Source organism: Tetrao urogallus, assembly GCF_951394365.1.
Source record: "Tetrao urogallus genome assembly, chromosome: 21".
NCBI classification, from domain to species: Eukaryota; Metazoa; Chordata; class Aves; order Galliformes; family Phasianidae; genus Tetrao; species Tetrao urogallus.
This window is the reverse complement of record NC_136834.1, coordinates 3630320-3877284: the sequence shown is the minus strand read 5'-3', so window position 1 is coordinate 3877284 and position 246965 is coordinate 3630320. Positions and strand designations below refer to the sequence as shown.

The 246965-nt window shown below is 47.5% G+C and overlaps 4 protein-coding genes across 6 annotated transcripts; all 4 read right to left on the bottom strand.

Moving 5' to 3' along the window:
• Window positions 1–3571: 3571 nt before the first annotated feature.
• On the bottom strand, window positions 3572–118574 carry RERE (arginine-glutamic acid dipeptide repeats; the record flags this gene model as incomplete). The annotated part of the gene is made up of 21 exons (XM_079545667.1): window positions 3572–3605; window positions 4665–4845; window positions 5127–5273; window positions 7107–7827; window positions 8465–8687; window positions 9378–10756; window positions 11400–11513; window positions 12332–12493; window positions 13178–13377; window positions 14148–14240; window positions 16099–16261; window positions 39137–39217; window positions 58999–59097; window positions 69534–69633; window positions 70491–70615; window positions 73350–73398; window positions 84578–84682; window positions 87240–87336; window positions 88253–88358; window positions 107716–107786; window positions 118250–118574. The coding sequence occupies 21 exons, from the start codon at window positions 118572–118574 to the stop codon at window positions 3572–3574; spliced, it is 4575 nt and encodes a 1524-aa protein (XP_079401793.1).
• Window positions 118575–183115: 64541 nt separating this feature from the next.
• Window positions 183116–194378, bottom strand: ENO1 (enolase 1; the record flags this gene model as incomplete). Of its 3 annotated transcripts, XM_079545432.1 has the most annotated exons (12): window positions 183116–183348; window positions 183874–183932; window positions 184377–184485; window positions 184857–185058; window positions 185241–185438; window positions 186826–187048; window positions 187207–187340; window positions 187505–187574; window positions 188448–188506; window positions 190919–191014; window positions 192075–192168; window positions 194355–194378. In XM_079545432.1, 12 exons carry the CDS (start codon window positions 194376–194378, stop codon window positions 183279–183281), a joined length of 1338 nt encoding a protein of 445 aa, XP_079401558.1. In that variant the 3' UTR covers window positions 183116–183278. The 3 variants fall into 3 exon arrangements, with proteins under 3 accessions (XP_079401558.1, XP_079401559.1, XP_079401560.1); XM_079545433.1 differs by lacking the exons at window positions 188448–188506; window positions 194355–194378 and adding an exon at window positions 188767–188825 and having other exon boundaries at window positions 192075–192159; XM_079545434.1 differs by lacking the exons at window positions 187505–187574; window positions 188448–188506; window positions 194355–194378 and having other exon boundaries at window positions 192075–192159.
• A 13276-nt stretch (window positions 194379–207654) lies between these two features.
• Window positions 207655–218378, bottom strand: LOC306954304 (solute carrier family 2, facilitated glucose transporter member 5-like; the record flags this gene model as incomplete). Its single annotated transcript, XM_079545369.1, is given in 13 exon segments — window positions 207655–207888; window positions 208285–208412; window positions 208767–208842; window positions 209187–209288; window positions 209584–209694; window positions 210043–210230; window positions 210423–210548; window positions 210632–210784; window positions 212515–212639; window positions 213071–213231; window positions 213690–213788; window positions 218324–218327; window positions 218329–218378. Coding segments are annotated over 13 exon segments (1557 nt in total).
• Window positions 218379–221925: 3547 nt separating this feature from the next.
• Window positions 221926–229046, bottom strand: GPR157 (G protein-coupled receptor 157; the record flags this gene model as incomplete). Its single annotated transcript, XM_079545493.1, has 4 exons — window positions 221926–222147; window positions 222557–222751; window positions 223726–223939; window positions 228670–229046. 4 exons carry the CDS (start codon window positions 229044–229046, stop codon window positions 221926–221928), a joined length of 1008 nt encoding a protein of 335 aa, XP_079401619.1.
• Between the last annotated feature and the right edge of the window lie 17919 nt (window positions 229047–246965).

Genomic DNA, 246965 nt, shown 5'->3' with positions numbered 1-246965 from the left:
ACTGCCGCCCACAAGCAGGCAACACGCCGAGCTTTCCTCCCAGCCCGGCGGTCCGCATGGCAGCTGGCCGCGGCTCCGGCCCGCCCGCGCACTCTAGAACGTTCCAGGCCCTCCTCAGCGCGGCCGCCAGGTGGCGCTCGCGCGTGGCGTACGCGCGCTGATTCCCGCCCGTGCCGCCAGGTGGCGCTCGTGAGCACCACGCCTGGTTATTTCCACCCTTGCCGCCAGGTGGCGCTGGTGAGCGGCTCGCGCCGCTGCTTCCCGGCTGCTCCCCAATGCGACGCCCCAGCGTTCACTTCCCTGGCACAAAGTAACGCCTCTAAGAAAACACGAGGCACGAAAATCCTCCGTTCCTTGTGTATATATAGCGTACCATTAACCCGAAGTGAAGGCTACCCGTCCCCGTGAGCCATCAGGACTGGCTTTCCCTTCTGTATCCTCCAACACCTTTGTTTCATATGCAAAATGAAAGGGAGATGACAGCATGCAGCCTTCTCCGCTCTGCGAATGCGAGCAGAGCTGAAGGACCATCCTGTTTTGCTGCTCTTTACCACCTGATGCAGCGAGAGCTTCTTTACCCCCTGTGCTCACAATGCATTACCACCGCAGACAGAAACTCCTTGAGGTCTCACCAGCCCAACATCCCTCTACATCCATTCCTCCCCATCTGCCTTCCCAACTCGTGGCTGCAGAGCACACAGCAGCCCTGGGCAGGCACTGAGTTCCGGAGCTGGACGTGGTGCTGCTGTCTGTGCTGTGTGTTAGAAAATCATCTCCAAGGAGGAAAAAGTCAAGCAAAGAAAGAGGTGAGATGAGCCTTGGAACAGCAAGAAGGGCCGTCCCACATTTCTCTGGATGGAAACAGGCTTCTCCTACCCACAGCAATCAACAGACACATCTGCTTGCAGGCAGAACCTGGCTGCTGTAGTGTAGCTTGGTTTTATTTATGTCCACAAATATTTCAAAAAAATTACAAAATACTCAAATGGAGAGAACACAGAAGTCACGATTTCTGGGTTTCTACTCTGTTTACACTGTGTTATCCCATGGCAAACTACTCATATATACATTAAGCTTCAAGATATATATAAATGTAGCAGTCAGAATGTACACTCTGCTGTAACGGTGCAGTGAAACAAGCTCAACCATGACGACACAGAACAAGAGAGACTTCTCAAAAAACACGAAAGCAAAATTGAAAACTGAAGAACTTTCAAAACTGAGGAAAAACAAAAGAGAGATTTCTGAAAGAAAACCAGGTCTGGGTTGTTTGAACAGGGCATCCAACACCAGGATGGCTTCAAATGCCACTGCAGACTAAAGCTGTGGTTAATCACAGGTCTAAAATGGAAGTTTCAGTGCTTTTTTGCTGAATGACATGAACAAAAAAAAAAACCCCACAAAATATTGGTGTTTGTCAAAAAAAAGCTAAAAGCAAAAGGTAAAAATGCTGCTCGGAAGAAAGGAGTAAATTCACTTTCGGATGCCAGCACAGCAGTGCCCAAAGGAAGCCCACCATGCTGGGTGCCACACTGACCTCACAGCCTCCTCATGCCAGCACTGGCTGCTCCTGCTAACGCCTTCAGAGCTCGTGCACAGGGCATGGAACTGATTAAATGCTACTGCAGTTCCTTAGCGTTGCCAAATCTGCAACAGAGGACACAAGAGGTCAGCAAGTGAAGTCGCCCTCCTCCCCCTCCCTTATATTCTGTACGTGGGCCTAGAACACCCTGATGTTGAATGTGTCACTGGGTGCTACGCAACACCTTTGGGCACTGATGCTGACGCTGCTTCGAGCCCCACGTGGTGTAAAGCACTGTGCATGCCTTCCATCACAACGTGTCATTAACCACAACTCCAGCACACGTGGCTCAGTACAGTCCTATGACACAACCATCACATTTATAACAGTCTACAACGGCAGAGAGAGAGTGCTTGTGAGCTGAGAGAGGGAATGGGGAAGCAGATGGCCAGCAGATTCAGATGTCCATTGGCTGCACCACCCTCTGCCCTGGCAAAAAGAAAATAAAGAGAACAACCAAAAAACCAAACCAACCGAACATGGAACAGTAGGAACACATAAAACCTCTCTGCCTAGGCAGTCAGTCTCTAAAATGATGCTCCCTGGCCTCCTGCGTGCCCCTCTCCTCTCACCACCACGTGGGAACCAGCCAACAGGAGTTCTGCACGGACCTGTTGCGTTGGAGGCAGTAAATATTACTGTCCATGTATTATGTGAAGCCCAAAGCAGTGAGTTCCTGAGATACAGAACGGTTTGTGGCAGTTAAAAAGTTTTTGCTTATAAAAACGGAATTCAAACAGTCCGAACGAAATGCAGACTGCTCCTTGCAAAACAGCTTTAAGAACACCGAGTTGTCCAGTCCTCCTTTCTTTAAAATGCATCAAACACAAGAGGCCAGGGAGAGCAGACCTCCAAAACTATGCAAGGTATGAAGTTCTGGCTGTGCTACTTTGAGCCATGGAGCATTTTAAAACAGACATTTTAGGGTTATTTCTTTGAACTCTTAGTTATCCTAGGAGGGATAGCCTAAAAACAGTGTGGTTAGATTGAAGTCCCAAAGGGTAAAAGAGGTGTAGGATGGCCATGCTGAAGACCAACCCCCGAAGAAGGGTCAGTGAGCTCCAAGGGACACCTGCACTGCTGAGAAACCCAACTCAACAGAAACCAGCTGCATAACAGAGATGTAACACTAACAGAAGAAACAAAAAAACCAAGAACAGTCATTTGCAACATTATCCCTGCATCTCCCTTTAATGCTTATTGTTGATAACAAGCCAAATTTCAAGCTTTTACCCATTTGAAATTATTGATACCCATTGTTCCCTTTAATTAAAGGGATAACTATATATATTTTTTTTTTTATTAAAAAATCAACTCTGTATTCTGTCAATACCAGGTAGGAATTCACAACGTGTGATGTTACTGAAAATCAACATAAACGTTTCTGGAGTTTCGTTTCGTTTCGTTTCTCCCCTCTACCCAAAAAAGTTATTTACAGACTTAAAAAGCCATGCTGCAGAACTGAGCTCTCTCGAAAATTATGAAGATTTCCTACAATGTATTAAAATAAAAGTAGATTTTTTTTATTATTATTATAGCACTTGGATTCAGAGCTTGTTATGTCACCTACTTGCAATCCTTGTTTTTTTTTTTTTTTGGAAGTAGCTAGAGATGCACTGAGTGTCTCTTCACGCACAGTGACTTGTTGTGAGCCCAATCCTAGCACCTACTGAAAACAAACTAGTAATTAAAAAAAAAACCAAGGTTGCAGGAAGTTCTCTGAATATTCCACACAGTCCTGTATTTTCAATAGGCTTCTGAATACGTTGTCATGCAGGGAGACCCACACCAGTCTTGAGAAATCTTCTCTACAAATGAACGCTATGCTGATAAGTCTCTACTTGTTGGGTGGTTGTTTCTGTTTTAAATATATAAAGAAATCTTTATAAGATATTCTTTTCCTTTTGTAGCTCTTATTGTATGTAAAAATGTTCCACTCCTTCCCAAGGACTGGGGTTTCCATAGCCAGCATTACAAATAAATAATTTATTACAACTGTTTGTCGCCTTCTTTCTTCAGCCGACTGAAAGAGAAAGAAAACTCATTTTAACAAACCAAGGAGGTGTCATGACACTTCAGTGACAGCATGCCTTCCTGCCAACCTCACCTGGGCGCCCTGAAGGGAACAGAGGCTGCAGGATGGGCTTCTGAGCTCTCAGCACTAAATGAGGACCGCTGTAACAGCAGCGATAACAGCGGCTGCTGTGGGAGGAAGCGATGACCTTTCGCTCCTTACAAGTGTGTGAGATCACTCGTGCCAGCTCATCAAGCTCCAGCTTGATCTGCAGTTGCAAGTGAAATGTCACTCAGCTCCAGGCAGAGCGGCTGCCCTCGTGGCATAAGGCCAGCGGGTGATTTTGGAGAGCAGCAGCAAGTACAGAAGCATCAGAGTGAAGCGGTGAGAGGCAGGTCTTTAATATGCTGCTTCCTACACAGCCCTGCTACCTGCCGACACGTGGAATGACCTTTGCTAGGTGCTGAAGGCTTCCTCTTCTTAGCTGACATCTCACTCAGTCGCCATTGCCCAAGAGGAAATAAGGTGCTGTGAGACAAGGCAGGCTGAGAAGAGAACCACTCCACTACCTGCACTTGTACAGCACTGTGGGGAGTAGTGGGCACTCTCCAATGTCAATTCAGGGTTCACATTCCTCACACACTCCATCTCCTTTTCCCTTCAGTCATTTCTTAAGATTCACTGATTTACGGAACTCCTTGTCGCTGCTTGTTCATAAAGCTCTCACCCACCTTCCTCCTCCACTGCTCTCAAGGAAGACAAAGCAATGCAGAAGCAGCAATCGTAACAAGAATCACACTGAAAAGCCCAGATGGAGGTGACTCAATTCACTCAAGCCTCGTGCCAGCAATGCGGGCCCAGCTTTCAACCTGCCCTATCATCAAGGCCCTAATTAGGTCTAAGGGCCCTAATTAGGTTTAAGGCCAGCTTCACCAACCTCTCTAAGTGCATCAGGCCAATATCTCAGCACGCAAGAAGAAGGCATTCGTTCACAAGAAAAAACAGATGGAACACAGACAAAGATGAAGGAAACCTTAAGTTTCCACAAGCCCCCGTGGCACCTCTCACCTGTAATAATCTTCCTGACTTGGTAGATGACCACCATGCATGTGAGGATGCCCGTGCAACCATTGCTGCTCCATTGCCAGTCTCTGCAGCTCTGCTGACTGTGCATGCATGGCCTGCAGCTGGTGGGCTGCGGACATCGGAGGTGGAATGGCACCAGGCAGATCCCGAGGGTAAGGGGTACCTACAACACAGAGTTGTGCATTTGTACACTCTTTTGCTATGAGGTCTGCAGAGCTGCCTCACAAAGCCCTTTTTTTTTTTTTTTTCTTTTTTTTCTTTTTTAACCTCCCCTAAAACGGAGACAGCAAACAAAACAAGGCAAATAAAAACCCACTTCAGTTGTAAGTGAAGTTACAGCTCAACCCCGCTGCCACACCTCCCAGGAAACGCTCGGAGCCAGAAGAAAAGCTGACAGCTCAGATCAAAGGGCAGCCTCCAACAAGGACCATAAAATGCTCTCACCAAAGACTGGATGTCGGAGCATTTCATGCTCATGAGGTGGCTGTCCTAGCAATGGGTTGGGGATGGTCCCAGGTGGGTAGGGGAAACGTGCCAAATGGGGTCCAGCTGCTAACGGATCCACCAGCGGGTGAACAGGTCCTGCTGAACCTTTAGAAGAAGGAAAGAAAGAAAGCAATCAACTGCTTGGGGAAGCATCACTCACTGCTGGGAGATCAAAAGCCCTGTTACCACTTGAGCTGGATCGGCATTTGGCCTAATTGGCGTGTAATTACCGGGAGCTCAGCTCCATCCAATTTGAAACCCACTTTTCTATCCTGAAGTGTTTGAAGTGACATCTGCTTGCCAAACAGTCTTAATTGTTAAAGCAACAACTCGAGGCTTTCAATTTCTACAAGAACAAGAAATCCACCAAGCGACAAAAAATAAAGTAACAAAACCACCCAAGTTCTCCTTCCATCATCCCCACGTGCACTGCAGCACAGCTTGCTTGCTGACCAGCCCTGCTCAGACCAGGGCAGGTGAACTGAGAAAGTGAAACCTGTTCAATCCTGAAATCTTAAAAAAAATACATCTGCTCTTACCTTTATTTGGTATTGCAATTTCTCTCCCCTGTATATATACATAGATACATACTTAAATTGCTTATATAATTAGCTTTCCCCCAGTTCAGAGTGCACTGGTATTTAGCACACACCTTAAGCTGCCTGTCTCTGAACACAATAAACCTGTTCTTCAGTCCCTACTTCTCAGCCACTTGTTCCACTTTCCACTGCACTGCTCCAGAACAAAGAACAGGACAGTACCCAGACTTACCTGCACAGAGCTTGAACGACTTACCTGTCAACAGCACCCCTGCACAGACAGCATCTATGACAAATTTCTTCCGCTACCAAGGGGCTACCAAAAACCTGCCTGAAACTGAGCCAGCCCATAATTTGTGCATTCTCAAGCAATGTTCACAGCTTTAGAAATGCTGACCCTCAGTGCTATCATCTCCTACCTGAAACACTCTCACCGCTTAATCTCACAAGAGACTGCTGATTTCTTGCTACACAAATTGGCTTCTGCAACAGCATTCAAATTCTTCCCCTACTCAAAAAGAAGGGAAGGAAGCCGTGTTTAATGCATATGCTCCAAGGCAAAGTATGCTATATTTGCTTGCACAAACAGTACATTTGTTCCCAGAAGCACCAGGAGCTGCACTGTCAGTACTTGGACTTCTCTCATTTTCCTTTCTTGGCTGCTCCTGCACCTGGTGCCCTGCTTGCAATGTTCTCTCTGCTCTACTACCAGAAAAATTCTGCTTAGCGCCAGACTCTCGACACCTCAGAGGAGCAACTGTGTAGCTTACTTTAGAAATGAACAAGGCACCAATTCATTTTGACACTACTGAATACCTTGGGAAAAACTTTTCCATATGTAAGAATACACTGTAACTAGAAAGATGCCAACCCATCAATTCAGATATTTCTTAGGAGAGCTGTGACAGGGAACTTCAGCTCAAGTAAAGCCATGCGGTTGACATGACAAATGGCTGAAGAGATCAAGTTCTCCTTGCTGCTTTCTTAAAAGCCCTTAAATACGTCTCACAGTGACAGTGCAGAGTCTAAATGGTATCACTGGCACAGGCTGCCCAAGGAGGCTGTGGATCCCTGCAGGCATTCAAGGCCAGGCTGGATGTGGCTCTGGGCAGCCTGGGCTGCTGGTTGGTGACCCTGCACACAGCAGGGGGTTGGAACTGGATGAGCACTGTGCTCCTTTTCAGCCCACTCTATAATTCTATGATCACTGTACTGTTACTTAGCATTTACTTCATTTCTGCCCTGCACCCTTTCATTAAAAAATAACGGTTTGCATTTCAGATATCACAATCTTACACTGCCCAAAAGCCACAGTTACATACTGAAAACAAAGGACTCCTAACTCCAGGCTTTCGGGCAGAGGTTCCAAGCAAACTGCTCGGCCAGCTCCCGGGCTCACCTTGATGGAGGGGATCCTGCTGATGTAGGTGTAAATGCGAATGTATGTGCGAATGTTGGTGATGGTGGGGCGTGACGTTGAACATCTGCAGCCGTGCCAACGGGTCGTTTGTCAGCGATGCCATCCGCTCCGCGTGTATCCTCTCAGCTGCCAGTCTGTCAGGGTAGCTCATTTCAGGCCGTAACTGCGGGCCTGCCAGCGCGAGTCTCTCTCTTTCGAGCGGGTTCAAACCCGGGTGGAAGGAAGCAAACGGGTGAGGTCCTGCCGTTGGGGGAATAGTCAGTGCACCGTGCCTGGCAAAATGCTCCATGGGGTTGGTGGCCGGGTGCAGCGCATCGAGCTCCGGGGGCTTCACCTCGAAGCCAGGTTTCATCCTCTCTCTCAGCTCCCTCTCCCGGATTTCTCGCTCCCGGATCTCCCTCTCCCGCAGCTCTCGTTCCCGGATGGTGGGATCCACGTTGTAGAGGCCGGGCATGTGGTAGGCCAGGAGCGGGTCGGTGGGGTTGAGGGGGACGAAGAAGGGATGGTTACGGTTTGTCGGAGACATGACGTGAGGACGGGCGTATTCGCTCAGCGTTCGTAGAGCAGGTGTGTCCGGGCCAATGTAAGGAGGGACGGCGGCGATGGTCGTCGGTGGGGGTTCAAACGAAGGCCTCATGTGTGCTGGCCCACTGAGCTGCGACTCTCCGAGGCGGCCTTCGTGGGAGGAGCTGGATACCTTCTGCTGCACAAACGGGGGAAGAGATGTTTAAGTTCAACTCGTTTGGCTTACCCACGCTGGCATCCATTTCCCTCCTTGTGCTGCATAACGCACCAACAACCTCCCCGTGCTATGGGCCCAAAGGTCATCGTTCCTTTCCAACAGGCCACCAAAACGAAAAACAAACAATTAACTGCGCTGATTTTCTATAGTGAGACCGGAGTTTGGGAATTCCCATCACAAAAAATAAAGCTGCGTGTCTTTAATCAAGGTGCCTTCAGATTTAAAGCCTTCATATTCCTTTTTCAGCAACGATTTTGTGCCTGCACTGCAAAGGTGGTGGAAGTTACGCAAATAATTCATCGTATCTACACCTACAGAGTGTTTTTCATATCTGAGCTTCTATTGCAAGTAATGTAAACACCTGGCCCAGTTATCCCCAGCTGCACTGGCTTCCCACACACAATTATAGGCTGGGAATAGAAACCCTCCACTTCCTTTAGAGAAGAAAGTGACAGGCAGGCTGGGAATGCCCAGAGCGGGTTGGCATTCACTTAACGCACAGCTCCCATATTCACAGATACCTGGTTGCACGTGTATTTAGGCACACTATCCATGTCAACCCTCCTAAGCAGCTTTTAGCTACAAATAAACCTACCGCAGCTCTTTCTGCTTCTCTCTCACGCTCACGTTCTCTCTCTCTTTCCTTCTCTTTTTCTTTCTCTCTCTCCCTCTCTTCTCTGGCTTTCTGCTCCGCCTCCCTTTTGGCCTTTTCAATGGCCTCTTCTCTCTTCTTGGCCAGTTTGGATCCTGCCAGAGGCATGAAGTACAAATCTGCTCTTGAGCACGAATTGTAGCCACGGTCCAGGTGCTTATAAAACCTGAGGGAAACAAAACAGAAAGAGGTCAGCTCTGGGAAGGTAGAAGTCTGAAGTTTAAGAGCTGTATGTCAAGGAGGAAAAGTTATCAGTGCACACTTACAACAGCACTACCTGCTTCCCTGAAAAGGAACGAAAGGAATTAACTGTGCCAGGAGACAACACAGACAAGCAAAGTGCAATGCTCCTCTCACAAGTACAACCTCTAATACCCTGCCTGAAGAAGCACCTTTACAGAGAAAAACAGCAAAGCCCTGATTAAAACAAGGGCTGACAAGATGCACGTGTGAAACACATTCACATCTCACTGAAGCTGATTTCTCACACGCATTCAGAAGCCTTCTTCCACAGCGTAAGGAGGCAAAGTTTCAGTTGACTTCAATAAAAACTGACCCGACAACATAAGGACAATTATGAGAGAAAGGAGAACTCCACCATGCAACACTCTCACTTCAGCTCAGCAAGCCTTCCTGCAAGAACCAGGCACGGGAAGCAGGAAGATTCACTTATCTCCCTCAGCTATCCTTGGGAAGGGTGAAAGGGAACAGAGTCACTGCTTAATGCATCAGCAGAGGAAAGTCCTTAACAAAATCTTTTCTTGACAAAAAGGAAAGCGATTCCACTGCAACAAGCAAGTGAGATGCAAGCTTTTGGGTTCTGCTAAAGAAGTGCAGCTGCTGCCAACCTCCATACCTGGCGGACTGGCTGGCATGACTCGGTGTATCCACCACCGTTGGTTCTGGCGATGGACTCCGGGGTGGAGGCGGAGGGCTTTCTGGTTCCTCAGCCTCATCGGGAACCTCCTCTTTGATCTGGACAGGTGGCAGCGTGCAGGACGTCACCACCGGCACGCTCCCACTAGAAGCTGCTGACGTGGAGATGGAGGTCTGAAGCGGGATGCCGGGCACGGCAGGCGGCGTGGAAGTGGAAGGGCACGAAGGAGAGGTGATGGACGGTGGAGCTCCAGGGACAAAAGGATGCTGAGAAAAGGGGGGCTGCGAGGATACCTGGTGGAGTCCGGATGGGGGATGAGCGGCGGATGGAGGAAGGCTCTGACTCTGGGTCAGGACGGGAGGCTGGGCTTGCGAGGACTGCAGCGGCTGGCTCTGGGGCATCAGCTGCAGGGGAGGAGGGTGCGCGGATGGAGGGTGGTGAGTGGAGAGGGAGCTCAGGGGTTTTAGAGCTGGTGGCGGAGGCAGGTTGGAGTTCATCGAGAACGGAGAAGGGCCGGAGAGATGAGGAGGGTGCTTGTGGGATGGAGGGGTGGGAAGCTGCGGGATGGGGGTGGTGGGGGGAGGCTTGATGTGAGGCATGGCCATGGGGGCGGGGGGCAGCGGCTGCTCCCGCGGAGGCTGGGCCTGCTGCAGCGGGGCTGCGGCTGGCAGGGAGGGCTGAGACACCTGCAGTGCAGAGTGGGAGTGAGACGGCGCTTGTGTCTGAAGGGGAACCTGAGACTGAGGAGACTGCGTGGGGAGCGAGAACGGCTGGGGGGGTACGGGATGAGGCAGCAGGGGCTGCGCCTGCAGGCTGTGCGGGGCGGGCTGGGGCTGAGCGTGCAGCGGAGGCTGCGAGTGGGGCTGCGACGAGGCTGGGGCCGGCTGGCTCTGCGATGCGTTCAGAGGCTGCAGGGGCGGGTGAGGCGATGGCAGTCTCTGCGGGTGCAATGCAGGGGCTTGCTGGATGTGGGAATGAGAAGGAGGCGGCGCAGTGGCCTGGGGCTGGCTGGGGGCCTGGGATGCTGGTGGTGAAACCTGCGGAGGAGCCGCGGAAGCACTCGAGGCTGCAGGCAGCGGGGCTGGCAGCTGAGCTGGGATGGGGGGCATGGCAGGAGGAGCCTGGCTGGAGCTGCTGGCTGCCTGCAGCACTTGGGGCTGCGCCTGCAGCACTTGCTGCTGAGCGGATGAATCTGAGTCGCTCTCATTGTCTTGAGGGCTGGGGATGCTGGGTGACGTGCTCCGGTTATCCTGGTCAATGTCCTTGGGGTCGCTGCTCCCTTCGTCGTTGACGCTGCGGCTGTCAGAGCTCTCACCTTCACCCTCACCTTCCGAGGGAGAGTTTGGCCTGCTGATCTCCTGCAGGAGAAGGGGAGAGCAACCAGTGTGTGTGAGGAACTGCATGCAGCGTGCCACAGAGAATCACCATGCACGTGTGCTGGAGCGCAAGTAACAACCTCTGAATCTCATGGGGCAAAGCAGCACAGGTGGTGCCACTGCAGCACACCCAGTTCCAGACCCCCAGAACCAGAGATGGACACATGGGGAGAACCCAACGAAGGGCCCTGAGGCCGAGTGCAGGGCTGGAGCAGATGCAAGGAGAGCTGGGGCTGCCCAGCCTGGAGAAGAGAAGGCTCAGCCCAGATACCATTAGATTACGACAACTGCAGTGTTGTTCTAACTTGTCAAAGAAAAGGGAAAGCCAAATTTCAATTAAAAAAAAAAAACAAACTGAGGTGTGTGTGTGGGGAAATAAACTGAGTATGTTCCTCCTATATTGCTTAATTATAAAACAAACAGACTCCTGAACTTACCCTACGTTGTTCCACTGCTTTCCAACAGATGGAACACATTATAACATGGGTTGCTTTCTAGCCACAGATTAAGTTAAAATTTGCTGTGGCCTAAATTGGTTTTGTGTTTTGGGTTTGTTAGTGGATCTGTGCTCCCTCCCACACTCAAACTGTTTCCAAAAATGAAAATAATTCTCTGTAGGACTCACTTGAGTTTTGGATTTTTTGGCACTGGACCTTTCGGGCTCCTCTGTGTCAGACGCTGCCTTCTCCCGCTGCCTCTTGGAGTTCTTCAGAGGAGAAGAAACCTCTTCTTTTATTTTCTGCCACAAATGAAGCAGAAGAGGACAGTTACCAGTGATGTAAACACAGAAGTAAACAAAATGCAAGTCAGTGCTATCATGTTGAACACAAATGAACAAGAAGGGTTCCTACGGAGCAGGAGAACTTATCAGAAGTTGAGATCTCCAGAATTTAACACCAAGCCAAGTCAGCATTTGCTCAACTTCTTATTTTTTCCTCTCTTACAGAAAGGGCATGGATGGAGCACTCCTGCTAAGAGCCTGAAATAATACATACTTCTTTTTAATTTGCTGCTTTTCAATTTACAGTGCTTAATGCAAGCTTCCTTGTTCATCTGCCTTTGTTTTGTCAGTGCTCTCTTGGAAAAGCACTCAGTGAAACAGACTGAAGCGTCAGCTAGCTCTGAACATCAAGCAAACTGCTTGCAAAACAGTAATGGAAGTAGTCTCAATTATTACACATTCATATTCCTTTATAAATAAAGATTAAGTACTGCTTAAGAAACCAAAACTGTCTACTTGTCTCGGATGTAGCATTTCTGATAGGTATTACTTCCGTGAGCCTAACGCTTGCATTTGCATCCGAAAATGAAGGATTAGTTTATCACAAGAGCAGTAAGGTTATGTGGGGATACTTTAATGGCTCTTATCACATCTGTATGCACGGGAATAAAGCATCACTGAGATGCATCATTAAATGTTTTGCACAGCTACACACGTAGGGATTTCTGTGTCACTGACACATCCCCCGGCCCCCTCGAATCTGCACCTTATCAAGCTGATGGAAGAGGCCTCAGGGGCCCAGTTCTGACACAAAAAGAAAGATGGGGAGATTTTACCTTGGTGGACTTCTTCACTGAATCTGCTTTGCTGTCATTGCTGGAGGTGCTGGCAGCACTGGGAGAGTTGCGGCCGCTGGAACGGATGTCTTCGTTAATGGGTGAGGCTCTACCATCAGGGCTGGCTGGCTGCTTTTTACGACCACTACGTAGTGTAGACATCTAGTTGTGTAACAGACATAAAAGTTTATCGAGTCAGCATTTGCTCAGCTGATTTTTTCCTGCCTTACAAAAAGGGCACGGACAGAGCGTTCCTGCTAAGAGCTCCAAAGAAGAAATAAACAAGAATACTTAATTGTTTTTTTTTATTTATAATTCTTCCTTGAAAGTTCATCTCAGCTTAAAAGCGAGGCAAATTACTTTCTGTGCCTACACCAAGACACTGAGTGTGGTGTACCTTGAGTACTGTCTGCTAGAAATGAGAACATGATGCTCCCTCAGCTGCTATTGTCCACGTGCTGAATTTACTCCATAAAACATGCATACATGTTTTTAAGTGTGCATACACACACACAGGGGGTGAGGGGGTGGAGACCCACAGTTCCATTAAGAAAAATTATATATGTGTATGCATATATATATGTCTGTGGGCATGCAAAACAATCGAGCCCAACTGCTGAAACCACCTACAGTTTCACAGTGCTGCTGCTACGCCATAAGGAACCACAGCAGAGTAGGTTCTAGTAATTACTGCTGCTTCCCTCCCAGTGCAGTATTCTTTTGGATGAGAGGCAAACAGGTGGGACAGAGGAATTCAGTCTCATTTTAGACCACTTAAACAACACCTTCCTTTTACAGAACAAGCAGAAATGTCAAGGAAATGTAAAGGAACAGTGTGAAGCCTACCGAGCCACGACTCCTCCTTGTCCTCATGCTATGCTTTCCACTAAGTCCATCATCTTCCTCTTTGACAGGCTTAAACATAAAGGGTGGAGGGTCTACGGGCTTCTCAATGGGTGGCAGCTCTCCGTACTTCTTGAAGTGAATACGACAATCTGTGCACAGTAAGATGTTTTCTCGACCGCCGTGGTGCCAGTCCTTGGAGGCTTGGGGCAGAAAAAGCAACAGCTTAGAAATATGCAATCTGCTAGATGGTCAGCATAAGTGTATTGCATTATTACATAAAGAAAGCAAAAAAAAAACAACCCCAACCCACCAGGAAATCCACACAACTACGGAAGTATCTGCTTTTCTACTTGCAGCTAACTGTGCAATCTCCACAAACTTTGCCCTGTTCCAAGCTTCATCTGCCTTCGGGTGCACAGCTTCTTCAATGTTCAATTTAAAAAACATTTGTTTACTTCAGCAACTTGAGCTCTGAAAATAACAAAGGAAGAAATCTCATCTGCTCTACCTGGGAAGTGACAGGCAGCTATTATTCTCCAAAGCTGGGGTTTCTTAAAAGAGAAGTGAACCGTGCACTTCTCACTTCCTTCCCTTACCATGGGGCTCCCACCACGCCACGCACGCACCCAAATGCAAGGCAGCCTCCACATTGGTGCCCTATGAAGAAGTTTTGCATGGGACAGTTGCTGCTCAGTGTTGACTTGTTGGGCACAAACACATTACATCAAGAACTTTGTTTAGATTTGCAGATTTTACTGCATAGATGGTCACCTCCCAGGACTCTCCACTGTCTCAGCAATAGTAATTTGCAGCCATAAGGCATCATCAACTCTGCTCTGAGTGCTGCATGTTTTAGCTGATTCAACCCCACGTTTTCTGAACAGCTGTACACACAAGCACATGCTTGGATGAACCTGTGTAGAAAAGGCAGCAGAGAGGCAGGGAAGCACAGCAAGGATCAGGCACGTACTGGTTGTGAAGCAGTGACGGCAGGCGTAGCCCTTCAGCTCCTGTTCACTGTCCTCACTGTCGAAGTCATCTTCACTGGCCGAGCTCAAGTCCACTGAATATTTAAAGAAAAAGACGAGAAGAGGGAAAGAAAAAACAAAAATTCAGCAGGATTTTCTGTTTCTGCCTACCTGGCTGCAATAACCATCAGCAATGATGGCTCTTGCTTAAATTCTGTGACTTCCAACAACCCCTCTGCCTTGGCTGTCCATCGTATCAGATTCTGCAAACCAAACAAGACATAACTTGCTGAATCTACAGATGAAAAAAAAAAAGCATTCCAGGAATGTACAAAGTGATCCAATTATCCAATTCACAGAACTTTTGGTTTGGTAGATGATATCTTTCCAATTAAGCTGTTGCTCACCACTGTGCTAGCAAGAGAGGCAGTGTTCCTACAGAACAATTTAGGAGAGAAAGGAGCTCTGTGTCCAGAACCTGGTCAAATTTAAAGCAGGATCCTATTAGCTTTGCAGTCCTTAATGCGAGGCTCCTGGAGTTGCAACCTGAAGCAACATTACATCTTAAGAACGTCCCATTTCAAAGAAGCAGAGAACATGGCCCCAGCCACTTTCCTTTGCTGCAAGCAGCATGTAACACATTATCTAACCATGATGCTGAGAGCTAAAAAGCACCACTTAAACCACAGAAGATCTGCAGACACCACAAACTTTACCCTTCCTTGTCTTCTAAAACAACTCTCGACCAAATCCTTCCTTGTTGAGAGCACTGCACTTTTCTAACCACTCACTATGAATTGACAATGTAATGGATTGTAAATTGTCACCAGCAGAAAACCCTGTTGAGGATATCACTCTGACGTGTGGCATCTTTTCTTCACATCTTTAATTAGAGAAGAAACCTCTGATGCAAGAACACTGAATTTCTAAAGGTTCTGGGAGGCTATTTTGTCATACATGCAGGTTACAGAGTGTTACAGCTCTTGCCACTGGCTGCTGGCACCACCACCATTTATTTCTGCCTTAATTCTCACCAGTGTTTAAACCTCAGCTGCACAGCTAACATCAGGCTACAACTCTGTTTCTTTGAGTAAGCTGATTTTCACTCTCATCCTGCAGTCAGATCCACACCAACCCTTTCAGCCACACGAACTCGGATGAGCTGTCTTGGACTGAGCTGTACAGCCAAGATCTGCACTTCTTGTGCACGCAGGAACGGCCATAAATCCCATCAATCTCAGCACAGAGCAGCTAGCAGCCCTTGCTGTCTCACTCCTACTCTCCCCACAATTCTCCCTCCTTCCTTACTTAACATACTCTCTACTACCCCCACATTAATAAGACTGTAAAATCCTGCCTTCCACACAGTGCCTTTCCTTTAAAAGGCACACAAAACGTGCTGTGTTCAGTCCACGGATGCCATCAGCCTCTGACAGAAACGTTCATAAATGCACAACCACATAACTAACCATAACCTCTTACAACACAGCACATCTCGCTGCTTTGGGCAATTATTCTTTCTTTCGACCCTTCTGCTTCAATCAAGGCCAAAGCACTTCTATGATAAATGAAGACACAGGAGCACTGCCTGCAGCACCACGTTGTGATAAAGCAGATGGAATGGTCACCGTGTAAGGATGAAAGGACTTCTCTCCTTTTGCATTTTCTCATTCCCATTACTGTAATAAGCCTGGAGAAAGTGCCACACGAAACCAAGACAATTCAGCACCAGGGCAATGTTTCCATCCTAACACGATGCTTTTAACAACTACACACAGCACTGCTGATCAAAGATGCCTACCACATTCCAGCATAATGGTACAAGAACAGCAGAGGGCAGCTGCCTGAACTCCATTTCCTTGCCATATTCACTCAAAGGTACAGCACCACTATGTTACCGTCTCTGCATGCAACTAAACAAAGACAAATGCATTGCTTTCAGCTTCCACTTACAGAATTCGCTGGAGGGGGGCCTGGAGGGAGTGTTGACCGGAGTGGAAGCAGTTCGAGTTTTAATTCTCCGAAACACAGCCTGCCTTCGATGCCTACGGTGGGCTCGAGAACTTGCTGCTTCAGGGGTTTTCTTCCAATAGTAATAGAAGGTGATTAGTTCTCCCTGCAAATACAGAAGGAATATGTTAGAGGGGCAAGCAATTCTGACTTGTCAGCTTTTCTCCTCCCTCCTGCTCTATCTACGTGCACACGTGTTTTTACAGGAAGCTTCACGATGCGTTTCAGCCAGAGAAAAGAATCCTTTAGATAGAACAGAAAAACCTTCAGTGACTGTCGTTCGCTGTTGGGGGGAAGAAGGGAGGCACAGAAGCAGCCAAGGGCCTTCTGCTGCCCTCCACCTCCCCTGGAACAGAGGGCTGAGGTCTCCAGCCTGGCACTGCAGAGCCCCCAGGAGCCCCTGCTCTGCAGCTGCACAGCGTGGGGCTTTAATCTCCTTTCTCTTACTTTGAAAGCCCATCATTTCCTGGCAGCTTGTCTGCCTCCAAGGGAGAAGGTGCTGCTCCTTTCAAGTTGCAAGAGGAAACGGAGGAACTCTGAGCAACCCCTTGGAAACTGGCATCAGCACCAACGCACCTGGGCTGCCCACAGAGAGGGCTGATCTGCACTGTGTGCAACCAGACCCCATAACCCCAGCCTGCTCTCAGTGGGGCACATCACTCAATCTGAGGCTAATAAAGACACACCCTTAATCCAACCTCTCCCAAGGGCCTCAAACAAGCAATTACAGCCGCAACTAACATCTGCACCGCCGAAACACTTGTAAGACAAAAGGAGATGTTGTTCTAGACATTAACCGCTGACATCTGAGACACTTGAAGGGCTTTATCCGCGCCTCATTCGAAAATAGAAACGCCAAGAAAAGAGCACAACCACGACTCTGGCTACTGACAGAGGCAGCTGAGATGTGTTTCTGGAGGAACACAGAGCCCTGCTGCTCTGGCAGTGCCATTCCGCCTTCTGAGCAGCACGCTCCATGTCTGCCCAATGCTGCTTGCTGGGCACCAAGGGCACCAGTGGCACCAGGAGGCACACAGGGCTCTGCAGAGAAGCGTGGGCAATGCTGCTCTACACAAAGCCTCTTACAAACGATGCCTATAAATTCATTGAGAGCAAACCTCAGGTGCCAGCACCAAGGAACAAGTCGGTAAATCGTCCGTCTGGATGTCGGTGAATTGACGTGTCCTCTGACATATGGCAATGGCAGGGTGGAATCCAATCTGTTTTCCTCCCATCATAAAAGAGGAAACGGGAACCTATTTGAGCTCTATTTACACACGGCGAACCCATCAGGTCCCAGGGGAAGTTTAACAACTCACGCTTGCACTGCATCATAAAAAAAGCTCGTTTAAGGAATGAAGAAATGGTGCGTACTTATGAAAAATACCATTTCTGTGATCACAGCACTTCTCTTTTCCCTGAGACCCTCTCAGAACTGCACTCACAACCGCGCAGATCAAGCTGAAAGCAAAGTTTATTCAACAATGAACTGTGCCACCACTGCAATCCCTTTATCAGCGAGTGACTCAACTTCCCCACAGACAGCAGCAGCAGGCACAGGGGAAGCACAAACAGGAGATGCCTGTGCTGCACGCACACCGCGCCGCAAAAATTCCACGCCAGATCTTATTAGCTGCCTGGCCATCCAATGCTGTATTGTCTACCTGGGGGATTAAAGCAGCCTGGAAGGATTAGAAGCAGCGCGCTGGGGCTGCACGGGTGGCAGCAGCTCAGCACAAAGGGAACCGTCGGGAAAGCCTCGGTTCTATCGACGGGAGGAAAACAGCTCCCAGCTTGGCTGCAAGAGAAGTCAAATGAACTTTAATCAAACATGCAGAGCGTGCGCTGCCGAACCCCGGCGCACATCAATTCAGGGAACAAAAGCTGTTGCAGAAATCAATAGCCTACTGAAACATTAACACAGGCGGGCATTGATCAAAAGGCCCGCTTACAAAAGGCAGCCTTGCAAATTAGCCCATGTTTTTGCTTGCAAGCAAACAGAGAAGCACAAACATGAATGGCCTGCAACAATCATTTTGTTGTGGTGCTCTCAGCTCACCTCACCATGAGGCCCTGCAGCCGCCCATCGCTCTGCAGCTCAGCTTGCACCCATTCCACGAGCTGCCAGCAGCTCACCCTCTTCCTATCTCCTGCCAAGGCCACGCCAATGCCTTCCTGCTTCAGGGACACACAGAAAAAGCCACACTTCATATCCTTCTCCCTGAGTTCCAGGCTTTGAGTTTAAAGGGAAAGGAATGCTGCGGACCCACTGGCCAGGAGGTTCCCAACAGCCTCCATCCTCCCCAGCACCACGCTGCCATCTATCAGCAATAAACCCCTCAGCCTTTCTCTTACAACTCCCACCAGCCTCAGCTCCTGCAGCTCAGCCCACTTGTCCCGGCCACATTGCACAACCCCAGGGCAGCCCTTATTGCTTCCTCCCCGCCTTGAACAAACTGCCAGCAGTGCAGCATGCCCTGCTCTCTCATTTATCACTGCTTTGCAAACGCACAGCACACAGTACAAGCTGTGCCCCGTGTTTGTGTTTAGTCTTGCCTTGGGTACACAAAGGCTCAGCCCTGCTGCAGCACCGCTCCCCGTCGCACAAATGCACCAACTTACCTTCAAGTATCTGTTGTGCTTTAACAGAGTGAGCAAACATCCTAATTGCTCTTTAATTTCCCCAGAGCCTAGCTCTGTCAGGAGAAAAAATATCAGGGGGGCAGCGAGGCTGTAATTAAACAGCAAAGGTAAACAGCAACTCCCCCAAACAGTCCTACCACCAGCCGCAGAGGAGCAGAGGGGAACAGACTGTCCAGCTGTGGTCTGAATGAATTCACATCGGGGTGTCACTGAGCCACTTCAGCTAATGCTGCACCTCTCCCGGACTGAACAGCCCCAGCATCACCACCAGCATCACCACCAGCATCACCACCAGCATCACCACCAGCCCCAGTGCTGCCCACCCGGGCACATGGGCTGCACAACCATAGTGCTCAGCCTGGTCTGCGTGGCTCTGTCAGCTGTGACAAATAGGTTTGCATATGTTCTAATTAAGCAGTGAGTCTCTGCAGCCTGTTCAGGAGCACTGATTAATGCTCGCATCGGAATACTGCATAACCTAAAACATTACTAGAATGTTAAGAGAGGCTTTTAAAACCAAGCAATACCTTACTAATGCTACAAAAACCAAATTAAAAATCACACAGTGCTTTCTAAGGAATACCATGCAGGCCTCAGCGTATTTTGAGGGGCTCAGTATTTATCCAGCAGTTCCTCCAACCACCCATCATCTCCTGAACTGCTGCTCTCTTGCTCCCAACTCTCCCTGCCCTCATCGTGTCTCCCTGTCCTGCAAACAGCAAGGTAAGCTCCCTGGTTTCATTTTGTACCTCCTGGCAAAACCATCTGGCTGAGTGAGAAGCAAAAGAGGTCGGTATGTGAGACACCCAGGCTAAGCCTCTGGGATTTCATGCCAAATTGTCAATGCACCCCCAATACGGGAGCACTCTCAGAGCTCTCTGGGAACCCAGCTGAGGCTCCATCTGTAGTTTCTGGGTTTCATTTTGGTATGGAAAAACCTGCCATCCATCCAATACAGCTTTGTGCTTTCTCAGTGCTTTTGCCAGCTGAGCAATTCTGCCCTGCTCAGCCCTGGCAGACACAGCAAGAGCTTCCACCTCCCCCAAATTACACCTTTACAGAAGCAAAGTGCAACCACAGTGACCCCCCTCAAGCCACAGAACAGCCCACTGGTGACAGCCAGGCTCTAAAATACCTCCAGACATCACCACCAGGTTTACTGGGCTGGGCTCATCCCCCCCAAGGGCTGTTCCCCAGCAGCTCCTCTTCTGCCCTCAATAGGAGCTGCTTTTCTCTTGGGTCAGTACCCCTGTTTCATTCCTATCACTTGGCTGTAGGGTTTTAGCAAACCACAGAGGAATCCAAATGTTATTGTGCACAGCCCCAAAGAATGTCTGTGTCAGGGCTCAGTGCCACACTTAACTGATGACTTCCACGCAGCCTATTTGCTAACTTTCTCCACTGTTTGCAATTAAGGTTGCAATATCCCAGCAGGAAATAAGATAACGAGCAAGTCTCAGAAGGGACTCTTTGCTAACTTTTCTGGGTGAGCAACTCTCGTTCCTTGTTTCTAGGGCTGGAAGCACCAGTTGGAGCAGCTCTGCACAACCAGCACAGAGCAAGGCACTGCTTTGTTCTGAGCCTCCGCCGCAGCTGGAAGCTGTTGACCCTCTCTCTCCAGCTGTATGTCATGCCAGAAGGAAAAGCAAGCTTTGTAATTACGGCTTCTTCCTCCAGAGACTCCTCTTTGTTAATCAGAGGCCCTGAGATCCCCAGGGGACTCGCAGGCTGCTGGCTGCATCCATGACTAATTATGAGATCCTCTCTAGATAGCATCACAGCAGTTCCCCAGCACTGCCACCAGGTACGCCAGGCAGGGCTCTCTCTGGAGCTGGATCAATTAAGAGGTTATCAAAACAGCCCACGAGTTAAGCACCTGCTCGCCTTACCCGCATCTGTTAAGGACTTGTTTTCTACTCACTGCCCCTTCGCAGCTTCTCTTACCCGAATTTCTGGGAACTCTCACTCGCCCCATCCCAGCAATGCACGATCCAAGGCGAAGGTGTTGGCTGTGGCTCACGTGGGTGCACACATGAGAGAGCAGGCGTGCATCGGCAAGCCATAAAGCTGTTAAAGCGACCGCACTCCATTCCATAAACATCCTTCTATTTATCTGTCCTTCATTACATGCACAATCTTATTATCTCTGCACATCCTCAAAGCGACAGCCGTCAGGGTCACCCCATAAAATATACATCGGCAGCGTTACATTTAATGACTGGAGCGGGAAGAGAAATGAAGGGTGGGAGGGGTGGAGGACTGCGGCTGCTTTAAAGGCATCATCAGTTAGATCTGTGCATTTCCTGAGGTGATAATTGAATGACAGTGGCTGGAGGGGAATCCATTTTTGAGCTTAAGAAAAGACTGTTAAGAAAAAAATGTTTTTGTACTGCGGCACATAATGGCTGCCGGAAAATGAGAACGGTTCCCTCGACCACAGCAGCTCCTCTGCTTTATGGCTTTTATGGGGCTGAACGTCGCTGAGCTCGCTCAGCAGCTCACACCGACCCCAAACACCGGCAGACTTTGGTAATCCTAGCTCAGAGCAGACGACGTCGCGTCGTGGCTCGCGTGTCAACTTCAATTAATATAAATGAAAGATCAATTTGCAAATGGGCACACGGACACAAAGTGACATCTCGAGTGAAGGGACAGCAGCGCCCCACACTCTCTTGTATTAAAAAATTAATTGTCATACTGTAATGTTCAGCAAGGAGATTAATGCCCCTGCGTCTCAGTGAGGTGTTCACGCTCTCACTTGTGTCTTCATTACTGCATGATGGCAATTGGACAAACAGAACCTTATCAAAACATGTCCTCACATATGATTTCATCGCACTTGTTCCATCGCTGACTGCCTCACAGGAAGCACTGCAGACCTGTAATAAGGTACAGGGCTCCCAGCTGAGGGTCTGCAGCACAAGGAGTGTGGCAGCTCATTGCCATCCCCCCACCTGAGCTGCACATGGATGGTCTGGAAAGCACCTCCCCCAACACCGGCGTTCCCTCTTAGCTCCTCTGCAGGCAGATATGTGGGCCCAATGGCTCTGCAGGTCCCCATCTGTCCCAGCAATGATCCCAGCATGCTGCCCAGTCCCGGCCCCAGCGCTTCCCTGAGCGAGGCAACAGAAGGAACCAAAGCAAAAAGATGGAAACTCTGTCAGTTCCATCAGATTTTCCCCTTTTAACAGGACAAGAAGAGATGAAAGGTAAATAAGGAATTAGTCATTTGTGTACTGAATGTCAAATACTGTAATTGCTTTCATTTCAATACAGCAATGAGAACCAAGGCCTGCTGCTGGGAGCCGCCAGCTCTGCCGCAGCCCCTGGTGTGCTGCACACTGCTGTGCTCCCATCTCTACGGAGCAGATGTTTCAGGTTTCCCAGACACATCTGTGATGAATCACACAAGGCTTGGCTTGTCAAACGTGAGCATTATCTGCACTGACATGCAGCTTCCGCCCTTTGCAGCTCACCGCCCATAGGGGAGCTGCCGAGTTTCGACATTTATTGAAGCCGTATTTAAACAGACAGTGCTCGGAAAATACCAAAAAATGACACAAGAGGCAACAAACTACATGAAATAACCCTCTTTGCTAATGAGGAAAGCGAAAATGAAATCTTGCAAACAGAGCAGAACCTGCTATCTCTTTTTTACTGCAGCTGAAACCACTGCAACAAGTTGCTTTGTGATGAAAACTGCCCGAGCCCTGACTCCATGCTGGAGACAGCTCAACCTGACCTCTAACCAAAGCCTTTGGGGCAGCCAAGCAGCACCTGAACAAGTCAACAACCCCCATTTTGCACCTGGAAGCACTGAAGGAGCTGGTGCAGCCACCTCAGTGCAGCCACTGCGCCGGGACAGAGGGGCTCCTGCTCTCCTGCTCAGTCTGCTATGCACAAAGGAACAAACTTCCCACAAACAAAAGCTCTCTGACAGCCACCCCCGTCATTAAGCCTTGATTTTAAACAGACTCCGTCCGCTCGGATCCGATCCCTGCACAGCTGTTTTCCTTTTACTGCTCTCCAAGAACATTCCTCCAAAGCAGGAGATTTTCTAGATGAAGTGCAGAGGGCGCGGGGTGCTCCCAGCTCTTCCTGTTTATGGGAGCGATAGTGGAAATACGGCTCTCGAGGCAGGACATCAAACACAAAAAGGTGCCACATGAGCAGCTTATCCCTCGGTTACTGCTGCTCCTTCTGTCTCAAATTCTTTCTGTCATGAAAAGAAGTCTGTAGCAAGCAAAACCCAACTGAAAGACAACGGTAAGAGTTACAAAGCTTTATGAGAAAGACCAATTCACCGCAGCTTACTGTAATGCCTACACATGAGTTCAGAAGTGAAAGGCATTGCTAATTCTCAGCAGCGCAGAACTCAGAGGCAGGAGCAGAAACCCAAGATTCCCACCAGTGGGAAAGCTCACCTTCTGATGGCTCCTTCTCCCAGTTTGGGCAGATTTCTGAGCCAATGATGACTGTGGTGCTAAAAAAGGAACCTTCATGTATCTGGAGATGGAAAAGCTGCTAACACAGGGGGCAGTGCTGGCCGAGCAAATGGCTACAGACCTTGTGGGCTTTGACATGGGCTCTGATCAGCTCCTGAAGGGGTTTGGGAGACGGCTGCTGCCTCTCTCTGCACCTCACCCCATCCAGCACAAGCAGACCTTGCTGTGGGTGCCCAACAGCTCCCATCACCCTGTGTCCTGTCTTGGCCTTCTGGCACTGCCCATCCCTCATTACCAGTTCATAAACAAGCAGCTGTATCAATTAAGGGCTCCAGATCTCTTTGCTGTTACGTCCAGGCTGAGCCAACGTGCCTTGGAAGCCCAGGTATTCCATGCTTACTGAACACTGCAGTCCTTATCCCTGCTCACACAGCATGGTGATGCTTCCCAGGAGGCAGTGAGTGATCAGTTTAATTAGTGGCTCGTATTCACGTGGCAATCAAGGTGTCAGAAAGCAAAGGAGAAGCACTTACAATTGAGAACTTCAAAAGAACAACAACAACCAAGAGGTTACAACAACACTTGCTGGTCTCCTTCATAAACACGGAGCCTACTGGAATACGTTTAACCTTATGCACGTCCCAAAAGGATATTCTCCCTTTAAATGATAAGCTGTAGCCACAACATTTCTAAAATTGTTGAGAGATGAATATTTCCAAGTTTGCCAGAGGGCAAGCTGCACTATTCGCAATAAAAGCCAAACAGCTGCTCACAGCAGCACCCTGAGCTTCCAACAAGACAAAATGCTGACATTCTGTCTTTCATCCCTATTAGCCACCAAGCTTCCCCACTGCACTTTTTGCCTCACCTTCGCTTCTCAGGAGCCATCTGCCCTCCTTTGTAGCCTTCTACCAGACCTGTGGGCTCATACAGCAATGCCACCATGACTCCTCAAAGACACAGCAACAACGGGAGAGCTCTGTGCCACAAACACCTCGTGCTGGGTGTTCAGCACGTGCCAGCCTGAGATGGGGGCTGCCAGACACCCACATGGGGGGACACGTTCTGCTTCCAGCTGTGGAAGATTTCCCTTTGTGAAGCAACATTTATTAAGGCAGCGCTTGGGCTCAGGGCCAAACACACCAGGAGAACACATGTACTGCACAAGCGAATGTTTCCTTCAGCAATGGGTTTCTGTGTGTGCTGCACATCCAGCTTGCAGGACGAAGGCTGGCTCAGAAAGGCCATGCTGGCATCACGCTGCAAACTGTTGTGGGTGACATGGAAGAGCAGCAGCTTAGGGATCAGCAAGGCAGTGCAGCACACACACAGAGCAGGACAGAGGTGACTCCAGGCAGGCCAGCTCAGCAGGCATAAAGAAAGACTGTGTTCTAAAACAGTATTAGAAGGAGATCCTTGCTAGCTGACATCTTTCCAGTCTCTCTGAACGTGGAATCTCTGTTTTCCATATGAAATATTCAATAACCTAAGAATGCTCTCAGCCTTACGTGCAGTTCTCCATTAATTAGGAGCAAATCACAGCAGTGACAGCCATCTCAGCCCCTAAATGCATCTGCTGCTTCAAACAATTCATCACCTCAAGTTATTCAACAGCAACACTATTACCCTGCGACAGCTTTTCTGTTCAGCTTAACTCTTCCCTACCTGCTTGTCCAGCTCTTGGGCTGGCAGCACCCAGTTCTGCCAACCACAACCCCCAACCTCTGCCAAATGCAACCCCTAATTTGCCAGCTTAGGAAAGTACAAAGAAACAGAAAACCAAGCACTGGAGACACAAGCTCCATGCAAATGGTATGAACAACAAAAACAAGAGGGGAAATGCAGAAAACATTAGACAAATGGAATCACTTTCTGGTGTTTTTCTGTGGCAGTCTCGCAGCAGCATTATTAGCATCTCTCTCAAACATTCCATGAATCTTTCATGCACAAACAGGCAGCAGAGGCCCAAGGAACACCTGGCATTTCACTCAGGCGCGTAAGAATTTTTGCATTGGATATTTTACACCACATAAAAGCATCAGCAACTGCTCCGGGTCCGAGCGCACCAAGCAACGGGCAGCAGCTGAGTGCCACAGCTCAGCTCTGCAGCAGGATGGATTCCAGGAGCCCAATGCCCATCGCTTTATCCTTTGGCGTGCAAGGCACACAAACACCACGAGAGGAAAAGAATGAGCAGCTCTCCTGGACATGAGCAAGCTGTGACCATGCTGCTTTGGGTTCTCCCCTTGGGTTCCCCCATTGGGCAGGGTGACGGAGGAGAGAACACAGCAGTGCTCTGGGCCTGGAGAGATGGGCAGCTGTCACCCAGTGCTAAGCAAGAGAAGCACTAAAGCAGAAAAAAATGAGATTCCCAAGTTCCTAAACAGCTCAGCCATCTTGTAGGGAGAATTATAAACTCTGGAGTGATGTTTGCCATTAAAGTTTCAGCCACTGGCAGGGCAGCTTTCTGACTGATGCAAGAGACAGAACAACGCTGCTGTTTGCTGTAACACAGCGTTTCTGCCATTCTCCTCCAGGATTTCTGCTGCACAGTCTCCAGTTGGTGTGGAAGCATGTGCTATGAGGGCTGAATAAATACACCATTTTGAGCCTCACACAAAGGAAAAGAAAAAAGCAACATCAAGCCATGAAAAATTGAAGCAAGCAAACAAGAAAAGCCAGCGACTTCTCAAGCATTCTTTTCATGCAGGGTGGGGATGGGCTGGCAGGTCTCACTTGTTAAGTGCAGAATGACTTCTCAGAAAGAGAGCAGCACATCTTTACAGCCAGCACTCCTCCCGTGGTCAGCATTGCTGTTGAACACATTAACACCATGCTCTGCACTCGGAGGAAGTCTCTGCCTGTGTCTGTGCACCCCAATCTCTGTTCATCTCCTATGAGCCAAACTTTCACAGCAGAGCTCAGCCCACCAGGCAATACTCCTGAAAGACATTTTTATCTTCAAAAGCAACAGAACCAAGGTAGGTTTGCCTGTGATTGAAATGTGGCACAGGACCCACGGCACGTGCCAGAGAGAGAACCATGGAACCTGGAGCTAACTGGCCCCACATCTGAATATTAAAAGCAACCCTTTGCAATATAAAGGAGCCAGGCAGCCCATAGGGCATCAGTGTGTGATCTCCAAAGGCTGACACTAACCGTACCCTTGGAAACTAATTTTTGGGAGCAGCAGTGCTGTCACACGGCTGGGAGACCCTTCGTGCCTGCCTGAATGCAAGCCTGCAGTGTTAGCAGACACAGGCAACGGATTTGGAATGATGGGGTTTTGTGTGCGTGTTTTGTGGGGGAGTTTCATTTATTTGCTTACAATTTGAAACAACAGTGTGGCTTCCCCACGTTCCCATCAATCCCTCCCAACCTCCATCGCCCAAGGCGAGGAGAAACCAGAGAACAGTGGGGCACACGCAGTGCAATGGCCAGGTTCGTGAGCAGGCACATTCTGCTGCACATCAGTTTAACTTTCTGTAGCAAAATGATGTTTTTTCTGAACAAGTGTGCTAGCCAACCTTCCCACGTGGAAAAGCTGAAAGTGAGACCACAGCGCTTAAAAGCAAAATTAACTGCAATTTGAATGCTGCAAGGAGATACCTATGCATATGATTGCTTTCCATTGAAGAAGGAACAATCAGAAAGAACAGTTATTTACTGCATGGATATAAAGACTTCTAAGGACGTTTGAATTACTGAACAGATTACACATGGGGAAAGGTGAAAGCGCTACGAGGCACAGCATGGGTCACTCGTTTTGATCCATTACCTGCAGCACTCTGCAAACGACAAACCCAACAAGAAAGCCCAGCAAAGCCTCAGTTAGCACAGATTCATTCCCTTACAGTCACTCCTAGCAGATGATTACCCTGGGTTCAGTAACACCCACAAGGAGAGCTCGACGAGGCACCAACTCCCACAGGACACTTTAAATTCCAAGTCCCCAAAGCATCCAAAGCTGTAACATATACAATTCCAAACTCAAACAGAGTTCTTATACTGATGGTGAGTATTCACTTTGGGTTTTGATTTGTTTCTAAAAAGCACTGCAGGCCTTCTTCCTTTGCATTTCCCTCCTCAGAAGAAAGCTGCTGTTAACCCACCAGCTCTGCCCGCTCCCTGCAGAAAGCACTTGGGACACTGCAAGCAATAAGACAGGTTTTCCATTACTCATGCTCCCCTAACTCATCCGCACTACCAGCAACGCAGTTTCAAAGCTGCATCCACTCTCACTGTCACACACACGAGCACAGCCTTTCTTGGTTCACCATCCAGCTTCCTCTGCAGTTTGCTTACTCATCAGGACCAAACCAGGCACCCAGAGGAGCCCCAGCAGGTGCACAACCTGCAGCGTGCCAGCACCGCTGCTCGCCCCACATCCTGCCCATGCAGACCTTCAGAAGTGCTTCCAAGCAAACCGAGTATGAGCATCCTTACAAAAGGGCTCTTTAAGCCACTGAAGGATGTAACACTGGTTCTGTTCAGCAGACACAGGTGCCCACAGCCCAGGTTCTCAGCGCTGCAGCAGGCGTCCGTCCCTGCTGATGGATCCTGGAGCTGCCAGGAAGCCAGCAGCCTCCAAGCAGGCAACGTCAACATGAATTACAGTGACAAGGGGAAATAATGCAGAGGCAAGCAAGCTCTGGCAGCATCTAACTTACTTTCCTACCGCCCTCCAAGAACTCTTCTAATGGAACAAAATGGAAAGCACAGCCACCAACAGCCACACACGAAAAGGGAGAGCCGTGTCGTCCCCTGCACTGTTCAATCTGCAAAGATTTCAACTGCAGACGTGATCCCCATTAAAGGAACTACTTCCTAAGAGCCTTCCTTTGGCCAAGGGATTGTAAACACCCCAGGAAAGCTGCAAATGCTGGAGGCTGCTGAGCAGAGCGTTTGGAAGCAAGCTACACAATGGACTCTTTCAGCACTGGAGAAAAGATGATGCATTCCTGGAGAGAGAACAAAGCAAAAACGCCCCAAAATCAGTAGCCCAAAGAACTTATTCCTCAGATAAGAAGTCCCAGCCAACCTCATTTTCTTCTTCCATTCCAACATGACCTTTAGGAAGGATGGGCACAGAGAGCAGCATGCCAGGATGGCTGTTTATCTGCAGCCTGCAGGGCTCCTTCCCCATTCTCGGCACAAGATGGCAACTACAGAAATCATACACAATGTGAAGCCTGAGTCTAAGAATTTCCCATATCTTTTGTATGGAAGTTCATTTGAAAAGGTTAAAGCTATGCTTCAGTAACTCGAAAGAACAAAAAGTTAAGGCTGGTTTGGCAAAGGCAGACATATATAAAACTGAGCACTCAGTGGCAGCTCATGTGAATTTATTACGTATCATTTAAGTGCTCAAGCCATGAAAACTTGTACAGCACAATTCCTAAATGTCAGCAGGGTGGGTTTTTTTTTTTGAAGAGCGATGACTCAAGATTGTGTAAACACGGGATAAGCACTATGGGAGCAAATGGAGGAGGAGGGAAAATGCTAGGGCAATTTTCACTTAAATGCTTAACAACCCCATTCATTTGTCTTTGGCAGCACTGTTAATATGCTTTAAGGAGAAACCTTCTGAAGATACGGAGAGGCAAGTGGGGTCACTCCTAATGACCAGCACCAGCAGCTTACAGTCTCCTTCTGCCTCTTTACAGCAGACACAAGCCTATTAAACACAACTTGCCAACAGCAAATCCTGCCATGGTCCCATGGTTTCCTTCCAACTCTGTGATCCCAAATACATCTCGGACAGCTACAGGTTTAAAACTCTCTGTTCAAATCTGACCAAGACTCCTCCCTCCTTTTCGTTCTGTATCTGAAAGCCATTTGCAGCATTTCTGAAAGGCTACAAGACAGATAGAGATTCTTCAGAAACAAAAACATTACTCACCTTACAAGGATATAAATAATGGAGCGATAGGAAGGAGACCTATGTGCCCACACTGAGCAGACAAATTCTTTTTAGAAGCTCTCACGCTCACAACAAAAGAATGTTCTAAAGCCAGGCAACAAAAATCCATCACATCAAATGGCACAGAATAAGAACATGAGCTGGAATTGTTAAATCAATACAACTTTAACACAGCACCGAAGGTGGAAAGCCTTTGTCCATGCCACTTCATCCTAACAAGGCGAAAGTCTAGATGTGCAACCCACTGAGTTATTCTACATGCCAGATCTAATGCAACAGAGGGAATGGGGATGAATGCATTCTTCCACATCCTCTTTAAACAAGCAGAATGTGCAAAGTTTATGGCATGTTTTTAATCACTTCTGCATCTGCAAGTTTATTAAATCCCCCAGAACAAAACTGAGGTCGAGATCAAAAAACCACTTATCTCTGCAAATTACCTTCTTCCATTATCTAAGCCATTATACGTTGCAAATATATTGCTCCAACGCAATGAAAGGAAACCTAAGCAGAAAGCACAGTCCTTGTTGACATCCAAGTTGCAGAGCACACTGAAACATGAGTGGATGTGAAGAATGCTGGGCAGGCCAGAAGGCTTACTTCTGAAGTACAGAAGGCTTACTGCACTAGGCAGCCAATGCTCAACTTATGGGGCCATAGTGCTTACTTATATGGTGTGCCCTCTCCTTCACAGGCAACATAGAAAGCGTATCTGGGGCTTTGAAAAACAATATCCAAGCACTGACAGTGGCAGAATCTCTCTTTTCCCCATCTTGGGCTGCTAAGTTGAAATGATAGAGCATCATTTCCGAGTATCAAAACTGTTAGCAAGCAAAATCTGTAACAAGAGAGGCTAATGTTAAGGTACAGAGGATGCCTAGGAGACTTAAAGGAAAGAAAAGGAACAGATGGGAAGCAACAGAGGTAAGGGTGCAGGAAGAAGAAAATAAGAAGGGCTGGTTTTATGGCTCAGTGGATTTTCTTTTTTACTTGGCAAGCTTTACTTCTCTCCTACAGCTACTCTCTCCTACAGCAATTCAGGTTATCAAAGAGTCACGCTTTGGCAAGGATCACCTTCTGAGCCATAACAAGAAAAAAAAAAAGAGCCATAATTAAGCTCACCAAAAACAAAGCCATTCAGACAAAGTAACAAAAGCAACACAAACTCGTTCCCTGTACCACATCTTCCTTGCTGGCCAAAAGCCATCAGTTTTCGTGACTTATTTCCCCCTCCCACCCTGGAATCTCACAACAGTGCTCCCAGGGCCTGGCCAGAACACCTAGCTCCTCTCCGAGCTGAGTTTGTGTGAGGTCAGCTTTTCATGAGGTCAAAAACACAGCATGTGGAAAGCGTTACGGCTGTTATGTAGCAGACGGGGTTCTCATAACTACTACTGTTCAACTCAGAAATCCTGGAGCTTCACAGATCATTAGAGGTTTCTGAACCGCAGAGAAGGGCAGAGTGAGCAAAATCAATCAGGAGCTCCTATGGGATGCACTGGTGCTCACACAACACGGGGCACAGGGCACAACGCAGGCTCAGGAACCAAACAGGAGGGATTCTCCAACTGCACGAGGAAGGAGCTGGTTTGTAACTGGGATGCACCCTCCTTCAACATCAGGGTCTAGAGGCACTGCACAAAACAACTCAGCTTGTGTCAGGGAAACAGGCAGGAAGGGAAGAGAGGAGGGGCAGCAAACTGGTCCAGCTTCTATTGACCAGGGGACCAGAACCAACACGGAGTTGCATTAGCACTGCTCACACCTCTCATCTTGTCATCAATCTTGTAGCACCTCAACTCCCAAATGCTAAAATCCAGCAATTACAAGAGAACCGTGCTGCCTTTCCTGCGTGTTCCTAAGTTCGTATTTGCAAAGAAATGGGGAGCTGCAAAATTTCATCTTGAAAGACAGAAACCAAAAGGAACTCCATCCCAACCTCCTGCGACCTTCCAAAATGTGGGATTTCAAAAGCAGAAGGTTTCATGGGGGACCTGCTTTGGTGACCTATGTTCAAGCAATAGCTCAGCCCCAGCTGCACCGCGCACTGCTGATCTCAGCCACGTGCTGCTGAGATGAGAGCAGTGGGTGCCCACCCCAAGAAGACATCATTTGCCTTTTTACACCCTGACCAGTTGAGTTCCATCATACTCCTCAGTACTTTCAGAAACATGAAGTAGAAATGGAAACACACCAGGCTTCAGCTTGTGATGTTAGATGTTGATGTTGCAGGCTTACAAGGCTTGGTACCACTTCCACTTTCCCTATGCCACAGCCCCTACCTACAAAAGCCACTATTCTTAACTCCTCGTGCTCAGTTTGTTCCATGATCTGCATGATTCCAAGGGGCATTCCCTGGCAAGGGGAAATAAGAAAAAAAGAGCAAATCAAGCACTGCTTCTTTTTTACAGCTGGTTTGAAACAAAACTGACAAAATGAGTGCATCTGTCTACAGAAGTTATTATTGCCTCGCTCTCACAGTACACTTACAGCAGCATACTATGGGATATTTAGGCCTGAATGACTTATTTGGGGGCTGATGATACGCCAAGAGAGCCCTGCAGACACACACAGCTCCTACGGTGCTATCTGGGGCACGAAGCAACCATTAACACACACTGCTCTTCCAACCTGAGGCCTACATTGTGCTGTCTCCTTTGCTTCTTTTTCCTCCGGAAGGGACAACGCCATCTCAGAATGCCATATTAATGCACAAAAAATAGTTTAACTTGCCATAAAACAGAGCCATTGAGCCACGTATGTCTCCCATAGAATAAATGTCTCCCTTCCTCTATTAAGCCAGCTCAAGAAGCAGGCATCAGGCAGGATACGATGGACAAATTTCTTCCTGAAGTCACCCAAATGTTGTAACTCTAACGCTGCCCGAGGACAGGATGTTCCACAAACATCGCTGCTGCTTCATACGACTTTTCTATTTTTGCCTTCTGAAGTTTTAATACCCTCAGTCTCTAACTGGATGGGAAACAAACAAGAGGTTGTTTGGTGCACAGCGTCCATGGAAAAGAACCTTGCCAAAGTGAAAGACTCAGCCACGAAACGATGGGTATGAGCTCTCAGACAGACACCTACTTTTTGTGGCTGAGATTCATAGGACCTCAGGATCAGCATCTGAGGGTCTGACACGATCTGACTACAGCTACAGAACATCTAATGCCTTTTCTCACAGGGAAAGATAAATGCAGAACTGAAGGTAAGCAATTGCTGATGAACAAAAACATTTTGGCCAGACTTTCATGCTCAAAAAGGACAATTTACAGTAAGAAAATGAACAAAATAATAACAACATCCTGCAATGGTGAGTTATGAAAAGAGGTAAGGGAAAGGCAGCACAAGGATGAGGAGGAGGGAAGCAGCACTGTTCCCTCTCTGTTACTGCCAGAAAGACTGAGACAATACTGTATCAATTTCCCAAATCACCTTGGCTTAAGTCTTCCAACACATACTTTTCCCTACAAAGCAGAAATTGTCCTTGCTGGCTCTCTGACAGAACACAATGCAATCGCCTAATGGCCTTCTTTTGCTTGCGACAATCTTTCTCCTCCACCTCCCTCCAAACCTTCAGAGAAAAATAAACAATGGGTTTCAATCTTGTAAAGTAGGAGACAAAAAACACAGCGCAAACAGAGCTGATTTATTATCCGTGCTCAATGCAACCTGAGAGCCCCACTGGCACGGTGAGCACACCTCTGCTCTGCCCCTCACCAACACGGGGCTCAGCACCAACAGCACGGCCGGGCTCCTCGTGGTGCTGTGAATTTACCTTCAGAACACAAAAGTCAAATCACAAAATGAAAATGAAGTGCAAATCTCGGGAGACTTCACATAAATAAAAACAAAGCACAGGGGGGGGGAACGTCCATCCGTGGCTTTCCTTGCTCTGAAATGGAGAGAGGCACCAAGGTTTGGGAAGGGGCACCGGGGCTCAGAAGATGGAAGCTGAGCTCTCAGTCGCGCAGCCAGCAGAGCGGTGCTGCCCTTCCACAGCACGGCCTGAAGGAGAGAAGAATATTTACCTGCAGAATAGGTTGTGTCCAAAAAAGAAATGAGAGAAACAAGGGAGTACCCAGGCCAGCTTTCCAGATGGAGACGGCACGGTGTGCACCAGAGGGAAACCACAACGCTTATGTCTCTTTAAGACCTCTCAAAGCCTTCTGGTTTATTATCCAATAAAACGGTGACATTTGCAATAGATTTAACAGTTAAACTCGAGAAAACAAGCCAAGGCAGAGTGAATACACAGACTGAACCCCATTTATGGCTGATCTGCTTTTAGCTTACCACTCAAATCCATGCACACCTCTGTCTGAGCTCAGCACCTCATGCAACGCTCTGCCTCGCTTCTTCTGCTCCCGGAGAGCAGTGAGAGCCGGGCTGTGTGTGCTGCACTCCCTTAAAGCCAAACGGGCCCAATCAGCTTGGCTGAAAAAATGACAAGCAAAAATGAAAGCCCAATCCCTACAGAAGAATTAGCTATGCAAACAACCCAGTGGTTTTACTTGCACAGGAAAAGAGAGCAACCAGGGCCTGGGCCTGTGCTTGGGGCTGGGGCCCAGCAGGATATCGGCCATCATCTTTTAACGCGCCAAGCCCAGGCCCTGCTGTACCAAGAACAAAACCCTCTATCTGTATCGTCCCTGCCATGGAAGCACCAGCAGCAGTGAGCGGAGCAGGAATGAAAAGGAGCGGTGGCTGTTTATGTTGGCAGTCACTTCAAACTCTAATGGAAAATTTCAGCTCTGCCCGTGCTGAGGCGAAAGCAAGTTATTAAGGAAAAAGGTTCAGCTTTCAAGCAGAAAAGGCTTACACAGCTCGTCCCTTTCTGAACGCTTCTGCAGCAAGGAAAAGTCAGAAAATAATACGGCTGGACCAGGCAGTGTATTAACATCCCATCGTTTGGGGAATGTACCATCAAACAGGAAATATTTCCTCTGGGAAAGGAGAACGGTGATAACGCCCATGCTACAGACACCATTAAATTCAGCTGCTGGTAAGTTATATCATGAAGAGTAAACACTAAGAAGCCAGTGTAGGACTAACTGATCACTTTGTGCTCAGGGATTTCACCTAATTATCCCACTATCAAAGGAGAAAAGCATCTCTGCCATGTGTTTGCCCCCAGCACTTTGCAGGGCACTGTGCTGCCAGGAGCACGTGCACCCCGCAAGCCCCACACGCATGCACTGCACTGAAGAGCCACTCAGGAAGCCAATATTGTGGATTATGTAACACAAGATTAAGCATTAATGAGGCAAGAATAAAACTGTTTATCTAAACCCCAATCTAAAATTAAACAGAAGTTTATGCTGAAAGCTCACAGCGCTCACGATGCCTCCGAACACTAACAGAGGACAGCTTATTTAGTCTCAGAAATAAATCCCAATTGCATTTAATTTTGACAGAGGGATTTTACTACTGTAACAGGGAATGCTCCTCCTAAAGAATAAATTGATGTGTGTTTAGTCCTTACATACAGAACACAGCACACTGCAGGTATTTTGATGTAAGGAAAGCAGTCGATAGTCACTATTTTCCCTGACACTCGAGGCTAAATGCCCAACACCCAGCCAGAGGTGCAACTTTCTGATCTGCTGCTGCCTCCTGCTAAGGACATGACCAAAACTCACGTGCCCCAGAGATGCCAATGTGCTCGACAGAGACCCAAGTCAGTGTGTCCACACAAGGGCTCCCTGTTCTCCTCTCAGATCTGCCACCAGGCTCACCCAGGGCTTCAGCCTGCCCAGAAGAGACAAGCAGACAAGGAGACCCACGTGCACAGCCCCATACCAGAAAACGTCACCAATGAGTGAGTGCAGGAGGAGCCACCAGAGAACATCTAGGCATTCAAGGAGGTGCCATCCCTGGTTTGAAAAACAGGCTAGAAAAAAAAAAAAGGTTAGAAGTACTTGGGCCCATTCCCATGAAAAATTTGGTGTTTCCTTAGCCCTATTCAACTGCAGCAATTTTGACAGCCACCTACTGACACACATTACTAGCCTGAAACTTACACAGAGCTGCTTGAAGGAACACACACATAGGCCCCTCTCCATTTCTAGGGGCTAAGGAGTTTGACCTCTGCTGGTCAGAGACACATAGACTCCAAATGGGACTACAGAACTCAAACGAGAGAACAATCAGATCCTTTCTTCTGGGACTGTGGCCTCCAACAGCTCAGGCACCCTGTGACACCGACCCCAGGAGCCTACAGCCCTGCATCGGGGGACAGGCCTGGGACGGGAGCAGGAGCCAGCCCTGACCATGAGCGAGCCAACAGTGTGACTCAGCCTCCTCCTCCCACTGCACCCAGGCTTCTGCTTACCTTGTGCACGTCACTGGCACGGAGTTAAGCTATTTACAAGAACACAAAAAGTCAAGTCCCAACCTTGTAGGCATGTAAGCCCACTTAGCAAAGGCCTATCGGTGCTGGTCCTTCTGAAATGCTCAAATTCAAGTAGCTCACTGTAATCACCTGAAGAATTCAGAGCGGAGAACTGTTAACGCTTTGAGAATCCCCTACCACCAAGTTTTAGGAAATTAGCCCAAAACAGGAAGAAAAAGCATACACAAAGCCAACTGGGATGGTTACGAAACCTTGCTGCTAGCTGTTTAGCTTGCATCTCACAACACAGGAATCTAGATGAAGTTATTAATGAAGACCGGTCGCGTCACAACGACGTCTCCCCAAGTTCCTGGCATACCATGTGGAAGAATCAGGAGGGCTGCTAAGAGAGCAGGCTATGTCCCCAGCACTGCCATTCAACTACGGCTGGGGCCACAACCAGAGGAAACCATCTGGGAACACGGGGAAGGATGGAGACACGAGGAAGGATGGAGACACGAGGTCAGAGCTCAGCAAGTTTCAGATGCTGCATTTAAGCCCCTTTTCTCCACTACATCCTCACTTAACACTGATGCAGCCTCAAAGCCATCCGCTTTCCTTCATCAACTTCAGCACTCCTGTTTCAGCAGGGGGCACGCTCAGATAAGAGCTGCTTTAGTTCCTGTGTCTCTTGCTCATAAAAGCTTGAAAAGAAAGAATGCTACAGCTGTTTACCCCCATGCCCACTGGGAACCTCCCTTCCACATAGCTGCTTTGAAATAAACTGGGCTGGCGAAGACCTCATCAAAAATACTGCCTTAATACACAGTTGGTGGGTTTTTTTTTTTTCATGAAGATCTTTTCTTGCTGGCTATTCACTTAGAATTAACTGTGCTTAAAAATACTGGAAAAACGTGTTTAAGTTAGTTAAAATACACGTGAGAAACACAGGGTTCTTAACATGTTGACTGCAGAGAGAAAAAAAGCACAGGTGTAACTCAAATAGGACATCACTGTTTGTGAGGACGTGTACAGCGTGGCCTAATTCTCATTGCTCACCACAGCTGCTGGGTACCTCCAGGTATTATGAAAGAAACACCGTCACGTTAATCCTCAGACTTCCTTTACGGTAACGTTGACTTGTTTTAATACATGACAGGCCTAGCTCCTGTATAATTTTGTATAATTTTGTATTTCTGTCTTCTGCTAATGCAACAGTCTGAGCGCCGGGCTTAAGGAGGCATTAGGAGGAGTTCTTCCAGCATTAAAAGGAAAACACTGGGGAAAAGCATGAAAATAAGGAAACTTTATTTTCAGTGGGTTTTCCAGAGAGGGAGAATCCCTGCCTGCCCTCCCTGCACACTGCAGGCACTAGTTAGGTGGAGCCTAACAAATGAGAAGCGTGCAGGCTGTGCTGACCCATAACCTGGTTTCCATTTAGGGCAAGTCACTTCAAGAATGTCCCTGTCTCATTTTCAAGCAGCTTCTGCAGGACCGAGGAGTTGCTGTAGCTCTCCTGTGAGCGTATAAATGACTTCACTGATTTACCTCATGTTAATATGGTGGCTAAGCAGGAAAAGAAGGCCTTCTCTGCAGCATTTCTGGAATTGCTAAGGGGTTGCTTTGTGCTGCAACAGAAGAATGACAAGCAAAGTATCTGAAATTATTCTGGGGATGAAAAAAAGTGCAGAGAAATTAATTCTACAGCCTTGTTATTTGCAATATTCCACATAACGAGGAAAAGCAAAGCTGAATAGTCAGGTATTATTTACTGCTGCCTTTATTCTGGGCATCTTGTGATAGAAAAAGTGCTGCAAGTTTTGTTTGGGGAGGAAAAAAATAAAGTGGGAATTAAAAGAGCACAGAAGGGGACCTGGAGGCAAAAATAGGAAACAGAGATTAAACAATCTGCTGCTGGTCAAAGGTTACTTGTAGATCAGTTACCACCAGGGGCTACAGCAGCCTGCTCTGAGCCACCAGCACACGGCGCCCAGTTGCTCCGAGTTAATATTTAGTCTTCCCTGCGCTAAAAATGGAGGCTTAACGAAACAAAAATCTAACACTTGAGCAATAACAGCCTGGATCACATTTCACACCGCTTGCAAACCTTTTGCAGAGCCTTAGGCCTGATATCCAAGTGCAAGCAGCAGAAACCACGCAGCAGAAGCAGGGTCAGGCACGTGCCCCCAGCTCTCAGCTTTAGTCTTCCTTTTCTCCTGCAGGCGCCTTTTCCCCACCGCAAAAAGGCATGTTATATTTAAAACCGTATTTCACAGTTCTCATTCAAACTTTAAAAGAGCACTCAGGACCGTCAGTAACTTTACCATCAGCAGAATACCTTCTGAAGTACACACTGATCTGTCCTAAATAAATGGTTAAGTACTGCTGCAAAGAGGAAAGGAGCGCTGAAGCTGAAGGTGCGCTGCTAAGAAGCATTCTATTTCGGCTGTCCCCCTCCCCAAACCAGGCCTTCCTGCCCCAACCCCGACCAAATACCAAAGCTGAGTCTACCCACACTTGTTTGGCAATTAGGTTTTCCTATCGCTCTCAGTGTAATCAGAGACCGACCCAGGCACCCCAGGAACCACTGCCCCCTCCCCTTCCATCTGATTCACCGCTCTCGTTAACCATTTACTGACGCACGGCTGTGATATCACAGCACCACGTCACAAGGAGAGAACCGACACATCCTATGGTCTGTCAGAGCCTTACAAATATTTTCACGGGGATGCTCTTTCCTACCGAACCTCCAGCTTCCACAAAAAAAAAACCCACAACAAAAAAACACAAAGAACAGTCTGAACATCCTCACCTCCATCGCGCTCTAAATAAACGGCATCGCTAACGTAAAATGCACTGACACTGCTAAAATACAGTCGCTCTGCCCTGGTTTTTTCCCCACCGCTATCTGAATTCAGAACAAACGCGAGCACTGCTCTCCCAGACCCTCCTGGCAGCTAAATGACACCTGCAGCACTGAAACCGAAGCTTCTAGAGACGCCGGGCGAGCAGCACTCGTGGGAAGCAAACTGCATTCCCCAGGCTTCCCAAAGCCTCCCTCTGCCCCCAAAGAAACCTCACCCTGCTCCCTGCCCGCCCCGGGGTTTGCAGCAGAGCCGGGCAGCCGTGGAGCTGCGTGAAGTTGGAGGCACAGAGCAGTTCTGCAGCTGAAGTTCCACATTCGCTGCCCGCATGCTGCAGGAGACGAAGAGTTAAACGCGAGCACGGAGCGCGCAGGTCGGGGAGCAGCAGCACATACCTCATTCTTCCAGATTCAATTAGATTCTGTTTTGGTTTAGGCTTGCTTTAATTACCCGCTGCCATTTGAGCCCGACTCGGCGACATAAACGTATTATCCCCTCATAATGTCAGAATTTAAAATTAGATTTGCTCTCCAGAAATACACTCCGCGCTGCCTGAACGACTCCGTCCGGCACCGACTCCTTTACGTAACGCCTTTCACACACCGAAACCCCACAAACAGCCCCAAAAATCACCGCCACCTTCCCACAGCTGCGCGCTCCTCTTCCCTCAGGGCCAGCAGAATTCAATCGGGGTGGGAAGGGAACGGCTCTGTAAGAGCGAGCACCGAACAGCAGAAAGGCGAATGACACAAAGTCTGGGTGTACTCACGGTCTCCTTATTCGGAAGCAACTCCTTTCGGATCCTGAAGAAGTTCTTGCCGTACTGCCTCAGCCCCTTAATGAACCGTTTCTGCGATAAAAGATAACAAAAAGGGCACGTCAGCAGGGGAAGGCAGAGCGCTCCCGGAGCGGCACGGCAGCCCGGGCACCGGGGGAGAGAGAGCGAGAGCGAGAGAAGCGCACACGTACGCAGGCGGGGAGGGACGGCTCCGCGCAGACACGGCCGAAATCACATCGGATTCCCTTCGGCGTCCGATCTCCGACGGCTCTGAGCGCAGTCGGTGCCGCAGCCAGCGCCGAGCCGAGCCGAACCCGGCGGAGCTCCGCGCGGCCCCGAGCCGCTTCCCAACTCGGCAGAAGCGGCGAACGGCGAATGCGCGGCGGCGATTTCCCGGGGAGAAAAGTGATCCGAGCCCGCGGCGCGACGGCCGGCAGCCCCGGCAGCCCCACCGGCACAACCCGCGGCTCCCGAGGAGCCCCCCGAGCGCAGCCCCGGGGCCGGAGGAGGAGGAGGAGGAGGAGGGGGAGGAGGGGGATCCGGCGGCGCGGGGAGGGGGAGCGCGGCGATGGCGGGCGGCGGCGGAGCGGAGGGCCGGGCCGGGCGGGAGGCGGCCGCGGGCGCCCAGCATGTGATCGCGGCGGGGCTGGGCGGGTGCGCCGCAAAAGGCGGCCTGGATCGGCCCGGCCCCCCCGGCCCCGCGGAGCTGGGAAGCGACGGCCGTGCTCGGACCGGGGCTGCGCCGCCTCCTCCCGAGGAGCCCCGAGCCGGGCCGGGGTCGGCTGGCCGCGCCCCGACGGTGTGCGGCATGGCAGAAGGGTCGGGGGTGGAAGGGACCCTGACGATCCACATCTGGCCACGCCGGAGCGCAACCGCGAGATTAAAACGCAGCACCGCGTGTCCCTGTCCTGAAGGGCCGGAGCTCGGCGTGCCCTTGCCCTAACAGCAATGCACACGCTGGCACGTACCAACTTCTGCCTACAAAGGGATGCCGGTAAGCGGCCCGGCCCCAACGTGCCAGGGAACGGGTGATGCCCGAAGCAGAAACGCGGCTCTCGGGTCGGCTTAGTGCACGTTGCACCACATCTCTGTGCACACAGGCAAGTGCCGCGGTGCGTGAGGGCAACACGAGCGAACAGAGCCCTCCTGAGCTCCCAGCACTGCCACCTCACCCCTTATCATTCTGCCGATCTGCTCCCACAGGGCTCTGTCCTCGCCTAACCCTGACCCTCCAAACCAGTAGGGCTGCAGGGTGAGCCAGGAACACGCCTGGGGCACGTGTGTGCTGGGAGCTTCCAGCCCTGCCAGCCTCTGCTCACAGCCACCAGCTGGATGTGCATGAAGGCTGCAGGAGCAAAGACTGGCAGCAAGGAAGCAGCCCAGCACAGGCAGAGAGCCGCAGAGCAACCTACGAGCACCGTGCAGCAGGCAGCGCTCCGTACCTCTGGGCATTTAGCATGTGAAAGGCCTGGAGCTTCCAGGGCACCGAGGGGAGGTCACTTCGTGGCTGTACCTCTTCTGCTTCGTGCTTCCTGGCCAGCAAAGATGGCAGCAGCTCCAGGGAAAGCTAAGGAGCCCCCTCCTGCCTTTCCCACATGCCAAAACAGCAATGGGATCCCTGTCTGTGGCTCACCGCATCTTAACAACCACGCACAAGCAGCAGCTCCATCAACTTCAATAGAAAATCTACAACTTAGCAAGGCCTGGCCATTGTTACTGCCTTTTTAAGAAGGAGTTTATTGTATTCTCCAAGTTCTCCTTCCTGTTCCAGTCCTCCATTAACTCAGGCACGGTGTTCAGTTCTCCCCCCGCCTGCAGCAGGAACTGCTTTTCTCCAGGTCAGGCACAACAGAGCGTGCTCCAAAGTGCTTTTAAATATTGAAGAAACAAATCGTTACCACATCAGTGACCTGTGGCTCTCCCGTGTGCCATCAAACAGGCTGCCTGGCAGCTGAGATTTTCTCCTCCCTGCACAAGTGATGTGCAACAAATGGCACATCTGCATCTCGTGTGCTGGCAGAAGGCACCTGGCAACTGTAGAACCCTGTAGAACCATGAGCCTTACAGCTGCACAGGAGGGGAAGCTCTGGTCAAATAGAAGGGGCTCTAAAGCACGACTGTATGAAAATCCAAATTGTGTACTTTGAAAAATGAAGAGAAGCATTTCAACGCGACCACTTCAGCGTTACTTGACGACATTGCTTATGACAGAACGCTGTCAGCTTTACTGTTTGTGCTGTGGCCGAAGGCCATCCGTAACGCAGCTGACAAAAATGCTGTGGATAATTATTGTTGTGAAGGAGCATTAGGAAATCCCATGGCTCGCTGGGCCAGTCAATACTGACAGCCCACAGAGATGTTTATGGAGTGGTTACCATGGCTATTGACCAGCCAGAACACAAGCTCTCCTCCTGCCATTTTATAATTTCGGTGGCCCCAGTAAAATTTATTAGATTCTACAGTATCCTGCTCCAATGTGTAAACAGGGAGCTATAAATAACCGGGAAAGAACAAGGAACAAGTATGCTAATGTTTGCATATGTGCTCCGTGCAGGTCCCATATTTTATCCCAAGAAACAAATATCATGACAAGATACACAAAGCCATTATGTTCTGCCTAACAGAGCTCAGATGGCATGTTTATCAATGTGATGATAATGCCACTGCAAAGCTGCAGTTAAGGTTATGCGTCAGGGTTTCCATTATCAAGAGATTACAGCCTGGCAGGAAAAATGTGCTGCTGCGTGCTGAAATGCAGCACCCCGGGTTTAGCTGGGAACCAGGGCTCCCGCTTTGGTTTTCTTGTTTGCTGCAGAAATCTGAAGTCCAGAAGCACACGAGAACAACTCCTAGTGCAAAATAACCCGCTTAATCAATTTAAGAACTTCAAGCAGAAACCTCACGGGCTTCAGATGGGAAGGACAGGAGATAAAACTGTGAATTCCTAAGTGCTACTTATGCCTCTTCCGAGGTAATGCTTCAGTTGGGTTTAGATCAAATAAATTCTCCCTAAGAGGCTCCATGTGTTATTTCATTCCCTTCCCACAACTCCCACCTGGTTAATTAATGAAAAACATGTTGTAATGCCACACATTTGCAAACACACAAACAGAGCTTGTGCTGTTCCTCCTTAATCCAACAAATACGGATTTCTTTCATTTTTTCAAAAAAAATAAAAATAAAAAAATCCCATCTTTAGACCACATCCAAGAACAACAAGTTCTTCTCCCAAACCTTTCCTTAAATTACGAGTTTATAAAAAGGGAAGTTAGAATGGAAAGCAGCACTGTTGTTTTATGACCGCGGAAGCAATAGGTGCAGAGCACGCTCTGAAGGGCCTAAGATTTGCAAGGCAGACAGCAGCTGAAGTTGTCACCATCTCCCACATTTAATGCACCTTATTAAGTTTTACGGCAAACGCAGTAAGAAGATTTACAGGGCTTTAATAGTTAACAGCAAATAAACACTAAATGTGTAAAAAGCATCTTTATTTCCTAAATTTCCCAGGATGAGAAATTATGGCAGTTCTGAAAAGAAAATGAGATTTGGTCTCATCCGCAAAGCTCAAAACGTGCAGCACGTTTATAGATGGCCCCAAACAATTCTTAGCATGCAGACATCGCACGCTGGCTGCATTTCAGCACGCAGAGTACATTTTATTAAAAGCTTGGCTGGGTTTTAACATTATATTTCGCTTATGTGTGTGCAGCACAAATGAAGACATTTGCTGATAAGGTTAAATGATACATGCTGTCCTCTAGGAACAGAAGTACCCCCTAGCTTCCGTAAGATCCACGAGACAAGGAAGGCAGTTCAGCCTGAAGATGCCAGCTCTCTTACGAAATAACTTGCATTACTCATTTTTTTCCTCACCGCATTAACTTGGCTATAGCAGAAAGTGATGCTCATGTCAGTGGCGCTCTCCCCTCCGAGGAGCTCTGTGCACTCAGGAGCAGGCAGGAGCAGTGGGCAAGGAGCCTGGCACTGGGGGAGGACCAGTATCCCGAGCTCATGGGATATTCTGGGTTATGACAGAGTACAGAATGAGGACTGTGACCCCGCAAAGCTCACCTCAAACCCTCTGAAATCAGCCCACTGGGAAAGGACTGTCAAGGAAAACCTATATTCAGGCCTGCTGTGTTCCTTTAATACGCCCCGCTGCTGGGAGAACAGGATATGCTTCAACCTCATCTGAACTTCCTTTGTTTTATTGTTTCCTGTCACTACCGTAACTCTGCTTAATGTTTTTTTTTTAATTTAATTTTGAAGTAGCCAGCAATTTTACCCTTAGCATTAGATACTCGTGCTGCTGTTGATTACATCAGTTCACAGCAAGCTTGCAGAAATCACCCAGCTGGCAAACTTGTTCAATGCAAAGACTCCACGAGACTTCCCCAAGCGCCTCTGCAGTTCCCCTGGCTGTGGCACCGCCTCAGGGACGTGCACACATCTCACACCGGCCAGCAGAGGCAGCTCAGATCTCTGGGGGAAGATCTGCCTTCAGCCTACAGCACCCAGGGGCTCTCAGGCTGGGGTGAGACTGTTCCATCCCATGGGCCACGTGCAGGTGAGCACCTTGTAAAGCAGCAGAAGAGGACAGCGATATAAAAGCATGTGTGCATATCGGTTTTTGTAACATCCTAGGCATCCTGATTATTTTATTCACTGAGCAGACTGTGACTTTAGTTCGTACTACATACTAAAACCAAATTCACTCCTATTACGTAGTGGCCCGCTTATTTTTCTTGTCAATTTATTACAACAATTATATTGTCTTGAATAAAAAAAAAAAGTGTCCTTTAAGTTTTTATAATTTTTTGAAAATAAAAGGTCTTTTTTACTAAGTCAATTTACTTGATTTTACAGAAAACTCAACACACTGATGGTGCTCATCAGTAGCAACCTACAGAGGCACTGATGTTCTCACTGGGTTTTCATGTCACCTCTGAGCGTGCATTGCTGGCCATAGAGACATCATAAAAATCAGACACCCCCTAGGCCAGAAGAACCCCTGGTCCTTTATAAGCAGTAACATGCAAGAAATACATCAGTGGAAAGGCTTTAAGGCGCTAAGCAATTAGCTGTCCTCCCACTTAGACCCATCTGAGGCACTCAGCACAGGGGCACCATGAAGGTGCAGAGGCACCCAGCAGCCACCAGAGCCCGTTCCACACATCACTGCCATACACAGACAGAAAGTCATTAAGCAGAGCCCCTCAAGGGACTGCCAAAAGATCCTGAGACGATAATGATCCCCCTGCCACGGTGCTGCTCTGGTAGCTTTTGTTTTGAACAATAGGTCTCCCATGATACCTCTCGCTTGCTGAAAATATTGGTATTAAGTGAGCGTGAGCACAGCTGTGTGTAAATTACATATATAAACAGATTAGATTTGTATATTTATACTGGATGCAAACACATTAATAGCACATTTGCATACACAGTTGGCTAAATGAGACTGCATGCGGAGCAGGATTACTAGTTACAAACGCATTTACTTAGAATTCTCAATAAAGTATTTGTGCAGCCATTCTGGAGGTCAGAGAGGATTCATCATCCCGTCTCTCCTCCTTACAGAGATGTGGAATTGCTGCCCTGGAGGTGCCAGCCCCCCCACACTGGGCCTGCAGATAAGTCCATCCTGCAGGCAGCACAGCACAGCTTCACTGCTCACCTGAAAGTCCCCCAGAATTGCTCCTCTTTATTTTCCCAGAAGTGATGTTTTAAGGGGTGAGAGAAACAAACCCGAGCAGGGTGCGAACTGCAGCCCAAACACCAGTTTTGCCCAGCTTGTCCTTTTCCCCTCTCTGCTTCACATCAAGGACCAATGCCAAACCCTATAACAAAGGCAGCACACTCTGGGAGGTGACTGAAGCTTTCCCTGAGCTGGGCAGGATCCAACCGTTCCTTGTGAGATCCGGGCTGTCGGGGTGCTGCTGACCCCACCGCCATCCCTTGCTGTTTTACCAGCCACACTGTGACAGCTATTGCTAGAGTGCAGATCTACAATTGCCCCCAAGCTGCCGGCAAGGCTTTTCTTCTCTTGCAAGTATTGTACCTGTTTCTGTGAGGAGATGAGAAAGAAAACAGACCGTAAAAAAGAAATCAGTTACACGTAAACAACGAGCATTCATTCTTGCTCTCCCTGTGGTCCCGCTGACAGCCAGCGCTGGCTGTCTCATCGCACACCCCAACACCAGGGGCTGCCAGGCCACGGCCGCACCGCACACAGCTGCGTGGCATGGCAGGGCCAGAGCTGCCACAGCGCTGCCACGCAATGGGAGTCAAAGGGCTGCTGTGAGGAACACGCGGCTCCCGCCTGCTCGCTAATTGCTGGGGAGCTGCGGGGAGGCCGCGCTCACACAGCGTGATCTGGTAAATGAGATCGAGTCTGCAGCGCGCCGAGAAAGCCAACCTGAGGGCGGCCTGCAGCGCACGTCATGCTGACGTGGGGTACGAACGCGGCAGCAGAAACAGAAAAACCTGACTTTGCTTTCCCCGGGTTCCAGGAAAGCTGCCCGACAAACAGCCTGACTCGCTCCCCTCCCACCCCGCACACTCAGGCCAGCACCCAGAGCACAGGCTGAGGGCCGCCAGCTCAAGCCTGGCCCTGCAGAGCAGAAGCGACGTGTAACGCGTGCAGGCATTCCCTCATGCTGCTGAGTGTAATCACTCCCACGGCACAAAACTGGGCACGCCAGCTTGCCCACGTCAGTAAGGAGCCGTGCCAGACAGCAGGGCCCAACTCCTGCAGGCCGCAGAGCTTCCCCAGCCGCTGGCTCTGCCCTCATCCTCAGGAAGCAATCTCGACCTCACATCCCTGGCTCATCCGGAGCCACAGCCCCGTCCTCCCCGAGGGCAGAAACCTTGAAAAACCCCCAAACTTGGGATTGGCACAGGAAGGGCCGGCTGTGACACGGCTCCTGACATTCCTGGTCCCAAACACCAATGTTTTCTCACCGCTGCAAACGCAGCCGAAAAGATTTGAGTGTGTTTTCATACATGTATACATATTGCTAAAGTGGCGTTTTCAGAATTCAAGAGAACGTCCCGTATTTTTTTGTGACCCAGGCAAACAAAACCATTTGCTGCTGCCAGAAGACAACAGCAAGCTTCTGATGATACCCCAGATCACCATTTCCTGCACACTGAGTCCCCTCTGATTATTTTAAGCTGCTGTTACAAAGTTGTCACACAACAAAGCCTTCTTGTACATCACATAAATAAACAGAGTTAAAAAAGAGTGGGACAGTGCTGCTTCCCAAGGACATGCCTCCTTTCCCACTGGGCATCTGAGAGGATCTCTCCATACAGATAAGTAGCAGAAAGTCAGCACTTAACCAGCAAGCTTCTATAAAAAAAGGGTTGGTTTTTTTGTTTCTTAAAAACTAATGCAGAACTTAAAGACTAACCCAGAAATGGTGAAAATGCACTTTCTTAACAAATATAAAAATATAACAATAACAGTCCCAATGGTAATTTGTTTTGAGTGTAATGAAACAGATTGAAAGACAGAATCCAGCAGCAGAGATCCAAACAACACATCTAACAGCATGTGCAACGTGAGCCAAAACCCGGCTGCGCTCCTCATGCATCACTTTGGAGCACCAGCCTTCTTCCTCCCCTTCTCCAAATCTCGATCACACGGAAAACTGGAGGAAACACCTCTGTCTGCTCACACAAAGCAGATCTCCATTAAATCTCCAACACCAACTCCAGGCACCAGCATGGGTGGGCACCAGGCTACAAAAGGCAACAGCCAACCCGGGGCTTAACACAAAGTAAGTGTAACTTAAACATCCAAGTATTTCCATTGCCTTCCCTCTTCCACAGTGGCATTGCTGTCCTCCTGCACAGTCAGTGACGCCGTGCACAAAAAGCTGCGCTCAGACTACCTGCAATGTGCTGTATGATCCTGTCAAGATCCCATCACGCTGTTTCTAGTGGAAGTTCCCTCTTGTGGAAATATTGCTCCTCTGGGATTTCGAGTGTTATTGTCAATTATTCTGGAGGCTGCATTTCTGCTGTCAAACAGCGACTTTCCGCAAATGACAGGAGGAAATGAACAAAACCATTTCAAGAGCTCCCATGCTTTAGAGCAACAAACAGATCCACGAATAATGAGACAAAATGGTGGCAAGAATCCCCAAGGAAATTACCCATATAGAGAGGCAAATATTTCTGCAGATGACTGGACCAAGTCAATAATTAAACAGCAGGGCTGCTCACTGTTACGGTGCCCACATCTGAGTCCAAGCACCAAGACAGACCCCTGCCAACCTCCCAGACGTCTCAGGATACAACTGCTGCTCACTGCAGAGCTACCTGAGGCAGCACAGCTGGCTGTAAGAAATACCAGCCAAGACAAAAGTCCAATTCCAAGCTAGGAGATATGGCGAGAGCATTTCCTGTATTGAGCAGAAAACAAACTCCATCCTGAACAGCAGTCCTGCATCCCGCTGCACTGCTCACAACAAAAATGGGATTGACGTTTCAAGAATTTGGTAAGTTTGTATTTTGAGAAGTGAAAATTGAGTCATTTCCATGCCCGCTTCGGACGGTACGCTATCACAAAACCTGCAACCAGAATGGGCATATTCAGAACAACCCAAATTTCATACAGCTCTTCAGTCACTTTGATGTGTCAAAGTCCAAGATTACCACTCATTTTTGAACCCATGTTCTTCAACCATCCCTGAAACCTCTATTATATGAAAATTCTGCTAGTCAAATTATTAGAAAGAGCAGTCTCTGGGGAGCCTAGGGACACAGCACTGTCCCCATGGAAAGGCAGCAGATTTAGCAAGTCAGCAAGCCCTCAGATCCATCAGCCAACCAGACAGCACAGCTTGCAGCTCCTGCTGGTGTGGGTGCAGTCAGCAGGCAGCCTGGGCACCACAATCTGCATGAAGATGCTCCTGTCAAAGCTTACACGCTGGTAGCTGAATTATCAGGACTGATTCTCTTCCTCCCTTTAGAACTACAAACCCTTTGCACTGGGAATTGAGTTCCTTGCAAGCTCCTGTGACACAAGAACCCGCACTGCAACCTGCACTGTTCAATTATCCATTCCATCTTTGTCCCAGGTATGTAAGATCACAGTAAGTGACTGATGCACTTCTGCTACACAGCCATCCAATTACTGAGGAAGACGTTGGCTCACACGGTGATCTTGGCGCTAACGTGTAAGAGTAGCTTAAAAAAGCTGCAGATGATTCATAAGTTCCCTTTTCTTTTGTGTAAGGGCCTCTGAATAAAAACATCTAGCGGGGGGGGAGGGGGGAGACAACATGGTGCCAAATACGAAAAAATGATCCATGAATAAAAGAGGAAAGAAAAAAAAAAAAAGAATTGGAAACAAAGGACCAGGAACACACATATAACAAAGGGAAAGGTGTCAAAGGAACCATGAAGGGGGGTGGGGGTGGAGAAGCAGTGCTGAGATGCTGAAATTACTTCCCCAGAGTAAATCTGGACAGTGGCCTCCCAAACAGATCGAGTCCTTTGAACAGTCTGCACCCCAATAAAACGGAGGTGCCCCCCTTTTCTTTCTGCCGTTTGTAACAAATGCAGGGGTTGATTTCAGGGTTTGACTTTTCTGCAGTCTGGGTGGGGGCAATGTGACGTGATGCTTATTCGGCTCTTCAAAACACATAAGCCCCCGTCTGGTCAATCCCTCCACGTGGCCTAAAAGACATATAAACCTGAGAGGGTACCATGAATAGGGGCTGAGGGGAAAGAGTAAGGAAAGGAACAAAAGAAGAAGAAACAGATGGTGGCTCGCAGACAAGTGGATGGGGGAGCAAGTGAGATAACAAGGGGCCAGTACAAGCTGAAGCAAAACCACAAACCCAGGCGTGATGCACACTGAGTCCTCACCGCAATGTCTTCAAAACCACAGCTCATGAAAGTACAAAAGCAAGGCTGAAAAAGGAGCACGGAGTGGCAGCTTCTGATTGCACCCTCACCAGCAAAACGTGGCCTTTACGCAGCGCATAGAGGAGGAAGGAAGAGCAGAGCCAACCGCACCAAACCGCTGCAGGAGCGCAGTTTATTTACCAGCTGCCCAGGGACTGCCTGGTCAGGCTCCTCTCTGCTGATGATACAAACATTTAAAAGGTATTTGGCTGCTATGAAACGGGAGACAGCATTCTTCCAAGGGGGCATTTCCACTCTCCAACCTATGCAGCTCCCCCGGCACTGGCAGGCGCTCAGCATCCCGCTGGATCAGCTCCTTATTTGCTGTCACATTCTCTTTATGGCAGTATAATCATTAGCTTTACTGGCGCTGTTACCCTTCTAACTAATTAGGAATCTTGGATGGATGCAGAAAATGATTAATATTTAGTCTCGACGCGCCTGCTACAGAAGCAGCCTATTATCAAACAAGTGACACCTCCACAAACTTAAATAAAATAATGGCTCCCATAGAGGGTTCAGAGCTGCTGACAGAATGGCAAGTGATTTAAGTAACAGAAAGCTGAGCAACTGGTGATGGATCACAGTTTTCTCTCGCGCTCTGTTACAGCCTGTAATAGAACAAATGATCATTTTTCAGCCTAATTGAATATGGCCACCCCGCTTATGTGCAAAAGGAGACAAAGCTATCTAATTTGCTTCATTAAAATGCGTTTTTATGTCATCTGAAAGACTTAAAAAAAAAAAAAATCAGTGCTGTTGATAGAGAAGATTAGAAAAATAAAATTTATCATGCAAACTGAACTTGCAAATGAGGTGGATCTTGGCATTCACACTGCTTATGCTTGTGTGGGAAAGATAAGTCCTGAGCGCTAAAGCACACAGAGCATCCATGTTGTGACAGTAATCACAGCTCCTTAAATAAGAACCATGTCACTATAGCAATTTGATGAAGAATTTTGTCATTTTCTGCTGCAACAGCCACTGGTCCCTACTAAATACGTCTGAGCTGAGCTGCCAGGCAGGATCGTAGCAATTCCAGCGACATATGAGGAGTTACTCCAGTTTTGCAGCCGGGGTTTTTTTGGATAGCTACTAGAAAAATGAAAAGAGCTGTTAAAAATCAGTCTTTTCTGACATCCAAATCAGAACTTAAGCAAGAGCAGCGTGCTTCAAAAATCACCTTACCTAGGCTCAAACGTCCCGTTTTCCACAAGTCACAACCACACGGCCTGGTTTCTGTGCTGCAGTGGGAGCCTCGGGCACCTCACAGCTCCCAGGGACACCGAGTCCCCCACACAGAGGGCAGTGCTCCTGCTGCTCCTCCAGTGCCACTTTGGAAGGAGCTTTCTCTGCAAGTGACTAAGCCAGCACTTACGTCTCCTATTTTGTTGTGAGCTAACACCTTCCACCAACTGCACAATCAGCTCTAACAAGTTGCCCCTTTCACAATTAAAATCCATTAGGAACGTGGTGGGAGCCCACAGCAGCACGCAGCAGGTGCCTGCATCCATCTCCTCCTCTCTCCTAAATTCGGAGCAACCACACATCTTCCCAATTCTGCACTCACATAAGACAAACACGAGGGCACAGCCCACCCTTCTGCCAAGCTGTAGTGCTTTTTGCTTTGGAGAACAAAGGCAAAATATGAAAACCTCTGCATCCTTAACAGCAAAAGGTGCTGCATCAGACACAAACCGCACCAGAGAGCTTTTCACAGGGAAAGTCAAGGCTATGACAGCGTGCCAAGGTTTCAAGAGGGAAAAAAAAAAACCAAAAACAGCAAAGAAGTCATCTTGCTATGTTGGTGACAGCGTTGCTCCTTAGGTTTTGGAGTTTCTTGGTGCAATTTCAAAGCAAATTCTTGGAGCAGCAAATTGCTGCTTCCCACAGCTCTCTCAGCACAAAGCAGAGATCTGCAGCTGCCTGCAAGCCCTGAGCTCCAGGCACTCAGTGACACAGCTCTGCCAAAGGCAAGGTGTGCAGAGATGCTGGATGTGTCCATCACATCTGTCATGGAAAAAGTCAAAGCACTTAATGTAGCAATACGTATCCATGGAAAGTGCAGTTAGGTATTAACGAGGTAAGGATCCCTTAAATTCACATCTAACACCTTAACTCCACCAAGTCACTGACATGACAGGGCCACTGAAAGCCACTGAAATCAGCAGCAGGACTGCAGACTGTCACCACCCCCTGTGAGCCAGCAGACCTCCATAACCCACCTCACCAAAGTGTTAAAAAGCTGAACTGAATTTAATTCACACTCCTCAGAGCTGAACGAAAAAAAATCTGAAAACGGAGAGCTAAACAATATATTTAAGTTAATAAATTCTTTTTGAAGCCACAAAAACCCTCACGCTATCCCAGATGCTGGGTAAATGCACAGCAAGGAGACGAGCCGGACAGCAACCCAAGGCCACATCTTAAATTAGCATTCAGAAGGGGAAGCAAATTGAAACGTATCCTGTTAAAATTACCAAACCTAGAAGTTAACCATGCTATTAACAACTCCAGGTCATCGTTACAAAAATATAAATTCCAGAATTTGGGAATTAAGTGTACGTACAAAGCAGAGAACAAACAGGTCAGTGAGATGTAAGCAAGACAGCTTTGCTATGCGGCATCTTCTAGAAATTAAGCCAAAAAACCATCTGATAAAGGGGCAGTGGAGTTCTACTCTGATTACAGCATGAGCTCCTGCAATCGCTCCCATGGTTCTGCTTGCTGTGGTGAAAGCTCCAACCCTACAGTCCTGCAGAAGGGCTCCCTGCCCCCTCCCGATGCTCTTGCTGCCGATGCTGTGCCTCAGTTTCCCCCTAGAGAAGAAGGGGATGTAAGATGACGTTCTATTGGAAGCAGATTCTGGATCTCTCAGCAGGCAGAAGTCTGCATATGAGTGCAGAGCATGCAGACAGCCCAGAGCACGCCCTGATGGGGAGAAGCAGAAGCTGAGCCCCACAGCATGCAGGCAGCACCAGAGGCACTGCGTGCCCCACAGCACTGGGCAGCATGCTTTGTTCCAGCCCAGCCACAGGCTCACACCTCTGCACGACCCTGCTTGACGCGTGCGGACACCGAGCACTGCTCCAGCTCCGTTGCTAAGAAACTACCACGATAGCTTTTTGGGCCCTCTTCATCTATAAAATAACCACTCTGCCCTATGGGAGAACAAATGCAATCTCTCAAGTCCCCCCAGTGTCTTGTTCTCGTTTTTAAATGAACACGGAAGGATGATGGAGGACGCCGGGCGGTGTAAGCCATCTCCATTTTTAAGACGCCCTTGAAAATGAGATGAAAAACATGGTTTCAACAATCAACCGCCGTCGTATTTATTAATCTTCCAAGCAGCAGATTCTTTCCCTGTGGCAACAGTGAGCTGCATGCACGCCTTCTGCCTATTACAGACCTTCCTGTAGGAAACAAAGCACAATACCAACTTCTGCGAGCAACTACCAGGTACTGAGCTTACAGCAGAGCTCAGAGCGTGGCTTCCCGTCCCTGCACTCAAACAGCTTTCTAAGCTGTGGCAAGTGGCCAGCGTAAATATTTGCTGTGTTATTTTGGGGGATCAGCAGTATGGCAAGCACTTAATAGATAAAAATATTCCGCACCAAGGCAGAAAGACGACAAATCCAGAAACATATGGCAGCTCAAGCTAACAAAAAAACCATCATGGTATTGTTAAGAAAAGGCTAACTTATGTGGCAGCTGTGGAAAGATCAAGATTAAGGAAAGCAGTGAAATGGCCCATTTCGAAGCCAAGGTCACCGATGGGATTTATAGATTTATCCCCGAAGGCAGCCTTTGCTGAACATGAAATGCTGAAATTATTATTTTTTTTTAACCTACCCCCCCTCCAGTCGGGCTATCTCATCTGCTGGAGGCTTTTAAAATTCATTCCTCTTCACAGCTGGTTAAACAATGGAATCTTTCTGCAAACTAAAAGGACAAAATTGATTGCCCTACACAAACTTTTCTGCACGTATAATTGATTTTTAATTCACTGTCTCATTTCCGAAAGGACTTGACAATAAACTCGGTGCTGCTTGTGCAAGATCGATCCCTTGAAACAATGGCTCGGATCAAATTCTGATGCAAGTTAATCACAACCAAAGAGATGGATACCTCTGGTCTAAAAAGCTGGTTTTAAACTCAATTCACCTTCTCTCACCGCATTATTTTCTGGCTGGATTACAGCACATCATTTCACATCTCCTTCAGCTGCAAGCTAACTGTAATTTATGCAACTTTTCAATAACCGTTCTGTTTCTCTAGCAGAAAAGCCTGATCCTTCCTCAGTTACTTTTTACTGCTACAACTGGACGTTCCCATCCTTTTCTCCAGCTACAACTTCCTTCATTCTTAACCTGAACAGAGTCTTTACTGGCCTATGGACTATTTGGAGTTCTGGGTGTTTGCAATATCAATCCTCCATTGAAAATTCTTGATTAACGCACCAGCAGAAAGCACCACAATGAGTCCTGAAGTCAGAAAGCATTCCTAGGAGCTGCTACTACGAAGCCCTGCTTTCTGCTCTTGGTGGATAAAAAAAATCAAAGCTGAGGTAAGCGACACCTTAACCTCCTGGGCCCACCATCACTCATGCCCTGCAATGCCAGCCTCCTTTGCACTCATCCCTTTGGTTTTTTCTTCTTGCCATTTAGAGGCTCAGCTCCCATCTTGCTATGAATCACATTTTCTATAACTGCCACAGAAACAGTAAATAAAATTCATGGTATTTTTGCCCCAGTAAGCAGCTCTGTCTTCCAGTGCCTCTGAAAAGCCTGGCTTCAAAGGAGCGAGCAAAGGAAACAAGATTTTCCTGAGCAGATATTCCAAAAAGGGCAGATGAGAGACATCTGAAGATGATTTGAGGCAAAGAAGCCAGGCAAATAAATACGCGTGTTTTGCATAAGTGATGTCTTGACCAGCTCCACTGGATTACAAATACTCACACACAGTTTGGGAATTAGTTTGCCGTCCCTCGTCATTTTTGGCAGAAGGATCTCCACTTGTATTTTATGACAAATGAGCTTTAAGCTGAAGCCAGGTGTGGATCTTTTAACATTTATGAACTTGTAAATCCATGTACGTGGCCAATTAAGGTTTATCGCCAGCAAGGATTAACCATCCCTGCACATCAACGCGAGGGGCTGTTGGAATCTGGGTTGTTTACCTCAACTACTCCACATCAAAAGCGACGTAAAATATTTAAAGGGCAGCATATTTCATGATAAAAGCCAGCTATCAAGGCTGTCACAGCGTGTCACTGGCAGTTCTGCACAGAGACACACAGGTAAAACCTCCTTCCTGGGGAACGCTTTGCGTTTGGAGAATTTAACATGGGACCGAGGGGAGGAGAAAAGGGAGGAAGAATCCAAGGTTCAAGAATCCAATAATGCAGAGCTGCCGCCTGCCCTGGACTCCCTTAACTTTGGAACACCACCCTGAGTTGTGAAGGCCCCATCAGTGTTCTTCATCATCAACAGCTCCATGCTAATGAGGAGCACTGTTCCATGCAGCAAAAGCCTCCCTGTGCAACAACTGCAACACGCAGCAGCAGTGAACCCTGCCTTCAGCAAGCATGCATAAATAAACAGAATTAATAACTACCCAAGTGTGGACGGGTGACTTAATCTGTTTCGATTCGATGCAGCTCAGCCTGAGGCTTTTGTGTTATTTAAAATGTGTTCATCATGTTTAATTAAAAACCTAATAAACTAGAGGTTCTTTTAGTTCTGATTTGTATTTCTCTCTCCCCTAAGCCATATTGATTTGGGTGCTACTTTTGATAAAAAGGCAGAAAAAAAAACACATTCTGGATATAAACAAAACAGGAGAGCGAATCAGCAGAACAGCTGCACAAAGAACTGGGCTGCTTCTGCCACCACCCCCAGCACGGAAGGCACAGCAGAATCGAACACCACTGAATGAACAGAACTTAAGATGAATGTTGTGCTCTTTGTAAGGACAGTCGTTTGATGGTTACCTACGGCATCAAAGCGCCGGGCACACAAAGCTCATTTATGGACCTGGAGCAAGGGTGGGCTCAGGCCTGTACCAAACAGCACTGAAATGCTGAAAGCTGCTTTCAGAGCTCATCTGGCCTCACGAGGATGGAAATCCCATTAGGACATGTTTTCTTGTGAAATATTTCCACTGAAACCACTTCAGAAAACATGGGTGTTTCAATCCCACCTAAACCGAAAGCACCAAATGACTGCGGTTCCAGGCCTGGCATCTGGGAAAGCAAAGCAGCACATCCTCGACACAAGCTGCAGAGTTTAAATAGAGGTGCTCACAGTTTCAGGCTCACTGCAGCCCTCCCCCAAAGACAAAAAGCTCTGAACTCAATGTTTCGAAATACATTTTCAGTGTAACTTTTTGAAATGTTTCCAACTGGAAAAGATGAATTGCCCAGCACCACGCCATTCCTAATAGGGATTTTCTGACTGCTGGTATCAAGAACGCCTGGATTCCATCACAGATGCACACTGAGCCATCTTCAGAGGTGCAAGTGAGATGCAGGTAGAGTTCATTTCTCCTGCATGAGAAGGCACGAGGCACTGCCATCAGCTCCAGCCCAAGCACTGCACCTACCTCATACTGCACTGCTGCCTGCTTGCAGCTCAGCACCACCAGGTCTGACCGCTGCTCCGCAGGGCACTGGTGTTAGAAGCCAAGCTCTGCTCACCCAGCCACTGCTGGGATGGATGCTGTATGGCGGAGCAACAGCTTTGCAAACAGGAAGCAGCTGCTGCTCAGTCTGCTCATAGATGCATCAGAGCAGAAGTTGCTTCAGCCGGTTCGATGAGGCAGCAGGGAAGACTGGTTTTCACAGCACACCCCTGAATTTACATACAGGAATGAGGAAGGTTAAAAATAGCCAAAGGTTTAGAAACCCAAGGGAGACAAGCAAGCCTCCATCTTCATATTTACTGAGCCTGCCATTTAATTCAATCACTGGTAAATTTTGCCCTCTATTTAATTTGATCTAAAGATCTGTAAGCACTTCATCAGCAGCAAAAATAACTTCCATCCTTTATTTTAATCAGTCCCGATCACCGCGAGGCAGCTCTGACGGAGTACTTTGGTCACAGGCAGCAAAGTAGGCTTCATTAACAAGAAAGGCTCAGTCTTTAGGCAACACGTGGTCCACAACAACAGTTAAAAGCTGACTACAATAAATGCGAGCCGTTGGTACGGTGTTAGATCATAAATACTATTAAGTGCCATGGAGGGCTGTGCTGGATAAAGCCAGGCTATCACATGCACAACCAAATGAGCCTGGGGTGGGAAGGAGAACACCAGCAGAGCTCTCACAGCACAGAGCTCCCCCCCCAGCCCCAGTTGAGGACATTAACCGGTCAGAGCTCAGTACTGATGCAGTACCTTCCTGCTTAAGACAAGTTACAGAAATTAACCAGGCAGTTCCCTGTTGGGCCACAGGAAAAGATTAAGCCCAACACAAACAGGGACACGGTTTGGATCTGGGTCTTCCACTTTCCTTCTGCAAAACACACTGGCGTAGAGTTGCCGTGCAGCTGTAGCACTCTGCATGTCACACGGGAAGAGCTTTCCTCAGGTTTGCAGAGCCAGCAGCAAGGAAACTTGCCTTGCAAGCCTCAGGAAGGCTCAGGAGTGCACTACAGCTGCTTTAATCTGGAGTTTTCTACCAACTGCCAGGGACAAACAAGCTATGAAGTTCTGCAGGTGGAGCTTAGCCGTCTATAAATAAGAGCACAGTTTGATCTTTGGCTCTGCTGAGGCTGGAGGACTGCCAAACGTTTCTGGAAACTTGGAAGGAACAGAACAGGAACAAATATGATAAAATGAGCTGCGACTGACAATGATTTATAGAGTTAATGATCATTATTCTGTACTCACAGGGTCTGCGCTTTCAGAGTCATGTTTCACTTCTCAATAAACTTCGCTTTTTCTTATTTGTAAGGTTTTATTCCTATCATTTAACATTGATCAAAACCCCTGAGCTGCAGCAGCTCTGACATTCTCCGCATAGTGCAGCTGATGGAAACCACAAGGAGAGCGAAAAATACTCTGCACAGAAAAAGAGGAGTTGGCAGTGCACAATTCAACCGCCCTACGGAAAGAATGCGTGCAGAGAACACAGGGAAGAGCAGCCGAGTACAAACACAGCAAACACAGGAGGTATTTGTGCCGGCAGTCCTGCCCCAAACAAAATGCCCTGTGGTGACAAGATGACCGACAGCCTTATTAGGAAGCTGTGTTCTCAGTTTTTTTTACTCATCCTCTCCTCGCTGCTCTGCTGGCACACCATCCTCTGCCACTCCACCACTTCAGGCGCTCTCCTAACCACAAAGGCTCTCTGTTGCATTTCAGACCAAGCCTGCTTCAAGACGGTTCTGCAGCCCTGCCTACCCTCATCCAGCTCTTACCGAACTGAGGGGAGAGTTGCTTTTCTGTTTTACTGCACACCACAGCCTAATTACTGACCTACAAAATAGCATTTCTCCATGTTCTCAGGTTGTGCACGCCGTGTGCAGCGTGCTGGCTGGGAGGCACATCTCCTTACAGCTTACACCTCACACAAACCCACTGCATTGAACGCATTCAACGTCGGCCTTAACATGCACAATATTTTTCGGCTGCGATCCAAACGAACTCGGTCAGCACTTTTGTGCTGATGGGCAGCAACAAATGCACAAGCATTTCTCTGCTCACAATCAGACAACGTGAGTGCTGGCTTAAGCCACAGGGTGTGATAAACCAGACTGCCAGAAAACGCAGCTTTTGCAAGAAATGCAGCAAATATTGCTATTTAGTCCTCAGGAATAAGAACTGGTTTGCTTACAAGCTGCCAGCAACTTCACAATCGACTACTTGCTCCCAACCTCACGTGATTTATTGTTGTTTACAAGCCTACCAAACACTTCACTTTTATAAGCACAGTTGCATTATATCATACCTATAAAAATTAAGCCAGCAGCAAACTCACAACCGCAGCAATTAAACTGCAGAACAAACCAACCACAAGGAGAAGCACCTTTGCCTTCTTAATTTCTGCACAGATACCATCTCCCCCAAATTCCAGAAAAAGACAACCTCAAACCAATACCCACAGGGTATGCAACTACCTGCAAGTGCTATAGAGAAGAACCAGCACTGAATGGGTGCAAATCCCCCAGCAATCTCAGCTCCCAACCATGAGATCGTAACACTGCACTGGTATTTACCCCAAATCCATCGTGTCCATATGTTATTTCAGATGTATCTTTGGATAAGATGGCTGCCCTGTTTTCAGCAGAGTTTTGGGGCCTGACAGCTGCTGCATACCTGAACGTAAATAGTGATGGTGTGATCCCACCTTTCGTCTTACCTTCTTTTGTTCTGTCCTTTGGCAAAGGCTCATTCATCAAGAACTAAACAGTCTAAAACTGTCTAAACTAAAATTGTCAGTAAACAATTCCTAGTATCTCGTGTGAGGGGGAAGGAGGGACTTAACCTCTGTGCAGGGGAAACCCTGCTATCTAACCTCCCTTTCGCCAGCCTGTGCTGGCACTGTAAGCCTCCTCCAACACCAGCAGGTCCAAATCAGGGACAATATGTAATGTGCTTTCACCTCCTGTCCTACTTCAATTAACGAATGGGGCCAGCCTGCCTGGAGGTGAAAGCAGAAGTTAAACTGAGAGCCCAGAGGTTTTCCAGCTGTTCTCCTACCCTACAGAGTCCTCACAAAGTCGCTCAACCTCCTCCCCTCCTATTCCCAGCATAACGAAGATCCTCACGAATCTCTGGAAACTGAGGATCCACCAACTCAGATTCGTGCAAAACTTCATCCTGTGTGACAAATTATTTGCCTTATTTCCCATAAAAATAACATTAAAAAAAAAATGAAAGAAGAGAAGGAACACGAACTGTAAGTCTGAAGGGAATATAATTCGTTTCCCTACCACTTCATCTTCAGTCCAACACTTCTCAATCAGTTTGGGCACAGGCTTCTTCACCAAGCGCTGTAGGGCTTTTCCAGCATCGTAGTTACTTTCATGTAGCTGAAAAATAAAGACAAACACAACGTTCAGTGGAATCAGCAGTGATCTGATATAGGAGAAAAGCACTCCAAGGGGCCACATGAGATGCTCTACACCTCGTTATTTCTACTGTTGATATATGAACTGAAATTTAAACAACCTGAAGGTAATTAGCATTTTATTAGCAGAAGAGACAGCATTGAAACAAGTTTGTTTTCCTCTTCCTGGATTTCTCCCAGATGATATTTGAGGCCGCTGAAGATTTTTGGTTGACTTTTAAAAATGTATCTTTCACATCAGAAACTCCAAGGAAACCTCACACAGCTCCACCACACTCCTTCCCAAAAGGAGCTGCCTTTTATGCAGCAGCATTTTGTTTAGATCAGTGCAGCCAACTGGAAGCACCAACACACAGGAGGGATTACAAGCCACGCAATGTCAAGTTTACCATCCAGAAAGCTCTTCTGACAGATTTGTATTGCATTGCAAAGACCAGTGCGTGGTTGAAAGACATATACGGCAAAGAAACGATCGCTACAGATGAGTACAGGAGTACAGAAAGGCAACCAGGGATGTCTAAGTTGACATTACCATTTCAGATGGTCACAGCCTACAGCGTACCCTATTTTCTACCATAAAGTAGATAGCTATTTGATCAAACGCTGTCTGAAGCAGGCAGCAGGCATTTAAATCAGGGTGAAGGAGAAAAAACAGCCACACTGGGGGGAAAAACATTCAGCAGTGAACCATGAGAATCTCCAGCTCTGAACTTGTGATAGAAAACACATAGCAGGCCCCTGATTTATTGCCTGTCCTACCCTCCAAGTACAGTGGGATTTAAGAAACCCAGAGGACAAGTCAGGAGCCTGCTCTATGTCTTCTGAAAGTGATCCAAAAGAAGAAGACACATTGCTGGGATGACAGAAACTGAGTTATCTCCCCCCACGCGGAAGAATGATTTGCATGCAAACTTCCCTATAAAGGGAGTTTATAAAAACAAGCAAGTTTTTCTAACCAAGGTGCACACCAAAGTTATTGACCCACAGACTGGGTAACCAAAATATGACTCCATACATTGATTACCTCCTGCTATTCTTCTTGCCCAGAATTTATTCCAAGCCCTTTGCATCCCACTCTTCCAAAGCATCCATGCTGCTATTCCAGCAGCCCACTGCCCTCAGGCAACATTTCAGCAAGTACAGCTCCTGAACTTTTCCCAAGACTGGAGAACCGAACAGGGATGGAGATAAAATTACTGAATAGTGAGGAGCTATTAACTACTTTGTCACTATTGATGCAGCTACACCAAAACCCGACTGCAGGAGCAGAAAAAAAATCTCATTCTTCTCATGTCAAAAGGCTCAAATCTTAGACCTGAACTCTGCTTCCAACAGAAATAGCATGAGATTGCTTTCTTACTGCTGCTCACTTCAGCTTCCTGTACCTCAGCCAATTCAGAAATAGTGATTATGAACATCTGACAGCATTTGCAGCCCTCCCACCCAGGCCACCTCCAGGATGTGATCTCCTGTTTCCCCTTGGTCCAGCTCACACCATAAGCTCTGTGGGGCACAACAACTTTTCCATTCCAAGTCTTCATACTGAACGCAGTGGTGTGGATCAGAGACTCCTGAAAGCTGCAATAAGGAAATCATTCCAACTAATTACCATCAAGTGGAGGCGATTCCTATCAAGAAAAGGAAAGACTTGTGAATCAGGATAGATAGGAGGGGGAAAAGCAAATCACTGACCCTACGAGGTTTTTATTTTACTGAGACTAATAATAGCAATTAATTTCCACTGAAAACCAGTTTTGAACAGTTGTCACAGTAAATAAAGTCTCAGAAAGGTTTGAGCATTGACTCTGAAGGCCACTGTACAAAAGCTGCAGAAGGAATGAAAGCAAATGGCAACGGAGTTCATCTGAGAGGACACACGCAGCAAAACACGGGCATGAGGGACGCATGCAAAATGCTTCCTTCAGCAGAACCCCCCAGTTCTGAGCCACAGAGCAGAACAGCTGAGCAGGGCTCTGCAGCTGTGGAGGCAAAACCCATCTGTGCAGTGCCCACTTCTGCACCCTGCCTCGTCCGCTCACACCGCTGCAGGCTTTTGTTAGCTGGTACAACTGTGAACACCCTTTTTTATTGAGAAAGTGAACTTATTGCAAAAAAAAAAAAAAAAAAAAAAAAAAAAAAAAAAAAAAAAAAAAAGCCATAAGTGGGCAGGAAACTTCCCAGGCTGCAGTGCCCATCTCACACCAGGCACTGCAGCCTGCTGCAATGGGGCACTTTGCAAGGCCGTGGCATTGTGGGCACACGATTGTCCCTGTTACTTCACCAGCATCTCAGCGTTCTGCCCATGGATGCTACAGAACAGACTGTGCCATTCTGCAGAGCCAGTCCATCTGCAGTGCAAAGCACGCTAGGAATTGCTTTCCCTTGTGAAGTCTCAATGTTATATTGGAAATAACAGCTCGTTTATTCTAGTCGCTGTGGAATTTCAGTCCCGAGTAATTTCGTGCTCCTTTGTAACACCTGCAAGCTGAGTTTCCAGAAAACAACTCAATAAACAATCCCTCCTGAACACCTGAAAGAGGCCCAAAGCCACACAAGACAGCAGTCAGCTGCAAAATCAGAAGCATCCTCCTGCATGCACAGCTCCTGCGAGTGGGATGGAAGCCTCATCAGCTGCAGCAAAGAATCAATTGGCACACTGGGCTGAACTCTGCACAGACTGGCTCATATCTTCTAGTAACAACAGGAACAGCTCTTGAACTGATAAGGTGCTCTCACCTCCTGCAAGTCACTGAGGCATTCAGCATTTGCTTATGCTTGAGGGACTTTTCTAAAGAAAGTTACGTGCTTCTAAGAATGAAAGGTCACTGCTGGCAAAGACCTCTGACAGTGATATGGAATGCGGGTTTAGAACAAACAGCTGCATTTGCTTGCCTCAGCATTCTTCCCTTACCACCAGTTGAAGTCAGGCTCACATTTGGAGCTGAGACCAATACTGCACTGATACTTTGCCTGGTAATATAATGGGAACAAGGAAGAAAACTAGATCAGAATCATTTCCCACTTACTCGAGCATTTGATTTGGCACCTGTACAACTTGTACTCTGTGCAGCAGATCCAACCATACATACATCACAGAAGGGCCAGCTGCCAGAAGCCATTTCATGGCACACCAGGGCCACCAGCAGCACATCCTATTGCCAGCCATCACCTGAGAGTGCTTCATGGAGCCCACTGCCTCCAAACCCACTGCCACAGCTGACATTTCCCTGTGTACAACAGAGCATCTCAACACACAACCTACCAGCACAGTCTCCATGCCACTGGAGCAGGGATGTACCCCTGCATAAGCCCCAGTGATACGAGCAGGCAGCCAGGCAATGCCCACACACAGCACAAACATTCAAGCAACACTATTTTAAACAGCTTCTATAACCTTTTTTTTTTTTTAAGCCTTCTATGGTATGCACTACCTACCTGAAGACAAGAAAATAAGTCTGTAAAGCATGCACTGATTTTTCTCCTCATCTTCACTCCAGCACTGGGACCACATCCATCCCAACATCAGGAGGACTGTTTGCCTTGCCAGCTCACCTTGCAAATGCTTTTCCCCCAGCACACGCCACCACCTAGAAGATTTTTCACCTCGGCAATCCAGCAGTGTTGATAACAGTGCTTCTGTTCCCTCCCCCTCACAAAACACACAGCAGTGCCAAAGCCTCTGTGTATCCAGGAGGGGATCTTCACTCTGCCAGCAGCACCTCCCTGAAAACGTGACTTTTACAGAGGGGAAAAATGGTTTAGGAAGCACCAGGACAATGCAGCAAAAGGAGATGTGCGTTTCTGGGCAAGAGCCAGAGTTAAATCTGCTTCTTTCAGCCTCGCTGACGGATCCTTCTCTGCTGATTGCCTTTGGTCATTTCATACATATAAACGCTTTATTGGCAAGCAACTTGAACATATAAATAACAGCTAATGATGACTGCCTATGGTTTAATTAACTTCTGGATGAACTTGTCAAGTATTGCTATAAACACGAGATTACCATCCTGTCACCACGAGAATTACTGTTTTCAGTGTTAAAAAATCTGCCATCTGAATTCCAGCCCGCTGTGCTGTGATGTATGTACACAACTGCAACAAAAGGAATCGACACAAATGTACTCACACCTTCAAACAGAAAATAAAGCCATTTCTGCATCGCTGGACCAGATTTTAGATTAAAGGCATTCTGAAAATGCACATATCCTGAAAGCCCATTTATATTCCAACAGCCATTAAACAACTCTGGATCACAGGGAAGCCTTATTAGCATCAGAGCTGCACATTACCACAAGGCTTCAAGTTTCCACCGCCGCCTCTCAGCTCAGCTGCCATTTTCTGTCTGTGTGATGTTGCAAATAAATTCTCCTTTTGGCATGGCTCAGCTGTCAGGCACCTCTGTTCAGTAATGAACCCATGAATTACATCTTGCAGCTCTGACATCTCTGGTCTCGCTCATCAAAATATTGTTCTTCAATTGTAATTTATAACTTAATTTAAATGTCCCTTTTACTGTGACCTTTTTAGATCGGAATGGCATTGCATCTGGCAGCTTCTCCTTCGGCAAGGCATCCCATTGCAATTACAGTCATTATGATCCCCATTGAAAAGCCCATCTGAGTTAGGCTGCATTCATGCCACAATATTAAATAATTGCAGTCCATTAAGTACACCGTTAGATTCCAGAGGCCTCTTCTCCAAGGAAAAATTGCTACCATACAGTAATACTGTATTGCTGAGCTGCTTTCAAATAAACCCAGAACAGCCAATAAAGCAGAAGGGATTGTTCAGGCAGAACGCATCTGTGGGGATGCAGATCTGTCCCCCCTTTCCAGGGCAGCACGAGAAGTCAGGGATCCTCGGCAGCCAGGCACAAATCATCACTCATTGGGCACAGACACAAAGCCTGACCTGCACACAGGAGGTAAATGCTACCGATGCTGCAAGAGCATTTTCAGCCTCGAGTCACACAGTTGAGTCGAAAGACATTTTTCAGTGCTGTCAAGCAGGACACGGCTGCAGAATCGCAAAAGAGAACAGTATTTGTCTGGTACTGCGTGGAAATATTTACATAACAGCCTGACTTAAGCACCAGCCATCGACGCAGGCTTCAGAACATTGTGATTATTAACGAGGGATTCGCTCCTCTCACTGAAGCGCACCGCGGTCAGGATGCACAGCTCTGTCAGCCACAGCCAGCTTAACAAGGTAGGAAATGAAGAGGAGAGAAACAAAAAAGGCAACAAGGAAAGAGGAAAGAATGACTGCTTTGTGGCTTGAGCAGCCAGACCCGGACAAAGAACTGTGGGGGCTCCCTCTGGTGCCCAAGGACAACAGGAGCCCAGAGCCCCCAGGTACCCAACCTCCCACCTGCAGCCCAGGGACCCTGCTTGGCCATGGTGCCATCCCAGCTCTGGGGTCTTACATGGACTTCTTCCCTAAGTGCAAGGCTAAGGATGGGCATAACTCACACACCAGAGGGGCTGTGCTTCCCAGCACACCAGGCACTGCACAGCATCACCCCAGCAGCTGGGAACACAGACCAGGCCAAAAGAAAAACTAATAATAAGAAATGCTAACATATATTTAAGTAATTTTTAATGCTTTCAACCTTGTCTGTAGTTAATGAACAAGAAAATCTTGTCCAAGGGCAAGTCAAAGCAGGGAGTAATTTGTCTGGGTGACATCTTGCTTCGAACTGTATTTCCTACCACTGATATTACACTGTCACATTTGTCACTCATAATGACACGCTCCCGTGTAGCACAGCGGTACAAGAAGCCAGAACAACATTATCAGCAAAGAGATCTGCACAGCACCAGCTGATGATTGCTTCATCTTCCTTCCACGCAGCAGGACACAAACCCAGGTGCTGGTACCTTCCCACCCTATGAGCACAGAGCTGCTGGATCTTTGATTTTCCCAACGAAAATAACATGCACTGAGAAATGACACAAACTCTGACTCACTCCTAGGGACAGGTGGCATAATGATATTCCCAGCTGTTTTTCTAGGCTCCACAGAACTGATTCCCTCACTTCTTCCTGCTCTAATGCCACTCATTTCCCCACCACAGGAGTACAGCACAGGGACAGAGGACCCATAGCATCAGGAGACAAGGCAGGCTGAGCTGCCCAAAGCCATGGAGCGTGTGATGCGTGCCCCCAGTCACAGCAGCAGTGAAGGAAGAACCCTGAGAAGGAATTACGATCTGGAACTCTGCATGACAGGCTGCAGGCTACATGCATGCGTTCAGACACATTGATCCACAAGTAAAACTTGCTGGCATCACAGCTGGCCATTTAAAAAGCCAATTCCACAACATTTGCTTCCTTGTACAGTGGAGAACCAAGCAGCACCAGATGCTTTCTCACAACAAACACATCATTAGGGTGGGCCATGCACTTGCAAAGACAACACTGAGCAAAATAAGACAGTTAATTCAACTGGCCTGACTTGGAAAGGGGACGATTGCTAAGGAGTTCCTCATTTCAGTTAGTGTGCAACTGACACAGCAAACAAAAAGCAATAGGTCATTAAGTCCTGACCATCCTGCATGATTTCCATCAATCATCCCCACTGATATCTCATACAGATGGGGTTCTTGGGGGCTTTCTGATGGTGCTGTGATGCTACGATGGGCGATGCCTATCCACACTCTGAGTCCAGAAGGAGTAAAGGAGACAAAGTGCATTACTAGAGGGTATTAATTACTAAACTTTCACACTAACCATGCTGGCTCTGAGAATACAATATATTGCCCACAGTGACTCAAAGCAAGGCTTGGGAAAAACTCAAATTACCATTTCCATTTCACTTATTCAGGAGGGTTCTGGCTCAAAGCAATGCGGTTCTGCAGATCTCAAGGTAAGAGGAACTGAGAAGTTATTAAAAAAAAAAAGTTTCCATCACCTAACATTTCACCAATAAAAATGGTTTCATGCATTATTAGTTCAATTCTGAAACTGGAAAACAAGAAGTTTACAGAATATGCACTTTAGGTGACTAATATATTAGGTTTTAATAGATCAAAAAAATTATGTATGAGTATAAATAAGAGATAAATACACACGTTATAAAGTCCATATTCAGCTGCCTGGCTGTGCAATAAAAAAGCCCACACTCTTGACACGAGGAAATCCAAGCCAAAGACTTCAGGACCTGCCCTGTCCCCCACCTGGTGTGACCACCAGCAGCCACCAGGAGGGCAACAAACCCCAAAGGAAAACCTCCTCCCCGAGGGCTACAAAATCCCAACAGCCAAACCACGGAGCAGGAGCTGGAGCCCACCTGGACCATGAAGCACCCTCACCTCGAGGAGCTGATCTGCACACACATACATTGCGCTGTGCCTTCCATGATCTTCATTTCTATCTGCTGTAATTAATGATAAATCATTCCAGGGGCTACTGCAGCTGTTATTACAGAAATAAAACACTACCAAAGTAGCTTGTCAAGATTGATTTATACCAAGTGCTGCTCTGAAGTTTATTGGATTTCCATAATAAGAAATCATACCACATCAATTTGTTTCCATTAATCTGCTGGGTTACACACCATAATTTCTAAACAAAAACACAACTTAGTGCAGGGTAATTTTCTCAGAAGTTATTTATCAGATAAATCTGATACTTGTTTTAAAGAGAATAGAAAGACAGAACAACAAATTGCCCACCTAAACCATTCTGTTGGCAAAAGTAGTGGACTCTGAGCAATCACTGATTTCCATGAATATCCTCCCTATAGGACTAGCACCCATAGGAAAGCATTTCTCCAGAAAAATTTAACGTGAGGAAGGAAAGGTAAGAACAACACTTGTGCACAGACCAGAAGCAAGATTAAATCAAACGTCACGCAGGCCCAAGGACTTTGCTGTTCAGGTTAACATGAGATGACTAGAAAACCATTACAGGGTAAGCCTTCCTGCCATACGTTAAGATGTGATGTGTGAGGGAAGCCATGATAGAGTCAAAAGAACTCTGCCAACAGACAATCTAGCTTCCTAAATGAGTTACACTGCGAGTCTGTGTGATGCTTTTGCTTCAGAAGTGTGAAACTCCCCCACTCCTCAGATGAATCAGCAGCGGCTTTCTAAAATAGACATGCACCAGAAATACAGAGAGAAAAGGATCGGAAGAACAGAAATAAAATCTATCAGGATGAATGGAAGGCTCAGATGAAGAAGTCTACAAGTACAACTACAGCTCCACGGCTCCCAAGGGATTAAGGGGGCTAATTAAACTCGATAGCGAAGCAGTGAAGTTAAATGAATTTTCTGCAGTAGTCTTTTATTATAGATGACAAGGGGAAAGAAATTCCAATTCCGAAAGCTCTTTGATGATTATTGGCCTTAACAGAGATTTGAGTCTCTAAGAAGGATGTTAGGGAACAACTCAGAATGCTTGGGAGCAGTAAGCCACCAGAACCAGATGGCACCCATCCCGAGGGGAAGGAAGGAAACAAAATGTAAAGCAGATGAGAAACTGAAGAGGAGGCAGAATACAGACTAGACAGCAACTCCTCTCAACCAGCATCGCAATCTCTAACACACTGGTTGTCTCAAGCAGAGGAGCAAAGGACTGAGATTTATGGATTCGTCTCAGTTCTGAGGTGCACTCTGAAGAAATAACACTTGACTCTGCAGATCTAGAAGTGAGAACAAAAAAGCATTTAATTGGGGTACAAAAATTCGTCTTAGATTTCAGGTGGTTACACATGAGTGTACTGATTGTATTTAAGTAATCTTGCAGAATAAGGATTAAAGTGCTGTTGCCTCTTACAAACACTACAGAAATATATTTTAGATATTCTCTTCCACCCTCATCTGCTGGAATAAACCAAACTGATGCACTCCAAGAAATGCATGCAACTAAATGCAAAGAGAGATAAAATCTAAACCAAACAAGTGCTTTTGGTAAGCTAATCTTACACAAGCAATGACATTCACATTAAGAATACAGCATTTTAACAAGAGTGGGGATACTGAGGTGCGTACACCTAAGCACAGACCTGACATCCTCATCATGGAGCTGAGCACCTGGAAGCTGCAATACAGCTCGCACACACTAACCTTGCTGCAATGTTCTGAATGCAAGTCTCACGTGCTGAGATGCTTTACTGAAAGAAGCAGTAAAGAATATTTAACAGCAGTGATTAATTTGATATATTCAGCTCCAGTCGCTTTAATAAGAGCAAAGACCAACATGCTTACAGTGCCCTTTCTCTAAACAAACAGATTATCTGGTCTCTGTTGCAATGATCATCACTCAATTCCTGATGGTCATCACACCTGTCTGCAAGCTTTTAAGAACCTTATAAATTAACATCTAAAATGATGCAACTGTAAATAACGAAACCCCAGCAAACAGAGGCAGACATAACAGTGTGGTACCCAGCATCAGCCACTATGCAGGAGGAGAGCATCATGGGGTTTGGTTGGAATCACTAGGTGCTTTATTTTCATCTAATTAAAATAATTTTTTGAGCCACAGACATTGTGAGCAAAGTGACATATGAGTCACAGTGCTGGACACCGAGACAGAATATGCTTCAAACTATTTTTAGGAAAGGATGGCTTTAAAAACAAATCTGAAGCCACGCATCATATCCTCCCTTGGCACTTCCACAAGAAACATGCTGAACTGAAGCTGCTCCCAGCCCTACCAGCTGTACATGGGCTCTGTACATTTCCATTGCCACTGCCTTTAAAATGCTCTACAGATTTAGGTAGAAACTCATTCAGCAACAGGCACATCCCATCCTCTCCACAGTTTTCACAAGTGGAAGTGATGAGAGATGTAGCCCTTAGCCATGAGAACAGGACAGAATTCAGCCGGCCAAGTCCAAGATAAGGAAAAAATCTCTTACAGTGAGGGTGGGGAGGCACTGGAAGAGGTTGCCCAGAGACGTGGTTGATGCCCCATCCCTGGAGACTTTCAAAGCGAGACCAATTGAGGCCCTGATGCAACCTGATGGGGCTGTGGTATCCCTACTCACTGCAAGGCAGTTGGACTAGATGGCTTCAGAGGTCCCCTCCAACTCTGAGGATTCTATGGTTCTGTGAAATAACCTTTGTTCTCCTACAGCTAGAAGCTGAATGAACAACAGCCAGGGCAAGGGTTAGCTGGGTGAGCAGCCACTCCAGCTGGTGTAATTGGCTCCAGTAGCTTCCCATAATGAACATCCACATGCTCATCTTAAAGGCACCAGCCAGAAGTTTCTTGTTGTAGGTTAAGATCTGTGGCTTGCATTTGAAAAAAGTTCAGTGTTAAGCCAGTATCATACTCATATTGTGATCCCCAAATCTACTTTAGCCACTAAAGATTTCATGAATACTTTAAGTAATACAAGACATAAATGGGAAGACTGCTCTTCCTGACAGGAGTTCTGTGTACTTACTGTATTGAGTGCATTAAGTGTAGTGTCATCACGGGAGGCTGCAACACAACCATCTTCTGTGGATCCTCCATCACACATGCCTGCAAAAGCTGCCATGCTCCTTTATGGTTTGAGGGGAAAAAAATTGAAATTTTCTTCAGCTTCTGTCTGATGCACATGTCATGCAGTACACTACAGTTACCCCTTAAATCACAAATATCAAGGCCCTGACATGCTGCAGAAACAAGTAAAGTAAAACGAGGCATCACACGAACACTTGGTATGCAGATCCATGTCACCTCAGCGTGGGAAATAACTCCAATGTAAAGTGGGTTTTATTAATTAAAGACTCTCCATTGCACTCACCAGGGACTGATCAGAATTATGAGAGACAGAAGCTATAGGCACAAGGGCACAGTCTTGCCAAAGACAGCAAACTTGCTATTGCTAATTTAGTTGCATTATGTTATGAAGCTGATTTCAATGGCACATTCCTGACATCTCTAAATTCTTACAAAGGAATAATAACTCATTTACTCACATTCTGAATTATGAGGCTCACTAGCATTAGAAATCTAATATTTATTTATCTGGTAAATCTAGCAGGCATGTCAGAGGTCTGCATAAGACTGAAACACAAATTAAGGCTCATTCAGAAAAAAAAAATAGCCTCTGAGGGATCCTACCTGTGCTGTCACAGTTAATCCACAATTAGCAATTACTTCCTTTGTGCTATAGCATGTGTTTTCTCTATCATGCTGCACACGCTGCTGGCTGTGGGTTTTCAATCCAAAAGCCACAGCCAACAGCAAGATTCTGTGCTGGCCAAATCACCAAACCAGCACGCCCTTGTATTGCACGGTTAACATCCACACCAAACCAAAATCTAACAAAAAGGAACGGCCACAGTCAACTGCTGCAGAGATGTGGCAGCCCACACGTCCATCCTAAAGACATGGGGATCTTGGCTCTAATTACCTTGCTGCCCTAAGGTACATAAGTAAGTCACAGTCGTTGACTCCTGGCATCCACACAAGTTCTTCATGCTGTGTCACTGTGTCACCATCTGGGGAAGGAAAGGGCTGCAGATCAGGAAGCTTAGCCTGGGAGAAAAAAAAGAGTTCATACAGACATTACAGTTGTTAACACTGCGTGTCACACATGCAGCCCCTGCTATACAAAACTCAAATGCTGTCTGACAGTTCACTGGGAAAGACGGCTTTGTCTTGTCCAAAAGGTGCTGTTGCAACTCTGCTTGCCAGGCTACAAGGTACCAGCATGAAATAAGGCAAGAACATGGCTACCATGTGTTTTATTGTAATACCTCAGTCAAAAATACGCCGCACATCTGAAGTGGAGTTGAAAACAAAGTCATCAGTAAATTAACAAGAACTCAAAGTGAAAAAGAAATTCTCTGAAAGTGAGACAGCTCAGTGAAACGAACTCTGCCACTAAGCATACACTGCATGCAGGGACCCAATTAGCATCTTTAGTCATCGACTGCAATGGGATGAGATAGCTGAGAGCCTCCTCAGAAACAGCTTTTAAGCCCTGTAATTACCTCCTGTACTTACAGCACTAAACATATTTGAGAAGCAACATTTACACATAGCCAGTAATTACAAGTCACAGGTTCAGATGTCTTTCATGTTCTGCTCTTTAATCTGTACTTTACTTTACTTCTTCCTTGGGCAAGTGGGCACGTCACTGACCTTCTCTTCTGGAAGAGATGCATTACAACCGAGCCTTATATCAGCACGAGGCTGATCTCTGACAGCTCTGCATGCTGGCAACTGCCTTCCAGCACCAAGGTGCTTCCACCAACACTTGCTCATCCTTCTGTGCCCTCAGAAAAAGCTGAACGTAGAGATGCTCCTAAGAGAGGCTTCCTTGTGAACACCTCTGGTTAGCTGCTAGCCAGAGCTTTTCTCAGGACACTGAGTGGAGATCCACCACCCCTCTCCTCCCCTTCACAACACTCAGATCAGCACAGCTCTCTGAAGCCTTTATGTGCATCCCTGCCTGCTGCCATGATATGAGCATAAGGTATCTGCATGTGCCTCAAAAGGAGCAGCACCCTACAGCACCATGTAAGGAGAAGAAAGGCAGAACCCACTCCTAGGGCCTCAGGTTTGGTTATGGATGCTTCTGGATCTGCACATACGAGGCCAAATCCAACCACCAGCCACTACTATCCTGAAGATTAAACTTCTTACTAAGGAACAGCTGAAGAACCTCCTGGAGGTGACAGTACCAGCAACGCTCAGAACAAAAGAAGTATGGATCAGAACAGGAATAAAAGTAGTGTGGAAGTTTAAAACACTGAGCCAGCAGAAGTATTCTGTATCGGTGGACCTTCCTTCTGCATATTTTTCCATCCATACCTGCACCTGATAATTACACCTCACAGTATGCCTGATTGCTACCTGCCAAAATATTACCTGACAGTTTGAAATCAGAGTCGTTTCGGAGGTATCGTTTACAGCACTCTTGCTATGAGTGATGAAAATAATAATACAGATTCAATTGCCAAGAACTCTCCTCCTCTTACAAAGCACCCTGGAGGATGTCACGTGAGTTACACAAACGATTCCTATCAATAGTCGTTAAACAAGACTGAAAATGAATCCCAAACATGTGGATGCAAAAACACAGCACTTGGACAGTACCTTTATTTTATAATCACATAAAAAGTTTCTGATAAATACAAGAAAGATATAAAATGTGGCTTGCTATTGAGTGTGCATGTCAGAAATACATGGCAGCGATCCCCCAGAATCGCCATGCCTCCCAGCTGAAAAGAATTTAGGCTCTTCTACATCCAAACGATGAGGGAAAAGAAGTGGGCAGCAGCAAACCTCCTGCCTGAAGGAGGAGGCAGCAGCATGGAGCTGCCAGCACATAGGGCCTGTTTAGAAAGAGGTCTGTCCCTGGCAGCTGCCACACTGCTCTCTTTAAGCACAACACGGTCCCACTGATTTCTGTGCTGAAGCACCACGGTTGCTCAATCCCTGCTGGACATGCAGACAAATGAAGGGAGCATGCACAGGCTGCAAACAAAAGCACAGGTCAAGGAGGAGATGCAAAGCCACAGGCAGCCCTGCACGGAGCACAGCCACACACACAGCAGGGAGAACAAAGCACAGGGAATCCTGCACTAGGGCAGTGTTAGCTCTAACAAGGGGCACGCCTGTGTCCTGCATTGAGAGATGGACACATGCAGGTATGCACGTGCACCTCAACACACTCGTGGTTCAGGAAAATCTTCAGCAGGTCTGAAGTCTCCCAACCCTGGAAATTCATCCTGTGTTTCTCAAAAACCTGCACTCTCTTTGTTCACTTCTAATAGAACTTCATTTTGCTCTCCACTGACTCCAGAGACTTCAAACGTCCCAGGCAGCATTCTCCTAACTCAACTACTTTATTGTGCAAACAAAAAATTAAAAGAACTACTTTGCATATAATTAGAAACCAATACTAAAACGTTTTTCAGTGATTTACTAACACGTTGCTTGGTGAAAGTTAGCTGAGGATGCATTCACTCCTCTCTCCACGATAGCTGCTTTCTGCTCTCTTTCCTTCCTAACTTCCAGCAGCTATTTAGATTCCTTCAACCTGATTCTGGAATCGATCCAACACTTTCACTAGTGAACAAAACCACGTCAGCAGCAACATTTGACATTGAATAATCTCGTCAGCTAAGGACTTCTAAGGAACTCATGATTAAGCTCAGAAGCTCGTTGTCTTTGAGCCAATACAATTCTAAGTGTGCACTGAACAGGGTAAGTGCCTAGCAGCAAGTCCTGCAGCTATTCAAGTACAAACAAAATCCCTTACCTGATGACTGGGTCCAACTCTGATTTCACCTTGGGTACTGTTTAGCCTCCTAATATAAAAAGAAAAACCAGTAATGAGAAAGAATTATGATTAATGAAACCTGGGATAATGGCCTGCATTTCTGTCATTGTATTTCCAATGCAAATGGAAAAGAAGCAAAAATAACACATTCTTTAAAAGAAAAAGATATACTCAGGAACACGACAGGCCACACTGCAAATGGCAAACAGCAACAGGACAAATCTGGAACTTTCAGTCCCACTGTTAGGACAAGGTGGAGGTAACTCCCAAGCACGACGTGAAACCACAGCAGCAGGAAAGCATCGGGCAGTGATGCTGCAACACACATCTCCTCCTTTCTCGTGTTTCCATGCAATATAGGAATAACACTGATATCAGAGAGCCTCTACAAGCCCTCCCAGTGCCCCAGTGCCCAGCCAGCACCTCACCTCTGCTACAGCTACAACCCCAGAACTGCCCACTGCAATGCCAAATCCGAACGCAGACGACATGCAAAGCACAAGCTATCAACAAGCACACAGGGATGGATGCCTTCCTTATGAACCCTTTTATGGACATTTTCTTTCTAAATAATCTGTTAAGGAGTAATTTGAGTTGTTCATGTTTGAATAGCGGAGTTTTGTGTTAGCAGAATCTGCAAAAAATAATCCCTCTTCCAGATGAGCTCTGGAAAACCATTCAAGAGTTATTCTGTCATTCCGAATAATAAAACACATTTTTCCTCCCATGTTTTGTACAGAATTACCATTGAACCGAGGATGAATTGAACTTTATCAGTGAAGTCTGCCCTTTATTACCATATAGACAGCAGGAAAGCACACCACCAGCATTTCTTATTCATCCCTGCTACGTTCGTGGTGATGCGAAGTGATGAAGAGAAATGGTTTACTTTAAACCACAGAAATTCAAACCCACAACCAGAAAGTGCCAGCCCTGCACCAGGCTAACCACCCAGAGCAGCACACACTGCTACACGTTAAAACCAGAGGGCTTTCTGACATGGATATCTGCGTGCCTTGTGAACACCTGCAATGTACTTTGACGTTCTGAGATGAAAGCGCACACTGAGCTTCACCTCACGGATCATTCTGAGATCTTATTCCCAAGTGGGGAAGCTACAGCAGTGCATGTGAATGGACCTTATCAAAGAGAAGGATAGGAGGACCTGTCAGGCAGGAACTGAAACTGGTTTTGTAACTCAGCCCTATGCTGTGGTGACTGCACGATGCTGCCTGCCGTCCTGGTCCACCAACCTGCTCTCCAGCAGCATTGCCAGAAGGCTCCTGAAAAGAACCTTCTCCAATGGATACTTGTGTGAGATGTGACCTGACACTTTTGTTTTCAGGTTATGCAGGGAAATGGTTGAACTCAGAGAGCAGGGTTTGTATTTACAACCAAGTTATAAATGAAATGTGCACTTTTACAGCTGTAATGTGTGAGAATTCTTCCCTGTAAGGCACGAAAGGAAAGGCAACAACAAATGCTGATGCTCTTGCTTTACTCCCAAGCAGGGTTCTAAAGCCATACACATCTCTGCTAGTCACTGCAAGTCAGGCTTGAGACATGTCTGTGCAGTTCCTGCCAGCTACCATCCTTCACCCAAGCCAAAGGCTGCTGAAAAACAGAACATATTTGTGCAAAGTTCACAATTTTTGGTTTAGGTAGGGGAAAAAAAAACCAAAACACAACAACACTCCAAATTCTCCCCCAACTCCCAGTTCCTTCGTTTGCATGACACTGAATGTTAATAATGCAGCATCACAGAATCGAGACTGCACGTGCCCTAGCATCCTACGAGGAACTGCAAAGATAACAGCAAAATCTTGGATGGGGTGATTCTTGTAACTGTGACAATGCTGTGGCAGGGGAGAAACGGCCCTGTGTGCCCCCATCACCCAACTCAGCATCTGCTGATGGCATTCCCACCCCAAGGGGACCCCAGGTAGGTAAGGGCTGTGCAGAGCAGTGAGCACTGGGCAGGGGGTGGTCAGACCATGGGAGCTGCTTGCTGCAAGGGGGCACAACGTGTCGAATACTTTCAGACAGTTTCTGTCTCCCCAGGAACGGATTTGCAAATGGAAAGAAAAATTCTTGCTATGGAAACTAAAACGTACCATAGAGTTGTAAGCCAAATTATATTGGTGGAGCACAATTACAATAATGATGGCGAGGCGATCCGTGTTTATTCTATGGGAAGGAAAAAAAGAGGACCCAACACGGTATATGAAATCTGACACAAAAGAAACCGATGTAACAAAGCAGTATCCATAGCAACAACAACTTAATATTTCAGTCCTCTTCAGCTGCAGTGGATTAAATATAATGACAAGATGTTCCCTTTGAAAAGTAACCTGTTGCCATGGCAACGTTGTATTCTGAAAAGTAAACAGGGGCTGGTCAGGGAGAGATGGAAGCCTGCGACGGAATATCAAAGAGGCAGAAACCTCTCCAGCAGAGCAGGGCAGCTCCAGCACCCACTGATCCCAGCAGAGCACAGCGACGTGGGTCAGCTCCAAAGGCTTCATCCCTGTGGTTCTAAGGAAAGGGGAGGTTGGAGGGTCGGGGCCGAGAGCAGCACTGCAGAGAGCAGTTCAGAGGTGAAGCAGAGAAAGGAGCAGCAGGAAGGCTGCCAACAACAGGTCCTGCAGTGAAGGAACACGCCTATCATCCCCTGTTTGGTCACCTGCCTTCATCACGCAGGGAAGGACCGTGGCATGGTGAGCAAAGGGGCTGAGCTGCCAGGGAGCAGCCAGGCCAGCAGTGAGGATGGCTCAGGATCAGGCTCTGCAGCACCAACCGCTCTTACTGCACTGCCACAGCCATATGGAATTTAATGCTGCAAATCTGCTGCAAAATCCCAGAGTTCAGAGGCAGAAGCTAAACGCTTTTGTGGGTTTTCGTGCACAGCAGTTTTCTGCACAGCCCCAGCTTTGAGCCGCCTTCGATGCGAGCACAAGGCAGTGCCCCAGCGCAGCACACCCCACAGGCTCCATGCTTCTGAGAGCCAGCAGGCAGGGAGCAGACCTCCCAGGTCAGGGGTCACACGTACCCAGGTGAGCCTTTGAAATGGCACTGCTGCTGCTTTCATGCTTTCCCTTTTACCACCGAAGTACAGCAAGGAACGTGCCATGCACTAATTGCACTGCTCTGCCCTGCGATGGAGCAGCGTCCCGTGCCATTCCTGGTCTAATCATTTTGATCCCACGCACTGAGGTGCTCTGTAATTATGCTAGAAGGATGCTTCAGAATGAAGATTTAAATGCATTCATTTTTCTCATCTTCTGCACAGCTCTCTCTAAGGGTTTTCAAAACCTGCTTTCTAAAACCCATTCCCTACTGCAACAGGTCCACATCACTTATGCAAAAGTAACTAAAAAAAAAAAAAAAAACAAAAAAGAAGTTGAAGATGGGAAACCAGGAGTGCCACAACCTCAGCAGCAGCCCTCCCCACCCCAATGCTCTTTAGAGGGACGAAGAAATGACTGCAGTCCAACCATGGTGATCACAAATGAGCTTATGAGGGCTCGAAGTGTGGCTGCCTCCCCCCCCAGAGCCCCACCTGGCAGGATGTTCTGCCTCACACTGCCCTGTGCAGCACAGCCAGGCCTCACACCGCAGCACGTCTTTGCCTGCTGAGCATTAATGGTGCAGAATGCACAGGCACTGCTGCTCTGCAGCACCAACACTCGTGGGACGTAGCAGTGCTGCAAAGCAGCCTCCAGCACAGCTCTGTCCCACGTCACAGCCCTGCTGCCTTCTCCAGACATCTGCTGAGAGACTGAACTACAGCTTGCTAACTTCTTCCTACAGTTATTTCCTACCATCAGAAATTTCATGTCGAGTTGCATAACTTCATGTGTCCAGTCTGCTCCTGTCTTAACACAGGGTTTGTTTGCAGCCACATTTTTCTAGGAGTCCCACAACGCTCAGAAAATACTCTTGCTAATGCAGCCATGGGAAGTCAAGTTTGGTTTAGGACTTGTTTGTAGCAGAGCATGTTATAATAAAGAGTTGCATAAGCAATTCTGTGTTCCAACTGAAAAAAAAAAATAATAATAATAATCAGACCTGTGTTTCAGCCAAACCAACTCTTATGGGAACGCCTCTGGTGATTGCTCAATCCAAAGCAGGAACGAATATGCCTGCACCAACATCTGCATCTCCTGCACGAGCTCAGACCTGCCTGCTGACTGCAGAGGGAGAGCCTGGGGGAAGCAGAGGGCTGTGCTTCCTGCTGCTCTCTGGGGAAGGAAGTGGCTGCAGATGTTTGAGCCCAACAGGGAAAGCTTTTGCACAGTGTTATTTCAGCGTCAGGTTCCTCCTTGAGAATTAAGGTTACGTGGTCTTTAGAAGCACCATCCTCGTGCAAAAAGGCAGGATGGAAGCAATCATGGCACAGCCAGGCCAAGGGCAAGTCACTGGGAGGAAACCAGCACGCTCTCCATAGAGGAATCACCTACATGGGTAATGCTGTGCTTGCAGCCTCCACTGATCACCTCTTTAACGTGCCTACTTCCAAATAGAGATGACATCAGCACTTTGATCACAAGGCCAGAAAAATTAGTTGGTGGAAACCCCAAATTCTACCATACAGGTTGGGAATACAAAGCCCTAATTAAAACAAATCACAGCCCAGAGAGCTGGAAGGCAGAAGGAAGAGGTAATCATACTGATAAAGAGTTTGGAAAGAAACAAAAATAAAGCCCAGAAATAATAATAATTTAAAAAATAAAAAAATAAGACTATCAAGAACTTGGTCAGCATTCCTTCACCTGAAGAATGCAATACAAGCAGCGACCCAGAGAAATGGGCAACCTCAGACAGCCCTGTGGAGCTGCAGCTACCAGCACACCTCTGCCAACAGGCTCTGCTGGCAGCACAGGGGCATCTGAGCAAGGACAGAGGGCCTCTGCACCACTGGCAGCCCAGAGCAGGCAGGCTGTGCAAACCTCAGGAGCTCTGACACCAGAGGCATGGTTCAGCAGGGAGCTGGTGGAGCTGACAGCACCACGTCGTGCCCACGAGCTCCCATGTGTGTGCAATTAAGCAAAGGATGCCTTATTTGGCAGATTGTTCCAGCAGCACTCGCTTTGCCCGATGCCATACTTGAACATGACAAACAGATTTGGTTTTGTAACAGCCTAGAGGTGCTCTCATCTTTGTCCACCTGTGCTATTTTAACTTAACCACCAACCTGTAAAAATAAGCGGGACCAAATTCTCGTTTCAAGTTAAAACTGGCATTCTTCTTCCAATCCTTTTTAAATGCATGAGCATGCACTCACTGATGAGCAGCACTAAGCAGACCACTTGGTAGCCCCCATCCCTCGCATATTTCCCTTCTGCATACAAGAGAGCATAAAAATGAAATGTAAGGACACAAGATGCCACATCCCTGTGCAGCTGCAGAGCAGCGTTGTGTTTCTGGATGCATTTGAGTGGCTCCTTTATTAGGAATAAGAATGCTTCCCAGGCATACGGAGGCAACACAACTCTGCAGCGATTCAGTCAGGCTGAAGTTCAGGGGAAACATCATTTCTATAATTATGAGCACAGCTCTGCTTCAGCCAGCAACAAATATCAGCAGTGATCCACACCGTGTGAAGCACTCTGCATTTCTGCACTCCGTAAGGGCAAACAGAGAAGGGAACGTTATTTCAGACAGAGCACCAGTGCAGATGAAACCTAGCAGCCCTGCTCATCAGTCACCGCCTGCCCTCCAACACAAGGCAGGCAGTCCAGCAGTGACTACAGGTGGAGCAGTGACAGGTCAGCCTGCAGCCCGACATCACAGCACAGCTCTCCCTGCTCACCCTGCCCCAGCCCTCCTGCTTGCACCTGCTGCAGAGCTGAGCTTGCTCCCGCTCACCTGAGCCCCTCAGACCACATCCCATTTAGCAGCAACAAGTTGCTGTGGCTGTGTCTGGCCCCACACAAACCTCACAGCCAGTTGCAGGCACGTTATCACTGCACAGAGCCAGAGCCCTCTCCTTCATTCAGGAGGCTACAAATTCAACTAGCCCTCTGAGACTGCAGCTTGCCCAGCTGCCACATGCCAAGCACCTCACTGCATACAACAACATCACCACATTTAGGATGCACAAGTGTTATTTGCATGCAGCTGACAGGCGAGCAGAGCCACGCTGCTTTTGGGATTTCTGATCCCCCGAGGAACGGCAGCAGGGCCGACACCCCCCAGAATGCTGCAGGGCCCGGACATCCCCTTTTTGGGCAGCTCCCAGCATAGATGCCATGAGGCTGGCATGCAGACAGCACGGCCAAAATGCAAACTGCACCACCGAGGGAGGGGGGGAAAAAATCAAAGGGGGGGGAGAAAAGCCGTCAGCGCAGACAGCTCCAGCATTTTGCTACATGCACCCCTGCGCCAGCAGATCCCCTGCTCCGTGCCCTCATGCAGAGCTGTGCAGCAAAGCTGGTGGGATTACAAGCTTCTGAGGAGCATGCAATAAGAAGGACATGATTTCATAAACATTGCAGAAGTCACAAATAACAGCAAAAATCAGCATTGCTTAGGGGAGGCCAGAGTGATGCAGCCTACCTGCAGGGGCTGAATGGATCATCCATGACTATGACAGGCTCTGGTGGGTTCAGATGTATTCCTGAACCTCCTACTTAACAGCTCAAACTCTGCCTTTTCCACTCTACCAACTCAAAATGGAGGCACATGCAGGCTGAGAGACCTCAGCGAGCTTTCACTGAGCTTGTGCTATGACCTAAGCCTGCACGCAGAACGCAGAAACTTCGCCCTCGGACTGCCGGCACTGAGCATGTGCTGTGACCCTCCCTCGGCCGCACGCCGCTCCCCACGCAATCAATCTCAGCCCGCTGGTGCCGTGCATACAGCAGGAGAAGGCTGCAGCTCCGCCAGCCAAGCTAGTGTGCAGGGAAGTGGGGCCTTCACCAGGGGCTCTGGGACAGCCAACGCGCTGAGCCCGAGACGCGCCTTAAGAGCTTTTACTTTCTTTTTTTTTTTTTTAAATTCGGGTTCATGATTGGCTTTTGAAAAACAGCAGCGGTTAAACAGCTTAAAGGCTTTTGGAGATACGAGTGACAGAAGCTTCACATCGCGACACACAGCGTAAATGCAGCAGCACGCTGATTCCCCTTCGCTCTCCCTCGCTCTACCCCTACTTCCCTTCGTTTTGCCTTTGCTCTCTCCCTGTCCCTGCAGCTGTGACGGCCTGGGAGCAGCACTGCCAGCAGCACAGCCATGCTATCACCCCACGAGCTGCCCAGCCTGGCGCTCTGCTGACACTTCCTCCTGCATGCTTCCATTCCTGCTCGTTAGAATGATTATGAGCAACATTCTTAGCTATGTATGTGCAAGAAATTAATCGTACCCCTCTCCCCCATGGCATAAAATGCTTTCATGAGAATCCCTGCCTCCGCTTCAGACCAGATGCTTGAGTTTACTTCCAGACTACAAAGGAACAAAAAGTTTGGTGATTACAAACTTTTAGAAACAAAACAACTCAGACCAAGCAAAGTGAACCAGGCCACGAACCATCACAGATTTCTTCCCCCAGGTAGATACACCTCTGGGTCTTCCCACCCTACTGCCACCCCAAGCTTCCTGCTGCCCACCCTCTGCCCCTGCCCCATCCTGAGGATGCAGAACCAATCCAAGCAAACCAAGCATTAGCTACCATGCGCCTACAGGACCTGCTGGACCCTCCCTGAGCAGCTCAAGGATCTGGGCCCTGGCATACAGGAAAGATGGACTTAGCTCAAACACAGCCTCTGCCAAAAAGGAGAAAGGCAGCAAACTCACAGGCAGACTGACCACATTTCCCCACCTACTGACAAGAACAACATAGCTGCCCCATACATTCTGCACAGCCCCTTCCTGCAGAGCACTTCTAAGTCAGAAGATTTAGGAGCACAGAAGTACTGAACCTCTTCGGTGACAGCCGAAAGGCACTTCTGGATTCATTTCTTCTCATTCTGGATTGCTTTATTGTGCTTGAGTTGACAACGTGTACTTGAGAAAGAGTTGTCTGCCATTATTTCATCCAGAGATAACCTCATAGACACAAGGAGCCAACGTGCAGCACAGGCCGTCATAGGGTGCTGTGAGCCAGCAGGCACAATGACCACAGCTCAGCACCTCCTGCTCCCTGCCCTGGGAGCACACCATACACACAGACCTGCACTTCATACACCTTCCTGATGGTATTTAAAATCGCTAAACTCTTTTCTTTTTCCAAATTGCACTTAATATATGCTGCAGAAATTGCCTTGTGTAAACAAACCACGACACAAACTGTCATAATGCTCTACTAAGTGCAAGCATAATTGGAACTCATTTCAAGGCTGCGCTTTGAGACATAAGGATGGATAGGTGTGGCTGTCTCACCCCTCTCACTGCCCTGGGCACCGCAATACACATAGAATCAGAATATTCTGACTGCTAAAATGTAACCAGAGGAATGGAAACACAAGAGCTCCCTGCTCCTTTTTAGTCTGTTTGCATTTTGGTTGTGGATGTAAATTTCTTCTTGAACTTCAATTATTTTCTAGAGGAGGGCGTTCAGCAAATCGCACACAACTCCTTACTGGCTTCCTAAGACACACTTTTCTCATCTGTTCCTAGGCCTGAAACTTGCATTCCATCTGCCGTGTTTCCTATTGACAGGAGAAGGAACAGAAACTTGATTCAGGCTTCTAATAGAATTCTCCTTGCAGACAATGAAGTAATCAGATTTATAGGTCCTCTCACTCGGCTCCCTTCTCTAATATCCCCCTTGTCTAACAAATTATTTTGAAGACTGAATGTAAAAAGAACATTCTGTCCCAGCTGGCTGCCCCTTCACAGGAGATATTCCGCAATGGAGAGCCATGAACACAGCTCACACCTGCCTGCAAGCTGATTAACACTCAGCTCAAGGTGTCAACCCTCCTTTTGACTTTTCTATTCAACCACCGAACCCACGTGAGGATCACTGAAGAGTGTAACCAAAATCCAGAGCACAAAACCAGCTTCCCATCGCCTGTGGAGAGAAGTCACCCGCAGACACACAGGGCTTCCTTCACATCCAGGCCTTGGGACATCTTAGCACACCAAAGCACTGCAAGTAGCCGGATTCCCAACACACCAAGAGGCCCGACAGGAACACCAGCACCTCACGTGCAATACAAACTGAAAGCACTCAAAGGGAAATACAGCTTTGTAATGCAATCCAGCTTGGCCTAAGAAGGTACCCTGTCCCACACTGCCGCAGTGCAGCTGGGAGGGATTCACTGCCATATCCCGAGCTGTCCCTGTAACACATCCATGCTTCGCCACAAAAAAGTCTTCCATGTTCACCACGTGACGTAAAACACCAGAGGAGAAAGACAGATCAAGCTCAAGACAAAGTTCTGTTGTCATGGTAGGAGGCTTCCACTTCCAAAAGCCAAATACAGCTAGAAGAAGGCAGCAGTAAAGCAGCACGTGCTGTAATGCAGTAGCAAACAGTTCAGCATGGGCCAAAGCAGCCCGAACTCAGGCCTTACTCTGAACGTCCTGAGCCCAAAACAAGCTTAATAAGGCATGGCTGCAACCAAAGAAAAGACACAGAGCTGGCTGCTCTGAGCAATCAGCTGGGCACTAAGTGCAATGCTTTGTCACTTCTTTGATCTCAGACATTCTCTATGTAGAAATACTCAGCAGAATTAACAGCTATTTCCACATAAAGCGAGTTTAGAACTGCCTGACAGCTCTGGCACAAATGGCATTTTGCAATCATTAAACAGCAAACTCCAACACCAGTGCAAGTAGTTCATCTACTGTTCTCTGCCTCAAAATCAAAATGCACTGAGAAGTGATGAAGTTAAAACAGGGGTCCAGTGTGACGCTGAGCATCAGAGATGCACCACAACAAACTTGGTCTTTTTGGACTTCTCCAAAAAAAACACACAAATAGCATTAACAAAAGCAATTTAACATAATGTACTGTGAGATATTAATGGACTTGACGTGCTTTTTTCTCCCCAGAGCTCAGCAGCATACACTAGCAGGATTGCCTCCTAGGAACCTATACTGACAAAAGTTACTATCAACGTAGACTGAATCAATTCAAGGATTATACTTAATCCAATATCCTGCTTCAGACATACCGATGGCTTAAGACACTTCAGAGTAAGGTACAGGAAACCTCAGAAATAGGCAATTATGTAATAACACACACAGAGTTTCTTTACAACTGCAAGCAGTTAGTGGCAGGCTACGCCTTGGAGCAAGAGGATTTACATTCCACTAAAAATCATTCATCTACAATAGAACAATGCATTTATTTATTACTTGTATGCTTGTCTAATTAAAGTAACTGTTGTTCTTGACAATATCACTAGAAATAGAGGTCCACAAGGTAATTGTGTTTTGTGTTGAAACTATACTGCATTCAGCCAGCACAGCCCTTCACCAACCTCCATCAATTTTACAGGCAAGCACACACAGAAAATGCCCCTAGATAGCAAACTCCACAGGACAGGGCTTGTAAGGTTGCTCTGAGTTACAGAACTAAGCAGATGAAAATGAACTAAGCATCTGGACTTGAGAATAAGGAAGGTGTGAACCTAGCTGATAAAGGCAGCTCAGACAACACCCAGCAAGACTCCAAGGACTCCATGGACCAGAAGAGTGTGCTGAACAAACCTCCTTCATAGAGGCTTCAATTGCTAGAAAAAAGTTCCCTCTCTATCTCAACTACACTCAAGGCCAGCAAAGCACCAAGTAGCTACTGGTAAGGAACCCTACAGGGGCAATTACATCTGAATGCACATCTTCCACATTTAAAAACTCTCAGTGTGATTTCTTAGCAGTTCAGCAGTGCTTACTAGAAGATGCACACGTATCTTGTGAGCATTTTCCACAATGTGCACTTACTCAACAAGATCCCTAACAACTCCTGCTACTGCTTACACCCCGTAAAAATAAATCCACGGATCTAAATTGGGTATTTAAGCATTTATCGGGCACTATTTATATGTAGACACACATGGACATATAAAATTTTATATATATATTAAATTCTACTTATATAAAAAAACATAGCAGGAACAGGCAGCTTCTCCTTCACATTCCCTCTACCCCACTTTCCTATCAGCATCCTGCTCGATTTCGGCTTTTCTCCCCTTTGAAAGGTTTCCTGTTCCTGCAGGCTCAAATCTGTGGTAAAGGATGCCTTGAAAAGTCACTTCTCTTACCTCGTCTCTGGATTATAGCCCAGTATGTAGAAAAATGAATCCACTCTCGCTTTAAACTCTCTAGCAGCAAAAATGTCAGAGAAATGGGAGATGTTACACTTTCCCCTGCAAGAAAGAGGGAAGATGGTATTAGAGTTCTGTTGTAAATAAGTTATTTTAATTAAACACCATGGTAATCGGTGCATGAGTCACAGCTCTCATATGCAAAATCCTCATACAAGCCTGTTTTAACAGGACCCATGCAGTTCCATCCTGTGGTGGCAATGGAAGACACAGCATGTCAGACTACACAGCACACTCATTAACTCCCATTCAGCCTTAAGAGTCCCACCTCCACCTGGTAGAGAAACAAACAGTGCCTGCCCTGGCAACACAATCATGAAAATGCCTTCTTTCTAAGGTTTATGCAGTCCTTCTATTGCTTTTTTCTTCTTAAGGAAGCTTCTAAAGTTCTACTGCCCACATGGCTTGGGAAGTTGGGCTTTTATTCAGAAAGCCACACAAGCTTCCAGTTCAGAACATTTTCAGACTACTTCAAAATTGGTTTGATCCTGTCAAGTACACAAAACAAACCACAGAACAGCAAGAACAGCAAACTGCTTCATAACAAACTCTCCCACACAACCTCGAGCACTGAAAGCGAGGGAAAAACACCAGGAGGACCAGCAAGGTGAGCAGGACAGAATCCACCTGGCTATCCTGAGAGCTGGGGCTGCACACCACTGTCCCTGTGATGGCCTGCAATTCTCAGCCAATTACCTTTCTGGCAAAGGGCAAAGCAACAGTGAATGCTGCCTGTGTCACGCCATGCCGTAGTGGAACGTTAACAGGGTCCATAATGGAGATCTCCAACAGAGAAACACTGAGAAAAACTTGCTCACCAGCATTTGTTTTATCCTCCATGCCTGAATCTAGTTCCCCAGTCTGCCCCTAGTAAGGGATATCTCTTTTGGTATTTCACATGAAAGGTGAAGTTTAAGTTGCCTTCCAATAATTTACCTGACAGTCAATAGTAACTGTTGGCCAAATAAGCTTGTATTATCTACATTCAGGAAAGCAAGACACAGTACTTCAGAGAAGTTGCACTATACTTTACTAGAGGGGATCTGCGAGCATCCTCTAGCTCTTTCTGCTGGTTAGAGCAGAAGATTGGAAGTTACAGTCACTGGTTTTATTTCCTAGTATGTCATCAACTCATTGTGTGACCAGACCCATTTGTTTGCAGAGAGCACAGAAATAATCTCATTTCATAGAAAATAAACTAGAATTTCAAGTTAACCTCGCTTGCAGGCATCCCAATGCACTCTGCTGCTGTATGCTCTCCAACTGTAAGAGCCCCAGGTGCAATTACCCTCATGTGCCTCGTACACCAAAACTCACTGACAAGCATTAATTACAATTTGCTAAATAAAATCAACAGAAGTAAACCTTTATCCTGCAGAGGTACATGATGCCATCTACGAGCCATGTAAAATTAACAAAAGAATGGAAAATGCAGAAGAACATCCTTCACTGTTTTCGGAGAGGAAGAAGAAAAGGTTATTTTCCAAGTTGCCCTGGTATACAAAAACCCCACCTTGTACCTTTCTCTTTAAGAAAACAGCAGGAACATAGAACTGAAGCTAAAATATCCCCATGGAAATTCCACCCAAAGCTCAGTCTCTCCGTATTTAAATGACAATCAGATTCCCAAGGCTGGTTCCTTCAGGCCAGCCCACCTCCTGCTAACTCCTTTCCAAGCCCACTGATTTGACAAGGATGGCTGCATTCTGCAACACAAGGACTGTGCTGAGGCATCACACGGGATTACAGCGCATCACTGGAATGTTTCAAGTTTATCAAACATCTTCTAATATGCAAATCAAACATTTCTTCCCCCCCCTTGTAACAGAATTTGCTGCAAGTTTGTCTTTTAACAGCTTCAGCAAAGTGACTCTGAACAAAGAAAATGTCTCCAGATGGTCCTGGTGAAACACCATCTGAGCATTATTATCAGAGAGATTATTCAATTTGCATTCTGACAATATCCATGCACGTTTGGCACGCTGAAAATCTGCTAAAAATAATGCCTCATGATTCCTATTTGGCAACATGAAGTAATGGTGCATCCCTCTGCTCAGCCAAAGGTCAGCAACGTCAGTTCAGCTCTTAGTGGGCAAAGAGGGCAGCGACCCCCTGGGAAGGGGAGCGTGCAGGGAACAATGCAGGAGCCCATTACCTCCTGTCTGTGCAGCCAGCTTTTAATGGAGCTCTCAGCTGAGCTTCCACAATGACAAGCGCCTCAGAGCAAAGTCTTTAATGCAATTTATCAGGGCTGCATGCTAACAGTCACTTTCCAAAGAGACGCTATTGTTAATGGTGAAATCAAACACGGAGGAGGGAAGGGTAGCATTTCTGCAGGAGCTGGCAATAATCTAAATTTGCAATGATGGGAAACAATATCTTCTGAGCAACATTGATTAACTGGGATTAAAATGAGATTGTAGAATTACAGCTCCTTCTTGAACGAGAACAGATAACACAAGTTAATTACTGCAGGAGATGAGCAGAAAGCTGAGCAGTATGCTAATGATCCCCAACCAAAGCAGGAAAGGCTCCTCTCTCTCTGAAAGGTTTTTCTCATCCAGCTCACAGACGCTGCACCACTTCCTCTGCAGCTTACCTGAGGGCAGCAGCGTGGTAAGTGTCGACGTAGTCTGAAATGAAGAGCTCTCGGTTCTTGATAACTGGGTCTGTAATAACAAGCTCTCGTCCAGAGTCTGCCAGAAAGCAAAAACAAGAAACCTCAACACATCAGCTACAAACTGAAAGCATCCACCTTTACCATCTTGCAGGTGTTTCTCACAGCTCGAGGTCAGAGGATGCTTCTCAGACAGAGCTCTCAGTGCTACGATGGCAAACACTCCAATTCTCTATGCAGCCTGCAAGGTAGGGAAATAACGTGGCACCCATCTTTGAAAGCCAATTTCCCTGCTGTATCTGAACCGCTGAAGGGAAGTTATGATCACTTTCTGACAATGTGTTTATAATCCCCATGTATAAAGTTTTAAAGAAATCAGTGAGTTAGGTTCGTGCAGCTTTTGCTTAAAGCACAGGCCAAATATCCTTCATGCCTCCAGAAAGGAGAAGATATGCTCAGTTTTATATTGTCACGTAGCAAAAAGATGCTGTGTTGCACATTTTAAGCATCAATTTTGTCATCGCTATTCACCTAAGAGTATCTTCAGAACCTTAACTGTTGCCTCAAGGAAATTCACCAATTACAGTAGAAATGTTATGTCTCCCCTAGAGGCAAGAGATAAATGACACTGGAATATGTACTTAAGTTTCCTCCCCTGCTGCTATTAAACCAAATAACACAATTGTTTTTGCAGAGAGAAAAGCAGGAAACTCAACTAAGGTGCTACAGAGGATCCAATGCTGTTTTCTATTCTCTAAGACTTTAGCATAGGACCATACAGTTTAAGTATATGTGAAACACATCCGATTACAGCTATGGTTACAGGACTTACATTGGTTGGAACAAACAAGGCAAATAAACACCATCACCCATCTTCTAATGCCTGGTCCTCATCAGCAGTCTTTCCTTCACATCCATATGCAAAAGCATCACTGCTTTTCAGACTGAAAATTCAGAGAACAAGTAAAGGCCTTACTCTAGAGAGCCTAACTTACCATTCTCATTGTGTCTGTCCTGAACCAAATGCTGATAGACTGAATCTGGGACTTCAGACTGGCGATAGTACCATTTGACATTCATAAGGAGATGGTCCCGTTTACTCTGAAAAAGAAGGTCTAGAGGCATTACTAAAAAGGAAATCAGGCTGCATCTGACACAGTCTTCCAAAGTACAGCATTTCTTTTCACACTGAAGAACGACTGAGGTGAGGCTCAAAAGGGAGGAAGGCAGACTTCTACGGCCAGGAAACAAGGGCAACATGCTTATGACAGACTGAATTTCAGAAGACAGGAACCTACTCCATTCTCACGCAGCTGTATCTCTGCATCAGACCAGAAATACAATGCATACATTCACAAAAACTAAACAAGAAAAGGAAGGGATCAGGAAAAAGGCTGGAACTTGTGGCCTCACGCAGCACGATCCCAGTCAGCTTGTTCCTACCAACCAGCCAGACATAGACCAACACCAGCACAACTCAATGACACCATACTTTACAGCTGCAACCAACGGACACTGAGGACAGATGGTTTCAGATTCCATCATAAAAGTTCCTTATTAACTCTCAGACACCAACAAACAGGAAACAGGATGCTGTCCTTCAATCCCAATAATTACAGGCTCCGACTCCCTGGAACATAAGTGGTACCAGATAGCCAACAGCAAAACTTGCATAAAACCGTATCTTCCCCAGGAGCACCTTTTGCTTTTGAGCAACCAGCTATCAGTTCGTTGTTCTTAGGAGGAACCAAGCCTAAGTATCACTTCAAAGTAATGTTTAAATCCAGTTACGACAGTTTGCTTTAGTTCATCTCTGATGCCCTTGGTGGTCACACTTCTTCCTGCTAATCCCAAACACCCAACAAGTCGGAGGGAGGCCTAAAGGGAAAGGGGCATCCCCAAAGGAAAGGAGGCAGCTGCACCATCGCTGGGCTCTGGGCCACAGCTCTCTGCATCACTCTGTTCTCACCCCTACCTCTCAGTTTGCTAATAGGTTACTGGGCCAGAAAGCTCTTACTGTTGCTCCTGTCCTCATCAGCCTTGTTAGTGCAATATTTCCACCAATTACGCTCAATGAACAGCACGAAAATCTTTCCACTACATCCACATTCCTCGAAGCCTTTCATTAAAAACACGTGTAATGCCACACAAGAACTGCTAGTGGCAGCATTGTGCCAGACAAAATTACTGCATTACTCCAGCACACGTGCTGCTGTGCACAAAATGCTCCGGATCACACCAGATGCACTGAGGAAACCCCAACTTACTCCTGGGTGTTTAACAGCACATTTGCAGGCAAAGACAAAAAAAAAAAAACAAAACCACTTGTCTAATGCACGGAAAAAATCAAACAGGCAAAGTCTAGAAAGCAGAAATGGTGCTGCACAGCAAGGCTGAGCAGAGCAGGATAGGCAGGGACAGCTTATACTGAGCAGGAGGACCCCAAGCTTCCATTCACCCCACTACAGCCCATTGCCTTTCAACAGCAGGCACTGGGAAGCACTGCAGAGGAGACCCAAACACCTGTGCATATGCAACAGTGATGAAGGAAGACTACAAAACTCAGTTTTGTTGGGTTCTCTCCTAGCCAACAAGCCTTCTTAAACCCACAACCTGAGCCTCTGTCAGCACACAGACGTCTGTGGGTGCTGCCCTGAGGTGTCAGGCTGGTTCTTTCACAAGGACGTGCGCACAAAAGAGCAGGCAGGCCCTCACTCATCGAGTGTGACTGCGTTATTCATGCCATTACACACCGAGACTGCAGATAGCTGCACGTCGAATCCGGAATAGCAGAAACCACAAACAGCAAGAGCTTTCTGGTGTCTGTTTCAGCCCAAAATAGATTCCCGGTGCTACAGAACTCCAACCTGAATGAAAACAGTGCCCATTGCTGCAGTTCTCCACAAGAACTCACCTGGGGTCCTATTGCTGCTGCTTTTGGCCTTTTTCCCTTCCCTCCCAGCTCCTTTTTTCTGCTTTAAGTATGCAGCAGTTCTGGACATCCAACAAGATCAAGGCAAATCTGTAAATGGATTAAGGCATCCCTGCGCACAAACATCTGCTCAACCATTTACAAATCAAGGCCTCCTTTAAGGGTGTGGAGCGGAACTAAATCTTGCAGGTCCCCTTTAAAGCCACACACATACAGATTTCCACAGCATTTGCAACACCTCCAAGGTGCCAGTTTTCTTATAAAACACTTCAAAACAGAGCTCTGACACATTGCGGTTCACATCTGAAGAGATTTCATGTCCTCTCCCCGGCGTTATGAGTAACCAAAGCGTGCAAACGGTCGCAGATGTCCTGCAGATTCTCTCCGAGGGATTTGAGCAGCATCCTTCATTACTTGCCCTATTTAGCTACCATGCTCAATCACAACTAGCTTTGGAAGCAATACACCAAATGCTGGAGCTGACAGATGGGCGCGCTGGGGCCGGTGAGCAGGAGCTATTTCAAAGAAACAAACAGCAAAATGGAAACAAGGAAAAGAACATCTTTCCCTTCAAACGTGTTTTCAACAACGATTTTTTAAACACAGGGAAAAAAGAAAACAGGATTCATTCTAAGCTACCAAGGGTCTTCATGTTATTGTAGTAGGTGTTAAATATTTTAACAGCAACTTCGGTGATCAAAATAAACATCTCATGCATTGTAGCATAGAAGCTCTCATAGAATCTCCACTCAAAACCAGCTGAAATGAACAATTTAATTCATTTTTAACACTGCAGATTAACTCACTCCCTTTTGGACAGTGCTTGCCCTCCCAGAAAACTATTTTCCTCCATGCAAACAGCTCTAGTTATGCCTCAAGACGCAGCACTGGCCTGCTCCACTCCCAGTGTAATTTGACTTCCTCCACTTATCGACCCGGGCAGCCGTCCCCGCTGAATCACTGCCTGCATTTCTGCTCCTGCTATACAAGTATTTCAACACTTACTCAATTCTGACATTTATTAATTTCCAGGAGGAGGGTGAGTGGTGGGGAATGGGGAGCAGTCGTGCCAGATCCATTGGGCAGAGAGAGCGAGGGACCAGAGATGAGACCGCTGGGCAACGAGGAGCTACAGAAATACAGTGAGGGTCCCTTTCCTTCCCACTTTGCCACAGCCTGTGCAATGCCACGTTATCAGGGTATCTTCTTCTAGGCTGCTTTCTAATTAAATAATAAGAAACCTGAACAGCTGTTTGTAAGCCGAGGAAATTCAGCTTGGAAATACAAAGGTCATTACTACAGATGAATGTTATTTTTGCAGCTTGATTATTTAATTTAGACACATGCACATTAACAGCTATCTCAATTACTTCTTGCAAGCGCAGTAGAAATGTCAAAAAGTGAGAGCTATCAACATGCTGCAAGAAGCAAATGCTGAATAGGAGCACTAAGCACGGCAACACGCTCCTGCATCCCCCAAACACAGGGACCCCATGAGCAGCCCCGCTCCGTTCCTGCCCTGTTAACCTGAACCAACACAAAGCCCCGCAACCTTTAAGCCCCTGAGTGTTACCTAATGACTATTCCATCTACAAGAGCTTTTCTAATAGAAACATGCCTTGATGGCTTATCTCTGTGCACAAGGCAGGCCACAAAGCACGTCGGCTTGATTGAGCGCAGTAATGGCAGGCAGGAAATGAGAAGGCTTGGTTAAGCCACGGATAATCGATCAGTATTCAGTGAAGTGTGAGCTGAGAATAAGCTGCCTGGGGTATCAAATATTGCTGTTTGCAGGGTAAGGTCCCATTTCTGTGATCTATGTAGGAGAAAGAATAATTTATTGACAAAACAATATAGGATTTTTTTCCCCACAATGTCTTGCTCCTGACATTTTGCTATTGTTTACAGCAGGAATTTCTCTCCCGTCTCTTTTATTCACAAGTTGAACAGACAAAACTGCTTCTAGGATTCATGAAGTCACCTCGGCACTCTGGAAATTAATCCAGTCTTGTATACAAATAACTGTGAGATGGAGAACAGGTCTCACGCTCTCCTTCCCTGAATCCTGTCTGTCCCACTCAGCTGTGTGCTGCACATGCAGCCCTGCGGCAGGAAGCACAGCTCTGAGGCTCCGAGCCGCTCTGCTTTCCTGGGAATGCTATTTGGTCTATCAAGTTTGAAGCAGAACGGTTTGCAATCATGTAAAGCAGTACGGACAGGTTATTTGTAGGCAGGTGATTCCTGCAGAAGGAAGGAGGGGGGGAGCAGACAGGCCCAGACGCACACCTGTAAATCTCAGACTGCACGTATACCTCATGCATGCATGTAAGCACAAACCAGCCATTATCTTGCCTACATCTCTGTACAACAGCAAATCAGAGACTTTGTGTAAAGCCAAAAACAGCCTTAACATGTAATTCCTAACAGCCTGCAAGGCTGTGCTTAGAGCCCTGCGGGGAGGTGGACGCGTGGCCAGAACCTCCGCACCCAGCTACCAGGGCTGGAGCCTTTGTGAAAACACCAGGTGATGCGTTACTTAGCCGCATGCTAATTCACGGGAGCTGCCATATGTTGTCTCCTAGCGTGGGTGGTTTGGCATTACAGTTGCCAGACTGTCTTGAAAAAAAAGAAAAATACAAAGCTACAGCCTTCAAAAGAAGCATAAAAGAAGCATACCATCACAACTCACTGTGATACGACAGGTTCTGGTGGGTTGGCTATAGCAGTCACAAGGCAGGAATGCCAGGACATCAACGACAGACGGGAGAAGATGAGAAAGAGCCCTCAGAAACAGCCTGACAAATAGCACTGGAAGATGGCACTGGCCTTAGTGAGTTAAGCAGTGAAATCTGTCTCCTAAGGATGTAGGTCAGCACGGCACTTCACGGCGCTTCAAGCTAGATGTGCTTTTAAGACAAAGCTCAGCAAATCGAGCTCTCTGAAAGCAGTTCCTCTTCCCTCTTCTGTCTGCTCATCACAGCCCTGCCTCCCCTCCACCCAAAACTTTTACTGAAACAAAAAAATCAGTACAGAATTGAAGTTATCAACCTCTCTTAATTTTATTTAGTGCTGCTCATAAATCATCCCCTCCCCCACAATTTCTGCTTCCCAGACGTCAAAAGCATCCTGAAACAATTAAGCCAAAAATCAACCCCAGTCAGCCAAGAGCCAATACAGAGTTAACACTAAACCAAAACATAACCAGCACCATGCAAAACCTGCCTCTAGCTTCTTCAGACACCCCTGGCAGCAAAGTCCTGTGCAAACCCCTGCACGTGGCAATATGCAAACCCCAGGCCTGCTGGGCAGCTCCCCAGGTACCCAAAATCACCCTGATAGAAACAGGACCACAAAGGAAAAGAACTCCTAACATTGCACTTCTCTAAGATAATCCTCTCCATCCATAAGAGCTTCATGCCCCAAGAGCCAGAAGCAGATCTGCAGAGCATCGTCCTTCACGTACCTTCATGTCTTCTCCTGCTAATTGTTTTCTCCCCCTTCTGAAAACAATGTCCTGTAATCATCTGCCTACAAATGAACACCAAGGGGTGCATATCAGCAATTCCCCCTAACACTGGGGCTGACATCAATCACAGCCTCTGTGGATTAGGTGCCATATGAAAGGGAAACAAAGAACAGATGAGAGTACCATGAGGCAAATCGCTGCTCCTTGCCAGGACCAAAGCCCAAGCAGAACAACAGCTCTAATAAGATATGTGCCATGAACCAAGTAAAAGTTGTGCTTGTCTGTGTGAATCTTGGAAAAATAACCAAAAAAAACCCCAAGTCTGAAACAGCAAACGGAAACAGTGTGCTTACACTTCACTATTTAGAATGTGGTGAAAGAATAGGCAGCTACCTAAAATTACACCCTCTGATAACACTTCTTAAAGGTACAGGGCCGTTAAAATAAAACAAAGTGTCTTGCTGTCTACTGAGGCTCAAGACCAAAGAGAAATATGCCAAAAACCAACTGTGTAAATTACTGGTCCATGTTAGCTAATTGCTTTCAGAACAACATAGATTAGCATGTGTAAAAACAATCTGTGCAGTTATATTCTAACACATGCAAACCAGAACTGGACAAAGTGGGGCTGGGGGTACCTGAAAACTGGGACCAGATGGCCAGTGGGGCCCAAACAAGAACCTTAATTTGCACTTGCATTTCTTCCTCACCTTCACCTTTCAGTATTAATACCACCATCCCTATTTCCAGCTGGTGGCCAAAATAGAGGATCGGAAACCAGCACACCTACATTCCCCAACACATCAAGCTTCAGAGATTAAATACACACTATTAAATATATATATTTGTTCATAGGCTTTCAAGAGCTGAACAACCCAGAAAACCAAACTGCCTCGTCGGGGTTTTCAAGGAGAAAAGAACATGACTCACCTCAGGTAACGACCACAGGCCATTTGTGCATCTTAAATAAACTGCAGTATTTTATCCACAAACTTTTGTGCTTTACTGGAAACAAAGCTGCTTACTGTGGCAAGACCTAGCAAGTTCCCTGTTTACCTACAAATGGAACACACTTATGGGCACCACCGCCATTAAAACCTCAGAGCAATTCTAACTGAGGAGAGATAATTTCATCTTGTGGGGAAAAAAAAAGCAGCAGTTACACTTGGAAACTCACATGCTTAAAATAAAAGTACCATAAGATGTTCCGTGAAGGTTCTGGGTCACTGCTTACTACCTCATTTAATCCCTTTGTGGTATCTTTCTGCTCCGTTTCCCTTTTATGTTCTCTGAATCCCATCTGTGGTTCACGGTGTCAGATGAGCTGAGAAGGGCATCAGTAACCGCCCTGTTACAGCACAGCTCCCCACAAACAGCCTGCCAGGGCTGGATGACGGCGTGGCCGCATGGTTTTTCCCCTTTATAAAAGCTTCTTTGCTTCAAAACACTTCTTTCCCACACTGACTGCTCCTTTTTGGGGAAAAGGAGTGGCTGGCTGTCTATGCCAGTGAGTCCTGGCCAGCCAAGCGTTCGTGTGGTTTGTATGAACGTGGAGCAGCCACAGCCATGCGGCGCAGCACAGCATTGAGCTCCTGGAGCCCAGGGTGACCTGTTGGGTCTGCTGGGCCTCCCGGTCTGCTCCCAGCTTGCTGGGCCTCCTCCCAGGCCTGCTGGTCCTGCTCACCCACTGAACATCACCCCACACTCACACTGAACACACCTCAGCTGTTAATTCTACACACAGCACGAAAACTCCATACCAAACAAGCAAACAAGCCACAAACAGGGGTGTGAATTCATCAATAGGCCATAACAAAAAGCAGCCACTGCAGAAAGCAGGTTTTGATAGCAGCATCTGTCTGCTGCTTCCATAAAGCAACGTGTTTCTTGCAGCAGATCTGGCAGTGGATTGATGGCAGCCCTCCTTACCACGCAGCCCTGTTAGCATTGGCATTGCTGCACAGCACGTCGTACATCACATCCTCTGTGTCAGGCATAACAAGCAAACAGTTACCTGACAACTAATGGCATTACAAATGCATTTAACTAATCGTTGGATATATGCCGTGGTAATTAAACACCATTAAGGATTTTTTTTTCTTTAAAGCATTATCCTAAAGAAAAGCAATATTGAAATGAAGACAGCACTCAGAGCGTGCCTGACATTTGCCATTAAATGTCATTGATAGTGGATGGTTCACACCTAATTGCTGAGCAGCACCAGCCGCAGCATCTCTCACTTCCATTAAAGGCAGCACCACGCAGCGGTGGGACTGTTTGATGTCATCCTATACAGTTTAAACAGATTTCTCACCTTTTAAATATCAAGGGGCCACATTTTCCTTAACACCTCTCTAAGGGGTTTGCCTTTCAACCAGGAGATACCAAGAGCTGCAAGGATAAAACAATCAGAAGACAGTTTACTCTGCAAACCCAGCACAGGGCAGGAACAGTCGCAGAGCTGTTAAAATATCACCTCGCTGTCTGGGGAATGTTATGACAGAGGAAACATTAAAGCACCCCTGCAATCCGGCTCACCGTGGCAGCAGGCTGGCTTTTAAAATTATATAAAACACAGTAAAAAAGGGCTGATCAGCAGAATCTCGTGTTGACTATTTCACCACACAATCAAAAGCTGCTACGGAGAAGAAACAAAGTGTATTTGGAATATAAATGCATGAAAGTAAATGTTTTCTTGTGCAGATTCTGGGAGGATGCAAACATTTGTTCATGACACGGTCAGTTACTTAAATGCTTACATCCCCTAGGAAGCTGCACCTAGCATATGCTGCTCTAGAAAAAGCTGACATTTTAGACCAGAAAAAAAACCACAACGTTCCACACATTTCATGTATTAGCGTTCAGAGACGGGCTGATAAACAAGGTCACACCATCACCTTAATGAAAATCACAGGGTCAGGAATGACTGTGAAATAAAGCAGAGCAGCTATTCAGGAGAGCCGAACAGCAGCCCTAAAGGATGCTCACAGTGCAGAAGACATGACTGCACCTCTCTGCCAGTGAGTTACAATAGACAGCTGCTATCTGCCACTCCATCAGTACCTAGCATCAGCAACACAATACATCACATTTTTTTCTTTGTATTTGTATGTAAATCAGTACTAAATAAATACACCCCAAGCCAGATCCACAGGCTACAATCTAATCTAAACCAGTAGATTGGAAAGATGCCCTCCATTCATCTGGAAATAGCTCGATATTGAAAATGCTAAAATCAGACCTAACTACACCAGAGGACAAATGATGTGTTCACCTGCTACGAGAGGAAAATGCTCAAAGGAAAAGTTGGGAGAGGGATACAAAGCAGAAAACCTTTTTTCGGGTGCTGAAAGTCACGTGTGACCAGACAGACAGATGAAGCAAGATAGGAGTTTTCTGAAATAAGAGTTCTTTTTAAACACACCGTACGCATACCAGACACCATCTGCACCCTCATTGGAGCTAAGATTAAAGTGAACGCAGACAGCCAAGCTAATAAACTATTCTAAAGCTAATAATTCGTCTTGGGCAATATAATCTGTAGAGCACTATAACAACCAAAGCTGCTAACAGCTTCCTTTCTAAACCAGTCAAGGTGCTATTTCAGAAGGGAAGTGCTTTGAGAACTACTGGCAGTTCCATAAACCATTCCATCCCCAGAACTCAAACCAATTTATACCAGAGCCACGAGACAGAACCCATCTTCCTCAGACCCAAATACCCTTGACTCAGAAATCAGCACATACGGTTACTGGAAGTTTACACCTCTCACATTTTCCTAGGCACAAGGATTTATATGAGGCGTCTCATCCCTGCCCACTTCTGTTAAGAAACGACACTGAAAACAACAGGACACCTGATAAAGAATTCTGTGCACAGCATCACCCACAATTGCAGAACCCGGCAGAGCAGTTTACAAAAAGAAAAGTCACATAAAATCAAATAAACCACCCCTACCAACGAACACTAAAACTTATTAAGGAAATGAACAATAAAGCCTTATTTGACCGTTTTGGAGGTGGCTCATCATTTAGCTCACTTTCCTTTTATCAAACACAATTTTCTCAGCACGCCTCACAAAATCGTTTTGGAAAGGCACCACCAGCTCAGCTCTTCCAATTGCACAACAGGAGTCTCACCTGAAAAAGGAATCAGAGCTCGTACAGCAAAACTGGACGCCCTTCCCCTCTTTGACACATACATTAGAGGGCAAAGCCTATTTAAAAACAATATTAAAGAATATATTTGAGAAACTTGTGCAACTGCCCTGTTTTGGCCATTTCACCTTCCTCCTTTGTACTTATTTGCTTGTAGCACGTAACAGGGCACAGGCCACATGCTCTAAGGCTCAGAGACCTGCAGGAATGCTGCTGGGGCCTCCTGTGCTACTTGCAAAGAGAGGGAGAGGAAAAGAGGAAAGTCCTTGCTCACCAGGAGCCTGACCTAGAAGGCCTGCAGCCACCTGAGCTCTCCTTACCTGGGCACAGGGAAATGAAATATTCATGCCCTGGCTCCAGCTACACTGTGACAAGCCATTTTCCAACACTTACATTCCTGTGAACTACAGCACCCATCCTACAAGTGATTTTCAACGAGCACGGTAATAAATGGATCTTTAATATGGTGCAATATTAGCTCAAATTTAAATATTTACTATGCGGTTTGCATATTTCATGTGTGAGCATGCTCCAGAGACTCCCTCAGCTGCTTGTTTTCCTGGTCCACCATTTTTGGTGGCACCCATGGCAGAATTGCTTCAATGCACCCAATGCCAAAAGGCACCAGCACCAAACTGAGCTCCTGCCCAGCGCTGGGAGCAAGGGGACGCCCTGATAGGTGACACACGGCTGCACCATGACGGCTGCAGTGGACAGATGAAAGATTCATGGTGGTATTTTACCACAGCTCGCTGAATTTTGTACTTTGGGACATAAAGGTTTTTGCTTCAAGGCTCAAACTACTTCCCAAGCCCAACAGCTTACACTGTTCTGTTCTGTTCCACATCTGGAAGGATGCTCTGTGGGCTCAGGGAAGCACGCAAACAGCGTCTGAATTCAGGGCACCATTCTGAAGATTTCCTTACAATCTGCCATAACTAATGCAGGGAAGCACTCGATCACAGTCTACACAGCCCATAATAATATCCTTTGATCAGAAGCACAGCACTGGGAGCAAGAATCCCTACGCTTTCGAGCAATTTTGCAATACAAACATGCAAAACATTACAACCCATCAGGGCCAGAACAGCAACACCTTGAAATAATGGCTTCTTTTCAAACAACAGCTCTCAATCCTTCCAGCACCAAGGGAATGCCTTCCTGCCATGCACTGCACACACTGTGCGCTATTACATAGCGTGCACCTTGCTAGGTCCTAAGGTTCAGACATATCAAAGCACCTAAAGGACCTAATTGCCTCTTTTCTCCCTTTTCCTTTTTTTTTTTTTTTTTTTTTTTTTCTTTTTTTCCTCTCCTTAAACAAGAAGAATATGAAAGCAGATTCTGAAGCTGGTCCTTGTTAGCAAGCCCATTTTCATCTCTTTAAACTCAAAGAGAGTAATTCCCTTGAAAATTGTCACAGCATTTTGGCAATCCATAAAGAGGAAGTTCAACAGCCTTAGGTCACTAATCATAACTACAGCAGATACAGAGCATAAATTACGCCTTAATATTTCACAGTAGTGAATCGTGTATATTCTTTTATCTTAATTACTTGATTCTTTCTATAAATCAAATATTCCAGACGGGTTCGCAGCCAGTAGGGTGTAAACAGCTGCAATCCCTTTCTCTTGAGCATTCCTCCTCCATCCCCTTCCTTTGGTGCAAGTGCCACATTAACTGTTCTTCCCACCACTGTTTTACTGGTGCAAGTGGCCTCACTCTACCCAAGACACTTTCCACCCATGAAGCTGCCTATGCTTTATGCAGCAGATAGAGCTGCTCTGCCATTTCTTAGATCCTCCAAGCACTTCACACAGACACATTTTACACTAACTCATGCACACAGACTTCCTAAGATGATCACACTCACTGTAATGCGAGCACTTGGGTGTCACTAAGCTATTCGAGCAAAGTTCATCTGAATCAGACATCACTGGCATTGTGACTGCAAGTCACAGCAGAAGGGATGGATCATTTCCTCCCCCAGTCATCAGTATGAGACATTGCCAGCAACAGCACCTTTAAAATTCAGCGCTGCGAGGAACTAAATTCATTATTTGACCTGCCAAACCCCTCACGCTGGCTGTGACTGGTAATGAATCCACTTCATGGAAACCTTAACTGTAAAAGAGAGCAAACAACACTGCACAAATACTGCGCTGCAAATGTTCCAAGAGCAAGACCCTGAAGTTCAACAGCCTCACTGATACGTCTTATAGGAAAAGATCTGTAAACAGAACAAGCCTCCTTACAGCTGCTAGTCAGGTCTTATTTACAGCACCCCAGGACACAGCCTGCTGTGCTGCTCTTATTAATTGCTTCCAGCAAGGATCCCACACGCACACCAAGATCAGGACACAGGGTTTCCTCCTGGAGTGAGGCTTGTCACCCTGTCCTGTGAGCTCTGAGAACTTCCAGACAGCTCCAGGACATCAGGGTGCACTTCACGCTCCTGCAGACAACTACTGAGCACAGCACCACTCTCACAGTGCCTTACCTTGAAAGATGGCCCTTACATTTAGACAGGTTTCTGCTCTCTTTGATGCTGTAATTACAATCAGCATTTTACTACTGGAAAAAAGGAAGATCTCCAACTCAAAGGAGAACATTGTTTGTTTTGCACAGCGTCCCCTGGGTGTATCAACAGTACCTCCAGGTGCATGGATTAAGAGAAGCTTTACAGAACAACACAGCTTGTGTATTTTCCACAAGGAAAGAGCTCAAATTTAAGATTCACTCAGCAACAACTTTTTTTTTGTCATTTATTTTAATACTTTTGCGTTGCTTTTATCTTTAAACTGTGCCAATAAACGGGACCTTGAAGGACATGGGTTAAAAAAAGAAAAGCGAAACAAACCAGAAGTTCCGCTTTGACAGCAGAGCAGGATACTTTACGTGCTGCTAATTTAATTAAGAGGTTTTTTTTCCTTTTAAATACCCTCCAATGGCCCAAAACGAACGCAGACTGATTTAAAAATCAATCATTTTAATCAAAATTACAAGTTCAAATTCTCCCTGGATTGGTGTTCAGTGAGTACAGAGTCAAAAACGCACATCCATCACGTGCTTTCCTCTTCCTTGCTCCAAGTCCCAGGCGGGGAGAAGAACGGGTTACCTCATGTACACAGCACACGAGCATTTCAGGCTGTGCAGCCAGGCAGCCATCCCTGCACCCATCTGTGCTTTCCACACAGGCCCCAGGTAGAATCTTCCAGGGTCACCAGGCAAAGCTGGCCTGGTGCATCTCACAGGTGCTGCACAAGGGGAGAGCTGCTGCCTCCTGCCCCCCACAGCAGCCACACAGAGAGCAGCTCTGCTGCTCTCCTTCCCGTGTGCCAGCATTTCTGCACCTCTCACCAGCAGCCAGATTCAGGCCCATCTGAAGACCTTCCCCAGCGTTTTCTAACGGCACCAAATCAACGCCCTGTGACACAGCGCGGCGCGCCAACCTGAAATCTACAGAGAACAGCCCAAATAGTCACCACCTTTAAGAGACTCACTCTGCACCACGATCACACAGCAAGAGTGGGGCAGCACCTGGGAACAGCCCCTCGCAGCAGGGATGGGAAGGAAGCAGTGGGCAGCACAGAGCAGGTGCCCAGCGCGTACCTGCTGCCAAGCAACGCCCAGCAGAGGGACCACAGCCAGATGCTTATGGGCACAGCCAGCAGCCAGCACCACACAGAGCCACAAACACACAGCTGTGCTGCCCAGGGCCGGAGGGGAACACGCAGCCAAGTGACATCTTCGTGTCCCCCAGCAACAGCCAAGCAAGCAGGAGGGCTGAGATGCACTAAGATGTAGCCATCACAGTGACATCTCCCCTTCCCTACGGAAAACCATTTCGAAAGAGGGAAAACAAATTTCCCTTAATGAATTATCTTCACGGGCTCATGAAGCATAACAATGTATCTTTGGAGACTGAGCAGGGACACAGCGCTCAAGTACCCCCAAATGACCAGAGAGAAAATTTCCAACTGCGATAATCCTAAAGGTCAGAAGCGTTATTAAACATGACAGATGCCCTCACTATTCAACACCAGAGGACACGGCTAAATTTGTTCTAGTTCCATCTTCTCTTGCTACATGTAAAGCAGCAAATGAACCATTTAATGCATATTAAAAAAAAAAAAAAAAAAAAAAAGAAATAACGTTTTGTTTCTCTCCATGTTTTAAGATGACAACTGCTGATTTATTTAGCAGACAATTATCTCACTCTCAGGTGCAGGAAATAAGCTTCACTCTGCTACAAGGGAACGAGGCAGTGCAAAAGCAGAAGGTGCTGAGGACTGCACCGTTGTGAGAAATGCCTTCAGAATCTGAAAGCACGGCCAAGTCAGATGCACAGAGGAACCACTTCTGTCCTTGTACCTCCAGCCAAGCCACTGCTTTCATACGATGCGTGACGTTGTAGGGAATGGGGCATGGCATCCATTAATGGGATTTATTTCCATCGCTCCTTCCTTCTTCCCTTTCTACTTTTAAATTAAGAAAAATAAGAATAGCAATTTTGCAAGGCGAGCATGGCATTCCATGATGACATTCAACCCTATTTTGGTCCCTGCTGTTCTCACAACTGCCCTTCCTGCTTTACACAGGAGTCAGCTCTCAAAAGCCAGCAGCTTCACCCCAACAGGCAGCAATCCATGGCACCATTGGTTTGCTCTGAGCTCACCACGTTCTCCCTTTGGGGGTACCTGGAGCCTGTGCCCTCAGCTGCCCGCTGGTGCAGAACATGCAGGGTGAGTGCATGAAAAAAATGGGTTATTCTCCAGGATTGTTTTTTTTCCCCATATGTAACCCATAAATGGTACGGCCTGGATTTCAGTTGTAGGGAGCGTGGGCAGATGGAGGGGAATGGTGGAAGAGCTGGATTCGAGCCCTAAAACCACGTACAGACAGTCCTCACTCCCAGCTGTTTAATCCTTGTTCTCAACAGTGCTCCCATCTGCCCAAAACCCCAAACGTGAATGCTGTCTCCCCTTCCAAAAGGCAATGATGCTGTTGTGACATAGGACACCATTCTATAGGAAATGAATTCGGTTGCAGTGGGGCACTGCATTGTGAAATCTATGCAGGAAAAAAAAACCAACACAACAGAAAACCCCCCAAAAGTCAACGCTCTTGACTTGAGAATATAATGCCATGGATGGAGATAGAGATGGCTGCCAGCACAGCACAGCTCTGTGAGCAGCTCTGCAGCCCAAGACATGCTGGCTCAGCTCCTGCAGGAGAGCCAGGCTCTGCCCTGCCTTCAGAAAGCAGACAACAGGAGCAAGAACGCTGCTTTATTTTTCTATCAAGTTCAGTGCACATTAACCCCCAAACCCAGAGCAGCCTCCCTCTTCTTTCTACAGCTCAACCCCAGCTGAAAGGCATTCCCAACAGCTTGCTAATTTAACACCCCGAAGGCAAGCAAATCAATTCGGCACTTAAGAACAGCCTGATGCTACACACACACTTTTTGTTACCAGGATGTGAGGAGCCCTCACCCTACTGCACTGCACAGCTCCAATCTGTGCAAAAATCCCAAGTGTCATCTGGGCAAAAGCGAATCACAAATCTATCGAGGAGCATTTTAAAAGGGAAGGGAATTATCAAAATGGATTCATATGCATCTGGAATGATTTAAATACAAAATGCCCAGCAAATCTCCCCGCTCCGCTGACAAATCACCAGCTGAGGTAAATCCCAGATAATGAAACATTGCAAGAAAGGCTCTATTTAATAATTTAGCTCCTGTCAAGGAGTTTGTATTGATTCTTGTTTTCAGCACAGGGAGAGAATGTTATCTTCAGCCTTACAGCTCAATGACAGCATCAGTGAATTTAATCACCGTGCAGCTCCTGCCATGCAATCCTTAAACTGTCACCTCTGATTCTCCATCATTCCTCGCTGCTCCCCTCCGAGCCCCCCACGCCCACATTTTCATACTAATCTCCTGCCCCACGCGTGCCCCTCTGTAATCACAGCAGCATTTCAATCTGCTCCACATTAGACCTAACAGCCAATCTCATTTGCAGTCTAAATTCTGGAGCTTAAATAATTCAGTGCTCCTTCAAACGTCTCACCCATCCGTCCGCCTCCCGGCAGCGCGCAGCCCGGTGCCCTGCAGCGCCCAGGCTGAGCGCAGGATGGCAACTGGGGGAGAAAGGACATCTTTCAGCCGGTCCCAGCTGCAAAGGGGAGACCCACCTGGAGAAGGCAGAATCCGTATTCATCAGCAGTTTTTTTTTTCCACACCAAAATGGAAAAGGTCAGGCGGCCTCGTAACCGGCCAGGAAAAATTAGCCGCAAATTAATTCAGCCGTGGTTCGGGAACAGAACATCAATTCATCTACAAACAGAGCGAGGCTTTTAAATACATCAACGCTTGTGGCTACAGCATCCTCACCCAGATATTTGCATTCAAAGCATCAGCGCCTATACAAGCACAGAGAGTGCCAGATCCCCGCCGTAACCGCTGCTAACACTCGGGGCTGGATGTAGGAAGAATACAAAGGAGATGAAGCACACACAGCATAATTTAGAAAAACAGATTTCTTTTCTTCTTTCCTCTCTATTCCCAGTGAGATGCAATCCTTTCCATTTTATAACCCTTTGGATCACAGTAAAACGATCCCAGAGGCCCTCACAGACAAGGTCATCATACACAGATTTTCTATTACAGGGCACTAGCGGCTCTTCACAACTGTCTTTTTATGCACTTCTGCCTTTCCATCCCGACTATAAATTGCTACAAGGCCCTGGGGCAATCCAGCTGCACGCTCCATTCAAATCAGGCTTCAAGGAGAAAGCAGTGCCGTCAAGATGCTTCAATCAAATAAACACACAGGCACAAAGGGCAACCGCATCACAAATAATAATGTTTTCTTTCATAAGGCAAATTCACCATTTTTCCGTTTTAAAAGCACCGCAAGTTTCTCTCTGATGCTCAGATTCAAAGTGGAGCCCATTAGCATTTTAAATGTGACACCAAATTAAGTTGAAACATGATAAATCAGAAGCATGCTGCTAAAACCCATTTGCCAGTTGGGCTCTCGGAGGAAAAAAGGAAAACCTGAAAAAGGAAATCTGGGCTCATTTATCAAACGCTGGAAATTCATATCAAGAAAGGTTTAAACAGGACAGGATTAGAGAGCAGATTTATCATCACTATTACTAGCAGAGGGCAAGGAGCATTAGCCTTGGTGGCACGGATGCAGGCAGCTCGTTAGCAGTGCCAGCAGCCACTCAGTGCTGGCTGAGGGGCACAGCCACGGGTGGCTGCTGCTGACCAACCTGCTGGCCCTTCTGCTGCTGTTCCCCTTCTGCTGAACCCAGTTACCCAACCAGCACAAGGTGCTGCAGCAGGAGCAAAGCTTTCAGTCCAACGTGAGGTCACACGGGTTGGCAAGCTCTCAGCACCCAAGGGCTGCGCTGTCAGCAACGCACAGCACTGCTAGGCACAAACTTGAGCATCCCCAGCATGAAGCTTAAATCACACTGAAACCAGTGCTACCTCAAAGCTAAATTAACAAAAAAACCCATTAGTAAAGACATCTGGTAGAGTAAAAAAAAAAAATTTCAAGTAATAACACTGTCTGGAAACCTGCACTTTTTTTCCCCCCCTCCTCCTGCAGCTCTATTACTGCACTGTATTAGATCTGTGCCTCTCTGGAACTTAATAGATCTGCTCAGAGGAAGCTCTGCCAACTAGATCTGGTTCAGATCAGGCTGCAGCGGGCTTGGCAGCGTTCTTGGCCTCTACAGAACAATCAATAACATTCCCTTTTATGCTGGGTTCTGCTGACTGTCAAAGAGCTCACAGGCTGCCTAAAGAATGCCCTTCTACCACAGGCATGCTTTGCCATGACCACCACACCTCTGCACCTGCATCACTGTCCCCAGCACAGCATCTGAGAGATGGTGGCAATCTTCTGGAGATGCTGCCTCATGGAACAAATGCAAAGTCTGTCGAAATCCATGCAGCCACTGAAGGTTGCTATCGATGCAGCTAATGCCCACCAGTGATGCAGGAAGTGCAAGCAAATTCTTAATTGTACAAGGCAAAATGGATTAGAAGGCAAAAGCTGAGAAGTATGACCTAAGAAAAGAGATTTTAATCTCTTGGTCGAATGGAATAAGGACGGACATAGGGCTCAAGAGAAACTGGACCAAGCTTACTCTTGTTATTTGACCAGAAAATGAAGATAGACAAATCTTGTTTTCCCTGCCACCCTTCCCCCATTCATCCCCACATCCTACAACTTCTAAAGCCAAAAGGCCCCTGCACTGGGCAGCTGCTTTCTGAACCCAGCACTCAGATCTCAGCATGCAGCCAGAAGCTGCAACATGCACACCAGTTCTCTCCCCCCCAGCTCCTGTATTCCATCATTTCTCTAAAGCAAAGTTCATGCAGATGAAAATAGCAGAACAGACCCAAGACATTTTACCTTCAGAACACTGTTACCTCACTCCTGACTCCCTTTACTTGATTCCTAAACAAACACAGGGTTTGCTTGGATCCTGAAGTAAGACTGAGCTAGAAAGGATTTGTATATTCAGAAGGGAAGCTTTTCACAGCAATTGTCATGGAGTGGCAAAGCTAAGTAAAAGCAAGTGGATTTGTACCTGCTGTGTCATCTTCCACCCAAAAAAGACAAATGAAAGCTCCCCTAAGGGCACGTTAGTTTGTACCCTGCAGAACCTTTCACATCACACTGTTCTGAACAACAAAAAAACCTTGAAAATTCGACTATCACACCTTTTCCTTTTAAAATGGAAGCTTACATTCCTCCTAAGCGGGAAAAAAAAAGTAAAAATCCACTTTTGCACCTGAACAGCGTGTAGAGCAATAGGAAGGGGAGGCTGAGTCGTACACGCAGCCAAAATCTTCTGCTTTACCATAACCCCAATGATAACATACTTAATTAGCAGGCGACATTTCAAAGCTGTTGACTTTTTCTTCCCTGCTCCACTTGACACGCTGAGCTGAAGGCAAAACAGGGCTGAGTTCCTGTTGCTATCTGGCACCAACAGAGGAGACATTAAGTGTCCTTTCCACTGTACATCTTTCCTCTCTCCAGCAGTAAAATCAACAGTGGCAAATGCACTGAAGACTCATCTCTGCAAGCACCATCAGCATCAAAGGGCTTTGGTGGCTTTTTGTTCTTTTTTTTTTTTCTGGTTTTATCATTTCTACAAGATTTTTTTTTTACATATTATGTCAGTAAGAAAAACCCAGCAGGAAAATTAAAGACATTGGAGTAGGCAAAGGAAAACAAAGGAATGACACTATTTCCATGTGAAAATGCACAAAATTGCCAGCAACGCTGATGTCATATCCTTTGCATACTGAAAACTAAAACATGGTGCAACATGCCTACATGGCTCTGCAAACAGCTGTAATGCTGCATTAGACCAATAGTGACAAGCAGAAACTTTAGCTTTTGCTGCTGTTAACACCCCGGGGAACTGCAACTCAGCAAGACCTGCCCAGAACACAAACCACTGCTTCATAACTCCATCCCAACACAAAGGGACCTGGTAGTGCACAAGGGCTAAGCAGGGCTGAGCTCTGAAGGCAAGGCAGTGGGACATCGAGCTGCAGGCCACACACTGACGGTACAGACAGCTCAGCACAGCCTCTGCTCCCCCAAAACACATCAGCCACTGCTGCCCCATCCCAACCGCTGCTCCCCCCAGCAGAGCTGGATCTCCCATGAGTTACAAACCCCCATCACGAAGCAGAGCACAACCTGAACTCTACAGCCTGATTAACTACAGCTGCACAGACCTCAGCCTAGAAGCTAGTGGGATGGCTGAGGAGCTATGGGACGAGGCACGGACCACCAGGCACTGCACCTCACTGCAGAAGGGGTGGGGAAAAGGAGGAGGAGATGTGAAAATGTTTCTTACCAGTTTGAAGTCTTGAATGCTGCAGATGAAATACGGCGTATTCGGCCGGCGGCTTTCAATATATACGCAATCTTTAAAAAAAACAAGATTTTAAAATAATGGAAATTAACTTCTGTACCTCAAAGAAAGGACATGAAAACAGGATAAATTAAAAACAGCCTATGCTTGGAAAGAGCCACCATTTCATTTGCATAACATAATTTATTCCAAGTGTGATCCATAAATAGAAACTAGATGCTTTATGATGATAAATAAGGGAATTAGCTGCATCATTTTGATTCGAGCAGACATTTTGCTAGGAAAACAAAAGGAAGTCATACGAGGCCCGTTCTGAACCTGGTTAATAAAATGACCACGTCACAGCCTATGAACCAAAGTAAGACGGGAAACTAATCAAATCTTTTGTGGTTAACCTGGTATTAAGGACCCAGCACCAATGCAGTTTCTCTAATTGTAAAGAAAACCCAGGCAACCCATCGCAGATGAAACGCAGCACACTGAATTAGGTTTACCTCGGGGAAGAGCTGTGCTTTCTCCAATTACATTTGACATGACAGAAAGAGAGTCATTATTTTGGCTTGCTTTTGACAACCAGACACCCTACAAGGTTGCTGCAAAATAAGGTGTTTAAAAAGGCTTCAGCAATAACTGCTCCAGAAGCAGTTTCAGAATGAAACTACCCACAGAGGAGAAAGAACTGCCTGATTAAGGATAACGACCTGAGAAATCCATGCTCCTCCAGCCAAGCAGCTACCCAAGGGCAGCCCTGGTGCCCTCAGAAGACACAAAGAACCCCAGCTGTTCTGTGAGGGATTCCCCCTGAACCTCAATATTTCTACAGAGAAACATTCAAGTCTTAGAGTGTCAGAAGATGCATTTGGAAGCACAGCTAACACCCTGCTTCACACCCTGGAAATTCTGCTTACACCACAGACACCCATTTCTGCCACAGAGGCAGGACCAGGAGGAAGAGCACAAAATGGCTCCGGCTTCTTACCGCTCACTCACATCTACGCATGGATTTCTCCTTCCTCATCCCTTTCTGTATCTTCACCTTCCTCAATTCTCAGCCTCAATGCAAATCTGGGACAGCTCAGTTTGCACACCCAGTGGAAGGAATTGCAACACAGAGGCATTTTGGTTTTACTGACCCAGGCTTTCCATGCTGCCCTGGAGAGATGCTGATCTGCAGGAGGTTACAAATCAGGTTGGTGTCAGAGCACATGAGCATCAAAGCCAGGCAGAAGGTCACCTTGATTTCTGCACTGCAAGGAGCTCCTCGCTGACAGCCCCAGCTTGCCTCAGCCCCATCCCCAGAGAGCCAGCAAACAGCTAAAAGCAATCACTTCAGCTGTCACCCAAACCCTGCTGCGACAGCTCAAATAGCTCAGGCTTTTACCAGAGAAATGGGAAAAGGTTACCCAGGCCTTCCTGTTCTTCAAAAGAAAATCCCCTTAACACAACTACTAGTTAGTGGTAGGCAATTCCTTGAATTAAAAAGCCTAAAGCCACGGAGCACAAGTTCCCAGAAGAGATCTCATCTCACACAAGCACAGAGATGTGTGTGCAAGCACCCAGACCATGGCAGAGCATCCTCCTCTCCTCCCTCCAGCAACCAATCCCCACTGCCCATCTCAGCCACGGCAGCAGCTAAGCAAACCTGCAAGTGCCAAATTCCTGCACACGACACCATCCGATGGGCTTCTTCACCCAGCCAGCCTCCATCCATCAACAAACGCTCTGCTCATCGTTTCACAGCAGCATTTAATAAAGTTAAATGAGCTTGACAAAATGGGTTGCTTTTTTAAGCTGGAAATATATTGCTTATTTTCCAGTAAGAATCAAAGATACAGGATTAGGAACTGGATTATTTCCATTGCACCAGTGACCTTACAGCTCCAGTGCTCCCCATCACTCTCAAGCAGGCCAACTTCACATTTGTGCTGCTGCTTTTCACCATCTGCAATTTGACAAACCAAACATCTAACAGCAAGAGTTTCTAAAGAAACAGCAACTCTGTGGATGCTAAATGCACTAAAATGTTGAGGTTTTTTTATTTTTAATAGGAGAATTACAAACATTTTTAAACAACAACCTCCAGTGTCTCTGTACAATTATGCAGAATTACACCCATTCAGATAGAGCAAAATTTGCCTCTCCCAAATGACCAATTTCAAGCTCCATATTTTCAAGCTAGGATAGTAGCAGCTGTTGCAACAGCATGCATATGTGCATTTTAAAAGCTTCAAATATCATATATGTAATCAACCATCAACACCAGAAGAACTGTAAGCTGCTTGACTCATAACTCACATAGTACTTTTTACCCCAAATCCTCCAGTTCCCACAGAGCCTCACAGCCTCCTGGAAGCTGAGACCAAATACAGCTTCCATGCCTCCTCGTACTGACCCTGTAAGCTTCAGCTCAGCTTCTCCACTGCTGGCAGCCCCAGGGTCACATCACCCCTGCAGCACTTTGCCACCCAGCACTCCCCAGCTGACCGCTTTGCACGCAAAGCCCTGCTGGCTCCAACCAGCCAGTGATTCGGCTGTGCGGCGGAATGGATTCTCACTCCTTTGTAGGAAATTCTGCTGCATTCACTGGGGATAAAGAACTAGAAGATGGCAGATAAAAGAAAATTCTGTGACCCTGCTTTTCTTTAATATCAGTCCTGCAGGCCTTGTGCTCCAGATGCTGCCAGGCAGCACGCTGAGCAGGGAGAAGCATCGCTCTGCAACGGCTCCACAAAGCCAAGGAACACAACCTGGCAGCAACCATGGGCAGAGCAAACCCTGACTCACGAGTTCAAGGAAGAGAAGCACACCTGGCTGCCCGCCAGCAGCAGAAACAAAGATGACATCCCATTCAGATGCCTGCAAAGCAATCCAGGCTGTGCAGATAAGAGAACAAGTTAATTCAGGTGTAAAGCAACGCTACAAAAGATAGAAGCTGGAAGAGCGCCAGAAGGGGAACAGTTATGGATGTGTCCGCATTAGCCACTCAAAGCTCACCATAAAATGCAATTACTTGCATTTACCAGAGATCCAAACCACAAATACATCATTTTGAAGAAGAGCTCTGTGGACCAGGTGACAAAGGAAAGCTGCGCATCGTTTCCTAAAGGCAACAAACCCGCATGGCTAAGGCTGATGCCCACAAAGCACCTCACATGGGTCAGCTGCTCCCTTCATGACTGCACTGCCACGTGCTGCAGCACCTCTGCTCCACTGACCACAGGTTGTGTAACACCTGAGCTCCAAACAGCTGCAGCTTGTGCACAGAATGGATCACATCAGCCAACTGCCAGCACTACTGCTCAGGCTGCTTTGGGTTCAGGCATCTCTTACAACCTCAGTGCCCCATTTTTCAAGAGAAGAATCTGAAAGACTTGAAATCAGTTATCTCAACACCTCTCATTCTAGGGTGGGATTCACAACATTGGTATATTTCAGATGCATACTATCAATATTTGCCCCTAATAACATTCAGTGCTTTCCACTTCATAAAGCCTAACAAAATCCAATCTGACTATAAACACCTTTCTATACATTTCTGCATTTGAACACACTTGAGTGGCATGTCCACAGAGGTTTCTCAACAGCAGTACATGATCCCACGACCACTGATTTGCCAACAAATACTGCCTTCCCCACTGCAAGGACAAGAGAGAGCAAGAAATCCCATGTTTCCTGCACAGCCGGTGGGTCTTGCTGCCTGTCTCCATTTGCTTTCTATCCTATGCTGTGTAAAACCTCCCACTGGAGGCAAAGGATTTCTGTGACACATGGCAGGGAGTCATTACGCCTTTGGGCTTGTAACACTCACCAGATGTGCCCTGGTTCTGAAGGGTTACTTTAATATTCCCCACACTAAAAGCTGCTTTTAAAATTAGAGCTGGCATACGCAGATTGAAAGATCTTTTGCTTTAAAAAAACACCAACAACCTCACTGAGCACAGGAACCTTTATCAGCTTAAAGCTAACAGCAGCTTACGTTGCAGCCATCTCCACAATTAATCCTGTTGGGTTTCAGCTAATGAGTGAGCACTTGCGCCATCCAAGTCAGAGCACTGCAGGTGCCCTGCAGCACAAACTTCCAGGAGATTCCTCAAAAGTCACTGGCAAGGCATCGCCCACAGCCTCAGAAGGAAGTTTTTCCCCCAGAGGGTGGTGAGGCACTGGCACAGGCTGCCCAAGGAGGCTGTGGATGCCCCAACCCTGCAGGCATTCAAGGCCAGGCTGGATGTGGCTCTGGGCAGCCTGGGCTGCTGGTTGGCGACCTGCACACAGCAGGGGGTTGAAACAAGATGATCGTTGTGGTCCTTTTCAACCCAGGCCATTCTATGATTCTGTTCTTCTCACACTACAAGCACACAGACCAATGCACACACAACGCCCAGCTCTGCCATCCCAGCAGCTCTCTGGGTCACACATCCCCTCCCTCACTTTGCTTTCCTCTGGATATTCCACATATGTTCTGAAAGATAACACACCAGATGTGCAGTCACTCTGCTAAGCACAACAAGAAATGAGACAGAGCCGTGCAGGCACCAACTTCCACGAGTCCACGCATCCACTAACAGCAACTAGCAGAGGCAGCAGGTCCAGCAAAGCAGTGCAAGCACCTGTTCCACAGTCAGCCATCCAGCCAGCATGCTGAAGCCATACTGTGTGTGTGCCTGCCTGTCCTGCTCTACCTCCATTAACACAGTGACAGGGAGGGCAGTGCTCCTTTACAAGCCCTGTGCAGCAGCTCTGCTCTGCCAGCACCACCCTGGGCTTGGAAGAAAGAAAAAAAAAAAAGCAAGGAAGAAACGAAAAGGAAAATCCTCAACTGTCCCTCAATGTTCTAAACATAGATTCCCAAGTGCCTGAAAACAAAGGTCAGTAAAGGAAACAGAGCTCTCACTGCAGCACACCTTGGGCACAATGCTTTAATGCCAACCACAGACTACATAGAAAAAACACATCGGGAACGCTAGATACGTGGTTTCATCTAGAAAAATATTGCAGCTGACAGGCCGGGAGCTGTGCAGTTGCCTCTCTTCCCCTGTATGGCTGACAGCAAACAAATTGCAGTGCTGATCTCGCACTGTCACTTCCTGCTGAGCAGATTTCAAGCAGTGCTGCTCGCTCCCCGGCGCAGCACCACGCGCCGAGCCCTGCTCTGCAATAAATGGCTCCAGCAATTTACTGTGCTCATTTGAGGCTCGCAGGAGTATTCCTGATGCTTGGACTGTAGTTCTTATTTGGCAAATGATTTTATTATAAACTGGTATCATAGCGAATCCATTTTCTTTAAAGGGTTTCTGCTGCTGTTTAATGGACTGTCAGTATAATTTAGATTTCATCTATTTAAACTCATTCAAGCCTGGCTCCTGATTGTACAATAAATGGAACATATTTCTACTCAACAAAATTAATGACAGTTAATTGTAGGCTGCAGTCCCCAGCTTTATAAAGGCTCAGGCAAGGGCCACCTCCCACACCACTGACTTCCCCCACAACAAAAGCAAAGGGGCTGTAGGTGCTCGGCCACCAGCTCAGCCCTGGGGATGCTCCCACCTGAGAACGGGCTTTTCTTCCTCCCAGCACCTGAAAAGGGAGGAAGGGAGCCATTAACAGCGCAGTCTGCTCCACAAATGGCCCCAGCTCAAACCCCACAAGTCACTGCATTCCATTTCTTCCTGCTAAGTGTAAAATTCCAATTTTACAATTCCCCAGGAAAAAAGGAAAAAAAAAAACATCTTTTCCAACTTCATAACAGATCTCAAAAAAAAAAAAAAAAAAAAAAAAACAAACTTGCCAGAACTTCAAGGTTTACAGAAGATACATATTCATAACACATCTATTTTTACACTTGAATTCTGGCATGCCCACCTCTCTCAGCTGGTAAAGCTGTCAGAATAAATAGGAGGCAGCACCTGGAAGGCTGACAAGCACCCGAGCCATGTCAGACAGGAGCCAGTCACTGTCAAGGAGCGAGCCAAATCCCTGCGCTTCCATCCTGCTGACACTCAGCAACCCAAATACCACCGAGCTGCTTATCACAAAGTGCTTCCTCCCCCTCCCTCTGTTTACTGTTACAAAACCGGCTGGTTGTCTGATAAAGCTGGTGGGGGTTTCCAGATTAAAACAACTATGTCAGCGATTTCCTCAGTTATAACAATGCCAAACACGCAGGGAACAATTCACAAGACAGAGCCAGGAGTGAAACAAAGCTCTGGAATTTGGAGGCCTGAACTGCTGCTGCTATGGAAAGAGGCAGGAGGGCATCCCTGTCTCACCAGACCACAGAGATGCATCACTGCTCCTCTACAGCTGGAAGCAGTGCTGGCCATGCTCCATGGGATGGAGCTCAGCACCAGGGCTGCACGCCGGCCCCAAACGTGACCCTGGTGCTTCTGGATGTGACAGCACAACAACATCACACTGTGGGCTCCGTGCCCGGCTGCTGATGGGTACACACACTTCAGAGTCCAAGCGTTCCCTTTGGAAAAGGGCCAAACACTGTAACACAGAAAATATCCAAGTGAAAACCATGTAAGAACTCCCTTGGACACGTTTGGTGACAACTGAGCAGTGGTATTTTGCAACAGTATCTGACCTGCAAATCCAACCTCCTCCATTCTCTGACAGCAGCTCACAGAGTGGGGGGCAGAAACACAGAGGAATCCCAAAGTGACACCAACCTGCAGCTCTAGAGGAGTCCACACACACGTCCAGCTCTATCTTCCAGCAGCAATATCTGAACTTTGCCCACAAGAAATAACCCATGGAGCAGCCTGGAACACCTATGGCATACAAAGGGAAGTGCTGCAGTGTCACAAGTGTTCTTACAGCCATAGCAAGAGAGGAAGGGCTGAGTGCTCAGACAGGCACTGCCAACTCTCAACTGCACCTCACGGACTGCACTGCTTCCAGGTCCACCTGCAGGCTTTCTGCTCATTAACGTGGCCTCACACACCTCTGCCATGTGCAGATGAGGGAAATAAAACACCTGGCTACTGCACTCACAGCAAGAGCTATGGCTAAACCAAGGCCAATATCACGTTATCACTGAACTACAGAGCTGGATACAGGAGCAGATGCCAGAAGACTGCCCGCCCACGTGGAGAAACACGTGGCACAACCACAGATGGGTGCTACTTGGAGACATGCTCTCACTGTACTCACACTGCATTGATGATCACACAGATGAGGTGCAGCTCCTTTGCCCTGGTGCCCTCCCAGCTGCACAGAGCACTCACATCACTTCAGCAGTCAGCCTGGCCTAGGGAAAGTTGCAGTCAGCTAACGCCTGGCTCTCCCAGCAGCAGCATTTCACCTTCCATTACCTCACATCAGCTCCTCTTGCTGAGGTGTTGTTTACATAGCTACTGATGTCACTGCAGAAACAGATCCTCATCAATCCTTTTAATCCCTGCAGATCCCTTTAAATGCTCCTATACAGGCAGAGCAAACAGTGCTGTCCTGGTCCACAGGTGACACACCGAGCCACCTGCTACCCAAACCAGCCCAAACTTCCACCCAGCTCAGCTTTCCCAGTGCAGATTCACTGTGCCATCCCAGTAATGTCATGACAGCAATGGCACCAGCAGAGCCACGAGGTGCACTTGGGGAGCACTGCTCAACACCAAACCTCAATTCACTCTGAGCAACAAGAGTGACTTTCTTACCGTGACAAGAACAAGGTGAGAACTGCCAAGCAAATTAAAACCAGAGATGCAAAAGGAAGTGGAAGGGAGGCTGTGGAAAAGGAAGGGACAGATGGGGATGTGGGCCAGCAGCTTTCAGGACAGATCCATGTGAGTGCCAACACAGCCGAGGAGATTAATTGCACAGTGTCATCTCTAAGCTTTACTCAAATTTAGATGCATGGTTTAAAGCTATGCATATGTTCATTATGTCCGTGCAAATTAATAAGAACAGTATTTGCACATTAACACAACAGCATAACCTGTTTGAGGATCTGATGATCTATTTACTTACAATTACTGTTACTCAAATACAGGTGCTGAGCTTAGCACAAAGAAAATCAAGTGCTGGATTAATTGCTGCACAGCAGACAGAGGGAGACTGCAACCGAGGGCTTCACGGGTACAAAACACAGACCTTCAGCATCCCTCCTGATCACAACAGAGTATTTAAGAGATGGAATCAGACAAACGGAAAAGATTTCCCTTCCCTGCAGCCCTGAAGATGTAAGTTAGAGACAGCTATCCATTCTGCACACACCTTTCACATTCATCTTTCTAATCCTTGCTGGGTGAGTCTCACTGACTTAAATTCCCTTCATCTCTCCCAAACTGTATGCAATTTATACCTTTAGTTACACACACATCTCCCTATATATAACCTCCTAGCCAGAAGATGCAAGATTTTCTTCTGCAATATGCACTGTAACTCTTTGAGAATATATATTATGCACTGAGGTGTGAATTCAGAAGCTTGCTTCTGTTAGGAAGTTATACTTTAAATTAAAAGAGCTTTTAAAAATCTCAAACAGGTCCATTATGGTCTCATCCTTGCTCACACCCCTCCAGCGCTGCACTGACAAGCACGTGCTCGCATTGCTCCTGCAGATCAAGGCAAGAGACAGATGCCAATAGGAAAGCACAATGAGCAATGGGACAAACAGTGGTACAGCACAGCTCCTGGGCTGGTTCCTACTGAAATAAGGTAACACCAACATAGAAAATGCAGACCTTTAATTCATCCATATGAAGGCTCAGTATCTCAGAGACAGAATCACACACATGGAAAGGGTGCACAGCCACCACCTCCCCCAGTACAGGCAGCTACCCCCCACACGCAGGGCTCCAGCTATGTCTGTACATGGAGCTTTCTCTTCTGAATGGATTCTTGTGTGGGGAAACAACAAATGCTATCTGCTCCCTCCTTCCACAACTCTCTTGCAAAGGTGCAAGCTGTGCTTCCTGCTGCCCTGCAGATAAACCTCCAGCCAAGCGCCGCTGCATCAGTGGTACACAGAGCACTGCAGCTCCTGAACAAAGCACTAATTCTCCTCCAATCTGCTACAGAATGAAATTGAGAGCACTGTGATTTTCCATCTTAATTTTACGCCAAGTCTTTCTGCGATGAAAGCCAGCATATCGCATTGTACTGCTGGGCCCACACAACAGCTGTTCCTAACATACTTGTATTTTTCATCCTCTGACACTGAAAATAAGATTGCTCCAAAGCTGATCCTTAGGCAGGCTCCCTATTGCTACTGCTCAAGCAACAGATACCACTCAGCAACGAGCCCTGATGGAGAGGAAAAGACCGTTTCTATCTGTTCCAAAGATGTCACTGAAGCATTTCAGCAGGTAAGCTGTTCTCACAAACATCTGTAGTTTGCTTCCATGTAGAATGACCAACTTCTGCACCCAAGTACGGACAGCCCTATTGCAGCACCCTGCAGCTTGTGCTTCACATGCACAAGGGGCTCTTCAGAGCATTTCCTGCAGCCACACCTGGATGGAGCACTTCAACCACTTACATTACCCACACAATTGACATTTTAGTACTTGAGACATGCAGCACCTCATAGAAAAATCAGACAAGCTTTTACCTCTGTAGTTTTCATGGATTTTATTTGGAATTCATCTGATCTACTCCAGCAGCATTACTGTACCACAGCAATCATTTGACAGAGAGCAATATAAAACTGGCAGAGCCCCTAAGCCAGCACTCTGAACAGTACAGTTCAAGATAATATTCCTCCTGGTGAAACAAACAACTGCAATTAACTACTAAAACACAGCACAGATGAACACGGACTTTTTTGCTCAAAAAACAAGGAATACAACCAGGTGAATAATCTCTGCAATTTTACTTTCACGAAGGAGTTAGCTGGCAGCAGCCACAGGTTATAACTTGAAACCTTACATGAGACTGAAAATCTCATGTGAACTTTGCAGCAACTGCATGGCACGTCCAGGACATCCAGAGCACAACGCAAGCTTCTCACTGCTGTCCTCACACCCAGACACCTTCTGACACCAGTGATTTTGCTCAGTCCACATTGCTGTGCACATGCATTAGCTAGCTATTGGGAGGGCAGGGAAAGCAAATGAGATAATGGGAGTGAGATCTTAACTCACCTGATTTATTCCTCAAGGAGAAGAGATGAGGATTTCAACAAACAAAATGGACTTGCAGAACAATTTAGAAATGGGGGGAAATGCCACCTCATCCAACCTCTAGCTCAGATAATGCCTAGTTTCAAGCTCAGACCAATGTGCACAGTGCACGGTCCAGTTCAATTTAAAACCCTTGGACACAGTTAATGGAGTAGAAAGTGAAAAAGGTGGCTCATTCTTAAAGGAAAGCTCACATCCATCTCAACAGATGTAAACACACGTATCTGTAAAGCTTTGTGCGTGCACCCATAATTGTCTCCAATGGGAACGTGACAACCTGCCCCCATACAAACACAGCTTGGAGTAGGAAGAGAGCAGAGCACAGCGTGTGCTGCAGCTAAGTGCACAAACAGCTGCAAGGCAAACGTAACACAGGCACTTCTTACCTCCAGGCCTGTACACAACGTCATCCTCCGTGATGAAAGACGTGATTTCACCGTTGTCTGTTCTCTCGTATCGGGATTTCTTCTTGGGAGGTTTCTTTTTGCTCTTCTTTGTGGACTCCTCCGTGGTGGCACTGTTGTTGTCATTGTCCTCATCTTCGCTGTGGTCGCTCTCTGCATAATTCTTGGCACCTCCTTCCAACGTGCAGCTCCGCCGAGGACGCGAGTTCTCGCTCTCCCTCGCCTTATCTCTCTTGTCTCGCTCCTTGTCCCGGTCTCTATCCCTGTCCTTCTCTTTGTCTTTGTCTTTTTCTTTGTCCGCTGTCATGATTCGCCACGTGCCTTCTTCTGTCCTCTCACGGCTGGGCCTCCGTGAAAGGTAGACAGTGAGCCTGGGCTTCAGTCTTCTGAATTTCTCACTCAAATCCAGGAAAAATTCAACCACTCCAACAACCCCAGCGTTTTAAAAAGGTTCTTGAAGGAGGAAGGGGGAGGAAAGAGGGGAAAAAGCCTGTGTTAATATTCAACTTTCTTTCCATTTCTGAAAACACCCATGAAAACAAGACAAGCCCACACCCCAAAGTTATTTAGCACAGAAAATACAACGCCGCAAATACAAGACAGCCCTTTAAAGCACTTGTGGAAATGACAGCTTCACCCACCTTCCCAAAACCAGAGTGAGTGGTTTTACAACCAAGCTGTAACCCACAGAGTACCGGAATGAATGAACTGAAAATAAAACAGTACTTAGAGAATTTGCTTCTCCATACATCATGCTTGCTTTACCACTAACAGAAGAACAGGGAGGTGGATTTTATAAGCCACCAGCTTCACACACTCAGTTTCCTGCTGGGGAATAGAATGGGAAGAGATAATCCTATGCTTTTACCTCCTTGATCATTTAATCAATACTCTTAAAATCAACTGCATTATTTTTTCCTTCAGTGCAAGCCTAGAGTAAGCAAGCCCGGATTAGCTGCTGCAAGAGAACCTTGCAAACCTTGTCCTGTGGGCCAGGATCCCCAAAGCACAGCCAAGAGCACAGAGGGGCTGCCCACCACCCAGCTCCCCCCACTGCCATCCCCAGCAGCCAAACTGCAGGCCAAAGAGCACCGGCCCTGTGCAGCCCCGTCTCATTATTCTGTTCTCTCAAAATGGAGTTTCCTTCAAACGCCCTCTCTGTTGCTCAGATCAAAACGACCGTGCCTGCATTCTGCACGCTACACCTCGCAGCAGCAGCCAGCAGCACTTTCTGTCTCCAGAGAGCCTTCTAGCAGCTCAGATATCTATCTTCCCATGGTCATCAATCCAGGGTAAGAGCTGCGAAACCCATTATTTTGCTTTGCACAGAAAAAAAAAAAACACACACACACAAACCAAGAACAAGCAGAGAAGTACTCAAAACACTTCACACCTCTTCAGAAGAGATACCTGATACTCAGTACAAAAGAATGCCAATGCAGCAAGTCACACCAGCCACATCTTACAATTTTAGTTTGTCCTCCTGCAGCCTCTATTACTCCTCCCAGGAGTTCAAGCTGCTATCCTAAAACACAGTCCAGTCCCATCTTACACTGCAGATTCTGTACCATTCATAAAAACAGAGCAGCTATAACTCGAATTTGTGTACTAATTGTGTACCAACCCAATTCACAGCAGCCAACAACTCCCCAGGATGCTGCACTGCCTGCTGCGACCAGGAACCACTGCGCTGAGCAGAAGGCTGCAGCACCTCCAGCACAAAACATGGGACCTAAAAGGGCTGCATGCCTGCATGTTAAGTGCCTGGGAGCACACTGAGGAAAGTAAAGGACTACTTTGATTTTTAAGGAGGCAGTGAAGCTGCGTATTTGAAGCCTACAACATATTCGTGGCCCTGCCAACTATTGCTTCCAGCAATGGAAACAGCCACAGAGACAAATTGCTCTTACTGATATAGTTCAGGCTGGAGCTCGAATCTCTCGGGCATTTCCTGAATGAACCAATCATCCAGGTAAGAAACGATTCTATTTGCTTTCCTCCTCACAGCAGCTGCCGTCGTTCTGCTAACACACAGGGGAACCCAGTGCAGCTCCAGGAGAGACGGCCACAATGAACCTGTCAATTGCCAGGGAAGTTGCAGGGATACTGATAGCAACAGTCCGTGGAGACTCAATAAGAAATGTCTTCCGTTTCTAGAGGCTAGGAAACTCCTCAATAGCAAGCTTGAGGATTCGTCGTTTTCCCTCCCCCCAGCCCCTTACTGTTGTTACAACATAATTAAGAGAGCAAATAATCATTTATTTGGAATGAAAACAAATTACTTCCCCGGGGCTATCTAAAATTCCAAGCAGTGGTGTCTCAACCCATGCACAGGAGATCTCTCCTGGAGACTAGAAGCTGCAGGGTACACTGCATGCCCCACAAGTTTTACTCAGTGGCCTCCAGGGATGGGTACAAGTCAGCTGTATGTGGCTGCAGCTCACAGGGGCTCAACTTCTGGGTTAGGAACAACACCAAGACACTGAATCCTAACAAAGAAGTTCTCCTTTCAGAGCCTTTCCCGTTGCTTCTCATTGTGCCTTTTATACTCCTCATCCTCATCATATATATCTACACTCTTCTAACTAGAATGCTGTTTACAGATTGATTTGGGAGAACATAAAGAAACAACAGAAGGAAGAGTCACAGTGCCAGTCCTTTTGTCTTGTTCTCAGTGACACCAAGAATGAGGGAGAAATAAACCCAGAGCTGATGGTAACTGACAGATCATTCATCCGTATTAATTCAGCTGCATCTTGGAACATCCTGAGGTCTCTCTCACTCTCGAAATCTCAAGGAACCAGGAGGAATTGTGCAAAGAATCTGAACGAGCAGCCACCACTGCACTGCAAGCTGCTCCTGCTCATCGTGGTTGTGAAAGCAGATTTCAGCTTCACAGAGAGGAGCATGCATTAGGATGCCAGAAGAGCAAAGAAAAGCTTCTTTCAGCTATCACTAATTAAGCCAGTATTACCACAGAAAATATTCAATAATCTTTCATCCAAGCGATGACCCAAACATGTTTTGAAGATTCCCGGATATATTTTGCCCCTCCAGTGAAACACAGCCCATATCACCCACAAATAACTGCACAGCATTTCAGCCAGAGAAGCTCTGAGAAACGAGGCCAGCTCTGGGCACCGAGCTGCTGACCTGGCCCAACCACAGGCAGCTCTGTGGTTATTTCATGTCTGCACCTGGAAACCATTACCGGAGCCAAAGCACTGCAGCTCAGTGCACGTTAACACCAGCTAACAGGTTTAAATACCCAAAGAGTTGGGTTTTAAAGATAACGTGGAAGCAAGTCCAACAGAAATGCCATGAGGCCAGAACGGGGAGGCAACCAACCAGACACAGTGACCAAAAACATGAGAAGAGCTCCTTCTTGCACTTTCAGCACGCCAGGCAGATAAATCTTTTGACAAGACTTGCTTGGTGACGTGTTAGCAGCCTTCATAAACACAACAGGACCATTCTTCTCTGAGTTCTCAGTCTCGTATTGCAAGATAGAAAGGCACTGTATTCCACTAATATCAGATTAAAGGAAGTATGCTCTGCAACTGCCAGAATTTCAGGTCTTTCCAAGGAGTTTTTCCTAGTTTTACATCCAGGAAGAATTTTGGAAGTTTATACACTTGTTTTTAGTGCAAAGGACCAAACAACAAGAATCAGCCCATAAAGATTAGTCCACACGTTGCTGAGATATGAAGAACTGCCTTAAGAAAACCTTCAAGATCCTTGGTGAGAAGGGAAACTAACAGCACTGGGGAGAGGAAATCTCAGCTCCATCAGCCACAGCGCTGAGCTGCAAGCATCCAAGCAGCTCCAGTGCTGTGTGTCAGACATGCACCCTCCTGCCTCCAACGCACCCCAGGGCTGCCTGCATACAGCTCTGCCTTCCTGACATCCCACCCCTGAGGCAGAGCTCATTAACAGCACCGAGGGCTGACCTCTCTGCTGAGGCATGCAGTTTAACCTTTCTGTTCCAGAAAAGGCTAAGAGCATCTGTTATCAGCTTCCCCCTACATTCTTTCCCTATCTTCTGTTTGCTGTTGAAAGCATTCAGGTGACCAAGTATTTTGGGAGCTCATTCCACTAACAATGTGGTCAGCAAAGAGCTTGTTCCCTTCTTGCTTTTCTCTCCATCCCAAAACAACTGTAAGAGACTCACTTGAAGACACACCTCTTAGCAGTGGCCTTCCCCATCTCCTTCACTGTGCTGGGAGTTCACAGCACAAACACAGCTCTGGAACACTCGGCCCAGCAATGGTCATTACGAGTTCCATACTTACAGTTCAGAGCCCTTGTGAGCCATCTAAGCGTGCACAGGCGTTCATTCACCTGGAACTGCTCTCCACTCGCCATCCCATCAGCACACAGCAGAACACAGGCCCTCCTCGGTTGCAGCTCACAGCTCCAGAGGAAAGGCAGAAACCCACCACACACCTCATGGCAGACCACAGCCTTATGTTTTCCCCTCCCTACCTGCAAGAGGATCCGAACTCAGTGAGGAGCAAGAACAAAACACAACAGCTCTGAGCACAGAGGCAGACTGGAAGGCCAGGGATAAAACTAAGGTGCAATTATCAGCTATCACCTCCCCCCAGAACTGCTGGCCCATATTCACAACAGAGACCTGAGATGAGAACACCTACTTCTGGGCAGTTTTACACACTGGCTTCCTTAAAAAGTAATGTAATCTCAAATTAACCCTGGGAGAAATGAAACTTGTTTAAGAGCAGCTACAAGTCAACAGTCTTAGAAAGTTTCTGTACAACCAACGCTTCCCCGATAAGTTAGCCAGAGTTGCAAGCTGCTCAGAACCCCTCAGGTGATTTCAGAGGGTGCTCTAATGGCCTCTGTAGTTGTAATTAGTGGGAGGGAGCAAGCAAGGAGCAACAGACAGTAAACACAACACCAGGGATTACTTCCTTGTCTCTGAAGCCAGACAGGCTCATGTAAATGATTACAGCAATATAGGTCTGAGTAACACAAAGCAACAGTCCCATAGCACCACTTACAAACAAAGTTAAGACTTGTTAAAGCGTTCCTGCAGTGCAGTGCAGCTCCCTGCTGCCATGGGCTGTGGGGGAGGAAGGCCCACGGGGCTGCACAGAGCTGCTACTGCAGTCAGAGCTGTTATCTGGGGAGCATCGCATCCCCAGGAGCCGAGACAACACCTGCGTGCTGAACAATACTTAAAAAACAAAGTTAACAATTATGCTGTGACACACAGCTTTATTTATTTATTGATACTATAGTTTTATCAGGCACAACAACTTCGCTTGCCTTCCAACAACCACATCGAGCCAGCAGCAGGCCAAAGGACAGCTCAGCCAACCAAGCACAAATAACGAGAGACAGCAAGTGAGAGGCAGGAGGAAAGCTCACGCCAGCAACAGCCAACCTCTGTGCCAACCCACGCACCAAGAGCTCTGTCACAGCCTCCCAGTACATCACGTACCACCAGGGATTCATTTGCTGAGCGAGGCACTGGAAGACAACAGATTTTTCAGATGTAAAACGGGAGAGCTTGGTGCCATCCACGCAGATTCCTTGCAAGGCAAGTCTGTGGCAAAAAGATGATCTGTAATATGCTTAGTCAATGGGAAAACCATAACCATTAACAAATGCTGTCCATTCCAACCAGGGAAACACCAACAAAGAAATCAAAGCAGTAAGAGAAGTTCCTGGCACAACGGCAACGCTGAAGAGCACTGACATGAAGTGCAGTCATACATCCACTGCACAACAGCCCTGGCTTCAGCAGGAACACACGATTACCAGTTATGAGTGCATCACACACCTGATGCCTGCCTGTGAAGCCAATTACTTCAAGAAAGGAGCTCAGTGTAATATGAAAGCTTTCCCTCACGTGTACTTAGGTGAGACCAGAGATGCAGAGGTCACACGAAGACCATGCAGATCCCCACCTGCTGTAAGCAACTGCTGGGAACATCCACCCTGTGTTTTACTTTGGCACTTCCATGTCTGTGTCTGAACAGCCATCTATTGTCATTCTCACTACATACAGCTATGCCTCTGCCTTTTCTTCTCAAATGTCTGCCCTTTTAAACAAGCCTTTCATCTTCTAGAAAGCCTCAAAAAATATCTTCATTTAAAGCACTCAAACTAAAGCTAGATTGGGTTATTTTTGGGAAAGCCTTTCTTGGAGCAGCAAAGGCTCAAGTCCTGCTCTTCAACCACATTAGCAGTTTCATTCAACTCCACACAACTGCTGACTTCAATTACCCAAAATGGAAGAACTGCAGGGTGGGCTCCTGAGCCAGGCTGAGCGACCAGACGTGGCCACAAACACAGCCATAATTCAATTTGGTGGTGTGGCTTCAACTTTCACAACAGTGGAAACACAAAGAAATGCTGCTCTTCCAGCCTTACAACAAGGGGAAAAAAAAGAGTACAAAGTTAACAAAGGGCAATGGCCATTCACAAGCCCTGGTTTTGTTGTCTGCTGTTTTAACATGCTTTCACATAAGCGGTGATAGGAGGAATGCCTTTGATTTCAGAGCTGGGTCTCACTTCCTTGGAGCAGCAGCTTGCTCCGAGTGACAGAGCAGGCAGCAGAGCTGTCCTACAAAGCCTCTCCCCAGCACAGAAGCCCTGTTGTAATCAGGAGATTAAGTGTGCTTATTCGTGTGTGAAATACTGACTTGATCTCTGTCTCACATTAGAGGCTGTCTACAGCAACCGGTCAGCAGATTCTTCATAATTTCCTAACGCTTCACAACTGCAATGTATTAAATTACATCTCACTTCCTTTAGTGCATTTACAGAACACAGTTAACAAGTGCCAGTATTTAAAGCAGCAAAACCTCACTGGTGGCAGTGTGATGAGCATGGTGCTCACTGCCCAGCTCTGGGCAGAGGAATATCACTCCAAGAGCAAACACAGGAGCAACAAGTGTAGGCACAGAAAGCAGAGATCAAAGCACACCTGCAGTCCCAACCCACAGCTCACAGCCTCTCTGTATCCCATGCTGAAGATTATCCCATGTCCCTGACTTTATCTTCTTGCCTCTCCCAATAGCAAGGACTTGAATCACCCTGTAACATTAAGGCATGTTTCCCTCGTTCAATGCACGACGTTGTGCAATTGTAACTATTGCATTTGAATCAGAGGGGCAGCTTCCTCCCACACCAGCATCGGCTGCGGCTGAACGTTGAAGATAACAAGTGGTGGTGAACAGCTCGTTAGGAAATGACCATCTCCTTATGTTGTAAGATTTTAGCACAAGAAGGGAACCACAGAAATCCCACAGACCATCTTAGCTAACAACAAGGGAAATGAGCAGACGTAGCTTGTCTTAACACGGGACCATCCAGCAAACAAAAACACTGTCTATGGCCATTTTCAGATTACAAATCTAAATCTCTACTACTTATAAGCCTCTACTGCAACTCCCCCTGTCCAACTGCCAGCTTCCACAGCACACACAAACACCAGATTTCTATTTATCCCATGGAATCCAATACAGCTTCTCACCTTGCAACCCAGCGGATGGCTTCTCCCTCTGGTTTCATTCACTTCTCTCAAAGTCAGTGAACAAGATTCCCTTTTTTATTTTTTTAAACCTTAAAATACCTCTTCCATGAGTATGTAGCAAACGTAACACAGAAACCCACTTACACAGTAATCATGTTACTGCTCCGGGCCGCTGATTCGCCCATCAGCTCTGAAGAACCCCAATTCAGAGCAATGCCCTTCCCAACCTCCCGCAGCCTTTCCCCAACCCAAGAAGAATTGCATCAGCAACCTGCTGACCACTGCTAATAAATCCACTTAAAAGCAGTTCATAACTGGCTGCGTTTTTCATGAGAAAAGGGAAGAAAATACTAAGAAATGCTTCAAATGATTAGTCTGCCTCTAATCTAAACCAAGAGGAAGTGTTTTAAGACCGCTTGAAATAACTTCTGACTTCGGTCACGCTTCAGACATTAAATTCTACTTCCAGTACTCTCAGTGCAGACTCTTAACTATTGTATGACTGAAGTGATGGCATCTAATGTAACAGGATGAGGCAATATAGCTGGATTAATGTATTTAGGTCTGATCTTGTAAGCTGCTGAGCACGGTGATTTGCAAAATTAGACCATAAACCATTAAGTGTCGAACAAGTGATGCAAAGCGTTATTAAGCCGCACAGGAAGCGCGCTGGCCTCGTTCACACTGCAGCACTGCTACCCCCAGCAGCAGGGCTGTGGGACACACTGCCCTCTGCATCCCTGCTCCCACACCTCTATCACAAACCTCTATCACAGCAGCTGCAGGGCAGAGCTCAGCAGCCTCCTGCCATGCAAAACTGAGCTCCTTCCTGCAACCCCGGCCCAGCCAGGAGCTGGCCAAGCACCGCTTCCCAGCACAGCAGGAGCCGAGGCACCCAGTGCCAGCTGCCCAGCAGTTGGAGCCCAATTAAATGCACCCAGCACATCAGCCTGTTGTCCCCTGCAGTCCTGCAGCCTCTCCCTGGAGATAACTTATACAGCTTAGGTGAGATTTATCACCTGCTGACGAGCTCTTAACATATGCTGAATTATGATCTGGCCTCTGAATCAGAATGAACTTTGGTATGAGCAGGTATTTCAAAATGCAACTGCACTGAAGAAGGAATACAAAACAAGTTTTCCAGTGCAGTTTTAGTATCGAATGGCATTAGTAAGCCATGAGAGAACAAGGGAACCTCTTACAAAAGAAATTCAGTTTTGAAGAAAATGACACCAGCGTTCATGGAGCAAGTCCGGCCTGGCTGGAGTTTCCTCGAGCTGTAAGCTATCCATGAGAGCAATGCAAAAAACACATTGCAGAACCTCATGCTTAATACTTCCAATGGTGATTTCAGCTGTGTCAGCAGCACTCAGCACCTGAATGAAGATGCAGGAACGCAGCACAGGCAGCCCTGTGTCTGGGAACTGCTGGAAGACACGTAAGGCAAAGCAGCATCCCAAGGTAAGCAACCCCCAGCTGTGTTTTGGAGCCCACAGCTGTACCTATTTCTCACATCAACAGTGTTTTAATCACAACTTGGACCACTCATAACTCTCCATTCCAGAACACACCTCTCTTCAGCAACAGCAGCACGTACCACTGTAAAGAGAACAGACCCAAGGTGAAGGATTACCAAACCTCACCGAAACCTATCCAAACAGATGGCATCATTTGTTTTTTTTTTAAATGCTCTTTAGCATTTACAGCTGGAAGTGACAAATAACCAACGTGCTTTGAATATGCAAATTGTAGGAACAACACAAAAGAGGACAATGTAATTTCTTTTAAAGACAGGCAGTCATAATGTTGAAACAGACTGCAACCAATTTTCATACACTATTCATAATTACTTTATTACACTGTGAAAGGGTAATCAGTTTCCAAATGATCTAATAACCTTGGGCTGCTCTTAACTCCTTTATATCAGTCTTAACTACAAACACAGGCTAGGTCTCCAGCTCGAAGGCAATTACAATGATCTAATATTAAACATGCAGGATAGTGATGTTCTTCCTCTCGTGCTCTCACACAAACCAGCACACGAGATTACCTAAGAGCATTCAATTAATAAGCAGGAACTGCTATATAGAAAAATCCATTCCCAGCTCTAATCTCAAAGGAATAGCTTTATTATCGGGAAAGGGAAATCTGATTTTTGGCTCCTTTGTTAGATTTCAGTAGGAAATGGAGCAAACGCAGTATGTTTTGACTGCCTGTAACAAGGGAGTTCTACAGGGATCTGTCACTATGGCAGACCCAAGGACGGGGGCTTTGTTCCACCCCGTAAGTGCCTGAGCTGTGCTGCCTCGTGCCACGGCTCAGTCATTTTCATAGCCGTGTGTGATTTCAGCTAACTACACGCCAATCCACGTCCCATCAGCAGGCACTGACTCAACCCGAGAGCCCTCAGAGCACAGCAGACCACAGCTCCCTGCTCTGCCAGGCCTCCATCTGGGGAAGGCACCGGCGGCACGGAGCTTCCAAGGGCAGAGGAAGTGGCATGTTGGTCCTATCAGAGGTAAACAGATTAATTGCGCAGGCTGATTAGATTAGGAGGCTGAAACCTCCACGATGGAGAATGAGGGAACCTGAAGCTCCAACGTCATGTTTATGTTACTGCTATCATTTTACAGCCCAGATAAACGAGCTGTGACGGAGCAATGTGTTACACTAGCAGTGCAATGGTTGAACCCTGAACTTCCTCCAGTCCCTAACAGCCACCAAAACAGCCACCAACCTTCTGAAACAACACCAGCTCACCCACAGAACCCAACGTTCCATCTACCCGATGCCCTTCATTCTAAGCAAGCAGATCATAAGCTTATCAGACCCCAGATGCTGCAGAAACACTTACTGCGTACTAACAGGATCTCAGCTCTATCTCAAAACCAAGTCATTTTCTCTCTCTAAATAAGTTCAAGAAGAAAACAGGTACCAAAAGCAAAACACACAGGGTTTTGCATGTTTCAAGAAGATTCAAATCAGCACCTGAGACAAAGCCAGCTACCCATACCAAACCAGCATTACAGACATGAGGGTTCCCCTTCCTAAGCTTGGCAGGTTTCAGCACACCTTTACCCACCAAACAGGTCTTCAACGAAGCCACTTTAATAGAAAGTTGGGAAAATCTGCCCATACCTACCATCTGCTCCCACTGCCACATTCCAAGACTGCTATTTCACCCCGTATTCTTGTCTGAATTAAATCCATTCCTAGAGAAACCTAACCAGGCCAAAAGTTGCTACGAACTCCCCAGCCATACAGAGACACCATTAGCACCAAATTTACTGCCTCTGTTCATCTCGTGCTTTTGCTAACATCAGGAAAAAGCACATTTCTAAACCCACCATTGTACAAGCACACATGCTTAGAATTACGAGCAAATGTACAAATCACGACCAAATTCTATTCCAGTAGCAAAATGTTTATCCAGTCACAAAGGCCTTTTCTTGGCAAAACTTGAAAATAAGTTTCCTAAAGAAGGCCAGCTGCCTTTAATTATTTACATTTGTCAGTGCTGTTTGTTCACACCTTGCATCCAAGCATCAGAACTCCAATCACGACCCCCAGGCAAAGCTCAGTATAAATACAACATTTGTCCTTTCTTCTGGAAAGAATTCCAGCTTTGTTATGGAATTTAAGTACAGAAAACAGGTATCCCTCTGATCCATTTACAGAGGTTTCGTAAACAAAGCTATACAGCTTATAAGCAGCTTCTCATGGTGCCTATCCTCTATTACTTAACCCAGCCTGACACATCAGTAGCTGTTCTGCATTCCCATAAATCACTGGCTGGCTCTTACTGAGCAGAGCCTCATGCCACAGGTTACACACAACTTCTGCTTCCTGAGCACCTGAGCTGCAGAGCTGCTTCTGCTTTCTGCTGCTGCACTCAACAGAACCTCAGTTGTGTCTTGTTTCACTAACAGAAGCAGGTCAGAAAGAAGTTCTGCTTATAAGCCAGCTACCCCTGGCCCTGCAGTAGGGATAGGAATGGCCAGCAGAGAATCAGGCCAACAGCTGGGGCCTGTAACAAGCCCAGCCACCACATTTAATCTGTTCATCTGTCAGAGGCTAGACTAATGCTGCAAAAAAACATCCTTAATTTGAAAATCCCTTGGGGAAAAACAGCATTTCGTGCACGATGATCATCAACACGTATCCATTTCTGCACCCTCTGTCTTCCTAATTGTTTTGGGTTTGTTTGTAAACCAGTCAGCAGAGCTCAGGTGAAACACCACATTAGCAGCACGTTCCAACAGACTGCAGAAACGCTGGTTTTTGCTGTTTCCCAATCCCATTTTACTCCTCTTGGAGTATATACAGCATCAACACAACTTCTCTCTATCTGCTTAAGGAATCCCAGAACCAAGAAACATCAGCGCACACATGCTGACCTAACAGCCAGGGGCAGCCCTATAAAGCTGTGTGCTCAATGAAGGGCACATCTCCACAACAGCAACCTCCTCACAGCCTGCAGCACCCCATGCCCCACATAGCTGCTTTCTGCAGCTCCAAACCCCAACCAGACCTATCATCAGCAGTTAGTAGGGACCCGCAGTGTGGGATTTCTGGACTAGAGGCTGTGCATCAGGAGGGATTTGCAGTCAGTCTGACTCGGCGGGGATGTGCCCTCTGCTCACTTTCTGCATTCATCTGCATTTCAGCAGCAGCAAGACTAATCTCAGCTGCCAACACGGAATGGCTCTGTTTCTATCGAGCTTTTCTATAGGTGTTGAATACAACAACCTTGTATTTGTAAACAACCTTATAAAGTGTTCCACCCCCTGGAGGGGTCCATCCCCATCCCTGTGGCAGTAACAGCACAAACCAGAAGCTGCAGCAGCTGCTGGGACCTCTGGGCTGCGTGTATGGGTTGGTGAAGGCTATGCTACCTGAAAACAAAGCCTTAGGATTACAGCTCAGTAACAGTTTATATCCTTACATGAAGTACAAACAAAAGCCCTCTGGGATGCGCTATTAACCACTCACACCAAGAAACAAAAGTCCCACCTCATCACCTCTACGTAAAGAAGAGCTGAGACACCAAGAGAATCCCCACAACCTGCGGTAAAGCTGCAGACAGCCAACGCAGGCAGAACAGCTGCGTGCAGCACTGTGGTAATTACAATTAAGGGCTCATCTACTTCACATAGAAGCGACTCAGAGGCACAACAGATCCAACCGCCCGCCCGCACCGAGGGCCACAGCAACAGAGCTACAGGGGGATTCAAGGCACAGCCGCAGCTATTTGAGGTAAAACAAAGCACTATCAACTCCAACACACACACACACACACACACACACACACACACACACACACACAAAGGAAGCGGGAGGATACATGACGTCAGCCCTCGCCTCAATTCATAAATCCCAACCACAAGAAAAGATAAATTCTTCACTGCCTTTCTCTGGAAAGCTGCTCACACGCAGCCCGAGCCTCACCGTGCACCAGAGCAACGCTGCTCCCCAGCAGGAGGGAGGAATGGTGGAACCCTCCCAGCACAGCCACATCCAACAGCTCGCTGCCACCTTCTGCTGTTCCCACTGAGCTCGATAAAAATAGTTGAAACGCTGCTAAATTACAGGGCTGGAAACACAAATAAGGGCTTTTAAACGCTGCTCCCACACGCTTCTCAACTTGCTGCTAAGCGCCTGAAATGTCTGTCTTGTGATATTTACTAGGCTCTCTAAGTCCTGAAATACGCCGTCGTCTGTAAGAACAAAAAAACTGACAAAAACACCGAGCTGGCTGCGCGGCTGGAACTAATTGCCTGCAGATTAATGGCTTTACATCGGCATAGCGCTCCTCTGTGTGCCGGGCTTTAAGCCCTGTTTACTTCCAGCTCCCAGAAGGAACACTGCTGGATATCTGAGAGTCCCTCAAACCAGCCCTGCTGCCTCACGTCGGGCTCCAACCAGGCCCGGGTGCCGTCGCAGGGGAGCACCGTGGGCACACGGCAGCCCGGCAGCCGCACCGAGCAGCACGGGGAGCTCAGGCTGAGGTGCTTTGCTGCTCCAAAGGCGTTCCGTGTGGGGCGAGAGCGCTCCGTCTGGGCCAGCCCCAGCCCCTATCTCCTTATCCCATCTGCTTCAAGTAAGAAATTAAACACCGCACATCCGTTTAGCTTGCTGGATTTACAACACAGAAGCGAAGCGAAAGGGTCCGCACGCATCCTGAACTCCTCAGCCACAGAGTTGACCCAACTTTCCCCATAGGGTAAAACAACGCCCGGACACCAGCACGGTCCCAAATGCAAGGAGCCTCCCGCGCTGCCTCCGGGGACGAAGCGGCCGCGGTCCCCCCTCGGCACAGCCGCGCCCCGGCACTCACCCGCTGGCGGCGGCGTCTCCAGAGGAGCGGCGAACAAAAGGAGGCCCCTCCGCCGGCCGCCCGGCGTGCAGGCAGCTGGGCCGGGAGCGGAGAGGCGGCGGAGCGAGCCTCGTCCCCCCGGGCCCGCCGCCACCCGCCCGGCAGCGGCAGGAGGCGGGCACGGAGCGCGGCCCGGCGGGCGGCGAGGGGGAAAACCCGGCGCGGAGCGCGGCCCCTCCGAACCGCCCGCACGGCGCGGCGGCCTGCCGGGACCTCGGGGCTCCGGTCCGGCGGGGCTCGTTCGAGCCGTTCTGCCGGAAAGCCTGCCCTCCTCCCCCCGCGTGAATTCATCCGCTCGGTAAAACCCGTTCGCCTTCATCGTACGCTTAAATCGGCCTTTCTGCTTTTCAATAGCGAGCGTTTACCTGCGGCCGTGCGGCGCGGCACGTAAGGTGCGCTGTGCGGTCGGCACGGAGCAGCGCGCACTTCTGCCCTGCACAGCAAATCCAAGAGAAGATCTTACCAATAAATAAATCGCAGCTGGAGCCCGGCCTGGAGGAGCTGCCTCGGGATCAGTTCCAGCACCAAGGAGCTGTGAAAGAGCTGCAAACCTGCCCGGGCTGAAACCCAACCGTTGGGTCAGCACAAAGCAACCACGCGGCATCTATCCTCAAGGCAATTTCCTAATCAAATGTAGCCCGACATCTGGCAAGCCACTGAAATGAACTGACTGCTCTAGCGTGCGCTGGAGGAAGTATCGGCTTCCCATGACTTCCAAAAGAGCTTCCCAGCAGAAAGTTCATTGAGGCCAAGTTCCATTTATTTGCAAAAATACTATTCGATGGGATCTATTAAAACTGCCTCATCACTTTAGGACACAACTCCCTGCCACTCTGAGCCACTACTCCTAGCAGACGGGGCGTGCTGGCAAAGCGCAGTCGAAAAAAAACTTGTAGAACTTGTGTATCCCCTTAGAATGCATATTGTTGATGCAGCACACAGCAGGTCGAGCACAGCAGAGCTGGAGAGCACTGCAGCCCCAGGTGCTGCCTGCAGAGCCGGGTGAACAAGGTGGGGCTTTGGCAGTAGAGCCATCTGAAGTCCCATCTGGTTGTATGCAGCACATGGGAGGTTCCTGAATGAACACAACCACTCCAGCATCCCTCACTGCCAAGGGGAGCAACTCAGCTTGCACTAATCGGCCTTTCTCCAGACACGTCATCTGCCCCCATTTCACACAGTAAAACAAAACCACACACTGAGTGCAGCCTCGAGCTCCATTCGCAATGGGCACTTTTCATCTTGCCTTTTGAAAATGGGCTGAAAAAAATATTTTGTTGGTCGTTAAATCCATATTTGCCGCTTCCCAACACACCACAGCCGCATCCACATCCACTGCTTCTCACAAGCGTCCTATCTCACACATGCTCAGGCCCAGGACTGCCACGTACTGTGCTGATAGCACTGCACTGATCCCACAGCTTCAAGGTGATGCCCACCAGCAGCACTGACAATTACAGACACAGTATTTCACTCATCAGAGGAACAGCTCAAGGCCTACCAGATGTGTATGCTCAAAACAGACTGTAAACAGACCAAACGAGATTAGACTGATGGGATGGGAACTCATTTTCTCTTTAGAAGAGACATCCAGGGCAAAGAGCTCCACAAACAGCCGCCAGCAGCTCACTGCGGCCATCCAGCTCACTGGTTTAAAGCAGGTTCAGGTACACCACCTGCCTCGCGCACACTGTACCAAAGCAATAAATAACTTAAATTCATTTTAAGAACACACGGAGATGTGATCGTGACAAGTGCTTTCTAACATCATTTCCCAGCTCAGGCAAGCAACAAGTGTCGCACATTAAACCCCTGCTAAGCCAAACCTATTTTTAAAAGGAGACTTAACGCTTTTCTCAGCTTCACGTAAATCAAGCTCTCCCTTCAGGTTTAGAAACAGGGCGGAAGGAAGAGGAAGGGAATAGGTTCAAGGAGAACCAGCTAACAGCATCGCACTGCCGCAGCTCTGCTTCCCTTCTGTCACTTAACCCCAGTCCTCAGCACAAGTTTCCCTACCATCACCAGCTGCGCACACATCCCCAGCCAGAACAGCAAGCATTTCAGTCAAATGAGAAGCTTCAAAAAGGTGGTTTAAGCTCTGAAATCAGCCAGAGAACTCCCTGGGAGCAATGGTTACCTGGAGGCTCCTCTGCAGAGAGCAGCTCCAACCTGCTCATACCATGCTATATAACCCAAACACAAAACCTTTTATGGAGCAGAGGTGGTACTTTGTTCCTTTGCAGACATGGACTGTTTTACCAGTACCAACACAGCTAAGCGTCACCCTGCTCCCAACAAAACAGCTCCTGCCACCTACAGAGTCCTTCAGACCTGCGTGAGCAGCACATCCACCTACACCTGTGTGTCACTGCACACCTGGACACCCCATGGAAACACAAATCCACATCCGTGCAGCTTCGTGCCCAGCTCAGCTGCAGCAGCCCCAGTTAGGAGGGTGCTTTTCCACACTACCCAAAAGTCATCTCTCAGAGGAAACTCAATGTAGCATTACTATTGCTGCAGCACAATCCAAAGGCTAGCATTCATTCTGTAATCCAAACCAAAGGAGAATGTAAACTTTGCGGAGTTAAACACAGTGTCTTGCCTGCTTCCTCTCCCACACGTTTCCATCTCTAGCAGGCAACAGAGGCACAAAGTCAGCAGGTAAGACTACTTCAATCGGCTTTGGAAAGGCTGTAATTTGGATCTGCCATTTTCTCAACCATTCCAGATCTCCCTAACGGAATCTGTATTCCTTCTGGACCAGGAACCTTCAGCGTTTTGGGGAGGCTGTTAGGTGGTCCTGTTCTAAGCCTCTATTTACACAGCACCAAACACAGATCCCGCTGAAGTGAACCAGTTCCTACTCTATCATGCATTTCATGGCTCAAAAGCCCCGATTTCCACACTGTACTTACACAGCACTTGTATCCAGACCTCACATCCACCTGCGAGCCCTTAGGAATCAGCACTAAAATCCACCCTCAGGTCAGTGCTGGGGGCAGGACCCACTACCAGGACCACAAACACGACCGCAGCACCATCCACATCCAACTGCCTCAACTGCTGCCCCCCACAATTCCAGGCGCTGCTCCAACTGCCACCAGCCATCCCCTGGCAGCCAGTACCACCTCTGTGCCCATTCTTGATCTCTTGATTCCATCAGGAGCAAAGCATTGACATCCCTCTGAAAAACAAAGCAGATCGGTGTGCTGGCAGTACTCGCTGCCTGCCCATGCAACTAATGATTAAGTCACCTCAGGTTCGTTCTCAGCCCATCTGAAACCTGTGACGCAGCCCAAGGAAGGCTGCTGGTACAGTCAGCACATCACCTCAGCTGCAGAGTGGTGATAGAGACTTCAAGGACACGAAGGGAGCCCTGCAGAACTCCGCTCTGCACGCCTGAAAGAAATCCACTGGGTTATTTTTATACGGCATCTTGGATGCATGCAGCATTTCTGTCACAGTAGGGAAGAGAGAAAACAAAAGTTGCTCCCCCAGGGAGCTGTGAAGACTGCTAAAGCAATTTCACATGCTGGAAATCTCCGGATTTTACAGAAAGACCGAGCTGAGGAAGTGTTGAGGAAAAAATGAAAAAATAAACAGTTGTTGTGGAGCCCACTAGGAGCTCTTTGTGATCTCAAGTCCCCACACAATTAAGTGAGCGTTCAGAGCAGTGCCAGCCCGCAGCTTCCCCCTCCAAATGCTGAGAAGCCAAACTCCTGAGGCAGACAGCGGATGGGGAACGGAGCACCTGCCTGTCCTGCTCAACACAGGGGCACAACTCGAGCACCAGGTCCAGTCCCAGGCTCCCAGCACCAGGGAGACGGGCACACAAGCAGAGCCCAAAGGGCCTTGAGGCTGAACACAGGGCTGGAGCATCTGCCAGGACAGCTGGGAGCCAGGGCTGCTCTGCCTGGGGGAGAGGAACCGGACTGGGGGATCCCACCTGTCTAGGAACAGTTGGAAGGAACGGGTCAGGCTCTGCCAAATGGTACCGAGGAACAGGACAAAACAGAGCACAGGAGCTTCTCCAGACCACCACAATACATCCTCACTGTGCTGGTGACCAAGCATTGGTACAGGCTGCCTGGAGAGCTGCTGGGGCTCCTTGCTGGGATCCTATGGCTTCAACACAGCTACAGATGAATACAAGGAAGGGGAAGGGGACAGCTTTTTCCTTTCACGTTTTAAGCTGACCCTGGGACAGTGCTGCAAAGTAGCTGCACCTCCAGGAGGAGGAAAGCCAGCATGCTCACTTTGGGAAGAGCTGAGCAGCAAGTGATGAAAGGTCATTCAGATGACTGAGGTGAGGAACTTGGTGACTTGGCAGGATGTTTACAACAAAAGCTTTTATGTACTTTATCTAAGTACGTAAGTACAAAACATAATCAATTCAGTTGGGATACTGTGACCAAGCTGCTAAAGAACAAGGAGTGAGACAGGCAACTTGAAACCCAGCTACAGCACAGCAGGAAACCAAAACAAGGCAGGAGAGGCAGACACTGAAGCAGAAAAAGCTCACATCTGTCAAAAAATCCCTGCCCTGGAAAACACCAAATTGCAGAACGATGCTGAGTAAACCAAAAACATCACAACAAAATCCAATTCTATCCACCAGACTGTGGTATGCATACAGCAATACCTCAACCTGCCCAGCAACTCCTTGAATTTAACTCCAAGGCGATACGCCGCTTATGTCTGAAGGTATGAAAGTAAAAAGGAAAACAAAAAGGACATTTGCCAAAAGCCACAACATAACAGGAAAAATTAACATACGTGAATATTTAATGCATGGATTGAAGAAGGTAATTAAATGTTAATTATCACAAGAACCAGCAAGATGAAACCTTCAGTAGGCAGCAGTGCTGTGGGTTGTACAAAAACCCATGGCGGGGGTATGCAGCTCAAGCACAGAAGGGAAGGAAGAAGCAAGCAAACATCTTTTCAACTCTATCAAAGCAGCTGTACAACAATGGAAACTTGCCCATTCTTCCCTCCAGTTTCGACTAAAAGTTACTTTGGGAATGGAAAATTTGATACCTCTATCAACAGCCTGTGGTATGTTTAAACTATTATAACACAAAGCATGCTCAGACTCACAGGCGAAAGGAAATGACTGCCAAATGCTTCCTTTACAACCTCTCCAAAATAAGACAGATTCCTTACCAAGAGATTTTCTCAACACACCACAAATAGCAGCCATGAGCACACAGACACACCAAGTTAGCTGTGGATTTACAGGCTCTCACTGAAGGCACAGCAGAGATAGAAAACACGACTACAGCTCCCCACATTTTTCATATAATAATCACATTCACATTCAAAAGCTTCAGAAATTCAATAGTTCTCCTTAAGTTACAATAAGCACAGGATGTGACTATAGCTGTAACAATCTGTCCCTCCAGATGCACAGATACAACCTACAAACAGGAAATTTCTACTACGATCTTGAAGAAACGTTAACAGTTTGGAACCACGTGAGTGCAGTTCCGTTAGAGGGGAAGAAACCCTTCAGTTCCCAAATCTATGGGAAAACATAGCAGGTATGGCATCACTCAGGCTCTGTTCCACACAGCCCTGCAGCGTGGAATGAGGTGAGGGTGCTGAGCTCATTCCTGTTCCCATTCCCCTCCACAAACTCATCTGTAAGAGCCAACAAGAGGCCAGCTTCCATCTCATAGATCCAAAACTGATTCTTTCTCCAATGCACGCCCCATCCCTGCAGGCATTCAAGGCCAGGCTGGATGTGGCTCTGGGCAGCCCAGTCTGCTGGTTGGTGACCTGCACACAGCAGGGGATTGGAACTGGATGAGCACTGTGCTCCTTTTCAACCCAGGCCATTCTATGATTCCACATCCAACTAAGAGCACGCAGAGGTAAGAATCTCAACCAGACTAGCACGTGCCTATCTTCTGTGTGCTACAGCATCCTGCCTTAGGGAAGACCTTTTGTCCTACTGAATAATGTCTCTCTACACTTAGCAACACTTTTGAAAGAAATTTACAGCTGTACAGCTCAGGGAGCACTGTGAGCTCCCTTACATCATACACATTACATCAGCAGCTTGCTGAACTCATCTTTGTTTGCTGCTAGGACAGGCAGAGGCTTACTGAAATTCGAACATCTCACACACAGCAGGCTTCAATGGAACAAAAGGCAGCAGAGGATTTGGATAGCCTTTATCAGCCAATTAGCAGGCAAAAAGGCCCTTCCAAATTATTTCCATACTATAGATGAAGAAGTGGCAATGAGTTAAGCATGCTTTACACTCGCTTGTTAAACACCCACCGCCGCAAACAGAGCCTGCTGTAAATGTTAATGTACATCAGTCTGGGCTACTTGTCAAAACAAGGCACGTTTTCCTACCAGCATTGAACACAAGGGCTCACAAACGCTGCTCACGCGACTCTGTTTGACTCCCAGCTTCCTCCACGCAAAGGCCGCACGCTTTGGCCACCCAGCTGCCCTCGGCTTCCCCACGTGCCATGCAGCTCCACCAGGGTTGTGTGTCAGCCTCGTGATGGAGGAAGGCTGCAGGGGCAAGAAGCCAATTCTCCCTAACACTGCTCTTCCAGTGAGCCAACAGAACAAAAATTAACAGCAGAGGCATCCCAGGTCTTCTATTCAGGTTCTCTCCATACAACCTGGCAAGAAATCACAGCAATCCACAGGAAACACCACTAAGAAAAGCAGAATACGTCACCTCCATCAGAGCGGGCAAACAAGCAATTTGGAGGGAAGTTGGTACAGGTAAGTGAGAGCTATCTGCACAATTGTTTCAAAGCAGATTCACAAGTCTGCAAACATCAAAGCACCCCCCCAAAAAACCTCCAAATTGTGTTCCAGAAATGACATCTCTGATTAAATCAACTGCCTGCAGATTGCAAATCAAGCCCGAACTGAAATGCACACGTGTACCTACCAAAAGGCACTTCCATAAAACAAAAATTTTGCTTTTTAAAAAAAAATATTCACATGTTCTATATTAAACTTGCATGAAAAGCAAACATGCCTGGACAAAAGGAGAGCTTCACGTGATGCGATGCAGGTTTCTGGAGTAACAACAAACAAGCAGCTTCACAGGCATCGAGGCATAAGAAACCTCTTACAACAAGCAGGGCTCCAGAGCAATCCATCCGTGACCACCGCTGCTTCCATCAGGTCAGGCTGCAGCATGCCACCTAGTGTCAGACTCCTTACACGAGTGGTGCTCAGCAGAAACAAAACACCAGAACACTGGAAGCCCAAAGGAACCACCAGGACCACACGCAGGTCTGGTTTTGCAGTTCTAAGTTTGAGTTCTTTCGTTCTCCCTTTGAGTTCTGACAACCGCCCAACCAAAAGGATGGTCAAAACTCAGGGATGTAAGCAGCAGCACAGGCAGCTCTTCAGTAGACACCTTTCCACTCCAGCTAGCAATTCAATTCACCCAGACATGAGCTGAAGAGCAAAAAAAACACTGTGCAGTGAGCTTGGAAATGCCGAGGAGCACAGGCAGGTCCCCTGACATGCGATGCAAGGAATGTTAGAGGTGTTCTGTTTGGCCTATGAGCCATTATTCCATTCTGTTCTGAGCATCACGTCTATCCTTTCATTAGGTTAGCTACAGAACTGCTGAATTTTAATGCCAGTGGTTTATCAGTACCAAGGAGACAGGTACACCTCACGAGTTCATTAATAATCCATTAAGACGACTTGTATTAGAGCGTGGCAGGCAACTTCCTCATGAAATGAAATCTGTTTCTTTACCTTTTAAGATCTGAATGTGCCAAAGGTGGCATATCAAGATGTGAACGCAATTCAAAGGCTACACTTGCTGTTCCAATTTCCCTAACAAGTCATTAGGCAATCACAGAACACGCACTCTGTCATCCATTTCTTCCCTGTTTGTAACCTCCAGTCATTGCTTTACAATGGAAGTGTTCAGAATACATCCACAGCAACGTGTGCCTGCCTGTAACACAGACAGATGAGGGGAAAGGTGAGTTCCCCCCAGATCAATGGCTGAAGACAGCAGGATGCCAACATGCAGCACGACACACGGCTGAAAGATGGCCTCAACAGGGCATTAATTGTCAGCAGTCAACGTGAAAAAAAGTCACCTAGATTTGTAGAGAAGAAAGGAAACTGGAGAGCTCACTACTTCCAGTCCCAGGGGGGTAAAGTTGTGAGTCGTGGTTAAATATTAACGGTGAATGCCAATTCAAGAAAGCAACACAGGAGCTGACTCCCTCACCTCCTCATGCAAGTGTGTAAGCAGTGGCTGCTTAGGCCTTGGCCCATTACCCAGTTTACAGGCTCAAAGGACACCAAACCCAGATCAAACCCAATTCCACTCCCAGCACCATCCACACGTTTCCAAAGGATGAGCAACAGAACATAGGGTGTCACAGTGCTGCTGTGGTTCCCTTTTACTGCCTTCTCCATAAAACCCATACTTTGGAACGCCAATAACCAGATGTGCAAGAGATGTATTCTGTCCATTGCAGTCTGCTCGTGTAAGTGAGGTCAGCAGTAGGGCAGGCAGTGCTGTGTGACTCCATCCCTGGAGCAAAGGCACACAGTGCCTTTCATGGCTTCCTCGATGAAGAAACCCATAATTAGATCTCATTTTTGTCAGCTCACTCAGTATGAAGATCCATACAACTGAGGGAGGGCTCTTAGACTCAGAAATCAAGCAGCTCCTAAGAATACCACTGCACCCGTTTCAGATTAAAGCCTTCAAAGCCTCCCCTCCATTAATCTACCCAAAGGCAGGAAGCACTGCGCTTTGCTCTTCAGTTTCAGAGCTTGGGTGGTGGCCGTTTTTCTTTTTTTTCCTTTTTTTTTCCTTTTTTTTTTTTTTTAAATAACCTTTAAGATTGCTCTCTGTTGATTAAACCATTTTCATGCTTCAGTGAGTTTGATTCCTATTAGTTCAGACTGCAGAGAGCGCATTGATTTTTACTATAGTCAGGATCAAGAGCAGTAACAGCTTTGCAAATTAAGCAACTGCTCACAACGTTAACTAGAAAAATACATCCAGGGCAATAACACAAGCGTCCAGAGCACTCTTCTGTACCAACAAATGCTAGCAAACAAGCTTATAACAACTTTAACCTTAACACTTGAGAAAGGAGGCACTCCATGCACTACAGCCTGCTCAGATCTTGCTAGCTCTGCTGATAAGGAGCCAGAACACCGAGAAAGGCTCTAAATTACCAACAGCTCGTCTGCCAGCTCTGAGTTGCCACCATCACACCATCCCAATCACTGCACTGGGCTTCAGCCCACTGAACAGACATCACAAATGGAGTGCTCCGGTAGGCTGCTTGTTCTTCTCCTCCTAAATGAAGCTTTTACACAAACAGATCTATGCAGTTCTTGTGTTGCAGACTTTCACAGAGCTGCACTGTAAATCAAATATTTTATTCCACAGCCTGCAGCTATTCCCACATTTAATAACTGACATGGGAGACAAGTTTTAATCTTCCATCAGCCTGAAACAATTACTATCCTCAAAGCCACTCGAGTTGCAAGTAAAGATTACCAGTTCTGTATTACCTGAATGAATATTCAGGGGAAACATTTTCTTTTCCATAGGACACACTTGAGGTGCTCTCAGTACAACATCACAACACCACCCAGCATCCCCACATCAACTGGCTTTGGTACCTGGATGGCCAAGCTCTCCCAGCAGTCACACTTGACCTGGAAGGAGAGAAGCAAAGCTGTCCTGCTGCACAGGAGAAAGCCGTCCAGCCAGGCTGCAAGGTGAGCCTTCTCCAGCCAGGAGCAGGAACTGCAACTTTATGTAAGACCTTAAACTAGAGTGGGATTTTATTTTTAGATATTAGAGAAATAGTTCTCATGCTCGGAGAAAACTCTACTGAAAAGCTATGTGTGACCTGCAAGCACGTCCTATTTTTATGCAATTACTGCCAGCGGTCTTCTCAGGTTTTAAATTGCTTGTCAGGAGGAGATCAGCTTTTAATTTAGGACGTTACTCTGAGGGTCAGAGCAGCACTGCCAGCTCCATGCCATGCTCAACACCAGGGCCACACAGGCAGCCCCTCACAGCCACCCATGGCACAAAGGGATGGGTGCACAGCCACTGCCTGCTGGAGCTGACAGCCATCCGCCCCTTGGGGCTGCACAGTGCAAGGAGGAACCATCCCTCCCCAGGACAACTCCTGTCACATGTTTTGCTACCAGTTATTATTAGCTGCTAGAAAGGCACATTAACAATCACAGCAGGTCAAATCACCTCTTCTTGCTTTTGACTACCTCGAGGCAATAAAAAACCCCGCAGTATTTCATCTCTTATCCAAGAAAGGAAAAAGAAAGAAAAAAAGAAAGAAATATAGAAAGCCAAACCGCCATCCAGTCCGAGCCACTCATCTTTTTATTTATGCTCTATAAAAGCCTGAATGGCGCCCTCGGCCCCCGGGGCTCCCATCACGTGACAGCGATAGGCGGGGCGTTCCTGCAAGGTTCTGGTCACGTGACAGCGATAGGCGGTGCGTTCCCTCCATGCTCTTATCACGTGACGGCGATAGGCGGGGCGTTCCTGCACGGTTCTGATCACGTGACAGCGATAGGCTGGCCGTTCCCTCCAGGCTCTCATCACGTGACGGCGGTGGGCGGGGCGCTCCCTCAGCACAGCGCAGCCCGCGAGCCGCGCGGTGCCGGAGCGCAGGGCGTTATGAGGAGCGCCCTCTGCAGCGGGACTGCAGGACGGGCTGAACTCGCAGCAGACGGATGTTTTTACAACACGCAGCAGCTTTACGAGAGTAAAGTTCCACTGGAAGGATGCTCTGCCTGCAAAGTTTTACAGTTTGACTGTAACAAGTTTCTGGTCCAACTATTGCTAAGTAACAGCAGACAGCAAGCAGCCAAGCTTCTCATTCAGTATGCATGCATGCTTTGCACCTTGTCTTCCACCCACTGCTGGTGTTTGGATAAGCGTTCTTCACCCCAGCAGCAGCAGTTATGCTTCTCCTCAGAACAGTGCCCAGGGGGGTGCTGGGGCTGTGCACACAGACGGCAGACAAACAGCCCTCACAATTCCCCACTTATTTACAGCCCACAACAACGGCCCTACCTTCATAATATAAAATCCCTATCATGCACTTAATTCATATTAAGGGAAAAATATCAACATACCCAGCTTAAAAGATGCTGAATTTTTCACATTATGCGTCTATTAATTTTCTGCATCTCGACAGCTCATCTGAAAACCTGCTCCTGTTTGCAGACAAACCCATTGCTTCATCATTGCGAGGCCATTCCAAGAAGCCATGCCCTGTTCTGTACCAGCTCGGTATGCAAACAACCTGAAGCACTGAGGCTCTCAGCACTGCCCCCAAGCACAAGTCAGCCCCGGGAAATGCAGCTGTTTTTAGCACTTCCAATTCATCACTTACAGAAACGTGGCTTGCCATCCTTATCAGCCTTTTACCCTACTGCAGAGAGGCACAAGCTACTAGCTGTCATGTCCAAAAAGCACTAAAGGACTCACAGAAGGGTATATACTGTCTAACATGAGGTTTTCCTACCTAAAACCTCAAGGGCACAAGCATCCCGACCTGAGCTTTCCTAAGCACAAACCCTTGCAAAGGCAGGCAGGCACGTAGTCTCAGGAGGTGACTCCTGAATGAAGGCCTCAGCAGCGTTACAACCTCAGATTTGATCGAGTGACACAGGTGTCCATGTCACAGGATCACCAAGGTTGGAAAAGACCTTCATGATCATCCAGTCCTACCATCCACCTATCACCAATAGTACTCAATGTCAGAGTGGTTCTTCCTTCAGATGTAGAAGTTGAATAGATCAGCTTCCATCCCTAAATTAACAGCAAGAAACAGATCCTCCCCTTACCCGCCTCACACTGGTGGCAGCTCCAGCAGTGGAGGGAGATGGGAGCCATCAGCTCTGTCAGGGCACACTGAGATGTCAGCAGGAAAAAAAAAATCTTTCCCCAAAATGTGCTTTGACAAAGCAAGCTACTGCCTCCAATTAAGATACCAAGCTATTCAAAAAAAATCACTACGCCTCTCACTTGGAAGGAGGCTGAACTCGCTCACATTGAATAAAGATCACATTTTGTTTTCTAAGACTTCACGCCTTGCTGCCTAATGAAGGGAGGAGGGAAGCTGCTGCTGCTTGGGCTCAGTGCATCAGCCCAGCTGGGATGAGGGGGCCATCCCTGAGCCCTTCAACATCAGCCAATCTCCAAGCTTACCTCGCAGCCACACGAATGCCAGTTTTTAATTACTATTTTTAAGTAAAAGATTCTAACGCGGAAGACGTTAGTTAATTAAAAATCCACTTAGTTATTAAACTACTATTAGAAGGCCCAATTGAATCTCAAATGAGGATAAGTTACTGTTGTGTGAAATACATCATTAAATTCTTGCTCATTGATTAGAAAGGATTTGCTCAAAGCAGGTACATGCAAAAGATAAGACCGGTACAAGAAAGGAGCTATGCAGACAGCATCTGACAAGTAACTGCTTATCAGTGCACAATTCTGTGTCCTATTCCATCCCAACCTGAATCCAGGGTAGCAGGGGGACACAACAAAGAACAGACCATAGAATTTAATGATGCCTTTGTGTTTTAGCACTACAAATCAAGCGGTTCTTGCTAGAGGCTTGGCTGCTGGCAGCGAGTTCCCTGATGCAAGCCATTTCTAGGGGGCTGCAAAAGCAATCTCAGCTCATAAGCACGGCTCATAACCCCCCGCTCTGTCCTGCAGTCTGAGGACCACATCATCATCTCTGGTGGAAAAGCAGGTAAACACACAAGGTCGTGCTCTTGAGCTTTGCTCACATATCTCATACAGCAGACACATCTTCTGTTTCAGAAAAATCTATGATTATCCTTCTAATCTTTCTTTGAAGAGGATATTCATCCTCCATCTAAAGGGATTCAGAAAGATCTCCTGAAAACCCTGCTTTTAGGCGCAGGCAGCAACTCTAAGAACTGTAAGGGCTGTAAGAATTCAGGGCTATCTTCAAACAGCCATTTCCTTGAAAATAAATCACAGGAGAAATGAGGAGTTAAAGCAAGGTGAGCTTTTTCGGATGAGCTCAACGAAGCCAGAAGGCTCAACAAGGCAGAAGATGGTTTGTCTCTCCATGCACTGCTAGGAAAATAAAGGAAAACCTCCGCTGCAACCCATCTTCCATAGAGATGCTTAGTGAGAGGGAAGTGTTCACTGCCCAAGCAATGAGGCCAAACCCCAGCTTGCAGCCATCACAGCCAACAGACCCAGGCTGAGCTGCTGGCACCACAAGGAGCAGCACCCAGAAACCCAAATGCACGTTTTGTGTAATCAAAAGATGAGGCTGTGCCTGCCTTTAGAATTCTGTGTGTGCTTCTTCTTAGCTTTCATCAACATAACCCAAGTAGCAACTATCTGATATGCCTTTAAGAAGTAGGAAAATACATCTGCGTGGGTAACCAATACACAAGAAAAGCAGATCCTTTACACCATTCAAACAAAGTTCCCAAACTTTCACTGCCATCATCCTGCATGTCATTCATCTCTGGCAATATTCTGATAGAAACAAGTCACAAACAGCCCGAAACACCGCCAGGTTCATAATTTAATTTCTAAAGAAGCTGGCTTCTGAGCCACAACAGCAATAAAAACACAGCTTCAAGATCTGAATTAAATGTCACACACAGCTCACATGCCTACTGCATTTCCTGTTCACTGCTCCCAACTTTTGGGCACACAAGGCTTGCAGCTTTATAGCAGTCATTAACACAAGAAGCAATTCAGGGTTTGAAACCAGTGGCCAACAACAGCATCCATCGGAGGGCACACACAGCCAGAGCTGTTAACAGCTACAAATCTTAAGCACATCTCTCAATACCTATTTCTCCTCTCAAGAGGATCGATAGCATTGCCACAGTTCTTAGCATAAAGCATTTTTTTTTTCCTGTGAAGCCACTAGAAACAAGCAAAGCACTGTACATACAAAGCAGTACCTGAGATTCACCCAGCAGATCCGTGCTCTCGGTGGTTCTCCTCCTTTGCTAGAGGGCATTTCCTCACACCTCTCCTTTCCCTTTCACCTGACCAAAATAGAACGATGAAGGCAAGCCATTTACAGCTAGGAGAACTACCACTTATTAGATGCTATTTTTAAACCAGCTACGCTGAAATTAAAAACGTATTCAAGAATTATGCCACAGCTTTCAGCAGCAACATTTATGCCTCCCACCGCCACGTCTGCGCATCTTCCCCTCCTTCCCATTAATGTGTTTATCCAACCATAATTCCATTAGCATTATGTAACAGACAAGCTACTTAGGTGTTTCATCACCACCTCACACCAAAGCCAGCCTGCTGCACACGAAGCCTGGCCCAAATGACTGCTGCCTTCCTGGGCTCTGCTGACCTACAAAAGTCTGGCTGATGCAGAATTGAAGTGACACCTCCAATTACAGTGCAGAACTGCCTGGACCCACAGCCAGCCCTGCACGGTGCAGCACTGGGGCTCACTGCCCAGCACACCCTTCTTGCTCAGCCGTGCTCACTGCATGCCAGTGTGATCTGTGACAGCTCTGCTGCTTCCCTTAAGGAGAAAAATATCCAAAAAATACTGTTTGTCAATTGTCCACCGGCTCTCACTCAGCACACATACTACTTGCAGTTATGTCTGTAATTTGACATTAATTCCTTAATCTTCTTAAGCCAAGACAAGCTTGTGGATCATTATGAGGTTATTTAGAAGAGCACATTTCAAGTATTACACGATACATTTTATTAAGATAATCAGTTAACTCAGGGTCTGGTTTTTGTCATTCATACACCTAAAAAATAAATCGACCATCTTTGGAGAGCAATAAAAGATACACTAAGAGCTATTGCTGCTATGTAATCCTCTTTTCCTGCACTGTAGTATCTGGTAACAAGATTGTGTAGCTTTCACATTGGATCAGCAAGACTGTGACCTCTACTGACAGCTATTACAACCAATGTTAATGCTCCAGCGACGGGCAGTGTGGCAATGCACACATTTCTGCTCTGCGGTGCAGATCCCAAGCAGATCAGCTTCCCTCGCCCATCACTGCTGGCTTCTTGCTTGCATCAAAAAGCACGTGGATCCGATCCAGCAGTTCCAACACTGCCTGCACAGCAGCATGCAACGCAAGGAGCGGGCTTCACCCAACCAACCTTCACTTCAGCAGCCTTTATTGCACCGCACCTCTGTTAGAGGTCAGAGCAAAGCAGGCCTTGCAGTCATCACCAGGCCCCTCAGGGCACTGATGGGGCCTTCTGCCATTCTGACTGCAAGATGACCATTCCTAATTAAATCATTCCTCTTCAAATACACACCAACAGCAGAAGCAACTCCCTCTAGCTAAAACAATCCGACAGTGAGCGGCTGGGTAACAGCATTAGCAGGAGTGCATTGCCTTCTTCAATGCCAAGTAAATAGAGACACACAGTAATAAAAACTGCACTTACATATAGTAAAATCTGACCTACAACTCATGCACTAACTGCTACAGCTAGCTTGCAGTGAAAGCAAACCTAAATAACAACCCAGCAGCAGCGCTCAGCAGCAGCATGCTTCTTACTAGGTTTACCATCATAATGCATTTTGTAGTTCCATGGGTAATGTTTCAGAACCTAGTTTTAGTCAAATATACACATAATTACATTAATCGATGACCCTGTAATTGCATTTTGCAATTTGATTTTTGACTCGTAAAGCTTTAATGGATGAATTTGATAAACAGATACTCCCCGTTTGGGGTTTTTGGAAGGACAATAAAGCTGAAAATCAATACCATTACAAAAAAAGCCTGAATTATTTTAAATTTCAATATGTTTTCCAATTAAGGCTTACCTGGAAGACACAACCGCTCGACAGAAAATGATTCTGCTGTGTCAATGAGGCAGCAAGTTCACCTCTGAACGAGACCATGAGGAGCACTGAGCACAGACCCAGACCTTCAGCGAGGGACATTCTGCTCTTCAGGGTGGGACAGAACCCACATGGCTGCTTGTGGCACAGACACACTGAAAGGGGAAAAGAACGGCTCCTCCACTGCACCACCCTGCTCCGAGAGCTTCTGAAGCAAAAAGAGCTTCCCAGCAGCTCATTCTGCCTTGGAACGGCTCCTTTTCAAATGATTGCAGTCATTTCCAGGAGAGGTCAACTACCAAAACCAAAGGAAATGCTATTTTAGAAAATTGTTTGCACCTCGCGTTCATCTGGTGGGCACAGGAACATTTCAATGCCTGCTCCTTCAAAACACCAAGAGAAACCACAGCACAGGGAATGCTGTGCCTCAGCACTTCTGCCTATTTAAAAACACACTCACACCTCAACATGTGATTATACTGCTCTTGTTTGGGGAAACTGGAACCAAAAGCAAACACTTAGCCCAGCACTGACTACAAGCTTCTTCTCTAACATGCAATTAGACAACTTCAAGAGATCCCTTTCAGGAATAGATACTTCCCAGCCATTGCAGCCCGGGTCTGCTGCACAGCGTTTCCTGAACTACTACTGGAAACCTGGAAAACAGATTCCCTACAAACACAGGTTATCACGCCTTGCCCGGTGGTTTAACAGGTCAGCTGTAGGAGCTCACCTAACAAGGACATCTCTGCTTTTCCCTAGCTTGGCCATTGGCTGCACCATGGTTAGCAAAGTGGTGTATTGACATCACCATGTTATTTTGACACCCGTGTAAATCAGAGCCTTGCACTGCGAGCATCTCCCACCCATGGCAGATGGGACTCAGACAGCAGCATTAGGCACAGCACTGTGAGCCTGTTTCTATACACCATGCCAGCCAAGGCTGCGTAGATACCAAATACACAGCAAATGGAGCAAGCATTTCTTTTAATAAACAGCCACGGAAAGACTATGGGAAAAAAAAACAAACCCCAACGATTCAAGCTGAGGACATATTGATGGGTACAGAATCCTCCAGGCATTATGCAGCTCGCACAGGCTCATGGATCAGTATTATTGCAGCAACCAGTGCCCGTCAGAGCCAATTACCCCGGGGACGTCCCTGCGTGAGGAGCGGGCTGCGCTGCTGCTGCGGAGCTGTCAGGGCTGCACGCAGCGGCGAGGAGGGAGCGCTGAAGATCTGTCACAACCAATTACTGCCAATGTTTTATTTATGTCAGGATGCACCTGATCAGCGAACAATAAAGCCATTTTATACAAAGCGATTACAAAAGCAGAATGCAAAATGGCAACAACTGGTAGTGAAATTGCACGTAAACGCGGCACGTCCGCTAGCCACACAGCAACATGTGCAATAAATCCTGCAGGCTGAAGCAGTAACATGCAGATTTTAAAGCCTTTGACTCAAAAACGTGGACTGCTTTTGTCCCCTGGGCTGCTTTAGTGGTTTTGTGGGCAAAAAGATGCAAGTCCATCCATGGAAATGGATGCGAGGAATGACAGGAAAGCAGAAAGGGAGAAACACATGGACACAAGATGGGGACGAGTCCACAGAAGATGTCCTCTGTGCCATGTCAGCTTTTATTTCAGCTGCCCAACTCAAGTGACAGAAGAAGATGAGAGCAAGAGATCTGTGTTTTCAGTTCAGCCTGAAAGCAATCTCTGCTATTTACCAGCTGGAGATGGTCAACATTTCCAGTATCGTTTCTATGACCTCAGACTGCCTCAGTTCCTAGCAGAACTATGAGGGAAACATCCAAGCTAATAAGGTGTTCTGAGATGCCCAGAACTGAGTGATCCAATTAAAAGCCACGTTCCCTTCGTGCACCATCTGGAAGCCAAAGATTTTCTTAGAAAGATTCCTTTCTAAACAATTGCAAATAAAAAGCAGATTATTAGATTCAAACCATCTCCTAAGCTCACGGACAGCTAAAGATTGATGGCACTTACTGCAAAGAGCTATCTCAGTGTTGGCTTCTGCTTCTACTTGCTCTCGGATTTCACAGTCAGTAGCAGATCAGCCTAGAGCCTTCAAGTACCTTCAGCCCAGACGTGCACATAATTAAATAGCACTCTGCAACAGCCTGGAGGGAGAGCTGCACACCAGCAGCCCAACAGTCCTGTTGGCCATGTCACATCCCCCACTGTGACAGCCACCTGGAGGGCATAAGAAGCCTAAAAAAATGCATATTTTACAGCTACAAACCAAAATAAATAATACAAAAATCAAGATGACACAACAGCAATTACCTCGACTGTTATCAACACAGACAAAATGCAACAGCCTTTGAGTATAGTTAGTCATGGGGGGGATTGGAAAGAGTGCACGTAACTGGCACTGCTGACCTGGAATGAAAGTAGAGAGGAATGGCTGCTGGGTACCAAGCAGGGGATTGGAGTGGGATTCCCCTTCTCTCTGCACATGCTACCTGCAACAATTTTCACATGGTCCTTTGTTCACAGGTTATATTCTGTGCAAGCAGAGCTACACGATAAGATATTTATCTCAGAAATACAGCCTCTGTTTAGAGAGTTGTGTATATTTTGGTATAATACATTTTTTAAAATAATCTCTCCTGCAGCAAACATGTAGCTTATTGTTATAGAGCTAAGTGAAAGGAGATCAATATTATTTTAATTTTTAAAGGTCTGTTTATGAAATGCAATCATCCTTCATTAAAAATGCAAGCTATGCTTCACAAGAGGTTAGTGTAAATGATTCATAGTTTGATATCTTTCCAGTATGATCATCCTCTCACAGGAGGGCCCATCAGATGCTCCGACACATCACAAGCTGCTCTTACTAAGAAAACAGTCATCCATGACAAAGAAGCTAACATGGTTTCCAACCCCATCCCACACTTCCTTACTATCTGTAGGGAACCACACACAGCCCCCAGCCCGCTCCCTGCTCACAACAGAGCCAACGGTGCAGCCACAGCTCATCCTTCCACACCTCTGAAAAAACCCAAACGCTGACCGCAATGAAGGAAAGCCCAGACACATGCATTGCATCGAGGAAAGGGCTTCTGCTTGAAGGAAAAAAAACCCACGCAACCCAAACCCACTCCGTCGCGTTACAGAAGGAAATCAGATAGTTGAAACTCACTGAGCTGGACGTTGCAGCGGAGTTCTGCCCCGCCTTACAACAAAAAGGAAACCTACACCTTCAACGCTGGGCTTCAATGAGTGCCAAAGAATGAAATCTTCAAAGTCAAAGCTGCACAGCATTAAACGAAAGAGCCTTCCATTTAGGAACTCCAATTGCAGCTCACCCTTTCAAAATAGCAGCGCTGGCTAATTATAACAGGGGGTTTTAACGAATAAATTCTTCATTACTAAACTCCAGTGTTCAATTTCCTTCACACGGATAAAGCACTGCTACGTTACAGCAATTACAAACACTGTGGATATACCAGTCGCACACAAAAAGCCTGGTATCACAGAAATCCCCTTGAAAAAGCTCACCAGCTGCTACATTAAAGCACAGAATATAATGCTTATATTACAATAATGTCTGTAGAAGAAGTGTCCTTATGGTCCATTATACACAGATGCATGCAGCCTTTATCTGGCTCACAGATATTTCACCTTGCTATCTCCTCATGCATAACACACAGCAGCTCTGTTTGTGCCCATTACAAGACTATAGGCCAATAATTTTCATCTTTATTCTTTTCTCTCCAAAAGCACATCTGAGTTTAATATAACCGTGCTGCCCTCACCCAGCATATTTATGTATGTGCTGCTGGAAATCTATTTAATTAAGGGGATATTACACACTGTGGTGTCCAAGCTCCGGGTGCTCCCTAGAGAAGACATCAGGTTTAGCCCTTCCTACCTGACTGGGACACCTCTCCCCTACAAAAATATATTAAAATAAATATAAATATATAAATACAGCCAGTTCTGACAGAATGTTTTACAACGGAGTTGCAGAGGATATGCATTCAATCGCTCCATTTCCCAGAAGATTCATTACAGTTACATTAGAAAGTCAAATCAGGCAATTCTGCAGTCTGGTGAAAGCTAGCATATGAAAGCAGGTTAATACAAAAGAATTTCATTTTAAATAGAGGACATTTAGGACTTTTAAAAGCGCCATTACGATAAAAATTTCAGGGTGTTTGTTCTGGCTTTAGAGCACGCTTTTCGAGCCTTGATTCAACGAGTTGCTGATTTCCAAAGGAATGAGGGAGGGGATGTTACATCTCCAAGGTTTGCCATCTTAATTATCCGCCTGCTTCCACACATCAGGGGGAATCACACTGCAGCTGCCCTTCTCCACTCAGCAGCCAGCAGCTCCAGCTCTGCACCTGCCATGCTGTGCACTGCACACCAACACACCACGGGGCTGCAAGCCAGGCCAAGGTGTTACTGACCACAAAACGCCCTGTTTGAGGCTCTCTTACAACAGAATCATTATATGTAATTCTTAGGATTTGCAGATTTGCAAACTTGCTGCATTCCGCCAGACGAACTGCTGACAGGGAATGCAATTACCCATTCAACTAATAGAGATTGACGCAAAGGAACCAAAAATTTTTTGTTCAAAGCATTATTAACTTACAAATATTGGCTTATCTGAAGGCAGTCAACTACATTTAGAACAATTCCCCATCATAAACAAGACACCTTCTACCAGAGCACAGGCACTGCCACATCAGCCATACACTGAGAAATCAACACCAGGAAAACAACTCAAGGCCACAGGACACAAAACCCCACATTTAAGGCCATGCAAGTCCTAAACAAAGCTAAGGAATCACAGAATCACACAGAATGACCAGGGTTGGAAGGGACCCCAAGGATGATGAATTTCCAGCCCCCTGCAACATGCATGCAGGGCCACCAACCTCCACATTTCACACCAGCCCAGGCTGCCCAGGGCCCCATCCAACCTGGCCATGAACACCTCCAGGGATGGACGGGGCATCCACAGCCTCTCTGGGCAGCTGTTCCAGCACCTCACCGCTCTCTCTGTAAAGAATTTCCCCCTGACATCCAACCTAAACCCTCCTCCCCAAATGGAGCTCCCATCTCTGCTACAGCACTGTGCACAGGGCTGGTTATGTGCTGCTGCAAGGCAAATGCACGTCGGGTACAAATACACTGCACTCCAACTAAAAGCCACATCTGCCTTCAGTTTCACACATTTCAACTCAAGAGCTGTACAAAAAGTTATTAAAATTAATGCATCAAACTATCATAACTCAGTCTCTTTTATTACCGGTAATATTCCTTCTAAAATATTAGTCTGCTTGGCTGAACCAGCGTGTCTTTTTGAAAGTTGTCTTTGAAGATCAGAATCTCTTTAGCATAAGAAGTGAAACATGCCATCATGTTAATTTGACAAGGTAAAGGTGGGGGTGGAACACATCACTTCGAGTTAGTAGTTCTGAAACCCAGACTGTTCTATTAATTTAATTTTTTCTTTTTTTAAAGAGCATTTTTCTCCCCTGGTTTCCACGTGATAATGGCAGTGAGGAGGTAAGGAAAGACTTCATTACTCAGAGTACTTGAAAATGAGGAAAGGATCGAGCTTGGCAAGTGACCCAAGTAAGCACTTTCCATCTTAAACAGAATTAGGAGGTGAGGATAAGCTGCTGCAGCATAAACGTTTCAGAATGATCCAGAGAGTATCTGTGTGCCCTTGTTTGCCTAATAAATACCAGATATGTATGCACACACAAAAAGAGCGTATGAAGCTGTGTTTTACCAACAAGAAATGCACAGCTGGGACATCTCAGCCCCTCCAGATCACACGTGGAGCCACAGCATCGTGTTACCCAACACTGCTTTATCAAAGTGCAAAACAGAACACCCACACGCACCAAGTTATCATACAACACAAAGCAGCTCCAGGCCCTCATCAGCTGGCAGGAGCGTCGCAGCTTTCTGATCTTCTATAACTGTTTATGATAACCTCATGCATGCATATGCTGTACTGTCTAATCACCTGTTGCTGGCCCACCTGCTTTACACCAGGAAAAACAGGCACTGCACTTGAAAGACCTGGGACTGGCTGCTCCACGTACCACTGTGCTTCAGGCAACCCAAGTTACCATTCCTGTTGGGAAGCACTGACAGACAGCCAAGCAGGGCTCCAGACTGCAGTTCCAACCTGTGCTGCTGTGCTCGGGAGCCTGCAGAGCAGCTCACTTCTTGGTCACCTTCTAGCCAGTCTGACAGCCAGGACGCAAGAATCAAGGAGATGATGGTATAGAACATGTCTGAAACTACACTTGGCAGAGGTAATCCCTTTGAAATCAGCAGCTCCACCTCTATACACATGTTAAGCTTCCTTCAGGACAAACACCCACATCTTACAGACATTCAAATGAACGCATGCCAAGTCTGAAGTCACAAAGTAAATAAAGGCACAGGAATTCTGCAATTACCACAGGCCCCCGACTCCCCCAACACCAGATTCTCCCTTCCAACAAAAGGAACCATTTCAACAAGTAGCAGATATTTTCATATCTCCTTTTCATAACTATTCACTCCACTTTTGAAAGCACATTCCTCTTCCTTACAGTTACAGAACAACTTCAAAAGCACAAACCCATTACACCAACAACCTCCTGAGTGCCAACTCCTCATTTGATCCCCAAGAGGCCCTGCAGGTGCTGCTGCTACTGGCTGAGCATCTTCTTTGTGCTGCTCCAGAACAGCACAGCCTGTCGTGGAGCCAGCAGGACACACAGCAGTCGTATGGATATATTCCCTTTCTTGCTTCTTTACAGAGACTTCTTCACTGTGGTTGCTCACAGCCCAGCACGCTCCTCTGTCCTAGCAGAGATCTTTGGATGGCCAAGCTATAAAACAATCCCACTCGGTTCAGAGTAAGGCCCACCCTGCTTTACACCACAAGCCTCTATCAAGCATATCGCTGGGGTACAAGGCAATAAAATGGAAGTGCTCACAAGCCTTCCAATTGCACTCATGTTCCTCAAAGGCATGTGTGGGAGGTCAGCCAACATACACTCAGTCACACTGCAACCATTTCCTATAGTTCAATTCAAGAGATAATGGTATCAAAACACAACTGAAGAGAGAACCAAATGGGGCCCTCCTTATAAACGTTCCATCTTCAAGGCCCACTAACATAATTAGACCTTTTAAGGCAGCAAAGCTATCCCAAAGTTTGCTTTAAGAGACAGTCAACCTGTGATGGTCATCATCCGGCCAGTCCTCTCTCTCTTAAAGACATCTTTCCATTCATTTCCCTGTTTCTTTTTCCCAGATCTCTTAACTATCAGCCAGGTAGATAAAACGCTCTTAAACAAAAACAATGCTTTCAGTATTGACCTTAATTTACCTTCTGAAAGGCTAAGTGCTCCAGGAAGCCAAAAGGCACTTGAGCAGACTGTGACTGCAGCAGAGATTCAGGCTGCCCAGCATCCACTTCTCTGCTGCAAGAAGAAAAGGGAACAGAAAAACGAAGCGAGTGGGAAGGGGGAAATGTTCGCAACAAAGCCAGGTGCTGGTGTCATTCAATTCTACACGGCCACTGAGCTACAATAAACCACAACACACACAGAATGAGCAATCTTCAGTGCATCTCAGAAACCCTGAACTATTCGCTTTGAGATAAAGCTGCCAAAACACACCAGTATGCAAACACGAGAGTCAAACAACACATCAGAAGAGAAAGCTCTGTGCTCTCAGTCATGTCATCTTACTGTGTGTTTAACCTGGGGTTGACAGCTGAAGCATGAGGCTTGCTGCATTCTTCTCTAGGAAAATAAAAAGGCTCTGTAACTTGCAGACAGAAACTTGGCTGGGGTTACTCTGGGGCAGCGTGGACCAGTCCTAGAACACATTTCCTTCTGGTTTAAATCTTTCACAATAAGAACGCAAACACAGCAGAATTTAGCAGTCTATATGTTTTATAAACAAAACCCAGAGCTTGCAGTTGGACCTAAAACCACGTGAGGAGCTGCATGAAGCCCTTTGGTCTCAGCAGTGACACAGCAGGATCCTCCATCCCCAGCCATCCACACGCTGCCATTGGGGCAGGAGGATCTGTCACAGTGACTGCTCTGTGTCCTGCTCAATTCGAATGTTTCCTGTCCTAGGAGGACACTCTGACAGCCTTGTAAATCTCCTCTTAACCCCTCTGCTTCCCCAATCCTCTCGAGAAAGTATAAGAACATGTTTTTTTAGTATCCTGAACTGTTCCAGTGATACATAACTCACATTTGAGAGCTAACATATGGTTCAAACAAGCATCAGATTGTTACATGCTTTTCATACCAGCCCTGGATAATCCCTGGGTTCCCAACATCTGTCTTGCATTTGTGATATAATTACACATTTATTTTGCCTTTTACTAGCTAAGTTTCAAATATTGTTTACTTGATCCTAGGAATGGTTTTGCAGCAGCCAAGGGACATCCTACTCCTTACCACAGGCTTCACTGGAGCTTACAGACATCTGCAATTCTCCTGCTCACAGATTCAACTAATTACAGAATACAATTGCTCATAGCATCTCCCTACCTACACAAACTCACTCTTCATACTCGATATTGGTCTAGACAAAAAGAAAACAAAACAAACAAATATAGAAGCACGAACAGTTGTTCTATAAAAACTTTTTAGAACTGCAAGGGAATGAAGAGTGCACTGGAAGGCGAGGAGGAGAACAAGGCATCAGTTTTTAATGTACCACTAAGAGTTCGGTGTCAAGGCAGTGTCTGGGTGACACAATGTTGTAGCTGGTTTCATTTTCATGTTCTTCTGTTACGAAAACAGATTTTCCTTTTGCACTGTATTAAACACAGTACGCGTTTTAGAATCTCAACAGATCTCTAGGTCTTGCTGAACTTTAATGATTGAGAAGTTGTATACAATATTTTACAGGCTGGAGACGCATGATACACTAAATGCAGACAGAGCTGATGCTAATTTTGTTTTTATGTTCCCTGCTGACACATTCTTCTCAAACCTGCTCCATTTGGAAGACAGAATGACCAATACAACCAGCACGACTAAGTTCAGGCATGTCTGTGCTCTTCTTTCTCAACTCAAAGTTCAGACCTCCCATCCACAGCAGTTCCTCCACTGAGCAAATTGCCACCAGGTGGTGACCAGGTAGCACGTCTGTGTTCTGCCCATCTGCATGAACAGGGGAAAAAAAGCTCTGGTTCTAAACAGTGATGCATTCACCACAAGTCTTGTGATGAAAGCCTGCTTTTGGAGGAGGCTTTGTTTTTTAAACAGACAGGGATTGTGCTTTCACAGCACCAAGCAGAACAGCACCGACGATGGCTGCTGTGCGAGCTGTCGCAGCGAGCCCACGCACACCTCACTCCATACAGGACTTCTCAACGCAGTCACAGCAAACAAGCCCACATTCAGCAAGCTGGGCACGTGCCTCAGCCAACAGCAAACAGCAACCACCATTATGGGATGGAGAAGAGGCCAGACAAAGCTGAACTGGATGTGCTGTTAACACAGCATCAATTAGAACTGCCAGTCATCTCACATGCCTCCAAACCTGAGGTGCGTGTATCAGCACATTGGGGACTTGGTGCTGAACTCAAGTTTCAGAATCATCATTTTGGAACAGCGGCCTCAGCGCCGCCAGCTCACAAATGAGGCACTGACCACACGTGATGCATTTCTACAGCACCACATGCCACTGCATTCTGTGGGTTTAATATATCCATTAATGACTTACCTGACCTGTAAGAATTCACCCCAAACATTACCTTTATGTATCAGCATAAACAGAGGCCATAAAACTCATCAGATCCTTGTCTCCTCTGTTTGTTTTCCCCTCGCTGTAGCTCCAAGTTCCACAGCCTGCCTGGTACCCATTATTAAAAGCTAAACAGATGTTTACCCAAACTACCACCACTGTTTGTGAAGCATGCAGGAGCTGTTTATATCAGCACAGAATGGACGCCATTTACTTACACTGCTTTAGGATGAATGGGAACCCCTAACAACGAAAGGCATTCAAGCGCAGCAACACTCGTTAATGTGTTTTGATAAGAAGAACCCACTGCATTCGTTAGCACTGCATGTCCCAGTTCATTCTGAACAGATCTAGATGCGTACCATCACACCCAGCATCCAATGCTGACACATTATCTAAGCCCAGGATTCCTTCTGCCTTCTCCATGGGGCCTGGCCCCAGCGCTGAGGATTTATGGGCCCTCCATAATTGAAGCAATCTTCCCCAGAATATGTTCATTAGCTCTCCACACTCATTTGTGCCCTCTGTGCCTTATGTAGGGCAAGGTTTGCCATTCCTGAATACTCTTCCAATCGCACCATTAAGACAATCACCACAAAACACAGAAACACCAAAACCTGAACTGCTTTAGAAAAACTGAAAGGGAAAACTACTAAATATCCTTTAGTATTATTATTATTATTACGATTCAGAGACAATCATTCCCAAACACAGCTTGGTTTGCTCAGCTACATCAGACTGCGAATTCAGATGCTTGCATTCTGCTTGTCTGCCATTACTGGGAAATTGAAGCTGAGAACAAACGCTGCGTAAGCAACAAATAATTTGACCACCATGCCAACAATCGCTTTAATCTCTTCCACTTCACCACTGATGAACCTTTTATGAACGTAATCTTCTAGAAGGTAACTGGTAATACGAGATAATCCCAGCACAAGTTTAATTAAAAATACAAACTACGCATAGCCCTGTGCTTACCAGCTCTCATTGCGAAAAGGCGAGAGCAGCAATTATTAATAGCTCTGTTAATCTGGCAAACTGAAGTGCACACAAACGAGCTGGAGAAGCGTTCAACAGAGCATTTCACACTGAAAAATTAGTTTCCACAAATTATAATTTGCCTCAGTTTAAGCATCAGAGCAGCTATTTTTAAACTGCTGAACTGAAGCGTGCTTACAGAGTTACAGATGCGGGTCTCCCACTGAAAACCCAGCACAAGATTGCTCATTGTTGCAAGCCACCACAGAATGTAAGGGGGGAAGGAGGAAAGCAATTTTCCTGCCCAAGTAACACAGGATCTGAGCTGTCAGACGCAAGTCAACACAGATTTCATTCAAGTTTGGAATGCCAAGAGCCTTATTTGACCAGACACAAAATACATTTGCTATTTTTAAAGATACCTCACGCCATCATTCAACCAGAGCCTGCAATTCATGGGGACCTTTCACATCAAAAAGCTCATCAGACAGTCCTGTACACATTCAAGCACAAATATCCACCATGAGCTCCCAAGCTCCCCCCCAGCAATCGCCCCAAGGTTCTGCCCTGTTCATCCAAACCCAGCCAGAGGCATTTCAAGCTGTGTGAAAGCCTCCAGAAAGCTTTTCCTCTACTGATTTTTAGCACGGGCAGCGTATCACACACGGTGCCAGCCACCAAGCCTGTTACTGATACGGAAACAGCCCCTCTCCTAACCCCAACCCTGGACCCTTGTCTCATCTCCAACTGTCTAACTCTGAGCTTCATCACCATTGCAAGTAACAACAGAAATTCCCCTGAAAAGCACAAATACCTCTAACGAACACAGCCAACACACACAGAATAAAGGTACCCATAGGTGAGCTGTGACATCCTTCCCATTGAGGAGCAAACCGTCCAAACCAGTACATTTCTCCCATCAACTCCTCTTGGATTAGACTCTGCCACGACCAAAGGCCCTGTGTGGACTCCTTGCACGCCATGAAAACAGCAAGAAGGCCCACGTTGGAGGGGAAAAGTGATGTGTGGACAAGCTAACCAAATTAAACCTGGTGATCTAATGCATGTTTCTTTAAGCTGTGACACTTCACTGAGAACTAAATGCATTGTAAATATTTCTTCCTCCTACAAGAGAGCATCGAGTTTCAGACAGCCGAGTTAGCAAAACAGAAGTGTGGGCAGCAGTACTGTCAAAAAAAAAATGCAAGGCTGTAACAGGCTTTGCCTTTCCAGGAATAGAGGCAACAAACAGTAACAGCCAAGTGCAACTGATGGCAACACAGCTGCTGGAGGGGCTGCGAGCAGAGCTGCAGACATAGGGAGATCTTCAGGTGCTTCTCTTAGAGGATAGGATGCATTTCATCACCCAGTGCTGCCCGCTAATGTCAGGCATTTTGCACACCCTTATCTCTAAGCAGCTCCTCACTAATGTCAGAACCTCCAGCAGAAGCCTCTACAGTGCTCAGTCCCCAGAGAAGCAGAGGTTTGTTTTGATACCAGCTTACGGAAAAATAAAACAGAACACAGTTGCACCGTGCTGTAGAGACAGCGCTCACAGCCCCCCCTGACAGCCAACTTAGCCAAATTCATAAGTAATCAAATCACTACAGCACTATCAGCCACACACCATGCTCTGCAAGTTCCTCTGACAAACCCTTCCAGCAGCTACAGCCTTCTGAACAGAGGTGTGCTGCCACAGCTGCAGGAATCACGCTGCTATGGACGGCCACCCCTCATTCTGATCTGTGCAAGCAGGAATGGGTGGCCATGAGAATTGTCATCACCAAGGAAGTAAGCAGCAACCATCAGAGGGATGTGTATGAGATGCTACCCAAATAGATCTCCCCACATTGATCTCTTACTTGCTAAATTTACAGCACCTTTTATAGCGAAAGCACAGCCTGGAGAGAAAGGCTGCCCAAGCTCAGGAGCACATCTAGCCACGCACAGAACAGACCTGGCTGGACTTCAAACAGAAGATCTGAGATCACAGAAGGATCAATCAGTTTTCTGCACTGCAAGTATTAATCTCTTCTGCTTAACCTTCGCCTCTGAAGCCCTTCCCTTCCTCTTCCCCAGGAATAAAAGGAGTATTTCAGCCTTCTGCACACACCCACTGAACCACGCACTGCTTGGTAAGAGCTACATTTAAATGAGATTCAGCTCACTTTCCTACGACTTGCTGAAGAAACGTTTTCAACAAAAGCAAACACATACATGGCAAACCACCTTTCCCAGGCTGACTGATGGGTGACATCACCTCCTACCATCTCAAAAAGCTCATTCAACATTTATGCCTTTACCTTTGTATACCTGAAAGCAAAATCCCAATTTCATTCTCGGTATGGAGGTGGAGAGAACGTTACTCAGGACGTATCCCCAGTATTGATTCAGAGCCTCTCTGAATGAGTAAGCAGTCAATTAGTAACAAGAGGGGGACTAAGTACAGGAGCTCTCCATTAGCAATACCTAAGAGACAGCCTGTTATTACAAAGCACAGCACTGCCTATTTTCTGCTAAAAACCCAAACAAGAAAAGCAGGGAGCATCTCCTTTGAAATAGAGAAGTACCAAACAGGTATCAAAGAGGCATCACGACACAGCAATGCAAAAAGCCTAACTCCCCATGCTCCATCATTATTTCAGAGTCCTTTATATAAAAATAAACATCACCCCATGGAAGCTTTGCCACAGCACTGGTGTTCTGGGCCACCACCAGCATCTAAACTCTTCTTAAGGACTGCCACGCAAGCCTTCCAGCCTCTCTTGCCTACTTACAGCATGACCATTTACCATCTTCAGGAACTGAATGCATGACCTAATTAAAATATCTGTGGGATTTAATACAGGAAACATGTTTAATTTTCAACAGGATGTTACAAACAAGAAGCATCATTCATTAAGAATCCTCCCAGCCCTTCTTCTCAAGGATATCTAACACGTGTATTAGGGCACTGGAAAATCCCAGCATGGAAAAATGTGAATGTAATTTATCAGGACTCAGAAGGCTTTGCTACACGTACACACGAGTAATTACCTTCCACATCATACTTACTAAACTCGTACTTTGGGACAAAAAGCTACGGAAGCAGTTATTGGATGAATAATTAGTTTAGGAAGGAGTGCAGGGCTCTCCTGAATTGAAGTAAGCCTGCATGGAGAGAAGCGACACATAATGAGAACACCAGCAGGGCCACTTTCATTTGTTTCATAGATTACAAAGTGAGACAACAAAATTCAACAGCAAAAGGCCACATCGATTCAACACGAAGAGAGGCAGGAAATCATCCAATGACTTTTTCCCTCCACAAAATTGGGATTTATAACTGCTGCATTACCTGCACCATCGCCTCGTTGCTGCCTGCGCTCCTGCATCATCTGAAAGCTTTGATGGGAACGGCCAAACAGCAGCCACAAGTGCTCCAGCAGGTCAGAAGAGCAGCTGGATCCTACCTACCTCTTCTTTCAAGAGCATATGGTAACATTTGTCTCAGCCCTCCACTAATCCAAATATTATTCAGACCATCATCCAGAACCACGCATCGCAAAATCTCCCCAAATCCAAGAGACTGCATATAAACAGAAAAGCCCTAAATCTATTTTCTCTTTATTCAGACACTAGGCTGTTTTATTTTCCTCTGGGGCTTAGCAGAACTACTTGCATTACCATACTCCAGCCCACATTTCTTCAAAGCACTCTCGCCTTCCTTGGGTTATCCACATTTCACCCTTTTCTCTCAACTCCTTTGATTTAAGGCTTAACCTCTGGAACAGTCTCCCACTCTACACTGGCCAGCCAACACTACAGCAGCCATAAACCATCTCTCCACTGTCATCAGCTGAAAGCCCTCCGTGGCTCCTGCCCAGAGTTTAGCTGAATCAAGCAGGGAATATCAAGTTTACCATGGAAACTGCTCTGGAGAACAAGGGGGAGATTTCCTTCATTAACCACAGAAACAGGGGGCAGATCACAGCAAGCTTAAGAACCAGAGCACCATAAACCAGCCTGTGTGTGCAATAATAAGCAACTGCCATTTAAGTTTTAAAAATAAAAGTCACCAGAAATCAAACACTCAGCTCCAAACAGCCCTACGGTGAGCCACGTTATCCCTGCTGCCTCTCACCAGCTGGGCATTTGACTCTCAGATCTCCAAAAGCTCTGCTACCTTCATGTTCATGCACTGCCTGAACCTCACCTGAAGGGTTCACGCTGCAGGGCAAGCAATGTAATTCAGTGGTCAGAGGCAGGTCTATTAAGTTTCATCAAGTGAAAATGAATGACCTTGAAGACATAAATTAGATTTCTGCAACTCGCTCCCAGTTTGTAAAAATGAGGATTAAGCGTTTAAGTCTCCTGCACTGACCTCATTAGTACATCTCTAATGGAGGCTGTGCGCTCTTTTTTATGTAAGATGTGCCATTTTGGCACACACAGAACATGGAACAGAAGAGTTGGGAGCTCAACTACTGCTCTGCATTTTGATCACCTTCACTGCCTCTGGTTGATCCTCACTCCTACATGAACCAAATCATCCGTACGCTTTTTTGAAGACCTGTAATTCTTAAACAAAAATATTTAATAATATCCAGCACAAAGCTTTTGATACCCCAACACCCTGTTAATAGTTCATTAATAACTGAACTTGTCATCTCTCTTCAAACCAGAGAATTAACTGCTTGCCTGCAATGCAGGGCAATCTCAGAAATACAGAGAATATTCAGTGCTCAGAAATGGAGACCACCATACACAATTTCATTGTCTATTCCATCACAGCATCACCCCACAACACACAGCAGTGCAGCCATGTGCCTATGGGAGCCCTCAGGTCTAAAACAGCTCAGCCATGAGCTGGTGCTGCAGCACAGCAGTTCCAGAAGCAGCACAGAACAGACCCACCTCAGGCACAACTCTGCCCCAGCGTCTCCAACAGCAGCTCCAACACCACGAGTTCAATGCTCACATTTTGCCTCTCCTATGTCCATGCTTCCGCCAGTTTCTCAGTTTCTCACTTTAAAAAAACACACCTGACAGTCCCTCTTCACTAGTGCACTGCCCAAAGCCCAGGCAGCTCTGGTTAAGGCAGCACCCAAGCCAGTTTGTCAACTCAGCAAGGCCCAGGCAGAACAGCACACACTGCTGACTCAAGGTACAGACGTTGAGGTGAGGTCCCAGGGGTTACAGCACTCTGTGCTGAGTGCCCAGAGCTGTTTACCAAAGGAGGGAATTAAGCAGGCTGCCTGAATTGGATGTCAGGGGGAAATTCTTTACAGAGAGAGCAGTGAGGTGCTGGAACAGCTGCCCAGAGAGGCTGTGGATGCCCCGTCCATCCCTGGAGGTGTTCAAGGCCAGGTTGGATGGGGCCCTGGGCAGCCTGGGCTGGTGTGAAATGTGGAGGTTGGTGGCCCTGCGTGTGGCAGGGGGTTGGAGATTCATCATCCTTGGGGTCCTTTCCAACCCTGGCCATTCTGTGAATTCTCCATGCCTCATCCCTTGGAGACAGATGGCATCCTGCATACACTGCCATTAGGGGCTCACCTTTGCCACAGAGCTGCTAGCACTCAGTGAGCTGCACTGCAACTTACTGTGCATTAACTCACACACGAGCCCTCACTGCATTTGAGGCACAAATAGGTACAGGTTAAGTGCACAATGTGTGTGACCAGCAAACTCCCAAATAGATTCCTCCCCCTCTGTTCCCCTGCATTCAGTCAGCCTGCCACAGCTCCATGTACAGAAATGACTGCAGGATCAAGAGCTCACTACATAATATCTGCTTAAGAATTTAATACATATGGCTCACAAGGAATCCGAGATCAAATAAGATCCATCGACTCTAAATTTCAGTCCCTTCAGATCAATTAGCCTTACTACAGGCACGTCATTTGTTGGAGACTCAGAATAAAATCCACCAAGAGCCCTGCAGAGGAAAATATCTATGAGCACAAGGTGACAGAACTTCCTTTCTCCTCCTTTAACCTGGTTTCTCACAGGGAAAACAAAACAAGAAGTCCCTGCTCCCCTCACTTCCTCCCCCCCCACACCAGGAACTGCTGGTGCATAAATGAATTCCAACCTAGCCACCACGACAGTCATCTCAGCAATAACCGACATTCCTGAAAGTTTTGTGCAGACCAGCAAACGGATGGGAAAAAACCACCTAATTACATCCCCACTAAGGCATGGCCAGACAGAACCCAGCATTTACACTGGCTGGGCAGCCAGCAAGGCAGCGCATCCCTGCCTGCTCAGCTGCTACGAGGGCAGGGGAAGGAAGAAGGAACCAGATGCAGAAGGCAAACTTCAGGGCTCACGAGCTCAGCCTCTTGTAGAGGATTACTGGAACAGAAGCTTCATTAGCACTGCTGGTCAGGGAAATAAACACTCCCTACAAGCTTCACTGCACGCACCAGAACGCACCACCTAACGCTCTGCATTGTGAACTGGAAACCTGGCTGCATAGTTAAACAGGGCTGACCTGCTGGGATCAGGGTTAAAAATAACACCACAGTAACATTTTGTAAATATACTCAAGTAAGACACATTAAGTAGGAGCTCAAAACAAACCCGCCATCACTTCCTGCCATTTTCCTCTGGATTTTACTGCCTCTCTCATTTCACTTCTGGAAGAACAAAAGGCAGAGTTACAAGTTACCTGGTTTGCAATAACTCAGTCACAAGTCTGGGATCTAACAGAAGCACGCACTGAGCTGACCTGCGTTTCCAAAGCTGCCCATTTAACAGAAAAAAAGTTACTAAGCACAAACAACCCTTTACGCACGCATCCAGAGCATCACCGCCAGCTCCACACGGCGCATTTCACACCCAAGAAAAGCCACCACATCCCCATGAGCACGGAGGGCAGGAAGCCTGCCGCCTGCACCCGCACCGCTGTCACTTCCCTCTGCCACCACACCATTGTGGATGCTGGGTGAGCTTAGCAGCACGGGCATTCAGAAAAAAGCCAACTACTGAGATAGGGAACGGGCAGCTAATATTCCCACCTGTTTGGTTTGGGTCTTTTTCGGTCACTTACAGCAGAGCTTTGCCTCGGTAGAATCCTGAATCAAAAGGAGCCGGCGTAGCATTCGTATCTTGTTTGCTCCTTTGTTCACACATCAGGCTCTCTGAAAAGAGCAGCTGGGCACAGCCACCAGTGCTACAAAAGCTGGTGCACAACACCACAGGCAATTCAGCCTAAGGAGCACAGACCACACCGGGGTCCCTTTGCCCAGCAGCTCCATCAGCCCAAGGCTCAGCAGGACTTTCTGCCCAGCACCTTGCTGGCACCCAACCCCACGCAGCCCTGCAGAGGGGCAGACCGTGCACCCCCTGCACCCCTGCTGCACTGAGCCACCTGACGTTGGTGGAGCACAAGATCCCTTTCGAGAAGCTTTCAGAAAACAAACTCAGTGAACAAAGTTTGAGAAGGTTTTTTTCCTTGCAACAGCTTTTACAATCCCGCTCTCCCCTTGTTGCTCGCTCACCTTATTTCAGGATGCTGTTCAGGATAACATCACAGTGCAATGTTTTCTACTCAGCATTATTTCCCTATAACCTGGAAATTAGCTACAAATCAAGCCCTGTGCCAGCATCACAGAGCACAGTGTGCTGCTGGAGCTTACGGTGTCCTTAAATATGGCAGGTAATGAAATCAAAGCCACCCTCAGGCAATCTTAATGTACCAACAGCTCTGCTGAGAAGATAACACAGGTTCTGCTGTGCTATTACAGAGCCTCTAACACATACTTGCAAAATTCTATATGCTCAGAGCACATTTTTTTCCTCCCACTCCCAAAAGTGAAATAACTTCTTTATGGGCAGAACAACGGCCCAGTATGGCTGGAACAGAGATGCATTCTGGAGCTATGATAGTACATTTAAAAATAGGATGTTATTTTAAATACCAACTAAACAGCAACACCAAAATAGCATTTTTCTTACCTAAGCTGTAACCAGCTTTAAGAATTACACATACAATCTCTGCTTGCAACTGTGAACGCTGTCAGTTACTGGCTTCGTGCTGCAGCAGCACTGAGCCCATTCCCACAGCTCCACAAGACAGACTTCTGCAGCACGCCAAAAACCCACCGAGGTACAACAAACTCCTGGATGCAAGGAAATAACCATCAGTTAACCCAGCTACGGAACTGCTACTGAAGGCAGCTCTGTCTCTCCAAACTCCACTTACTGGAGAACTGCACACTATTTAGCACAGGGACAGCAGGGCTCTGCCCAGATGGGAGCTCTCGCCCTTGGTCACACCGCAGCACAAACTTAATGCCACTGGACTCAAAGCCACAAGAAGGCAGCACAAGCTCTGCACTGTGCTTCCTTCCACATGTGCTCAAATCACAGCATCTGTGCTGACAGTGGCTTACAATGCTAAAAATATTGCTAGCCACAACAAATCCATGGGCAATTCCCTATTTGACCCAGGTAGGAAAGCTAAAGAAAAAAGATGCCTATAGCCAGGGCAAAGTTGGAAACAACTTGGAAGGCTCATGGTGCAGTCATTGCCCCTCTCAGCTGTGACAGTCCTGCTGCCTCCTCTCCAGGCTTTACCCAGAGGACCCAACAGCCCAGCACATTTTCCTCAGCACTCACCATTTCGTTCCCTCTTTGCACACCTGCCTGGTTCCCATTACACCACATTGCCCAGGACAGCCCCATGCTGTTCACACCAACCCACAGCAGCTCCAGCCCTCCCCTTCCACAGCCTCAGCATACGTTGCAGTTGTTGTTTCTAGAGATGCTGCCAAAAAACAAGCAGCATTAAGCAATCAAGAAAGGAAACTGTCTACACTGAAACCACCTTCTGGCCTCAGTGCACTTCCTTCAACTTCCATCATCCCAACGTGTTTATGGGAAGTGTTCTCCCCCCCAGACCTGCACCCAGAGCTCAAGAGGAGCAGTTTCCCATTTCAGGTCTCTCTCTGGGGATGGGGACACGGCAGAGCATGAGAAGAAGTGGAGAGGTGTCGAAAGGAGCACTCTGAGCCTCACCTCGCGTGCTCCCTCCTCTCTTCATGCTCACTCACAGAGAATGGAGCCAGCACCAGGAGGGGAGGAGGGAAAGCACACAATGTTTTGGCATCCTTCAGCTTCTCATTAGCTATTTTGGCTTTTCACAAGGTTACCAAAAGGCCATTCTGGAGAAGGAGGAAAGAGGTAGGAAATGCTCCTGCTCTCTGTCTCTGCTCAAAGGAGGGGAGCTCTGTCTGTGTGAGCACAGTCCCAAACACAGCAGTGCACCGCACAGAACAATGAGCTCCAGCCCGGGCATTGTGTGCATCCACCTCCCTCCTCCCCTCCGGCACTCAGCAACCAACAACACGAGCCCTAAGATCGCCCTCATCTCCACCAGCCCCAGCCATAATCCTGCAGGACCAGCTCAGGGAGGGAGGCCGAGGGAAGATGTATTTACCAGAAGTGCTTTTATTATTATAGAAACACTGCCACCCCTCTCAGCCACCACGGATTTCTCAATCCTAAGGGAGCAGCACACACAAAACCAATGTTTGCCTAGTAATGCTAGAACTACAGAAAGCATTACACATCACCCATCCATCCGAGTGCTCGATGGGAGCCTTTTACAACGCATATTTCTTTTAACACAATGTTTGCTTTTAGCCGGGTGAAAGCTGTATTTAAGGCCATGCTACGTGAATGATGTCACCTGGGTTTGCTGTGGGTAAGCCGGACCGTAGCAACGAGCTGCGGACGGGGCTGCCGGCACACACACAGCACCGATCCGAGGCAGCGGTCAGCGCCGCGGGGCGGCAGTGGGGCACGGTAATGGGGCACGGCAGCGGGGCGGCTCAAACCCCACGGCCGGGCAGGGAAAACTCCGCGTGCCAAACCCGTAACCCGGCACGAACTGCACCCGGCGTGCGAACGTAAACCCGAAGGAAGGCGCCCAACAATGAATCACATTGTTTTCCTCCGGCGGCCGCTTCCAGCGACGAACCCTCCTCCCCCCCAGAGCCGCCCGCATCCCGCTACTTCTGATCCCCGGCGGCTCCCGTCGCACTTCGGAAAGAGAACAACGGCAATACGAGGCCCGGGGAAGGGCGGCTCTCCCCCCGTTGCGGGACGTGCCTTTCTCCCTCTCGCTCCGCTCCCCGCAGCGCTCCGCGGCACCCCGCGCCTTCCTTTGTCTCCCCTCCCCTCGCACCGCCGGGCAACTCCGGCCTCTCCCGGGGAGCCGTTCGTCCGCTCGCTACGGCCGGCGGCGAAACAAAACAGAAAAAAACGCACCAAAAAAAAAAATTAAATTAAATTAATAATAAAAAAAAAAATTAAAAAAAAATAGAAAATAAAACAATAGAAAAGCAAAAGGCAGCCGGCGAAGCACCGCGTTGCCCCCAGCCCGGCAGCTCCACCGCCGGCCCTCCCCGCGCCCACCTACCTCGGCGGGGTTACACCATCCGCGGCGGCTCCGGGTCGCTGCCGGGACAAAGCGGCGGCGGCGGCGGGGGCCGCTGCGAGGGGAGGAGGAGGAGAGGAGAAGGCGGCGGGGAGCGGCTCCCCTCCGGCTGTGGGGCGGCGGTCGGTGGGGTCCCCGCGCGGTGCCTCAGCGGCGGCAGCCCAGGGGCATCGTCACGGGGAGAGCGGGAGCGGGGCGGGGGCCGGGCGGCGGGCTGGGGGCGCACAGCCGAGCGCTGCCTCCGCCTCTGCCTTCCTTCCCTCACGCACGCACGCACGCAGCGAGCGGGCACCCAGCAACGCAGCCAGGCCGGAGCCGCCTGCCAGTATTCCGCATTCCTATTGGTGGAGAGGATGAAACACGTGACCCGGCAGGAAACCGGGACCAATCGCGGGAGTGAATGGAAGTGATTTAAAAGAATAGGGGGAAGGCGGCGAGGGGGGGCGCCGGGCCGGGCAGAGCGGAGCGGGCGGAGCGGCACAAAGCCGGCCTGCCTCCGCCCGGCACCGGGACTGCAGGCCGGGTCTCGGGGCCTCGCAGTCCCCCGCCCTGTCCGAGCCACCTTCACGTTAAACGCCTACGAGCGCCGCGCAAGGCTGCGCAGCGGTATGAGGAGCCGGGGTTAGGCCGCCCCGGTGCAGCGGCGGGGTTCGGAACGGGAAGGAGCGCTGCCCGGCCCCGAGCCCGACCGGCCTGGCTGTGAGCATGAGGTGTGAGCGGGGCGAGGCCTCACCGCCCTCACGGCACCGCCGGCGCTGCCCGGGTCGTTTTTCGAATGTATGAACAGTTCTCAGCTTTGCGAGTAAAGGCATTTCGAGCGCCTCCAGTGAACGCTGAACCGGCACGGAGCGAGGTGTCAGGGCTCTGCCATGTGCCTTTGTCTGGCAGAGGCTGCAGCCATGGGCTGTGCTGCTGGAAAGCTGGGGTTGTGTGTAACACATCGCTGGGTGCAGCAGTGATGGTGCTTCTACGGTGCTTTGCTTCTCGTGGTGCTGTGCTTCTCATGCTGTGGTTGCAGCAAGGATGCTGTCAGAGCAATTCCCAATTACTGCGCAGCAATTAATAAAGCACCCGGTCACGCAGGAGGCTCTCAAGCTTCTTTGGCTCTGAGCTATCATGCTGTCACTAAAGATAGCTACCTGTGCCATCAATAGAGCAAACTTGTTGTTTAACCTTAGCCTTAGCTTTCATCTGCAGAATGCAGGCCAGCAAAATAAATCACATAGCCATAAAGGAAGTCACGCATTCTTCCTTGGGAGCTGAGAAATTTCACGTGGAATTACATCTCCTTTTCGAAAAAGCGCCAGGATCTGTCAGGATGGGTTTTGCCCTCAATTACACTCATGTAACCCCAACTGTTTGCTGTCTCTGTAAACTGCCTTCATGGCTGATTCCAGTGGTATCGCAGGAGAGACGTTTGAGGCTGTTAACGTTATTGCCTTTAGCAGAGGAAACTCTTTTTACCCGGGAGAAAGGCACATACAAGATCTGAGGTCTGCACATCAGAGGAATTTAGCTCGTCACCCTGGGCAAACAGGACAAATTTATCCCTGGTGTAACTTCAGGGACATTTCCACCAGAGGTTGAGACACAGAGTTGATTGTGTTCTAATAACTAATTTAGATAAGTGTCTAAAAATGCACATCAGTTAAATGTCTGACACAGCCATTTTGGAGGCTGTGCTTTAGCTGTCCTTGATAGAGGCTGATTCCATCTCTCCTATTTTCTCTGCTAATTACAATTTCACGTTCCTTGGTCTCTGGATGTACGCCTTAAGAGCTGTACAAATTGCCACGACGGCAGGCTTGCCTTCAGCTCTCTGCAGCCACCATCTCTGTGACAGCAAAAATTCTCCACAGCAGCCCCTCCTCCCCCCCGCCAACCTCCAGGTGATCATTTGGATGATATATTTTGTTGTTAAACAAAAATAAGCACATCTGGGGGGGGGAATTTCCTCTTATGTGGATGTTGTGTAACTAACATCTGTGTCCTCCTGAAATCCTCACAGGCAGCTGAAGTGGAGGAGCAGGTGATTATTCACAGCCAGTTACAGCAGGCAGCCCCACATCCTCATACCACGCACAACTGATCCAATTATAAGTTTGCTTCTTAGCCAGAGGATTGTTGCAGGAATAGCACTTGGAGAGTTTTCTTTGGCAAAGACGCAGCCCTCCCTGTGGACAATAATAAACAAAGCCACAGACCTTGTCCTGTAATCTTCTACCAGCTAAAGTGGCACGAGGTTTTAGTCAACACGGATGATCAAGGAAGATCCAAACGCTGCAGAGAGATCATTGTCTCCCTATCTGGTGGCTGCAGACTCGCACGGTTCACATCCCTCTGGAGGGAGCTTGATGGTGAAATTACCAGGCATATCCTACATGTAAAATACTTTTAACACATATGGATTGTCTATGTGAGATCCTAGCAGGTCTCTAACAAGGCATTTTCTGACATCCTTGCAACGTTTCGTGTCTATCCCCTGGCACTCCTGGGAGGTACAAAAGTGCTGATGCAGAGAAAGGCTAATTGGCTAAATCCACACAGAGACTTAAATTCCAACGTGCTACATAAGGTACCTACACAGAAAATGTTAATCCTCAAAATCCTGTTCCTCACCCCTGGATATTTCTAAAGATCTGATGCAGCAACATTTCTGCTCCCTGAGTGCGCCGGATCCGAAGCACTGCTTCTGCGGCCAGCTGGAAATGCCTCTGCCTCAACTGCAAGCCATGTCACACCACCCTCCCATTGGCATTCCCAGCCCCACGGGGGCTGCCTGGCCCTGCTGCCTGCTCAGGGGGCCGTGCAGCCTCTGTCTTGTGAGGGCATTTGGCCAGGAAAAGGCTGGAGCGTGCCCTGCCTCGTCTGCTGCTGCTTCATCTTCCACGCTTTCACAAACCCGTCCCCCATCGCTGTGCCGGCTCCTTCAGCCTCTCGATGCACAGCCCTGCTCTGCCGGTCCTGCCTTCAGCAGCCATTGAGGCAAAGATGCAGATACGATATTGTTACCTTATGGAAAAATCATGCTGAGTTTTGTCTGTTACTTATCCGTATTCCTAAACGCACATCTTCCTCATGAGGGGGAAAAAAAAAAACAAATAAAGAGCCAGTGGCAAAATACCACTTTGTGAAGGGACAGGAAGCAAAACTGATGCAAAAGGAAAATCACTTTCAGACAAAACAAGTCAGCAATGCACGAAGAGTTAAGGTGTTTCATGACAATTTCGCTGCCAAATCCAGATAACATTCACGTGGGTGGAGAAAAGTACCTGCAGTGCAGCCAGCAAACCTGAGAATCAGTCTGGAAGGGAATAAATACATTTACATGATAATGATGCGACGGGCTTCTGGGTTTGTTGGAGTGATGCAAGACGAACTCTCACCCTGGGCAAAGGAGGGTTCTGCACACAACTTTTGTCCCCTTTCAGACGCTGATCTGTTTCCTGCATGTGCATAAAACTTTCCTGACACTTCCCTTTTACTGTCAGCATATTGCAGAGACCATGAACTTATCTGTTCAGTCAGTAGCCATGGAGGTTTATTACACAGATAATTGACTCAGTTCTGGCCTGGATTGTTTTTTCTTTGCAGTTTTAGATTACATTTCTTTCCTCCTCCCTTTGCAAGCCCTTATAGCTGACATCCATGTCAGTGTATGCAGTGTATTTAACTTCTTTAAAGTATCTCCTTACAACTGTGCTCTAACACGGCTCTTGTTTTTTTTTTGTAATAAGTGTTACTGAATGAAATAAAAATCTCTGAGAAAAATATCTGACGAGGAGCCATCAAATAAAAATATACCAGAGCTGGGAAATCTGCAAACACCAACCAGCAAAAAGGAGAGACAGGGCGAGATTTTTTATGCTACGGTCATGAAATTCCAAACCAGTCTTGACCATGACAGATGAGCCAGGTTCCAACCTCAGCAATGCAGTAAAAACTCAGCTCTAATGAAACAGGCAAATGTCAATACAGCGATTAGCCGGGAAGATAATATTCGGAGAGGCTTTTACAGATGACCTAACTCCACTCACAAACAGGATTATATTCTTTCTTTCCCTTTTGTAATATCTGAAAACCTGCCTTTAAAATGAAAACCATTCGCTGTGGGGCTTTTTCTGTTTTGTGTTGCTTACGGTAGAAATCTCAGGAATTTCAGATCTCATTTTCACTCGTGTTACAGGGGAGCTTTTTGGACATCTCACAGTGCTTTAAGGACAATGCTCTGGGTGGGTGGGAATCCCTCCCAACACGGTTATCTCCATATACAACTGGCTGCATGGGTTGCAGTGAAAGCAAAAGTGATGTAGATGAGATTTGCATCAATTTGAGCACATTCCCACACATTCAAGCATGCAGAAAATTACAGTAGCTCAACGGAATCGGTTTAAAAGAACGGTGTTATTTGTTGGTCTGACACAACTTTCTAGAGGCGGGTTGTGATTGTGCATTTGTCCAGTCGTTTGCAGGAGGCAGTGATGTGTGCTCAGTTACCTGCTGTCCCTGGGTGCGAGCTCTCTGGGACTATAGCCTTAATTCAGAAACAATCCTGCTGACTATGGATGAATCGGGGTCTGCATCCCTCTCGGTCTTTGTCGAAGCTTTTACTGTAACAACTGACAAAGTGCTCCCAACATCTTTGGCTGTTGGCAAAATAAAGAGCTGACAACAAACTGCTCAGACTCCATGCTTCCCACCCAGCTCTCCTCACGTGCCTCGGATGCCAGCGCTCTGTGAACTCACCACGGGAGGAAGGCACACAGCACATCCCCTCTTGGCTGTCTTCCTTCCCACTGTGCCACATCGGGCTCCACATCACCTCCGTGCTCCTCTGTGTCCTGCTCTGTGTCTCAGCACGTGGCTCGGTCCCTGTAACCCTGCTGTGAAGTTTTGGATGCGCTGACAGCACGCACAGCTCTGAAATGTCTATTTTTAAATATTCTGAAACATCTCTAGAAATGTTAAGTGTTATAAATTAGTTTCCTCGGGGAAATATAGATATATATATTTCTTTTTATCTTTTAAAGGTTTTCCATTTCCCTGACTCAGACCATTTCCTGGTGGGTTCTGCATAATGAATATTAGCAGAGGTTGGCTTACCACAGTGTCTAGTGAGACTCGTTTATCAAAGCCCAGGATGTGCGCCATGCAAAGGGGAAAAAAATCCCATTGAAAATGAACAAAAAATGTCAGCCCTAACAATCTCTCCTCTCATTTCTGTATCCTTGGGTATGTTCCAGTGCACGCAGCGAGGAGGCAAAATGGCCATCTGCAGAACATGGGATGTATCTAAAGAGAGATTTGTACACCTTGAAAGTCACCGGTGCCGAAGCTGCGAGTGAATAATGGCACCGAGCGGGATTAATTGCATCAGCCCTCAGGGCACACTGCTGTGTCCTCTGCAAACCAGGGCACGGCCACAAGGCAATCCACGCAGCCATTACTCTCGTTAGGAGACCTGGTAAATAAAGAAAATACAACCAACTGACTTTGCACGCCAATAACGTTCCAAACTGCAAGTAGTCCTTTCAATCAGAGTACTGCTAAGAGGATCCTAAGCAGCGTCTTCTGGAGTGTGTTTTTGTGGTGTGTTAATGCACCTTTTTACCTCCAAGCACCCCAGCTTGTGTACGAGGCAGCTGAGCATGTGCACATACCCAAACACGCGGCCATCTTCAGATCTGTTCCCACAGCCACGTGCAGGAAGGACAGAGGCAGGCTCATCCTCTTCCTACAAGCAGAACAGTGCCCGATTTGCACAAGGTCACCACGAGCAGATGGGGAGCACAGGGAGATGTGGTGCTGGCAGCTCCATGCTCGGAGCAGGGCAGCACAGAGGCCAGCTCTTCCTCGCTGCCTGCTGCATCCAAGGCTTGCTGTTTGCTCAAAGGTTTACTCCAATGTTTTCGAGCCGTCCTCTACTGCTAACGTGGAACACCTCATCCATGCACTTACTGCATTTCCACTATAAATTCACTGCTTATCCGTTAGTGCAGAAAGCAGTAAATGGATTTACAAGCTTCTTTTCTTGTCCTCAGCGACTGACTTTGCTTTAAACTGTTATAAACGGCCAAAGTGCAAGAGGCAGAGAGATGGATTGATTTCAGATTTGCATTTTTGTCCTTCCCTCTGCAAATGTGCTCCTCCAGGAGGAGGGTTCTGGCTCTTGCCTTCCCATTGTAGCTGCTCTTTCCCTGGCGTTGCAGGGATGTTACCTTTGATGATACATTTCAATATCGTTTTCTAAAGGGAGAGAAAAAAAATAGCGACGGAAATGGGAAAATTTCCACTTCAAGCACCGTTTCTGCTGCTCCCACCTCCTTTTTGCCTTCAGCACTTGATGTCTTCAAAGCGCTACACAAAACCCAGCGAGGAATTCTGCCCACCTCTGCATGGAGTTGTCCATCCCCTGGGGCAGGTGGGCCACGGAGAGATGACACAACCCCAGGTCCCAGCACAGCTCCACGGCCCGGAGCCCATGAGCCACTATCAGCCACCTGGAGAGCACAGCCCTGTTCTTCTTTATCTCAAACGAGAGGATTTAGGTCTTGTTAATTAGTAGAGCAGTTGCCTAACAGCAGGGTCTGCCTATGGACATACATCTCTCCTGTTCAGGCTGCACATGCCCAGAAACACCTGCTTTCCAGATGCTGACGTGACAATGGGCTTCTCAGCTCTGAATCCAGCTAGTCCCACTGCTCCTTTCAATCGCTGTTATTGTGGTAGAAGAGGAGAAGCAGGCTACAGAGTACAAAACCCATGGGCTGGGCCTTGTTTGAGGTACCACAGCAAAAGGGACCGGTCAGCTTTGCAACAGAAGAGCAGGGCAGCAGCCTGGGAGCTTTTCTTCCTCAGCTTTCGTTTGCTTCAGTGACAGAAATAAACACTAAAAAACTGTGGAGGTAGGAGCACAGCCTGGAACCTGCCTCCACAGCAGCCCTGCAGCTCTGCTCTGATTAGTGAGCAGGACTTAGCAGGGATTACCCTCCAAAGTATTGCCTTAGGAGCTTCAGCATACCCTGCTTTTTTTTTTTAATCTATTTGATTTTGCACATAACTCACAATGTGAGGACTTCTCGTCACAGTGAGAGGGAAGCAAAAAGACAACGCAGAGCCTCAACGTGCATTTTGGTTTTAATAGCTGCCCAGCTAGCTGAATTAGCAGTGTCAGCCCTCTTTTCAGCACTGGATGCCTGCTAAATGCAATATATATTATTCAAGAACCTTCTGCAAAATTTCAGGGAGCGAGGACAAGCACGTACGATGAGACACAGATAATGTCCACAGCAACCAGCCAAGGCACACTGGCATCTTGATGTATGGAGTTCTCAGTGCCCTTTGCTTTGAATAATGCAGCTGCTACAGGCCGTCAGTGCCTCGGCCAGGCATTTTGCAGCTGGTGGGCCAGGATGACTCCTCAGCTTAAAACACATCACGAAATGCTCACAATGAGCACAGAGACTCAGCAACAAAGCTGCACGTTGGTTTCACTGGGTGAGGTGGTCAGGCAGCTCACGAGCTAAATGCACACAAAATGCAGACTTCTGTCTCTCCCTGTGTGCACACGTACCTCATCAGGTCACCCTGGAACAGAGGCATTCAGCAATGTGGAACATCAGCAAAGAAGATGTTTTGTCTGGCAGGAAGTATTTAGTTTCCTTGTTAGTTTGTTTTGAAAGGTTTCCTAAGGAGTTCTCAAAAGGCACATCTCTTAAAAACAAAGAGAGGGCAAATGTTTTGTTCTCAAAATGCTGACACAGAACACAGCATCACAGGAATAATACTTTGAGTTCAGATCATTTTTTGCCAAGCCTGTAAGCAGTTCCAGGTGGGCAGCAGCCAGCTTTGCCATTACTGCTGCCAGCAGGAGTGGAGCTGGCTGACAGGATGCTCTGGGCAGGGAAGGAAACATTGCTCCTGAAAAATCCTCTCTGTTCAGCACAGAGCAATGCCATCTGTGCAAAGGAACCACAGAGAGCACCTCTGCTGCTTGCAGAACGCCTCAGCTGGAGTGATGCCCTCAGTCACTGCCAGAGGGAACGCCGTTCTCTACCACAGGACTCCTTTTCTCCAATTATCCTTTGGACAACTGGGATAACCTTATGCACCTTGTTGCACTGAGAAGAGCTACAAGGGCAGTGGCTGGGCTGCAAGGATGGGTAAGGGGAGGGAGGGCAGCATGCCTGCTACAGGCACTGCTGTCAGCAAGGTGTCGTTTTGCCTGGGCTTCGTCCCAGCTCTTTGTTTGGCAGGACTGGTTTGTGTTGCTTTTCTCCCCTGTAACTTAAACCTGTAACTGCCAACCTAGATGATTAAAAGCACTTCTTAACAGAGCTAAGCTTGTACACCGTATTAGAGACAGGAGATTTTTCCCACACGCACAGTTCAAACATCAGGATGGCACAAGGAGGTGATCTGGAGCTGGTGGTTTTCTTCCTAACGCTTCCCACCTGCTCAGAGAGGAATGCTGTAGCAGCAAGGCTTCTGGCATTGCACTCCCACACCCACCCGCTGCTCCTATCTACAAGGAAATCATCTCACCCAACAACACAAAGAGAACAGTAATAAACACTTTCCAAGGGAGTGGTGGGACTTCACTGGCGCCTGGCACGGCTTTTAAACCCAACTGTGAGAGGGAGCACGAGGCTGCAGCAGGCAGGCAGGGCTGGCTACTGCCTGCACAATCCATTCCCCACATCCACCACAAACCCCTGCAGTACAAATAGCAGCAGGAGAGTGAAGCATCCTCCACACAAGGCAGAATGTGGCTGTTGAGCTCCCATTTTGCATGCTCCTGATGCTCACTGTGCTGCAGCTTCTCCTGCAGCTGCTGGCTGAGGGTGCTGACACGTGTTTTTATGGCTGCAGACGCAGCCAGCAAGCTCCTTTCAAAGAAACATGGCTCATCCCCAAAAGCCCCGCACCAAGCTGGGGAGACAAAGCAGGGCAGGCCAAGGTTCCTTTCTAGGGATGCAGCAGGGCATGGTGTGGGCAGCACTCACCGCAGAATCCCCAGGGATGCTTGCACTGCAGCTGGGCACGCAGCGTGAGACAGAGACATCACTGTGGGAGGGATGCTGGGGAGCATCCTGCCAGGTGCAAGCAGGAGGTGAAAACACACTTGTTTGTGCTAGAGGCAACAAAATCAGAGCAAGTCCCAGCATTCAACTGAGCCAAGCAGCTCCTGTAGGGAGCAGAATCAATCGGCTGTTCAATTACGGTTTTATTTCTTTTTAAAGTCAATGGTCTGGGAAGAAAATCTCCCATTTTTGAATAGCAAAGAAGAAAAAAAAAAAAGGGGGCATAAAGGTAACAGGGATGGAGCACGGGCATTGAGCAATCCAGGATATCACCCTAGCCAACACTGTGTTCTGAACACGTATAAAGCCAGGCCTCTGCTCTAGGGATAGAGCTGCTCCTGCAGGATGGCAGTTGGATAGTCAGCACCCTGCAGCAGCTCCACCAGAAGCAATTACATGATTCACAGGCAAAATTACATGCAAAACAGAAGTGAGAAACAAGAAAAATCAGAAAACCAGAGGAGCAGAAAACATGCCTTGCCCTGACAGCTTCAGTTTCTGAATGATGTGCTGACTCCCCAGCAGGGGCTCATGCCTTGGGAGAAAGCCTTGACACATTCAGCTTCCTATCAATTAAAGCAGGAGGGACCATTCCCTTCTGTCCACAGCAAGCTCTGTGCTACAGGGCCAGTACAGGAACTAGAACTCACGGTACTGGAGGGAAATGATTAACAAGAGCTGGGCAGTTACCTCTGTGAACCTAGAAATAGAGCCAGTGGGAAATGGGAGATCTTTCCCACCCCAGCTCTTTGCATCACTCCATTATGTATCCTGTTACCTGAATAGCTCCCTGAAGTGCCACCTGCCTCTCCCCTCTGCTCATCAGTCAGCTCTTCTGCCTGCTTCTCACTGCAGATCCGCTTTTGAGGCTGCCTGCTATTCTCAGAATAGCCTCCCAGTCCATGTTTGCTAAGCTGACGCCTCCTCCTCCTCCTCCATAGAGTGCCAGCCCTGCAAATTATTACAGTAATAAAGACACTGGCTGTGCTACATTTGCACTCTGTTATAAAGAACAGCCTTTCGAGCAGGAGCTCTGTGGGGACAGCACAGAGCAGTGAGGAGCTATGCAGCAGGACTGAGCCCTGATTAAGGAGCAGTCACAGCTTTCCTCCTCTCCAGCACTGCAGGTTCAGGTTTTGATTTTCTGCCATCAAATCATGCTCCCTGTTCACTTATTCCCCTCACTCCAAACACACGCACGCACAAAATTACCGATCATTCACATTCCTCTAACACACTTTAAATTCTTATCTACAAACCACAGTCCCATGTTCCAGCACTTTGCTATTCTGGTCTCTTTTCTTCCTTCAGAAGCATCTCCTTTCAATGCCATAGCCTCATTAGGTGTAGTCGGAATTGCCTGCAGCTGGAAGCACCTTGCTGATCTGGCCCAAATACTCTCTGATTTAACTTGAAAGCTTTATATAGCTCTGGTCTGATGGGACAGGGCAAGCACAGCCTTTGACACTGTGAGATTGTGGTGCTAGAGCAGAAAAGAGGATACAGCTCAACAGCATCTGCCTTAATCGTCTTTGACGTTGCAATCCAAGCACTGTTCTCCTAACCTTGCCCTTTTACTTGTGAATTCCTGGTGTTTTGGTTTTGGTTTTTTTTTTAAAGACAAAACATTCAGTAATTGCATCTATAACTGTCCTCCATCTCCCCCGATATCAAAGTGTGAATGATAATGAATGAATACCTGGACTTTGATTCCAGTGTGGTTAATCAATACAAGTCTCATTTGACAAATGAGACCAACCCACTCACCTGAACAGAGGAGCAGCCCAGCTCTGGGAACTCACGCTTTCTCCCCCAGATTTCTATAACCATACACAAGTACAAAAGACCAGCCAGTGCTTGTGTGCATTTTCTCATCACAGATGTACTGCCAGGCAGGGTTTTGTCACCTCAGAACAGCTGGTGAGCTGCTTCCCTAACCATAATTTCTGGCTTTCTGTTGCTTATGAAGAGAAAACCTCCAGGTGTAAACACTGAGGCCAGGTAAGGTGGGCTGGGAATTGAGAATCCACTCTCAGGAGCAGCAGGTAAAAAACAACCACAGTTGCTGCTTCCTAACACAGTTATGCTAAAAAGCTTTCTAAACCATTCTGCATACATTACAAGCTTGCTGCTTTGACAGAAGAAATAAAATCCCTTGATAGGATTTGTGTGTAATTAGCTGGTATATTCATTTAACAGGTCTAATTCAGAGATCAGCTGTGTGTGAAAAGTGCACCAGGTTTCAAATCTGCATGGAGTGCAACCAGCTTAGACCAATGCCTCATGAAAGGACAATTTTGCACAGGAGGAAGCATTCACCATGGACTGAGCTGCAGCTGGTAAATTTGGTATTTATAGCAAAGCTCTTCTTAAGAAGGGCTTGACAGAGGAGACAAATCTCATAAGGAGAAGCAGTTGCCAGCCATCCAACAAAGCAGGCACGTTGTCACTGCACCAGTTATTGTCTTTGCTGCTTTGCTGCAGCAGCCAGCTGTGCCTGCATTTGCTTTCAAAGCCTAGCTGCTGAGCTGGCTGCAGGGCCAGGGCAAGTCAAAGCCACGGCTGGGGATGGCACGTACCTCAGCCCCCACAAGTGCTGGTCTGCACTCACTGCAGCTCTGCAAAACACAGCTCTGGTTCCAAACAAACACAGCCTGGGCCAAAGAGCTCAAACATAGAGGCTCTCCTTGCTGTCAAAGTGAGCAGGTGGTGGGGCTATGAGCCACACTGCCCTATGAGCCCAGCTTTGACAGGGGCTACTTGTGTCAGGAAAAAACTGCATCATACAAGACATCATTTTCCTCCCTCCATAGCTTCCCTTAGAGGAAAGATGCCAAGAACTCTTTTCTTTCTGAGGGGTGTTTAGCATTCTTTGCAACTTGCAGTTTCTCCAGTCTTCCCACCAAATGAAGTATTTTACAAGTGCCAACAACAGATGAGTCTTTCTAGTAAGAAAACATAGATCAATAGACACTATAGAAGCCAGGCCTGCCCATGAACAGCCCCCTGTGTGCTAAATCCTGTCACAGCCATTACTCATGCTAGCATGAGGCACAGCTAACATCTCTGGCAACACAGCTGTCTGTTTGGCTCTGTACTGGCAGGCCTGTACCCTTCTTCCCATCCTCTGCTGCAGATTTGTTTAGAGATCTCACAGCCCTCACAAATCATTTGGTAGCATTGTACTCTTCATAATGATTTCTGAAATCAAATTTATTTTCCCCAACCTAAACTGGAGACGTTTAAATTGAGGTTTTGGTAGCAAGCACCGTGCAACATCAGGGGCATTAGGCATGCCACTTCCCTCCTTACTGATTTAAACTACAGAATTACTTGCAACAAAACTGCACTGTTGCACTGCAACACAGGCAACGGCCACAGCGGGGCACTGCTGTGCTCCTTACTACACTGATTCCCAGCCGTGGGTGCTTCATTTGAAATTGGAGTCATTGAAGTGAATCAAATTCATCTCCTCCATAATAACTGATTTATGAGGAAAAGATCATAAGCCCTAAGAGTTGGCTTGAACAACCCCTCCCTCAGTTATGCACCATTTTCCCTGTCTGGTAAGGTTTTAACATTCTAACTCCTCCCTGCTGAAGGCTCACCCAAACAGCACTGGTGGCTCTTCAGACAAAAAGGCATTCTTCATCTCCAAGATCAGCACTGACTGGGAACGAGCTGTACTCTGCAACTTCTCTCCCCCTTGAAGCAGCAGAGCTGTGACCTGAACAAAGCAAAGGCTTCTGGAAATACAAATATTAGTTCTTAAGTCTTTGTTTACAGCCATCTGTTTTCCAACAGCTGGAAAGGCCCTCAAGTCTTCTTCCTTCTCCCCCTGCTCCCTTTCCCCATGTGAAATACAGTACCTAACTGCTAATAGGGATGTAATAGCTGCACTTAATTTTTACCATTTTCAACTATAACTAGCATTACAATGCTATTAATGAACATAAAACCAATGGCTGTATTTAACTAAGGTTTTAATTCAATATGGCACCCCACTCTTATTGGACTTTCTTGTGCTGTTAGATAAAAATCTTTACAGACTACACAACAATCTTCCAGAAACACTGTACAACTTATTTCGTGTGTAGCTTTTTCCTTACTTTACCTCCCCCCTCCACTTCACGGGGCAAGGGTTTGCAACAGTGCTGCTCCACAATTCAACTGAGGCTGCAAAATTCACTTGCAATATCACTGTCAGCTTCTTGCTATGCATCAAGGCTATCACTATTTTCTTCACTACTGAAGAGATTAACGAGAAGACATCAGCAGCAGCCTATTGTAAATGTCAATCACAGCACTTGCTAGGACACAACTCACCCTCTGCTATGTTAAGGGAGTCCTGAGCTTTCCTCTTCCCCTCCAGGATTATAATTGATCTCTTAGTTAGAAACCTACTCCTAGTCCTACTTCTACACAACTAAATATATCCTTAAGGCTACTTCTTGATTACAGACATACATTCAACTAATTGTCTATTGGTCACAAAGCAATTTAAATCCACCTTCCAGCCACAGTCCGTCTCAGTCAGCACAACTTCAAACAGGACATGTTTAACAGAAGGTATCCATCTTCCTCAGCCTCTTCCAAAACAACTCAAAGTCACACCTTGTTGGGTTGTTGGATGCTTTTATTTGTTACATGTAAAAACACTACTATTTCTGTTTGCAGGTACCTCTTACTGCATTGCAAGTCACAGCTCCACACACTGAAGAACAGACAGGCAGAGAAGTGTTTATGCCCAGTGGTAGGTCATGGTTCCAGAGGCTTTTAACCACACAAAACCCCACTGAGACTGTTCTAGAAAAGCAGTAGAGCATTACAAGTAACAGATCAGAGCTGGTGAGAACACTAGGTAAAGGAGTCAGCTAGGGGGAAGGGAGAGGACCTGCAAACTTAACTTCCTTCAGCTGCCCTTATCTTTCTAATACAGGAAACTGTGATCTAAACAGGTGACTAGTGCTTTAAACCAGAACAGAGTTGCATGATCCAAACAGCTTAGTTGATACGAGGGTTCCTGAAGTTTCTTCCAGCAAAACGGGCCTTGCTGCCAAGCTCCTCTTCAATTCTGATGGAAAGGCAACAAAATGCTGGTATGAGCAGTCAGTGTAGAGCTGCTTTAGCACAGCTGCGAGCCTTACACTGAACTACCTGATCTGCCTGGTGCTAACAATACTGTAACAATACAATGCTACTAACAATACACAGCCACAAGTCCATTCCCTCCAAGTAACTTCCGAACTCACAGATACTCCACTACCCTGGTTGCTATCTCCTAAGTAATCCTGCTCAAATACTTCAAACTCTTGTCCAAGGGAAATGTCTCATGTAGAGAGGAGGACAATTTCTCAGAGACATAACATTACCGGATGCTTTGTGTAACATTCCTATTTTATCTCCACTCTGATAATAACTAACCCAACTCACCACTGAGCCAACCACCAACCCACAAGTATCTCTGCCAGTGTCAGTTTATGTACTTCTGCATCTCAGAAGCCGAGCAGCTTAAGAGCAAGCTGGACCCAAATGTATTAATGCAGACCCATTTTATGTCAGGCCTAACTCACAATCCTTTTCCCACTGTGAGTCTCACCTCAACAGCTGGTTGTACTTGGCTAGGCGCTCAGATCGGCAAGGGGCACCAGTTTTGATCTGAAAGGGAAACCAAAATTCATCAGTAACTACAGCAGAAGCAAGGCCACAGATGCAAACAGAGCTACTCTATTCAGAGCAATCAACAATGGCAAGCTTTATTTTCAGCATCAGGCTTTGAAATCCTGTACACTCAATCAAGATAAAGTTTGGGAGCAGTAACCAGTGTTCATTCACTAACAGATTCACTGCCTGGAAATCCTGACACACCCAATAGTGAAATTTCTGATTTTTTTTTTTTTTTTAATTCCTGGTTAAAGGTGAGTTTACACAAGATAATACGTTCCAGTGTCACATTCCCATGAAGCAGATGATCTTCCTGCACATAGAAGCAGGAACTCTTCATGCCTTAAGTCACAGAATAGCCCATCTGCAATACATTATGACTTTATCATATTATCTCATCAAGCAAGAAAGCATGTCACAGCAGCTACAGATACAAACCTGACCAGTGCAGAGACCAACCACCAGATCAGCAATGAAGGTATCTTCTGTTTCCCCAGAACGGTGACTCACCATCACACCCCAGCCATTGGACTGGGCAAGCTTGCAACTGGAAGAGATAAGCAAAGCATCACATCATTCTCATTTGCACAGCAGCCTTTGCTCTGGTGAGGCTGCCAAGCACCAGGTATTCCCAGATTTGGCAAGGCAGAACTGCTCTTCAGTACATGTGAAAGCTTGGAGCCACACAGCTGCTTTTACATGTGCTTACACCTAGTGTCTGACATGCCCATATGATTTGGAGGACGTGCAGGTACAGGTTTTACTCGCCAATATTCTGAATTCACAATTGTTCATCCCTTCACAAATGCCTCACCAGATTTCTATTCCACTAGACTTTGCTCAGCCCCCTCAGCTATACAATTCCTTATGCAACACAGGATCCCTTACCCCAGCATGGTAAGAAAAGGGAGAACTTACGCTTGCAGAGACTCAGTCACAGAACCAATCTGGTTGACCTTCAGGAGCAGGCAGTTGCAAGATTTCTCCTCCACAGCCTTGGCAATACGCTTTGGGTTGGTCACCGTCAGATCATCGCCAACCACCTGGATGCCAACACTGGCAGTGAACTTCTTCCAGGCAGCCCAGTCATCCTGGTCAAAAGGGTCTTCAATGGACACCACTGCAGAGGGACAGAAGGAACTTCAGGGTACAGGCTGCTTTCAAACAAGTATTACCCACCACAACTTCCAGGAAGCTCACTGCTCTTGATCTGCACGTAAGGGAGGCTGCACCTCAACTCTTCCTTCAGCAATCAACCCTTATTATCTGCTACTAATATGAGCCTGGAACTTTGGAACTTACATGGGTAGTTCTTCACAAAGCCCTTGTACAGGTCAGCCAGCTGGTCAGGAGAAATGTATCTGCTGGGATCATCAGGGGATTTGAAGTCCAGGTCATACTTTCCATCACGGTAGAACTCTGACGCAGCCACATCCATGCCAATGACAACCTTGTCAGAGTAGCCAGCCTTGCCAATAGCAGTCTTCAGCAACTCCAGAGCTGAAACATTGAAAGATAACTTTGAGATCTTGTTGAGCACCTTAATACAAAGCTGTTCTTTTGCTAGCAGCACATTCACTTGGGCAAGAATTTCTATTACTCCCTACGAAAAGCCTGAAGGGCACACAAAAGGATCTTCGGAAATAACTGGAACAGGATACTTGAATACTGTGCTCAGATTTTAATACCCGAGACAGGGATTGCTAATCTCTTCAGGCAGGACCACAGTCCAAAAAGGTGAAGACTAGATGACACTACATCATCTTTCACCTTTATGAACGTGGGCAGAAAGCAGTCACTATCCTCAAATCCCTTTAAACCCCAGACCAGGTGCTGTTTGTAACAGAAGGTTGCACCTAAATACACCTAGATACAATGCACAGCTTGCTACTGCACAGGGCACCTTCTCTTCACATCTGCTGTTCTCCTCTTGTACACAACTGGCAATTTAACTCCCCAGCACAAGTATCTACATACCACCCACTGTGCTTCTGTTTGCTTTAAGCAGAGTCCAAGCAATGAAATCCGGTACGTTCACAACCAGGAAGACTCTTCAAGCATTTCCAACTCCAAGCCTAACTGCCAGGTCAGCCAAGCTATTTACAGTAGGAAGCTTACATGAAGTATTTTTAAAGATACTAATATGTCATACAAGCTGCAAGAGCAGCTGCTACCAGCAGCACAGATTCCTTGGACTGTAATAGTCATCTTCATTGATGTCTGCTAGTGTACAGACCTTGTAAAAGCTGCATGCTCCTGCAGGACTCAAACACACTTATTTCCAATACTGGCTCCTCACCTTCGGTATCAGAGAAGGCAACTGCAGCTCAGAGGCCAACAATATAACTAGCAGCTTTAAACCATGCAAGTGATCACCGAGTTGTAGTACTGTACTGGCTTAGTATCTGCTCCATACAGAAAGCAGAAAATAAGCCCCTTCTGGAGCACATTTTTTTGGTAGGAACAAGCATTTGACTTCCCATAAGACAGACTGTGTCCCCACTTCCTTGAAGGCCTCTGAACAGAACTGTCTGGCTGTGGAGGCAGTGAATGCCTCAGCCTCCCAAGTTGACCTGAGTGCAACCTCACACATCACCCATTACAGTTCAAACTGCTCTCCTTTGTCAGCAAAAAGAAAACCACAGCAATTCCACTCACCTCTGACTACTGACATTAGAAAACTCAAAGATACACTGACGTGCCCACATCACCCTTTTCAAGTGCAAAGTGCAAAGACTGCTTCAAGCCAGTACAGAAGTGGTGAGGAAGGCACACCACCTAGACTGGACCACATCCATATAAGATCTTAGAAATCTCCAGAGAAGAAGCAGAGCAAAGAAACAGCAGCAACTGGTTAGGTCTCCTCCTGCACCAAGATCATTTTTACCTTCTTTATTTTCAAGGATATTGGGGGCAAAGCCACCCTCATCACCCACGTTGGTTGCATCCTTGCCATACTTCTCCTTGATAACATTCTTGAGATTGTGATAGACCTCTGCACCAATGCGCATCGCCTCCTTGAAGTTGTCAGCACCCACAGGGAGGATCATGAATTCCTGCATAGCCAGCTTGTTGCCAGCATGGGAGCCACCATTGATGACGTTGAAAGCCTTGAAGTAATCCAAAGGAAAAGTCATTTAACATATCTCATTGTGAGCAGACAACAGCGAGAGATACTCCACTATCAAGATAATTTAACCCAAGAGCAAATGACATTGCAAGCACTTGGTCAGATCATGCCTCTAGCCAGTCTTATAAGGAAACTTACAGGAACAGGCAGAATGACTTCGGGGTTTCCAGCCAGGTCGGCAATGTGGCGGTACAGGGGGACACCCTTCTCAGCAGCACCAGCTTTGCAAACAGCCAGAGATACACCCAAGATGGCATTGGCACCAAATTTAGCTGAAATAGGAACAGAAACATTACATTTTCCTGAAGAGATTCAGCAGTATCAGCACAGTCACGGTCTTGGGAAGGTAAGTGTACAGCATAAGCCATTTACCTTACTAGAAACAACGTGCAGCACATCAGACCTATATAACAGCCTTAACACAAAGCCCACTTACATTTGTTCTCTGTTCCATCCATTTCCAGCATCAGTTTGTCTATCTTTTCTTGCTCCACCACACTGACATTCTGCAGAGAGAAACAGGCAAAACACTGTGTGAAGAGCAACGTGGCTCAGAGAACTCCCACCTGCCCACTGCAGCTTAATTTCCCTGGCAGGCATTAGGAACTGCTTAAGCACAACTACCAACAGTAACCTAGTTCTTACTGCTACCAAACAGCAGCTTCTTCTGGTCACTTCCAACAGATCACAAGGCTGACCTAAGCTTGACACATCAAAAGCTTCTTTTATTCTTCACATTCAGAGCTGTAAGGCCAGGCTCTCACACTGCTTAACTGCAGACAGAGTTACACTATGAGCCTGACATGGGGGAAAGCTCCTGTTTGTGACCCCTGCTCCCTTCCTGCAAGCTCAAAGACAACTGGCTTACAAGCCCATCTGTAACTCAGTGCATACTGTTACGACATGCAATCACTTTATGCATTATCACCATCTTGCCCCCTCATTGGCAGCTAGGGCTCAGTGCTCACAAAAGGCACCAATGTCTCTCAAGTCAACTTCACTAAGATTCCTTTAAGACTACCTTCCAAATTAGCCTGGACAAAACCCAGCCACCATCACCGTGGCCCTCCTCTCACCCCCCTCCATTCAGCCACCCTTTTAAACATAATGCAGTTTGCATCTTAAATGCACTCCACTGAGAACTCCAGGTGCTGAAGTGCTGCTGCACACTGCTGGAGATTCTTCTGATTAAGTGTTAGAGATGCAATCATTAAGGGAAGCCATTACTGTAGGTCAGTTTTTTCTCATGCACTCCAATACACAGGCTAACATCCCCCAGGTAATACAGTTCCTGTACCTGCCTCTAGAGAGAAAACACATCAGCTAGGATGCACTGGACTGGCATTAACTGATGTTAGCAGAAGACAGATTGCTCCTACCTTGCTAATCAGTGCAGGTGCAATTGTTTTATTGACGTGCTCAACAGCTTTTGAGACACCTGGAAAGAACAAGCAAATCAGACACTGGTCAACCACACTCGTTATGCAGGCATTAGTAGATGATCTCAATACCATCTCATGCTATTCAAATCCCAGTTCAACCTGAGCTCACTGCTGAACACATAAAGACACCATCCCAACTGAATGGAAGTTGCATGAAGAATCATCTAGAAATGCCTGCTGCAATGTTAGTTTGCAAGACCATGCACTGGAGAAGTCTGTCCAAGTGACAAGGTTGCACTAAAAGCACATCCATTACCTGTGTGCATAATGCTGTCGCCAGGAACTCGTTAACATATTTAACAGCTCTGGATACACCTGACAGAAGCGAAATGGACAAGAGAATCAAGGAAGAGATGAAGGCTCACAGCCAAAGACAAAAATCAATCATGCAAGAAAAAGCAAAGGTCACAAATAGGAAAACAGACCTACAGATCCCCAAGTGTGTGACACTGAGCAGTAGTCCAGAAACAAAAGAGTTCAGAGGGCAGAGGAAGTTGTGCAGCAGTCAGGCAGGCTGTGTTTTTGTTCTTGCCACCATGGTTTGATACTGCAAAATCAATTGCAGACCAGAACCGTGAGTGGCCAAGTGACAGCACTTAGAATAGGTTTTAGGAGAGCCTACTGCTACCTACTGGTAGACTGGTTGAGTAGGAGGAAAGGAAAAAGCTTCTCCTGGAAGTTAAGCATGCAACAGCTCAGGCATTTATTTGCCATCATTTTGTAGCACTCCTGAAGCATCACCTCAGCACATCCATTTCACACTTGATGCAACGCCAAAAGAAATACAACTTCTGTACCCATAAGAATTCAAGTGGGCTGTTACCACAGCAAGGAAGAGCACGTGAACACAGCCCCTTTTCAGTCTCTGCGGACCATTGCGAGGTAAAAACAAGAGCTCCAAGAGCTCCAAAACAAGAGCTCGCTTCTTTCCCATAAGCACAGATCAGTTGCCAGCTACCAACACCAGCCTAAGGAATGCTGTCATGCCTGTGCAGCATTCAAATACCCCTGAAAACCCAAGCTTCAGAACCCAATAAATGCTGATTAAGCATACCCTGAACCACATTAATTGCCTTTCAGACAGTTCAAGTCTAGAATTTTTTATTACAGAAGACCTTCCAGCTATCTATAACTCATCCCATATGGTGAGGTGTTTCTTAACTCATTACTTGCCAGGTGATACAAAACCCTGAGCTGTGGCAGCCTACTGAGGAAACTCAGGCTGTGCTGTCTAGTTAACTGCCCATTAAGTGGCTACAGGATGAGGTTTAGCAGCTCTAAGCACACACACAGCACCTGGGCTAAGTACAAATTTATACTGCTCAGGGAAAAGAGCCTTAAGTGGATAGCAGAAGCTCTTCTGTTCTTTAGTATATTCAGTCATCTGCAGTTTATTCTGCTCTGCAGCAGTAGCCATCATGGATCTTAAGCAGTAATTACCCACTCTGACTGCTCGCTCTTAATAGGCACAAAATATTTCAGCTTCCTTTCATCTGTCTGGCAAGGAAAGTTTGGAGTAAAGACATTTAACCTTACAACTGAGAGAATTGATTGCATAGAGATGGAAACTATCACCAATACTCTTAGGTCAGCAAGTTAAGGTGGAGTCCTGCTGTCCAAGTCCTAAAAGTAACTGAAGAATTGCTACTAAGAAGTTTATGAATGTCCTCTTGGACACTGTTACTCATTTCCCTCCATGCTACTTTCTACACCAGTCTTCTGACTGTTTAGTTACTTTCCAGGACATCAGTCAGCAGGCAATTAAAATATAGTAACTAAAACAAACTTCAGTATTATGACTACCCACAGTGAAAGGCAAAAGTCAAACGGCTTCTGCTCTGATTCAGCCTGAAATGGAAGCATTTCAGTGGTTACTCTTGTAGCATTGCATGTTTCCCATTGCCAGCAGTTGGCATGAACTACAAGTTCAGGAGTCTGCATGTTGGGATCTAACGAGTTTTACAGTGCCACAGTAGACACATTTAACAACACTTGTTTGACGTTCTTCTATTATGAGATCTGGTGACTAGCTGCAGTGAAGCACTCTGTACCTTACACCAACATGTAAGGCAACAAAAAGTGCAACACCTAACTATGTCTCAGCATGCAGTACTACAGACACGCTCAGCCAGCTGGCACCTGAGCCCCACACGCACTGCTGGAAGCAGTCACTCTGCCCAGGCCTCTGGGAAACCCTGCAGTTTGTGTCTTACCTTGACTCCAGTTGCACAGCCTATGTGCAGGTATGCACATCTTACCTTTCATCACTTCCACTTCATTGCCACGCCTTGTACAGGCTATGGGAGGCAGTGAAGGAGCCCAGGTTTCTTCTATTGCAATCTAGCCTAACTTCAGCAGCAATGCTTCTATTGTAACAAGCCAAGCCAGGCACCCATATTCAGGTTTACCTTTTCCCAGGTAGCGTGTCTTGTCATTGTCACGAAGCTCCAGAGCTTCATAGATTCCAGTTGAGGCACCGCTGGGAACAGCAGCTCTGAACAGACCTGTTTATAACAGAAAGAATTGCCTTAGCACATGGAAAACCACCAAGCATGCTTCACCCACACATCATCTCAACCCTCCACATGCTTCCACCCACAGAGATAGGGGAGGTCATAGCTAAATCAGATCTTGGTGATCCTACACAATTTGTCTGCTCCATTAGTGTCACCAATTCTATAGTGTCTCCCCACAGCAGGCTTTCACTCCCTCAGACAAATACATATTCTCTTCCTGTGTGAATTTCAACTGTGTTTGGAAAGCTGCCCATTCACCTTCCGATACAGCAGGTTTATTCAATGAATCTATTTCTTAGGCCAGTCTAGCCACTGAGCTCTTAAGCTCTTGTGAGATGTGGCACATGAGACAATTCAGAGACCTGTTTTGCTCATCTGAGCTCTTCAGACCATTCATTCTTCCAATTAAGGGTGCTGAACTTGAAGAGCAAATTGGAAGGCTGGCATCTTGAACAACAGGCCAAACAGACTCCATCTTCTGCCTTTCCCTTATCCCACTTAGGCCAAGAGCTTAGCAGGGGAAATCTCATTAAATGATTGCATTAATCTTTTGAGGCAAAAAGATCAGCTATTTAGTTAGTGTATTACAGCCATTGTATTTGCTCATTCCACTGAACCACGCTGGTCTGTGCCTGTACAATGCCTTTGTCAGATCCTATCAAATATGGTCTGAACAACTAACAGAAACCAAGTAAAAATCATAATAATTAGAAATATAAGATGGTGTATGTGAAAACACAATTAGAGAAGATGCTGGGTCCTGCCTAATTACCTGTGCAGAAAAGAAAACCTTACCCAGGATTCAATCCCACAGCAGAAGACCTTCATTACAGAGCCTGAGAAGCTAAACATGCTCAAGTGCAGTCAAACAGACTTAAATGAACACAGAGAAACTAAGTCCATTAGAAACTGCTTAGGGACAGGAAGAAGGTGTTAACAGAGTTGGCCAATGCTATCCAAGTTAAGCTCAGGACAAGGGGAGGGAGGCACATGACACTGTTTGCATTAACACTTGTGCAATGTAGACAAATATCTACTAAGGACTCACCCTTGCTGGTGTAGAGGTCTACCTCAACAGTGGGATTTCCACGAGAATCAAAGATTTCACGGGCTTGGATCTTAAGAATGGACATCTTGAACACCTGCCAAAAGAGTTGAGTGTCAATTCATAACCAGCAGTGCCACCAGCAGTCATGGGAACAACTCAGAAACATTGCTTTTCACTTCAAGTAAGAAAACATTCACTGCTTGCCTGGAGCACTACACAAGGAGGAAAAGAACCTCAACCTAAGCAGAAGAACCATCTAAAACCAGAAGTTTGATATGCTGAGCATATCAAAGTAATCAGTCAAGTAATCCCAATACAGGAAATTACTGCAGCTAGTTAGAATTCTTTTTGCTAAAAGACTCGAGGGCTCTTAGTATGCACTGCAGCTGTCCAGAGCCCAACGTAACCTGTCTTGAAATAGAAACAGACACCCACAGCTCTAACTAAGCACTAAGTTTTGCCCTTTCTTAAAAGGAACATATACAGGAATAGCCTTTCCTCCCACAGGGAGGACAGACTACTGCAACCTTTGAGAACTTCCTCCTGCCCCCATCTCACATCCCCACACTTAAGAAAACTGCTGTAAGGAATGCCTTGTGTAAGCTCAGACAGTACTTCAAAAATCAAGTCAGATGAATGCCTGTAAGCCATGGACCAGCACCAAAACCAGTTCATCTGCAGAGAAAGCTCAGCCTCAGAACCATCTGGAAGCCAGCTTCTGGCATGCCCGTGTGGGTGGCAGCTCTGAGTGACAGCACAGTCACGAATCTCCTCTCACTTACTGAGATGACAGGCTCTCAGCAGTGCTGCTGCTTGTTCCAACACAGGAGGAAGGCAGTTTCACCACCTTCCTCCCTCCACAGGAACGTTTTCCTCCCCCCCATTAAAAGGCAGGTAGCCATTCAGTTTGTCCCCCTGGAACAAACTGCCCTTCAAACTGCCTTGCCTCTGAGCAGCTGACTGTACAAGGCAGCTCAGATATTTTAGACACCGTTTGCCTTACTGTAAGACTCTCACCCTGTCAGATGATACAACTGTCCTAAGAAGCAGAGCAAGCTGGCTCCAACTGCCCTCCATGCAGTCACGACTTAACTTTAATCAGTGAACATACAAGCTAGAGACAAATCCCTGCAACTTCCATGTTAGGATTCTCATCTATGCAGATTGAGCTTTCTGCCACATGCTCCAAGCAACCACTAAAGGAGAACAATCCCCACTTATCTGAAAAAGGCTTTTGCAGCTTCTTCTACTGGCACCTGCTGTACCTCACTTTCCTTTTCAGAACCAGATCTGCTGCAAGACATAAGGTGCTCTGTTCTCTGAAAGCACTGGCAGCTCACAAGGAAGTCTTAGTGCAATGCAAGAACTGCCTGTTCACCTTCACAAAGGTGTCACCCCAGCAATACATGCTGCTGGAGCTTCCACTGGTACCCCAGGTCTGACATTACTCAAATGTCCTTGGAAATGACCTCCCCAATAGTCCCTCCCTGGTTTTTTTTTTCCAGAGGAAGGCATTTCACAGCAATGCCCCATTCCAAGAATTCCCTGCCCGGTTTTTTTGTTTGTTTGTTTGTTTGTTTTTTTCTCTCCTCGTTTTCATGTCCACTCACTTCTGTATTCAAGAAACTGTTTTCCTACTGAGTGTTACCCCGGGTAAAGCTGGTAGCGTTCAGCTCACCACAAGCTATGGAGATGCGTTCTGCCTCCATCTATGCAGACGGAGAACCCACATAGGCCTAGCTGCAGGAAGGCTAACTGCACACAGCTTTGGACAGTTGTGCGGCCTCTCCAGACCTTTGTACTTTGTGATGGAGCTAGACAAACACACTGATAGCACGAGGGGTCCTTTATGCACATATTGCCTTAAACCTTGTTTTGTACTCTAATCTGCTGGCAAGGTCAGAGCCTCCCTTTGGCTTCCCAGGCCTCGCTGGGAGCAGCCATGTCATTACCTCCTCCAAGGCATCAAGTCCTATCAGTCATCACCTACTCCCTGATGCTGTGCTCTGCACAGGGAATGCAATATTCCAACAATAGAGCAGGCTGCTCTAATTAAAGTTACAATGATTTGCAAGCTCACTGCCAATTTTATTACCAAGAGATTAATGCATGGAAGCTATTTTGCAGCCACGTTTCTCTTAACACATGCATTTCTCTTCACACATCACTGCAAGAATCAGCATGGAGAATAAAAGCGAGTAGTAGTTTGGCCACAGAACTAGCCTAATTAATGGAGAGTGCTTATCACAGAGCTGCCATGCAGTTATCAGTGACACTTACACGCTTTAAGCCTGCAACTCTCATACGACCACCCTGAAAGAAAGAATAACCTTATTGCTCATTAATCCTTGACCTCACCGGCTTAAATCCGAGCAAACGCTCTGCCTGGGCCAAACCCGGCACCTCCTGCTCTCACTCCCGCGTCCCACGTGGTGCCGGCTCACCAGCGCAGCACGCCGTGAGGCAATTGAACTCCGTGCGGCACGGAACGCCTCAAAGGCTCGCCGGCTCCTTCCTCCTCATCAAGATGGAGGCCTGGATCCGCAGCCTCGCGCTGCGCGACCGCCTGCACCGCTTCCTGCCGCAGCCCTGCCCCGTGACTCAGCCGCGTGTAACGGCACAGAGGCCAAGATCCTCTCGGCAGACGCGGTTTTTCCGTACGCGAGTTGCCCGCAGATGGGCATCGCGTTACGGGGGGCCGCGCCCCGCAGCGCCGCCCGCAGATAAACGGGATTGAATCCCGCCCGGAGAGCCCAAGCGCCCAGATTTAGGCGTTGACGTAAGACATTCAATATTCGACATGAAGCTGAAGGACATCCAGCGCCGCTAAAGAGGGGAAAGGTCCAAAGCGCGACTCGCCGTCTGAGACGTGCTGCTTAATCATTAAGAGACAGACGTTAATCGCCGCCGGGACGCACCGCGCTGCCGCCCCCGCAGCCCAGCGGTTCGGCATGGGGCCCGCAGGCCGACCGACCGCTCAGCTCCGGTCTGAGAGGAGCGGCGGGTGTGCCGCAGCACCCAGCCGGGCCGCAGCACCCAGCCGGGCCGCAGCACCCAGCCGGGCCGCAGCCGGGCCGCAGCTCAGTTCACCCCGCCGCCGCCGCCCTCCTCCCAGCCTAACCCAGCCCCCCTCTCACCTCTCCGCACCCGGCTCAACGCTGACTGAGAACAGACGACTGCGCGCACGCCAGCCTATACCCACCTCATGCAGATGAGTTGCCCGCCTCCCACCTCCTATTGGCCAGCTCGGCCACCTACGGCTTCTCTATTGGACAATCCTAACGCATGCTGATCTTCCATTGGTCGGCACCGCCTCGCGCCAGCGGCGATTCAGAGGGCGTGCGCTACGTGCCGAGGCAGCCTGCCGGGCTGTGCACACGGCGCGTGGAAAATCCCAGTGGGGGGGGCGGGCGGGTTCACGGCGGGAGGCGGGAGCGCGCGCTGAGCGCGGGAAGCGGCGGTGCTGCGGGGAGCGAGCGGGGTGCAAGGAGCGGGAGCTGGGTGTGCAGGAAGGGTTTTTTTCTCCTTGTGCACCAAACCACTGCAGGTCTGCTCACAAAGCCAGGGACATCGACGCACAGGGTTTGTTCTGCAGCTTTGTGCGTGAAGAAAAAATGATTCTCGCGCGCGTGTGCGTGGATATTGGGGACGTTTATTTTGCTTGCGGTGTATGCAAAACCCAAACCTTTTGCAAGGACTCGGCTCGGTGCTGCAGTGCCCCCGAAATCACTGGCTGAGTGTAAAAGTAAAGGCATGCATGCACAGGAGGGGGTCCAGCCCAGCCCCCGGGCTGCAGGGAACAAAAGGCTCTGCCTGTGCACAAGGAACTGATGCCCCAAAGGCACGTGCTTGGGGACCAGCAAATGCATCAGAACAGGGCCCAACAGCAAGCCCTGGCGTTAGGAATTTGCCCAGAGAATATTATGCACAGCAGTACTGGCCAGGAAGTTTAAATTAAAAAAAAAACAAAAAAAAAACAACCCAAACTGGAGTCGAACTGCTGCTTTATAGGCACATCTCTCGTTGCATGCCAACCCCCACAGCTGTGTGTCACAGCCTTTGTGTCACAGCCTTTGTGTCACAGCCTTTGTGTCGCGCTCAGGGCAGCAGCAAGCAAGCAGCGAGCACAGCATCCTCCTGCTTGCAGCAGCAGAGAGGTGAAGCTGCACCGTGCCACGTGGAGGCAAGCAGAGGTCCGGGCTGCTCTCAGCCATTACCCGGCCTGGCTCTGCTTTCCCTCTGTAAAGAAGAAATGAGAGCATCCCCGAGGCTATGAGCTGTCTGGCTGGCAGAGTTCCTGTGGCAGTCCGGGCTTGTTACTGCTTAATGCTATCCTGAGCAGAATTTTTGGCAGGGGGGCACGTGGCTAATGGGGCACACTGGGAAGGAACACATTTTGGCACCTTAAAGCTGTGCAGCTGTAATCCGCCCTGACAGCCCAGCGGCTCCACACCAACACACAGTGCTGGGCACCCATACAGCACTGCAAAACCCACCTGCGCTGCAAGGCCGGGTTGCATGATGTGTTATATGCAGTGCATGCAGCTTATTCCACTGCTTGCAAGGAGCTCATGGTTCCAACCACCAGGATGCTTGGGGAATGGAACCTCTGCAGGCCAGGACTTGTTCCCCAGCTCAGTCATACACCCCAGCAGCTCCATGCAGAACAGGCTGCCTTCCAGGGCGTGAGCTTTTGCTCTGTGCATGCGTTTCCTTAAGACTGCGGGGATCTCTCTTCCTTCCTCAGTGCACAGCTGAAGGGCAAGTGCTCCTCAGCTCAGCTCTGCCAGCTGGGCCCTATTTCTATAGGATTCTTCCAAAAAGCACTCCTGTGAACCAGCAGCCTTGCAACAAGGCCTTCCTGAGTGCATCTCCCACCTGTAGTCCTTGGGGGCTTTGAGGAGCGCTCGCTGGAAAGGTAACAGCACTGCCCAGCACTGCTTCTACTGCACATCTCGCATGGCTTCTCAGGTGTTCTTCTCTTCCAGGCAATCCAATCCCCTTCTGACTTTCTACCTTCTCATCCCCCTCTGCTGTCATGCTTCAGCCTTGCAGCCTCTGGGTGATGAAACACTGCCGATTTTAGGCATGAGAATAGCAAAATGACTGGAGGTGACAGACTGATGTCTTTTTTAAAGTGCATAGCTTTGCTTTCTAGTTCTCCTCTGTCCTCCTGGGGTTTGGCAGCTGGGCCGCTGGGTGCTCTGGGAATGGTCTCAACCTCCTGACCTCAGGCACTGCCCAGCTGTGCTGCTCAGCCCGAGCAGGGTGATGCTACCAGAATGCCTTTCCCAGCAGCTACCTATCAGAGATTGAGATCTGAGGGTAAACTGGAAGCTTTTGGAGCAGTTGGATGTGAATTCCAAGCTCTGTGCAACCTGAGCCCTGGTCTGGTCATCCTGCTGGTGGGCGAGTGGTCAGCTGCTGTTGGGAGATGGTGTTTGGTACTGAACTAAGAATGGGAGCCAGCGGACAGTATGGGCGAAACAAATAACAGCTCCTTTGTTGTCTGAATGAGTGCACAGCACTCATGCAAAAAAAAAGGTTATCAAGCAGGCTTCTCTGCTGCAGAACAGGTATGGCACAGACAGGGAGGATTTACATTTCCTTCTCGATGCTCTCCTGCCCTAAAAATCAACCAGGTTCTCATGGGAAATGCTCTCAGCTCCTGTTGCACAGGCCGTGGTGATGGCAGTGGAAATGTGCAGCCTCTCCCGGTCTGCTGGTGGCATTGCCCACCCATCTGTCTACCAAGCTGCGGAATGTTAGGAAATTAATGCTTGCGCAGCCCTTTGGAGGTGCAGAGTGCAGTGGATGGGCTCATCCCAAACCTCACTGCACTGCCTCTGGCCTCTGGATGTCACAGCTGCTCAATGAGCCGTGCAGCTCATTTTTGGCAGCAGGGATGTGCTCTGGGGAAGTGCGGAGCACCTGCAGCCCTACTGAGGTCAGGTGAAACATCCCAGCTACAGCATGTTGCAAAAGCTCCACTAAGGATGAATTCCCTGCCAGCCCCAGCTCCCGGCTCGCTGTCGGCTGCTTTTATCCCAAGCCAATCAGTGGAGTGCACAGGGTGATGGGCAGCTGTGGGATCACTGCACCCTCTTGGTGCAGCTCATGCTCTGTGCTGCTGTCTGGAATCCAGGAGTGCACCCAGGTATAAACACTGAAGTGTCTCCTCAGCGGATTTCAAGGCTTATTTACCCAAGCAGATCCACACGGATTAGGGAGTGCATCGCAGGGCACGTTTGGTTAGTTCAGCCCCAGCACAGTTCAGTGCAGCTGTCAAGATAAATGATTTCTTTAGGGGAGAGAAGGAAAAGTATGCGTTTGCTTAATTAACTCCGTATTATGGCAGTTCCCAAACATTAAACACATGTACAAAACCGCCAACCAGGAGTGCCTTGCAAGGCTGCTTTTTGCTGGGCTGTGATGGCTGGGGAAAGGAAACATCTGGCAATGTACTGAGCAGCTACAGGAGCCCACAGGAGCATCGGGGCACCCAAAGCCTCTCAGCTCTGATGTGAATCCCTCTAACAGCCACTGGGGCTTTGTAGAACCATACAGTCATTGTAGTTGGAAAAGAGCTCCAGGATAATCATTTTCAAAGGAGCCAAGTGCCTGCAGCACCCCATGGGGCGGGATGGGCGCTGGAGGGGCTCAGCTGGGAGGAAATGGGCATTTTTGCTTCCTGGGCGTTCTTAAAGACAAGTGCTCCCCATCTCCATCTGGCTGCAGATGCAGGAAGAGATGCTCATCCCGACGGCCCTATTGCTGCTGCAGCTGCTGAGCTGCTCCCACGCCGTGCACTGGACCTACCGAGGTAACACAAAGGAGGAGGCTTTGGGATGGCTGCTGCTGCCAGCTTGCTGAGGCGCTCACATTCCTCCTGTGCTGCAGAGGCAACACTCAGCTTGCTGCTCCTTTTGTTAGCAGCAGCTCTCCAGCGAGCAGCCAATTCATTCCGCTTTATTGCTGACTGTGTATCTTGGAAGGGGTCCTCTGGCTTTGTGCTGCACTGAGCCGTGAGGTGTCGGGGCTGGCAGATGGACGGGCTCAGATGAGGGGGAAAACCTTTATGATATCTTAGAGTAGAAGCTGCCCTCGGGGTGATCCTGGAAGGAACCGTGTTACCTACTGCTAGCTCCTTGGTTTATTGTGCAGGTCACAAAAAAGAGGCTCATCTCCGTATTTATAGATCTTGTGGAATGTTACTTGATTGTTAATTGTTTCAGGGGCTCGTTTGCAGAGCTCAGTGAAGCGAAGGGCCATGCTGTGACTGGGGCCCAGGCTGGGGGATGCTGAGGGCCTTAAGTTACTTTCTTTTCCAAACAATCACCTCTCCTTTCAACCCATCACTGCAGGATTTGCACTCAGCGAGGGCACAGTCACTTGCTGATGATTCCCTGGCTGTAGCATGGATTGTCTCAGACAGACAGAACTCTAACAGTGCTGGGTATGTGGCAATGCTGGAGGGATGCAAGGAGAGAAAGTCACCCCAGTCACTGTCACTTACAGCCACGACAGACACGGCGTCAAAATTGCTGCTCAGCCTTAAGATCTTAAAACCAGCACTATGGAGAATGCAAAAAGCCCCATTGTGTTCAAGCAGTTGAGAGCAAGCAGCAGCTCCCACCGCATGCTAATAACCTGCCTGCTCCTCCACACAGAGGGCGAGCTGGATGAAGAGCACTGGGGGCTGCACTTTGCTGCCTGTGCTGGCAAGCAGCAGTCTCCCATTGACATCCAGAGGAAGAAGGTGGTGCACAACGTGCAGCTGCTGCAGCTGGAGCTGAGCGGGTACGGCCGGCCGCTGCAGGGGGACTTCACCATGACCAACAACGGGCACTCGGGTAAGGCTGCAGGAGCAGGGTCAGTGCTGGAGGACACGCAATGCACAGTTCCCTTCAGCTGCACTTTGCAGGCAACAGCGGTCCCTGCCCCGGCCCACACGCTGCTGCTGTGACCGGGGGGATGCTGGCAGCAAAGCCAAGGCATGCATTTTTGAAACGCAGGTGTTGTTAATGGTAGTTCTGGCCAGAATTCCCAACCTTTGTTTGGGCCTCTGTAAGAGCCCTGAACCTGCTGAGCAGATGCCCTGGGAGAACATCAGACTCACACCGTTGCAGGAATAGAATGCTGGGTTTGGCCATTTAAAATGCTGTTCATTTCTGAACTTGCCCTCCTTGGCTCTGCCGTCTCACTTCATCCTGCACTCCAAGCTCTGCTCTTTTCCCCAGTCACACAGGAAACCTTTCCAGAAATGCATCTATAAACCAGAGAAATGAGAAGCAGTGACATCACTGCAAGGTACTGTCTGTTAGACATCAAACAGGGACGGAAGGCAGCTGGAGCACGGCAGATGAGCCCCTTCTTTCAGTGCATTGATGACTGCAGCACTGAAGGAGCAAATCTGGGGCTTACCGACTGCTCTCCACATCCACAAAATGCATCCTTTGCCTTTGTGCAGTAGGAAGCAGAAGTGATGGGACAGATCTGCAGCTCAGCAGTGAGCTTGCATCCAACGTTGTGTTCCATATAGTCAGACAGAGCAGTCGCCCTCCCTTTGAGGAATGGTTGGTTTTCAGCCCTCAGGAAGGGAAGGAAGCTGGAGCACAGCCCAGGCTCAGTGCCCTGCCTTTGGTCACGCAGGGCCTCTGAGCAAGGCTTTGCCATTACGAGGTCCTGGATGCTGCCAGAGCCTAATTCATTACCTAAATAATTCATCCGCTGGTGGTAGTGGGATAATGCTTTTGGACTATAGATGAGCAGTGAGAGAAGAACTGGCTAACAACTGCTTCAGGGGGACTGAGCACTTTCATGGCATTTGGAACACGAGGGGCCCAGTCAGTCTCTAATCCTCCCCCCCCAACAGTCCTTTCTTCTCTCCGCTGCAGAGAGAAATCAATAGAGAGGGAGAGCAAGGAGTTGAAGAGATGAGAGATGCTGTCTTCAGAGAGAGACTGCTGTGATCATATTTCTACAGTCTGTCATGAACAGCACTCCTGTTTGTCTCCCACACAAACCTTGTGTTCAGTGAGCTCCCATAGCAGCACTGCCCAACTGCCTGCACACCAGTTCTGCAGCTTTATCATTCACATCTCTGACTGCACGTGTGTTTTTCCCCCATTCTCATGCTAACATCAAAACAGTGATGTGTGGGGCATTCTGATAAAGCACAAGGCAGATGACAGTCTGTAAGCACAGATACCATTATAGCAGGCTTGGTTTTCCCACTGACTTCGGTGAGGGAAGACAGGACGGCAGTATTCCACAAGGAACTCCTAATGGAAAGCACTCAGCAGGAATCTAGTGTAAAAAGTAAGGTGTGTGCTTACTCTCCACCGCAGATCCCTTGGGATGTCACATGGAAATGCGTTCTCATCTTGTCTGCCTGTCAATAGCTAACAAACAAATAAGCCTCTAACCCAAGCTGTGAGTAACGATGTGCTCTTCAGCAAGGAGAGCTGCTATTTTATAACGTGCTCTGGGCTATCGCCCGGATCAGGCAATTCTCCACTTGCAGTATTCAGTTCGGCATGTTTAGCACCACAATATATGATTTGTGGCAGCACACCAGCAGAAAACCAATTTTTTGTAGTCCTGTGGTGAATACCCTTCATAAAGAAACAAAGAGCTCTGCCTGCTCAGGCTCATGGGGCTCTGGTCCCACACGGCTGTCCCAAGGAGATGCACGTCCCAGAGCATGGAAAGTGATGGTGACAGATTAGGTAAGGCCAGTCACTTGGCTGATTTCTTACTCCTCTGTTCTGCCTGGGAATAAAGACATTAATGAATGCATGCAGAGCTCAGCAAGATGTGATGTACTGTGCCAAGAACAAACATTAAAGCATTTTTATTGGTGCCTGAGAAAAAAAAATAAAATACGCAGCTGCCCAGCTGGGAAAAACCCTGCAGACACAGCTAGCAGAACCAGCTCCACACTTATGGCCATCTCCAATCCTGTTTTTCAGTCCAGATTGATTTGCCACCCACCCTGTCCATCTCCCGTGGGCTCCCACGCCCCTACACCGCAGTGCAGATGCACCTGCACTGGGGAGGCCTGGACCTGGAGACCAGCGGCTCCGAGCACACGCTGGATGGGATGAGATACGTGGCAGAGGTACCTGCAAAGGAGGCTGGAGGGATGGGGCCAGGGAGGTTGGGATATAGTCCTTGAAGGTGATGAGGATGAGGCAATCTTTTGTCACCTCTTGCTCCATGGCCCTGTCTCTCTCCTGGCAGCTGCACATCGTCCATTACAACTCTGCAGACTACTCAAGCTTTGAAGAAGCCAAAGACAAACCCAATGGACTGGCGGTGCTTGCCTTCTTGTATGTGGTAGGTTTGACCCATGGGAAGCTGAGCAATGACAGCCCACGGTCACTATTCATCCCACACTGGGAATGGTCCAGCTGCCTGCAGTAGGGCTGCATGCCTGGCCTACAAGAGATTGAGGCTGAGCAGTGCTACTGAAGACCGGGCAGCTCAGCAACCTTTCAACTCTCTGTGCTGTTTTTAGGAAGGACACCTGGAGAATACCTACTACAGTGAATTCATTTCCAAATTGGCAAAAATCAGGTTTGCAGGTAAGAGCTGGGTTGCCCTTCTCCATCCTCGATGCTCTTTAAGCCTCTAAATACGTACTGGGGCAAAGCCCTGCTGCTGGCTTTGCTCACAGCTAACACTGCTTCTGTTTCCTTTTGAGGTCAGTCAACCAAGCTCACCTCTCTGGACGTCCAAGCCATGCTGCCAGAAAACCTCTCACACTTCTACAGGTACCAGGGCTCGCTCACAACCCCACCCTGCTCTGAGAGTGTCACCTGGACCGTTTTCGACTCTCCTATCATCCTGTCACATGCACAGGTACCTGGGGGCTGCTCAGCAGCACAGCAGTTTCTCTTTCCTCCACACTTTTCTTCCATGCCAGTTTCATTCTCCATTCTCCCATAACCTAAATGAAGAGCCTGCAGAACTACTGGGATGTCTTTCATAGGGCCTTACAGATAGACTCAAAAGCAACTGGAATGACCGGTGTGGCTGTTAGACCTGAGGTCTGCTGAGCAATAACAAGGCTCTGCTCAGCTGTTCAGCCATGATGAAGTACTAAAGGGACCAGCCAGAGTCAACAAGGTGAAAAGTACTACAAAAGAGGGAGAGAAGGAAAAAAAAAATAATCATAGATGAGGCCATTCAGGGCATTAAAATAATTGCAGAACACTTGGCACAATTCTAGAGAAGTGTTTCTTTTCTCTTTGCATTTTGGCTACGCTGTGGGGGGTTCGCCCGTGCTCTGGCTGAGTTATTGCTGAGGACCTCGTTGTGTGCAGGTCCCTGTGCTCAGAGCCAGCAGCTGGATGCTGCTGCACGGCAGGATGCCCAGCTCTGCCCTCCCTCTGCTTTGTCAGCACAAAGGCTTTGGCAGAGAACAAATAGCAGCAGTAAAGTGAGCTTACGGGTGAGTCTTGCAGAGCAGTTCATCTTTTGTAATGAAAAAAAAGCATCAAACTGTTTCCAAGAGAACAAGGTCAAGTGGAGATGACAGCAGTGGAGGATGACAGTGTGTTTGTGTTTAAAAATGAAATACTTTGTGGTGGGGAAGGCATTAGTGGGCACTCATAATTAGGCAGTATACCACAGAATAATTTCATCCATGCATAACACTTAGAATTACTTCCTTCAGGGAAAACACCTTCATCAGCACGACTTTGCTGATTAGAGCATTGAAGTGCTCTAATCGTTCCCTTCCCTTGTCAATGCTCGGGGAGAGACCCTCTCACAAATGACTGTGTTTAACCCCCAGCTGCAGGACCTACCCTGCACTTCTAGGCTAACCTCTCGGTCCCTCTGCCCTTATAACAAGGCTGCCCTGCCCCCAGATCGGCCTGCTGGAGAACACCTTGCTGGACTGGCACAACAGGACGCTGCGCAACGACTACCGGCACGCACAGCCCCTGCACGGCCGCGTGGTGGAGGCCTCCTTCCAAGCCAGGCCCAGACAAGGTATGAGGCAGGAAGGAGCTGGGCTGCAAACCATTTCAATTAGGTAAAACTGTGACTGCAATCCCCAAGAACAGCTGTGTCCCTGCCGTGCATCTTGCTTCTGATGGTGCGGCAGTGGCCGCAGGTCGGGTGGCAGCACTCTGGTGCGCTGGAAGTGTCGCAGGATTGGTGTTGCTCTGTGACTTCACACAGTACGTTGTGTGCCTGCCTCTGCATGGGTGAAGCACACGAACCGGTGTACAAACAGCTCTGCCATGGCTAATGAGCCAAGTGCTGTAATCAGGGCGATGCACTGCATTTTAAAGCAAAGGTTTCCTCCATACCTCCTGCAAACTGGCAAGCAGAATTACCACGCATAGCTCCTGGCTCTCAGAAAGCCCCCATCTGTCTGATTGCTCTAGAACAATGCCAGCCAGAAGAACTCAGCCTCAAACTGGAACAAATCCACACACAGCTCCGAGACATGAAGAAAGAGTTCCTGAATGGAGTGAGCCACACAGGTAAGAAACACTCTGTTTCTAAGTCCAGCTTTCCTGCCAAGGATGGCCCAGGCCTGCTGTTCTTGATGGCCTACATCATCAACAGGTTTGGTACCGATGCGTGCAGGTAGAATCTTGTTCCATGCCTAGGCCAACTGGAAGACTTCCATGAGCTACAGCATCATTAAACCCAGCCCAAATCTAGCACCTCTCCCAGCAACTGCAGCTTGTCCTGCAACGTGTAAGCACAGGTTTACAAACAGGGAGGCATTAAAGCTCACTGTTCCCCCAGGATAAATAACTCATTATCTTCATTTTACTAAAGACGGGAACAAAGGAAGGAAGGGGAAAAAAAGGATTTTTCCCCAAAGAGTTGGGTGAGGGAGCCAAGCCAATAACCATGGCTGAGGCAGCCCCTGCCAGCACCTGTGGGTATTCTGTATTCTGTTGGATCTGGGCTCATCTGCAAGCACCAGAGAAGACCTGAGCTGACTTCTCAATCATTTCAGGTATTACATCCAGCACTTTCCCAGCTTTCTACTTCCCCATGGAAAACATTGAGAGCTTTGTGGAGGTTTGTCCCAGCCATGAGATGTCTCTCCAAGCCTTCACCCTGTGCTTCTGGACACAAGCCCAGCACGTGGGCACTCAGACTGTTCTCTCCTACTCCACACGGGAGAGGGACAACGAGCTGGTGATGACCACAGGCACAGACGTGGGATTGTGGATAGGAGGCCATTTTGTCAGATTCCCCCTCTACCACAAGGCACAGGACTGGCTGCATTACTGCATGGCATGGGCTTCCCAGTCTGGAATAGCAAGTCTGTGGCTCAATGGAGCTGCTGGTGATGCAAAGAGCATCCAGAAAGGCTATGTGAGCCAGGCTGGAGGGGTGCTTGTTCTTGGGAAGGACAGGGACACTCTTCTTGGGACATTCTCCAATGGGTTTGCAGGGTGGATGACGCATGTGAACCTGTGGAGCCAAGTCCTCAGCCCTGCAGACATTCGATCACTTGCACAGTGCAAAGCAGGAAAGCTGAAGGGAGATGTCATTGCATGGGGGGAAACCCCCATGACCCTCTTTGGGGGGGTGGTGCTGGAGGCTGACACCAGCTGTCAGTGACCCCAATATATATATTTTTTAAGCAGCTGAAGAACCCAAACTTCTTGCTGAAGAAACTGAGGATGGAAAGCTTGCTCCATCTGCTTGTTTTAGGTTAATTGCCTGTTTCCTTTTTTACTTTGTATACGGTCACTAGGCACCTGCTTAGTGCTCCAGGTTGTTTTCCAAGCAGGTACGAGGTGGCACAGCCTCCACTGATCAGTGGGACAGAGGCAAAGAACGAAGCACAGTTCACCACCTTGTATCTGCACATCCCTCCCACTACTAGGTTAAGATTTCCACCCATGGACCTTCCTTTTGTATCCCACATGCCACTCTCTTTGGTTAGAGGAACAGCTCTCTCAAGCCAAACTTTTCTCACTTCCCATATCCCATCTCCATTCTCAGTGCCTTTCCTGCACCATGCTTTATTTCCATTTATCACCAAGTCAGCGCTGCTGCAGGGGTATCACGTAAGAAGGTGTATGCAAAGGGCAGCGCGGTCCCACACAGTCACTTGATGACAAGTCTTTGCTGTCAGTGGATGGAGACAGAGCATGGGAGCAGCTTCATTTCCAACAGGTGCACATCACAAGACAAGATTGAGGGTCAGCATGAAGCTCATCTCCTAAGTTGAAGTACATCACACGAAGGGCTATCACCAAAGTCCATGCCAGGCTGTTGAACCATTCTGCTTCTTTCCCCCAAGAGAGAGCAGCAACATTGCACAATTAACTCTATTTCCACATGTTAAATAATTGAGTTAGCCCTATAATCCTTCACACTAATAAATACTTTAATAAATCCTCCATTTATCAGTGTGCATTTTTATTTCCCTGGTGAGTCAGATCTAGTTCTTCAGTCTTGGCTCCTCCAAACTGGTTCAGCCTTCAGGTGGAGCTGTGCCCTTAGGGACACAACCAGAAAGAACCACTCAAGGACCAAGCTTTAGACCAGCTGAGAACTTTTTCAAGAAACCAGGTCCCTGAGAAATTAACTCTTTGGAAAACTATTCCTAGTGTCTCACAGCAAGGTGCTTAAAGGCGGATCTGAACATGCTTGGAAACACGGCCACTGCACAGGAATCTGCCCAAACCTGACCCCAGCACGCAGCAAGTTCACACATCTCTGGGAATGAATGATCTCCACCTGGCTCATATACACAGAGTGTACCTCTGGGGGCTATTAAAGGATTAGAAGAGCAGCTGAAACTCTTTGGCAGCTTCTGTGTGAGCACTAAGGAACAAAAGGAGCTATTTCCAAAGACTGGAGTGCCACAGGAACAACTGTGTATCAGCAGCCCATGAATAAGCACAGGGCCAATGGAACACTCCTAAGCTCAAGAATAAGGCTCTGGAAGGACTCACCAGCAACTGTTAGCTTTCCAGGAGTCCATCTGATGAGCAGGGTGGGAGTGAGATTAAAGTCACGCGCATTTCCAGTCTTATGGTCCTTTGTACAGGTGACAGGATACATGCCTCCAGGAACACATCTATCAGAGCACCTTGGTGCATCTGACACACTCTCCACACAGAACATCAAGCACCAAAGGCCTGCCTTCACACATGTTGGACCCTCAAATTCATCTTCAAGGAATGGTCAAGGAGTACAATGCACTCCTTGCACACGACTGACCAAAACCCAGCCCAGGTGCTGTTCCGTGTCACCTGAGATGGTTCACTCAGGACATAAGGGGCACGCACCACACTGTGACATCAGTTCCTTGATCACAGGAACCGAGCTGACAGCAGGCATTGCCCCTTCCTAGTGACAAATACAAGGAATGGGAAATTTGCCACTGAAGTCACCATGCCACAAAACAGAGTGGTCCTACTAATTACTCAGAATGAGAACAACCTTAAGACAGAATAAAGGCTTATTTGAAAACTTCTGTGGGAGCTGTGCAGAAAGTCCGAATGAAGGTCAGAATTGAGCCATATTCTTCCACTGAATAGATCCCGGAAAACACCTGGGCCAGGCGAAGCACTGGGTTGTGTCACAGATCACTGCCCAAAACTTCTGGCTTGTCTGCCTTCACACTTGGAACAGTCTGCAAATCCATCATCTGTTCTACATCTGTCTGAATCTCCACCTTGTTCCTCTTGGCCATGATTCTGTTAATTTCCATGAAGGTTTTGTTCTTCGTCTCAGGTACAATGAAGAAGATGTAGATCATGGTGGCGAGGCATATACCACAGAAGATGAGGAAGCTGTAGGCCCCTAGTCCAGCCTGACAATGAAAGATGACAGGGCAAGAATCAGGGCAGTACTCCAATTGTGGTCAGTGCACGCTTGGGCATGCTGAATCCTGCAATAGCTATTCATGCAGCCACAGTAACGTTCCTTCAAGTGGAACAACTCAAAGCTAGTGGTGGTTCAGGATCCTGTCTTCTGATACCACCAAGATGGATTTATTGGAAACCACCATGGATTTACTGAAAAAGATGCCTAAGGGTGAGGGCCTCTTACACAAGTTCAAGTGAATTCACCAGTTCCCCTTGCACAGGCTAAAATCAGTCATTATAGCAATTTATGGGTCACTTCTACTAGGATCAGTGCAAACTGGTGACCCAGAGATCACTAATTTTGAGCTAAAGCCATGTGCCATCCCCTGCTCACACCTTACCTCCATGTAGAGGAACACGAGTCCCACAGTGAAGTTGCAGAGCCAGTGCACAGAGCCACCCACCATGAAGGCAGCAGGCCGGGACGACTGCAGGAACATCTCAGTGATCATCACAAAGGGGATTGGACCTGGAAGAATTGTATGCATGGAAATTCCAAAGGCATTCCTAAAGATGCAGGCACACAGCATCACAGCCCAGCTGGTAGGTCTCACCAATCTCAACACAGCTTTGCTTGAGATCTCACTGGACATCTCAGTACAAACTCAGCTGTGCCTTGGCTTTTCCTTTTGAAAGCCAGATGCTCCCCTGCCTCATGGGCACAGGAGCACCAATCTAGCTGACAATCAGCCAGGTGCATGGCTGCACAGGAGGAATTTGACCTCCTCAGATCAGCCCCACAGAGCTCTTAGTTTGATGCTTAGTGTAATGCTTGCCTTTACCCAACCTGTGGAGGGGACTGGGCTAACTTGTGTGTACTCACTGGCTCCAATAGCATGTCCAATGATGTAAATGATGACACACACTATGCTGAGGTAAGACATCCATGAGACAGTATTCTGCGAAGAATATAATCAGGAGTTAAGAGTTGGTTCTCAGCTCAAAGTCACCAACACATTCAAGGCATTAATTGAAACAAGATTTGGGGGTGTTCAGAAGTCATCCCCTGTTGCCAGCTATGCCCAAGCTGACATGCCAAGCTGTTGAGCTCATGCTCTGTGTACCACCTTTGCTTCCAGCTACAGGATGCAACAGGCACGAACACAATAGGCAGGGAGAAACATTCACACAGCAGCATCATGACCCTGCCTGGGTTCACTTTGGATAGACATGCAGGTACTGAGAGACCTCCCACACCAACTCCAAAATACACCAGGAGCACCAGGGTGATGCAGCTACAAACCTGGAGGTTTAGGGCCAAAGTCAACACTGCACAGGAGCCGCAGCACAACCCAAAGCCAGCAAGCAGCAGGATTCTCCTTCCCAAGGACTCCACAATGAAAACCTGAAAGAGATAGAAGAGGGTAAGAGATCAAACAATCAAAGCATAGAGCTTTATTCTACCTAATTTTATTAAAGTAATATTTAGCTATTAAGAAATGCAGTGAAATTTCCCCCATTTGCTAATGTATTGTGAGTAAGAAGTCACCCAGGAACTGCAAAAAGCCAGGCATGCCCTCTTTTGGTACCCAGCTCCAGAGAGCTGTAGGGGAGCATTGCATGGCAAGAGGAGGGCAGAGCAGCCTGGAAACCAAACATCCAAAATCACTGAGGCTCAGAGAACCCCAGCAGAAACTTACAGCAAGGAAAGTCATGAGAACGTTGATGGCACCTATGGACACGGTGACATACTGAACGTTGTTGGCCTCCACACCTGCTGACAGGAAGATTCTGTCCGCGTAGTAGAAGACCTGCAGCAAAAGCAATTGTGTTTAAATGTGGCCAGCAGCAGAGCACAGGAATCCTACTCTGGTTGTTTCTACAATCCTAGAAGTGGAACACAGGAATTCAGAAACTATTTCAGTACTGGAGATGTGGGTGTTAAGATCCAGACACGAGCATCTCACTCCAAAAACATCCCAACTACCCTTACAGGACAGCTGGACTCAGAACCATGTGCACACTCAGTTTGGTACAGGTTAGGCTGATTCCCACATAACATCACCAGTGTCCCTGGTGAAAGGACTACTCCTGTCTCCTAGTTTCCAGCTCCTACACCAGTGCTGCCCCACACTGAGTCCCACCCTGCTGTTACTCACTCCATTGATCCCTGAAAGCTGCTGTCCCATCATCATGACAACAATAGAGATGAGCTGCCAGCGCAGGCCTCTGAAGGTGCACAGGGTGAGCACAGACAGGTGTCCCTCTTCCTTTTCTGACTTGTCTTCTTGGCGCATTTCTTCTATCTCATCATCCACATCATCCCAGCCTCTCAAACGCTGCAGAGCTGGTTGGGAGAAGAAGATGAGCTACAGAGCCCAGGAAGCTCTCCCGCTTTACATCAAGACATTACAACATTCAAAGCCAAAGCAGTAGTACTGCTCACAGGATGGGAAGTCGGGAATTCATGGAAGCAAAGGAGCAATGCTGCAAAAAGCCAACCACCAACAACACGTCAACTAAGGATTTCATGCCATACCTTGTCGTGCTTGATCCTCATCGCCCTTCTGTATCAGCAGATATCTGGGACTTTCAGGAAAAAAGGGCAATGTAAGGAGCTGTAATGCTGATGGGATCCCAGTGAGCCCCAGGAGCAAGGGCCAGCCTGCAGCAAACAAGACAAGATGATGACTGGGAGAGATTTTCCTCCACGGAGCCGACAGAGAATTTCCTGAGCCAAAGCTTTACCTTCAGCATGCCCAAGAATGCTGGTAAGACCAAGGATCTGAGCTACGAGGATCCCGAGGGTGATGAAGAGCTGGGGTACTATCCCAATAGCACCTCTGAGATTTCTGGGGGACATTTCTCCCAGGAACATGGGAACCACGTTGGAGGCCAGACCTGGTAGGGATAGAACAAGGTCAGTCCTGCAGCTGCCTGACATCAGCACATTCACATCTGCAGTAAGACGCTTTTTTTCCTCATGTGTGAGATCAAAGTGATCCCTGCTAGAGCACAGGACACATGCAAGCTTCACACTTGAGCTCTTGTGCTCTGGCTGAAGATTTAACGTTATCCATATCCAGCAAAGAAGCTGTGTACTACGGCTCTTTTTCTCTCTCTTCACTGGGATGTTTGGAAAGCAAATTGAAAGGTAGAAGAGGAATTTGTTTTCTTCAGGGGCACAGTACTGTTAGCTGCAGCAGCCCTGAAAGCTGCCAGTTCCCATACTTATGCTGTAAATCTTGGCATGCAAAACCCAAACTCTAGAAGTCAAATGACCAAACAACTCTTATCTTACATTGGTAACTAAGTTCCCAGCCATCAAGTGCTAGGGGTTATAAAAGAGTTCAAGACATTATCTGAAGGCCAAAAGGCATAGAAACAAAATGTTAACACAACTGGAAAACATTATAAAATTAAATTCATGAGGTGTAGTGCTTAATGTTGACACTACAACAAACCTTCTAATTGCCCTCATAAAAAAAAGTGCTAACAGTGACTTGTAGACTGGTGCCTCCAATTAACAATGGCTAATTGCTCAGAATTATGCTGATGAACGCCCACCACAGAAGGGCCTTGGTGTTCCTCCCAGCTGCAAGGCCTCCCTTTTGCGAGGAGGAACCACGCCAGGATTCTAAAGGAGCCCCAGGCTGGCTTGATTCAGCAGCCTCCCTTCCCCAGAGGCAGGGCTCAGGCAGCCCCGATTCTTCTGTCAGTTACCCATAATTGAAACTATTTGGAGGGATCCCTCCTACCAGCTCCACCTGTAGTCAGAGAAGCAATGCTAAGAGCAGCTGCTGGGCTTAAGAGAGCAAAAAGTCTAAACAAAACAGACTAGACATGTTTCCTGCCTTAGATCAACAACTGCAACTGGAGCATGTTATAGATGGCGTTGTTTTCCTGTGCCAGTTTGTTTTCTCACATACCCACTCACTAACAAACTACACAGCATATCAGTCTTGCTAAGCCAAAGCCAATTAATTAAATCTGAGTGGTGTCAGGACCCTCATCAGTGTGGCTTGGCAGGAGCTCAGAGCAGCAGAGGGTGTCCAGCCATCCCATGCCTGTCAGGTGTCTGTTACTGCAGCTCCAGCACAGCCACCAAACCAACTCACACTCTGCCCCTTAGCTCCCCACTGGCCTTGCAGTAAATCCAGTGACCCTGCAACCTTCACTTTCATGTTTTTTCACCCCTGCAGGAAGAACAACCATTTCCAGGAGTGGATTACTGGATCTGGCATTCTATTCAATGACTTGAGCTTGGAAGGACTTTTCTGTTTTTTATTATGTTTAAAAACAGCCCATCTGCTCTAAGACACCTGGGAAAACAGATGACCATCGGCAAGTTTCCAGGCTGATGGCACTCGTGCTGAGCAGATGCTGACTGCAGAGGGCAGCTGCAGCCACAGACATCTCAGTACAGCCCACAGCCCAGCCTTACTGCCACTGTCTGCCAGAGATCTGATACTTCTGCAACACGCAGAGGAGGACTGCTATTCAAGCAAGCACAGAACTGCTATGCAGGTATTTGGCTAAAATATGCCACCTGTGAAACCACCTGTTGTGCAAAGACCTTTCCATTTCATTAGGTTTACTGCTCTTCCTTTAGCATCCAACCTCTCACTCACCAGCATATATCCCCATGATAACACGGGATACGATGATTACTTCAAAGGTTTTTGCTATCTCTGAGGTTCCCATAAGAACTGCAGCAACAATGGAGAAGAGGTTGTTTATCAGCAAGGTGCCTTTTCTGCAAAGCAACAGAGAGACAGAATCAGTTTAGTCTTCTAAGACCTCCCTAGCAGACAGACCCTCCGTTGTGTTACGCTGCTCAAAACCCAGAGGAGCTGCCATCCCAAAGACTAGCCAAAAGAAAACAGCTGTTTTCCTGTTCTTCCCTGCAGGCAATGAAGAAAGTTCAGGATACGTGAGCAGCTGAGACCTGCATGCAGCTCCCAGGACTTTCACCACTGCTGCCCACCTGGCTCAGAGCCCAGCGCACAGCCTGGCCTTGACCAGACTGGAATCAAATAAATTCTCCTACACGTGAGAGACACCACATTCCCAAGTCCAACACTGGGCTGACTGCTTTAGGATCGAGGCGGTGCGATGCTGCAGAGCTTGGTGAGCCGGAGCAACCGGTGAGGGCAGCCTTATCTGAGCCACACCGCTGTCACGTACCGGCCACAGTTGTTGACCAGAGGTCCCACTATGAGCGACCCAAAGAAGCCACCCAGGGGATACATGGACACAGTGAGGGACCACAGCAGTGTCTGGAAGCCCTCGTCCATGGAGACTCCATGCCTGTTGATGTAGGTTTGGTTGTAGAAGTCTTGCATGTACTGGAATGAAATACGGAGCGTGTTTAGCAGCAAGCAGAACTTCTGTATTGTAAAAGCTAATTAATAATCAATGCCATAAAACTTTAAACAAGTGTTTGATGAGACCAGAACAGCCAAGTCAGAAAAAGAATGCAAGGGAGAGCAGGAGAAGCCTTGCCTTATGCAAGTCATCCTGCCTTATTGGATTTGAAACAAATCATCCTGCCTTATCGGATCTGCCTGCTTCTCAGGAGGGAAGGCATTCCCCACACCCCATCGCTGCTGGGCACAAAGCCACCACACAGCCTCAGCACAGCCCCTGTCCTCTGCCAGGGACCATTGCTCCCCAGTGCTCAGTGATTCCACACGTGGAGCAGCACGAGGAGCTCAGACACCTGCCCTGGCACCTGTAATCAAGCTCCTCCTCCACCCTGTGCTATTGAACCTCCTCCTTCATCGCCATCCACATCCCAACCTACCGGGGCTGGAGAGTTGATCACGGACACGTTGTAGCCATACTGGAAGGATGATCCAAAGGCAGAGATGAGCGTTACCAGCGCAAGTGAAACTGTCAGTCTCTGCAGAGGGAAAACACAAGCACTTCAGAAGCAGGTTTGGCTTTCAAGCATAAATGGCATTGTGTAAAAACACAGAAATACCTTTTGCTTCACCAGTCGCATTTTTGGCTTTGTGTTATCCTACAAAGAAAGCCCAATTGGTTGCTTTCATCCTAACTCCCTTTGTTCTGCTTGATTTGCAGACAGTCATTACAGTAATTCATTCTACTCTTTCCCGTATTGATGGATCATTTGGATGATGAACAATTTTCAAGTTATTACACTTACAATACCACCCTGCAGTGAGAAAGGAATTGCATGCAATTATTCTTTTTCCAACGTGCAAGTTATCGATGCAATAAAGCAGAATGCTGCTGGAGGAGAGCTTTAAGAAGACAAGGTTGTAGGTGAAGCAGCAAGCCCCTTTCCTGCCCACTGTCCTCACCACAATTATATCAACACACACAGAGGCTTTCTGCAAACATTCAACCACTGTTCCAGCCTCAGCCCACAGCCAGCCCTGCTTTGTTGACTGAGCTGTCTTTTTTTTTTAATGTAGCTCACTAATACATCTCAAAGCCACTGCCGCAATAAAACCACTTTCCATTTCCACTTTTCATTCGTACCATTTTCTTATCCTTTCACTATCCTTAACGCCTGCAAGTTTTGCACATCCCAGCACACAGCACGGGTCCCACATGGAGGAACTGACATGGCCCTCACTGAACATTTGCCCTAACAGTGCTGGTGCTCATTGCCCTCCAGCTCTTCAGCAGCTCCTGCAGAGCTCTGCACTCTCAGGGGCTGCAGGAGGTGGAAAAGCCAATCGATCTGCAGCAGGAGAAAGCAGAGCCTTCCAGCACTGCTTTCTAACAGTAGACTGTCGACACACTTGCAGTGGTGATGAAAAGCAGGCTGCTTCGCTGGCGTTAAGCAAATCCCCAGAGCTCAGAAGAGCCGCTGGTGTTAATTATATAAACACACCACTTTTAGGAAAACCTTTGGCACACAGGAGCAATGCGTTGTGCAAGAACCCACAAATGCTGCTTTGCAAGGCAGCCCTCATCCAGAAACTTCTGCAGCCTTTTTAGGATTAGGAAGCAGGATAGAAAACACACAGACAAGATGGGGAGTTTCACAGAGCTGCCTGGTAGGTCAGATGCACAGAGCAAACTGGGAGACTCAGTGCAAAGCTGTGCTGCAGACAAACCGGGTTCAAAAACATACAAATCTCTGCTCTCCCTCTCTGCGGATGCCCAACGAGGAGATCTTGGTCCCCTTCCACTACAAACCTGCACAGCCCAAAGCCCACGGGAGCCAGAGCTGAGAACAGCCTGCATGCTTACCCCCTTCCTGCCTTCCTCCACGCTGGAGCTCTCCTGCTTTTCTCCGTTCATCTCTATTTTGGTGTTTGAATTGCAGATGCTGAGTCCAGACTTTTATAGCCTAAACAGACGACACAGGGGATGGAAACACCCTCCTTGGAAAGGAAACCCGCCCCGTGACGTTGAAGGAAGTGCCCAATCGATGGCCAGCTCTATCTGCCAAAGTCAGTAGATGGTTGTTGGGTCATTTCCCAATCCCGTGTGTCTTCTCCTGCGCATCTCCTCTCCCTTTTTCTTGCCGAATGTCACCAATGTCAGATGTTCTTGGGCCAGATCCAGACTCAAAGCAGAGCCAGCTGTAGGGGAAGCAGCCTCATCTGCTCCAGGAGGAGAGTGGACTTCTGGCCAAGGCTTCCAGAGGTGCCGTTCCCCAGCGCTAGCGTGCACAGCAAACTGACAGCAGGAGATCTGTTGTTCACTGCAGCCACTGCCTGGCAACCGTGTTCCAGCAAAAATAGAACATTCCATGGAACCTCATAGAGGGCTTTTGCCATGGGTCAGTGATAACCCTGAGCTGCACTAACCCTGCAGCCAGGTTGCACACCTCTACCCCCGGGCAGAAATACCAAACCTGGTCTCACCCTGCAGAGCAGCTGGCTCTTGGCACAGCTGCAGACTGCAGGTTCCTCCTTCTTGGGTTCGTTCTTGTCAATGCACAGAACATGCTGCTTTTTACATCAAAGCATAGCGGTTGCTTTCCTGCTCTGTGCAAGGTGCACCATGCTGCTGGCACACCATTAGCCTCCTACACGAGGAGACTACCCACAGCAGTCCAGGACTTAGTTAACCATTAACTACTACTCTTAGAGTTCATCAGCACAATACAAAGTTCACAGATACCCCTGGCAGCCAGAGTAACTAAAACCAAACCACATCATTGGCCCTGTTGTCTTTAACACCCAGTTAAAGAAACGCCAATCTCGAGCCAGACACGCTTCATGCGTCCTGCATGCATTCCTCAGCTGGCTGCAGCATCCCCACCTGATGAAGGCATCAGGTACACAATCTACTCAGCATATTTCCTTTGTCCTTGATTACCTTTTAGCACCCACGAGTAATATTACTGGATAGATATTTTAAAGGGCAAAGAACACGCAGTAGAAATAGTGAGGGCTCAGCAGGAGCAAAGCCAGGCACTGCTTCCTATAGGTGTACTTGCCAAAGCTCCTTATGTAAACGTTCAGTCGGCAGTAGGAAGTGATGTGGCCTTGTATTTGCAGGGCAGGGTGGACTAACTGGCTGTCAGCTCTTACTGTAAGCAAAGCTTAGAAACTGGCAAGACTCTAAAAATAGAAAGGGGAACAGAGCCCCTCTGCTTCAGGGCAGGGAACACAGTTCCAAGACTTCTGCTATTCATCCCTTCCTCGACCTGTCGTAATACAACGACCTCCACAATGCTGTTTGGTCAGATTTTGTGACAAGAATCATAGAATAACCCAGGTTGGAAGGGACTCACAAAAGCCAAGTCAATAATCTTCTTATGGAAACTGTCCTCAGTGGCTCACATCAAGAACACTCCTGGATCCTTCAGAATCCTGCTCCATGCTCCCACATATCTATCCCTTGGGGTTTTAGCTGCACAGAGATGCAAAGGATATCCATCGCACCAACAACTCTCACCCAGCCTCAGTGTTCCCACTGGGGATCTGCAGCCAGCAGGTACTAACAGCAATACTGAAGGAGCTATTACCATCCTGCCTTCAAACACTGTTCAAAGAGTCCCAAAATAAATGGGCCAGCTTACAGCAGCTATTGTAGTTCTCACTTTCATAGATCTTTAGTTAGAAGAAGGCAATGACATGTGAGTTATTCTGCCTCAAGGGTGGCGAATTTGCAAGGAGGACAAACCTCTCACAAAAAATCCCTGCCCTTTGAAGAGTGCTGTTCTTCCAGGAGCTCTGGGCAGGCTGACAGCTACTCCAATATTTGGTAATTGTGAAACAGAAGACTTTTCTGTCATGGTTTTTAAACTCTTTCCCTGAGCTTAAAGAAATAACCTTGACATAGATGGAAATAAAAAAGAAGATGCATTTGCCATCAGAAGTCCTTCATCAGAGCATAAATATTTGCTTATGACAGCAGAATGCTTTGAGTATTTGCCAATCACAGTGAGAGCCAGGCAGCATCATCCCTAAGGTGCCCATCAGCATCAAGCCTGGGAGATGTCAATGAAGGGAGACAGGATGGGGAGCAAATCTCCTTGAACTTTCACAGTAATTGCAGGGCAATAACTGCTGCCTCCAACTGCTCAGATTGTTGGACTTGAGCAAAGAGCAGAGCCAGCACCAAGAGAGCCAACTTCATAGGAATTTTACTATCACGTTTCTCTCAGCAAATCACCTGCCAGGCAGTGGCTGCCAGAACACAATGCGTTTGCCTGAAGGCATTAACCCAGCACTGCTATTTTCTCTCCTCTGCACTTGTCCACTGCATCCTCAGAGCTCCCAGGCCAGCATGCAGGAACTGTTCACACCCAGCTCACAGCCAAACCCTACAACGTCCTGTTATCTCTGCCAAAAGGGGAGCAAATATAATTAAAAGATGAGGCTTACCTGCCAGGAGAGTCAATCTGCTGACAACATATGCAGTTAAGAACAGCAGCAGCAAGCCGTGGAAAAGCTGCCATTAGGCTGGGAGCTGCAGTGCCTGGGGTAAGGAGTCTCATTAGGAGGCACTCCAACAGCACAGCCTGTCCATGAGTGACACGGGCAGCTCTTTCACTCACAGTTTGGGAAGGAACTGTATGTATAGAAGGGGAAAGGCAACACCACACGTAGTCTCGAGCTACAGCTGGAGCCCCAAAGTGAGACATAATTTAGCAAACAAGTTATTTACCTGCAAACAAGTCACATACAGATACTGCTTTATTAGCTGTGTAGTGGCTTCTGGACAGGTAAGCAAGACGTAGACATGGCGATCTGAACATCTATCAACAGTAAAAGCAGATCCTGGATAAAACAGGCCCATTTTGCAGATAATAGCAGCACACAAGAAGTTCTGCAACCAGGAGGCAAGCAAGACCCTACCCTGGCTGCACAAAGGCAATACTGGGAGGCATCCTGCCAGCTTTCTTCCTTTTCCACAGCAACTGTCAGATAACCTCAGAAGAGCCTCAGCCACACACACATCCCCCAGACAAGAACAGAGGGGCAGGCAGATCTGTGAACTTACTGATAGGCCCTGATAGCTTGCTCTGAGAACTGCCCAGTCCTTTCTCCACTGGCATGATTGCCTGCTGAAGCAGATGTTTCAGAAAGTGTTGGAATGCTTGCATATTAAAGCTCCATCTGCACTTCGTTCTGCAGAAGCACCTGACTGCCCAAACGTCCGCGGTGCCCTCTTGAACTTCAGTGGGTTTGCATTTCTGTGCAGGACAGAAGCACGGTTGTGCCAGCCAAGACTTGCCTTTTGCCACCTCGTGCCACTGCATCCAATTCTATGGCTCCCTGCAGGTTTGCATGGATGAGAGTTTTTATCCTCTCCTTACAACCACCCCAAGTCATCTTCATCTTTTGCCTGGTTGCCTTCCAGCTTCTTTTGTTTAACAAGCTCTGCTCTCTGCAGCCCTTTCCTTCCTTCTCCTCACCAGGCTCCACTCCTCCAGTCCGTAGCAGGCAGACAACACACTCCACACCTACAGCTCTTTCCATCTTGAGATCTTCAAAGCCATTCTGCAAACTTCTAAAACCCCCAGAAGAGCTGTGGTGGAAGCCAGCACGCAGCTCCTGCCCTGCATTCTAACACCAAGGCCAGGTCTCTGCATTGGAGCAGCTGAGCAGAGGAGCTCCAAGGGGCAAAGTCACAGCAGTATTTAGGATAAATTAACTAAAAGACAACCCTTGAAGTGCAAACTAACATTTTTTTCAAAGGCTTGCAGACACAAGGCAGAATGTTGTCAGCAAATCCCCCCGACAGAGCAGCCAAAATACTGCAAGGAGCTGCCTATCACTTCTAACACTGCAGAATAAACAAGCTTCCCCCTGCTTGCTCTCTGCAGCATCTGGACTCATTTCCTCGCCGGCCCTGCAGCAGGCCTCTAGCAGAGAACATTTATGGATCAATTTGGGGTACAATTCTAAGCCACAGAATAGCAAGTATCTCAGATGGGAAGCATTGTGCAACCCTAGAAACAGACACAGTTGCTCAATCAGTTGTAAAAATAGTCATAGGCTTGTACCACTGCTTGCACTGGGGCTCAGCTCCTCCCAGTCCTGTGAGATGGATGAAGTTTTCAGCCAAGAAAAGCTCTGTCACTGCTTGGAGTGCATACAGCTTACACAGCATTGCTCAGCTGACAGCCTGCCCCTCTTTTTTTTTTCATAAAAATCTGAATTTCTCTATTTGGGCAAGGCCTGGGAAAGCTCCAGCTCTCACCAGCATTAGCCCCACACACTTTACAGCATAGCCTCACATGGAGGAAATTCAATTTGTATTTTCATGATTAGATAATGTTCGTAATCTTGCATAGCTGAAGAGCCACAGCCCATAAGGTCAACAGCATGTACGGAAAGCAAGGCCCACACGCTTGGAGCTTATCACAGTTCTCAGCAATCGGCCAGTGGGAATCAATAGTGCAGAGTGGTGAACAGGTTGCTCAAACTGATAAAAGATCGGAAAGGCTTTGTATGCTATGCACACAAAAGAGATATGAAGAGACATTTGTCTACACAGACACAAGAGATTTGTCCTCCAGCACAACCTTTAAGGTACACCCAAGAAACCTGAAGAAAGACCTTGGATCCATATTCTTCATGGCCCTGAAAGGCCCACCACAACACGCTGAAACAACACCTTGGTAAAGAAACACAACTTTATTTTGTAGAAGTTGGAGAAAATATTTTAAAAAAACACAAGGAGTTGTCAATAGGTTCAAACAGCACCTGCAAACAGCAAACAACAAGCTGAGCCTTCCCAGCTCTGATCCGGCACCCACATGCCAAGAACAGAGCACAGCAGATGCACCCTCCCTGCTGTGAGAAGACACCCAGATGCCCCCAGAGTTCAGACATCCCCAGCAGGCAGTAAGCATGCAGCCACCACAAACCCTGGCAACAACCCGTGGCCACTGAGAAGGAGGAACAAAGCATGAAGAGGAACCATCCATCTCCACCACAAACCGATGTCTGTCCATGTTCAAGTGAAGAGTGTGAGCCAGGCCAGAGCTCCCCAGCAAAGCTCACACATGAGGACTGGAACCCACACCCAGGGCAGTCCTATTCAGCAGTAACTAAAGTTTCCCTACACCCACATTCATTCACCCCAGAACTCACAACACATTTGTCCTGTCAGACTGAAAAGCCAAACTCCAAACAATTTAAGATGTATGGTGGAACGAGAGGAGAAGGAGGGAAGAAAAACCAGGAAGCTGGAGGGAGCCACAAAGTATCTTCCAGAGGATCCTGAGCAAAGTCCAAGACTGCAGCAGCAGGGATCGGAACCCACAGGAGTGGGACATCTTCACTGTACTCAGCCGCTCCAGCAGTGCTTTTCCGCAGGCTTTAGCTCCCCCTGTGGGGCTCGGGGATGATCCCACACCTACACGAAATGAAGAACAGTTAAAACCCAGCACTTCACCTGAGCCAGGACAACAGGCTGGAACTCGAGGGGCATCCCCTGCAGCAGCTGAAAACAGGTATGGAAGATCCATTCCTAAAGCACAGCCAGGTTCCCCAAGCTCAGCCACCTTCACAACTAGCTGAGAACAGAACTGCTCCAGTCCAGGTTTGATGGAAGATCTAGTCATCTTCATGGGCTCCTGACGCAGGGGACACTGCCCCAGCCCCTTCCCTGCCTGTGCACTTAGAACCAAAGGGGACCTGACAGGAACAGCCAAGTATTTCTACAATCCCATCTCCAGACCTTCCTCACCAAACTTCCCCCCCATCCCACCACCATGCTTCGCTGTGATCAGCTTCAATGATAAACTAAAGACACCAGGAGGAGCTTCTTTGTTGGCTGCATCTCTTTCCCCAGCTGATGTACAAGAGGGCTTAAATACATTCATGTCTTAATCAAGAGAATGCTAAGTTTTCACTCAGAATAAGAGACTAGCCTACTCCCATGAGCTCACTGTATCATTCAGCTGTTCTGCATGTTGTTAACATAACTAAAATTAAGCTAACAAGAGTAGAGTTTGAACAGTTGGGTGCTGGGAGCAGTGGGAGCCTGACAGCTGCCCTCTCTCCCCAGGCAGTTCATGAGCCTGCTGCTCTTTCTGCAAATGTTTGCTATAGAAAATACAAACAATTGTGTGTTTTTTTTGTTTTTTTTTTTCATTAAAAATATGCCTTCTTGTTTTCCTCTAGGTTTTGTGGTCTAGAAGTAACAGAAATAGGAGTATGTGAGAGGATGGCTTACAGAGCTGGGAGCCTTCAGCCTTCTCTCTATGAGTCTGGGCAGCCCAGCCCAGCTTAATGCTTACCAAAGCAAGGGCATCACACAGCATCGATCTATGTACCTGAAACCACAAAGAACTGCTGCCAGGTTTCTGTTTCTGCACACTTCCTACATAAGCTTTAGAGGAGTCACTGATCCTCTGCCTCCCTGTTACAGTAAAGGCATTGCATTACCACACTTGGGGCACTAAATACATCTCAACTGTATAGTAGAGAAGAGATGCATGCACGGCACGTGAGTTCAAGAGCAGTCCCACAGTCCCTTTTTCTCCCTCTGCCAACTGCTGTTTCCCAACCCCTTGCATTGGATCGTGAAGCAGTGCACAGGCAGGTTACCCAGCAGGATGGAATCAGTGTCAAGACACGGGCAGATGAGGTTCAGGTTCTGGGCAGCAGGGGCTTCGTCTGCTCTGGGTCTGGCACATCCTCACTCTTAGCAGGGTCTGCGTGCTGCTGGCTGCTGCTCGAGCTTCGCCAAGGCCAACCCACATCATCGTGGTGACAACAGCAAATGGAGGACAGCAGCCGAGCTCGGACCACACGTGTGCAGAGGACAAACATAATACAGTTGGCACCTCCTTGAAACGTGTTTCCAATTCCCTGCAAGGGCAAGAAAGGAATTAAGCAGTGCTATTCCTACTGGCACTTCCAAGAGAAGAGTGCATATCTGGGCAGACCAGCTGCAGTACTGTGAGTCAGCAACTTCAATCTACAAGAGGAAAACATCAAGGAAACTACAGCCTTGCATCCGAAAGCAGCACAGACTGCTGCAGACAAGCATCCAGTGCTGCTGCTCTCAGTCTGCTTCCCTTCTCCTGGCAGCAGCCACACCGCTTGCAGCTACACTCAGTGCCCACTAGATGATGCTGGAACAGCACTGCTGAGCATCCCAGAGCAGACGCTCCTGCTAGCCATTGCTGCATCCTGGCACAAAACGTGTATTAAGAGCAACAGGGATTTATTCCCCTCCAAGATTTTCCTTCAAATGAATTGTCTCGACAATACTTACATGCAGGACAACCAGGACTGAATTTTGCACTGCAGGGGAGTTGCAGAGCGTCAGAATGAAGCGCACAGTGCTCCAGATGCGGAGGATGATGAAGATGACAGGGATGAGAATCAACTTCTTGTCTGCTGTGGAAGTCCATGGCTGAAGAGCAGGTGCACTTGAGAGAATGGGGCGATACTCTAAGAGAGCTGCATGCTTTTGTGGAGATGGAAGAGAGACAGAAACGTGAACAAAAAGTGGAAAGCCCCTTGTGTGCATATTGTATGCCACCCCTACAGCAGCACTCTCACCATTTCTCAGGTTGTGCCAGAACCACCCCTGTAAAACCCATTAATAGAGCCCAAACCCAGTTCTGGCTGGTACTGCTCTTCCTTAAGAGCATGTTCTCCTCACAGGAAAAGGCTTCTCCAGTCCAGAAGGCCCTCTGTGCAGCTGCTCAGACCCTGCTATGATCACTGAGAGTGGCTCTCAGCGCTGCTCCCACCAGGGTCAGACAGGGAGTGCGAAAGGGAGAGCAGAGCATGTCCCTGGAGGGGCAGGAGGGTGAGCCTTGCTGGTGAGGATCAGCTTTCCAGGCAGTCACATTGCTATCTTCGACAGCTGCTGGAACATTGAGTCCTGTCTGCTTTGTGTCTGCTGGTGGTGACAGGCAGGAGCAAATCTGCCCCAGCTCCCCTGGAAAAGTTCAGGACTACGGTAGTCCTAGAGCTTGTCATGGGGATCCTACCCTAACCAGAGCTGTGTTTGTCCTTTTTATCACTGCTATGGCTTCGCCACATCAAGAAGGTGTGCACTGGCAACATTTTTCAGTACATTATCTGATTTTGATGTTTTTTTGTTTGGTTAGGTAAGGCTAGGGCTTAGTGCAAGTGGAACTGTATGGATGACTGATTAGAATGTTGTCCTTCACACAGTTCCGATTCCCACTGCAGGATTCACATTTCATTCCATAACCCCTTAGGTTTTCAAGAGGCTTTCACATTCTTCTGGAGCAAAGTCACTGTGTAACGATGCTACCGGCTGCTGAATCAGCGGGGGATGTATTTCAGCAGTGTGTGAAGCAATTCCTGTCTATATAGCTGCTAAAACACAGCAAAATGTTCAGAGCACCGAAGGATACAATCACATAATAAGCCTGTAACCTGAGCTGCAAGCAGCAAAGCACTCACCGCTCTATTGATGTGCCTTTTGATGAGGATATAGAGCACAGGCAAAGTCACGTAGGCCAGTATCTCCCAAACTTTCCCTGTCAGCAGCATCCACAGCACTCGATCCTCTGCATCCAAGTTGACCCAACACCAGCCCACAGAAACATTGGAAGCATCGTAGCCTATTTTCTTCAGAGCCACAGCTGCAATCGTAATGGCAAAGGGGACTCCCCAGCTGTGGAAAGAACAAGCAGCAGGGTCATGCCGAGGACACACTCAGTGCAGTCCCCACGCAGGCTAGGAGAAACAGAGCACCAACACACCTGCATCAGGCCTAAGGGAAGTGACAGCAGCAAGCAAGTATTTGACAGCACATTCATGAGGAATGCAAACCCATGCAGTCCCATTTCAAATCCACTGTAGGAACCTGGGTTCTCATCCCAGAGGACACACAAAGGAAAGAAACATAATGATGTTCCACAATGAGGACCAGAACCAGAACCTGGCCTGTGCAGCAAGCAGTCAGGGTGCAGCAAGACACGAGACACCCCGTCCACTCCTCCCATCCCCTTCTGGGGTGGCTCCAAGACTCAGCAAACCAGAGCATGGTGTAACGTGATCATCCCGCAGGACCCAGCAGTGCAGGAGCAAGCTGGCCAACTCACAGCTCTCAAAACATAAGCAGTCAAATCCTGCATTGGTTCCTAAGTGATGCTGGGCACAGGTGACAAAGAAATCTACCCTTTTATTCCGTCATTTCTGCAGTATTTGTTTTGTTACTGTTGGTGATGGTAATGGTGTATTGATTTTTTTGTTGGCTTTAAAGGGGACATAGTTGATACTTTGACAGCAAAATAATAGTTTCTGAAGGACAAAGGGAGAATTGCTTGTTAGGGAAAGCACTAGTAACAGGATTTGAAGTAATTAAGCCAAGAGGAGCTAGTTTCACATTATTTGGAGCTGTGTTTTGAATTCAGCTTCTTTCCTGACAGCAGATGATAGTACAGGGAAGCGTTTAGCAGAACAGTAACAGTGCTGACACACATGGTTAATTCGCTCAGCATCTCGGGCTGCCCACAAGAAGCCATAAGCAAACACTTGAAAGATTTCCCAAAGCCAAATGTAAAACAGCCAAGCCCTTTTCCAGCTGTTGTGAATACCCAGGACTTCACAGTCCTGCCCTGGCCCATTACAGCTCACATCACCTCATGGCTGTAACACTGGCCTGCTCTCAGCTGAGCACACCTCCTGCCCTTCCCATATTCACCCTCCCAAAAAGCTTCTGCAGAGGCTTACAAGGCACAGTTTATCAATGGGCGAGAAACGCTTCAGAGAGCATAGACTGAGCTTCCAGCATGGTCCTCCCAGTCTCTCCAGATGCATGAAGGAAAAAAGAAATGCATTAAGAAACTAATTTGCTTAAATAATTATCTTTACAGCGACCTGAAAATGAAAGAGAATGATACAGGAAGATAAAAGTGGGTCAAATTATTAAGTATAAATGTAAAAGAGAGCAGTGTGAGGACATATAGATGCATTAAGAGGCTACAGTATGGAACAGCAGACCTCACCAGGCAGTGAGGGTCTGAAAAAAAAAAACAAAAAAACACCAGAAATCAAGTGTCCAACCAGTATAAGGAAAATGGAGAACTGCCATACATCAGGAGCGTGATTTGTGCTTCCATTATCACTGCAGCAGCATATTGGGATCAGAAAGCTATCACAAGTACAAAGGATGACAAACTGAAAGGGAAGTTAGAAGGACTCTAGAGAAAAATCAGACATTTCAAGGAACTTCTTTATCTCCAGCTTATTTGGAAATGACTTAGCAAAGTAGAAAGGAGAACAGACTCACGGTTAGGTTTTTCTTAAGAACCCCTAGAGAACAGCTTACTAATACTGGAAAATACCAGTGCTTCATACTGATCTAGCAGAATCAGATCTGTACACAATACACACACCCAAAGTATGCTTGAAGACTGGAATTAAAAGGATCCAAGACAGCACAAAGAGGCAGAAAACTCTGCTTTGAGCCTCTGACGGTAATTATATATGCTGGGCCTGAGATCTAAATGCCATCAGTGTGGGAGATAAAAGGGAAAACAGGTTGCAACTCCATCCCCAAGGCAGACACAGCAGCACCCATTTCCCTCATGCAGCACTCCACATCTATTAATACAAACACATACAATCCAGCATCTCATTCCAGATTAACAAGCACTGCATTCATGCAAGTTAAGACAAGAACCCTTACATGGCAGCTGCTCACGGCTTAAAGCCTGCTGGTTTTCTTGCCCTCAGCATGCCTGGGGTCAGATTGCTGAACACCACATTTTGATTTACTCTGGACAGGTGCTTTTTTTTTTTTTCTCTCCCCCACCACTGGCTCTTGCATGCAGGGAAGATTTGCTGCTGTCAGCCAGCACAGGTCAGATCCTACAGCAACATGCAGGCACTTCCCGCAGGGGAGCGGAGTTTTTGTTCTCCAAGAGAGAAAAGTCAGCTTCCAGAGATCCAAGCCCAGCCCAGGAGGTTCAGGCACACGCTGTAAACACAACTGCAGACCAAACCTGCTCCAATTTCTTCCTTTTTCCAACCCAAACATTAACTGGGTACCAAAGTACCACCTGCTGATATCAAGCAGGCTCTTTTAAGAGCTGTTAGAAGCCGACACCAGTGCACCAGGCAGCCTCCCTTCAGCTGGCTTAGCACTGAGCTACAGCTTTTATGAACTAAAAGACAGAACCACCAAGAGATCTCTGCACCTGAGGCAAGACACAGGGACAGAAACAGCCCTCTGAGGTCTCAGACCCAAAAAGAGTCCTATGTACTCTCTCAATGTTTATAAACTCTTGCGGAGTCCTATCACAAAGCACAGACACTTCAGAGGTCAACAGCAATTGCTACAAAGCCAGCAGCAGTCCCAAGGTATGATCTGCTCCTCTCCTCATGCTCAGTTTGGATCAGGTGCTCTTACAGCAAAGAAACCTTTACCCAACCAAGTGGTGCTTTGAGATTCAGAAACCAGAACAAGTGAGGCTGCCTGGAAACTTACCCTCTGGATCCCACAGTTTGCACCTTACAAGTATTATGAATATTTTCAAAGCAAACTGCAAACTTGTTTTCAAAGCTCGTCTGAGCTCAACACAAATTTAAAACCAAAGTGAAGCCTGCAGTTGCCCTGTGTGGCTCTAGGAGAGGCAAATGCATTACCATGACTCAACTCAGCAAGGAACAAACCTGTTGATCAGGTTTCATCCTAGCAACGTGCTAATTTCCCTAAAAAAATTCCAGGTATTGACTTCCAGCAGATGTTTAGCTGGCTCTGCCCAGTTCTAAGAGCAAAGTGCTTGGTTATGCTCAGTGTCTGACACACACTCATTGCTACAAACGCCCAGTGAGTAACTGCTGGTGAGGACTGAGAAGCTCACATCCAACAGAATCCTGTCCTGCCTCCCATCCCTCCCAGGCGTGTGTCTCAGCACAGCTCTTCACACAATGGTTGCTGTGTGACTGCTCTGGCAACCTGCAAAGTGAGACAACAAGATTTTCCAGCCATAACCACAGAATCCTCCTGGCTGCATTCTGAAGCACTGGGACGTGTGGGGGCAGCCCCCATCACACACCATGCCCAGATTTTGTGTTTACGGCCAAGTTCTCAGGTAGTGATGGAAATACAGGGAAGGGGAAGGAGGATGAATCAGGAGGTGATGGGAAGAGGACAAGCCTGTGATGGTTTTCTCTGCTTTTCATACATCATAACGCAGGAAGATGCTCCAAACATCAGCTCTGTGCAGAAAGTGAGTTACTTACAAAGCAAAACCTGTTAATAGGGCTTACATGAAAGCTATGGATGCTGCTTTCTGAACGGAGCAAGCAGAGCTGAATAATACCTTCAGCTGAAGATGGCATTTTATTTTTACCATGAAGATCTGAAGGCAAACCTGGAAACTCACCAAGAAGCCCAAAGATGCTGAGCGACATTAAACCAGAGGGAGAAGTTTAAGCATCAACCAAGTTCACACAGTGAGTGATGAGCAGAAAGAAAATTAGATGTCAACATGAAGGCACCTTGGGCTTCCCCACATGCACACCTCACCAACAAGCAGAGATTGCAACAGGAAGGGCAGAATTCAACCTTTCCTCCCAGATTCCCACCTCGCCTTGCTGTCTTGCACTGGCCCACCTTTACCAGGACTCAACTCTAATCCCATCAGCTCCCAAGCAATGCAGTTGAAAATAAAAGGTGATATCCATTGAGAAGCAGACCAAAGAAAATGCACTGCTTTCCTTAATCTGATGCTTTTTTTCTTTTCCTTTAAACCCAATCATTCCTCACACAACATAGTGCAAAAGCCTGGCAGCACAGAGCACTGAGGGATCACTGTTTTGCTCAGCGCAGAGGTAGCACATGATTACCCAAGCTTAAATTGCATAATGAAGGCTTTTACTAAACACGATGTGGAAAATCAGCTCTCTGAACAGCAGAAACCAAGACACCGAGCTCCACTGTGGGCTGCTTTGTGTGCTTTCAAACGTGCCAAAACAACCTTCCATGCTCTCCTTGCAGCATGCTGCTCATGGTTGATGCTCTCCCAGTAGTGCTGGGTTACAGCAATCGCCCGGGGATGGGGAGACAGACAGACTGACAGACTGCCTATGAGGGAAATCTGGGAAACGGAGCTCAAGCAGAGCAGGGATTGCAAATAAGTTTGGGGTGTGATTGCTGGGATGTGAGAGGAGGCAGCGGAAGGGAAGAAGCCAGGATTTTGAGTCGCTGTCACGCTTCTGTGTGCCTTTAAGCCAACTATTTGAACGTCTCCACGTCTTCCCTTGGATGCTGTAGTGGGGAATAAGCAGGGTGGGTTAGTTGGGAAGCAGCAAACCCCACATTCCAAAGGAATTCGAGGAAGGCACCATATCCCTCAAGAGTGAGCAGGGGCCCGCAGGACCCACAGCACCCACCTCACGATGTGGAAGCAGCAGAGCAAACCCGCACCCGTGGGCGAGCCCCTCACAATGGTGACATAGAGGTAGAGGGCAATGGCCACGGTCCAGAAGAAGGAGCTGGTGTTGGAGAAGGTGGACAGGGCGCCCTGCAGCACGCAGTCCCACGAGGTCCTGTCGAAGTCCTGCAGCACCCCGTAGAAATAAGAGAGGGCGGAGAGGAGGTCGGCCAAGGAGAGGTAGAGCAGGAGCTCCCGGGGACGGGTCCGCAGCTCCGGCCACAGGGCGTGGGTGCCCACCAGGAGCCCGGAGCCCAGCGACGACAGCACGCACGAGGTCAGCACCGCCGCCCGCTCCGCCGCGTACAGCTGCGTGGGGGGCAGCGGCTGGGGCATGCCGGGCTGCGGCGGCGGGCGGCGGGCAGTGCGGGGAAAGAGAGGGAGGAGGGCGGCGGGGAGGGAGGGAGGAGGGCCGGAGGAGGGCCGGGAGCGGCGGAGCGGCCCGCCCCGCCCCCGGGAAGCCCGCAGCCGGCTCGTTTCGTTCATACAAAGCCCACGGCAGCGCCCGCTGCACCCGGATCGACCGCAACAAGCCATCGCCTCGAAGCCTTCCTCGATTCCCTCGATTTCAGCTTGGGTTCCAGCGGGGATCGGTACTGCTCTGTGCCTCGCTCCCTAACACGGCTTAATCCTTTTCTGGAGAGCGGCAGAGCACCCCAGCGCTAATTTTAACGCGGTTTATTCTGACCCGTAGAACCTGATGTCTCACCTCCCCCCAGCTTCTCTCAGCAACCAGAACCCATCCACCACGCACATCCATCTCTGACAGAAAGATCTTCCAAAACAAGTTCAGCATTTGCATATTGCTTTCTGCCACAGAGCGCTTTCAGTTTTACATCCCCATCTTCCAAACTTAGAAGAGGCTCCGCAACGTTTTATTTCTTGTATTTTGACCAGTTCTGCATGAAGAACTTTACATCCGAGTTTTTCAGGGTAACTAGGAGTGAACTGCTTTCTTTTTTTATGATTATTATTTTTTGCACTATTGGCATTTTCCTGCACTGTCCAAACCCATTGCTTCTGCTCCAGATCCACATCCAAGGAAAAGCACTTCGCTGCAGATTAGAAGGCCAAGCTCTGCTCCACACAGGCTTGACTTGCCTCTGGTTGCCTCAATACACCCGCCGCGTGCTTTCCTTCCTCCTGAAGATCTTCCTGCATACATTTTTCACCTTCAGCACTCTGCTATCAAACAGGCTCCCACATTTAGAAGAAATGTATTTTGAAGCCTGACGCCCTCTGCATGATTTCCATTGGAAAAGGAACTTGCAGCAATGCAGACTCACTTTTCCCCTGAGCACAGTCTGACACTAAAGCTCTCACTAAATGCTATTACAGACTTTCTTTAGCTACCATCTGACCCTAAAAAAAAACACAACACATGACAAAGTTTTGTCAGTGCTGCATTCCCAGTCATTGCTCTTACATATTTTTTTTTTTTGCTTCCTCCTTTTTTTTTTTTGGTTTTCCTTCCTCCACTTTCATAGCACCAAAGAAACAAGGCACTCCCATAGCAAACATCCAGATAGATCACTCCATCTTCAGCCCCTGCTTCTGAGCATTGGGTTTTCGGGGTGATGGATGTAGCTCTACAATACAGCCTCATTCAGAAGTTCTGCAAGATAATTCATTCCCACAACTCATGACCTGACCTAAACTTTTAAAATCATACAGAAGGGAATATCTGACATTTAAATTGGAATCTGACAATTAAATTGGAAATGCAAATTCTGATTTTGTCCAGTTTTACTGAGAGATGCATTTTGCCCTCAGCAATCAGAAATTCACAGCACAGGCACAGGAGATTTGCTGCATCTCTTCTGATTTTCTAGAAGGAGGAACACAGTTAATTTGTGCACACAAGGCATCACTCAGTAGCAGGGCAGGCAGAGTTAGTGCTTCAAAACTGAGTAATAGAAGGCAGATCATTTCTTAAAGATTTCTGTCATCTGCACATGCATGACTCAGAGCTTTCAATCATCATCTAGGGGCTGAGATCACAGCACTGTGCATCTCTCCTAGCCTGGTGCCAGTAAGATGAGACAGCTTTTGTTGAAGATAGAGACTATGGGAAAAGTACCTGAGCAGAAGTCTTGGGTTCTTTCCAGCTCCTCCGACACAGCTGTACATCAACTCTGCGTTCACCAAGGGCTGAGAGACACGATTGCTCTGGACACTTGGGACACTGCATCACAGCTTCAGGGAACAAACGTGCAAGGAAGAGACTTAGCATCGCTTACAGCTGCACACCTCCCAACCCGATCCCTCCGCCCACGAGGGGTCACTGCCGCTCCAGGCTGCCATACCCTGCAGCAGCAGCCGCCCCAGCAGAGCTGGCAGCAAAGCAGAGCCCAGGGTTTCACTGCAGGCTTCATGGAAAACACTCAGGGCTGCTCAAGAAACTCCAGAATGACCAGAGATGATGATCAGAGCACAGCTTCTTCAGCTTTAAAAGACTCAAGTAAAAAGTCAGATGAAGGAGATGTAGCTATTTAGAACACTTACCAAGAAGGCACAGCCAAACAGGTGGACATTGCAGCCAGCTCTCATGCAGCTCCTCTTGGGAGATGAAAAAGCAGCTATCAGAGATTTGAAGGGTTTTACTTGGCAAATGCTGGGGACAAACAGCTCTGCATTCACACGTGTAAGGTCATGCTGGAAGCTGGGCACAGTGGGAAGCTGTTATATACAGTTCTGTTGGAACCAAGATTGCAATACGTGTAGAAGTACACAGAACATACAGCAGTGAGGAGCTACACAGCCACCTGTTCTGTGTGCCCTGACTCCTTGTGCAGGAAGGCAGTGTTTGTGTGCACAGGTGACCCTTTTGGAAGGAACAACCTTAACAGAGCTACAGGAGAACTGCGCCCCCAAATGGCAGCTCTAGCAAGTTCCTTTGAATTAATTTTAGGACTCCTGGAATTAACAAACGCTATGTGAATTCCCATTTTATCCCAATTACTCAAGACTGACCTCCTCTGCTGCTGCTACTTCCAGGTTAACAGCACCATTCTGCTGCTTCCCACCCCTCTGGTGATCAACAAATGCTGTATGTGAAGTCATGGTGCTCCATCCCCTCTGCAACAGAGCTGCAACAGAGCAGAGTGCACACAGCTACCAAACCAAGGCAGCTTGCTGCGACCCAGCTCTGTGCTGCCTCTGCCCAGCAACCCAAGGGCTTCCCTTTCAGGGAGAGATGCTTAGTCATTGTAAGCAGCTTTCCATTAGCACTGAAAATGTGAAGTCAGGCTGCAGAGACTACACAAAAATTCAAGCCAGCAACTGACAAAAAAAAAAAAGCCACCGCAGCAAGGACAGCTTGATGTGGGCAGAATGTAATTAGCTACACTGCTGGAGTGCAGCCAGCACAATCCATGAATTAAGGATGGCCCCAGTGTTGTGACAGTTTTTCATTTCAAATTTAAATTAGGAGATTAATATGGGATGTTCCTGCTTGCTGTGGTTGAACAAAAATAAAGGCACTCACAGTCAAACAAAAATACCACATCTAAGACGTAGGAGTTGTTGTCCATGTGTTTTTCTTAGAAGACAACAATAGCAACAAGAAAAAAGGATGAACGCTTGTATTTTGGGGGTGCAACTTTACCGTAAATTGACTTAGAAGTATACACAGTATCACATGACAGAAAGCTCTGCTTAGAGCCTGTGGTTATAACACAGCTGAGACAAGGATATAGAAGCTAATAAGAAGTCCCCTCAAGTGGAAGTCACAAGGTTTGCCAGCTTCTCTGGTCCCTGTGCCAGAAGCCTTATTCAAATCTTCACAGAAGTCATCTGAAGTGCAAAGCAGCAAAGAGACAATTCTGCTAAGGGGAAACGGTGTAAAACAGAGCTCAGGAGATTAGCTCTTTCATTAACATGAGACCACTCAACCACTACAGTTCAGAGTCACCTTCAGATTCTGGAAACATGCAGTAAAGCACCACGTTGTACTCCTCACTATCCTTCAGTGAGCCAAGCAAAAGGTTTGCAATTTAAACCACATGCAGATGCTGACTGCTCAGGTCCCACACTTGTGGGCAACTGTTACCATTTGTCTAACCAGGGAATCAGGCACATCACATCAATGACACTTAGTTTTCAGTACTGTTTGCATCATGGGTTCCTTCCCAATGTAGCACAGAGCACATGGAATATAATTTCCAATGACACCCACACTGTCAGAGACACACTACTACCCATCCTGGTTTGAACACTACCACACCAAAGTTAAGGTTCAAAGCATTGTTATATACTGGAATTCAAACCTACTAACTTTATTAACACAAAGTTGCTCAGGAATTACAGAGTAAGTGAGACAGGTTGAGCCCCAAATGTTTGACCATTGCCCCAACCACATTCCAGTCATTGTATCATATGGAGTAGCACTGTTTTGGCCAAGAGCACTATAAAAAGCACTTACAGAGAATACAGAGAGGCACTCTGCAGTGCAGTGATTTTTTAAAGCCATTTATTACCTAAAATGCAGTAAAGTTAAAAAGCAGAACCACATCCTGCTTCTCCCCAGAAAGCGTGGGACTGACTGCTATCTTTGCTTTATGAAGAATAAACCTAAAGCTAAAGAGCCATCAAAAGTAATAGCTGGTCAGGAAAGCTGGTGTACTAGCTCAAAACATTTGCCTCATGACAAACCCTGCAAAGGTAGAGATGAAGTTTCAGAAGAGTTGCCACAGAAGGATACTCTGCTCCCTTCTGGCCACCCATCTTCTAAGTGCAGAACTTTTACAGACAGTTCGTAAAGTTGCACAACTCCCTGTAATTGGTGCAATTATGTTCATGTCTGGAAAAAAAAGAAGGCATACAGAAGTGTAGGCAACCAAAGTCATAGCTCGTGCTTTAAAAAAGGCTTAAGGTTTGACATCCCTGGATTACGACACCCAGCCAAGTCAGCAGGAACCATAGAATATTAAACAAAGCCAATCTCTTTGCATCAGAATCAATGAAAAACACTCATTCTCTGCACAGGTACTGTAAGTTTCAACTAGATTTTGGCAAGGACTTGCCTTCTTCTGAGCTTGTGGAACCCCACCCCCCCAACACACACAATAACTGCTATCATCTTAGATTCGTCTTCTCCAGAAATCTCCCTTGTCTCACTCCTACCTAAACAAGGTAAGGAGAAATAGCTGACTGCATCACTAAAATCTAGTTCCTCTCCAGAAAGATCAGCTAAGTTCTTGGGTGCCTGACCACTGACTGCATATACTTGCCATACATACCTGCTGACCAGCAGCCAACAGAAATAATGACTACGGGTGAGTTGTTCCCACAGCAGGCTCAAAGCAATGTCATTACCAGCCTGACATCACCAGCCTGAGCCTGAAGCTAAGATGAATTCTCCCTAAAAGCAGCCCTTCTCCCAATAGTTGGTATTGCTTTTTTGCAGTGTTAGTAGCAGGAATTTTATTCTCAGTAATATTCATGTGGAAAGAAAAAAGGAATAGCAAGTCAAATTGCAACATGTTTATCTTCTTTTCTTCATTTGTGCCTGATGCAGTGGCCACATCAAGCATCCTGCAGCATTTCTTACATGAGCCCTCTGTTCCTTCAGACAACCCAAGCTCCCATGCAACACAGTACATCTGGGCAGCACCCCAACCAGGATCCCCATCCACCTCTCATGCCAGGGAGATCTGAAGCAGGCCCAACAATGTGTAGCACTTCTAGGGCAGTATACTTGCTGATTGCTTCCTTAACTATTGCTCACAACAACCAGCTAAGACACTGCCAAAGAAACACTCACAGCTGGCATCACGCAAGGAGAGAAGTTAGGGCAGTATGTTCAGTCTTCTCCTTTCTTCTCATTCACAGAAGGCAAGAGTCTGGGGACAAAGAAAGAGTCAGTGATGCAACTGCAACAGCACTAATGGAAACAGCTCTCAAGGGAGAAGAGGCTCAAAGCTATAAGGTGACAGATACTCTGTTCTTGACCACCAGTCTTGCATTACAAATACTAGCAAGATAAACCAGTTTTCATGTCTGTAATCCTTATCTTAGTTTCCAAATTTCACACAACACTGTTCAGGCAAGGCAGCAGAACAATGAAGTGTATCCAGATGCTTAACAGTTTAAAGCACAAGACTGTGTGAACTCTTGCTGGGTTCACATGATTGCACAGCTTTGCTCTTATGTCACATGTGGTGTTAGAAGGAGAACTCACTGAAAACACAACCATCTGCAGAAAAATAAATGAAAAAGGGAACCTATACTCACATGTATTAAAGCCATTTGACTTCCCTACCATCCATGTAGAACAGCCTGAGATGCTCTAGATGTGGTGTTATCTAGCAATCCTGCACTCCTCAGTTCCTGGAAACATCTGAGCATGTGAGAAGGCAACCTTCAGGGCAAAGCAGTTCCTCAACTCTTGCATCATAGCCTCACAAGCAGGTTATTACACCTAGGGAGTCTTGTGTGACGCTGCAACATAAAGGTAAAATATGCTGTATGACTAGAAGTTCACTTTGGCTTTCACCAGCCTTCAATTTCAATTTCAATTTCTTTCAGTGAGGCTCTGGTAATGCTTCGGCTGAACATGAGCCGACAGTGTGCCCAGGTGGCCAAGAAGGCCAATGGCATCCTGGCTTGCATCAGAAACAGTGTTGCAAGCAGGAGCAGAGAGGTGATTGTTCCCCTATATTCAGCACTCGTCAGGCCGCACCTCGAGTACTGTGTCCAGTTTTGGGCCCCTCACTGCAAGAAAGATATTGAGGCCCTGGAACGTGTTCAAAGAAGGGCAACGAAGCTGGTGAGGGGTCTGGAACACAGGCCATATGAGGAGAGGCTGAAGGAGCTGGGAATGTTCAGCCTGGAGAAGAGGAGGCTCAGGGGAGACCTCATTGTTCTCTATAACTTCCTGAAGGGAGGCTGTAGTGAGCTGGGGGTCGGCCTCTTCTCTCGTGTCATCAGTGATAGGACCAGGGGGAATGGTTTAAAGCTACGCCAGGGGAAATTCAGGCTGGACATGAGGAAGTATTACTTTTCAGAAAGGGTGGTCAGGCACTGGAATGGACTGCCCAGGGAGGTGGTGGAATCACCGACCCTGGGGGTGTTCAAGGAAAGACTGGATGTTGCGTTGAGGGACATGGTTTAGTAAGAGCTATTGGGAATAGGTGAACGGTTGGACTGGGTGATCTTTTAGGTCTTTTCCAACCTTAGTGATTCTATGATTCTATGATTCTATACACATTCTGAGACATCTAAGCCTTCTCTGCCCTAATGTTCCCCACCTTAGGAATACCAAAAATTCAAAGATAAGTTTGCATTTGGATAGCAAGACGCAGCACCATGACAAAATTCTTTCCCGCTCTCTGATTCACCTTGCATCAAGAATCAGAAGCCTTCCATCTCACAAAGGAAGGCAGGAGCTCCAGCTGAAAGTCAAGACTCAGCAACGCCTCAAACTGAGAAACAGGTGTTAAATCCCAAGCCCCTGGCTGTCACTGAGCCTTCAGAATGGCATCTGCCATACATGCTCTTCCAGAAGACCCACAGTAACCCAGGACAGACCTGCTGGGTTTATCACAAAATCACGAGATGAAGTTCAGTGGCTTCCATTGAACAGTATGGCAGTGTAGTTGAGAGAGAGAGCCTGTGCCCTTTATGTACTATCAGAGGTGACTGACAAAGATGAAATGAAGAACTGCAACTGCACACCAATCAATCAGTACAGCACAGAACAGATACCCACCAGGCACTGCGATAACAGAACAGCGACTCCATTCCCTGTGTCCCAGAACACAGCAGCGATTAATTAACAAATCACTTCTTGACTGTAAGCCTTTTCATCCTGAGGAAGAGAGCAAACAATTTCAAAACATCAGAATCAAGACCTGACAACGGTCCCTTCCTTCTTGCCCTGAAAACATGTCCCACTCTGGAACGAGCTGTCTGTTTAAACAATGACCTAATCATCCATCCAGCATTTCCCATCAGAATCAGAACAAACCAGACTACCTCAAAGGCAATTACCAGGTCAGGGACAAGCACAGCTACAGAAGAGCAAAGCAATCAGGTACAGAAGAGGAAGATACTACTTCATCTCTCATCCTCCTCTGGGGAGAAATGAGACTGCAGAATTGGCTGTTCTGTAAAACTTTTTTGAGGCACTGAAAATTAAGCACAACAGGGCCAGAGAAAGATGCTTTGGGAAACAGCCTTGTATCTGTGCAGCAGGCAGTGGTCCTGCTTTTAATTTTTCAAATCATTTGACATCCCCTCTGCTGCTTCTCACCTGTAGGAGTTCCATTGCTTTAGAAAAAGCACAAATGAAACACTCAGTTGAAACTTTCTACTGCTGTGGGAGGGCATGGACAGCTAGCTTTGAAGTCTCACAGGGAAACCAAGCAGTCTGGCTAGTCTGGAGCTGGAAGAACTGTACAAAAATGCTGGTCAATCAGCTGAGGACCTCTCTTGGTTCAGCAGCTTGTGCAACACCAAGTCTTTTTTGTCTTTCTTTAGTCCAAGTATCAGGCAAATTTACTGTTATTGTGTCCACAGGGACAGCATTCTGCTTTATGAATTGAGACTGGAAACAACGACAGCATAGAGCAGGTTAGCATGCTGGAGTACAATCTCAAGGCCAGGGGTGTCACTGGAAGCTTACACATCACACTTTTACCTGTATTTACCAGGTAAGGGCTACAAATTCCCCCTCATAAGGCAGTTTCCCCTTTAGACTAGATAATATAAGACTTGCTTCACTTCACAGTGACCTCAGTGTTACCCTGTGGATGACAAAGCAACAGGAACAAGTTTGCTGGATCACATAACAGTACACTGAATTGGCTTGTAAAGAAAGCACCACTATAAAACAAGCTGAGGGGTGTGGAGGACGGTAATTCTCTCCCGTTACGGAAATACTGCATTCCAAGAAAGGTAAAAAGTCCAGTCAGGTAAGATTTGCAGAATCACTGTCATCACTGAGCTATGCGATACCATAAGCTGCATTTCATCAAGCACATTTATTTCAAGTTCACTCCCAGCATTGTCATCTTCCTTTTGTCAAGGGGAGTTTTAAGCTGCAACTGACCCACTCACAAGCCTTGAGCTGATACCTGAACAATTACCCAGGGTTTTTCTGAAGGTGGAAACAACTGCTGGAAGCTGATGCAAGCAGATCCTCTCTCACTGGGGTTTCAAGTACTCTTGTTTTAAGGCAAAGCAAAGCTTCAACTTTCACCTGTGAAACTTCTGGGTGAAACTCAGCAACAGGAGGAAATCCAAATGAAAAGATTAAATGACACTTATCAAAGTTCAGAAATATTTATGTTAGAAGACACTCCTGCACATCAGCCAGCTCAATGGCCTACCTAAAGCAAGGCTAATTTCTAACCCAGATCAGGAGATTCAATCTTTTCGTACAGATATTTCAGCAACGTTGTCCATTTCTACACCACAGAATCAAAAGCTGTGTCTAGCTGAGCCTATTCTGCTGACTAGGATGAACTGCCATGCCAAGAAAAACCATCTTCAAGCTGTAGCAAACATCCAGCAGTGGTTGCAGAACAAGAGCAAATTCTGTTCCAATCTCCTAAAGCTGCTTGGCTTTGCTATTACCAGCCTTCAGGTAGAAGAGTAAACATCTTATTTCTCCAAACAGTTTTCCTGACTTGTAATAAAAGACAGGTTCCTCTTTTTAAGATAATACATTTGATAAATTCTGACTTTGATTTAACACATATCCCTACAATATGCAGATCTTGGGTTTGGGGTTAGTTTCTCCTCAATTTTACAAATTAGTTTTTATTATAATATCTCCTACTGTAACACCTGAGGGATGCAAACAAGCTGTCCATGAAACAGTTCTACGTTACAACTCCTACAATGCTTGCTCAACACAATCATACTTCTGTCACTTCTCATCTCCCAGCTTCCTACAGAATATTACTCCCCCAAGTACAAGACAAACTGCTTAACACCTCCCGTTTGCCTTCAATTAATCGTACAGGAGAAGCTTTCCTTGTGAGATGCACTGACAGAGCCCTAGAGGAGAGATTTACCTGTTCCTTACAGTTCTGTAGGAGGTGATCCTGCAGGCAGCAGCACCCCAAGTCCATCGGAGCTCTGCACAGACTCCAGCCTTCTGCTGCCGGCGCTGGGACGCTGTGCTCCAGGGAGGTGCAGACACCTGCTTTGTTATTCGCAGCCACTGCTAACTCAGGCAGTTCCGGCTTTCTTGATAGAGCTGCAACTCCACCCCACCTTCTGCCACCAGGCCAGCCTCAAGGCTGTAGGAACACGGGGCAATAGCTTCGCAGTGAGTCACAGGCTGTCTGAAACAAAGCAGAACTAAGGGAAAGCAAAGCACACTACCAACTCCTTTCTGTAAAGCGCAAAGACAGGCAAAAATTGCCCAGGATGGGTAAGCGGCAGGCAGATCAGCGGGCATAAGGCAGAGCCCCAGCCTGCCGCATTCCAAACCCTCCTGGTTCTCAGCTGGCCACTCAGCTCAGAGCAACACAGCCTCTGGTCACCGGCTCACTTACTGCAGCTGAGCAGGGAACAAGCTGCAGTTTTGTAGCCCCTGATCATGTAGAAGCCAGATTTGCCTCAGCAGCTTCTTCCCACAAACCTTTCTGCGCTCTGAGAAACTGAGATATAGTAGAGAAAATTGAGGAAAGCAGCGCAGGTTACATTGCTACGACCTACAGGACAGCTGTGTCTATCAGCCAGAATCACCTCACCTCATCCATCCAGCAATACAGACACTAATGCTCTCACAGCATGGGGCACTTAAGGATACCCCTACGTTTCCTTCAGAGTAACAATCTTCTCTCACCCCTTAAAAGGCATGGGAATTAAGATCTACCACATCTCATCCAAATCAATCTTCACTTGCATGTCTCGCTGGGCCTTGTTAATCTCACTGGCTTATGCAATATTAAATCCCCACATTAAAACAAGAAAAAGCCATGGAATTAACATACACCTTGCTTACTGAGCTTCTCCACATACGGTGCAGGAGAAACCCTCCCACACACCACACACTGGACTTGTACCTTCCTCCACTGCAGAGTTAAGCAATTCATTTGCCAGGTAGGAGAGACACTACAGCAGCCTTCCAGTTCCTAACGGGGGCTAAAATAAAGCTAGAGAGGGGTCTGCTCCCAGGGAGCACAGTGACAGGGCAAGGAGTAACAGCTTTCATCTAAGAGAAGGTAGACTTATATTAGAAGTAAGGAAGAAGTTCTTCACTATGCAGGTGGTAAGGCTGTACCCAGAGAAGCTGTGGATGCCCCACACGCAGTTTAGATGAGGCCCATGGCAGAAGGGTTGGAACTGGATGATCTTTAAGGTCCATTCCAGGATTCTGCGCACCTTATCTTTTGATTTCACTTTTCTTTATCTGTGAAGCAAAATGCTCACTATTTCTGCATCCTAGTATATCCTGCTCTTCACCTCCAAACACCATTTAAGGAACTTTTCATTGCCTTGTTTCCTCTTTCCTGAAGAAGCTCAGAGATGTCTAGCACTCATATCTTCACTTCAATGGCAATCTACTTAAAACAGCCCAGTCTCACCGTCAGGACAGCCAGCACCTGTGTTATCAAGAGAACTGACACACCTTGGTGTTTCACACACTGAACTTCCCACATATTATCTCTTCCCTTTCCTTTACACAATGCTCCCTCACTCCCAAAGTTTATCTAACTTAAACAAATTGAATTTCATCACCCAAAGACTTTAGCAGAAGCTAACATATACGCTCCATTACCATTTATCAAATGCCATAACAATGCCATAACACTGGATCTTCCTGCATGGCATCTTAGAGAAGGGCTTTACAAATCTGCTGTTTTGGAGCTTACAGCAACAGCTCGCAGCTCTGCTAGCAGCTGAGTTAGCTCTCACATCCACACAAGTGGCATTAATCTCTGGAAATGTGGCACGGGCAGAATGCTCTCCAGCAGTGACTCCTGAAAAAGACCATCTATCCAAGGCTGTAATACTAAAATAGCTCCTGGAAGTAAGGTTACTCCATCCCCTGGCTGGCTCCATTCTGCAGCAAAGCAAAGCACACCAGGCTGTCCTGGAGTCCTGCTTATTCAGTATGTGAGGTGGGCAGAGCACAGTGCACTGCAGCTCTCAGGGCTGTGCACCACACCTAAGCACCCGTGACTCATTAACCAAGCAATGCATGAGCATTAGCCATAGATCATAAACCCGGATCCAAGAGCTGTCAGCAGCTCATGCCTACTCCACATGCCAGTCAAGAAGCCCGTGGTTTTACAGCCTAGGTAGGCCTGGGAAAGACAAGGTTAACCAAATCAAGAAGTTTCTGACGTGCCCCCTGCAATTCCATCTGCTGGGACAGAAGAGACACCGCCAGAGTGACTCACAGCACACATTTCACTTTGTCACAGCAGTTCTGTCCTTTCCTGCTTGTCAAGCACAGCTTCCTCCTTTGCCAGAACAATGAAGGATCTCTCAACCTCCTGAACTTGCCTCTTTCCTCTCTTCCAAACATAGACAGAAGTTGCCATCATCCTCTATGCAGAAAGGTGCTCCCCATCCACCACCAAACCACGGGGGAGATGTGAAGACCACGATTGCTTTCAGCACTTTCTGGCTTTCCCATCTGTGCGAGCAGATGAGATGTGCACTGATAGCAAGGCTGGGGAAGGGCACTGTGCTGCCTGCAGCACAGCTAGGGAAGCTACCCTAGAATGGCAATTGTAACCAAGCAGTACATGTTCCCTTTCAGCTCCTGCAAAATGACCCATCTTATCTCTAGTCTACTAAATGAAAAATTAAAAAGCATCCCATGCCACATGAAAGTTATTAAGTCAGTAATCAACCAAACTCTCTTTGGCTAAGTGGGAACTCCAAAGCACACTTAGACACAGCATATAAAATACCAAAACACACTGCACAGATCAGAGGTACAGCTTGCTTACAAATTACACGATTTTGTATCATGGGTGAAAAAGTTAAGCATGGCCCTCTTTTCAAAATACAGAGGAAAAACTTCACAGCCATCCACCTCACTGAGATGTCCCAGATAGGCAGAATGGGAAACACCACCAAACACCAGAGCACAGGCCTGTGCTGGTGCACACAGATGTACTTCAATGGGCTCCAATGGGCTCGTACTGGCTTACCTCTGATCTGAAATGACTCCTGGTGCCTTCAATTCTCATCTGAGCCACTCCTTTCCAGCATGCCTTCACCTCCCGTGTAATCCAATAGCTACCTAGATACCAGACAATACCACTGGGCAGTTTGCACAGACACCTGAAACTTCCCAACAAGCAGGTGAGCCATGCAGAGGACACCCACAGGCAGGTATGGCTAAGGTGCTTTTGCTGCTCAATAGAAGGATCAAACGGCACACAGAAGAGCTCTCTTTCCCCACGTTACCCTTTCCATTACAAGATGGTTATGAGAACAGCCTACAGAGCCAGCAGCAGCACTGGAAATAGGACGGAGAGAACAGTTGGTGCTCAGCGAGAGCAGCACAGCTGCCAGCTCCCTGCAAAGAGCAGGGCACAAAACAGGCCACGACTGCTTTTTTGGGTGCCGGTTCTTCCCGGGACCCCTTCACCGGGCGCTCCATTCCTGCAGGCGAAGGGGCTACACAAAGGGAAAGCAAAAGGAGTGCAAAGCCAACACCACACCCCAGTAACAGATCAGCTCATCAGCTGCTCCTGCGCGACCCCAGGACCTCGGGAAGCTCACCTCCGCGCCGCTCACATCCCGTGCAGCAGAGCAGGCGGGCAGCGCGGCACCGCCCGCACCTGGGGCTCGTCGTATCGAGCGGGGCGATCCCTGCGAGCGCACGGCCGGGGCCGGGCCGAGGCCCGACAAGCCCGGACAAGTCCCACGGAAGCCTCTCCCCCGGGCTGCCGGCTCGCACAGCTCCAGCCCCGCTGCCCGCCCCGGCTCACCGCGTGGCAGCGAGGGCTGGCTTTCATCTCCCCCGAGGAAAGCCACGTGGGGATGAATGCGGGACTCTCCCTTAGCAAAGCAACGTAACGCAGCTCCGGTCACAGCGCGGTCCCTGATGACACTACTGGGACTCGTGCCGCATCCACCGGCCGCAGGGGGGCGAAGGCTTTCCCTGCCAGCCCGCCCCAAACTGCGACCCCGGCTCCCGTGCAAGGCTGCAGGAGGGCCGGGGCACCTCGATCCCCAACAGCTCTTAATTGCTGTTGCGCAGTGGATGCAAGAACGTCCCGCATCTGCTTCCTCTCAACCCTGTTGCTTTCAGTTCCTCCAGATGAACCCTTCGCTACAATGTTGGTCTGCAGGCTGCTCCGAAGGTTTTATTTATTAAAAAAGAATTAATTTGACAAGTCACTCTCTTGCAAGCTCAGCTAGACCCTGTCAGGCTCCACTGACTGAGCTCTGCTTCCCCAGCACTGCACAGACTCTTGGTCTCAGTCTGTACATTAGGAAAAGAAATTTGCAAGTTCCCTATTTTGAAGAGGGGCAAGAATAAAAATGTTTATAAAACAGGCTCCAGCCCAGACATTTACCATTCTCCCTTAGATTCTAAGTCCTCTTGGCCAGAGTGACAAGCGTAGGGGGAAAAAAAGTCTGTTCTAGAAGCAAGAAAAGGGCTGAATGTAGGAGAATGTTTGTGCCCAGCTGCCCTGAAATGCCAGCATCTCTGTTAGCAAGGCAATGGTTTGCCAAAGAATGAAAAATGTCTTATCTCTGCCTCTAAGCTAACAATTCCCACAGTTTTTATATAAACAAGTACTTACTTGTTGGCATATTTACAAACAGCAATTGACTGCAGCTTCAATTTAGAAAGTGCCACAAACACCAAAGCTTTCACCAGAGGTTGAGTGCCCCCACTCAGCAAGGCAGTGTCCAACAAGAGCTGGTTCTGATAGCCCAACTGAACACAAAGCTTGCAAAAAATTAAAAAGGCAACAATAGCTAGAAAGATGAGAGGTGGCTGAGGGAACCACACTGCATTGAGACAGCTTGGATTAATCTCTACTCTTGTGTGCATGAAATTATCCCAACCATTCTGTGCTGTGATCCCCTGGTCCCATAGAGCAGCCAGCCATTCATCCCTGCATCGCCTCACCCAGGCTGCAGCTGCAGAGGAGCATCCCCAGGCGCACACCTGAGGCTGAGCCAGCTCCAGGCTGCATGCTGGTTCCTTGGGGTTGGCATTATGGTATCACCACAGGTTAAGGCAGGCCTGGAAGCTACCTCTGAATGCAGGGTTTGAAGCCAAATGCTTGAGACTTGGCAAGAACAGGTGGGTATTAGTCTGACATAACCAAAGGAAGTCTAAATGCTGTGAATACACTTTATTTGCAGCCACCACAGAACAAGGGAATTCTGATGGCTGCCCGCACAGTTCAGACACTTCATAGTTGAATAGAAAGATTAAGCTTAACAACATCATTAAAGTGCACATATCTGGAAGCCAGCAATCCAAGGCTTCTCACAGGCATGCTGGCACCATCACTGAACAGTTTTTGAAGGCAGATTGGCATCCTGCCCCACAAAGGGCAACTGCTGCCTCTAACCTGAAAGAGCTGTTGCCATTTCAGAGCCATAATCCTTCCCAGGCTCATACAGGATGGGTCTCACCAGTGGAAGCTCTCCAGAGCTCAGAAAGCAGCTAACAGTAGTTACAGCTCAGCTTACACTTGATGAGAGTTTAAGGCCCTATGACTCTTAAGAAGCACTTGAACCCATCTCACTGACAGTGAGTGCCCTTACTGCTAAACCAAGCTGCCTTCAGGCAACCTGCTTACAGGGTAGGAAGAACTTCTCAGAGAGAAATGCTGAATGCCACTGCACAACTGCAGCAGATGGAGGCAGAAAACCCCCAGCTGAAGGCCAACTGCAGAGATGCAGCTTCAACTAAACAGAGAAACTCTGACAGGATGATAGGGACTGAAATTCAGTAGCTAGCCAATAGTGGCTTATTTAATCTTCAAATGAAGGTGATTCACCTTTCCAGCACTCTGGTTCAACCCGGCAAGTTATTAGACTAGCTAATAGCTAGTCAGATTACTCTCAGTGCTCAGCTGTCAGATTACTTCAGTGGATCCCTTTCATTCTCAAAGAACTATGATACAAAAGGAGATTGACCTGAACTCATACATTACCTGCACAGTTATCCCTAATCACAATATCATGCATTAATTAAAAACTTCTACTGCGTACAGATGTTGGCAGCAGGTTTTAATGCTAGCTAAGGAAGATACGTAAGTACAGGGAGATTACCTACTCTCTCCACAGAGTGCAGCCAGTTTGTTGATCTCCATCCTGTATCCAAGACATGACTCACCACACTGCCACTTCACCTGCCAAGGGCAAAACAGTATCATCAGATGGCTGCATTTCTCCACGCTATCTCAGTGTTTTCTTTAAGATCTCAACTGCTCCCCATCCGCTCCAGCCTATCCCATCTAAAGGTACCACTATAGATTCAGAAGTCATGCTATCTCTCCCCTTGAAAAGGACATTCCTTTAACATATATGCAACACAGTCTTCGGTAAACAGGTAAAGAATTCAGGCTTTCCCCAAGATTCATTTCTGGTAAGCACAGCAGGACTCTGCAAACGTCCACTTCTGCCAAACATAGAAACCATTTGCCTTAAATGCAGCATTGGCCTGGTAATAGACATAAATATTGCATGTACAATAGCATTTATTGTGTTCACAGTTGTATTTATTATATAAAGAATTCATGCCTACTCAACAAGCCCTATGGCATTGTCTCATGAGCACTTCCCAGAAGCTAAATGTAAGGTGGCTGAAACATGGCTCAAGGTCTTCATACAAACCTGACAAACCACAACAACCTGTTTTACATCTGCCTTTGTGAAAATATCTTCATTGGAGTCCAAGTCAGGAAACATCAGCAACAAGTGAATGAGAAAGGCATCTAACTGCAGTGTCATATGCTTGAACAAGTGCCCTCAGTTTATCTCGCCATACTTCAGCAGAGATGGATTAACTGTGTGCACAAGCTCATAGCCTGTGTTATCAGGAGTTAACACAAGTATCAGACCAGTGAGGGTGTGCTAGCCCAACTCAGATACCTCTTTATTTGCCATTGTCTGAGAGCATGAAGACATTTCATCTGCCAGCTGGACTTGAAATAACAGCTGGGGTCTAAACATATCATCACTTCACTCACTGCTGAAGTTTTACCTGTAGCAATTGTGTGGATGAAGGCTGGAGACCAGGACTCATTACCCACCCAGAACTTGAACATAAGCTAAGAGAAGCTGCCAGAGGAGGACAACCCAATGACCTGACAGCTCAGATACAGATCCAGCTCTCTTGAGCTCCTTTGAAGGCTGTTTCTCCATAGGCTGTCTGCTGGTGCAGGTGCACATGCGTGCATTTGCATACTTTGTAAAGGACAATTATGGCTAATGAGATGGGGGCAAAGTCTCTTCAGTTGTACAGCCATCAATCCAGAGCAAAGTGACTGGTATCAGTGAATACACTGCTACTCAGCAGATGCACTGCAGACACAGCCTCCACCACTACCCTTGGAGCAGTGCAAACATGAAGCCTACTTTAAGCTGAGGAAACATTTAGTAATTCTTTCAATCTAAGTAGCAGCTTCTACAAAGAGCATCTGTTAGGGATGCTAGACAGCTGTTCAAAGTGAAGCAGTCTGCTGTGCTGCAGCAGAAAGCTAAGCTAGCATGGGAGAAAAAGGCATGGAGTAGCACAGTGATCATTTCTATTATTCAATTTCCTGCAAGCCTAAAGGAACCTCTCCAACAAGCCATGCCACATAGTTCTGTTCTCCACACTATTTCACATAATGCCAGCTAAAGAACAAGCTTACCACTAAAGAAAGCAGATTCAGGATTAGAAAGACCTTCATCCTTTCTCTAGCTGCACAACTGCTAACACAGATTTTCAAGATCTAAAACTGCATGGAAGCAGCAATAGTCTTGCAACCCAAGAAATGTCCCTATGGGAAATTACAGCTGCACCTATAGTCTGAATAAACTCCCATGTCCTCTGCATATAAACATATTCCTATTTTCAATTCATAAAAGTCTAGAGGAGAAAATGAATCAGATGAAGAGCTGAAACATCCAACAGTGAGCATCTGACATTAGAAGCAAATAACTGAGCCTGCAATCAGGTATCAGTGAGTGGAGAGGGGCAGCTCCCAAAGAGGTCAGCACTGTTCCTCTCTGTCTTTGGCACACAGGCTGCTCTGTCACCCTGAGAGCATTGTGCCCAGGCAGTTTTGCTTTAAATTTTACATTCATGTTTCAAGTCTG